Source organism: Phocoena phocoena, chromosome 4 (assembly GCF_963924675.1).
Source record: "Phocoena phocoena chromosome 4, mPhoPho1.1, whole genome shotgun sequence".
In the NCBI taxonomy this organism is placed as follows: Eukaryota; Metazoa; Chordata; class Mammalia; order Artiodactyla; family Phocoenidae; genus Phocoena; species Phocoena phocoena.
In genome coordinates, this window is record NC_089222.1 from 144574413 (window position 1) to 144854657 (window position 280245).

The 280245-nt window shown below is 53.2% G+C and overlaps 6 protein-coding genes across 7 annotated transcripts; 4 read left to right on the forward strand and 2 right to left on the reverse strand.

Annotated features, from left to right (window-relative positions):
* Nucleotides 1-280: 280 nt before the first annotated feature.
* AGPAT3 (1-acylglycerol-3-phosphate O-acyltransferase 3) lies at nt 281-23421 on the forward strand. Its single transcript, XM_065876121.1, has 8 exons — nt 281-507; nt 9746-9915; nt 10516-10677; nt 11583-11736; nt 12233-12335; nt 16814-16889; nt 22327-22525; nt 23167-23421. Exons 1-8 carry the CDS (start codon nt 330-332, stop codon nt 23253-23255), a joined length of 1131 nt encoding a protein of 376 aa, XP_065732193.1. The 5' UTR covers nt 281-329; the 3' UTR covers nt 23256-23421.
* A 30059-nt stretch (nt 23422-53480) lies between these two features.
* Nucleotides 53481-142093, forward strand: TRAPPC10 (trafficking protein particle complex subunit 10). Its single transcript, XM_065876295.1, has 23 exons — nt 53481-53547; nt 81871-81952; nt 85604-85739; nt 94426-94622; nt 98750-98945; nt 101103-101214; nt 103677-103924; nt 111821-111967; nt 112580-112694; nt 113678-113754; nt 114536-114627; nt 116891-117031; nt 117325-117437; nt 120575-121089; nt 121905-122046; nt 124157-124315; nt 125127-125356; nt 132620-132720; nt 133822-133948; nt 134977-135147; nt 138703-138880; nt 141347-141541; nt 141855-142093. Exons 1-23 carry the CDS (start codon nt 53481-53483, stop codon nt 142091-142093), a joined length of 3780 nt encoding a protein of 1259 aa, XP_065732367.1.
* A 3802-nt stretch (nt 142094-145895) lies between these two features.
* PWP2 (PWP2 small subunit processome component) lies at nt 145896-159044 on the forward strand. The gene is made up of 21 exons (XM_065875926.1): nt 145896-145913; nt 147359-147471; nt 148583-148677; nt 148948-149047; nt 149837-149980; nt 150863-150998; nt 151175-151380; nt 151663-151806; nt 152408-152478; nt 152829-152965; nt 153325-153473; nt 153633-153780; nt 154029-154179; nt 154815-154995; nt 156021-156168; nt 156750-156858; nt 157400-157465; nt 157960-158178; nt 158331-158481; nt 158631-158705; nt 158867-159044. Exons 1-21 carry the CDS (start codon nt 145896-145898, stop codon nt 159042-159044), a joined length of 2739 nt encoding a protein of 912 aa, XP_065731998.1.
* A 3969-nt stretch (nt 159045-163013) lies between these two features.
* GATD3 (glutamine amidotransferase class 1 domain containing 3) lies at nt 163014-172403 on the forward strand. Of its 2 annotated transcripts, XM_065876403.1 has the most exons (7): nt 163014-163186; nt 163414-163466; nt 164860-164973; nt 165872-165991; nt 168351-168443; nt 171003-171159; nt 172275-172403. In XM_065876403.1, the coding sequence occupies exons 1-7, from the start codon at nt 163028-163030 to the stop codon at nt 172401-172403; spliced, it is 825 nt and encodes a 274-aa protein (XP_065732475.1). In that variant the 5' UTR covers nt 163014-163027. The 2 variants fall into 2 exon arrangements, with proteins under 2 accessions (XP_065732475.1, XP_065732476.1); XM_065876404.1 differs by lacking the exon at nt 168351-168443 and having other exon boundaries at nt 163028-163186.
* A 56736-nt stretch (nt 172404-229139) lies between these two features.
* ICOSLG (inducible T cell costimulator ligand) lies at nt 229140-241854 on the reverse strand. The gene is made up of 6 exons (XM_065875927.1): nt 241806-241854; nt 240542-240907; nt 239564-239845; nt 237040-237210; nt 236064-236099; nt 229140-229183 (listed from the first exon to the last, which is right to left on the reverse strand). Exons 2-6 carry the CDS (start codon nt 240879-240881, stop codon nt 229140-229142), a joined length of 873 nt encoding a protein of 290 aa, XP_065731999.1. The 5' UTR covers nt 240882-240907; nt 241806-241854.
* Nucleotides 241855-249183: 7329 nt separating this feature from the next.
* Nucleotides 249184-268579, reverse strand: DNMT3L (DNA methyltransferase 3 like). The gene is made up of 15 exons (XM_065875928.1): nt 268574-268579; nt 268388-268473; nt 267678-267760; nt 263530-263829; nt 262981-263070; nt 262607-262651; nt 261864-261943; nt 261676-261788; nt 260703-260874; nt 258373-258460; nt 257213-257301; nt 254901-254976; nt 254313-254452; nt 251227-251312; nt 249184-249349 (listed from the first exon to the last, which is right to left on the reverse strand). The coding sequence occupies exons 1-15, from the start codon at nt 268577-268579 to the stop codon at nt 249184-249186; spliced, it is 1620 nt and encodes a 539-aa protein (XP_065732000.1).
* Nucleotides 268580-280245: the final 11666 nt, after the last annotated feature.

Here is a 280245-nt window from a genome sequence, read left to right on the forward strand (position 1 = left end):
TTTTCTTTCTTCCTTTCTTTTATGCATGTGTGTATGCGTTGTGTGGTGTGTATGTAATGTGTGTGTGTGTGTTGCGGGTGATGCCTGCGTGCACGGTGTGTCAGCTCCCCCGTCCGCCCCGTACGTACGTCGCTCTCGGGAGGGAAGGGCACGAGGACCCCGTGGGGGGTAGCTGCAGATCTGGGCTCTGGCGTGAGCACCGTGGACCCCTCCTCTGCCCGCAGCCCCTCACCCCTGGGGTCCCTGGCGCCCCACCTGACCGCCGGTCCCGTCTTCGCAGGACGGCCGTTCTCAGTGAAGGGCCCTGCACTCGCTACTGAGCTGTGGCCATGGGCCTGCTTGCCTTCCTGAAGACCCAGTTCGTCGTGCACCTCCTCATCGGCTTCGTCTTCGTGGTGAGTGGGCTGATCATCAACTCCATCCAGCTCTGCACACTAGTCCTCTGGCCCGTGAACAAGCAGCTGTACCGCCGGCTGAACTGCCGCCTTGCATACTCGCTCTGGAGCCGTGAGTACCACCCGCGTGTGCACGGCGGGGGTCGGGGGGCCGCGGACAGTCAGGACGGCCGCCTTTCTGCTGGATGGTCCCAGACAAACCAGTGCAGGGCCCCTGGGGTGAACGCCTGTGGTGGTGAGACGAGACGCGGTGGGCTGGCTCTCGCTCCCCGGCAGGAACCGGGGGCTGCTCCTGGCCAGTAGCTGTAGCGGGGGCGGGGTTTGGCCCGAGCTCTTCACCGGGCTGAACCACGTGACGGCCCGATCCCTGAGCCTCTGGACCCACAGAGGTGGCAGTTCCACGTGGTCTCACGCGGTACTCTGGAGAGTTGGAAACGAGCAATGATAAAGTCAGTTCACCATGACCAAGCCCTAACAGCTGCCGCCGGTACGTGGCCAGTCTTGGGTCACCAGACCCCCAGTCACCCCCACACCAGAGCACAGTGAAGCTCCCCTCGGGCGGCCTGTCATCACGTGTAGATGCTGCGGTACCTCTCTGCAAAAGGCACGGACTCCCACCCGTCTCTTAATTAAATATATGTGTTAGGCATGTACAGGTGTTACCGATACGCCCTTGTGATGTGTGTGCATTTGTACGAACGGGATCAGTCTTCACCCATCAGCTGCACAGAGACTTAGAAGCTGCTGACGGGGGGCGTGGGGGGCCGCTCGCCCTGCAGGTTGGGGTCACGGGGCACATCTTTGGACGGCAGTTTGCCGGTAGTGATGGACAACTTAAACGGTTCTATTTTTTGACCTAAATATTCCACCAAATACGAATGTAACCTAAAAAGAGATCTGCAACAGTACATATGTGTGCAGATATTCTCATGTTACCACTTTTATAGTAACATAAGACTAATATAAAACTGAGCAGCCTAAATGCCCATTAATGGAAGCTAACTGTGGTGTGTCCACTGGATGGAATCCCACACGGCCACTAAGAACAACAGGGAGAATCTCTCTGGCCTGATAGAGAGCCAAGTCCAAGATACATTTTTAAGTGAAAACGGAAGCGATAAAGCAAAGCACAGAGGGTGCTCTGCATTTATTTACTTTTAAGACACGTGTGTGACGTGTCTGCACTTGTGCGTGGCCACCCCTGCTTAGAGAAAGCTGAAGGGTGAACGGAAAACGTAACTACCCCGGGAGTGAAGGAAGGCGGGGACTCATGTTTATTTCATACTGTGTGCTGTGTACACTTCGTAACATAAGAACACGTTTCTTTTACAATGAAGAGAAAATAATACACACGTTACTTCCTGTGGGAAGTGGTGAGTCTGTGTGCCTGTCCCTGTGACCCCTCCCAGTGCAGGAGCAGGAAGACGGCAGCTAAGCGGCCGTAGGAGTGTCCACGCCCAGGTGTGTGCACCACCCCCCCCCCGCGCCCCCGCAAGGCGCGGCAGCCCCGCCTGTGCTTCCAGCCATAAATAGTCTGAACTGCAATAAATAAATAGCATAAACTGAGATAGTTTCCTAAATAAAAGGCCACCTTTGTGTGTGTGTGAGAAGGAGAATTAGAAATCCTACCATATAGGACATACAGGTGAGGTATTTACGAGTATCACCCTCGTGGGAGGTGAGTACATACCTAAAGGGCAAATGCCAACTCGATGAAAACCATAGACTCCACCTCCGGCAGTATTCTGAAGTTAAAACGCTACAAAACAGCCAAACTCTGGCGAATAAAAATTGTAATTGTAATATTTTTTAAAAGTAAAAGCTTAGTGAATGAATGTTACAGGTTAGGTTAGATACAGATTAGATACAGCTAATGAGAGAGTGAGTGAACTGGACATTACTATGAAGAAATCATCCTGATTGCAGTAGAAAGACAAGATGAAAAATATAAAACAGGAGTTAAAAGATGTAAGGGGAGAGTGAAAGTCTATGAAACAGGTCTTGGACTCCTGTACCCAAGGAAAGAATAAGCGGAAGCTCCATTGGAGGAAATGATGGCTGAGAATTTTCCCGAACGGATGAAAAACAAGATTCTGTAGCTTTAGGAAGCAAAGGTATACGAAGCAGGGTATATAAGCAGAAATTCACACTTAGACCCAGCACAGAGAAATCACAAACCACCAGAGACAAAAAGAAGATCTTAAAAACGCCCAGAAAAGAAAGCTAGAACACCTACAAAGATTGACAGACTCCCAGCTGACTCGGCAGAACGTATGTTATCAGAGCCAGAGGGAGTGGGCTGTCTTCAGCCTCGGCCTAGAGCTCTACATCCAGCAAAGTGACCTTTCAGGACTGAGAATGAGATAAAACAGCCTGAGGGAAACAAAAAGTGAGTATATCATCACCTGAAATTTTTTAAAAGAATATTCTTTAGTAAGAACAAAAGCCATCAGAAAAAGTAGGGTCTGAGTTACCAGAAAGACTGGTGGACTGAGAAATTGGTAAGTAGGTAAATCTAAACAGTCACATAAAATAGTAACGATGCCCCAACCCGCGTGGCTGAGAGCAGACAGGACCAGCGGCAGGCAGTCTGTCAGTCAGGAGTGGGGACAAAAGTTAGGACTCCATCATTCTCGTATTTGTCAGGAAGACAGCAGAGATCTTTCCTTAAGACTGTTAACTAAGTATAGGGTAGAAAACAGAAGTCAAACATAACTTCTAAACTATTTGAAAAAGATGGATTAAAAAAGCAAAGACAAATTCATTTTTTAAGGCAAGAAAGTATAAAAAAGCACAAAAATAAGAAAACTTGAGGTAGAAGTTACACTTGAGGTGTAAAATCCTCCAATATTTGGAAGGAACACAGGTGCCCACTGAACCCACATGCTGTGAGAGTTTCCCCCAGGACCTGGTGAATTTGGGGGGCTTCTCCACTTGTCCATTTCTTAAATACACGAGCAGGAGTCCTTCCCGGATTTGAGCTGGTGAAAGCTTTCCCCGATTCCGTGGGCATGTGGGGTGAGCGAGGGTCACACAAATGTGGAGACCAGCGGTCCCCAACCTTTTTGGCACCAGAGACCGGTTTCGTGGACGACAGTTTTTCCGCGGACGGAGGGCAGTAATGCAAGCGATGGGGTTCGCTAGCGGGCCAGCCACTCGCCTCCTGCTGTGCGGCCTGGTTCCTAACAGGCCGAGGACGGGCACCGGTTTGCGGCCCGGGGGTTGGGGACCCCTGGTGTAGACGACCCTGAACCACTGCTTTCTTTTCAGCTCTGCGAGCATCCCTATGTTCATTCTGTGTTGCCGGTGTCTTTTGCTGTCCCCCCGAGCCCAGGGTGACGCGTCGTCCTCAGGCCCGAGGAGTCTTCGTGCTGTGTCAGGGGCACAGATGTGGAACCAGACAGCCTGGCTGGGGCCCTGGCTCCCCGCTGACCTCAGCCAAGGCTCTAACCCTTCTCGTCTGTGAAATAGAGACGGCGCCTCTCAGCTGGACCATCAAGGTTAAATTAGCGCGTAGAATGTACGCACGACACTGTTCAGTAAGCGATTACCATTAGTAGGCACGTTTGAATTTTCCAAAAACTCATTCGTTGGAATGTGCAGAGCATGGCTTGCTCATGTGTGTTAGGGCAAGCATATGTTCGAATGAAGGAAATCACAAAAAAAGTCCTCATTCAAAATATTCTCCAAATTGACCGTGAGCACATTCACAGCGCCAGCCCCGGCCGCGTGTGTAGCGATCTACGATCTATGATCTACGAGAGACCGATGTGACTGGAAATGCGCTGAGCAGCCCACCGGGCCATGCTGGCACCTGGTGGAACAGAGCTGCCTCGACACGCCGCTTTCCTGCAGGCAGCCCTCTGCTGGGCTCACTCTCCGGGCAGGGTGGTGGGGGGGGTGGGTAAAATGCCTGCAGGGGCTGCCTGTGCTGTCTTCAGTTCAGTCCTGCTCACCAGCCCCACCTGGGCCAGACCTCTCGCTGGACCAGAAATGCCCAGGTCCCAAGTGCGGCCGGGGGAAGGCACCCCGCCCGCACCCCATGAGCACTTCCTCCCCTGCATCCTGGCTGCTGGCCAGAGCTCCCGCCCATAGAAGCCTGCCGTGTAGCGAGGAGGCCGTGTACCCGTGCAGGCCGCCCAGGGATGAGCGCACAGTCCCATGCAGTGGTCCTCGTGTGCCTGGACGGTGCCACGGGGTCGCAGCTCCGGCGTCCTTTCCACCTGTGAGTGGCCAGCGGATGTGGTCCGTCCCCCGCAGGTGGCAGCTCTGAGCCGGCGCTGTGGTGTCCTGCAGCGTGATTTGCAGGTCATCCTGGGAGGCGGTCGTGGAAACAAGGAGCCTTTAGATGCGGCGTCAGTGCCCACGTGAGTGAGGCACGTGTTGTCAGGCCTAAGTGAAGAAATGACTTTGAAAGGTAGCTTTTTTAGAAAATTCCGTGTCTGTGGGGGTTTTAGACTCGCACCCCTACTCGCTTCGTCCAGGGCTTCCTCCATCACACACAGGGACGGCCGGGAGAGCCGGGTTCACTGGGGTCCTGAGCACCCCCTGCGGGCTCTGCATCCTCCCCAGAGGACGGCTGAGGTCCCTGCTCCTTGGACGAGGGGCCCGCAGGTCGGAGCAGCTCATCCAGGCCGCCACCCTCCCTGCCGGGTGATTTTTACGTCAGTGGGTTGAGGCTGTATTGATTCCTCTCAGACTTGTGGTGAGAAAGCATCGCAGGATTTCCCCATCAAAGAGACGGCCACACCGCAGCGTTCACTGCAGCATCGTTCACAATAGCCAAGGTGTGGAAACAACGTCAGTGTCCATCAGCGGACGAACAGATGCGCAAAATGTGGTCTCTGCGTACAAGAGAATCTCATTCAGCCTTTAGAAAGGAAATCCTGCCGTATGTGACAACATGGGTGAACTTGGAGGACAAGATGTGGCGGAGCCAGTCACAGAAGGACAGACTGCGCTTGTCCTTCTTATGTGAGGGGCCTAACGTAATCGAGCTCAGGGAAGCAGAGGAGAGAATGGGGGCTGCCGGGGCTGGGGGAGGGGAAGGGGCGAGCGCTGTCAGGTGGGTGTGCAGTGCCAGTTACACACAGTGAGTAAGTTCTAGAGGCCCGCAGTTACCAGTACTGTCCTGTCCACTCGGAATCTGTGAGGAGGGTAGGCCTCAAGTTAAATGTCCTCACTACAGGCTTCCCTGGTGGCGCAGTGGTTAGGAATCCGCCTGCCAACGCAGGGGACACGGGTTCGAGCCCTGGTCCGGGAAGATCCCACGTGCCTTGGAGCAGCTAAGCCCGTGCGTCACAACTACCAGAGCTGTACCGTGAGCCTAGAGCCACAACTACCAAGCCTGTGAGCCACAACTACTGAAGCCCGTGCGCCTAGAGCCCGTGCTCCGCAACAAGAGAAGCCACAGCTCGCCTCAACTAGAGAAAGCCCACGCGCAGCAACGAAGACCCAATGCAGCCAAAAATAAATAAATAAAATATATGTCCTCGCTACAATAATGAGTAAACCCTTCCTTGTTCCCAAGCACATTGCTTCAGAAGCAATGGTTTCAGTCAGCCACAGGCTCTTACTTGACCAGCTGACACACGGAGGTTCGCCCAGGCCTCCGTCATCGAGAAAGGGACAGGAACAGGCCATCGCCAAGCTGCACGCAGGCCTGTCCCAGCCCCGGTCCCCGCCGCCTGGGTGGGGTGTTCACCAAGCCCCCAGCAGCTGCCTGTGCTTCCGGATGGACGGCTCAGCCTAACCTTGGGCCTCTTTATTTCTTTTTCTTTTAATGTTTATTTATCGGGCTGTGCCGGGTCTTAGTTGCGGCATGTGGGATCTAGTTCCCTGACCAGGGATCGAAGCCGGGCCCCCTGCGTGGGGAGTGCGGAACCTTAACCGCTGGAGCACCCGGAAAGTCCCTGTTTCCGTCTGCTTTGTAATTCTTAAACAGCTATCGGGGGGGGGGGGGTGAAATTCACCCATTTAAAGCATGCGGTCCGGCGGTTTTAGTGTATTCATAGAGTCATGTGCCCATCAGCACAGTCTAATCATAGAACATTTTCACCCCATAAAGAAGTGGTCACACCCCCATTCTGCCCCCTCCCCAGCCCCGGCAGTCACTATTCTGCCTCCTGTCTCGGTGGCTTTGCCTCTTCTGCACATTTCATGCAAAGGGAACCATGCAGCGTGTGGTCGTGTCTGACTCCTTTCACTCGGAGCTCAGTGTTTCCAAGGTTCGTCCACACCGTAGTGCGTGTGAGGCCCACGTTCCCGCGTCACTGAAAGACGTCACCCTGTATGGATACGCACTGCCTGTTCGTGTGAGGCCCACGTTCCCACGTCACTGCAAGACGTCACCCTGTATGGATACGCACTGCCTGTTCGTGTGAGGCCCACGTTCCCGCGTCACTGCAAGACGTCACCCTGTATGGATACGCACTGCCTGTTCGTGTGAGGCCCACGTTCCCGCGTCACTGAAAGACGTCACCCTGTATGGATACGCACTGCCTGTTCGTGTGAGGCCCACGTTCCCGCGTCACTGCAAGACGTCACCCTGTATGGATACGCACTGCCTGTTCGTGTGAGGCCCACGTTCCCGCGTCACTGAAAGACGTCACCCTGTATGGATACGCACTGCCTGTTCGTGTGAGGCCCACGTTCCCGCGTCACTTCAAGACGTCACCCTGTATGGATACGCACTGCCTGTTCGTGTGAGGCCCACGTTCCCGCGTCACTGCAAGACGTCACCCTGTATGGATATGCACTGCCTGTTCGTGTGAGGCCCACGTTCCCGCGTCACTGCAAGACGTCACCCTGTATGGATACGCACTGCCTGTTCGTGTGAGGCCCACGTTCCCGCGTCACTGCAAGACGTCACCCTGTATGGATACGCACTGCCTGTTCGTGTGAGGCCCACGTTCCCGCGTCACTGAAAGACGTCACCCTGTATGGATACGCACTGCCTGTTCGTGTGAGGCCCACGTTCCCGCGTCACTTCAAGACGTCACCCTGTATGGATACGCACTGCCTGTTCGTGTGAGGCCCACGTTCCCGCGTCACTGCAAGACGTCACCCTGTATGGATACGCACTGCCTGTTCGTGTGAGGCCCACGTTCCCGCGTCACTGAAAGACGTCACCCTGTATGGATATGCACTGCCTGTTCGTGTGAGGCCCGCGTTCCCGCGTCACTGCAAGACGTCACCCTGTATGGATACGCACTGCCTGTTCGTGTGAGGCCCACGTTCCCGCGTCACTGAAAGACGTCACCCTGTATGGATACGCACTGCCTGTTCGTGTGAGGCCCACGTTCCCGCGTCACTTCAAGACGTCACCCTGTATGGATACGCACTGCCTGTTCGTGTGAGGCCCACGTTCCCGCGTCACTGAAAGACGTCACCCTGTATGGATACGCACTGCCTGTTCATGCATCAGTTGACGCACATTTGGGTTGTTTCCCCTTCGTGGCTTTGTGACTAACGCTGCCTTGAAGGTTTTGCACAGACATCTGTCCTCACTTCTCTTGGGCATCTACCTAGTGGTGCCATTGCTGGGTCCTCTGGTTACCCTGTCTGGAACATAGTTTTCCAATGCGGCTGCACCTTTTACGTCCCCACCAGCAGCGTCAGGGGTCCTAGGCGCCCTCTCTGCACCAGCACCTGCTATTTACTGTCTGTTAGATGACAGCGGCCTGGTGCGTGTGACGTGGTTGCCTCGCCGTGGCTTTGGCCTGCACTCTCCCGACGACTGGTGATGCCGAGCATCTACTCGTGTGCTTGCCGGCCATCTGTAAATCCTCTTCGGAGACCGTCTGTCCAGGGCCTCTTGTCTTTTCATTCCTTGGGTCTTTATTCGTGCCTTGAATGCCGGCTGGAAGTCGCCAGGCTAACAGGTTCATCCCAGGGGGGGAGTTTGCCGCTGTTGACCTGGCCTGCGTCCCCTCAGAGCCCTCTCTGGTCCGTTGATGAAGCTTATGGCGAGCATGTCCTGGAGCTGACCTCTTTATGACCCCTCCTCGGACTGCCCCGAGGGTAGGAGGGACCGCGGTTTGTGGTTGGAGAGTGTTCAGGTATTACCTGAGAGTCGGCCTTCCGTCCAGTCCCCGCCTTGTGTAGAAAAGGAAGTGCAGACGCCAGCACATGGGGTGGAGCTGTGTGTCCCCCAACTTCCACCTGGGCTGGTGGGGACACTAAGTGGAAGGAGAAACCAGGCCCCGTGCCGAGTCCCATCCAGTCCCCCACAGCCCTGTGAGGAAGCCACTATTGTCTCCTGTCAACAGGGAAACCGAGGCTCAGGCAGTCAGGCTCAGAGCCCACTGTCTAAGCACTGGGCTGTCCTGCCCCATCAGGCTTCCCTGGCCTCCCTCCCCAAGGGCCAGTCTCCGGAAAACCGATGGCTCGGTGTCCAGCAAACAAAGGACAGGCTGTCTGGTGGGCGTCCTGAGCCTGGGAGCCATACTTCCTGGTCTGAGGCCACCCTCCTCGGGCGCCTGGCCGTGGTGGGTGTGATGCTGGCTGGCTGTGGGCCTACAGCCTCCCCTTCCTGCTCTGCTGGGGACTGAACGTGTGCTATCCCGTCAGTGCAGAGCACCTGTGAGAACTGCAGTCGGACATGATGATAAAGGTATCCACCTAAACTCTTGTAAAGAGTAACGTGGGTAAGGGTTACAGTACTTAACGTACATAAACTGAGGACCCCTTTGTCGCCCGACGAGGACCCTAGTTTATTCGTCTATTTCTGTGTTTTTAAGCTTCCTCTGAAACTTCCCACAGAGCCCCGGGCTCTGGGCTGAGATTGGAACTCCACCACTTTTTATCTGTGCTTTGGGAATGATGTAGCACTAACCCAAGTCGCCTGAGGAGTAGATGACTTAACGTGTGTAATTTACATAGCAGAGCACGTGGTATCCTGCCGGTATTCAGTAACTCGTGGCTGTTGATGATAACAGTAATATACGCTGATGGTGCATTCTCTCAATAAGCGAATGCTTTGCTCACCACGCCATCCTATGGGGCATTTGATTTTTAAGAAAAACGAAGATCTGATTTTTAAGAAAAAATGGTTTAAGTCCTTTAGATATGTTGGTCAGAAAAACTTCCACCTAAAACGGGTTCCCTCCTCCATCTCTTCTGCGTTCGTTTGACTTCTCCCCTGACTTTTGCTTAGAGAAGCGTAATTAGAATTTCAGAAAACTTTATTTTAAACATAAACATAAACCATCAAAACTCATTGCTAGCCGAAAATGCCAGTCGGGCCGATCCCGTACAAGCCCTGCCCACGTCAGGGAGCAGAGGCGGGGGGCCCGGCCCGGAGTGCGGCGGTCCGCACCTCGCCGACGTCCCTCCCTGTGTGTCCTCAGAGCTGGTCATGCTTCTGGAGTGGTGGTCGCGTACGGAGTGCACCCTGTTCACCGACCAGGCCACGGTGGGCCACTTCGGGAAGGAGCACGTAGTCATCATCCTGAACCACAACTTCGAGATCGACTTCCTCTGTGGGTGGACCATGTGTGAGCGCTTCGGCGTGCTGGGGGTGAGCGATGTGGGGTTCCCGGGAGGGAGTGGGCTGTGAGATGCGGGGGTCGCAGGAGGGTGGGGTAAGTGACATGGGGTCCCAGGGAGGTGCTGGCATGGCTCCCTGGGGTCTGGCCTTCCCTCTGGTTTAGCCCCTGGTCCCTCCAAGCGAGGAGTCCCAGCATGGCTGACCTCAGGGCACCTGGGACTGCAGGCTGCCCCCAGCTGCCTCCAGCTGCCCCAGGGCTTGCTCATGAGACCAGGTGTCACTGTGTTTCCTCTCAACTCCTTCCTCCCCCGCTTGGCTCAGCTGCCTCCGATGAGACAGGATGAGGGGTCCCCTGTGGTGGAAGCGCAGTGCGTGGCGGCCCTGGCATCTTCCTCGGGGAGCCCCGGGCCTGGCGGCCAGCGCAACCTCTAGGTCCTTGGCTCCCCTGCTGCCCGCCTGCCCGCGCTTTCCCCATCTGGTGGCGCCTGCACTCTGGGTCCATGCTTATCTAGAGCGTCACACTCAGAGGCGGGGTCTCCCAAGGACAGCCGGTCCTGGGGGTGGCCTGCGGGGGCGTGCCCTCGGGGACCTTGTGGTCCTGATGCGCCAGCTGCTCTGCCCTCCCCCCAGAGTTCCAAAGTCCTGGCTAAAAGGGAGCTGCTTTACGTGCCCCTCATCGGCTGGACGTGGTACTTCCTGGAGATCGTGTTCTGCAAACGGAAATGGGAGGAAGACCGGGAAGCCGTCATCAAAGGGCTGAGGCGCCTGGCTGACTACCCCGAATACGTGTGGGTGAGTGAGGGGTGAAGCCACACGGACTGTGTTGTCTTGAGTCTCAGGGGCGCAGCCTGAGTTCTTAGTGGTGAGCCGGCAAGAGCCTCTGAGCACCAGGGAAGCTGTCTGAGGAGGGCGGGGCCCCGCCCCTCTGAGCCTGCAGGCTTGGGAACCCCTCTTGGACCACCTGCTTCCACCTGCCCCAGGTGGGACCCGCCGCGCCAGGGGCACCGCCGCCCCTCACACCCGGCCCCACTCAGAGCAGAGCCTGCTCGGCTGAGCCGGGGGCTCCCTGGAGACGTTAGCGGGCCGTCTGCCCAGCGCCCAGGCTGTTCCGCCGAGTCAGGGCTCAGGACAAGCCCTCGTGAGCGATAGTTCTGTGGGTCGACGTGGACTTCAGTTGTTAGAAGGTTTGCGCTGTACTTAAAACAGCCACCCTTCAAGGGCAGGGAAGGGCCCTGGGGGCCGGGGCTCTGGTGGTCCTTTCTGAGCCCCTGGATGGAGTTATTTGATGGACAGCCATCTGAAATGATCGGTATCGATCGGTTTGCATATCAGTTCCGGTCTCTGACGGCAGTTCCTTATTTGGTGTCTGTAACTCACCAAGGCAAAGGGATAGAAGACTTTGTTTTCCACTCGCCATCGGAAGGCTGCTGCCTAGGGATACCTTGTCTCACTCTCTCCGGGAAGTGTCTTTTCATTCCCTGAGAACAGGTGCAGGGCTGTTGCTGTCTGTGAAGGAGTCGTGGGCGGAGTGTGATTGCGGCATCTCTGGTCATGCCCCGCTCTGGTCGCTGGGGGGCGACATTTCCCCAAGACTTTGCCGCCAGGCGGGGGCACGTACACGGGCGATAAGGAGCCTGTCGGGCTCCAGTCCCGGTCGCCAGCACCGCCCTGACCTCCGTCCCCTGTCTGTGTCTTAGTTTCTCCTGTACTGTGAGGGCACGCGCTTCACGGAGAAGAAGCATCGGGTCAGCATGGAGGTGGCCGCCTCCAAGGGGCTGCCCGTCCTCAAGTACCACCTGCTGCCTCGGACCAAGGGCTTCACCACCGCGGTCCAGTGCCTCCGTGGGACAGGTAAGAGCCACCCGCTGGGACTGTCTCCAGCCCAGGCTCCAAGCAAAGCAAGACGTGAAGTCAGTGATTTGCCAAAAACCAGATCAGTGAGTTCCGTGTAAAATACAGGATGCCAGTGGCGTTAAAGGGAGAACTGAGTACTCAGATTTACATGTTGTAAGATTCTCGCATCATTTTTTGAGGTGATAAAATACTAGTTAGTGGGAAACAACTAAAATGATAATAAAAAAGGTATATAACTGAAAACCTTATAAAGGAAAAAATATATATCCAGTTAATCCAAAAGGAAGGCAAGATGAAAGGGACAAAGGACAGGATGGATAGGAAACGGTCTCTTTAAACACGAACGTGCCCGTAAGTACGGTAGATGTGACTCAACTAAATGCCCCGATAAGAGAGGAGAAGTGGCAAAAGGAGCAATCCAGGTCAGGAGCCACGGTGGCCCTGCTGCAGAATGTCAGCTGGCACCTGTCACCCTCTGTCCCTCTCCCTGCAGTCGCAGCTGTCTACGACGTCACACTGAACTTCCGAGGAAACAAGAACCCGTCTTTGCTGGGGATCCTCTACGGGAAGAAGTACGAGGCGGATATGTGTGTGAGGTGAGCAGACAGGTGCCCACAGGGGCGGGGCTGGCAGGTGGGTGGGACTGGAGCCAGCTCCTCCCACCTCCTGGCTGCCTCCCGGCGGCCCCCATGTGGAGGTGGCCGGCATTCCACCCTCCAGGGCAGGCATACGGTGGGGACAGTACAGGGCAAAGGAGTGGGTGCGACTTACAGGAGGAATGTTCCAGAAGCTCCAAGGGAGGCGTGACCCCTCCCACTGGAGGGAGCAGAGGCTTTTTGGAGGAGGCTTCTGAGCTAAAACTTGGACAGCAAGTAGGACTTTCATAGACAGGAGAAGGACAAGCTGTCCCCGTCTGAATGGGATGCACATGTGTCCCCCTTTTCATGGTGTACAGCCACGCAGACCACCTGGGAGAGAAGGTGGGGTCAGGGCCACGTGCTGGGCTTCGGGCTCCTGGCTGCCTGGTCTGAGCTGGGAGGGTCCACCCAGCCAGCCTCCACCCCATTGGCTCAGAGGCAGCCCCGCCCGAACTGAACTGGTGAACGCAGGGCAGCTCTGGATGGCCCCCGTGGGACACTTTAGGATGCCCCAGAAGCGAAACTCAGCCCGAGGAGGGGCCCCATATGGCCCTTAAAATGTCCCCAGGTCATCAGAAACTATTCCCGTTGGTCTGTGCCGTGAGCATTTATTGCGTGTCTGCTGTATGCATAGGAAGGGGGTAGAGGGATCAGAGAGAAGGGAGCTTCTGAAAGGATTCACTGCTGCAGAGGCAGAAACCTGCTCAGCGGCCGGGGCTCCAGGCGCCACTCCAGGAGCAGAGGGAGGGAAATGACAAAGTGACCGTCTTTCTCTGCAGTTTGTTGGGCCATAATGGGAGAGGCCACCTGCACCCTGTCCTCCCACCTCCGGGGAAGCCCTTGTGGCTGACTCCACCCCCTCCCTGCCCCCCCACGGTGCTGACCTTTCACCCCTGATAGAAACCCCGCATCTCTCTGAGCTGATCAATGTAGGGTGTCCCTCCCGAGGAACATTACGGCCTCACGCTGCACTGCTTATGGAGTGACTTTTGCTGGCACTGGTGGCTTTGGCCCAGAGGGGCAGGGATCTCAGGGTCAGAGGGGAACAGAATCCCTTTGGGGTTCCATCCCCAGTGACTCGTGGTCTTGGTGAAATGTCCAGACGTCCAGGGCCACCGGCAGAGCCTGAGGCTCCACTAGGAGAGCGGGCTCCATGTCTGTAACACAAGATCAAGGTCAGGGACTAGGGCTGCGGCCGGAGGTCGCTGAGTCTCTCCGCCACGCCACTCTCTGACGCTCCATGTTTTCTGCCTCGTGAAGAGAAGATAATCCACCCAGGAGTCTTTTTACCTTAAGGCACAGCCTGGGGGCTGCTCTATTCATTAAGTGGTGCTCTGACCTGATTCCAGCTCCAGGCCTAATTCCAGGCAGGCCTTCCAGGTCCATGTGTTGTCTGGATCGTCCTGTTTGAACTCGCCAGTCTCCTGTTTCACTCACATGTGCCCAGAAAGGCAGGACGTTCCTGTGTGTATAAACCGCATAGCCCCGTCTCTGTGTCGGCCCCGTGTCGACCACTGACCGCCACCGACTTGGTGTCCATCCTGCTCAGTCTGACCCAAGGAGGCTCTGACCGGCCCTCTTTCTTGAGAGCTTGAGCCAGGACGAGTTTAAAAAAAAAAAATACCACTCAGTTCTCCTGCCCCAGTGTAGGAAGTTTCCAGGAATAATTCTGTGAAGATAAACAGGAAGCTGGGTGGCTTTTTCCCTCTGACGTTCACAGAGGACTAGCTCAAAGTCACTGTAGGGTCTCCTATTCCATCCGGGGATCAAGGGAGAGCCCAGGACCCTTGCCCTTAGTTCTCTAGAACCCCGGGCCGGGGGCCGACCACTGGTGGCCAACAGGGAACGGGTGATTTTTCTGGGGCCCTGGATGGTCCCGGTCATCCTCACGGGAGCCCTCAGAGGCAGATCCTGCTCTTGTCCCTGGCTAGGAGGGCTCTGGCAGCCTTAGCCACCCATGATCAGAGCTGGTAGGTGGCAGAGCTGGGGGAGCCCGCCTGGTCCAGCTGCAGGCCAATGCTCACACCACCCTCCATCCAGGCTATAGCGCCCCTCCACGTGGGCACCCAGCTCCAGCTGGAGAGGAGTGGTGCTTTAATCTGCTCGTTTTCCCCTTCGTTGCAGAAAATGTGAGGCTGTATTTCACCCAATCGTATTTTAATAAATATATTCTTAGAGTTTCTGAAAGTTTCAACTTACTGTTTTGTATCACCACACGGGTGTCTTGAGTAAAAGCAATATCCCAAAACATACCTGTAATCAAAGAAGACAAGGTTCCCGTGAGCCAGTGGAGTTGGGCCTCATTTCCCCGGGGGCCTGAGACCGGGCCAGGGCCTTGGGGATGGTGACTTGAGGCTCTCCTGTGTCCATGCTGGCAGTTGGGGCCAGCGTCCTCAAAGTGGAGTCAACTCCAGAGTTGTATTTATGTTTTATCTCATCATTTAAAACTCTTATTTTGTATATTTTGTCCTGCATATAACAGATATACAACAGAACCTGTATGTGGTAATGTGAAATCAGGGGAGAACAGTCACGTGAGTTTGACACTTTGGGCCGTCGTCCCTCTGTGGACAGACCCCTTCCAACTTCCTTCCCTTCCTGAGATGGCACCTGTGGCAAACCCTTCAAGCGCTGCTTCTCACCGTGTACTCCTGGAGGTCCCCAGCACCTTTCGGGCCCGCAGAGTCAAACCGTTTTGTTTACAGGAGGTTCTAAGTCTTCTTCTCTGAGTGCACAGCGGAGTCTCCCAGAGGCTGCGTGACATGTGGCCCAGCATCGCTCGCATGTCTGGTTGCGTGTGTGCTTGTAAAACTGGGAAGTTTTACAAGATGGATGGTAAAGATGGATAGGTATAACCCACAAAATCCAAAGCTCTCAACTTTTAGAGACAAGAAGGTAGGGCTTTGGGCTTTTTCGTGGCGCAGTGGTTAAGAATCCGCCCGCCAATGCAGGGGACATGGGTTCGAGCCCTGGTCCGGGAAGATCCCACATGCCATGGAGCAACTAAGCCCGTGCGCCACAACTACTGAGCCTGCGCTCTAGAGCCCGCGAGCCACAACTACTGAGCCTGCGTGCCACAACTACTGAAGCCCACGCGCCTAGAGCCCGTGCTCCGCAACAAAAGAAGCCACCATAATAAGAAGCCTGTGCACCACAACTACGGAGCCTGCGCTCTAGAGCCCGCGTGCCACAACTACTGAGCCTCGCTCTAGAGCCCACAAGCCGCAACTACTGAGCCTGTGCGCCACAACTACTGAGCCTGTGCTCTAGAGCCCACGAGCCACAACTACTGAGCCCGTGCGCCACAACTACTGAGCCTGCTCTCTAGAGCCCGTGTGCCACAACTACCGAGGCTGTGCGCCACAACTACTGAGCCTGCGCTCTAGAGCCTGCGTGCCACAACTGCTGAGCCTGTGCGCCACAACTACTGAGCCTGCACTCTAGAGCCCGCAGGCCACAACTACTGAAGCCTGCGTGCCTAGAGCCCATGCTCTGCAACAAGAGAAGCCACCGGAATGAAAAGCACCACACCGAAGAGTAGCCCCCGCTCACCGCAACTAGAGAAAGCCCACGCGCAGCAACGAAGACCCAACGCAGCCAAACATAAATAAATAAAAATAAATTTATTTTAAAAACCAAAAACGTTGAGGTCCTAAAAACATGGAGATTTGCCTCTGGCCGTGGACTTTTCTCGTGGCTCTGCTCTCACCCTGGGCCCTCTGAGGTGGGCAGCCAGCCCCCGGGATGACCGCGGTCCCGTGTTAAATTACTGTTGCTCACACGTGCGCTCAGCGGCCCCTCCTGGCGATCCCGAGGTACTACAGTTGCCGTAGAAAGCGGTCCTTGTCCTCCTTGTGTTACCGGGTAGACGCCTCCCCTTGTACGAGGGGCTGGTAATTCAGCTGGCGATAGGGCTTGTACAGAGGTCAGTGTCATCATTGACGCCAGCCGTTTGTTAATTGAGATTAAAGTTTCGAAATCTCGAAAATGCTTTTCATAATTGAAGCAAATGGATTTCATTTGTGAAACACAAACTCTTCTTTGCCTCATAACAGACACTCAGCCGTGGTCACTCCCAAAGAACAAACTATTAAGAAAGACCAAAACTGCTTAATGAACGGTCAGTTTTCCCAACGGAGCTGGGGGCGCAATCTGCTTGGCTCAGTGCTTCTGGGTGTCCCCGGGCGAGGCTTCCGCGCTCCCGGGCACATGAAGCACCTCCCGGCCCCTCCGTGGTTCCCTGGAGTCCCACCGGGCATGGGGGAATGCCCGAGAAGTTACTTTGATGTGTGTGTGTCTTTAGAAATTGAGAGTCAGATTTGAATAGAAAAGGCAGGGCTGACAAGTAACCCTGATGTATAATGATTTATTTTTCCTCTTTTCAGTTTGATGTCATCTGGTAATTCAATTTGCTTTCAATCTTCTTAATAAAACAGGAGATTTCCTCTGGAAGAGATCCCGCTGGATGAAAAGGAAGCGGCTCAGTGGCTTCATAAACTCTACCAGGAGAAGGTAAGGGCGCTCAGCTCTCCCCACACCCACCCTCTTCTCGGGGTCTCACGAAGAGGTTTCGAAGGGGCAGCTAACAGGGCAGGCAGGTGGCACATTGGCTTCCTCTGGAGACGGGAGTGCTGTGCCACTCTCAAATTCTTCTTTCCAATCCTCTTCTTCGTCTTTCATTTTTCCTAACTTTTGAGGAATTAACAAACTAGAGAAAAGTGTAACGGATATCATAATGCCTGTATAACCATTGGCACTAACATTTTATCACATTTGTTTCATTTTTTCATGTAAAAGAAATTAGACATATAACACTCACTATGTACGTGTGTATGTGTATATATGTGATTTAATAGGTAAGGCACAATATAGATGATGGGACAGGCTTCTTAGGATGACCCCACCCGGTCCCTCCTCCATCCCCCCCAACATGCCTCACCCCCGCCTTTATACTGTGTGTATAAAGTTTATTTTATGCACACAAACAAACAGGACACTAGGTTATCATCTTCAGCAACAGGGGAGGCTTGGATAATCAGAAAGTCCTTCTAGGATAAAACACGTATCCTTTTAGACGCATTGACAAGTGCTGAAGAAAGTAAGGGAAATCTCTAGGGAGCAAAAGAGGAGGTGGGACTGAAATCCAGGTGGGAAGGCTGTGAGCTGAAGCTCCAGGAGTTTGCTGGTCCACCCAACCTGAAGGCTTGAGTTTTAGTGCCTACACGGAAGCAGAGAACAAAGATTTGACCTCACTTGGGGCTGCAAGTTGGAACTGAAGACCCTGATGAAGCTGGGACCCTCTGGGAGTTTTGCCCTCAAGTGGTTAAACTGGAAAATGTAACTGCCAGCATAGGAAGTGACTCTGAAGGTGCCTTCCCCCCACCCCTCCAACCCCTCCCCCCCCCCCCCCGCCCCGGTCTCTAAACGCCTCCCTGGTAATTCATAATCACAGTCCTCACGCAGCTGTGGGGGTTGAATTCATACTAACAGCAGAGCTCAGAGGATCCGCATAAGAAGCGGTTTTAGGTGAATCTCTCTAGAGCCCCTGAGAAAAGCACGTGGAAAACTAGAAGAACACGACTCCAAACCTAAGCTGCCCGAGATTCCTTCAGAAAAATTCTGCTGGAGAGGCACTCATAACCAGAATCCACGATGGGCGAGTACAACAGACAAACAGATAAATTAAACCCTCCCGAAACTTCAGCTAATGGAACTGCCAGGGAGACTCAAATCAGTATGTATGAAATGATTAAGCAAAAAAGAAGGGACTGAAAACAGAAGAACAAGACCGATTAAAAGATGAGACAGATTTGAGAAAAACCAGGTAAAATGTGTAGGCGTGGAAATCTACTAACTGACGGCAAAATCTTAGTTAACAGATGAGACACAGCTGAGAGATAATTAGTGAGCTGGCAGGTTTTGAGGACGTTACTCAGAATGCAGCACAGAGGAAGAGAAAATGTAAAAAGGAAGTTTAAAAGATCCAGGGGATAAGCAGAGGTCCAGAGTGTAACAGGGAGTCCAGAGGAGAAGGTGGGAAGAATGGTGAAGAGCAGTTGTCAGAGATCACCATAATACTTCTAGAATTGGGGCTCCCCTGGTGGCGCAGTGGTTGAGAGTCCGCCTGCCGATGCAGGGGACGCGGGTTCGTGCCCCGGTCCGGGAAGATCCCACGTTCCACGGAGCGGCTGGGCCCGTGAGCCATGGCCGCTGAGCCTGCGCGTCCGGAGCCTGTGCTCCACAGCGGTAGAGGCCACAACAGTGGGAGGCCCGTGTACCGCAAACAAAACAAAACAAAACAAAACAAACTTCTAGAATTGATGAACATGGGTTTCGTCAGCTTCAAGAAACCCAAGTCTGGAATAGGATAGATAAAAAGAATGTATATAATGTACATATATGTGTGTACACATATGCACACATATACATTATACAAACATACACAAGATAGAGTAAACCCAGAGAGAGAACAAAGAAAATAAAAATAGCATAAATTATTTAAGCACAAAGCAAAGCTACAAAAGAGTGAATCTACTGCACCAAAAGCTTTTCTTTAAAAATATTAATAAAATAGAAAGCCTTGGGCAAGACTGACCAACTAAACAAGAGTGCCGGCATTAATGGGAACAAAAACGGTGACACAACCGAAGAGCAAGGAGTGAAAGTAGTATGAGAGCAGTATGACAACTTTATGCTCCTGCATTTGAAAACTTGGATGAAATGTGTGATTTCCAAGAACAATAGAACTCTCCAGAAGAAAAGGAGACCTAAATAAAAAGGACTGGAGTGTGTGTGCGTCACATGACGGATGCGCGGAAGACGTTGTATGCACGAGGCAGCAGAAGACCATGCATCTCTGGATCAGGGTCAAGTTTTAAAAGTTTGAAGGGACTTCCCTGGTGGTCCAGTGGTTAAGAATCCACCTTCCAATGCAGGGGATGTGGGTTCGATCCCTGGTCGGGGAACTAAGATCCCACATACTGCGGGGCAACTAAGCCCGTGTGCTGCAGCTACTGAGCCCACAGCGCTCTGGAGCACATGCGCCACAAGTAGAGAGAAGCCTGTGCGCCGCAACGAAAGATCCCACGTGTCACAGCTAAGGCCCGACGCAGCCAAATAAAGAAATATTTTTTTTTTTAAAGTTTGAAACTCTTACAAAGAGTGACATTTGCAATCAACAGTATTTGTTTAGCAGGAAATGAGAAATAACCCAGAAGTGCATTATTAGGAAGTGGATACATTGTGTGTGTGTATTCATTTACCTGTGGTTCAGTGAAAATGAACCAACTGCACGTTATCAATCTAAATGAATCTTGAGAAAGTAGGCGTAAAGAAAAGCAGATTGCAATAGGCGTACAGTGTGACGCTATTCACAGAAAATGACCAAGCGCGGGCGCCGTACCGTGCATTATCGTAGAGGTACCCGAGCACGGGGCTGCAGGTGTAAGCCCTTCCTGGGGATGGAGACCTCCCGCTGAAGTGTGATGGCTCCTGGCGGGGATGGGACCACAGGCCTTGTCTTCATCTCTAAGGGTTACTTTCTAAAACAACCTGCTGCAAATACAGCAAGAGACACAACTGATTTATTTGGGTATTTTCTATTATTTGCTGTTTTTCCATACTATTGAAACATATACATTTTTTATCGCTTTTCGTGTCACTTATATTGTAATTTGCATCAGGGACCACACTGTGTGTCACGTTCTCCCATTTATTCTGTTTTTAGTGACCATTGTTCGTTACATCTTTCAGCGTTGACATAGCTTTAATTCACCCCTTTAGATGCTGTGCTCCACCGCGTGTGTTTCCCATGTGATGACGCCCCGTTTTGGCTAGTCGTCTTCCTACCTGTGAACATTTATGAACTATTTATGAACTTTCTGCTGTTCCCCACGCAGCAGGGCACGTGTGGGAGCGTTTCTGCCAGATGTTAACGCTGTGACTGGTGGTAGGAGGCTCTGGTCCCTTGTGAAATGTCTCTAAGTTGTGCTTCAAAGAGCCTGCCCGCTATGTCCCCAGCCGAGCACGAGAAGCCCTTTCTCCCCGTCTTGTGAGTAAGGGGTCTGCACCGCCTGCGGCCCCACTGCCCCCTGCCAGGGAATACGCAGACCCTGAAGCAGCCGAACTGGGTGCTTTGGTCCTGCCGTAACACACGTGTTTCCGGAGACACTGACGCCTCTGGTCACTTACCAGTGAGCTCCGGCCGTAACGTGGAAACAGACCTCGGTGTCACCAAAGGGCCTTGAAGGTCATTCCAGACAGCTTCCCCATTTTGCAGATGTGGGAACTAAGGCCCTGAGGAGGAGGTGACTATCCTCTGGGTGGAACTGTCCCCAGGTCTCCCGGCCTCTGCCCCCCGCTATGCTCCCCCATGCTTGCTGTGCTCACCAGGCGGGGTCGGTGAAGCAAAGGGGCCTGTAATGACAGAGGGCCTGGAGCGCCCGGGGGCTGGGGCGAGGGAGGGACTGGAAAACGGTGAGGGAGGCTGGAGGTGTTGATGGTTTAGGTGGGGTCAGTTTCTCTAAAGTTCCACAATAAGCATGTTCAGCAGAGGTTAGAAAGAGGAAGGAGGAGCTTGGTGGAGCGAGGCGCCAGGGTGAGGAGAAGGGACGTGATGTCTGAGTGACACAAGCAGCAGTGTGTGTGGCAGGTCCCTCCCCAGGAGAACAGGGGTGTGTGTGTGTTTTATTCAGGTGATCAAAAGGCCTGTCACAAACTTGGTGCAAATCTGTAAGCACAGTGGGCTCTCCTGCGGGGCTAGGTCCTGCCTTCTTGTCTCTGGGTGGCCTCCGGGCCCCGTTCACCTGACCCGTGAGCTCGCCGAGAGCCCCAGGGTGCCCCTGCTTCCCCCCCACCCACCCCCCACCCACCGACAGGTGCTCCAGGAGCAGAAGGAGGGCATGGCCCGTCTGCGTGGGGCAGGTGGTCAGAGCGGAGCCGGCCGAGCGAGCGGGCTTGAAGGTGTTCTGGGGCTGCACAGGGGAGGGCCTTCTGGTGGGCGCTCATGTGGTCGCCCGGAGGGTACACACGGGCATAAGGGTCGCAGTGGCTCCTGACCGCACAGGACCTGTGGTGCCCGCCCCGTGCCCCGTCGACCAGCAGGGACAGTTGGTGCCTGACCACAAGCCGGAAGAGGCTGCGAGGCTGGGTGTTTGTTAATGCCCCTGCCCTGTTTTTATGTAATACACAACACAGCTGTAGAAAGCTAAATGCAGAAAATAAAACAGAAAAAAAACGAGGACAGGTGAGATTTACTCCCCCGGGTAACACAGATGGTGTGGGTGTGCATCTTTCCAGACTCCGTCCTAGACAAATATATAGGCGTATGTATTTTTACTTAAGAGGAATTGTGTGGCACTTAACTCCTTTCAGAAAACAAACTATCGTGAGTGTATCTCCTGGTTAGCATGTGACGTGTCGTGGCCACAGAGAAATCTATGTCAGCGTCGCAGTTTCTCCGGCAGCTGGTGCTCGGTGTTGAGCGTGTGTCCCGTTTCCCTGTTGAGGGTGCTCTCATGTCCTCACCCGGTCCTCTGTCCTCCCATCATTAGCCACCAGGACACGAGGAAGGAGAGGTTAAATAGCTTTCTGTGGGTGACAAAACCAGCGGGGGGTGACGCCAGGCCCCTGGACTCCCAGCAGGTGGTGGCCGCCACCCTCGCCCTGGAGATGTCACAGGAGACAGTGAGGGGCCGGCCGACACCGCAGTCCTGGGTGTTGAAGGTGCGTGTCGCGCACCAGGCACCGGCTGATAATTTTCCTGGGAAAGTTGCCCTGTCGAAGGGTTTGTATTTTTCAAGCTTTCGGTACAGGCCACCGAGGTTCTCCACGAAGGTCATGCGAACTGCATTTCCCACCCGCAGCCTGCACGGCCCGTCCACTTTATTTATAGGTCGAGTCACTTTTCACTGTGGGGTTGTAACAACAGCACACTGGTCGACTGTTTCAGGATGCGCTGCAGGAGATGTATAACCAGAAGGGTGTGTTTCCGGGGGAGCAGTTCAAACCCGCCCGGCGGCCGTGGACACTCCTGAACTTCCTCTTCTGGGCCACACTTCTCCTGTCTCCTCTCTTCAGTTTTGTCTTAGGCGTCTTTGCCAGTGGGTCTCCTCTTCTGATCCTGACGTTCCTGGGGTTTGTCGGGGCAGGTAATGAACGGGCGTGATGGCGCGGCTTGAGGTTGGGAGTCTTCCATGTGCCGGCTGCGGCGCCCAGGCCTGGAGATGGTCACCTGGGAGCCAGGATGCAACCTGAGCCTTGCCGGCCTCAGAGAGCTGCTCTGGCCACTGAACCACAGGGCCGTGAAGGCCACAGCCAGATTCCAGGGCCATCTGTCCAGAAAGCTGGCCGGCCATCCGCCCGCCTGGCATCTCCTTCTAAGAGCTGTGTGGGGAGGGCCTGGGCCACCGGTTTGAGCTCGGGCAGTTAGGGGCGTGGGCTGGTGTGATGGGCTGAGGTTCCCGGGACACTTTCGAGGCCCTGCGGCCCTGAGTGCACTGCTGGGCACCTGGTCTGTCGGGCACCTGGCTGGGCACTACGGCCCTCAGCCCTGGCTGAGAACTGCACCCCGCAGCGGGCGCACACACCCCCCACCCCGGGCTGGTGGGGGAGCAGAGCTGGCCGCCTCCTGGGACAGGCTGAGTGGGCAGGGCAGGGAGGGGCAGAGGAGGGGAGAAGGCCGGCCTGCCCCCCCCAAGGGAAGTCTGAGGCCGAAGGTCCGCCCGCCCCCATGACGATTTTTCCAGCTTGCCATCAATCAGTCTAACCTCACCTGTTTCCTATTTTAAAGCTTCCTTTGGAGTCCGCCGACTGATAGGAGTGACTGAAATAGAGAAAGGCTCCAGCTATGGAAACCAAGAATTTAAGAAAAAGGAATAATTAACGGCTGTGATTGAACACACATACACCTGACCGTGGGATCCAATTAACTCAATTAAAAACAGAACAACACACACAGAGCGGGGGCTGGGAAGAAAAGACACTTAGAAACTATTTTTCTTATTAACTGGTGACTAATATTGACCAATAAAACTTGAGCCAAGAGCAAAGCAGTCGGAAGACCTGCGGATGGAGACAGATGCCAGCCTCGCACCTGCGCGTCCGCTGCCGGCAGAGCGGCCCGGGGGACCCGCTCCCGGGACAACGGGTGTCACCGCTGCCGTCTCTCTAGAGCTCTGCCTGACAGGGAGCTTTTGGATGCTTTCTCTTCTCACACTTAGATCCAGTTTTTGGTTTTTATCCGTTATCTCGGGAGTTTCCCCCTGCCCCTCGCCTCCTCCCCTGTTCTCCCTGCAAACTCTCTTCCCCCGTCGCCCTGGGGACGGTGTGCGCGGGTCCCGGCGTCCCCAGAGCACCCGCTGGTCCCGACCTGCTGGCACCTCGATTCCAGGCGATGGGGGCGGGGCTTGGGGACGTCCCCTCGGCGACAAGCACACTGGGCGGGGCTGGCGGCGGGACACGCCCCCCGGTCGTTTCCGGAGCGTCCTCGCGCTTCCCACCTAAGCCTGCCTGACACACCTTAAATCGGTTTTAAAGCGAGTGGAGCCCGAGAACGCGGTGAGATGTCGAGTCCTTCCCGTGCCTGGAGCTCAGCTCCTCTGTCCCACCCGGTCACCCCGCCGGGTGCAGGGCGGCCCCCTCCCCAGCCGGCCGGAGCCGGAGGCGCTGTGTGCCGGGGAGACCTCCGCCCGCAGCCCGCAGGACCGTTGGATTTTTGAAAAGGCAGTGTCACCATCACCCTGTCTTCTAAAGGAGACTGTTAACACGGAGCTTTTAGAGATTTTATTTTCACAGTTGATCTGTTGATGGCTCTCAACTTCCTGATGGAAGCTGGAGGTGGTGAGCCTTCCCCTCCGCTGCCACCCCCCTTCCGAGCAGATGCACTTGTCCTGGGGGAGGGTGACCGGAGTGCCCTGACCTCGTCCCCTTCAGCCTGCTGCCCTGGTGGGAGCCGTTTCTTCCTCAGAGGGAGGTATTTCGTGCGCGTTTGGCCGATGGCCTGGCCGGGCTGCTGGGCAGAGTGGGGGGACTGGGACGCCCTCCCCGCTCCCGCTGCAGCCCCGCACTCCGCCAGGCCATTCCACCGTCACCCTGCCTGCATCGGACTTTCGTCTTAAACGTTCAACTTGGTTTTTTTAAGTCACATTCCCCTCATCTTTTTTAGCAAGGGAAAGAAAAATAATGGGTGTTATCTCTGATAATACTGTAACCAGCGTTCAGGATAGAGGCAGGTTGAATTTTCTAGGGGAAAAGATGGAAGAAAGAGGCATGGAAAACATTATAAACTAAACTGGAAAAATGCATTGGCCCTAAGTATGCATTCAGGGGAGACTTATGGAAACAGCATATACCCTTCATAATGACACTACTGAATTGTGCATGGTAACCTTGGTGAAGGGACCAAGGTCACAGGGAAGCGAATCGCAGTTCTGGGCTCGCTCATGAGTGGTAGTGAATGCACACAAGTCCTCATGAGGTTGAAAGACAGCTTTGAAGTGCTTTCTCAGAAGAGAGCTTCCCTCTGCCACAAAGCACGTCTGCCCCTTCCCTTGGAGCCGCACCGAGCAGGGGGGCTGCGGTGAGCGGCTACCTTAGAGCTTACTTTTCTTCACACAGTGTACTGCTCGTCTGTCTGTGTGTTTATGTCATTTGCTAATTCACTAATCCCTAAAAATCTTAAAGGAAAAAGTTGAAGGGTACTACTGTGAAGGCATATTACCTGGAAAATGCAAATTTAGATCTTTTACCATTGAGTTAATGGTTCTTGCTTCCCAGCTAAGTTCCCTCCCCTTGAAATTAATACACAATGTGTAAATTCTATATTGAGTCAGCGATGAGCTGTGAAGACTCCTAGATGAATGGAGATTGAGACCACGTGTAGGTTTTAAATCTCAGTGACTTCCTTCTGATTTAACAAAGATTAGCTTGTGCATTTGAATACCAAGCCCTCTGAGAGCAATAAAAACTACACCATGAATGTTTGGGTTTTTTTTTTTTTTTTGGAGGGGTGGATTTTGCTTTTCACGCACTTCAGAAGGGAAGGGGGAGGCTCCTTTCATTTTTTAAATTAATAAATCTCAGAACAGTGTTTTTCTTATTTCTTTTCCCTTACCCCCTTTTGTTTCTGATGTTACCGTTGTCCAGATTCAGGCTGAATGTTGGGACAGTCGTGCTCGTCTTGGTCGGGGAGGGTCCTGATGTTACCGTTGTCCAGATTCAGGCTGAATGTTGGGACAGTCGTGCTCGTCTTGGTCGGGGAGGGCGTGCTCTAGATTGAAGTCGTTGGCAGCCCACACGCTCGGCCCTGGGCTGGGCGGGGCAAGGAATTTCTGTGGTGTTTGCTGACCTCTCTGCAGGGAAGGGGTCTGCTGACCTCTCTGTAGGGGCAGCCTCCAGGGCCAGCCCCCCCCCACTGGAGATATACAAAGGGCGGGGCCCCAGGCCTTGGGCCCCTCCCACAAGTGCCCGACAGGCTGAGTTCTGAGCCCGGGTGCTGCTGGCCGGCGTGTTTCTCAGCTCGGGTCCCGGTGCCATGTCTTTTGTCACCTGCACACGTATCCTGGTGCAGCCTGGCGAGTAGAGTTTGGCTTCTGGGCCCTCCCCGTGTGTCCAGCAGTCCCCTCTGGGAAGTTCCAGGGGGCTTCTAGGGTGCCTGTGGCATTTCATGGTGACCTTGTGACAGCTACCAGCACCTGGGGGCTTTCTGGTCCCTCTCGGGGTCTTTGTGACAGCACTGAGCAGAGATGGCCTCACTCCTGCAGGTGAGCAGACGCTGGGGAAAGGCTTACCTGGTCGGGGAGACCACTGACAAGAGTTTTAACCCCAAAGAAAGAAGTGATGCCGGTCATCCGGTCTTTGGTGACGGCGTACGGGATGCATGGCCCTGTCTGTCCACAGCCCCTGCCTGAGAAGCACAGAGTCAGGCTGAAGAGTGGTCTCTACACAAACCACTCAGCAATGACACAAATCAGCAGCGTGAACAGAACTTTCTTGCAAAGGCAATGCAGGCATGATCGCCAGTCGGTTTGGAGTCTGCACCACGTTTGCCCCGCCCCCCCCCCCTCCCCGTGCGCACACGCTCTTTGTCACACTAGTTACTGAGCACCGAAATCGCTCTGGGGAGAAAGCGGTGCATGCAGTCACGTGTAGGCCCAGAGCCGTCTCCAAGCTGTCCGCGCCCATGGGACCCCCATTTGTGTCAGATTGGGGGTGAAGAATAAGTATCTCTCTGCATGTTGCTTTGTCTCTGCCCAAGACACCTGTAGACAAGCCAGATAGAATCTTCTCAGCCCAACTGATTGTCAGCTGAATTGTCCGACCCTGTGTGTGAACTCGTGCTGCAAATTTCTCACCCACAGCTGCATGCAGCCCCGGCATGCGACACACCGGGCAGTGGTGCCACGTGGCTTTCAACCCTCTGCAGTGTAACCGGGCTTAGGGTTAAAAGTTAAAACCATGGGCCTGACGTGCCTACCTGCCTTCCGTCTGGAGACAGCATGTCCCCGGCCCACGTGCCTGCCCCTCTCTCTAGCAAGTTAGCTCCCAAAGCAAAGGCAAGCCTCCCCAGCACCTGGGCGTGGCCCATGGCGCCGGCCACACCCCGGCCACGGCCCTGACTCGGTCCCACGAGGTGAGTGGTGCTGCCGGGTGTGCGCAGATGTTCACGCGGGTTCTGCAGCCTTGCGTATCAGGGCCAGGACACAAAAATGCAGGGACGTGTTTTGGGTAGGAGATGTCACACTGCACTCCGCTTGATGGAAGGGGTGGACACACGTGAATTAAGTTCGCTGCAAGCCTCAGCCACTAGCTCACTCGGTGGCAATGGTGGCGTTTCCCACAAAACGTTCTGGAAATAAGAGCGCTTCAGGGAGCCCAGGAAATCACAGGGTGGCTGACACCTGGCAGCAGCAGCGTGTTCTTTTCAAAGACAATTGAATCGCTTTAAAGTTTTAAGCTTTGTGATGACAAGTTCACTTGGAGTTTTCTTTTCCCATAAACTTTTCCGTTTCTTAACTTTTTGTTGCAAAAGTATTTTGGACAGAAGTTGAACTGTGAACGAGATGCTGACATGCACTAAATTGTATTAAACTGGAGTTACTTGATACCATGAAGAAATGCATCTGATCTACTTGTATTTATTGTCTCAGAATTGTACGTGGTGACAATCAAATAGTACTTGCCTAAACGCCAGGAAACTCACCGGCTTCTTAATCGTAAGGGTCGTCAGCAAGTGCTGTAGCTGTAAATGAAAATGTCTCTCTTTGGAAAATCACACCAACCATCGACTCAAATGTGTGGGACAGATGTTGGGGTTCTTTTTCTATTATCGACCCTCTGCCGCACCTGACCGTTGGCCGGCTTCAAAGGGTGATACATTGTATACAGGGTGCAAATGTATTATATGGATGCTTCCTTTTGTACACTTCATTTTTACAAATTTGCTACAGCTTTGTGTAGTTGAGGAGAGCGGTATTTTTGGTCTGTGGGAGCTTGTGGGGGGAGGGAGTGGGGGGAGCTATAACTTCGACTCTAAAAGCCTGTATCCCGAAAAACTGGCTGCATTTGCCGTGCGCTTGCGAAGGTCACTTTGTACGCAGGCGTGCTTGAGCCTGCCTGAGTGGCAGTATTTTCTAGATAAAATGCTGTGGGCGTCATACTTGTTGATTAAAATTGCTGCTGTGAAAGAGGGGGATAAAATAACCCCGCTACAAGAAAAAGTGACTGACTGCCTCCTTCTGTCCCTTTGCTTCTGGTCTGCGGAGGGTTTTCCCAGGGAAGGAAAGGCCCTCCAGGCACATCCTGGCCCGCGGGGTCCTCGCCTGAACAGACCCTCCCGAGGCTGGAACTGTTTCTCCGAGGCTGTCGTGAGGACACTTTCTGAGCCTTTCCATTTCACGTCAGTTGCTTTCGGAAGGGAAATCGAGAAGGAGAGCAATCGTCAGGCGGAAACAAGGGAGAAAATTCAGTTGGTGCATAAAGCATGCTAAGTGACCCTCTGCCTAAAAACGGGTCTTAAAAGCCATCCAGGACTAAAGGTTTCCAAAGTAGGCATGTATATATCAAAAACTATTTTTTTGTAAAAACAAATGCATTCTGTGGAGAAAACCCAGGAACGCTTTTTCTTTATAAAGAAAGGAACTCTTGTCAGAACCAAGAGCTAGTCCAGGGTCTGATTTGTCTGTCTTGTGAAAATAAATCGAGCTAAAAGAACCATGGTGTCACTTCTGCTCTGGGAACGGCCCCTGAGTATGTGCTTTTCTGCTCTGGGGCCGGTGCCGGCAGTGGGGATGGGCCCACGTCCGCCCTGAGACCTGGGAAAGCCGGGCTGGGACCGGCGCTCCTGGCGCGCACACGTCTACCCACGATGTAGCTTTAAAAATGTATCCTGAGTTCAGAGCATGCAAGGACCAGCACGTGCGTACAGGCGCCCCCCCCATACACGCGTGTATTGGCACACACACACGCACACACACAGGGACACACACAGCCCAGACAGCGAGGGGAGAGCTTGGGGTGGTCATACAGGAACAGCCCCACTAGGAAATGGGATGACACCCCAGGCCTGCGCTGGGGGCTCCCCCTCCCGTGTCTTCTCCCAGCGTGGAGCCTGAGAGCACAGCCCGGTCCAAGTGGCCGCCCAGCAGCAGGTCTGAAAGTGCTCTGCAAAGGCTGAACCCACAGTGGGGAGATGGAATTGTCCTGTGACAGCTCAGAGGAAGGGGGCGATGTTGCGTGCTCTGGGCTCCAGATCCACCAGGTAGTGGCGATGGTCCACCTACAGGAGCCCCGACATCCTGCCAGGGGTCGGAGACGCGGAGGGACCCCAAGTACTGAGAGGCCGGAGCCGCGGGGCAGGGGTGCACTGTCTGAGAAGGTGCTGCTGGCCTGCCCCAGGGGTCCTCTGGCTCCCCCCACCCCAAGCTCCTCAGTCATGGCTCAGGACCAGAAGACCTCTGGGACATGGTTGCCCCGCAGACCGTGCTAAAGCATCACCACTTACCGGTAAAGGATTCCGCTGATGTCTGATGAAACGGTCGGTCCCACCTGCCCAGGACTTTGTAAGAAAGCTGACCCACTGGGCCAGCCCAAGGCCTTGGAAGGCAGGGCGGTGGCCGCCCCCCTGGGACTGTGCCCTCCGGACACAACACGGAGCTGTGCTCCTGGGCTCGGGATGGACCTGCAGTGCCCAAAGTCAGCCGGGCAGGTAAGCGCTGTCGGCCACCCCTCCCGCTCAACCCTGTTTTCTGTGGCTCCAAACAGAAAATAGGGTTTGGGGCCAGCCTGCATCAGCTCCTTCTCCAGGGAAAGATTTGGTGCAGAAGGAGGTGGGCGCTATGGGCCCTGGGGAGGCTCAGGGTTTGGGGGGGTGCGTCCGGCATGGGGCTGCCCCTGGGGTCACGCAGGACTCCGGGTTTGGAGAGGCGCCCGCCCTTGGGCGTGGGAGACACGTAGTCCAGACGCCCCTCCTCAGCCCCGCTGTTCCCCTGGGACACCCCGCACATCGCCAGTGTCCTTGGCGCCCCAACGGCGCTGAGTCAGGACAAGCGTAAGGAGAAGCGTTTCTTCATGGTGGCTCGGTTTGCTGCTCACTCTCCGGGACCCGATGACCCGCAGAGCTGCTGGGGGTGGAGGTGAAAGCACAGACGTGCCGTCCCTGCCAGCCCGCACGGCAGGCGCGCCGCAGAGTCCAGCCCTGCGCAGGGCCATCCGGAGTGCGGCTGACCCTTCTGTTGTTCCCACGCTCTGTCCCCAAGGAGGGAAACTCATTTTACTGTCCTGAACGCTGTTCCCACTTAGATTTTTTTTTTTGGCTGTACCGCGTGGGATCTTAGTTCCCCGATGGGACTGAACCCACGCCCTCGGCAGCGAGAGCACAGAGTCCTAACCACTGGACCGCCAGGGAAGCCCCCCCCACTTAGACCTTTTGCAGTTCCTTTTCCAGTGTCCTTAGCACGAGTGAATTCCGCCCTCTGTCACAACCCCTGTTAACAGATGAGCACGTGGAATCTCCCGGGGAGACCTCCGCTTGTAGGATGTAAGTGACCCGCGCGGCATCATTGGGCATTCTTCCTGCTCGTCCCAGAAAGGGCTGCTACCCCACCCCAGGCGGGCGCTGGACTATAGTCTGGAGGTCGAAGGCCGCCCTCCCCCAGGACACGGCAGCAGCCAGCAGAGCGGACGCCTCTCGGCCAGGACATCCAGGTCTCCAGGGTTGGGGGAAGCAGGGGGCCGGGAGACGGACCTTGGGTCTCAGCCAACAAATGGCTCCCGGATCCCTCAGGCCTGCAGCACCCAGAGAAGCAGGAGAGCTGGCCTCGTGCCGGGCATGCCTGGAGAGGCCTGTGCTATCGGCTCCGTCCCAGCAGGAGACAGACAGAGACCCGCCCACCCAGTCAGGAGGGGTTAATAGGGGGGCCACTCCCAGACACGGTGGTAGCCGGTCATCACTCAAAGGCGGCCAAGGCAGGTCTTCTTCCGCGACAGCTGCTGCAGGAGGGGGAGAGCCAGGGAGACCCGAGCCCTGCTCCCCACGCCAAGGCAGGAGGCTCCGGAAGGCTGGGCGCCCCAAAGGAAGGGCACAGGGCAGGGCTGGGGCCGTGAGGCCAGGCCACCTGGGCGAGCTAACTGGACGTGCCGGAGGCACCCTGCGGACAGGAGGCCGTGTTGCGCCTGGAGCGAGGGGCCCGGAGGGTAGGCCCTGACCTCCCCCGGGACAGGACGGGACGGGACGAGAAGGGGAGAGCATGGGGCGCCCTGAGTGTTTGCTCCCTGGTCCTCAGGGCAGCGGCGCAGGGCGGGGAGGTTTACGTCTGAAGGTGAAGGGCGGAGGATTTGTAATCACAAGCCGGCTAGAGAAACCGCTCTGAGAGGGGCTCTGGGGGGCCCCCGCCTATCGCCAGGCGGGGCTGGAACAGGCAGGGGCCAGCAGAGCCGGGTCAGTCTCAGAGTGGGGTTTGGACAGAGCCGTTGGTCCCAGAGTCTTTGCAGTTCTCACCACCCTGCGGAAGGAGCTGGGGGACAAGGGCCGTCCTGCTAGCTGCCCCCTGGCGTGGCCCATAGGGGCACGGAGCCCCTGAAGCGGGGTCACCGGGGCTGGAGAACAAAGGGAAGCCAACCTGCACAGAAGCTGCCAGAGGGAACTTGGGAAAGTCACGGCAGAGTGGGAAGGCGGGGAATTTCCAAGGGGCATCGCTGCACTACAGGGGAGGTCCCCCGCAGCACGCGTGGCCTGTGCTCTCACTCTCCCAGGGCTGTGATGAGTCGCCCGAAAGGCCTGGAGCTGGGGGGGAAGCCCCAAGATGAACTTTGGGAAGGACAAAGAGCTGAAGTGAAAACGAAGCACCCCCAGCAAAGCAACCAGGCAATCAATTTCCAAGCGTTTGAAACAGACAGAAAGATGGAGAGAATAGTGAAAAGAATGCCCGTGTGTCCGTCCCCAAACCATGCAGCCTCGGGCGTCCTGGCATCCTAGCCGGAGGCCCATCCGTGGTGATATCCGTGGGCCAGGCCGTGTTCTGGGTGCTTCACACGTGGTAACTCAAATGTCCCATCAAACCAGGAGGAAACACTGCCGCAGTAGGTGGCAGAGCTAGAGGGGCCGGGCCGTGGTATCCCGGTCCTGCAGCCCCTGCCTTCCACGGGATGGCTCTCAGGACGTCACCCAGGTGAGCGGGATGGGGTCGCACTGAGGGCTCACCCTGCATTTTGCTGTCCTCATGGTCCAGCGTTGCTGCCGTATCATGCTTCTTTGTGTGGATACGTCAGAGTCTATTTTCCTGTTGGACTCGCAGGTGCACCATTTTTGGCTGCAGTGAATCTTCCGTCCACGTTTCTCTGCGCTCTGGTTCTGGTGCGAGAGCCTCGGGCGCATGTTTGGGGCTGGAACGGCTACATCGAGGAGGAAGGAGGCCCTGCTTTCCCAGATCTTCCCTTTGTTCCCAACCCCCACCCATGGGTGTGCGGTCACAGGTCCACGGCGAGTGTAAGTGCTGCCCCTACAGGGGTGCGAGGGGTCCCGTGTGGTTCAGCCTACGCCTCCCTGACCACTGGGTTGGGGGGGGCGGCAGTCCAGCCCCAGCACATGCGTGTTAGCTGTGGGAGCTTCTTCTGCAGAAGTGTTGTAACTTCCCTCCCTTTTCGAATTTGTTGCTGGCCTTCTGTTTATTGATTCCTGGACTTTCTTTATATAAGTCGGATGCACTCGTTTTTTTGGCGGTGTTATTCATTACCAAAGTCTTCTCATTTCTGCTTTGTTTTTTCCCTTTATTTTCGTGTCTTTTGATGCACAGAATTTTTTTCATTGAGTGGAACTGAATGTGTTCATCGTTTCCTTTGTGGTTTGGGACACTGTGTGCCTTGCTAAGAAATCCGTTCCCTTCCTGAAGTCATAACTGATTTTCTCACACTCTATTTTGAAAATTGTAATGTTTAGCTTTGAACCGAAATCCACCTGGAACTGAATTTGGGGGATGGCAAATAGAAGTAGGTATCCTAGGACTTCCCTTGTGGCGCAGTGGTTGAGAGTACCGCAAAAAAAAAAAAAAAAAAAAAGAAAGAAGTAGGTACCCTATTTTATTTTACGTTTTCTGCCTGGGGAACAGATCACCCCAGGACCATTTGAAGATCCTGCCCTTTCCCACTGGTCAGCAGGGCCCCCAGGGTCACCGCAGGCCTCCTGACGTGACATGCGGGGTCTGCTCCTGGGCCCTTATCTCATGCAGTTGGCCCACCGGCCCCGTGTTTCTGATGGCTGTGGCTTCACAAGTAGTCCAGGCATCTGGTAAGGCAAGCCCTTGTTTTTTATTCTTCAAATTTTTCTTGGTTATTCAACAACCTTTATTCTTCCACACAGATTTTAGAATCAGCTCCTAAGTTCTATTTAAAAACCAACAAAACCTGTTGGAACTTTCCCTGACATGAGGCTGGATTAACTGGGGAGGACGGCCGTTTCCAACATCGATTCTTCCTGTGTGTGAACATTCTGTTCCTCCTCTCATATAATCCTCTTTCACGTCTTACAATAAAGTTTTATGATTTTTCCGTACAGATTATGCACTCCTCTTGTACCCATTCTGGGCTGTAGAGTCTTATGTGTGTCCCTCAAGTCAAGCTCGCTACTTTTATTTTTGCAATTTTCTATATCCTTGCTCATTTCTACCTGATAATCTATCATGAAGAGAAGGATATTAAAATTCCACACAAAGTTGGCATTGTCCATTTCTCCTTGAAGTTCTATCAATTTTTGTTTTCTATTGCTTGGTGCCTATGAATTTACAATTATTTTCTTGGTGAGCTGCTTTTTGCTCTAAATCGAATCTAATGTTAATATAGCTACATATTACTTTTCTTGCCTAGTGTATAATTTTTCCTTCCTTTTAACTTATCTGTGTCTTTATATATATATATATATATATATATATTTTTTTTTTTTTTTTTTTTTTTTTTTTTCCGGTACACGGGCCTCTCACTGTTGTGGCCTCTCCCGTTGCGGAGCACAGGCTCCAGACACACAGGCCCAGCGGACACGGCTCACGGGCCCAGCCGCTCCGTGGCATGTGGGATCCTCCCGGACCAGGGCACGAACCCGCGTCCCCTGCATCGGCAGGCGGACTCCCAACCCCTGCGCCAGCAGGGAAGCCGTCTTTCTCGTTTTTACCCCCAAAGTCACTGTTGCTATTTTCAGAGAGTTCCCATTTGCCTGGATTTCCCCGCATCTGCAGCTTCTGGGGTCCTCGGCCCTATTTCATCTTAGGACCCCACCCTGGGCTCATTCTCCTCGAAACAAACCTTTGGGAACTTCCTTGAGTGGGCCCGGTTGTAGTAAACGTCTCAATTTTAGCTTTTCTGCAAATGTCTTTATCTCATCCTGGTTTTGAAATGGGAGTTTTAGCTGTGTGGTAATTACAAGGCATCATTGCTTTCTCTCAGTATTTTAAGACATTTTCCACTTTTCTTGCTGGGAGGTCAGCGGACAGGATCTTATCGTTCCCCCACCACCACCAGTTGCTAAGCCGTCCTTTCTCTCTGTCTGATCTAAAATTCTCCCCGCTCTTTGTCTTCGCTGTCTGTAGCGGCACTAGAATATGTCAGAGCGTGAATTTATTTTTATCTGGCTTGAAATTTGACTTGCCCCTTGCATCTGAGAATATAGTCTTTTATCAGTTCTAGAAATTTCTCAGCCATCATCGTGTTTCACATATTGCCTCTGTTGCATTCCCTCCCGCCTTCTCTCTGCAGCTCCAGCCAGGTGTGCTATACCTGCTTTTCCATTGCCAGGTCTCAGACCCTCTTTCCCGTGCTCCACCTCTGGGTCTCTGCACCACCTCTGGGTCTCAGGGGCATTTCTGTCCATCTGTTGGTTTGCACATTCTCTCAGCAGCCGCATCTAATCTGCTCTCTAAACTGTCCACCGAGTCTTAAAATTTACATTTTCATCACTATGTTTTTTAAAAGGGAAAAAACACTTCTCTTTTTCATATAGTATCACGTTTCCGCCTCGTGCTTTTGCTGTTCTTTCAACACTTGAAACATTTTGTACCCACGAAACCGCGAATGGCTAAAAGACCCAGAGTCCCTGAGTTCTGGAAATACCCGTCCTCACCCAGCACATGCAGGGACAGGCCGCTCTCTGGGGAGGTACCGCCTTTCTTTGATTATGCGTGAGGAACGCTAAGTGACCGGAGGTGGCCGTAGCTTTGTTTCTGTGCAGTACTTAGTGTATCCCCCATGGAGCACCCTCCACGTTTCCCCCAAACCAGAACCTCTAGTCCAACAGGATCTAAGGTCGCAGGGATGAGAAGCACACATTTTGCAAGTGGGTTTCTGGGATCGATGGTGAGAGGACCCAACCCTACCCCCCACCATGGGTCCCCAGTGGCGTATTACTGGGGAGTCTGGCTATGGGGAGACATGACTGTACATTCCGCTCTTGGCTAAATACATAGACCGTGTCCTGGAGCTTAACGCCCTACCCCCACAGTCGCTGAGCCTTGGCTCTGCAGGCCGTTTTCTGGGGCTGGCTGCCCTGGGGGATGGGGAACCAGTGACACAGCAGTGGTCTCTGTGGCCACAGCTCTCCTGCTGTGAAGTGAGTCCCCGATCTGAGGCTGTGATGCGTGAGGTCTCCTGACTGTGAGCTCGGCACTTCAAGAACCCTTGGATAGCGGTGCGGGCCCAGGCCCTGGGGGCAGGGGAGCAAGCCCCTGGCTGGAGCTGATGTCACCTCTGGTGGTGATGACCTACTGCCCTCTCCAGTGTGGATGGAGGTCTCCTGTCACCAATCCACCCCCAGCTGGCTGGTTGGGCGCCTTGGGAAAAAGGCCACTGTCACGGGCTCAGCATCCGAGTCTTCTGCTGGCGGGCTGGACATTCGGCCACATCATCCTCGGAGAGCGGGGGCACGGGCTGTCCCGTGCAGTGGCCCGTGAGTGAGATGCTGACACCTGCCCGATGGCCCGATGAGCCATCTGTCCACCTGGTTTTTCTCTGCGATGGATGTTCTCTGTGGACGTTGGCGGGACACAAAGATCCACGTGTGTTGTGCCGCCCCCTTAGACCAATCCACTTTCCCTAAGGCATCCCATGGATGCCTTTCCCCCGAACCTTCTGGATCTGGTTTTCCAATTTTGCTGCTTCCAGGCAGCTGAGTAGTGAGTGAGCCGAGCCATTCATCGCTGCCCAGAAGTCCTCCCGTGGCATCACCTCAAGCCACCCCTCCCTCTGTCCAAAGGCACGGCGCAGCGATCTCTCTGATCTCTGCCCACTGGTCTTCAGGGCCACCTGCGTGGGCTGGGGTGCAGTCGCTGTGCATGTTCCTTTGGCGCCATCACACGAGGCTGAGCCACTCATGAATCAGACCCAGGATGCTCCCTCTAGTAGCGTCTTGGGACTTAGGGGACACCCCCAAGGGGCAAGGTGTGGCTGAGAGGGAGGTGTCAGGGTGACAGAGGTGACACGAGGGGCGGGACCACGGTCTGTGTCACTTCTTCGTGCTCAGACTTGATACCAAACGTCCCATTTCCATCTTGGGACAGACGCTGCTGCCCCTGCCCATCCTATGACCCAGTGGTTTGAGAGCACCTAGCTTGGGAAGGACGGTTCCAATCACACCTGACATCCCGTGCTGAGGCCATCAGGATGTACCAGGACCCAAGACCCGCTTGGCAAACAGCGTTTAGTTCTCTGATGCAGAAGGCATGGCATCACTGCAGAATCTTAGGGTCCTGGGCTGCGACCTTCCTGTGGGGCTGTTCCCGCTGCCACCAGGGAGCTGAGTTTGGTGGAAGCATCCTCGACCACCATACTGGCCGTGGAGGGCGGCCACCTGAGCTTCTCCACGACGGCAGTGCCCCACGCTACTGCGTCCCCTCTGCCTTAGTGGAGTGGGGGGGACCTCTGACCTTCCTCAGAACACTAGTCGGATGGCGGGTTCTCCAACCGCACGTGTGAATCTGCTAGAACTCTTCGCCTCCTGAGCCTCCAGGCCCCTCCCCCACACCCTGCCCAGGTAGTGCTGGCATCTCCATGTGCTACAGGGCGTCACCACGGCCATGCCCCAGGGCAGCCCGTCCGCAGCACGTCAGGAGCACCCCAGACACCCCACCCAGCACGCTGGTGATCCCGAGCTCTGGGGCAGAGTGCCCAGCTCCACAGCCTCTTCCCTCCCCGGCCTTACGCTCTGCACCCCTGCCCCTACCGTCCAGTCCCCTAAGGACCGCTCCCACGCGGGAGCCAGACGCTGCACCGAAGCAGGCAGAGCCCGCGTTCCCCTGCTCAGGTTAGGCTCAGGCCTGGCCCTCGTGGCTGTTCTGGAATCAAGGACTGGTGGCAGCTGGGGGCCGCCTGACTCAGGGAAGGCCTCTGCGGGTCTCCAGGGAAGGGGGGGGTGCCCTCCCTCATACGGGAGAGGGAGGCTGCTTTGCCGGCCCAGAGCTCGGGGCAGCTTGGGGTTCACGACTTGCAGGCAGGTCTGGTACACTTTTCGCTCCTGAGTCTCGGGGTCCCGTTCCCACCCCGTGCCTTGTCGTCAGCACAGGAGGCCCACAGAGTCGCGTGGCTAGATCGCCTTGAGGCTGTGCCTCTCTCGTGATTCAGGTGACCAACCGTCCCAGCGTTCCTGAGACTGTCCTGGTTCTAGCCCTGAAAGTCCCACATCCTCGGAAACAAACGCCTCGGTCGTGGGCAGTCAGTCACCTGGGCCCGATTTTTAGGACAGGCCAATTACAAGTGGGGTGACTGACTGTCCAGGGACAGAACCCGAGAACCCCGCTGAGGGCCCGGGCCAGTGCGCTGCCTGAAACCAGAACTGGCCGGAACCATCGTCATTTAAATCAGGGAAGCATCTCATCACTAACACTATGTTCAAACAAGAGGATGCCGAGTTAAGAATTAACAGATGTACAGGGAGTGAGACTGGTTAGTTCAGGAGCCGAGGTTAGATTCACCTGGGGGACTCGACTGTGTCCCCGGGGCAGCGTTCCTCTCACTCGTAACCTGACTTGCCAGCAAAGATTGAGAAGTCATGTGGGGGCACGGACAGAGCGAGGATGAACACAGTGGCCTGTTTCTGGAGGCCTGCAGCCACCCAGGGCCTTCCTGGCACGCAGCTGGCGCGTCCGCGGCCACACAACCCGCTTAGGGGGTGGCCCAGACTAATGGCCACTTAAAAATGCATGACCTCGGCTCCAGCCAGGTGCTGGGTGGTGTTGGGAGGCTCGATCCCTGAGGTCTCTCCAGAGGGCCCTGGAATCAGCATCTACTCCGCCTCCTGCCGCCTTCCCTTTGCCGGCCCCCCCACCCCCCTCGGGGCAAATGCTGCCGCCCTGAGCTCTGTCACCGGCTTCTCTCATCGCAGGGGTGTCTGCCGAGCGAGCGGGCTTGACGGTCTGCACGGGCACACGGCACCAGGACGGACCCCGGGCTGCCAGGGCTGAGGCTGCTGTTCGGCGCATTTCCCACCCAAGTGCACCAAGCGCGTCAAACATACCGTTTCCCATCCCGCCCCCAGCGGCTCCCAGCGGGTCCCAGCCTCAGGTTAGGCTGCAGGACCTGGCTCTGGCAATCCTGCAAGGCGCCAGGGTGTGGGCCACCATGTGGACTGGGGTTGCAGCTCCCAGGCCGGGGACGGAGGCTCCTCTCAGGTGGGAGCTGTCTCTGTGCATCTCTGCTTTCAGAGCGGCCCCTCTGGTCTGAGTCCGGCCTTCTCTTGCAGGACTTTGCCGTGACCAGCGCAGCCCAGAGCGCCCTGCCGTCACCTCGGGGCTCCAGCCAGCCATGCTCTGCACCCAAGCCCAGCAGGTGGCGCCTTGTCTGAGTACTTAGTCATCACAGAGCAGAGCCCACTCTCATGGCGTTAGCTGCAAGTGATAGGAACCCTAACAGCGGCCTAAACAAGGAGTGAGTCATTGCCCACAATGAGAACAGAGCCAGGTCCGTGCTGACCTGCCCTGCAGCTCGGCAAGGTCAGGGCCAGCGCGTCGTCTGTGCAGCCAGCGCAGGCTGGAGCGTAGCTGGACACGTGCACGCTTGGCCCGGCAGCGTCCACGGCAGAGGCCGTGACAGGCTGTGGGGTGTCAGCCGACCATCTCCCCAACGTGCACGGCCTCCCAGCACCTGTGTTCTCAGGAGGACTGCCTGGAGGGAGCCTGAAGAGCCCAAAGCCCCCTAGGCTGAACCTCCACTGGTGGAAGTGAGTCCTGAGCAAACTGGCTGGCGAGGAATTTGGGAAGTGAGGGGCCCGTGGGCCCAGGACCCTCCAGTGACTGACAGCGGGAAGTGACAGCTGCCTGAGAAAGGCCGGGTGCAGCAGTTGCCGTGGTTACCATACACCCTCTGCCAGGGACACAGGGGCCGCGCCGCTGAGGAAGGGGCCTGCCTGCTTTTCTCCCGCCGCGGAGCGCAGGCTCCGGACGCGCAGGCTCAGCGGCCATGGCTCACGGGCCCAGCCGCTCCGCGGCACGCGGGATCCTCCCGGACCGGGGCAGGAACCCGCGTCCCCCGCATCGGCAGGCGGACTCTCAACCACTGCGTCACCGGGGAAGCCCCGGGCCTGCCTGCTTTTAAAGACAGTCCTTAAGACGTCACTTTATTATAAAGAACCCCAAACCCACCCAGTTTTATTGAGTGGGATGTCTGTCAGCGTGTAAAGTTCAGATGAGAAAAATCCCTCCATTTCCAGGAGGGTTCTTGAATGAGAGGAAAGGTTAAAAGTACTTAATGCACTCGCCCTATAACCCAGCACGCATGGAGAGGTCCCAGTCTCCCAGGGCCTGTCTACTCGTGTCTCCTTCCCCTACTCCCCGTGGACAGGCAGCCCCGGCGGCCACACCCCTCCTCTGAGCAGCTGGCGGTCTGACCCGACGGTGCTGAAGGCCCTGTCATTTTGACGGACACTGCGAGTCCACACCCACGGAAGTGGCTGCCTTGCACGGGAGGCCCGTTTCCCACCCTGTCACCCATTCGGTGTGTTGTCAGACTGGATTTTTGCCAGTTTGATGGGTGTGAGATGACAGAAAATTTATATTGGGCTCTGTCCTGGGTTCATGGAACAGAGCTCCTGAAACCTTTGTAAATTCCCAAGTGACAGGAGCATCTTTTGTCCCAATGAGGTGACTCTGGGTGGCTCCTGGGTCGGGGCGGGTCATCAGAAAGACCAATCCGGGATGAGAACCTTGGAGCTTTCAGCCCTGCCTCCCATCCTCTTAAGGAAGGAGGGGGCTGGAAATGGAGTTAATAATCGGTCACGCCGATGGGAGGAAGGCTCCTGGAATCCCACTAGTGTGGGTTTGGAGAGCGTCCAGTTTGTTGGACACATCCACATAATTGGAGGAGTAATGCACCCCAACTCCCCGGGGACAGAAGCCCCTGTACTCAGGACCCTCCCAGACCTCGCCCTGTGTATCTCTTCATCTGGGTTTTCATCTGTGTCCTTCATCATATCCTTTAACAAACTGGTAAATGAAAAGAAGTGTTTCCCTGAGTTCTGTGAGCCACTCTAGCAAATTATTTGGACCCAGGAGGGGGTCACGGAAACTTTCACTTGGTGGCCAAGTCGGGCAAAAGCTATGGGGAACCTGAGGACCTACTTCTTACAAACTGGCCTGGGGGTGGTTCACATCTTCACCTCTTTTTATTGGGTTTTTCTTTTTCTTCTTGGTTTGCAGGAGCTCTTTATATATTGTATATTGGGAAGATTAGCCCTTTATGATATGTTACCATTTTTTTTTCCAGCTTGTCTTTTATCTTTTGACTTTGCTTATGATATTTTTTCCCAGGCGTGTGTTTTTATTTTTGCCCAAATTCATCAACCTTTTACTTTTTGGTCTCTGGATTTTGACACATACTAGAAAGGCCTTCTTCACTCCAGGGTCATAAAGAAATTTGTTGTGTTTTCTTCTAATGATTTCGTGGTTTCACTTTCTACGCGTACATTTTAAAAAACTCATTCATTCACTTTTGGCTGCACTGGGTCCTCGTTGCTGCGTGCGGGCTTTCTCTAGTTGCGGCGAGCAGGGGCTCCTCTTTGTTGTGGTGCGCGGGCTTCTCATTGCAGTGGCTTCTCTTGCTGCGGAGCACGGGCTCTAGGCAGGCAGGCTTCAGTAGTTGTGGCACACGGGCTCAGTAGTTGTGGCTCACGGGCTCTACAGCACAGGCTCAGTAGTTGTGGCACTCAGGCTTAGTTGCTCCACGGCATGTGGGATCTTCCCGGACGAGGGATCAAACGGAATCCCTGGCGGATTCTTAACCATTGCACCACCAGGGAAGTCCCTTCTACATGTAAATTTTTGATCTCCCTGAGGCGAGGATTTAATCTGATCTTTTTCTACTTGGGTACTTAGTTGTCCCAACATAATTTATTAAATGTCTGTCTATTTGATGACTCTTTTTCAAATATCTTCTAAGCCTCACAGAAGCTCTATAAGATTGGTATTGATTCTATTTGATAAATAGATCCAAAATGGTACAATGGAGATAAGAGCTATTCAGTGGCTGGGATTCAATTAGATACATGTATGTAAATCCCTTAGCACACAGTAACTGCTAATAGATGGTATTTTTAAAAATCACTGCACTCAATGAGAATCCCTCTGAGACACAGAATCACAGAATCAGCCTGGGTGGTGTGGCGGCCACAGGGCAGCAGGCAGATAAATGAACAGGAAAGTCTTCTTGCTTGTGTTGTTGCACTAATTCGGCCCCATTGCTGAAAATAGTTATAAAAAGAACAGAAGTGCAATCTGTGCTTCTTTATTCAGTGCCTCTCAGTCTCTCCTTACACTTCCAAACGATTTTCATTTAAGTCCACTTTTTTACCTTTTGATTTGAAATTCCGACTTTATCACATACTAAATCCCCATACGTAGTTGGGTCTATTTCTGATTTTCTAATTTTGTTCCACTGTTCTGTGGGTAGCACGTAGTCCCTTGCACTCGTTTTAGTTCTTAAGGCTTCGTGGAACGCTTTGCAAGGGTGCTCTAGGGTTTGCTCGTTACTCTTCTTTACAGGGCTTTCCTGGCTGTCCTCTTTTGTTTAGTTTTCATATCATTTTTTTGAAATCAGCTTTTCTAGAAGCAGAGAAACAAGCTTGTTGGTACTTTTAATTGTAAGGCTTGCATTAAATTTAGAAGTCGATTTAGGGAGAATTGGCGTATCCACGATGTTGAGTTGTCCCAGCCGAGAGCATGCAAATCAACTTTGGGGTCTTTGAAGGTTTTTCTCATACGAGTTTCGCACATTCCTTGTTACAGGTATTCACAGATACTTTATCTTTTTTGTTGTTGCTATCGTGAGGTTCTCTCTCCCATATCTTCTACACAGTACACACACACACACACACACACACACACACACACACACAATCTGCCGATCACTATAGACATATATGAAGTCTACTGTATATTAACACAATATTGATTAATTTTAATATACTATTAATTTTAATATATTTTAATTTATTTAGGGGGGCTTTTTTTTTTTAACTTGCTCCAGTTTATTTTATTTTACTCTTTTGTCTGCATTGGGTCTTCGTTGCTGTGTGTGGGCTGTAGGTGCGCGGGCTTCAGTAGTTGTGGCACGTGGGCTCAGTAGTTGTGGCTTACAGGCTGTAGAGTGCAGGCTCAGTAGTTGTGGAGCACAGGCTTAACCATTCTGCGGCATGTGGGATCTTCCCAGACTCGGGCTCGAACTCATGTCCCCTGCATTGGCAGGTGGACTTTTAACCACTGCACCACCAGGGAAGCTCTTATTTTAATTTTAAAAGAAATCTGCTAAACTCTCTGATTATTTGTGCTCATTTAAAATGGATTCTTTATTGAATCTGATTTCCAAAATAGTGATCGTTTTCATGCCTCTAATTTCTTTCTCTTGCCTGATGGCGCTGATGATGGGTATCTAGTTCAGTGTTACACAGGGGTAATGGGATTGGGGACTCCTGTCTTGTTTCTGACTTTAATGGGAGTAAGTCCAGAGTCTCCTCATTATGTATAGTGCTGAGTGTGGGGCTGGTATTTATACGAGTATAATGTTATACTGTTGATAAGTTAAGGAAGAATCCATCAATTCCTATCTTATGAAGCATTTCTTTTTAACTTCAGGAATGACTCATGAATTTGGGAAATGCTTTTTCTGAATGAATAGAGATAATCATAAGGGTTTTATCCTTAAATCTATTAATATTATGGGTTATATGAATAGATTTTCTAATATTAACTTGCTTTTTCACTTTTGCTTCGAACTCTACTTGGTAATAGATTATTCTTTAAGAGTTGATGGATCGGACTTCCCTGGTGGCAGAGTGGTTACGAGTCTGCCTGCCAGTGCAGGGGACATGGGTTCGAACCCTGGTCGGGGAGGATCCCACGTGCCGCAGAGCCACTAAGCCTGTGCACCACAACTACTGAGCCTGCGCTCTAGAGCCCGCGAACCACAACTACTGAGCCCGTGCGCCACAACTACTGAAGCCTGCGCACCTAAAGCCTGTGCTCCGCAACAAGAGAAGCCACCACAATGAGAAGCCCGTGGACCGCAACGAAGAGTAGCCTCCGCTCGCCGCAACTAGAGAAAGCCCATGAACAGCAACGAAGACCCAACGCAGCCAAAAATAAATGAATTTTAAAAAAGAGAGTTGATGGATCCTATTTGCTAATATTTTATTTAAGGGTTTAGCATTGATATTTGTAAGTTACACTGATTTCTCTTTGTGTGCAGCCTTCATCAGGTTTTGGCATCAATAGTACACTTCTTCAGTTAAAAAAAGTTGTAAGTTTTCCTTCTTAGTCTATGCTATGGAGTAGTTTTAAAGATGGGTAGACTTTCCCTGGGAAACTGTCTGATTGGGTGGGATTTGGGGGGTCTTAAACTACTTTTTCTATTTCTTATTTGGAAATTATCTGTTTGGTCTTCCTATGTTTATGAGTCAATTTTTTCCTAGAAAATTAAATTTCATCATGGTTTAAATTTTATTTTAAACTAATAGTTGCTTAAATTAATTAGTACAAATTAGTCATTTAAATTAAAGACTTTTTTTTGTCTCTGTGGTTATTTCTCACCTTGTCATTTTTATTTTGTGTATTTGTACTTTCTCTCCCCTTTTCCTTCACCCAATTAGCTAGTCACTTACTTGCTTTTTCCAAAGTGCCAGATTCTTTCTTTCTACAGCTTTCTATTTTCTCACTTCTTTTGTCTTTATTAACTCCTTCCCTTTTTTTTTAAACATCTTTATTGGAGTGTAATTGCTTTACAATGGTGTTGGTTTCTGCTGTATAACAAAGTGGATCAGCTATATGTATACATATATCCCCATATTCCCTCCCTCTTGCGTCTCCCTCCCACCCTCCCTATCCCACCCCTCTAGGTGGTCACAAAGCACCGAGCTGATCTCCCCGTGCGATGCAGCTGCTTCCCACTAGCTATCTATTTTACGTTTGGTAGTGTATATATGTCAATGCTGCTCTGTCACTTCGTCCCAGCTTACCCTTCCCCCTCCCCGTGTCCTCAAGTCCATTCTCTACGTCTGTGTCTTTATTCCTGTCCTTCCCCTGGGTTCATCAGGACCATTTTTTTTAGATTCCATATATATGTGTTAGCATACGGTATTTGTTTTTCTCTTTCTGACTTACTTCACTCTGTATGACAGACTCTAGGTCCATCCACCTCACTACAAATAACTCAATTTCATTTCTTTTTATGGCTGAGTAATATTCCATTGTATATAGGTGCCACGTCTTCTTTACCCCATTCATCTGTTGATGGACACTTAGGTTGCTTCCATCTCCGGGCTATTGTAAATAGAGCTGCAATGAACATTGTGGTACATGACTCTTTTTGAATTATGGTTTTCTCAGGGTATATGCCCAGTGGTGGGGTTGCTGGGTCGTATGGTAGTTCTATTTTTAGTTTTTTAAGGAACCTCCATACTGTTCTCCATAGTGGCTGTATCAATTTACATTCCCACCAACAGTGCAAGAGGGTTCCCTTTTCTCCACACCCTCTCCAGCATTTACTGTTTGTAGATTTTTTTGATGATGGCCATTCTGACCGGTGTGAGGTGATACCTCATTGTAGTTTTGATTTGCATTTCTCTAATGATTAGTGATGCTGAGCATCCTTTCATCTCTTTGTTGGCATTCTGTATGTCTTCTTTGGTAACTCCTTCCTTCTCTCCTATCAGTTATTTTTGTTTTTCATTTACTAATCTTTTAATTCAGTGATGAATTCATTTGTTTTCATTCTTCCTCTTTTAAAAATTGATATATTTGAATTTAAGGTGATGTGTTTTCCATGAAGCACTGCTCACAGGTCCTAACACGTAGTGCTTTCATTATCTTTGAATTTTAGGAATTGTGCAGTTGGCTTTATATTTGCCCTTTAACCCAAGTTGTTTAGGAAAAAATTTGTAGATTTCCAAGTAGGATGCCTTTTCTGTTTCCTTATTTTGTTATCAATTTCTGGTGTTATTGCATTGTGATCAGAAAATCTTGTATTTTCCTACAGTTTGGAAAGTTACTGAGGTTTTCTCTGTGGATAAGTGTACGGTCGGCATTTGTGAATGTTCCAGGGCCACATGGAGAGGTGGTGCCTGTCCCTGTAGCTATGCTGGAAATGCCTCCCTCACGTCCGCCTTACTGATCATCTTGTTGGGCTGTGAATATGGTTGCTTTTGCACTGGTTCTGCCATGGACTAAGAGGCAGAATCAACGCCCCTCTTACCAACAGAGCCAGCCTTTCTCTGTGTCTCCTGACATGAGGATGTATCTTTTGGGGGGTATTTTTTGGCCATGCCGCGGCATGTGGGATCTTAGTTCCCTGACCAGGGATGGAACCCGTGGCCCCTGGAGTGGAAGCGTGAAGTCTTAACCACTGGACCGCCAGGGAAGTCCCTGAGGCTGTATCTTAAACAACCGTCTACTCCTTTCCTCCATGCAGTAGCCTTGAAGAAAGAACATGCCTGTCTGAGGTTTCTGGGAGGACAGCGTATCTTCCTTCGCCCTCGCCATCTTATCTGGATGCCTGGGTCTGTAGAAATCTCTGCAAAGGAAGGGCAGGGGCAAGGAGCAGCCGGGGGTCAGAGATGGCCGCTGGGCCTGGGGAAGCAGCCCTGGGGCCCAGACGGCAGCAAGGACCCCAGAGACAACAGCGAGCCCCTCGTTCAGAAAACCTACCTGGGGCCTCTGTGCCAGCTGCGGCAAGAGCAGGGCAGACAGACACTGGCAAGCTCACCACCGACACTGTGTGGGCCCAGCTCTGTCGCCTTCTGTCACCTTTGTTCTGGAGCTCCTGGCCTGTCCGGTCAGGGACAGCTGGCAGAGACATGAGGGCGGCCAGGCCATGCCAACTGCCAGGCCTCCTTCAGGGCCATGGTCCTCAAATATTGCTTCCACATTCATTAAAGGATTCAAGGGAAAAAAGCGTCTTCTATTTATTAAGTACTCTTGATGTTCAAAACAAAGCATTTGGGGACTTCCCTGGTGGTCCAGTGGTTAGGACTCCGTGCTTCCACTGCTGTGGGCATGGGTTCGATCCCTGGTCGGGGAACTGAGATTCCACAAGCTGCAAGGCCAAAAAAAATTTTTTTTTAAATAAATAAACAAAGCATTCATTACGCGTGATTTTTCTGAGCCAGCCAAGTTCCTGGTCAGCACACTAAACATGTAACATTTGAGTAATCAACGAATCACTGCTTTTCAGTGACCAGGCCATGGATGCGTCTATCTCAGACTTTAGGACAGCATGCCTCCTTCATGACACGGATCAGACTGCGTCTTAGGTCAGGTCGGGCGTGAGCCAGACTTGGTGCAGGTGGGTTTTCTTTGTCGGTGGCCCCAGAAAGAGGAGGAAGAGCGTGGGGGAGGAGGGCAAGGACCAGGCGCGCGACGGTGACTGTCGTTGGGCTCACTGTCTCCGTGGGCTCGACCCGCCACCGGGCCCGCTGGGGAGCCGTGTACCCCACACTGTGAGGTTTGCCCATTGATCCCCCAACTCATGGAGGGAGGGCCTGATGGTGTCGGTTTCCCACCACTTCCTGCTCAGGCTGCACTGGAGGCCCCAGCGGGTCCTGGAGGCGGGACCCTACCCGTGCCAGGGCCGCCCAGCTGCAGTTGAATCAGAGCGAGCTGCGGGCATGGGGCCTGGGGCACTCTACGCGGCTGCTGGAGTCTGAGTCACCACGCAGGCCACTGTGAGCGGAGGATTATGGGGGAAGAGACACACCCGGAGATCTGGGTTAGCTGACCCCGCCCTTCCTGCTTATGCCCATGGAGCTTGGTGTCTTTGGAGGCTGGCATTCTGGGCGGCTCAGCCTTCCCGCCCACCACTCTCTTCTGCCCCCGGCCCCCGGTATTACGTGTGCCAGTAGCTGGCACGAGAGCCACGAGCCCTGCTCCCACAGCTGACTTCTGCCACCGGGGAAGAGGGCGGCCCCCTGGTGGAGCAGGTGGAGGGAGGCCGTGTGGGGCCCTGCTGCACGGCGGTCATTCCTGCCCCTGCCTTCTGTCCGCATCCGGCAGGGACCCAGGTGAGGGACAGGAGGTTCGGGCACGGAAAGGCCTCTTGGGGGATAACCTCAGCTTGAAAGGAGAGGGCGAGAATCCAGGCTGTCAGAAAGCCAAGAAAGAAGCAACTGAGCTAAAAATAGGAGCATTGAACAGAATGTCCGGAAATGCCATCCACAGTGCCAGGTTTGATTTCATTGTTGCTAATTATTTAAGTCACATTATGCAGAATAAAACCTGGGAAGAGGATACTGTGTCTAGACAAACAAATGTGGAAAGTGAGGCACAAAGCCAGTGACCTGAGCCCATTATTGAGACTACAAGGAGGGCAGGTGGGCTGGGGCTTCCGCCCGGTTTGTCCCCCAGCTCTGCCCTTTAACCCGCTGTGCCTCGGGGTCCTCCCGGATAAAGTGGGATGAGGTGAGGCGCCATCTCCCGGAGCTATGGCTTCCGGGAGCTCCCGAGTGCCACTCACCGTGTTCCCGGAGAGGCCCAGCACCAGGGGCTGTTCTCTGAGCTGCCACCGGGTGAGCACTTCCTCTGTCTGTTCCTCTACTTCCCCATCTGTGAAATGGAGATAGGAATACCTGTCTCAAGGATTCTGAGGGAATTGCATGGCACACATGTTTTGGAGGGGAAAATTCTATCACGATCCCTGCTTTCAGCTGAGAAAATTGAGGCTCAGGAAAAGGGAAGAAAACCAAGTATCCTGCTCAGAATCAGCTACCTAGCCAAGGTGCGGTGCGGCTCTGTTCCTTTTTGTATACAATCGGGCTCCTTACAGACAAGTGGAAATGCAGATAAGGTGGAAAAAGGGCGAAGTCACCGCCAGGGCAAGACAGTTGGATGCATTTCTGTCCAATCTTTTTGAAATAGTTTTTCTTTTCTTTTTGTTTTTTTACTTTTATGTAGTGGTGATCATATCACACCTTCATGTTTGTTAAAGACTTTTTTTTTTTTAGTTTTTTAAAAGCCAATACTTATTCCTTTCAAAAGGCTACAGAGACTTTAAAAAGGTCCAAAGGCCTTAAAGATATCCAGGTTTCAGATGATAACAGGCAGGCACTGACTTGTTGGTTTCTCTGTTGCTAAAGCCTCAGTTTCAACCTGTTTAATTCTATCCCTCCAAGATTCTTCCAGCTGGGGAGTGGCGGATTCCTCCGACTTTCAGCATACTTCATCAAAAGTACCACGCCAATAAGGAGGGGAAAAACAGTGCTAGTAGCAATCATCGTCATGGCAAGGAAGAAAGTTTTATGATCCAGGAATCCACTTTAACAATCAACATTAGGGCTTCCCTGGTGGCGCAGTGGTTGAGGGTCCGCCTGCCGATGCAGGGGACACGGGTTCGTGCCCCGGTCCGCGAAGATCCCACATGCTGCGGAGCGGCTGGGCCCGTGAGCCATGGCCGCTGAGCCTGAGGGAGAGGCCACAACAGTGAGAGGCCCACGTACCGCAAAAAACAAAAACAATCAACATTATACGATTTTCCAGACTATCATAAACACCTTCTAAACACTATTTTGATGGTGACATAATTGTTCATCAAATAAACACAGCATAATTTATATAACATAGTCATTATTATTTATTTTCACTGTTTTCAATTTTTGGCTACTGCCAGCAACGCTGCCACGTGTGTTTTTATCCATAAAGGTTTGGGAGAGACTGTTTCCTTAAAGAGATCTAGAAATGGAATTGTTGGGTCAGAGGATGAAAGGGTGCTACTGCTGTTTAAAAAGGTGGCATCTCAGAGAATCCACCGAGGCAGAGAAACCACTGTCCAGGTGTGCTGGGCTGCTTGCTTTCCCACACCCTCACCTTCCTCAGCCTCCCCCCACCCCCAACCAAGTTTTTATTAATTTAGTAGAAAAAAATTTATACGGCATTTCCTCTATGACTCATGAGGGAGACTATTTCTCCACATAATCATTACTACTCCTATTTCCCTTTGGTGGACTATTTGCTCTCCTGAGGCTACCAATTAGGGAAGGCTTGGTTAAATGTAAGGAAACACCTGCCCCAGAGGCTCAGGACCACTCTGCCTTGCCCTGCCGAGCGCTGCCCGTGGCGATGTTCCTGAACATCTGGTGAGCGAAGGAGGTGCAGTAAGAGGAGCTGGCATGCTGTGGAATGGTAAAAGCAATACACAGTTTACCTGGTGGATTCTTTGGAAACTCGTGTGTTACATCTTGAAAGTCAGTTGAGTTTATCAAACTTCTATTTTGAGACCGTGTAGATTCATACGCAGTTGTATGTAGAGCTCCCATGCACCCTTTATGTAATAGGGAAAAACAAATCTGACTTCACACTGGATCTTTCTTTTACTTTAATCTTTATATTCTATTGCTTTTGCCGCAAGTTAATCAGTAAAAGGATGTTGCCTATAACTTAAGGTAAACATAATGGCCCATCTCTGGGAACCCTGCCTCCCATGCGTGAGCTTAAGCTAAAATACCTTTTCTTCAGTTCACCGGAAACACCCTGACCAGGCCCACCTGTAAATGGCTGCAGGAAAGCAGAAATTGACACATCCCCTCCGGGAGTCTGGCTGGAACCAGGAAATATTTGCAACGACTTAGGGCCTTTATAACTTTACCTCCTCACCTCTCCCTCTTTGCTCTATAAAAGAAACTAGCATCCAAACCTGGGCAAGACGGTTCTTTGGGACACTAGTCCACCCTCTCCTCTGTCTGCTGGCTTTCCCAATAAAGTCGTTATTCCTGCCCCAACACGTCATCCCTCGATTTATTGGCCTGTGTGTGGCAAGCAGTACAAGCTTGGACCTGGTAACATTTACCCAGGTTCCCCCAGTGGCAGCGTCTGGTAAAACTCTAGCACAATATCACATCCAGATGCCAACACTGGTGCCGTCCAGACTCACAACATTCCATGCACACAGGTCCCTCCTGCTGCCCTTTTACAGACACATCCACTCCCTCGTTACCCCCACACGCCCCTTACCCCTTGGCAACCAATAAACTGTTCTCCACATCTATAATTTTGTCATTTCAAGACTGTTCCATAAATGGAATCATATAATATATAAGCTTTGGGGGTTAGAGTTTTTTCTTTTTTCTTCTTTTAAAAAAAATATTGGCTGCGTTGGGTCTTCACTGCTGTGCGCGGGCTTTCTCTAGTTGCGGTGAGCGGGGGCTACTCTTCATTGCGGTGCATGGGTTTCTCATTGCAGTGGCTTCTCTTGTTGCAGAGCACGGGCTCTAGGTGCGCGGGCTTTGTAGCTGCAGCACGCAGGCTCAGTAGTTGCGGCATGTGGGTAAGTAGTTGTGGCTCGCGGGCTTAGTTGCTCCGCAGCATGTGAGATCTTCCCAGACAGGGATCGAACCCGTGTCCCCTGCATTGGCAGGAGGATTCTTAACCACTGCGCCACTAGGGAAGTCCTAGAGTCTTTTCATTCAGCATAATTTTGTCAAGATCCATCCAGGTGGTTGTGTGTATCAATAGTTCAGGCTTTTTTGTTGCCGCGTGGTCTTTCACAGTACCGATGGACCACACATTGTTTAACCAGTCACCCGTCAAAGGACACCTGGGTTTCCAGTTTCAGCTACCAGTGATAAACCTGCTGAGAACATGTGCTGGCTCACCTTCAGTTTTAGCACGGCCCTCTGTGGAGAGGGCCTGAGCAGTGGGGCAGAGCAAGCCCAGGGCAGTGTTCCCTTAGACAAAGCATTTGCAATACTCCAATACATAATTGAACAGGCTCTCTGCAGCCTGAAGACAATGTAACGGGCTACCAGGAAAGACCATTTGGGCTCAAGTTCCAGCAACCTTTAAAAAAACAAATGCTGTCTCAGCAGAAAAGGATCTGAAAGAAAGAAGAATGGACATCGATTAATAGAAATAGCATCATTTTCACCAATATTGAAAGGAATTGCTAAGCCAGTATGTATGCTGAATTCAAGCATTTTCTAAATTGCCATGTGAAAAAAATAAATCTCTGATAGGTCTGCTTGGGGGAAAAATAGCCCAGGAGCCCCCTTACTGCCCTTGAGCCAGAGTGTTGCCTGGGATAGAGCGCAAGAGCTTCGATCTCCCCTTCCCTCCATCCAGAAAGAAGATTCTTCCAAACAAGAGTTGGCCAGTGGGGCCAGGCCACAGCATTGCTGTGAAGGAAGAATTGTTAGTGTCTGTCTTCTCAGAGTCTCTCTGGACTTGGTTCTCTGTTAGAATAGACTAAAGACGTGGAGACCTGGCCTTGGAGTCTACATTTGGTATCTTCTGTTTCGTATTTTATTTTTGTTATTTGAGTAGATGTAAAGTGATATGTCGTTGTCACTTTAATTTGCGTTTCCCGGATACCTCATGGATGCTGAGCATCTTTTCATGTGATAACTGGCCATTCGTGGTGGTCCTCTCTCTCTTTTACCTTTTATTATTTTTGTATTTTGGCCTCACCGCGTGGCACGCGGGATCTAGTTCCCTCACCAGGGATTGAACCTCTGCCCCCTGCATTGGGAGCGTGAAGTCTTAACCTCTGGACCGCCAGGGAAGTCCCTCTTTGTAGGTATTCTACTGAGGTTTTCCTGAGTCTCTCGATCTGTAAGTCAAGAATTCAATGCTTTCCATCAAACTTGTGGATTTCTGCCCTCTTCTCACTGTCTTCCTGGTAAGCCCTGTGGAACCTCATCCAGTGCGTGCTGAGCACAGCTGAGGCTGAGCCTTACACCGAGCCCCACGCAGACTTCTGGCTCTCATCCTTACCTCCTGCTCTGCTGCCCTGCCTCACAGGCTCCAGCTGTCCTGGGCCCTGACCTCTGCCTGCTCACCCAGCCTCAAAGCACAGCGCTGCACTCTGCACACACGCATGTAGCAGCTGTGTTCACACTCAAACTGTTTCACATACATTTACCTTATTTCATTTGCAAAACTTACCCCAAACCTACTTTCCTTGCGTAAGAAATGTACATGCAGTTAAAGTAAGGTTTTATTTTGTGGCATTCCCAGAAGGTGCCTACTCCGTGGAAGGCCCTGTGTGGCTGGGTATTGGGGGTGGGGACACAAGTAAAAGGCAGCCCCTAGTTCAGGAATTCTACAGCGTCACGGAGACAGGAAACTAGTGTTGTGGCAATGCAGAGAAAGGTGGTTGCTTCCAACCGCGGGGCAGAGTTTGTGGGAGTCGGCCTCCCAGGTGCGCCTTGAGGAGGACAGTGGTGCTGGAGAGTCTAGGTTGTATTGAGAAGGTATATAATCTTGTTCTACTTCATGGCAGCAATATTACTTCATAAAACCAATGTAACGACAAACACAAGACCAAGAGTGTTGCAAGGGGTAACTGCCATTCGCTCAGTGGTGGGAATTAACCCGGTGTCCTAATGATTCCCCGGAGGCATCAGGCCTCTGGTAGAAATAAGAATGCTAGGCTATGGGCGGCAACCCACACAGGTGAGAAATGGACACGCTCGTGTCCACTTGTTGATGTCGGTGTCTCCCGGGGTCCATGTGTCAGTGTCAGCGACCCCCAGGTGGTCCCCCTGTCCGGATGTCTGAGACCCCCGGGCGGTCCCCGTGTCCGCACGCGGCTGTCAGCGACCCCCGGGTGGTTCCACGGACTCCGGGTCAGCGACCCCCGGGGCCGTCCTCGACGTCGGGCACGCCTGCGGGCGACGCTTGTGGGCGCCCCGCGGCGAGTCCCGGCTGCCCTCCCCACGCCAGCCCTGTCCGCCCGAGGGCGCCGGCCTGGGGGGCGGTTCCCGGCCGTCCAGTCCCTACGGTAAGGGACCCACGCGGGACCCACAGCGGCCCACGTCCGGCCCGCTCGGATTTCAGCCCCGAGGCGCGGAGGATACCTCCGCCGACAGTCGCGCAGCCTGGATCGCCTTTCCGTCGGAGGACCGAGTCCGCTTGGCGGAAAGGCCTCCCCTTTAAGGCGCGCGCCCCGGAAGCGGTACCACCGCGCGCCGGCACCGGAAGCGGGTGCGGCCGGCGGGCGGCGACGGCGGGCGGCCGGCGACTGCGGGCGGCCGGCTAGGGAGCTACCTCGAGCGGCCGGGCGGGCGTCGCTGTCGCGGTTGCGGCGCCGCTTAGGCTCGGGCTGGCCCGGCGCGGCTTCGGGCTGCCCATGGGGCGCAGGAGGCCGGGCCGGTGACGCCGGACGCCCATGGACGCCCCTGAGGAGCCGGTGCCGCCGGTGATCTACACCATGGAGAACAAGCCCATCGTCACCTGTGAGTGCCCGGCGGCGCGGGAGGGGGCGGCAGCCGCGGCGTGCAGCCCGGCCCAGGTCGCCGGCCCCTCGGCCCCCGCGGCCCGGCCCCCGCGCTCCCGGCCGGGCCGCTTCCTGGAATGGAGGTGTGGCCGGGGCGGCGGCTGCGGCGGGGCCCTGACCCCGCGGGCGACCTCCGACCTCCCCGGGGCCGACCTCGTATCTCTTTCTCCTGGAGGCGACCTCTGACCTCCTCAGGGACGCTCTTCTGGTTGTCCGGCTGCAGTTGGACAGCGCCTGGGGCGCGCCCCGAGGGGGCGCCGCTGTGCGCCCCGTCCGGCTGCAGGCTCGGCAGCTTGCTCCGCGCGGCCCGGTCCTTCCCGGCGGGGACGGTCTCCTCCAGGCGCACTGTTTCCTCCGGTCCCGCGGAGGGTCTCCCGGCTCTCGGTTGCGAGCGTGGACGAAGTTTGCGTGCGGTTGTCGTGTTTGTTAGGAGACGGGGGTTTGTACTAACGTGTTAAGTAGTGGAAGACTCAGGAGACCCGTCGGCCGTGCCCAGCTGCACTTGCCTGGGCACAGCGGCTCTGCCGGGCCGGGACCGCGAACCAGGGCTCTTCCCCGCAGGCCGCTCAGGCACTTCCGAGACGCTGGCACAGTGCAGAAACCCATTTCACGGATGAGGCTGCAAAGGTTCGATGAGCTCATCCACGCTCTGGACCACTGGACTGGTGCCTCTTCATTTTGAGTGTCGGTTTTTTTTGTTTGTTTGTTTGGTTTTTGGCGCCACATTTACTCATCCACAAAGGAATTGTTTTTCTGTTACAGAAAAATTTCCTCTAAGTTTTACAGCCATAACTTCGGAATTAAATACTTTCAAAAACACTGAGCTTATGGAAAGTGTTGAAACGTTGGGTGACATTTTGATGACTTGCAGACAGGTGTTTCAGACTATTAGGATTTTTGACCTCTGATAGTGTTCTTATCTTCAGTTAATTTTTTCAGATGGTGTTCCACACTTTGAAAGGAAGCACTCTTTCTACAGCAACATCCAGGCAGGCACTTAGCTCTTAGTAGATGGTTCTGTAGGTCTTGAGCCTTCTCTTGTTTCTTTCTCTCTCTTTCTTTTACTCTCCTTGAATGCTTTCTCTTGTCAGATCCCTGAGAAATTGTATATTTAAAGTTGAAGTCTGTTGCTTTATCTTTAGCTGATACACTTTCTCAGGGAAAGGGACGGTGTCACATCTAAATTTGGACCCTTGCATAGTTCGAAGCTGTTTTCTCTTTCCACCAGGACAGCTGCAGGTCTTGCTCAAGACTGCACTTTAGTCGAGGGAACAGGTGTGTGTAGAGCTGATCTGGAGGCCCTGCGGTTAATTCCCAGGTGCCTTCTGTACCCTCAGGGAAGAGGAGCCAGGCTCGGAGTGGTCTTCCTGTTAGGTTTCAGTGTCTTCCAGACGCTGGAGACTCCTCCCCACGTGCCCTGCACATTGTGAGTGCTGGATCAGTATTGCCTGTAGAAACATTAACAAGTCTAATTATATCTCATACATACCCCTTAGCTTACATCTCATAGCAGTGTTTCTGTGGGCGTTATGTAAATACATATCTGAAGAGAAAGTTCAGCCTTGGGTTGGGTTCAACCTTGACTAAACAGGTAAATCGTTATCCTAGTAGTGTTTGAGATATGGGTCTAGTGTTTAGTTTCATACCCGCATGCATGACAGACAGCTAAAGGATAGTTTCCTCTCCTACAGATTTATTGTAAAAGCTATGTTGGTGGAGGTTTTTCCAGTGTTTAAAATTGTTGTCTGTACTGATGGTATCTCTGTTTTAAAAGGCACAACCATTCATTTATTGGGGTCTCAGAAAAGAAAGTGGTGGCTTCAGGAAACTTTCAGAGAAAGTTACCTTAAAAATTTAAAAAGATCCCTTTAAAAGTTAAAGATTTTTTAAGTTTTAGGAAGGCTGACTTCATTTTGGTGTGTCTGGGACTGAAGCTGCGGTAAAGCACTTGCTGTCCTGGTTTCATGTTATACTTTCTTTATTTTGTTCCACTCTTTCAGCGGCACGTGTGTTGAAGGGAGCCGCTCGTGTAATGTAGACAAAGGTAGTAAGAAAATTGCTTTAAAAAGATCCATCTGGAGGCTTTGCTGTTGTGTACGTAGCTCCTTCAGTATGCAGCATTTTAGTTTTCAAAAGTCTGTTTAGTACTTTTCCAGCCATTGCACCCCGAGGAGGTCTGTGTTTGTTCACTGTAAAACGAGAACGGAGTTTGTGCTCGTTTTCAATTTTTTTCATAGGATTTAGGACGTTTTACTTTGAGTGAAAGCGAACTGTGCATCAGCCTTTCTGAGAAGAATTGTAGAATGTTACCAGTTCAGGTAAATTTAGGAACTGTTCATTTGCGGCCATGAGAAGAGTGGAAAGTCCCCAGAGATTAGGGGTAAACAGAATACGTCATTCCTTGAAAACCTTGCTAAATTATTTTAATAATATTCTGAAGATACCTAAGAGTTTTAATGGCCTTTAGTCCGTAATTAAAATTTCCCGAAGCTGCTGCCTAACTGCCTCTGGTGCAGAGTGACTACCTCTGTGGAGGATCTGCTTAGACTCCAGGCCTGGTGAAGCTTCTGAATACTGGAGGATGTGTCTGACTGCACAGGGATGTCCACCGCGCAGTCTGCGGTACTAGTGTGATGACATTGGGCGATGAATCACCTGGTCATAGCAATGTGAATACCTGTAGTATAACTGACTAATCATGAAAGATGCACAGTGAAACAAACAAATCCAGCAGATCCATTTGATCTAAATTTAAGCTAGAGCTTAGATTTTTTTTTTTTTCAACCACCGGATCAGTTCTCTGCTTTGGAATAAAGACCGAGGTTTCTGACCCCAAGGGTATGTTAGGAAAGAGATGTTCCTTTCCCAGCTATCTCATTTAGCAGACAAAGCCATTATAATTCCACTGATTTGTGGCTTTCCTCTATTGGCTGTTGGCATCCTACCTAAGATAGCACATAACTATCAACGTGGAGTTGTGTAGTATCTGAAAAACAACAGTGTTTATTCGAATGATCTGTTCTCACCCAGTCACATCGGATGGTGCTGCTTTAATTTTTCTCAATCGCTATATTTAGGGTTCCGGATCTGACATCATGAATTTTCAAAGGGGGGAAAAGGCAACAAAACTGAGCAGATCCGTAATGCTTTTTACCTGGTTGGGTTTTGTCTTTTTCCCCCCCCGTAGGTTAAAGTTTTAAAATTTGTACACTGCAATTTTCTATCAAGCGTGAAAGTATGGTGCTTGTGATTTAACCACTCTCAGTTTCATTGCCAAAAAAGTAACTTAAAATGCCCTCTTTTTAAACTGATACACATAAGTGCAGGTCTTGGTCCATATTGAATCCTTAAGCCAGTAGGGAATCAGCTCTTGAGAAGTGGCAGAAACATTTCTCCTTAGGAAACCTCAGTTCCATGGGGTGTATTTGGAGGGCAGGGACTAAGGCATTAGTACCTGTACTTCCTTTGATTTAGAAATCACTTCAGACTTCCCTGGTGGTCCAGTGGTTAAGAATCCGTCTGCCAGTTCAGGGGACACAGGTTCGATCTCTGGTCTGGGAAGATCCCACGTGGTGCAGAGCAACTAAGCCCGTGCACCACAACTACTGAGCCCGTGCTCTAGAGTCCAGGAGCCACAACTACTGAGCCCACATGCTTAGAGCTCATGCTCCGCAACAAGAGAAGCCACCACAGTGAGAAGCCCGTGCACCGCAACAAAGAGTAGCCCCCGTTCGCTGCAACTAGAGAAAGCCCGTGTGTAGCAACGAAGACCCAACACAGCCAAAAATAAAAATAAAAAAATAAATATTTAAAAGAAGAAGAAGAAATCGCTTCTACCTGTGCGTGGTTAGAAACAGGCAGGACTTACTATGTGACTACTTCCTCGTCTGTGAAATAGGGACAGGGATGGTACCAGTCTCAGAGGGTTGATATGGGGATTGAATGAGTATGTGTAAAGCACTCGGAAGAGTGATGGATGTGCAGAAAGAATGTTAGCTACTCAGGAGAGACTTCTCAGTTTTCTCTGTTCATGGTGGTCTTAGTGTCTTCAGTAATTTTTTCATGGCACCTTTAGGCTGAAAAGAATATTTAATAATTCCATTTATTAAGTAGTTAGGTTCAAATAATTTTATTAAGTATTATGTCCTAACAGTAGTTATTTGAAAAAAAATACACATAAATTGGAGGAAAATTTTTGTTTCATTCTTAGATATAACCACAATAACATATTAGGGACGGCCACACCTGTTGGGCGCTGTGCAGCTTCTCTAGCCTGGGAATCCGATTGGACGCCACTGCTTTGTTTCTTTGGCTGTGGAGGGGGTGATTCTTGGCCTTTTATTACAGCAGTTACCCTGTTTTGTGATGATAGTGATGTCATTGAAAGAACTGTAGCACGATGTAGTATTGAAACTGATGAACTCAGCTGGGGCCTGGGACACCTTCAGTATTGCTGTTTCCCCTCAAAAATTTGGAACACCCCTTGGGCCCTCTCTGGGTTTGCTGCGGTACCCTGAGCACCTGGGCACACATTTGGGAACCCATGTTACTAGTATGTTAGCCCAACGCTAGGGTGGATTCAATTGAACCAATAATTCAGAAGTGGAAAGCTTCCTTTTCCACTTGCACGTCAGCTCGTGTGCCTGATTTACAAGACGTGTTTCTGAAGAGTTTCTAGTAAAGTTTGGTTTATGCAAATGAGACTCAGGGGTCTGATTTTTTTTTTTTTTAATTTAAGCACTGATGAATCTCTGAAGTAATCAAGCATGGCAGACATAACACATGAGCCGGTCTTTCCCTAGAAAGGAACTGACAGCATGGTGGTTGGTCCACACAACAGGAGGTAGGAAAGGCCACCTTGGTTACCTTTTATTGAAAAGGCCAGTGACTTACTGAAGAATTTTTTGTCTAAAAGAACTATTTTGCCAGTTGACGGAGTGGAGTCTCTTTTCACATGGATTGCACAACTTGGTGTGTGTCTCCCAGGGGCTCCCTGTTGATCTCGGGGCCCTCTGCTCTGGCCTGGGGGCTTCGGATCTAGATGACAGACCACGGGAGGGGGACTGCGCAGCCTCAGATTCTCCTGATCACCCCTCTCTCTCACAGTCTCCCGGCTGGCTGGCGTTTGCCCACAGCCTCCTGGGCTTTCTCTCCTCCCTTTATATCACCTTTCCTTCTGTCCTTTCCTCCCTTCTGCCCCTGCCTTCAGTCAAATCGTTCCTTTGGAACTGCTCTTAACATGAATTTTAAATGTATTCACAGTATTTTGCACTTAGAGAATATTTGGTTTTTAAATTTAAAATTGATGACCTTGTAGTCATTCCCAACTTCTTTTTTATCTCACAACTGACATTCAGTCTACCAGCAAATAGCATTCTGTCTTTGAATTGATCTAGAATTCAGCCCCTTTTCCCCACCTTCACTGCTGCTCCCCCAAACCCCGGCCCCCTTCATCTCTCCCTGGCACCCCAGCAGCCTCCCAGCTGGCCACGCCATTTCCAGCCTGGCCCTTGAAGCTCGTTCTCTCTGGGGTTGAAGGCAGTCTCTCTAAGAAAGAAGTACAGCATGTAATTCCTCTGCTCAGGACCCTCCAGGGGCCACCCACCTTCTCAGCGTAATGTTCCCAGACCTCCCCATGGGCTCTGAGACCCTCTGCGGCCTACCGCCCCCTGGCCCCAACACTGGCCTCCTGGCTGTGCCTTTAACCACTTGGTCCCTACAGCCCCTGTTCCCGGGGTGCCCGCACTGCTTTCCTGACGCGCTGGGTGCTTCCCTCCCGCTCCCTGGGCTGCTCATGTACCCCTTCCCAGCCCTGCTTAGGGTTGGCATCGCTTCGACTTTATTCAGTCTTACTGGCCCAGCACCCGCGTGATAGGACATTTGTTTTTTCATGGTTGATCGTTTCTCTTCACCCCCAACCCAGGCTGCCCGCACACTGGAATGTGAGGTTCGGAATTGCGGGAACTTTATCTGTTGTGATCACTGCTGTGTTTCTGGCACCTGGACGGTGCTGAGCACGTAGTTGGTGCTCGGTACATATTTGTTGAAGAAATCAAATCAGTAAATGAGTAAACACTACTGTAAAGGGAAAACTGTGTTATATGTCATTGAACGCTTCCATAAGGTAGGCGCTTTTGATGGTGTAAAGTTATTTTCTTTAAGTACACGTCTTCATCAAGATCATTTTGTTAGAATTTGAATCCTGATTACTCAGACTTGTTTTTAGGTAAACTGCTATGCACTTAGTTTTTTTTTTTTTTTTCTTTTTGATACTGGGACATTCTCTGTTTGGAGTTTTTGAATTGAGGAAATACATGTTAGTCCAGTAAAAGCAAAGCTCAGTGGTATGGTAGGGACCATAATCTTTGAAATGGTCCTTCGGAGTTGTGTTCAGATATGTTTTCTTTACTATAAGTCAATAGAAATTTAGCTGTGACCAAACCAAAGCATTCTCAGGTCGATGATTCAGCTTCTGCTGTGGAACATTTAGGATTGAGGGACTGTCAACCTGACATTTGGATGAAGCCTTGAAAGAAGATATAGCTGTAACTCTTCGAAATGAAACTTTAACCTTAAATGTGTATAAATAAAAGCAGGAATACATTTTCATTATAAAGAATGGCATCTAGAAGTGTAGTTGCTGGGTCAGAAGGGGGGAGCAGTTTACATTTTGAAACCTGCCCCTGAATCACCCTGTGAAAAAGCTGTCCTCTGAGATATACTCTGCCCCACTGGATGGGAGTCATCTTTTTAATCTTTGCCAGTCTGATGGATGACTTTTTCTGAACAGCTTTATTAAGAGCTCTAATCTACATACTATAAAATTAATATCCATTGTACATGTACAGTCCTCTGACTGTTAGTAAATATTCAGAGTGGTGCAGCTATCACCGTAATTCAGTTCTAGGACATTTCCATCACCCCAAGAACTTGTTAGCAGTCAATCTCTGCTCCTATCCCCAGGCCTAGGCAGCCACTAGTTTGCTTTCTGTCCCTATAAATTTGCGTTTTATAGACATTTCAAAGACGTGAATCACGTAATATGCTGTCTTCTGTCCGGCTTCTTTCACTGCAGTTTCTGAGGTTCATCCGTGTTGCACCAACTACAATTTGCTCCTTTTTTTATTGCTGACTAGTATTCCACTGTGTGGATGGACCACGTCTGGTTTATCCATTCGCCAGTTGATGGACATTTGGATCGTTTCCAACTTTTTGTCATGAGTAATGCTGCTCTGTACATTTGCATGAGTTGTAAGGTTTCACTGTATTTTCTTGATATATGTCCTTTATCAGATAGATGATTTGCAAATGTTTGGTCCTGATCTTTGGTTGTCTTTCAGTTAATGTATTTTGAAGTACAAACATTTTAAATTTCGATGAAATCCAGTTAACAGATTATTTTTTTTTTCCTATGGATTGTACTTTCAATATCATACCTAAGAACTCTTTGCCCAGCCCAAGGCCATCAGAGTTGTTTTGGTGTTACATACCTGACAATTAGTGAGGTTCTTTTTGTGTGTTTACTCGTGCTTGGAGCTCTTCTGAATTGCCTGTTCATCTGGGTTTACTTTGACATATGAGAAGTGTGGCCAAAAACATACCTAAAAGATGAATTGGTATAGCACTAGGAAAGATGTACATTCTATTTTTGTATTTTATACCATATGTATTAGTTTTCTAGGGCTGCTGTAACAAATTACCAGAAACTGGATGGCTTGAAACAACAGAAATTTATTCTCTCACCGTTCTGGAGACCAGAAGTTGAAAATCAGAGTATCAGCAAGGCTGTACTCCCTCCCAAGGCTTTGGGGGGGGGGGTGCAGGGTGGGAATCCTTTCTTGCCTCTTTCCAGCTCCCAGAAATCCTTGGCATTCCTTGGCTTGTAGCCACATCACTCCAGTCTCTTCCTTGTCTTCACACAGCTTTCTCTCTCCCTGGGTTTTCCCTTCCGTCTCTTGTCTGACCTGACAAGTGACCTCTTGTCATTGGACTTAGGTCCCATCCATATATGATCTGGAATGATCTTGTTTGAGAGCCTGAGCTTAATCACATCTGTAAAGGCCCCTTTTCCAAATAAGGTTCATTCTCAGGTTCTGGGGTGTCAAGACGTGGACAGATCTTTTGGGCGCCCTGTTCAGCTCCTTCATTACAGTGTCTGCATTGGCATTCAGGTGCACGTCGGCCGGCATCTATCGTGTGTCTTTGGTTTTATATCACTTCTTCTGTCCTTGGAGGCTTGTCCTCATTGTGCTCCTGACCAAGGAGCAGTTCCCTGGTATCTGGAATTTTGGGCTTGAGATGTTGATGCAAGGTGGGATGATCTCTTAGGAAAAGATGAACGTTTTCTGCAATCTTTCTTTCCCTCTTTTTTCCCCTAGGGAAATAAATGCTTTCGTCTTCCTGCACAAGTGTTACATGATGTTTCATCCCTCAATATTATTTTAGGCCTTTGTTTGCAAAATTTTTTAAAAAGTGAGCAGAGAAATTATGAAGAAGCTGACAGTAGGCTTAGAGGTTGGTTTCACCACGGAGTGGGATATGTTTGGAAGTTTTCTTACTTTTAACAGATCTGTTTAGTGTTTGGAAGGTGTTGCATAAGTTTCAGAGCTGAAATTTTAGGTAGAGCCTTGGAACTAACAACACCTGTGGTAACAATTTTTACTGCATCCGTAGCTCACCGTTTGTAGGCACTCCTTACCGTCTGTAGGCACTCCTAGTCTGGCTGGGTCAGCCCAAAAGTTTCTAGGCATTGAGGAGCACAGTGGGAAGGGCCGTCAGGTCATTTTGAGGTTGAAGACCCGAGGGCCAATTTCGCTGTGCCTGACCAGGACCCCTCAGTGTCTGGGAGCACGGCGAGGACCTGCAGCAAGGTGGCGCCTCCTCCGCCCCCACCACCTTACCTAGTGGTCGGGGCGTCAGACGCTGCCCACCCACACGGAAGGGGGGATTGTCCCTGAAATTACCCCTGAGAGAAAGCCTTTGCCAGAGAGTTAAGTAAAATAAAAATATCTCTTCCTTCAGTTCAGCAGTCGAAGAACTGAGTAGGGCAGCCGTACTGGAAATTTTTAGTGTAATCTTACTCATTCTAAAATTAAATTTATACTCTGAGAACTTGACAGCCAGCACCGTCATCGCATCTGCTGTAGGATATCCTGTCCTTTGGGGGCCCTGAATTGTCTAGTGTAGAACATGAGGGAGTTGGGCTAGATTTGCTGTCAGCGAAGGTGTACTCAGCATCTCTTCTGTGCCAGGCGCTGTTGCAGGTGCTTGGGTTACACCTGTGAGCAAAGACCCCAGCCCTCTTAGAGCTTACATTCCAGCAAGAGGAGATAGACAGTGTACATACATAGTAAATTATGTAATGTAATAGGTGATACGTGCTAGGCCAAAAAGGAGAAAGAGAAAAGGGTAAGAGAAATGGCAGAAGTGTTAACATTTCAAACTTTTTATTACAAAAACTTGCAAATATGTAAAAAGAAATAGAATTGTGTGAAGAAACCTTACAAACCTATCGCTCAACTTCAACAATTGAATGAATGTCAATCTTGCTTCTTTATACCCCCCATTCCTTCCAATCCTATGTTATTTTGAAGCAAATCTCAGGCATCACACATTTATCGGTAAATGTATGTGTTACGGACTGAATATTTGTGTGCCCCGCCCAAATTCATATAGTGAAGCCCAAGCCCCTAATGTGGTGGTATTTCTGGGAGGTCATCAGGGTTGGCTTGGGTCATGAGGGTGGGTACCTTAGGGTGGGGTCACTGACCTCATAAGAAGAGGAGAGATTGGGGGGCACTTGCACTCTGCAAGTCAGGAAGGAGAGCCCTCCCTGGGAACACAGTCAGGCACCTTGCACTCCGGCCTCCAGAACGTGGAGGAAGACAATTGTGTTGTTTAAGCCACTCCATCTGGGGTGTTTTGTCATGGCAGCCTGAGCTAAGACAGTATGATATCTAAAAGACAAGGACTTCTAAAAAACATAACTGCAAAACTTTTATGGCATCTAAATAAAACAATTCCTTAGTATCAACTATTCAGTGTTTACATTTCCAACATGTCTGAAATGTCTTTTTTTAAAAAATTCTTTGAATTATTTAGTATCCAAATAAGGTTTTTAGATAAATGTCTTGTCTCTCCTGAAATCTTGATTTCCCCCCTCATCCCTCTTTTGTTCCTTGCAGCTTCTTGAAGAGCCCAGGGGATGTGTCTTGTGGTCCCCTGCCTGGACTGTGCCAGCTGTGTCCTGTGGTGTCTTTGAACCATCCTCTGTCCTCTGTTTCCTGTAGGGTGTCAGAGCCCGAGTCCGGGTCAGAATGCAGTTTGGATTTTTCTGGCAAGACTTGCACAGGTGGTGGTGTGTTCTTCTGTCAGCAGGCGCAATAATGTCTGGTGGTCTCTCTTTTTGTGATGTTAGCAGATATTTATTCTCACATCATTAATTCCCTAAGGGTTGCAAAGCCGTGCTATTTATTCTAATTTTATCGTTTCTTCATCTATTATCTGAAAGATTTCTGTAAAGAGTGTGTATTTGTACACACACACACACACACACACGCACGCACACACATTTGTTTATGTTATTTGGTTACCCAGTGGTATAGTTTGTATAGGAAAGGCAGACCAAATGCTTGATTCTTCTTTACATAACTTCTCAAAATGAGTTAGTTCACTAGTATTCTTCATTGGTGATCAATTAGCTTTTACTTATTTTTATTTTATTTTTGTAGTATCATTATTAACTTAAGGATTTAAACACACTTGGTTGGTTTCAGTCCATCGCACTTGTTATCCTTACTGATGGGCAGGCTCCCTCTTTGCCAGCAGGCTTGTGAGTGTAGGAATCTTTGTTAGTTTCCTTGCTCTCTGGTATGATGCAGTGTTCCAGACTCACTTTGTGCATTTCCTGTCCTGGACCTGGAGTAGCCATTCTCCAGGGAGCCCTGATTCCTTCTAGTGGGAGATGGTATTCGGAGACCCCAGTCTGTGTGCTTGGGCTTCTAGTTGCTGCTGGGCTTTTTCAGGGGGCAGAGCTAGGAATTTAAAGGTGGAAGCACATCCTGAGTTCACTTTGATCTTTTCAATTCAAATTCAGGACTTCAGGGTTTTATTTAACCGCTCTTTCCTCTGTATTTGCTTTCTTCCTGCTCTTTTATATTTTCTTTCTTCCAGTTTTCAGGGATGCTTGGGGATGATAGTGTTAGAGCGAGGTTCTCAGACTGGATCAGAATCCAGGGGAGCGCTCGTTGGAACCTGAGGCAAGGCCCCACCACAGAGTTTCTGACTGAGCAGGTATGGGGTGGGGCCTGGGAACCAGCACTTGTAACAAACACCCAGACGATGCTGGCGCTGCAGCTCCAGGGAACTGCTTACTCCACCTTCCACAGCCTCTGAATAACACTTTAACTCTGCCGTCAACAATTTGACTCGTGAAGATAGACTTAAAACTTTTTTAGTAGTTCTTTGCGGCATTTGGATATGTTACCCCACTAGGAATGAATAGTCACATTTCTACCAACTGCACATATATTTAATAACCTCATTTGTTTTATTTTTTCCTGATATTTTTAGGGAAAGCTTTTTAAAAATTTAATTTGTTTTATAATTATATAAAATACTTACATGCTTCCAAAGGCAAATCTACCAATACGATACATTTAAAACAGTCTAGCGTATACCCCTGTCCTCTCTACCGTATCCCTGCCCTTACCTAAATAGTCTCCTTCTATAGGAGACATTCATACATATTTGTATTTCCCTTTCTTAGGTAAGAGATTACAAACTGCACACACATTTTTCCCACTTCGCTTTTTTTCCCTCAGCATTTCCTGGTGGACATAGCATGTGGAGATCTTTCCCATTGCTTTTTTCTTTTTTTTTTTTTTTTTGCGGTACACGGGCCTCTCACTGTTGTGGCCTCTCCCGTTGCAGAGCACAGGCTCCGGACGCGCAGGCTCTGTGGCCATGGCTCACGGGCCCAGCTGCTCCGCGGCATGTGGGATCTTCCCGGACCGGGGCACGAGCCCGTGTCCCCCGCATCGGCAGGCGGACCCTCAACCACTGCGCCACCAGGGAAGCCCTCCCATTGCTTTTTATAGTCCCCTAGAACTCTGTCATGTCCATGTGCCGTGGTTTATTCCACCGGTCTCCCATCAGTGTAACGAATGGTTTCATCTCTTGCTGTTTGACATAGTCTTGCATTGAATAGCCTCGCGTGTGCGTCTGTCTTCTCATTTTCCCTGTGTACCTGTCGGGGTAGAGCGCTGCAAGGATTGCTGGGACTGTGGTAAACACTTAGTCTTGCTAGATGTTTTCAAACCCCTTTCATAATGGCGCACCTTTTGAAAACTGCAGTTAGACCACATAGAGAAAGAGAGTGGTCTTTGAACAGACCTCAGGGAGGTGAAGGGGAAATGCAGGCAGAGAGCGGTTTGGGAGCCCTCCTATCCAAAGCCTCAGGTCAGGAGCGTGCCTGGAGTGAGCAAAAGATCTCTTCCTGAGCTTGCAAATGCTGTGATTCAAACTGCTACAGTCTTACTGTATTTCCTTCATTTTAACAATATGTAAACCTTCAAAGGCTGATTCTTCAGTCTTCTCGTATTTTGATGCATTCATCCGATCTTTCTTTTTCTGTTGGAACTCTTCAGTTTTAAGTCTAGTGTGGTGTCCGGGTGCTAGAGAAGCTGACTGCTGTCCCCCTGCTTAGAAGCGTGTACTCAGACCTCCTTAACGCTTGGCATGTGTGTTAACTTGTAAGACTTCGGGACTTTCTATCTTGTGAGTGGTCTCTATGTATTGGTTGTAGTTCCTTTTCTGCAAACTCCCACAGTATGAAACTTGATTAACACTCACACATTGTACTTTGTCCCTTTGGTCACACTTGCAGGGTGGTGACTGTTGCGTAGACTGGGTTCCAGGAGTGAGGGACACAGGGTGGGGCAGGGGAGCAGGTGTGTCTGTCACAGTCAGGCTCGGGGGAAAGCTGGATGGAACAGCCTAACATGAAAGCTAGTGATGACACGGCAGGGTGTGCTGAGTTGTGATTTAAAATCACCGTTATTTTGGAAGGCCTGACGCAGGGGATCTGTGACAACTGACGACCAAGTGTAGGCGATTCCCATCATGTCGACTGGAGGAATTACTTTTCTTTAAACTTGGCCTCTGCGGCTCAGAGCTGTGGGAGGGTTCATTTGCTTTTCTTCTCAGTATCCACCTTCCAGTAAAGGGAGCGCAGTGTTTATGTGTAGAAATGGGCCATCAGTTGCCTGGTCATTTTCGGGCACAGGCCAAACCTTAATTTCTGTTAATACTTGCAGAATCTGGATACCATCTGGGTCTTTTTTGTTCTTTCTTGTTAGCCTTCACTCCCTGCCCCCACCCCCAAATGTGAAAGCCTTTCATGTACAGATACTCTAGGAAGACCCCTGGGGAGGGCTTCCGTGTTCCAGGAGTACACATTTGATATTAGTTTTCCCCATGAAAGAGCTACCAATTTGAGGCATTAATTCAATTTTATTACCACATTGGCACTACACATAAATTATGGCAAGTACGTTTTACATATTATTGAATAGGCTGCAATGACTTCCCAGTTTGTGACTTTGGACTTTTTCTTTTGTCCATTTGAAGGTCTGTTGTACTAGAAGCTGTTGAGGAGAAATTAAGGAACGTACGGTCTGAGGGTGAGCGCACGTGTGCTTAGGGTTAAAGACAGTGCCCTCCTTAACACTTCTTGTTTTCAAATAGGAGTCAGCTGGCTAGCAGTGAAGCGTAGCTTTATTTTGTTAACAGCGTGCTTAAAGAATGGCTGTTTTTTTGTTTTTTTTTTTTTGCGGTACACGGGCCTCTCAACTGTTGTGGCCTCTCCCGCTGCGGAGCACAGGCTCGGGACACGCAGGCTCAGTGGCCATGGCTCACGGGCCCAGCCGCTCCGCGGCATGTGGGATCTTCCCAGACCGGGGCACGAACCCGCGTCCCCTGCATCGGCAGGCGGACTCTCAACCACTGCGCCACCAGGGAAGCCCCTGATCCTTTCATACTTTTGTGTTAGGACCTTCACAAAAGGTTTGTGAAGTTTGTATGTTTAAGTATTGGTAACAGTCGGATGCCAGTGACAGAAAGGTGCACTCTTGTTGGTGGAAGGTCTTCTGGAACCTGTGTTTTCAGCCAAGCTGTGTCAACACAGCCACTTCAGATTCCTTGGGAAAAAGTAAAATGAGGAAACAGAGAAGCAACTCACAGCGGCAGCCAAGAGCGTTGAGTTCAGAGTGGGCTGCCCGGGGGGGCTTGGCCCAGCTCTGGTGCTTGGGAAACGCTTGACTCAGCTGGGTGGGCAGGTGCTGGGTGCCTGGGCCTCCACGTGTGGGGTGGCCCTCGGTCCCGGGGCTGCTGTGAGGGCTCAGGGCACCTGTGCAGAGTGCTGTCTGAGAATGCACGGTAAACAGATGGGCCCTCTTTTAACTTTTGTTAGCTAGTTCTCTCTCTATAGTTTAGCACATCCTCCCGGATCATCAGATCAGATTACATAGTTTTTTTTTGGGGGGGGGGCGGGGGGCGGCAGCACAAATCAGATGCTTTTATTTTTCCCTTTTAAGTCTGTCATACACTTTTCATAGTTGTGTCAATTTTTTGCGGCTGCTGTAACAAATTACGTAGACGTTGTGCCTTAAAGTAACACAGAGATATTCTCTCAGAGCTCTGGAGACCAGAAGGCTGACGTGGGTCTCCTTAGGTTAAAATCAAGCTGTGGGCAGGGCTGATCCTTCCCGAAGCTCCAGGGGAGAATCCGTCTCCTGCCTTTTCTGGCTTCTAGAGGTGCCCACGTCCTTGGCTGTCTGGGCCCTTCCGCCTTCAAAGCCAGTGACACCGGTTCAGTCTTTCTCGTGATGCCATCTCTTTGGTTGTGGCTCTTCCGCCTCCCTCTTCCCTACTTAAGGACCCTTGTGAGTACAGTGGGCCTGTCCAGATAATCCAGGATCATCTCTTTAAGGTCAGCTGACTAGCAGCCTTAATCCACCTGCAGCCTTAATTCTCCTTCGCCATGTAATGTAACATGTTCCCAGGCCCCAGGGAGTAGGCCAGTTACGTAGATTTCCAGCTGCCCGTAACATGTGTCTGGGAGAGAAGCATTGGAAGTAATGATTCTATAAGTATGGAAACCCTGTGTCCTTCCCAAATGAGAGGTGGCTTTTTTCAGTTTTCCCCGAGGCATAATTGGCAGCTCTGGAGCATTCAAACCGCATTTGGTAACTTACGCTACTTTTTCTGCAGACTGTTTAGTGCCAAATTCAATCTTATGTCATAACCAAGTGCTAAAATCTTTTAAAAATTATTACATAAACATTATAGGAACATTAGCAACAACGCATGTATGGCTTTTTGAACATAGATACAAACATTTTTCTTCTAGATTAAGAGATTATGTGCCTTTATTTTAGTCTACTTTAGACATCGCACATTCCTGAGATGCAGACTGTGAGCCCCTCTGTAATCTCCTCCTGCTAATAGAACCACTTTGCACGGTTTGGTTTGGATGTAGATTTTCAGGAGGATGAAGCATTCACTGCTTGTTTATCTGCGGGAGGCATTTTCACACAGAGCAGGACTGTGGACTCAGTTCTCTGCTCTTTAAGTATCAACGTAAGACTGATTCTGTTCTGGTTGCAATTGAGTGTTAAGAATTGAAAATCTGAATTTTAAAAATGCTTTGACACTAAGTAACTTTGTGGATTTGCAGTTCTAGTGGACCCTAAAATAAAAGTTTTGTGCGTAAAATGATTGAAAGTTTTCATTGCTCTTTAGGATGGTGAAGGGTGCAACAGATGACGTGTGACTGACAGTTTGTGACTGGCCCTGGCCACGGCCGGCCGAGGTGGGTCTGCCGCATCCTCACGGGTCTGTCTGGGCCTGTTACTCAGCTTTGCTTAGACTCTCATCTTAGTGATAGCATCTTGGGTCTGAAAGACTGTCTAGCCTACACGTTTCTATTTTTAGTTATAATCGACTTCTTTGAAAATTAGAGTTGTTTCAAAAGTAGCCATCTTTTTACTGTTTTAGTGTTGGTCATCTGAAATCCAAATGAGGGAATTCCCTGGTGGTCCAGTGGTTAGGACTCGGCGCTTTCACTGCTGTGGCCCGGGTTCAATCCCTGGTCGGGGAGCTAAGACCCCACAAGCCACACAGCGTGGCCAAAAATAAACAAATAAATAAAATCTGAATGATACATCTTTATCTGTAGTTATTTCTGTTTCTTTGGACACGTGTTAGTGTCTTTTTACTTTGGTAAAAGTTAACTACTTTATGATTGTCCTTCTGTTTTAAAAATTTTAAGAAAATGTTAAGCTGAGTTTGTTGAAATATGATCCATTTATGCTTAAGTCACTGAAATCATCTTTCTGAATTCTCCCCCCCGCCCCGTGTTTAATTAGTTCTTATCTGCTTTTAACAAAGTTTAAAATTACATGATTAATACGTGAATATATACTTCTAAAAATCTCAGAGCATGCAGTCATAATTCAGGAAATAGCGAAGGTCTGCATCAGTCATCTGACTGCATGGAACAGCAAATCTAATCACAACTGGCGTAAGTAAGAAAACAGGTTCAGATAATCAGAAACCCGGGGCTCTGCCCCCCTTTCTTGGGGAGCGTCTGAGCTGGGTTCTCCTCAGCCTTTGGGCTTAGGCCCAGCCTGGGGTCAGGTGCCAGCAAGCCTGGGCACCATCCAGACGGAGTGCCTGCGCCCCTCTGCAGAGCAAGGCCACTGTCCCCTGATGTTTCCCTTTACGTTTGAGTGGCCCCTCTGCCTGTCGTCAGTCATTGCTCCTGCCTGGGTGCTGCCACGCGCCGGTGCTGATGGTCCGCAAGCGCCCCTGGAGCCGCCTGTGGGTACCCTGACTTGCCCCATCCTCCTGTCCACGTGTCCCCAAGTGAGTGACGAGACACACACACACACACACAGGGAGAGAGAGATTTATATTGGGTTGGCTGAAAGGTTCGTTCCGTTTTTTTTCCATAAGATGGATCTGGTAGTGCTTAGTTGTCTTTAACTTCATTTGAAACAATTTTGTACGATTGTATTGACAGCTGTCATTATCAGCATGCATTAAAAAAAAAAAACTTACCAAAATTGGTGAATTTTTGTGTAGTCATTTTAATATTGAAGGTGGAAGAAAAACAGCATTTTCGGCATATTATTTTAGATTATTTCAAGAAAGGTAAAAACGCAACTGAAAACACAAAAAAAGATTTGTGCAGTGTATGGAGAAGGTGCCGTGACTGATCGAAATGCCAAAAGTGGTTTGCGAAGTTTCGTGCTGGAGATTTCTCACTGGATGCTGCTCCACGGTTGGGTAGACCAGTTGAAGTTGATAGTGACCAAATCGAAACAATAATTGAGAAACAATCAACGTTATACCGTGCAGGAGATAGCCGACATACTCAAAATATCCAAATCAAGCATCGAAAAGCATTTGCACCAGTTTGGTTATGTGAATCGCTTTGATGTTTGGGTTCCACATAGGCGAAAAAATCCTCGACCATATTTCTGCATGTGATTCTCTACCGAAACATAACGAGAACATTCCGTTTTTAAAACAAGTTGTGATGGACTATGGAAAGTAGACACTGTACAATAATGTGGAATGGAAGAGATCACGGGACAAGCGAAATGAACCACCACCAACCACACCAAAGACCGGTCTTCATCCAAAGAAGGTGATGTTGTGTATATGGTGGGGTTGGAAGGAAGTCCTCTCTTAAGAGCTCCTTCCGGAAAACCAAACAATTAAGTCCAACAAATACTGCTCCCCGTTAGACCAGCTGAAAGCAGCACTCGATGAAAAGCATCCAGAATTAGTCAACAGAAAATCACATAATCTTCCATCAGGATAACACAAAACCACATGTTTCTTTGATGATCAGGCAAAAACGGTTACAGCTTGGCTGGGAAGTTCTGATTCATCCGTCATATTCACCAGACATTGCACCTTCAGATTTCCATTTATTTCGGTCTTTACAAAATTCTCTTAATGGAAAAAATTTCCATTCCCTGGAAGACTGTAAAAGGCACCTGGAACAGTTCTTTGCTCAAAAAGATAAAAAGTTTTGGGGCTTCCCTGGTGGCGCAGTGGTTGAGAGTCCGCCTGCTGATGCAGGGGACGCGGGTTTGTGCCCCAGTCCGGGAAGATCCCACATGCCGCGGAGCGGCTGGGCCCGTGAGCCATGGCCGCTGAGCCTGCGCGTCCAGAGCCTGAGCTCCGCAACGGGAGAGGCCACAACAATGAGAGGTCCGCGTACCGCAAAAACAAAACAAAACAAAACAAAACGATAAAAATCTTTGGAAAGATGGAATTATGAAGTTGCCTGAAAAATGGCAGAGGTAGTGGGACAAAACAGTGAAAACGTTGTTCAGTAAGTTCTTGGTGAAAATGAAAAATGTATTTTATTTTTACTTAAAAACTGAAGGAACTTTTTGGCCAGCCCAATATTAATGGGATTGTGGTTTGAATTACCTTTACAAATTATTTTGATGTCTCCCCTCTCTCACCAAAAAAAAAAAAAAAAAAAAGAAAGAAAGAAATCTTAGTTGTTGAAATAAATAGTCTGAGTTGACTCTTTTAATAGGCCTCTTGAGTAAGAAAAATAAACACAGCAATTTTCTGAACAGGGTTCTCTGAACACATCAATCTTAAGCCTCATTTTTGCTTCTAGTAGCTGTTTTTTAACAACTGAATCCTTATTGGGTTTTCTCATGCCCCTGTTGCCCATGGGATCAAAACAAAGTGGCTCTTACAATTCAGACCTCAGAACTCGAATGGCTTTTCTGCTAAGTGGTTGGGCTATTTTGGGGAGCTACAAAGTATACACTGTTAATTTAATTACCTATCACATAAGCCTAGATTTAATTCTTTCGGGGTTTTACACCTAAGCTCTTTCCTGTCCCTCTCTTTTAGAGCTCTGGCTCTCTATAGCTCATTTTCAAAGACATCTCTATTTTGCATAATACTCAATATAAAGACTTAGGAGTATTATCATTAATAATAGCTATATATTCTGAGAAAATCATGGAGGCTTTTCTTCATGTTCAATCAGTGTAGAATTTCAATGGGTGAGAAGAATTTGACCTTCAAATGTAAATCAGGGGTGCTGTATCAGTTGGCTAGGGCTGCCATAACAAAATACCGCAGACTAGGTGGCTTAAACAACAGAAACTTGTTTTCTCACAGTTCTGGCGGCTGGAAGTCCAGATCAAAGTGTCGACAAGGTTGGCTTCTGAGGCCTCCCTCCTTGGCTTGGAGGTGGCCAGCCTTCTTCTTGCTGTGTCCTCATGCGGTCTTTTCCCACCCCAGAGTCTGTGTATCCACATTTTCTCTTATAAGGATTTCAATCAGATTGGATCAGGGCCCATTCTAAACCCCTCATTCTAACGTAGTCATCTTTTCAAGACCTTATCTGCAAATACAGGCACATTCAGAGGTACTGGGGGTTAGGATTTCAACATGAATTTTGCAGGGACGTGGTTTAGCTCCTAACAGGCACTGAGATCGAATGGTCACTTGTTAAGTCCCCAGTTATTGTCAGATGACGTCTTTGCCCTTGACAGATGTGCTAATTGACCTATAATCTTTTAAAATTAAATTTAGGACACAGATTAAAGATTTATTTTATGATTGAATATAAGAAAAATTTTTACTTTATAGTCTCCACTTAGATAAGTTTTATAAGTTTTATATCGTATAACAGGATTTCCTGTGGGGGACACTTGGGAGTGGGTGTGTAAGAGGCACTTCATTTGTTTACTCTGTACATAGGTTTTTCTCTTCTTTTCTTTTCTTTTTTCCCTTAACATCTTTATCCGAGTATAATTGCTTTACAACCTTGTGTTAGTTTCTGCTGTATAACAAAGTGAATCAGCTATACGTATACATATATCTCCATATCCCCTCCCTCTTGCATCTCCCTCCCACCCTCCCTGTCCCACCCCTCTAGGTGATCACAGAGCACCGAGCTGAGCTGCTTCCCACTAGCTATCTGTTTTACATTTGGTAGTGTATATATGTCAATACTACTGTCTCACTTTGTCCCAGCTTACCCTTCCCCCTCCCCGTATTCTCAAGTCCATTCTCTACGTCTGCATCTTTATTCCTGTCCTGCCCCTAGGTTCATCAGGACCTTTTTTTTTTTTTTTTTTAGATTCCATATATATGTGTTAGCATACGGTATTTGTTTTTCTCTTTCTGACTTACTTCACTCTGTATGACAGTCTCTAGGTCCATCCACCTCACTACAAATAACTCATTTTCATTCTTTTCTATGGCTGAGTAATATTCCATTGTATATATATGCCACATCTTCTTTATCCAGTTATCTGTTGATGGACACTTAGGTTGCTTCCATGTCTTGGCTACTGTAAATTAGAGCTGCAGTGAACACTGTGGTACGTGACTTTTTGAATTATGGTTTTCTCAGGGTATATGCCCAGTAGTGGGATTGCTGGGTCGTATGGTAGTTCTATTTTCAGTTTTTTAAGGAACCTCCATACTGTTCTCCATAGTGGCTGTATCAATTTACATTCCCACCAACAGTGCAAGAGGGTTCCCTTTTCTCCACACCCTCTCCAGCATTTATTGTTTGTAGATTTTTTGATGATGGCCATTCTGACCGGTGTGAGGTGATACCTCATTGTAGTTTTGATTTGCATTTCTCTAATGATTAGTGATGTTGAGCATCCTTTCATGTGTTTGTTGGCAATCTGTATATCTTCTTTGGAGAAATGTCTATTTAGGTCTTCTGCCCATTTTTGAATTGGGTTGTTTGTTTTTTGGATGTTGAGCTGCACGAGCTGCTTGTGTATTTTGGAGATTAATCCTTTGTCAGTTGCTTCGTTTGCAAATATTTTCTCCCATTCTGAGGGTTGTCTTTTCGTCTCGTTTATGGTTTCCTTTGCTGTGCAAAAGCTTTTAAGTTTCATTAGGTCCCATTTGTTTATTTTTGTTTTTATTTCCATTTCTCTAGGAGGTGGGTCAGAAGGATCTTGCTGTGATTTATGTCATAGAGTGCTCTGCCTATGTTTTCCTCTAAGAGTTTGATAGTGTCTGGGCTTACATTTAGGTCTTTAATCCATTTTGAGTTTATTTTTGTGTACGGTATTTGGAAGTGATCTAATTTCATTCTTTTACATGTAGCTGTCCAGTTTTCCCAGCACCACTTTATTGAAGAGGCTGTCTTTTCTCCATTGTATGTTCTTGCCTCCTTTGTCATAAATTAGGTGTCTGTGTGTGTGGGTTTGTCTCTGGGCTTTCTATCCTTTTCCATTGATCTATATTTCTGTTTTTGTGCCAGTACCATACTGTCTTGATTACTGTAGCTTTGTAGTATAGTCTGAAGTCTGGGAGCCTGATTCCTCCAACTCTGTTTTTCTTTCTCGAGATTGCTTTGGCTATTTGGGGTCTTTTGTGTTTCCATACAAGTTGTGAAATTTTTTTGTTCTAGTTCTGTGAAAAATGCCATTGGTAGTTTGATAGGGATTGCATTGAATCTGTAGATTGCTTTAGGTAGTATAGTCATTTCCACAATGTTGATTCTTCCAATTCAAGAACATGGTATACCTCTCCATCTGTTTGTATCATCTTTAATTTCTTTCATCAGTGTCTTATAGTTTCCTGCATACAGGTATTTTGTCTCCTTAGGTAGGTTTATTCCTAGGCATTTTATTCTTTTTTGTTGCGGTGGTAAATGGGAGTGTTTCCTTAATTTCTCTTTCAGATTTTTCATCATTAGTGTATAGGAATGCAAGAGATTTCTGTGCATTAATGTCGTATCCTGCTACTTTACCAAATTCATTGATTAGTTCTAGTAGTTTTCTGGTAGCATCTTTAGGATTCTCTGTGTGTAGTATCACATCATCTGCAAACAGTGACAGCTTTACTTTTTCTTTTCCGATTTGGATTCCCTTTATTTCTTTTTCTTCTCTGATTGCTGTGGCTAAAACTTCCAAAACTATGTTGAATAATAGTGGTGAGACTGGACAACCTTGTCTTGTTCCTGATATTAGAGGAAATGGTTTCAGTTTTTCACCATTGAGAACGATATTGGCTGTGGGTTTGTCATATATGGCCTTTATTATGTTGAGGTAAGTTCCCTCTATGCCTACTTTCTGGAGAGTTTTTATCATAAATGGGTGTTGAATTTTGTCAGAAGCTTTTTCTGCATCTATTGAGATTTTCATATGATTTTTTTCCCTTCAGTTTGTTAATATGGTGTATCACATGGATTGGTTTGTGTATATTGAAGGATCCTTGCATTCCTGGGATAAACCCCACTTGATCATGATGTATGATCCTTTTAATGTGCTGTTGGATTCTGTTTGCTAGTATTTTGTTGAAGATTTTTGCATCTGTGTTCATCAGAGATATCTTTTTTTGTGACATATTTGTCTGGTTTTGGTATCAGGGTGATGGTGGCCTCGTAGAATGAATTTGGGAGTGTTCCTCCCTCTGCTGTATTTTGGAAGAGCTTGAGAAGGATAGGTGTTAGCTCTTTTGTAAATGATTGATAGAATTCGCTTGTGAAGCCATCTGGTCCTGGGCTTTTGTTTGTTGGAAGATTTTTAATCACAGATTCAATTTCAGTGCTTGTGATTGGTCTGTTTATATTTTCTATTTCTTCCTGGTTCAGTCTAGGAAGGTTGTGCTTTTCTAAGAATTTGTCCATTTCTCCCAGGTTATCCATTTTATTGGCATATAGTTGCTTGTAGTAATCTCTCATGATCCTTTGTATTTCTGCAGTGTCAATTGTTATTTCTTTTTCATTTCTAATTCTGTTGATTTGAGTCTTCTCCCTTTTTTTTCTTGATGCCTCTGGCTAATGGTTTATCAATTTTGTTTATCTTCTCAAGGAACCAGCTTTTAGTTTTATTGATCTTTGCTATTGTTTCCTTTATTTCTTTTTCATTTATTTCTGATCTAATCTTTATGATTTCTTTCCTTCTTTCCTTCTTTCTTTTCTTTCCTTCTTCCCTCCTTGGGGTTTTTTTTTGTTCTCTCGCTAATTGCTTTAGATATAAGGTTAGGTTGCTTATTTGAGATTTTTCTTGTTTCTTGAGGTAGGATTGTATTGCTATAAACTTCCCTCTTAGAACTGCTTTTGCTGCATCCCATAGGTTTTGGGTCATTGTGTTTTTTTACTGTCATTTGTTTCTACGTATTTTTTGATTTCCTCAGTGATCTCTTGGTTATTTAGTAAAGTATTGTTTAGCTTCCATTTGTTTGTATTTTTTACATTTTTTTTCCTGTAATTGGTATCTAGTCTCATAGCGTTGTGATCAGAAAAGATACTTGTTATGATTTCAATTTTCTTAAATTTACCAGGGCTTGATTTGTACCCAAGATATGATCTATCCTGGAGAATGTTCCATGAGCACTTGAGAAGAAAGTGTATTCTGTTGTTTTTGGATGAAATGTCCTATAAATATCAATTAAGTTCATCTTGTTTAATGTGTCATTTAAAGTTTGTGTTTCCTTATTTATTTTCATTTTGCATGATCTGTCCATTGGTGAAAGTGGGGTGTTAAAGTCCCCTACTATTATTGTGTTACTGTCGACTTCCCTTTTATGGCTGTTAGCGTTTGCCCTATGTATTGAGGTGCTCTTGTGTTGGGTGCATAAATATTTAAAATTGTTATATCTTCTTGGATTGATCCCTTGATCATTATGTAGTGTCCTTCTTTGTCTCTTGTAATAGTCTTTATTTTAAAGTCCATTTTGTCTGATATGAGAATTGCTACTCCAGCTTTGTTTTCATTTCCATTTGCATGGAATATGTTTTTCCATCCCCTCACTTTCAGTCTGTTTGTGTCCCTGGGTCTGAAGTGAGTCTCTTGTAGACAGCATATATTCGGGTCTTGTTTTTGTATTCATTCAGCCAGTCTATGTCTTTTTGTTGGAGCATTTAATCCATTTACATTTAAGGTAATTATCAATATGTATGTTTCTGTTACCATTTTCTTAGTTGTTTTGGGTTTGTTTTTGTGGGTCTTTTCCTTCTCTTGTGTTTCCTGCCTAGAGAAGTTCCTTTAGCATTTGTTGTAAAGCTGATTTGGTGGTGCTGAATTCCCTTATCTTTTGCTTGTCTCTAAAGGTTTTAATTTCTACATCGACTCTGAATGAGATCCTTGCTGGGTAGAGTAATCTTGGTTGTAGGCTTTTCCCTTTCATCACTTTAGTTAAGTATGTCCTGCCAGTCCCTTCTGGCTTGCAGAGTTTCTGCTGAAAGATCAGCTGTTAACCTTATAGGGATTCCCTTGTATGTTATTTGTTGCTTTTCCCTTGCTGCTTTTAGTATTTTTTTCTTTGTATTTAATTTTTGATAGTTTGATTAATATGTGTCTTGGTGTGTTTCTCTTTGGGTTTATCCTGTATGGTATTCTCTGTGCTTCCTGGACTTGATTGACTATTTCCTTTCCCATGTTAAGGAAGTTTTCGACTATAATCTCTTCAAATATTTTCTCAGACCCTTTCTTTTTCTCTTCTTCTTCTGGGACCCCTATAATTTGAATGTTGGTGTGTTTGATGTTGTCCCGAGGTCTGTGAGACTGTCTTCAATTCTTTTCATTCTTTTTTCTTTATTCTACTCCCTGGCAGTTATTTCCACCCTTTTATCTTCCAGCTCACTTATCCGTTCTTCCACCTCAGTTATTCTGTTATTGATTCCTTCTAGAGTATTTTTAATTTCAGTAATTGTGTTGTTCATTACTGGTTTGTTTGCTCTAGTTCTTCTAGGTCCTTGTTAAATGTTTCTTGTATTTTCTCCATTCTGTTTCCAAAATTTTGGATTATCTTTACTATCATTATTTTGAATTCATTTTTTAGGTAGCTTGCCTGTTTCGTCTTCATTTATTTGGTCTTGTAGGTTTTTACCTTGCTCCTTCATCTGTAACATTTTTTTGTCTTTTTTTTTTTGATGGGTGGTGCTGTATTACTGTCTTACTGGTTGTTTGGACTGTGATGTCAAGCACTGGAGTTTGTAGGCAGTTGGATAGATCTGGGTCTTGGTGCTGAGATGAGGACCTCCAGGAGTCCTCACTCCAATTAATATTCCCAGGGGTCTGAGTTTCTCTGTTAGTCCAGTGGTTTGGACTTAGAGCTCCCACCACAGGAGCTCGGGCCTGACCTCTGGCCTGGGAACCAAGATCTCACAAGCTTTATGGCACAGTAAAAAAAAAAAAAAAAAAATGAAGGAAGAAAGAAAAAAAAGATGCAGTACAATATCAAAGAATAAAAAAATAAAATTGGAAAGATAAAAGATATATTAGGAAAAATAAAACTATAATTGAAACAACTGCAACAAAGTAAAATAAAACCACAACAGAAAAAAAACAAAGAAAGAAAAGGGGGGGTGAACAAGACAAAAGGAGAGAACACTAACAAAGTATAAAGAATAAAATAAAATTAGAAAAATAAAAGATTTATTAGGAAAAATAAAAGAATCAACAACAATGAATCAACAAGGTGAAACAGGACCCCCATCTAAAAGAGGAAAAAACAACAAGAAAAAGAAGCCTTGGCTCTGAGGGCGGAGTTCAGGTGGGGGTGGAACTTAGGCAGGGGCGGGGTTTAGGGTGGGGCGGGACCTAGGCGGGTTGGGGGGTGACGTTTGAGCATGGGGTGGAGCCTCTGCTTAGGGCGGAAGGGGAGATGCAGCACGTGGAAAGGAGGGCCTCTGGAGTGTGGAGCTCCGGAGTCTGGAGGTAGGGCCCTGAGTGGGATTGTGTGGGTGGGACTTGGTCCCAGCGCCTTGGAGGGAGTCTCAGAGGGGGTCTCCGAGTGTAGGGGCGGGGCTTGGGCTCTGCACAGCAGGAGGGAGGCTGGGAGGGCAGAGGATTAGGCCCGGGAGCCCAACAGGCTCCCTGGTGCCTAAGTGGACAGGGAAAGTGCTGGCCCCGTTCCCTTCTGTTCCTTCGCACCCCTCCCCACCATCTCCCCCGGGATCTCCCCTGTTGCTGCTGGACCCCTAACCGTGCATGGGTGGGTCCCGCCGGGTGTAGGAACTCCTCCTCTCCCCCAGCTGCCCCTCAGGGGTGCTGGTCCTGGAAATCTGGCCTTTACTTTTGCTCCCCCTTCCCTCCCTCCCATTCCCTCGGAACCCTCGCAGCTGAAGGAGGCCTCAGTAGGCACGGGATCAGGCCCGGGATCTCATTAGGCTCCTGGGCAGGGGAAACCTGGCCACTCTCCCTTTTGATTCTCTGCCCTCCCAGTGGTCCCCCAATTTCCCCCTTTAGGTGTGGGATCCCTTCCCCTCCCCCAGCCGCCCCTCAGGGGTCCCAGTCCCCTCCTGCCTCCACTTCTCCTCCCTCTTCACTCCCCCCATGCCCCACGTCCTACCCAGTTGTTGGGGGTTCGTCCTGTCCCCTTAGGTGTCTGTGGTCCCCCACTGGTGCCTGGTAGGTGCCCTAGTTGTTCAGAGACACGAATTCCACATCCTCCTAGTGCACCATCTTGACTCCGCCCCCTGTACCTTTATGTGAGACTTTATTGCAAGGACCATATATATATATACATATATATATATAACTAAGTGAAAGAGGAGAAAGCTTCTATGTGTTTGCCCTAATTACTGTTTAGCAAAGTGTAGTGATTTTTATATGTTAATCTTAGAACCTTTAAAAGAGACAGCAGGAGTTGGCACTCAAAGATAAGGAATCTGAAGCTAACTGAAGGTTTTCTTGTTTTGATTTCTAAGACAACTACCGAATAAATGAACATGATGAAAAATGAGTTAAAACATAAAAGTTGTTTTTATGTCAACAATAAATTATTAATAGTAACCCTCATTAAGGATTTTACTTTGTTTCAGGCCTTGTTCAGAGTTATTTGTGTTGACTCACTCAGTCTCACCACAGCCCTGTTGGGAGCTATTCTTATTTTCCCATTTCACAGATGGTCCCCGAGGCACAGAAAGGCTTGGTGGTCTCCCCATGCTTACTCACCTGGTAGCTGGTGGAGCTTAGGTGGGAACCAGGCCGTCAGCCTTCCAGCATCTGTGTCCAGTCACTGTGCCCCACAGCCCCTCTGATAAGTAGCTCAGCTGCCCAGAAACACCGTTCCTCTCAGCAGTCACTTGACAGTGTTATGTGGTTTGGGGAAGGTTTTGTTTTGTTTGTTTTTTGCGGTACGCGGGCCTCTCCACTGCTGTGGCCTCTCCCGTTGCAGAGCACAGGTCCCGGACACGCAGGCCCAGCGGCCATGGCCCACGGGCCCAGCTGCTACGTGGCATGCGGGACCCTCCCGGACCAGCGCACGAACCCGCGTCCCCTGCATCAGCAGGCGGACTCCCAACCACTGCGCCACCAGGGAAGCCCCTGTTTTGGTTTTTTGCGGGGGCTCATGATAGCAAAATAAGCAAATGTGTTAATGGCCTACATCAATCTCCAATGATTTCTTTAAGATCAATAGAAAAGCAAGTGGAAAATGGTTTTGCTTAAAGTTAGAGGATCCTCTGAGTATAAGAATTTGAGTCATCTCCTGAAAGGTTCTTTTTAAGCCTAAGTGCGATATGGTTATGCTATCATTTTATGAGAGCTAAGTGGATTTTTCAGTTCCGTCAAAGCTAGGATGAAACAGCTGAATTAAGAGCTTAGCATGTGAATTCAGACACTCCTGGGTTCCTCACTGGTCTACTGGTCTCCGCAGCCAGCCAGCTTTGTGCTCCCCCTTCTTGGCCGTGAGGTCGGGTCTGCCTCCAGGACTTCCCGTGTGGACTCGGCGAGAGTAGGCGTGTCCGGTGTCCTGGGGGGCACGGGCACAGAGAGCGTACTGTATGGCTCGGCTCCTAGTGGCATTTGGGTGCGTATCAAGCTTATTTTGGTGAAGAAACTCATGTTCACTTGTCCGGGTTTCCTATTCTGCCTGGAGTTTCATGGCTGTTTTGTCCAAGATGAAGAGAGCAGCAGCGGTATGAGCTGACGCAGGGGTGAGGCTGGCTGGAGCTGGGCCCGCTCCGCCTCCTTAGCTGTCAGACCCCGGCAGGTGACTCCACTTTCCTGACCCTCCCCCTCCTCCTCGTGGGGAGAATCATACCCACCTCAGAGAGGCTGGGCGAGGGTTAGTTAGGTCACATGTCGAGTGCTGGCTTTTCTTGAGACCACTTATTTAAAGATATGAAAAAATCTTGTTTTGTGATGTCATTCTGCTAAATTATTAAGTTGCCTAAAAATACCAATTAATAAATTTTAGAGTCCATTTTTCCTATATTTACCTTAAAATGCCATTTTTATTCCTGTTGTAGGTGCTGGAGATCAGAATTTATTTACCTCTATTTATCCGACGCTCTCCCAGCAGCTTCCAAGAGAACCGATGGAATGGAGAAGGTACGGTGCCTCTGGTTTTCGCTGCATCTCCCTCCTCGTTTTGTAGGCATTTGTGTGAGCAAGTGAAGTAGTAAGAGTTAAAGGCTAAGTTCTCAGGAAACTGAGTGGAGCCATGTAATTGTGGACCTTCTTCTCTAAGGAATGTGTTGATTTTCTTGACAAGACATAGGATGGTAGAAATGGGACACTTCTTCTGAGCTGAAGGCCCACTTTTGTAGGGATGGCTTCTGATTCCTCATGGCATTTTGGAAAGGAGACGCACACTCCGATTCCACATTAGAGCCGTTGCCTCTGTCTGCTCTCTTATGAGGCCTTCTCTCTGCCCTGAGCTCCTGGCTTTTCTCTTAAGGGTGAGCAAGTGCACAGAAAGATGTTACTTAAAAATTGTGAAGGAGGGACTTCCTTGGTGGCACAGTGGTTAAGAATCCGCCTGCCAATGTAGGGGACACGGGCTCGAGCCCTGGCCTGGAAAGATCCCACATGCCACGGAGCAGCTAAGCCCGTGCGCCACAACTACTGAGCCTGCGCTCTAGAGCTCGCGTACCACAACTACTGAGCCTGCATGCCACAACTGCTGAGGCTGTGTGCCACAACTATTGAAGTCCACACACCTAGAGCCCATGCTCTGCAACAAGAGAAGCCACTGCAATGAGAGGCCTGCACACTGCAATGAAGAGTAGTCCCTGCTCACCGCAACTAGAGACAGCCCGCGCACAGCAACGAAGACCCAACACAGCCAAAAATAAAAATTAAAAATAAATAAATTTATAAAAAAAAATTAGGAGGGAAACCAGATCAATCCTCCTGTTTGCCCTATTGTTTGTAATTGTTCCTCTAATGACTTGTTCTGAGGAAGTAATTGACTTTGAATTATCTTACTGGAAGACTAATTTCTGGTAAGATTAGATACTATTTGTAGAAAATGTTTGGGTTGTGACTTGTTAATACTGGTAATCTGATTTTAGCCAAGGTGTGTGAAGAATTTCCTGTTGTTACTCAGGTTCATGTAATTCTGATTCTTGCTGTGTTATTCCTTTCTGATCACCAGTTTGTAATCTACTAACTTGAAGAGTTAACATTCTAGATGACTTACCCGGGCTCTCTATTGAATCTAGTCTAATTTTTGTGCCCGATTATAGTGTTACAAGGAATGTATTTAATTACCTACATGTAATATGAAGAGTGTACAGAATGTGGGAGAATTCTCTTACAGAAAAATTATTCAGCGTCTCAAGAGGCCCAGTGCTGTGAATGAGAGAAAATAGTCCAGCAAACGGAAGAGTTTAATGCCTGAAGAAATGGAGTAATGTGTAAAGGGTTTCCAATAGTATACGTGACTGAAACATTCAGAAAGACAGAAGAGACAGGAAGGGGGTTATGGGGGAAAATGAAATAGAGGCACTGCGTAGATTTAACACGTATCTTCATCTCTTCACCTTCTTGAAAACTAAATGAGAAAAGAGAACGAGAAATGTCCAAGGACAGAGGAGGGCAGAAGTGGCGGCAGCAGAGATGTGGATGCCTCTTTGGGAGAAGGAGGATGGACAGAGGAATAGGAGGGAAAGCTGAGCCCTTGTGTCTGCAGAGGTGGCTCCCTGAGAAGCAGGCGAGTCCCTGACAGGTGATAGGACCCGGGGCCTAGGCGAGGGGTAGAAAGGGGTGACTCGAAGGCCCGGGCCACGTTCCCTCTGCCGTGGTGTGTGTGTGTGTGTGTGTGTGTGTGTGTGTGTGTGTGTGTGTGTGTGTGTGTGTGTAAAGCTCTTTAGTACTACTTGACATGTTAAAGTGTATATATATTACTTTGATAAAATGTTAAATTAATTGATTAGATCTTGGGGGGAAAAGATTGAAGCAGAAACTTGATGCAGTGAACTGCTGTGTAGCTGAAAAGCAAAGTAGTGAGTTGGGAGATTGCGCTTGGAAACTCCGGGGTTGAATGCTGAGAGCTGGAGTTGGAGGCGTGAAAGGAAAGCTGAGCCGTGAAGGCCAAGTCCAGAAGTTTCAATGTCCCTGTAGAAGATGTTTCAGAAGGAGAGTATAGAGAGGGTGGAGGACAGGCGATGCTTGGAGAACTGGTGTCAAAATTCTCCCAGGAGTGAGTTCGGAGATTGCAGGGGCCGCTGAATGTCAAGCAGAATGAAAACAAAGCGAATAGAAAGCCACGCCAAGCAACAGGGAGAAAAGAAAAACCGCATTTGCAGTCTCTAACAGCATTTAAAGTGTAGCATAAAATATAGCATTTAAGCAGGGCCTTGAGGGCAAGTACCTCTGAATCTAGAGTTCTGTATTATTCGTACTCATACAAGCGGGAAGACTGCCTCAGCCTCCCCCGAGCCTTGGGAGAGACAGGATGCCAGCTGGGCCCAGGATGGCCGGGGGCCCTGATCTGCCACTCTGGCTGCATGGCACCACACGTGTTCTCTCCAGAGTGCTCTTCACATCGTATATTTGCTGCTTGCCACCAGATGGAGATCGTTGGGAAACATTTTCAGACATGTATGATCAGAAACTGTGCTACTCTCTGTGAAATAATTAAGGAATGTATCTCAAGAAAAAGGAAAATGAACCATGAATTCACAGGATAAAGGAAGCAGCGGCCAGCAAGCAAGTCATAAGTGCTGTGCTACATTGTGGTGTCAGTGCTTTTACGAATCAAACGATCTAAAATGTCAGGTTGGAGGAAAGCAGAGAGCAGGCAGTGCACTAGCTTTGTCTTGTTCAAGGAGAGGCAGACGTTTACTGCAGTCTTTGAGAGGGAAATGTAAGTTTATGCATGTTAAAAATTAAAATGTAACCAACAGCAGAAAAGAAATAGATGGTTAAGCTTTCAGACTAACAGAGAAAAAGGATGGAAAAAGAAAACTTGATTAATCTCTCAAAGGACAGAAAAAATAGCCTGAAATAGAAAATCCACACGTTCAAGCATAATCACATTAAATTTGGTTGGTTTCAGCTTATTTATCACCGACACTCCTTAGATTGGATAAAAAGTACAAAATCCAGCTATAGATATTTGAAAGAGATACAACTACTAGAGGTGAAGAATAGAGGTATGGAAAAAAGATGCATGTAGCATAATTTATTTTTACAAGTATAATAAAAACAGCACCCATACCCTCTGATAGCCATAGATTAGATGAGTGTAGCTTGTGGGATTGCTCTATGTGTCCTTTGTTCTTGGGTTGAGAAAAAATGGAGGAGGGTGGTTACCACTATTTTATTTATGCTATGTGAACGAAACCTGTTCTTTTTCACCAGACAGTTCTCTTTTTTGGATAATACGGGTTGTCACAAAAGTATTTGAGCAGTTTAAAGCTTTGATAGCTTCACACAGCACTTTTGACAATTGGGAGACTCTTTTCTTCTTTTATAGTGACTGTAGGTTAACATCCATTTTCCCCAGAAGTCGGTGTTGCAAGCAAAGTAAAGCCGACAGATTTATGGGGAGCCTTGACATGTCCATGTGGGCTGTGTTTAAACTAAGTTACAGCGTCTTTTCGGATAGCATATGTAATCGCTGCAGTTCAGGCTTAGTGCCCTATCTGTACTTCTGAACTCATAGATGTGATTAAATTGTTGTTGTCGTTTTCTCCTTTTCTTTCTGCTAAGCATTCTCATTTTTCTCAGTGACTTGTTAAAAATTGTTTATAGGTCCTATGGCCGAGCTCCAAAGATGATTCACCTAGAATCTAACTTTGTTCAATTCAAAGAGGAGCTGCTGCCCAAAGAAGGAAACAAGGCTCTGCTCACATTCCCCTTTCTTCATATTTATTGGACGGAATGCTGTGTAAGTATTCATTTAAAGGGAGAAGTTACAAGAACGTGTCTTAGAATGGGGTTAAGATTCAGAGGTCTGGGTTTCGCTAAGACAGCTATACTTTTTGAAATTTACTTTTTAATTTTAATTTTTTGGTAGTCTTCTCTTTTCTCCATCCTTCAGCCAAGCACGTGGCTTTGCCGTGGCCTATTTTCTGCTCTGGCCCAGCGCGGGGCACTCGTGGTGATCACCAAATATAGTCTTAGTTGTGTTTCCAGTTCTTGTGAGCCATCTCACTGTAGCCAAGTGGGCACTAGGTCTTTTTAATATTTACTTTCAGCTTTGTTTTCATAACACCCTGTACTCACCATCATGACAGTTACTGTACTTACAGATCCTTGTTTGTCTCTGGTTCTGGTTTGCGGGCTCTCTGGGGGCAGGGGACTGTGTCTCCTACCTCACGATCCGTGTCTGGTGCAGGAGGTGCTCTGGGAAGCCCATCGAGTGAGGGGACGCTGCAGCTGCGGGCACTGTGGCCTTCACTCGTACTTGGCAGTTCTGTGTTCGTGAACCCATTTTTGACGGAATTATTGTTTCATGAACGAATAGAAAATTCTGTGGGTCATTTCTTCCTGTCTGTTTGACTCTAATAAAACAACCATTTAGCGTATACAAAATATATAAATCGTTACATACTGTGACATTTTAACTTGAAACTGAGGATGCAGAAGTAGTTTTTGTAGTTTTAATGAGAAAGGACTCAAAGCTCACGCCTGTTCTCCCCTTCACCCCGTGCACCTTTTGCCTTTGCTGACTTTGCTTTGTAGCCTTTCCCAGTGGAGTCACGTGGGATGTGCTTCCTCCCGAGAACAAGTGTGATAGCACATGTGAGATGCTGTCCACCAGGGGAGCTCGTTGGAGACTCGGCGCCCAGGGTTTTTATTGGACCAGGCACATAGGCAGCCTCTGCCTGACACACAGCAAAACTCCAGGGGTGGCTAGACTCCCGGGGGAATGCAGATGTTCAGCATAAGCCATGTTGTTTGCACAGTTTATGCCCAGGGAGGCACCCCTATCACACAGTCACGGGAACCCCTCCAAAATCCAGACCAGATTTAGCCCCCAGTGCTGATTCTTCCTGCACCAGTCATTTCCAAGGCTTGCACGTACCACTTCCCCCAGATGTATCAGTCAGCGCTCTACTCTAGGGAAGAGGCTGTGTGGGCTTCTGTTTTATTTAGTGCTTTATAGTCAATCATCCTTACTTATTTTGGTGTTCAAGTTGTCCCAGATTTGGCCAGTGAGTCACTTCAAGCTGGCTCCTGTGCCTTTTGAGCACTTTCTAGCACAGCAGGGTGTTCTGGGTTCTTGTCCCTTTGCTACCCTTGTACTGGAATCAGCCATTTTTTCACAGGGCCCTGGTTCCCCTGGCACTGTGGGAGGGTCCCCGCTTCTATGCCTTTTGACTACACAGGGCTAGGGAAGCATGTGTCTTAGAAATCATGGGTTGATACTGATGCCTCTGATTTTAGCCTCTAACCCCACAGGGCTCTTTTGTGCCTTACCCTGTTCCGTGTTTATATCTGCCCTGGCTCTGACACATCAATACATTCACTCACCTGCTCAGCCCTGCAGTATGCATAGCATAGTTTCAGAATTGCTACACCTGTACTACAGCCAGAAACAAACCTGCTATGAAGAGTGCAGAGTTTGTTTGCAGTTCATGCTTTCCCTAGACTGACAGTCCACATTCGTACCTGGTCGGGCTGGTCCTCTCTCAGGGGTCATTCTCTTCAGTGTTTGCCTAGTTGCTCTGGCATGTTTATTTTTCCACATGGATTTTAGTATCAAATTACTTTTCTAAGTATTTTACTTTTTAGTTGCTATTGTCAATGGGGTTTTCTCTCCCATTATATCTTCTAGTTGGTTATTTTTTTTTGTATATGAAGACATTGATTTTTTTCATGTTAACCTTGCTGAATTCTTTTATTGTTTGAGTTAGTTTTATCATTGGTTCTCTAGGCCCCAAAGTCTGGGGTTTTCCAGATATTCTATCCTGTCACCTGCAGAGAGTCTTATTTCTTCCTTTTCAATTCTTATGCCTCATACTGCTTTTCCTGTTGTAAGACATTGTCTAGTAGCAGTGGAGACAGTGGGTATCTTCTCCTTGTTCCTGACTTCAGTGGGGATGCCTGTGGTGTCTCCCCGCAGTAGTGCGCTGGCTATGGGAATAAGGTCAATTTGAGTGAGTGTGTGAAGGAACTTCCATCTGTTCCTATTTTCTCGAGGGTTTTTATTAGGAATACACTGTTGAATCCTGTTAAAGCCTTTCTCATACCTGGTGGAGATAATCATATGATTTTTCCCACTTATATCTACTAATTTGTTGAATTACATGAATGGGTTTCTAATTATTGAACCATACTTGCATTCCTGGTATATTCCACTTGGTCAGAGTATTATTTTCTTAATGTGGTATTGGCGTCTGTTCACATTATATAGGAATTTTTGCATGTATCAATATATTCACAAGTGATTGGTCTATAACTTTTTTTTCTGCTGTGTTTATCAGGTTTAGGTATCAATGTTATACTTGCTTCATAAAAATAACTTGGAAGTTTTTGTTTGTTTTCTACATCTGAAACAATTTACGTAGCACTAGTACTATCTGGTCTCTAGGGTTTGCTAGAGTTCTCCTGAGAAACCATCTGGACCTGGTACTTTCTTGTGGAATAGTTCCTTGATCACTTTCTGTGTCCCTTCCATGGAAATTGATCTGTTTCAGCCATTTGTCAATTTTGATAAAAATTATACATTTCAGTTTAAAAATTTCTTTTCATTGAGGTGTATGAAGTAGTCTTTTTTCAACTTTCAAAATATGCTCTGGGGCTTCCCTGGTGGCGCAGTGGTTGAGAGTCCGCCTGCCGATGCGGGGACACGGGTTCGTGCCCTGGTCCGGGAAGATCCCACATGCCGCGGAGCGGCTGGGCCCGTGAGCCATGGCCGCTGAGCCTGCGCGTCTGGAGCCTGTGCTCCACAACGGGAGAGGCCACAACAGTGAGAGGCCCGTGTACCGCCAAAAAAAAAAAAAAAAAAAAAAAAAAGCTCTGTGTCAATAGTTACTTCCCCATTGTTATTTCTTATTTTGTATATTTGTGTTTTCTTCCTTTCTTCCTTGATTAAATTAGTTGTTTCTTTTTCCCCCAGAGAAACAGGAGTTTTATTTATTAATCTGATATACTATTAGCATGTTTTCTATCTCATTAATTTCTGCTTCCATTTTTATTATTTCCTTCCTTTTGTTTTCTTATAGTTTACTTTGTTCTTTTCCTAGTTTTTTAAAGTTGGGAATGCATTTATTTTCATTCTAAAATTTTTTAGTGATATAGGTCTTTAAAGATGTAAATTTAAATATATTCCCGTGTTCTGTTACTATTTTTCAGAAATTCTCTATTTTCTGTGTGTATCGCCCCTTACACTCAATAGTTTAACAGAAAGTTTTTTAATCTCCAGAAGGAAGTTTAAAAATTTTTTCATGTTAACATTTCTAATTTTATTGCATTGTGATTAGAGTGATGTTTTTAATATCTTCTGCTATTAGGAAAATGCTTTTTCTTTGTGACCTAATAAAGTCTTCGTGGATGTTCCATGTGTGTTTGAGCATGTATTTTCTTTGTTCTTAGATTGTGATATTAAATATGTACCCATAAGAGCTTGTACTGATTATGTTGTTGGGGTCATTTATATTTTGTTTTGTCCACTTGGTCTATCTTTAACTGACAGTGGTATGTTAAAGTCTTCTATTACTAGAATGTTTCTATTTCTCCTGCATCTTCTGTAGTTCTGTTTTATATAGGTAGTTGATGTATTATTTAGTGCATAAATATTAATAGCTATTATAATCTTTATGGAGTGAAATATGTCATCAAAAACATGGTTTCTGAGTAGTGTTTCATGTTTAGGAAGGCCTTGTCTATCTGAAGATAATAACTGATTTTCTCCTATGTTTTCTTTTAATATTTTTATAATTGTGTTTTATATTTAGATCTGTATAGCTTCAAGTTATTTTTGTATATGATAGGAGCAATGTGGGTTCAGTGTCTAATTTGTTGTCTAAATGGGGAGCAACTTGACCTAATATCATTTTATAATAGTCTACCTTTTCCCCACTTACTGAAAATGTCAACTTTAATTAATTAATTTTTATTTATTTATTTATATTTTTTGGCTGCATTGGGTCTTTGTTGCTGTACGCAGGCTTTCTCTACTTGTGGTGAGCAGGGGCTGCTCTTCATTGCGTTGCACTGGCTTCTCATTGTGGTGGCTTCTTGTGTGGAGCACGGGCTCTAGGCACGCTGGCTCAGTAGTTGTGGCACACGGGCTTAATTGCCCTGCTGATGTGAGATCTTCCCAGACCAGGGATCAAACCCATGTCCCCTGCATTGGCAGGCAGATTCTTTTTTTTTTTTTGCGGTACGCGGGCCTCTCACTGCCGCGGCCTCCCCCGTTGCGGAGCACAGGCTCCGGACGCGCAGGCTCAGCGGCCATGGCTCACGGGCCCAGCCGCTCCGCGGCATGTGGGATCTTCCCGGACCAGGGCACGAACCCGTGTCCCCGCATCGGCAGACGGACTCTCAACCACTGCGCCACCAGGGAAGCCCCTGGCAGGCAGGTTCTTAACCACTGCACCACCAGGGAAGTCCCATCACCTTTATTTTAAAGCAGTATCCTTTATGCACAATATTCTGGACCATCAGTCCTATTGATCATTGTCTGTTCTATGCCTGCACCAGACTTTTAATTACATTTTTATAATATGTATTGATATCTGTTCTTTTAAAATAAATCTCTTGGCTAGCATGCATTTTCTCTTTCATATGAATTTTAGAATCCGATTGTTAGGTGTACAGATTTCATTTTCCAAAAACGTCTGTACCAGTATCTCCCATCCCACGTGTTCTTCTCTGCCTGGCAGTGACATTCCTGCCATGAGAGCCTGGGTCTGTGTTTCCTCCAGTTGCATCTGGGTGGGTCTGACTGGCAGAAGGGAAGCTATGACTATTGAGACTGTCCTAAAAGGGAATATATCTTTTGCTGCGTCCTCTTGGGGTGCTTGCTGTCAGATCCCAGCCACCATTCTCAGAGGAAGTCAGTGCCCCTGTGGGAAGGCCATTTGGAGGTGTGCACTCCCAGCCCCAGCAGATGCTGTCAGCAAGCTAGCGTCCATCAGCAGGCCTGTCATTGCCTTCTCTCTCCCAGCCTTCCAGTGCCACAGCTGACACCATGTGGGGCAGACGAGCTGTCCACCAGATCTCCAGGGTGCAGGTCTGTGAGCAAATCTTCTGGACCACTGCGTATTGTAGTGGTTCGTTACAAAGCCATAGGTGACTGGAACAGTGACTGAAAAGAAAAACACAAAAGACTGAGGTGTTTTGATTGGGATTGTCTTGGAAAAGTTACACGTTCATCTGAGAAGAATTTTAATGATCATGAATCTTCTCCTCTGGGAACCTGGTTTGTTTCTCCATTCTTTATGGCTTTTTTATGTTTTCGTAACGTGTCATAATGTTTTTCATGAAAGTCTTGCATTTTTTTGCTAGGTGTAGTTTCTGTGGGCATTATGGATGATGGTGTTTTGTTTTCCTTAAACTTGTTTTCTAGTAGGGAGCCTGTGGGGTTTTTTTGTTTTGTTTTTGTTTTGTTTTTGTTTTTGGTTTTTTGTGGTACATGGGCCTCTCACTGCTGTGGCCTCTCCCGTTGCGGAGCACAGGCTCAGCGGCCATGGCTCACAGGCCCAGCCGCTCTGCGGCATGTGGGATCCTCCCGGACCAGGGCACGAACCTGTGTCCCCTGCATCGGCAGGCGGACTCTCAACCACTGCGCCACCAGGTAAGCCCTTTTGTTTTGTTTTATTGATAGTTTTTAAAAGTTTTAATTACTTACTTAATTTTTTTGGCCGGGTTGGTTATTTGTTGCTGCGCGCAAACTTTCTCTAGTTGCGGGAGCGGGGGCTACTCTTCGTTGCGGTGCGCGGGCTTCAGTAGTTGTGGCACACAGGCTCAGTAGTTGCGGCTTATGTGGGCTCTAGAGCGCAGGCTCAGTAGTTGTGGCGTATGGGCTTAGTTGCTCCGTGGCATGTGGGATCTTCCCGGACCAGGGCTCGAACCTGTGTCCCCTGCATTGGCAGGCAGATTCTTAACCGCTGCGCCACCTGGGAAGTTCCTATTGATAGTTTTGATTACCGTCTGTTAAGAAAATTTTTTGGAGCAAGTTGACAATGTTTAGGAGTTTAGATTTAAAAGTAAAACTCTTTGTTATGTTATTCCACTAGCTGCTTTATGGTTTATAGCAGCAGTCCCCAACCTTTTTGGCACTAGGGACCGGTTTTGTTGAAGACAGTTTTTCCAAGGACTGGGGGTGGGGTGGGGGGATAGTTCAGGTGGTGATGTGAGTGACGGGGAGCTGCAGACAAAGCTTCGCTCCCTCGCCCGTCGCTCACCTCCTGCTGTGTGGCCCGGTTCTTAACAGGCGCGGACCGGTACCAGTCCTTGGCCCGGGGGGTTGGGCAACTCTGGTTTATAGAATACACTGTAAGTTACACCTCTTTCCTTCAAGTCATATTATACTACTTGAGACATAGTTCCTTCCCTTTCCATACTTGTAACTCCCTTCTCCGGCTTGGAGAAGCCAGGCACTCATTATCCTCCCTATGTTTGCTTATTGGAATCATTGCTGCCTGTGACCCTTCTCCTGTCACTGCTGTCCTGCTGCCCTGTGGCGTGGGTGCCCCGCCGCTCTGGGGCTGACGCTCTGCTGGATCACCCCTCCCCACCTCATGTGACCCATGACCCCCCTCGGAGGCCCTGTTTGCCCTGCTTGTCCTGGGACACCCCAAGCCAGCCCCCAGTCCTTCGTCATCTGTGCTGTGATGCCCTCCTCACCTGGCTTGACTCTTGTGCCGAGGCGGCTGCTCCCCACTAGGACCCTCTCGTCCCTCTTCCTTCCCTGTGATGGCGTCTTCCGCTCTTGGCTGTGGTTTCCTGAGAGACCCTTAACCTCAGTGGCTCAGCTTGGGTTCCTCTTCTGCGAAGTCAGTCTTTTTAGGAATGTTTGCTGTTTGCTCACCGTCGTGAGTGATGGACTGGGTTCTGTCCTCCCGATTCTGCCAGAACTTTGGGGGACTCTGTCCAGCCGGCCGCTCAGCGAGGCCTCTTCCCGAGAGTCCCCGCAAGCTGCCCCAGAATGTCCCCAGGAGAGGGGCTGGTGTCCCCTTGGGGTGCGGCCACCTCTCCTCAGTGTGGATTCTGGTGAAGGGTGCCCTGAACTGGCCCCGGGACGACCTTGGAGCTTGTCAGGGCTCCTCACCGCCCCTTGTCCGCCCTGCGATTTGTGTCTGCGCCTTGATTTTAAAGCTGCCGGGCTCTGTGGCTGCAGCCCCCTGGCCTTTTGGTTTCACTTTCCAGGCGTCACGCATCTGGGTTTCGACAGACACCAGCATTGTAAAATCTAAGCTTCCAGTTCGAAGCACTGCCATTGTATGGCAAATATGCAGTATATGTGTATGTTACTGTCGGATGTTAATTCACAGAAATGAGATTTTTGCAGGATGGTTTTCCTTTTAATTTTTAACCCAGAGATCTTTTTCAGATTGTACTTATTTCAAATTTAAACTGAGGACATAGCAGTTTAAAAAATTTTTAAGTACTGCCTTTTGGAACTTTTCACTTATTAATTAAACGAAAGGAGGGACTTGATACAGAATTTGAGATTTAACTTATTCATGGATCAATCACGAGTGTTACTCGAGAGAGACTAAAAAATCCAGAGAAAATATAAGCAGGATAGTAAGGAATCTTTCTATTAAAAGAGGGGAAAGCATATATTTAGACAGTAGCTGTTAATTATAGTTTCCAAAGGTTTTTAAGTGCCTGATATTGAAATGAGTTAAGCATCTTGGTTTTTTCACTCTGAATCTGCTTAGTGGATTTATGGAGCGTAACGTCAGTTGTAAATAGAGTTACAAGGCAAGGAAGACTTCTGTTTCCCTGCTTCTCCCTGGGAGAGAACTGAGGCTCGCCTCGTTGGTGTTCGCGCAGGCGGGGTGCGCTCTTTAGCAGGCTGGTGTGTGGTGCTCTGAGTCAGGAGCAGCTTTGATTTTTAGGCCCAGGCCGGCTCCCCTATCGATCCATGTGAATGAGAACAACTTTCAAAAGCCCTAGAGTGTCCTCTTTACTCGGGTTCGCCTCTGAAGCTGCCTTGCCCCTGACGTGGCCTGCACGTGGCACTGAGGTTAGAGTGGTTCTGGGGGCTCCACAGCCACTCGCCTCTCCCATCAAGGCGGGGCTGTGACCGTGTTGGGACCCTGTGGTGCTTGGGCCCATGGCCTCTGGCCCTGCAGACCTGGGTTTTAAAGTCCCAACTTAGTTAGCAGACTGTGTCGCTGTGGGCAGCTTGCTCGGCCCTGGCCTCTCCACCTCTTCCTCTGTAACGCTGGAAGACCTCCCCTCGGCGTCCCTGGTCTTGGGGACAGCGCACACCTGGGGTGTGGTGCTGAGCCTGCCCAGAGTGCCAGCAGCCGGGACCAGCGCCGGGCTTTCCGTGCAGCGTCCCCATCCCGGAGCAGGAAAGCGCGCTGTCTTCTGTTATTGGACACATTTGCCGTATACACTAAAGGATATTAATTAACCTGCTTTCACAGTGAATTATTTATTTTCAGGATACTGAAGTGTATAAAGCTACAGTAAAAGATGACCTCACCAAGTGGCAGAATGTTCTCAAAGCTCATAGCTCTGTGGACTGGTTAATAGTGGTAGTTGAAAATGATGCCAAGAAAAGAAACAAAACCAACATCCTGCCCCGGACCTCTATTGTGGACAAAATAAGAAACGATTTCTGTAATAAACAGAGTGACAGGTAAGTGTATGCTTCATTTTACCTCTTTGGGCTGATGTCTGGATGCTACAGTTTACTGGCTTCCGGGTGGTAGTAAATATTTGCTGTGTGAGCACCTGTCTGATGCCTGACACTTGAGCATGTGATGGGTGCTGAGGAGAAGACTAGGTCCCTCTCCTCGTGGAGTTCCTGGCCGGCTGGTGAGAAGCTCTGAACAGTCATCTGCAACGGGTTACCTGGCCGGGAGGCCCCGAGGCCTGGTGACCGTGGGAGAGACCACAGTGGGTCCCCTTGGAAGGCCGGAGATGAGTGTTAACACAGGAAGGGCTCTGAGAAGTCTGCAGCCTGTGTACAGCAGGGCTCCTTGGGCGTTTCTTGGTTCTGGGACCCTGTGTTTTGTTTACCATAACACCTAGTAAGAGTTCCTTGAGACAGAAGTTATAAAATGCTGGTTTAGTCTTCTTCAGAAACTCTAAAAGGGAACCTGAGACTTTGATGGCTACTTCAGCACCTGGACTTACTTTCCCCTTTTGCTCAGCCGTGTCTGCGCCCTGTTCTCTCCTGCTGGTAGCTCACTTCCTGTCTCTTCGGTGAGTCCATGCCTAGCTGTGCCGGCCAGTGCATCTCAACACCTGGCCAGTTTTAGTCTGTATCTGGTAGTTTAGCACTTGAGGTGCTGGGGATGTGGTGGTGAGCCTCGTCCCTGCTCTGATACTGCGTGGTCTAGTGGCAGAGGTGGGCATTACTTCACACCCAAGTCATCACACTTGTGGTCACCGCAGTGGCAAATGCTCAGACAGAAGGTTCCAGAGTGCAGCAAGAGCTGGGAGTAGGGGAGCTGGCCTGCTCTGGGGGCTAAGAAATGAAGGACATGCAAGGAGTTAAGGGAAGAGATCCTGGGTGTGTGCGGCCAGGAGTCCCAACCAGACCCTGCCACGTGGCTGCCACTTGACCGCATCCTGTGTCAGGTCCACCTGATGAGCTGACAGTTCTTCGGGGAGGGAGCCATGTGTGGGCTTCCTTTCTGTGTTCCACACAACGCTGGGTACACAGTAATGTGCAGACTTGCTGTATTTAAAGTTTGAATTAGATGGTTGAGCTTACACTTTATCTTAGGGAAATCTCACTCAATCTGGACTTCTGGGGATTTTTTTCTGTGGTCTGTTATTCATACATTAGTTATCTCAAAGGAATCAGTTTAGCATTCTGCTAGGTGCTCCATTACTGAGTGTCCTTTTCCTCTCTGTGGTTAGGTGTACTAACATTTTTGTTCTGAAAGAAGAGTGGACGGCCGTAAGGCCTGTAGGGAAGGGAGCAGCTTTACCATCTGAGGGGAAGTGGGCCGCAGGGAATGCTGAGATGGGGGGAGCCCAAAGTCAAACCCGAATGGCCTCTGAGTGGTGTTTTTTTGTTTTGTTTTATTTTGTTTCGTTTTGTTTTTTAATTAATTAACTTATTTATCTTTTGGCTGCATTGGGTCTTCGTAGCTGCATGCGGGCTTTCTCTAGTTGTGGCGAGCAGGGGCTACTCTTTGTCGCAGTGTGCGGGCTTCTCATTGCGGTGGCTTCTCTTGTTGTGGAGCACGGGCTTCTAGGTGTGTGGGCTCAGTAGTTGTGGCGCAGGGGCTTAGTTGCTCCGTGGCATGTGGAATCTTCCCAGACCATGGCTCGAACCCATGTCCCCCGCATTGGCAGGAAGATTCTTAACCACTGCACCACCAGGGAAGTCCTTGAGTGGTTTTTAATATAACAAAAGAAATCATATTTGTTTGGGATTTTGTTAAGTAAATAAATTGGTACTGATGGGGTGTGTTAGTCTAAACTTACGGAAAGTTCAAATTGTGTAATAATTTTTTTGAAGTGCTTATTGATTATTTTTGTCTACGTTATAATTTTATCTAATTTCCAAAAGTATGTTTCTGCTAGGCCCATTTAAAACTAACTTGCTTTTAATGACTGTTCTTTATACGAAAAATTTAACTTACTAAACTTTTTAACATTTCATCTTCAATATTTAGAGATGCCTTCTAACATTTTGATTTTCATGAATTTGCAAAGCCACCTTTGACAAGTCTGTACTTAAAAGTATAGATTTCACTTAATACAGAATGTTTTCTTTGAACAGTAAATGTATTTCTACACTATTATTGTTAGTTAGTATATAGTAGTCCATAGTATTAATGCACTATAAGTTATTTATACAGTCCTCTGCTGGACTTATAAGTTATTGCTTACTTATTATTATAAAATTATAAACATCATTCTAGCTCAGATGTTACCTACATCCTTAATTATTTCCTTAGGATAACTCCCTAAAAGGAAAATTGCTTGGTGAAAGTTTTTGTGCATTTTCAGGCTTTTGCTAAGTGTTGCTGAAGCAGAGGGTCGTGTGTTAATTGTCTGTGCCAGCAGTGTCCCCGTGACTGGTGGAGACCCCGGCCTGGAGTTCCTTGCCATGCAGCCGCGTGCCATGTGGACGCTGCTCTACTCCAGATCAGACCCCACTAGGCCTGACTTGAGGAGCTGTTTTGGGTTCTCCCTTTCTCAGTTAACTACGCTCGATGTGAATTTCTGAAGCATAGTTTGTTGTGTTAATAAGAGAAGAAGAAGATGTAGTAGAAACAGTAAATGTTGAAGGGCATAATAGGGGATAGAGAGTGTAATGAGTATATTGTCTGATTGGTAAGCACCAGGTCACTGAAGGAAAACATCGTTTTGGTGATTGGTGTTTGTGTCAGTTTCCTTTTTCATCTACCCCTTGTAGGTACAGAGAACTCTGTGTCTGGTCAGGAATAAACAGGGATTATAATCCTTGAGAACGCCTTAAGGAGAAACTACTGAGCTGATAGACCCTCGCAGCTCATATAGTGAATAAATACATGTGAGTCCTTTGAGGGAGGGGGCTTAGGAGTGAGCTGACTGGACCCCTTTATCTTATAGGGGAAGAAACAGAATCTAGTGGGGATGGAATGACTGGATTAAAGCCGGCCACCGACTTAAAAATTTTCTTCTTGGTACTGATTACTCACCTGGTGGACCACCTAGATAGACTATGGCTGTTTCACCTTTTGTCCACTGATTTATAATCCATAGCTTTAGTCCTCCCTCCAAGAGGTATGATGGAGCTCAGTTTCATTCTAATGAAAATTAGAATCTGTTCATTTTGCTACTTGCTGGTAGTTCAGGTAAAGTATTTACAGAGGAAGAATGTTGAAACTCATAGCATCAATATTTAAAAGTTACTTCTGAGTTCAGATTTATTCATCTTTCGGAATTATTGTTATCAAGGATAAAGAAAGTTACCTTTTCCAGTCTCTCGGATGAATGTGCTGCCTTTTCCAAATCCATTGGAGACACTTGTAATTTTATGCCTTTGATATTTTTACACCATGCATACAGAGTCTTTTTGTAGTGAAATTGTATTATACCTACAAGTCAAGCAATATCTTTCTAAGCCTTTATTTATCAAGTATTTATTAACGCTGCTCTCCAGGCGCTCACAGTCTGGTGGGAGAAACAGACCAGCAAAGAGAGGAGGCGTTTCCAGGGCGCACTGACTGCTGTGGTCGTGGAAGTGAGGGTGTGTCAGCTGAGCTAGGCTGCGCGGGGAAGGTGCTGGGTAAAAAGATGGGAGAGCATGAGAAGCTGAGTGGGCTTGAGCTGGAGATAGTAGGAACAAAGCTGGACAGCTGGGTTGGTCCGTGTTGTCATGGGCCTCGTGTGCCATGTGAAAGCATCTAAATTTTAGTCTGTCAGTTGCAAGGAACCAAAAGGTTTTTGAAGGGGGCAGGGCAAATGGGGTTTGGGAACTGAGTGAGATACGATCAGCTTATTTTCCAGAGAGCCCTGGGGACAGGATCTAAGACTCAAGACTCATCGTAAGTCCCTCTCCCCCTTTCCAGTCCATTCTACAGCAGCACTCTTGGGAACAGCATTGACTGCTCATGTGGCATTAGATCAGTTCACGATGAAGCCTTTTCCCGATCTGATTTCTCACCACCTGCCTAATGTTTTCTATCCATTAAGGAAGGAAGGAAGGAAGGGGAGGGAGGATGCCAACCTGCGCCCCAGGAAAGTGGTAGCCGGGGCGGGGGGGCAGCGGTTCTGTGCTTGCGGTGGTTTCTCCACAGTCCGTTCATCTCTCCACAGGTGTGTCGTGCTCTCCGACCCCTTGAAGGACTCCTCCCGAACTCAGGAATCCTGGAATGCTTTCCTGACCAAACTCAGGACATTGCTTCTTATGTCTTTTACCAAAAACCTAGGCAAGTTTGAGGATGACATGAGAACCTTGAGGGAGAAGAGGACTGAGCCAGGCTGGAGCTTCTGTGACTATTTCATGGTGCAGGTACTTGGCTGATTATATAGAACTCGGCTGTTTCCTTCTTTCCTCGTTCCCTTTCATTCTTTATGAATAAGGCAGCTCTCTTGGTAATTCATATTGACATAGTTTTTAAAACCAAAAGGCAATACGGTAGGTAACAAATGATGCTTCATTCTCTTGGCTTCTTAAGCAGAGGATCAGAGATGGTCTGCTGAGTCGGCTGCCCTGCTGCTTCAGAGCTTGGCATCTAGCCTTTTATGAAATGGCCTTGTTCTCAGAGTCCTTCTGGTTTTGTTAGTGTCTCGGGCCTCCTGGGGTGTCTACCGTGGACATGGCTTAGGCAGAGGAGTCCCGGCAGTCGTGATGATCCTGGTGATAAAGACGTCCACTCCGTGCCTGGTGCTGTGATTAAATTATGACTTCCCAAGAACGTTTGCTCTGTAGTTTTGTTTTATAACCTTGGGTTCCAATAAAAGATTGTCTTAAGCTGGTTTCTTTACTCTAGTTTACAAAAGTATGGTCTGTAATCAACTCTCTATTTTTTTAAAAAAATTATTTATTTATTATTATTATTATTTTTGGCTGCGTTGGGTGTTTGTTGCTGTGTGCGGGCTTTCTCTAGTTGTGTCGAGCAGGGACTGTTCTTAGTTGTGGTGCACGGGCTTCTCATTGTGGTGGCTTCTCTTGTTGTGGAGCATGGGCCCTAGGTGCGCGGACTTCAGTAGTTGTGGCTCGTGGGCTCAGTAGTTGTGGCTCGCGGGCTCTAGAGCACAGGCTCAGTAGTTGTGGCTCACAGGCTTAGTTGCTCCACGTCATGTGGGATCTTCCCAGACCAGGGATTGAACCCATGTCCCCTGCATTGGCAGGTGGATTCTTAAACACTGTGCCACCAGGGAAGTCCCAACTCTTTCTCTTTTAAGAAGAAAAGTCTTAAGAGAACAAAGCGATGTGTGATAGAGCAGCTTGGGGGAGGAGACCTTAACACTGCGGAGTGGTAAGAATGCTGCTCTTAGGGCTCCTTGTTCTTGTTCACCGTGTTTTGACTGAAAAAGTGTAATTTTCATATTTAAACATCACTTGTATATTAATCACTGAAGAAATAATGCATTTTGAATAAATAAAAGACCAATTCTCATTAGAAATTTTGAAGTTTATCTCTTATTCTGATGCTTCCGTCTTAGTGGTATTTGGATGATTTTGGTCACTTAAGGGAATTTGAATGTGTTCATAATTCCCTGTATGATTGACCAATGACAGATCTTTCAGATTTCCCTGTCTCTTTACCCTTCAAGCTTATTAAACTTATTTTTTAAGAGTAACAAACCAGGGAAGAGGGAGTCTAAATGAACCCAGTGGTGCTGGTTTAGAATCAGTGTGAACCCATGGTTGGATGGCTGCTGGCTAGATAGATTCACAAATACAGAGGTGTGTGTAGGTGAGGGTTAATACATATACATATATTTCCTTGCTCTCTCCTCTGATGGGGCCTAGAAAAAAATGACACCTCAGTAGCAATGAACACACTCAGTGCCAAGATCTTGGTTTCTAAACTGCATTCTCCAATAAAAGGTACCAGGGCTCCTGTGGACGTGGTCGATTCCAGGGCTGGGGTGGGGAAAATGCAGTATCGTGTAGAACCAGAAAGTTAGGAGGTGCACAAGGGAGGAGGAGGTCTGTCCCCAGAAGGTATGCGCCACCTCCAGGAGCCCCCTCAGCGGCCAAAGTGGGAGCAGTTTGTGCAGTGGAATAAGTACTAACCGACTTGGGTTTCCGCCTGCGGGGAACAATTCGTGTCCACGAGTCCATATGGATATAAATAAATAGGTAATTGGAGGAGAAGATTCTGCTCCTCCGTACAGCAGAATTCTCCCGAAAAAGTGTGTGTCTGGGGGCAAGGGAAATACCGAGGACGAGCGGCTGACCAGTCAGGCCCAGTCTGCTGGTGGGTCACGCAGAGACTCCGGGGATCATGTAGGTCGTTCCCTGCTTCTCTCTGGTCTTCTCTCTGTGTGTGCGTAAATGTTGACATGTGTGGTCATTAAATCGATCTTTTCTTGGTATAGCACAAGCGTTATTCATTATGCTGCATGCTTTTCTCTGTTGTAATCCTTCATAGCTACTTGTTTCAAAACACTGATTTATATTTTTGCTTTTGTTTTTTAACTTTTTTTGGGTAAATAGGAGGAACTTGCCTTTGTTTTTGAGATGCTACAGCAGTTTGAAGATGCCCTGGTGCAGTACGATGAACTGGACGCTCTGTTTTCTCAGTATGTTGTCAACTTTGGTGCTGGGGGTGAGTAATGAAGTTTTAGAAACAAATTCTTTTCTCAACATAGCTTTCCCCACCTCTGAATAGTATGGAAGCTGCTGTTTATTTACCTAATGATTAAAACATCTTTTGTTGTTGTTTTTTAAAAAACATTGTATACAGTATATTCCCATGGTTCCTATAGAAATGAAATGAGAATTAAGAATTAGTCACTTACACTTGTAGAAGAATCTTGAGGAATGAAAGTGTCTAAGAAGTTGCTTTTTAGATATGAAGTGTCATTTCTACAACCTACAGCTGGTTAGTGATGCTTCTGATTCTGTGCCTCCTTGCTAGCATGAGAGTGGGAATCTTTTTCTTCTGTTGAGAGCTTGTCTTTGTAATATGTGAGAGTTCATCACAGTGAGTCCTACATGACACCATTGTAAAGGGTGTTCATCTTTCTTTTAAACTTTTAAATGATGTCTTAAAGTCTTCTAAAAATACAAAACTAGCACAGTGACCCATATACAAAGAAAAAGTTTTTAATTGTGCTCACTGTTCTTTGCTTGATATTTATTTTGAAGGAAATGGCATCATATTATCATGGCCTTTGTCTGTAGCTTGTTGTTCTTACTAACAGTCCATCACAGGCATCTCTTCAAGCTAACAGATCAGGTTCTAAGTTATCTCTGATAAGAGCTGCAGAGTGCTTCATGGTGTGGATTCGTTAGACTTTATTCAGCCCACTGGTGTTGGACATTTGGGTTGTTTCCGCTCTTGCTACCACAAGCAGTGCTGTGATAGACATCTTTGTTGGGGCTTCTTTTGAGAACCCTTGTCACAGTGTCTGAAGAAAAGCACGATTCCAAGGAGCGACCGTAGTGTCTGCTAGGAGACCTGTAGGAAGTGAGGTGCTGGGACGGTCAGCGTGGGCTGTGGGCACCGCCCTTGTTCTGGGAGTGACGAAATGTCACCCATTGAGTCCCACTCCAAAACAGTTTTTATGCAGTTCAGGTTTGGATCTCCTCGCTTTGCTGAGACACAAACATAAGCATATAACCAAAGCAAAGCATTCACCAATTAAGGTTTAAGCATTTAGAAGAGGTAAAATTCCATTTCTTACATCTTACATTTCCATATTATACATATATATATCTCAGATAGCTCACATGTTTCTTACATTATGTTTTACATAATTTCTTTGTTCTCTCAGTTTTAAAATAAACCTGGGGCAATTTAAAACCAAAAGTAAGCCTGGACCAACTTCAGCAGCTAAATAATATTGTTCATTTTTGTTCATTCATACAACAGATACTTCTGAGAGCCCACTCTGCGCCAGGCCCTGTTCTAAACAGTAGGGAACAAAACAAAATTCCTTCTTTTATGGAGTTTGCTTGAAGGGGAAACAGAAACAGAAAAACAAAAGTGTGACTTGAAGTTAGGTAGTGAGACTAGTGAGTGTGGCCTGCAGAAGAGGACACAGGTGCAGGGGTAGGTGACGGTAGGTGCCGTTTAGTGTTACACAGATGGCCTGGGAGGCTCTCCGAGGAGAGGCCTGACTGAAATGTGGGGGGAGCCAGGAGAGTGCTGGGGATGGGGGCCCCGGCAGAGGGACCTGCTGGGGAGGGGACCCTGATGGGTGGGGGACACCTCACTTAGTGGGCACTGAATCAGCTGAGTCTAAGTTCACATCAGTAAAGGCTGCTCTGCTGTATTTGGCACATCAGACATATGGTAACGTAAGTGTGCCAGTGTTGAGTCACTTCCTGAAGAGAACGTAGAATTAGGTGGCTGTGACACCTCTCTTTTGGAGTGAGAAGGGTAGATTAAAAAAATTTTCATAAAGATTGAGTGACTTGTTATTGTAGATTCTTATATTTATTTTAAGATCACATTTGAGTCTTAGGGCTGTAAGTTAAAATCGAGGAGTCTTATTGGAAATTTTTGACAGTTAAAGAATTTGTCTCCTCTGCTTCCTGCCACTACGTCTTCCTTGTGCCTGCCGTCCCTTCCTGTAGGAGCGTGACTCAGGTATTGACATGGTTGAGTTGAGACAGGCGTGAGGCTTAAATAAGTCAGGAACAGTGCGGAAATGAAGGAAGATGAGCCGCACAGCACATTCAGCATGCTCCCGCCCGGGCCTCGCCCCTCCTCCTGGGGCCGGCTGACCGCAGAGCCTGAGGTGTCCCTGACCCTCAGCCTGGCCGCCTCTGATTGCATCCTGACCTGCTCAGGACCTTCTGGGCCTGGTACGGCCTTGTGCCCCGTGGCCGACGTCCTGTCCCCCAGTGCTCATCACTCGGTGCCAGGTACCCAGTGGGTGTCCTTGCGGTCACCACCCTGTCCCGCATCCCTAGACAGGGTCCCCGCAGACAGAGGGGTGGGCCGGCGCTTCGGGCCTATCCAATAGCTGAGCCGTCTGTCGGTCCACTAGGGCTCACGGTCCTGCGCAGTGAGGTGGAGGAATCTGCAGTCAGCGCCTTTCACGATGTGTGTTTGTTTAGATGGTGCCAACTGGCTGACTTTTTTCTGCCAGCCGGTGAAGAGCTGGAATGGATTGATCCTCCGAAAGCCCATAGATATGGAGAAGCGCGGATTGATACAGAGGCAAGAAGCCACCCTGTTAGATCTGCGCAGTTACCTGTTCTCTCGCCAGTGCACCCTGCTCCTCTTCCTGCAGAGGCCGTGGGAGGTGGCTCAGCGCGCCCTAGAGCTGCTGCACGGCTGTGTGCAGGAGCTGAAGCTCTTGGAAGTGAGTGGTCTCTTTTCCCCGTTTACCCGCTTCCTGACTGTTGGCGTAGAAAACGCGGAACCTTCCATCCCAGGCATTGAACTGTATGTGCTTAGGAAAGAGTTTTCTTTTTGTGAATGTCCTTAATTTTTACTATATTATTTGCATACTTACTCTTTACACTGATTGATTAATTGCTCGAAAATGTAATTTCTGCTCTCAACACGGTGGAGCTCACTCACGTTGGCCCAAAGCGAGCCTCTTAGATCACTTTCTTTTTAAGGTAACCTTGGCTTATTCTGTGGGAGCTGGTCTTCACCGATAAAGATTAATACATGAACCTGGTGGACACACAGAATTAGGTTTCGTAGGTAGGCCTTTGTTTTATTTCAGAACTGTCTTTGCAGATACATGACTTTGTACATGAGCACGCCAGTAACAATGTGAGTGATACACAGCAAGCTGTGCCACGTTAGTTAGTAGCACGAAGTTTAATGGAGGTACGTCATGAGTACGTGTGTGCATGTGTGTATGAAAGAAACCAGTTAGCGACGCTTTACGTTGTTTATTTATAGCGAAACATTTGTCTTTATAGACTGATATCCCCCGGGGCTACTGAACTCTTTTCTCGCCATAGCATCATAAACATTTTAGTGAGGTAAGGGAACTTTAATGACTGTCCAGTCTGAGGGTTCTCACCTTTTTTGTTTCAGTGACCTCTTTACACGGAAAAATGCACATATGCACATACAAAATGTTACATATAATTTCAGAGGATTCATAGACACCCCCATTCCCTGGTAAAGAACTAAGTGGATGGTCTAATTCCATTTTATAAATGAGGAAAGTGGGTCTGGACGTGGTTAGATGACTTATAAGGAACATAGATAGGCACAGAATCAAATCCTCCAAGCCAGGCTACTGTCCTTTCTGTCGTGCTCCACACCAGGGCTCGCAGGGGCACAGTTACAGAAGACCCAGGGTAACCGGCGCTAGGGATGGTTTTCATATTATAGTAATTTCTGTTTTGTGTTCCCTAGAAAACTAAATAACAGGCTCAACACTTAGTGTGAAATGACCTTAAGAGATCTACACATTTTTTTTTTAAAACCCAAATGAAGAGAAACTGTTTTAGTTAATTTCTAAAGAAGAGATGCCTAGCCTAGCTGAGTCACAAACTTGAGAATTTAAGACTTTTTATCAAATTCTTTTTTTTCCTTGGACATCTAATCAAGTGTATGAGGAAAAATAACATTTTCAACCTTGAGATGATATTCTTGTGGCTGCCTGTCACTGAGTAGATTTCGATAATCTGCTTTGGCTACTCCTTTGTAGCTGTACAGACTGGGGTGGGCGGGGGCTTTGCTTCATCAATGGGGCAGGGCCACCTGTGTTCATGGGTGCCTAGAGAGTTTACTGACTTAGAGATTTTGTCTTGTTACTGGATTGGGGAAAAACATGGGATGTGTATTAGAGTCCAAGCAGTTCAGCCGTGGCGCTTTCAAATTGGGGTCACCCCAGGAGGGACTTATAGGACGTGCACAGATTGGGGGGCAGGTGTGGGAAACCACGGACAGTGGTCGGAGCCAGCCTCTTCAGTGCTGGGCCCAGCCGGTCACAAACTCTCTTTTTCAAATTCTTTTTCTTGCCTTAGACGGTTGACTAGTCAGTCAACTGCCAGGCTGCAGAGAGACGAGGGAGCACCGGGGGGCCTCTGGCTCTGCAGCAAGGAGGAGGGTGCCGCCCACACTTCTTTCTCCTCCCCTCCAGGCCTTCTGGAAGCTGGAAGGCAGGGCGCCCGGGGACGGGGTACACTCAGTTCCCAGGCAGGCGGCCGGGACAGCCAGTGTGGAGCGGATGCTACTAGCATCTTTGCCTGCCGCGTGTGGGGACAGCGTCCTACTCACTTGCCGTGCAATGGGTCCCCTGGCTTGGCCTGTGTCCCGAGTTCTGTAGAAGTCGCTGGAATGGGTCAGTTTTCACCCTCTTTGCTGGAAAGAGAACCGAGTGAGTGGTGGCGGGCGGCGTGAGCAGGGCGGGGGCAGCGGCCGGGACGCCTGTCGTCCAGGGCTGCTGCCGTCCCGGGTGCTCCCTGCAGATCCCATCCCGGCTGGCGCTCTTCCCTTTCCTCGCTCTCTGCGTGAAGGCGCTCCCCCTGTCTTGGTGCTTGTCTGCTTCTGCTGCAGGGCGAGCAGGGTGCTGAAGTTGGGGAGGGAGCCACACTGTGGTCCCCGAGGACACGACTTCCCGTTCTCTGTGCTGTGCTGTGCTCTTGTGCTGTGTGACCGTGCCCCGCTTGGTGTCCCCTGGTGTCGGGGCAGCAGACGGGGCAGCCGGGCCCGTTGAGGTGCCTCCTCAGCCACCGTCGCTGGTCCCGGCAGGCGCCTGGCATGCCCCGGGCGTGGCGCTCCTGTGGGGCCGCCTGTCTGTCTGCTGTGCTTCGGAGGTGCCTTCCGCTCTCGCCCCAAGCTTGGCTCCTGTCCCGAGTCAGGCGCCCTTTGTGAGGGGCAAGCTGCAGGGCGACAGTGCGGCTCGGAGGCCAGCAATGTGGGCCCCAAGCAGCCCGCTTGCATGGGATGCCCCCCGCCTTCCCGCCTGGCCCTGCGGATGGGCGCCCAGCAGTGGCTGCCTGTGGGTCGGGGACTCACGAGGTGACGCGAGTTCAGGGCGGTCAGCCTGTTGTCATCCTTCAGGCAAGTGAGGACGCTCCTTACTGGCGTCTTCTTGGCTCTTTCTTTCAAAAGATGACACTGCAGAGGGCACGCAGAGCTTCACACACAGAATTCTTCTCTCAACTTTCTCAACTGAGATTCTTTGTCTAGGTAGTGTGGGGGCGGGGGGTTGTTACATCTTAGGCTTTGCAGTTGGCAGTTAACCCAAAAAGTTTATTCTTAGAGTTTCTTACGGAAACAGTGAAAATTCAAGACTCAGAATTGTTTACTTTTTCTGTACATTTGATGGTACCCTCAAAACTAGACTCATTTCCTATGTCTGGCTAGCTTTCTGGTGATTATTTTTCACAGTCACGTCCACGGCCAGAGGCCGGCATGGAGCCTTGGGTTCTGCCGCACAGGGCCGGGCAGAGCCGTGCGCGCACATAGGCCAGGGCGTCAGGCAACGCGCAGGCTGAGCCGGTACGTGGTTCTTCTAGGGTCAGGCTACGGTTGTTCATCCTTTGAAAGCCAAAAGCCTAAGTATTGCAGCCGTCTTGTGTGCTTCTCGTTGTAACATTCCTTCTGCAGAAAATGCTGTGTGTGTTTGCTCTTGTGGCTTGTAAAGCATGCCCTGGGAACTCCCTGGTTGGCTTATCAGTTGATTTAAAGTATCTTCTCTGAGTAGGAGGCACTGTGGTGGCCAGATGCCAGCTCTGGGGTGGGGCCTGGAGTCACACCCCAGGGGTGCTACCTAAGGCCTGGGACCAGCTCCCCGATTGCAAATGTGTGAACATGGAAATTGTACCTACCCCGTACAGCTGCTGGGGTCAGGGAGTGACACCTGGAAAGTTATGTCAGTTCTGTGTGAGCTCCAGTGACTCCATTACAGAGTATTTCTTTTTGTCTGCAACGTTTAAAAGATTTCGCCCCGCTTTACCAAAAGTTGAGTATATTCTCTGTATAAATTTGGAAAATACAGACAGATATACAGAAGAAAATGTCATTGCTTATTCTAAAGCAAGAGGTTCCCTTTGTGGTCTGTGGCCTTTCTGCCTGGAGGAGAGCTGCTGTTTATTTAATTGGCCCTGTTTCGGACATCTGGATTGTTCAGCAGTGTCTGCAGTTGCAGCAGTGTGCATCCTTGTATGGCGTCTTTACGCAGTGCGTTCATACAAGTAGAATGGCCAGTTCAAGGATGCATGTGTCTTTAACGCTTTTAGTGTACATCGCCAAATTGCCTTCCAGAAAGATCTTCCCATTTTTAGTTACACTAGCAGTGCTGTTTTCCTGCGTCTATGGTAAGAAAGAAAGTAACTTGTGTGTATATTTCAATCTTTACCAGATTGGTAAACGAGAACAATATAAGGAAGATATTCTCTAGAAGGCCGTTTTATTTTTGTTACAATAACTGCCCAGAGGATTTCTGTTTTGATGTGTTCGCCTCAGTACTGACTTATCTTTTGTGAGCTTAGGTTCTCATTATGTTCACAGACAGGGCAGGCCAAGGGGGATCGGGACTCTTCAGGACCTAGAGGCACAGGCCGGTGCCGGGCATGAGAGGCCACTGGCCCAGCTGGCATTGCTGTTCCAAGGTTCAGGCCCCGCAGGGCACAAAAGCGTAGGTGTAGCCGAGGGGCGGGCCTCGGGGTCGTCGAGTACTTGCTGTGTACCGGACACTCTGCCGGGCTCCTCCCCACGTGGATAGGTGGGGTCCTCGTGGGGCCTGGAGCCCTGAGGACCTGAACCGGGAGAGCAGCGGGAGCCGACAGGAGGAGGTAGCGGCCCAAGGTGTCAGCACCGGTGAGAGCCAGTGGTTCGCAGGAATGGGGAAAGCATTCGAGGAGGAACTGCCCAGTTCCGTTCAAGAAACAGTTGCTTACCTGCTGGGCACTGTGGTAAACACAGTGGTGGGGGGAGGGCCCGCAAATGCGGAAGAAATGGGTCCCACCCACCCTCAAGAAACCCACAGCAGGGCGCGTGGGGCCAGCAGGTGAGCAGGCCGTCAGAGCCCGGGGCTGCCAGGCAGTGAGAGCGGAATGTTCGGAGGTGGCGGGGTGTCAAGCAGGGAGGGGCAGCTTGCGGGAGCGTGTCGGCAGCGCCTAACGTGTGCCAGGGAAGGTCTGCAGAGGTGGTCTCGTGTGAGCGAGGTTTTAAAAGATTCATTCATTCAGCAGTTATTCGTTGAGCACCTGTTTTGTGCCAAGCAAGCATTTATTGTAGGCACCGTGTTTTTAGCAGAGAGCGAGACAGACCGGCCCCTGCCCTGTGGAGGAGCTTCGGTTTTCACGGGCTGAGTCAGGATCCACCAGGCGGACATGGCTTGGGCGGCAGGTGCAGAGAGAGTAGAGTGCGTTTCAGGCAGAGAAAATTCACTGTTACTTAAAGAACTCTAGAGGAGCTTAGTCTTGCTAGAACTTAAGGGGTGAGCCAGGGCTTGGAGGTGAGGCTCCAGAGGTACTGGAAGCCAGGTTTTGAAAGTGTACGTCATCTGGAGGGTTGGATTTTATTCTGTAGCTATTGGGAAGCCGTTGCTGGGTTCGAAGCCGGGGTGCGTTCAGGGTGTTAGGACCTGGAGGTGGAGGCGGAGAGAAGCGAAGGGCTAGGAGGAGGCGTGGAGAAGAGTCTGAGGGGAAGCCGAGGCCTGAGCCCGGGCGCTGGGGTAGAGCCTGGGTATATGAGGTGAAACTCACTCAGTGAATACACGGTTCCGAGTCAGCCGAGTCTCACGCCAGCCACGAGTGATTATTATTCTATGAAAGATAAAACAACAAAGCTTCTGCAAGATAATATGGGAGAGCATCTTTACATGCTTCAGGTTACCAGGTGTTTCTGAAACAGGACAGAAAGGCACTGGCCAGAAAGGAAGTGCATGGAAATCAGAGCTTCTCTTCATCAGTCAGCACCACAGAGGGGGTGACGGGGCCGCAAGCTGTGCCGTCAGGAAGGGCTCTTGCCCAGGATATGGGAAGAGCTCCTGCAGATCAGCTTAAAAGACTGACGAATAGAAAATAGGCAAATGAAGCTATCCAGATGGCCAGTAGGCATATGAAAAGGTGCCCCATCTCATTAATTATAGTGAAATGCAAACTTCCACCCAGTGGCTGAAGTGGAAAGACCTGACAAGTGTTGGTGACGGGGGAGGAGCTGGAACTCCCTCCTTGACGAGGAGACTGGGAGTTGGCGCCACGACTTTGGAAAACGGTTCGGCGGTGTCTGCTGGAGCCAAACCTGTGCGTGCCCTGTGAGCCGGCAGTCTCCCCCCAGGTCTGCACGGAGGGTGTTCACAGGTGTCCAGGAGACAGTGCCGGGATGCTCGTGGTGGCGTCGTTCGTGACTGCTAGAACCGGAAATAACCCAAATGTCCATCACGTACGAGGGAAACGGTGACTGCCGTCTGTTCAGACAGCAGACTGGCGTCTGGCAGTGGGAACAAATGAACCCAGAGTCTCATGAACGTAAAGTTTAGCTGGAGCAGGCAGACACCGAAGAATACCTACCTGTTGATTTCACGTACAGGTGCAAGAGGAAGCACAGATGTTGTGTCAGGAAGCGTGTGGCGGCCGCGGCCCTCCAACGGGGCGGCCCCGTCAGTGTTCACGTTAGGACGCTGGGTTTTTCGGTATTTGGGTTATATTTAAAAAGGTAGTTTTAGCAAAAGAGAATGAAAAGAATGCCTTTAATTGTATGCTTGGAAAATGGTAAAGCGGCTCTTGCCGTGACCAGTAACACTGATAGCGGAAGAAGAGAGAGGCTCGGAGAAAACTAAACGGTGCGTGATAAGGAATCAGTTTTGAAATGTCTGTTGTTCACGAAGGAAATTGTCCAGAGGGACCCGGAGCCCATGGAAAGGCGCCCGCGCCCTTCCTGTTAGGGTGTGTGAGCTGTGAGACGCCCAGCGCGCCGCACGGTTCCGGCCGGGGCTTGGCCCTCACGCGGGGGCGGGGCTTGCTCTTTGCCAGGTGCAGGCAGCGTGGGTGCTGGGGTGGGCGGCCTTCCCAGGGACACGGGCTGCCGCTGTCTGTAGATGTGTGGCTCCCGGGTGAGAACCTTGTGGGCTGTTGGCACCCCTCGTGTGTTTGTTGGAGTGCGTGCGCCCACCTCGGCTGCGCGCCCTGTGGAGCTCGCCCAGTTTGATTGCGGGGAGGCACGTGCTCTGTCCAGGGTCCCCGAGCTGCATCCTACCAACCAGCTGTCTGTGCGTCCCTTTGAGGGTGCTCCACTCTGGGCAAGAGAGTCAGTTGTACCACTTGATGAAAGTTGCTTCTGGTCATGTAATATTTTTTTTATACTGATTTTTTTCAAAGGATCTAAGCAGTTTGTCTCATTTTTCAAAGACTGGGCAATTTAGCGTTTATAGGAACATTTAATAGCATTCTCTGTTCTCTCCAGTTGGTGCCCCGTCCTTTTGTTTGTGCTCAGGGTGTGTTGAAGGAGTCCTTCTTACATAAGTCAGTCTCATGAGCTTATGCGGCTCTTCCCTCGCCACCTGATGTAGCAGCACCTCTTCCTTTCCCACTTTGAATAGGACTAATTAGCATGTCTCGCCAAAGCTAGGACACCAGTTGTAAGACACCTCACGATATTAGTGCCACCAAGAGGACAGTCTCCTCCGCCGAGTGTGAGTGTTAAGATGCCCTTGACTGTGAGGCATCCCTATGTCAAAAACGCTGAAACGTAGAAAAGAAGTCCATTTTAGAATCAATCACATACAGTAGATGCTTTTGAATTTCTGATGACATTTTATTGTATCTCTAAGCAACAGGTGCTCTTTTTTACAAACATAATTACACTTAAAAAATTAATAGCAATTCCTAAATATCATCTAATATTTACTTAATATTTAGATTTCTAGCGTTGAACATGATCTTTTGAAATGTGATCCAGTGGTCATCTGAGGTCTTAGCTTCCTTCCCACCTTCACCTTATATGCTCTTTAAACTGAGAGGTGACCAGTGTTCAAACGTAGACTAAGTGATGACAGTCGCCTTTTTGTAGGCTTCTTTTGTTAATAAGCTTTTAAAGTACATGATTGCAAGTTACATCCCTGCCAAGTCACTCAGTATCATCAGAAATATGACACCAAATAGTGTATTTGGACACAGATCGCTCCTTTCCTCCCGTAGGTGGCCTGCTCTACAGGTCCCGTTTCTCTTTCCTGTAGTTTTGCAGAGACTGGGTAGCTGCTTGGAGGGGCAAAGGAGGGCGAGCGGGCGCAAGTGCTTCCCCCAGCGCTCTCCTCACACGCCCGCGCCTGTGCCCCCAGGTCTCCGTGCCGCCCGGTGCCCTGGATTGCTGGGTGTTCCTGAGCTGCTTGGAGGTGCTGCAGAGGATAGAAGGGTGTTGCGACCGGGCACAGATCGACTCAAACATTGCCCACACTGTGGGTCTGTGGAGCTACGCCACAGAGAAGGTAACTGCCCCAGTGCCGATGTGGGCCTCGGCCGGGGCTCTGCCTGCGGGGCTGGGGAATGGAGTTAGCTGTTTGGAGAAGTGCTGCTCACCTGGTCCCTGCACAGGCAGCTCTGGCTACTTCAGGGTGCGTCTAGGAGCAGCGTGGATGCAGTCGTTCCCTGCCAGTATCGCTGTATCTGGCAGACATCAGGTGCTCGCTGCGCTCGTGCTAAAGGCAGGCGTCTGCTCCAGGAATGGGTGGGGGGACAAAGCAGGGTGAGCGTGCAGCCGTGTGCAGAAGTGCAGGAAATGACAGTAGTCCCGAGCGCGAGCGCGCAGCAGGAAGGCCTGCCGGGGGAGGGGTTGAGGTGGGGCAAGCTTGGGAGAGCGTGGGCGAACAGCACAGGCTGGGGGTGACCAGCGTCAGAGCCGCTCTGAGGATTATTACGTAGAAGGTTTGAGTTTGAAATGATCCCAGTAGGATATATTTTCATATCCAGATGAGAATCATTGGGATAGGAAAGCTAAATTTCTTCTAGTATTTAGCTGGTTTTAACTTCATATTTAAATTTGTAAATTCTCTGCTGACTCTTATGGCAAATTAATTGAAATTTGGGGTTTATCTCAACAGCTAAAGTCCTTGGGCTATCTGTGTGGACTTGTGTCAGAACAGGGACCTAACTCAGAAGACCTCAACAGGACGGTTGATCTTTTGGCGGGCTTGGGAGCTGAACGGCCTGAAACAGGTACTTTTTGAGATGTCCCCGTACACGTGGTGGAAAGCAATGAGAATGTCGGCTATAACTGGCACATATAATTTGGGTTCCGTGATATAATTACTCACCATTTGGGAAATTACACTCATTATTAGCTGACCAGATTAATACATAGGATATTTTAGCTTTTAATAGCATAAAAAATGTCAGAAATAGTTTAAGAAGTTGTGGGACTTGCCTGGTGGTTAGGACTTCGCGCTTCCACTACAGGGGGCATGGGTTCCATCCGTGGTCAGGGAACTGAGATCCCGCGTGCCGGTGCGGTGTGGCCAAAGGAAAAAAAAAAAAAAGGAAGAAATTGTAGCGATTCTTAAAAATGTGTCTGAGTTTCTTGTAGGCTTAAATGAGCTGATCATGCCTTTTTACAGACCACAGTGAAGTTTAAATGCACCGATCTTCCTCGGAATTACAGATGATTATTTTTCTAATGATATGGCCGGACAAATCCTTTTATTGAGTAAATTACCCCCTAGGTAATAAAGCACTTTGAAAGGAACGTTACTACTTCTTTGAGGTAGGAACACCGTGACGAGTATGATTTAGCAAAACTGTTGCTGAAGTAGAGCATACCTAATGGCCTGAGAGGCGTCTTGCTGGATTGAATCAGTTTGTCAGGGAAGATGCGTTATGTGTATATTACACTGTTTCCACCTGAGACCACATCACATCATTTTGGAAGTAATTTAATTCATTGTAGTATTTGTAACACGTACTTAAAAAATTCTAGTCTCAATTAAAGATAAAAGTATTACTTGAAGGGTTTAGACTATTTCATGAGTATATTAATTAGACAAGAATGTAAGTAATAACGTAGTTTCAGTTGGAACGGGTGGTTTGTGATTTCCGTAAACATCAGACAAAGTCCTTTACCTGTGACGTTTGAGGCGCAATGTAAACTCATATGACTGGACAGAATGAAGATGAATAAGGACTCTTATTTCTTTCTGTTTAAGCCAACACTGCTCAGAGTCCGTATAAGAAACTCAAAGAAGCGTTATCATCAGTAGAAGCTTTTGAAAAACACTACTTAGTAAGTATCACAAATCTTCCCTGCCTGCCCATGGCAGAAAGCCCCTCTCTACTAGACTTTGCTACTTTGTGACCTTTTGAGCTGGGAGTGAGCTGGTATTTGGAACCTCCTTCCTGTTGGCCTTTGAAGTTTCTTTGGTACCCTAGGGAGTTGTGCGTGAAACCTGGAATAGTTGGTTTGTTAGTATCCATGGCACCGTAATTAGGCATAAAAGCATCTTTGGATATTTATAATTTTGTTCACAATGGTATTGCTCATTCAGTAGAACAGAAATTGTAAGAAAGGATAGTGAATGGTTTTCTGTGTACAGAGGAACAATTTGAACCTGAACAGAGCTATTGTACTTGATTTTAAAGGACTTAAATTTGGGCAGTCTTAGAAAGCAGTGCAGTAGACAGTCGGTGGACCGTCTGCCTTCCCGAGTCACGGTTAATTCAACAGCATGTGATAGTAGTCTATAATACTGTCTCTGTCATCCAGAATGTGAGAAAAATATTAAAAATGTTACCCACAGATGGAAAATACTTTGAAAAAAACTATTCTGTGCCTGCTGAGTTCACGTTTCTTTTATTATTATGATTTATAGTTTATGTACAAGTTAATGACTTTGTATAAATCACTATTACATAAAAACTCAAATAACACAAAAAGAGATACAAAGTAAAAAATTATGTTATATTAATAAGGAAGTCTTTTGCTTCAGCCTTGGGTAAATAAATGTAGGATTTGTCTAGCATTAAATTTAAAGTACAGAATTATTTGGTTCTTTGCTTTTCCGCAGGACTTGTCCCATGCCACCATTGAAATGTATACAAGTATTGGGAGAATTCGATCCGCTAAGTTCGTTGGAAAGGATCTGGCGGAGTTTTACATGTAATTGATTTTGAACTTTTCTTTGAATTTCAGACATCTCACGTGTAGTAAGAGGTTTGTTATGTAGGAGCTATAATATGAAGTGTACGTAACCTTGTAGAACAAAAAATGTGAACTGTTAACCAGTCATCATTTCTTAAGAAAATTTCTTTGAAAACCAGAGTGAGTTCAGCTTATTACCCTTAATAATTGTTACTGATCTTTGTGTTTCTTTCATTTAATTAATTTAATGAACTTACATGTAAATATTATATACATGTAGATAATATATATACTGTCATATGTGATACATAGTATGTGTTCTATAGCATTTTCTCTAGTTGCTGTTAAATGCCTCCTCAGAGGATTGAAAGCCTCGAGGTCAGTGACGTGAAGCACGTGATGTGTCAGGTCCGTGAGAGAGGGCTGAGCCTTGAGTGCTTGTGCGCTGGGGTGTGCAAACACTGAGCATTTCTAGTCTGGCTCCAGCTTTGGAGTGGATTCCAGAGAAAAGACTAAAAGCGTGGCATGTTTCTCACGTGTTTGATAAAGAACCCCTGCTGGCAGTGTAACTGCTAGTTCAAAGCACTGGGAAGAGATACAGATTATGAGGGAGAAGACGTTTACATTTTCTCAAAAGAAATGTGTGTTTGAAATGGTATCTTGAAATCTGTAGTTAGTCATTTCATTAGATGAAACAAGGAAGAATGATTTACTTTAACTGATTGCAGGGCTCCGAAGGGATCTGTAGATCATCTAAGCGACCTTCCTAGTGTTTCAGGTGTGATTGGAGCAGGGAGTCAGTTGCACAGCTGAGTAATGCTGGGGCTGGAGGTCGGCTCTCCTTAGTCTCCAGCTAGTGTATCTGATGACTAAATCAGTAGCCATGTCCTCAGGTGCTGTGAGCTGAGGCTTGGAGCTGCAGTGGGGCGATGCTGGCCTGCTAACTGGAGACTTGGGTCCTGGTTCTAGCTTGACCATGCACTAGCCAGGTGGCCCTCGGCCTGGGTCTACGACGACTGGATGACAAATGCCCTCCCTTCCAGCTCTACAGTGTAAGAATCTTTGGCTGGAGATAGTAACTGAAGAAGTATATAGAAGGTTCTGACCCCTTTAAAAAATGGGGGAGGACTTCCCTGGTGGCGCAGTGGTTAAGAATCCGTCTGCCAATGCAGGGGACACGGGTTCGAGCCCTGGTCTGGGAAGATCCCACATGCCGCGGAGCAACTAAGCCCGTGCGCCACAACTGCTGAGCCTGCGCTCTAGAGCCCGTGAGCCACAACTCCTGAAGCCTGTGCACCTAGAGCCCGTGCTCCACAACAAGAGAAGCCACTTCAATGAGAAGCCCGTGCACCGCAACGAAGAACAGCTCCTGCTCGCCGCAACTAGAGAAAGCCCACGTGCAGCGACGAAGACCCAACGCAGCCAAAAATAAATAAATTTATTTGTCTAGAGAAACCGACACATGTAACTGATAGGTTTAAAATTTATTTGAGAATTTGGGAACTCTCATTGCTTCAGAAGTAAGCCTGGGATGTTGTCCCAGCATGCTTAGAGAGCGAGTGCTTGTTTGGTGTTGGCCTTCGTCCCGTGAAGTCAGTAGCCCCAACCCTCTGGGAAAGGCCGGGGCATCCATGTTGTCACTGAAGCTTTGACAAGCTCTCATTAATTGGGTTTTAAACTTTGTTATATTCTGAACGTCTTGAGGGTTTAAATTTGGGTGATAGGTGTTGATATTTAAATTCCTCATAGTTCTCTGTAAAGCTTTGAAACCTGCTCAGCGCTTTTGCCTGAGTTTACAACTTGAGTCAAGCTTCCCTGTCGGCTGGCCTGTATAGGCCACTCTGTGTTGGCCTGTCCTCAGCAGTTAGTGTGGCCCCGAGCCCAGGTTTCGAAGCTTCCTCCATAACTAGTTGTGTGCCTGTGGACAAAGCCTTCCGCTTTCTTCACGCTTGGTGTTCTTAGGTCAGCTTGAAATCGTGAATGATGCCCTCACGTTCTTATCTGGAGATTCAACTCTGAAGGCTCTCTGGCAGTGTAGGACGCTGGGCAAACAGCGTGTGTGGGGTTCTCAGCCTGAGCGCAGTTCTCGGGTCCAGTTAGGTGTTCCTGATTTCTTGTTCTTTCTTATACGGAGGGGTGGTCGGAGAAGGACTGTCTGCAGATGGCACCAGCTTCATGGTTGTGGGGTTGTCGAGGGTGGAGAGCAGGCCGTGAAAGGTTATGTCTGAGTTTGTTGATTATCACGACCCATAATGAAAGCTTCTGTTTGTTGATTTGCAAGGAAGAAGAAGTCTCCCCAGAAGGCAGAGATCTATCTTCAGGGAGCCTTGAAGAATTACCTGGCTGAGGGCTGGGCACTGCCTATCACACACACAAGGAAGCAGCTAGCTGAATGTCAGAAACACCTTGGACAAATTGAAAAGTATCCTTTAAGTTGAATATGTTCATGAAGTAGGAGGATTGCTTTCTCTCTGTATGGCCCACCATTGAGGGTTTAAGGAGCACCTGATAACTAGGAGAGAAAAGCCTGCCTCAACACACGTACTGTGTTGGATAGAAGCTGGTGCCCAGTCAGCGTATCTGACCTCTGCTTGAGTTCCTAACACCCTAGAAAAAGGGGAACACCCGTCGGGATGCACCCTCTGGGGACTGGAGGGGCTGTGTGCGCAGTGCCCCAGCGCGTGGTCCTCTCAGGCCCCTTGACCCTGCACCCAGCTACCTTCAGACCAGCAGCCTCCTGGCCAGTGACCGGCACCTGACTGGGAACGAGCGGGAGTACTTCTGCAGAGAGATTCTCAGCTTCGCCAGCCAGCAGGCAGACAGCCCAGGTAAGGCTTGTTTTCAAACATTGCTATGAAAAATTTCAGATGTCGTAGAAAAGCGAACACGATAATACAGCGTGTGTACTCTATACTGACCACCTAGATTCAGCAGTTGTTAACATTTTGCCGTGTAGCAAACGTGTGTCTGTATCTTTCTTTTTTGTTTTTGCTGAACTTCAGAGCAGCTCCAGACCCTGGAACAGTGTAGCATCTTCTGAAAACAAAGGTGATCCCCTAACCACCCTGCCCACAGACGGACAAGGTTCTAAGTCGGGCTACCAAGTTAGCCCCTCTTCAGATCTCCCCCATTGTCTTGAAAAGTGTTTTTACAGATTATTTTATATTCAAAATAATTGGACCCTACTTGTCCAGTCAGGGGTCACACACTGCATTTGATTGTTGTATCTCAGTTCTCCTTTAGCTTAGGACAGTCTTTCCATCTTGTTTTCTTCCTCTTTTCCAGACACTGACCTTTTAAAGTACAACAGCTTTATTGAGATAGGGTTCACAGCATGCAGTATACGGCTCTGTGGCTTTTGGTGTCGTCACAGACACGTGTACCCGTCCCACAGTCAGTGTTAGAGCATTTTTATCACCCGAAAGAAACCCCACACTTATTTCCTCCCAACCTCCTCCTACCACCCCCATCCCCCCAAGTCCCCGGGAACCACTGATCCACTTCCTACCCCGAGTCTCCGGGAACCACTGATCCACTTCCTACCCCGAGTCCCCGGGAACCACTGATCCACTTCCTATCCCGAGTCCCCGGGAACCACTGACCCACTTCCTACCCCGAGTCCCCGGGAACCACTGATCCACTTCCTACCCCGAGTCTCCGGGAACCACTGATCCACTTCCTATCCCGAGTCCCCGTGAACTACTGATCCACTTCCTACCCCGAGTCCCCGGGAACCACTGATCCACTTCCTACCCCGAGTCCCCGGGAACCACTGACCCACTTCCTACCCCGAGTCCCCGGGAACCACTGACCCACTTCCTACCCCGAGTCCCCGGGAACCACTGACCCACTTCCTACCCCGAGTCCCCGGGAACCACTGACCCACTTCCTACCCCGAGTCCCCGGGAACCACTGACCCACTTCCTACCCCGAGTCCCCGGGAACCACTGACCCACTTCCTACCCCGAGTCCCCGGGAACCACTGACCCACTTCCTACCCCGAGTCCCCGGGAACCACTGACCCACTTCCTACCCCGAGTCCCCGGGAACCACTGACCCACTTCCTACCCCGAGTCCCCGGGAACCACTGACCCACTTCCTACCCCGAGTCCCCGGGAACCACTGACCCACTTCCTGTCTCTGAAGATGCGTGTTCTGGGTGTTTCACGTAAATGGAATCATGCAACATGTGTTTTGTTGTGACCGGCTTATTTCACTCAGCACAGTGTTTTCAGGACTCCACTATGTTGTAGCGTGTCAGCATTTCATTCCTTTTTGTGACTGAGTAATATTCCGTGGTATGGATGGACCACACTGTGTTCATCCCTTCAGCGGTTGTTTGACAACAGGGTTGTAAGGCACTGACTTTTTAAAGACATCGAGCCACTTGTCTCATAGACTGTCTCACCGTCTGAAGTTTCTTGAGTATTTCCTTATGGGAATGTCCAACAGCAAGGTAGATCTCAAAGTCTTAGGTTCAGGCTAAATGTTTTGGCAAATATACTTTAAGAATTGCCACGTAGTAAGATTAACTTTATTGTAATATTTAGCTTCTCGTGTTCAGTTTATCAAGAGTATTTATTTAAAATAGTCACTGTCTTAGTCAGCTCAAGCTGCCATAACAAAATGCCGCAGACTGGACGCTTCAACACGGGTGTTTATTTTCTCACAGTTCTGGAGGCTGACATCTGAGGTCAGGATGCCAGCAGGGTGGCTTTCTGATGAGGCCCCTCTTCCTGGCTTGTTCCTTCAAGGCAAGGGGCGGGGGTGGCATGCAAGGGAGGTGGAGAGAGAGACTCAGAGAGAGGGAGGGAGCAGGAAGGGAGGTGCGGGGAGAGATGGGGGAGAAATGGAGAGACTCAGAGAGAGGGAGGGAGGAAGGGGGGAAGGGAAGTGGGGGGAGAGGGGGAGAGGGCTGTCTGCTGCATCCTCCTACAAGGGCATGCATCCCTCATGACCTCATCAAACCCTAACTGTCTCCCAGAGGGCCCACTGGGGGGTAGGGCTTCCACTTAAGAATTTTGGCGGGACCGCATTCAGTCCATAGCGGTTGCTAACTGCTTGAAAGCCAGTGTTTCCAGAGGTTTTGGCTTTGGGTTGCTGTGGTCGTTGCCTGCTGGGGTGCGCGTCACACACATCAAGCCATCTGCATGGGTTTCTCAGGGGCAGCATGGTACTGATTTGTGTTTTAGAGCCTTTAATGTGCCCAGACTGGTCATTGTAGAGCTGTGTGCCGAATCTGCTGTGTGTGGCACATGCGTGAGACTGTGCAGTTAACGCTTTTCCTGCCAGCTTTCCGTGGCGTCTCTGTGAAGAAAATACTCCGTGATTGTCCCTGTTTTCTTGTGATTTTATGGCATCAGTCTCGGCACCGTCTCCCTTGCCGGTCAGTCCAGTGGCCTTGTGGATGTTCTAGACACACCAGTGCTTGTGGAAAGGTAGTTGGAGGATGCAGTGGGTTCTCCCCTGACGGTGCCTCTGGGGCTGGGGACCTGCTGCCCTCCTGGCTTCTCACTTCACTGGCTGGCCTCACAGGGTGGCACACACCCGGGTTCATTTCCAGATGTACAGGGCGGTTTGGGCATCTTTACCAGAGAATCTTTCTGTGCGTGGGAAGGTGGTGGAATCCCCTGAAACAGCTCTAGAAATTGGACTTTACAAATCTTGTTTTGAAATTGAGGAGTTAGTTGACCTGTATTTCTCTTGGGTTTGCCAAAACAGGAGTTAGAAACCTTAATTTCTTCAGGTCTTATGATTTCCAGGAGTTATCTAGGCATGTGTTTCTGTTCTCTTTTTGACAAAATAACTCTTTGGTGTGTGAAGATGGCACAAGGTTGGGAGGGTCTGAACCATCTCTTTTGCGCGTTATTGCTTCCCGCGGGCCCGATGGTGGCCCAGTCCTGCAGTCTCTATAGCATCTGGAAGTGTGACTTAGGAAGTAAAACATGGTACTGTGTATTTACAGGTCACAAAATAGTACTCCCTATGCATTCTTTTGCACAACTGAGAGATCTCCATTTTACCCCTTCCAATGCTGTGGTCCATGTGGGTGGTGTCTTGTCCGTGGAGATAACCGTGTGCAGTCAGATGCCTGTGCCTGTCCACGCGGAGCAGATTGCCATCAGCGTCCACTTCAGCATCGAGAAAAACAACTACCGGAAGACTGCCGAGTGGCTCACCAAGCACAAGACGGCCAACGGGATTGTCAGCTTCCCGGCAGAGACCTCGCCTTTCCCCACATCCCAGAACAGCCTGCCTGCGCTGGAGCTCTGCGAGATGTTTGAGAGAAGTCCTTCTGACAATTCCTTGCACACGACAGGGATTATCTGCAAAAATGTCCACGTGCTCCTAAGGAAGCAGGAGAGTGGCGCGTCCCTGGAAGCGCCCTCGGGTGCCGCCCTGGAGGCTGGGGCCCACGTGCTGAAGTGCACCGCCGTGACCCTGGAGCCGGGGCCCAACGCAATCACGTTCAGGACGCAGGTGTGTGTTGGGCGGGGAGTTTTCTTCAGGGGGGGCCAGAGCGGGTGGCACGCGCAGGAACCCTCTGAAGAAGCTGGGAATCCAGTAGACATCTCTGTCCTGTTAACCTGGCTTTGATTTTTATCCTTAAAGAAAAACAGACTGATGTTTTGAAAAAACCTTTTGTACTTATATAATTGTAAGGCAGTTGATAAATTTTGAATGAAGTTCTTGACATGGGTAATTATTTGTGTTCCCACTGGATTTAGTTAGACTTTTCCCCTTTGTATTAGAAAACACCCTCATCTGCTAAAAGGAGGAAGTTTCAGAGAAGATGGCGCTTTCACGTTAAGCTCTCTTCTCCTTTTGAGGCTGCACGGATGGATGTCAAAACAGTTGTCTCTGGCCCGCTCCGATACAGACCTTCGTCCAGTGCAGAGGCTTCTGTTAGCTCCACTGGCCCAAGAGGCCAGTGGAAAGTACAGCTATTTGCCACGTGTGTTTTTAGTCTCGTCTTAGAGCAGGTCTTAAATTTCATGCTCCCTGCCTCCATTAAATACCTTTTGCAAAGAGAAAGCCACAGATACAGCTTATTAAATTGAGAATGCGTTATTAAGCGTAAAGTCAGACTTAAGCATCAGTTACTCAGAAAGTGCTCGACTGAGAGATGCTGAGGGATCTTCTGAACAGCCCGCGTGCAGACGTGTTAGCACAGAGCAGCAGGATAAAGAGGGTGAGAAGAACGGTCACTGCAGAGATTATGGCTCAGCTTCCCCTTGAGAAGCTCGTCACTGCAGGAACAGGACGGCTGTGCGAATGCTCGGTTTTGCCCCCAGGCCAAGGAGCCGGGAACCTACACGCTGCGGCAGCTGTGCGCCTCGGTGGGCCCGGTGTGGTTCGTCCTCCCTCACATCTACCCGCTGGTGCAGTATGACGTGTATTCGCAGGAGCCGCAGCTGCACGTGGAGCCGCTGGCCGGTGAGTGGGCCGCAGGGGCTCTGCGGGGGTTCTTCACTGCACTTGGCTCCCTTAAGGGAGCACGTGGAAGGAGGGCTCTCTGCAGCGTCACGCTTGCGGCCCTCTGTAGCTGTGTCCCTCTGTAAGAGACACTTTTTTGCCTGGGAACTGACTCTGGCTCTTCTGTTCATCTGAATATTTGCTTTTCCGTAATTGCTACTTTCATGTTTACCAAACATTAGCTGAGAAAAAGGAGCTAAATCTCAGCTGATGTCTACTGCAGAGAATTTCGCAAGTAAATGCAATTTCCTGCTTAGACTTCCATTTCAGAGGCTGGATGCTAGATTAGTTAGGGCCTGTGCTCAGATCAAAAGGCTTTTCCTTTCAAAGTGTTGATTAACCTTGACCCCCGGGCATGGCATTTGGGAAATTCAGTGCTGCTGTCCTTTTTGTTAAGTCCGACAATTAGGAGGAGTTGGTGTAAACAAATTATTGAAGACCACGTGGCACTTCAGTAAAACACTAAGGAGTGAGTGTCGCTGTGGTTTAGGCTAGAAACAATGGATTTATTTGCTTGCTGCTTCCATTTGAGGAAAAAAGATCAAGGAGAGCGTTTTCTCTATCTAATCTCTCTAAACTACCTATTTCTATGCTTTTAAGCTTCTCCCCGGCTACCTGGAAAGGCCCTCAGGTGCGAACACAGCAGTCTCTCAGTGGTTCTTCCCTCAGAGAACCTTTTTTTTTTTTTTAACATCTTTATTGGGGTATAATTGCTTTACAATGGTATGTTAGTTTCTGCTTTATAACAAAGTGAACCAGTTATACATATACGTATGTTCCCATATCTCTTCCCTCTTGCATCTCCCTCCCTCCCACCCTCCCTATCCCACCCCTCTAGGTGGTCACAAAGCACCGAGCTGATCTCCCTGTGCTATGCGGCTGCTTCCCACTAGCTATCTACCTTACGTTTGGTAGTGTATATATGTCCATGCCTCTCTCTCGCTTTGTCACAGCTTACCCTTCCCCCTCCCCATATCCTCAAGTCCATTCTCTAGTAGGTCTGTGTCTTTATTCCCGTCTTACCCCTAGGTTCTTCATGACATTTTTTTTTCTTAAATTCCATATATATGTGTTAGCATACGGTATTTGTCTTTCTCTTTCTGACTTACTTCACTCTGTATGACAGACTCTAGGTCTATCCACCTCATTACAAATAGCTCAATTTCGTTTCTTTTTATGGCTGAGTAATATTCCATTGTATATATGTGCCACATCTTCTTTATCCATTCATCTGATGATGGGCACTTAGGTTGTTTCCATCTCCTGGCTATTGTAAATAGAGCTACAGTGAACATTTTGGTACATGACTCTTTTTGAATTATGGTTTTCTCAGGGTATATGCCCAGTAGTGGGATTGCTGGGTTATATGGTAGTTCTATTTGTAGTTTTTTACCTTTTGTGAGAAAGGCTGAGCCCTGCAGCTGGGAGAGCCTGGGAGGTGCTGGCTCACGCCCCCGCCCTGCCCCAGCCCACACTCCCTTTCTCACCTCCCGCCTCTCCTCCCTCTCTCTCTCTTCTCTGTTATTCCTCCTCCTTGTGTCTTGTCTTTTGCCTTCTTCCTTCTGCCTTCCCTGGAGCCGATTCTTAGGAAACCTCAGCCCGTTCCCGCCCCCCATTTCTATCCAGGAGAAAGTGTACCGTATCTTCTGTCGAGCTGCTGTGAACCAGAGATCTGGAAAGGCCAGAGGGAAATCTGAATAGCAGCAGCACATGCGGTTTCATTAGGTTTTTCTTTAGTGTCGTTATCTGAGTTTCTCTCAATAACTGGCTAGCGGGTAGGTTTTGAGACCCTCGTAGACGCGGCTGCCGCCACAATCGCTAACCCTCTAAACTGAAGTGGTGATAAGGTCCCTGAGGCTCTCAGATGCTCTTGTGCCTAGCGAGGACCCCTCAACGCTGCAGACCGCGTAACTGAGGTGAGCGCTGAGGGTGGACAGTGGGCGACCTTATGGAGTGTGTGCAGTGAACAGGTCGCCTCTAGCAGCAGAAGCAGCGCTCTTTAACTCACGGTAGGCCTTCCATTGGCGCTCTTGGTTGGCAGTGATGCTTATTGCTGTCTTCTTCCCTTTAGATAGCCTTTTGGCTGGTATTCCTCAGAAGGTCAAGTTCACCGTCACTACTGGCCATTATACAGTAAAAAACGGGGACAGCCTTCAGGTCAGCAATGTAGAAGCCATGCTTATCCTGGGTCATGACGAGAACAGAGCAGCGGTCTACTCCAACATGAGAGGTAAGGCAGCAGCCACCTGGCGAAGGCGGGTTCTTGCCGTTGTCATGCACCGTGAGGATATAAGGGGCCTGTCATCCCTGCCTTCCTCAGGTGGCGTCTGAGGCCCGCTTCTCCTTGCAGCTCTTTCATGGCCATGTTCCACCTGTAGGTGGATTGTAACCCTTCCCCTAGGTGGGGCGTTTCCTTGGAGGGGAATAGACTTAGAGCTGTGCGCGCGCTCAGTGGCCGGCGGTGCTGACCTCGCTGTGGTCTGGTGATGCAGCGTTACCGCCTGGGCTCACGCTCCATGGCGATGCCCTGCTGGCCTCCGGCCTCCTTCCACCCTCCTCGACTTTCCTCAGCAGAAAGGAAAAGCAAATGAGCCTTTTAAGGCACTGGTTGGAAGCCCTAAAACGGTCCCATCTCCCACAGTCCCCAGCCACGAGGTCTGGAGAGGGGAGGATGCAGCCCTCTTTCTCAGTGGGAGTTGGTCTGGCGGTGGGTTGGAGTGGGAGCATGTCCTGTCGGGACACCTGCGGTCTCGGGCGGGCTGTGCGAAGCGTCTCCTTTCTGCCTTCGGACTGAGCGCGGTGACGGTTCTCAGCCGAGCTCAACTGCACAGCCTTCGTGCAGTGCTGCTCTGTCTCCGGGGGCTTGCTCCTGAGCTTCCTGTCTCCCTCCCTCCGCGATCCTTCCCAGGTACACTCTTCCGTGTGTGTATGAGCAGCAGGAGCTGGGCTGGGACTTCACCGCTGGGCCCATCGCCCGCTGGAGGGGAGGGAGCCAGGACACGGGGCACCGTGTCACAGGCGGCTTTTCCTGTCTTCCCTAGAAAAGGCTTCTGACGCTGCGCTCCGGGTTCAGTCGTCTGACAAGGTCACGAGCATCAGCCTGCCGGCTGCGCCTGCATACCACATGATCGAATTTGAACTGGAAGTTCTCTCTTTACCTTCAGCTCCAGCAACTGGAGGGGAGAGCACCGTGCTGGGGATGACAGAGCCCCACGGGAAGCATAAGGACACACAAAAAGGTGGCCACTGCATGGCTACCATGGACCACAAAGTAAGGAGGGGCTGGGACGGTGCAGCGCTGTGGGCAGCCTCTGCGTGTCCCACTTGCTTTGAAAGACAGTACATACAAGATGACTTCTGTTGGGGTGGCGGGTTTCCAGTCCCTGTACCACAAGCTCGGGTTGGGTTTAGCATTTATGGCTGTGAATCACCCCTTCTTAGATGAGGGATGCATCTTGCAAAGACAAAGACAGGCTCTTAACTTTTCTGTCCCAACTCGAGGAAGGACGGTTTATTGTAAGAGATACAGTTTTTGCTTAGAGGGCAGTGACTTTGCCTCTGTGGCCCATTTGTCCTGGTGATTAGGCTAGAGGGAGTTCTGTGTCTTGGTGTGCTTTACTTTCTGTTCCCTGAAACATCACATCATACTTAGCAAGGAAGAAGTGCTAAGATTTTATGCTTTGGTGCTGGTATCTGTTGACAGTTATTTGAGAGATCCATGACTTTGATCCTAAATCCACAGTCCGTCAGCTCACAGAACCAGTCACTAGCATCGTGCTTTTTCTGAGTTTGTCCATGTCTTATAATACAGATAACAGTTCCGAGGGCTTTTGGACAACCCAAGGGTAGAAGTGTGTGCTTGTGGTCCCATGGGACTGTATTTTTGCATACTGTTAAAAGCTGCTGCCTGAGGGTCTGGCTTCCAAACAGCCTGAAGGTAGTTGCTGAGACCCTCCCCTTTGGGACACTGACAGGTCTTGGCACACCCTCAACCCCTGGGAGCCACTAGAAATACAATAGGCTGCTTGGACAAGCACAAAGGTTTGAGAGACAGCCAAGAGCTGGGGCAGAGTTGAACAACAAGGTTTATCTCCTACATGAGGCCACTCCTTCAAGACTGGGAGAGGTGGTCATTTTATCTACCGTACAGAAAGTGACACAGACCAGCAAAATGAATAAACAGAGGAGTATGTTCCAAAATGAAAGAACAAGATAAAACCTTAGAAAATAACCTTAATGAAACAGAGATAAGTAATTTACCTGGTAAAGAATTCAAAGTAACGTTCATAAAGATGCTCATCGAACTGGGGAGAAGAATGGAGGAAAACAGTGAGAACTTCAACAAAGAGATAGAAACGTATAAGAAAGTACCAAATAGAAGTCTCAGAGCTGAAGAGCACAGTAACCGAACTGAAAGATACACTAGAGGGGTTCAGCCGCAGACTAGATGAAGCAAAGAAAGAACCAGTCAACTCGAAGACAAAGCAGGGGGATTTGTCCAATCAGAGTGGAGAAAAGATTGGAAACAATGGAAGATGGCCTAAGGGACTTATGGGACAACATCAAACAGACAGACATTCACATCATAGGGGTCCCAGAAGGAGAAGAGAGAGAGCGAAAGGGGCAGAAATTTTATTTGAGGAAAGAATGGCTAAAAACTTCCCTACCCTGGGGAAGGAAAGAGACATTCAGATCCAGGAAGCCCAGAGAGTTTCAAACAAGATGAACCCAAAGAGACTCACACAAAGACACATTATAGGTAAAATGTCAAAAGTTAAAGACAAGGAAAGAATCTGTTATGTGCAAGAGAACCGCATAAAACTATCAGCAGATTTTCAGCAGAAACTTTGCAGGCCAGAAGGGACTGGCACAATATATTAAACTTGCTGGGGGAGGGAGCGGGGGACAAACAACTTCCAACCAAGAATACTCTGTGTGGCAAAGTTATCCTTCAGAATTGAAGGAAAGATAAAGAGTTTTCTAGACAAGTAAAAACTAAAGTTTATCACCACTAAGCCAGCCCTACAAGAAATGTTAGAGATTTAGTTAAGATGAAAAGAAACTGTGCTAATTAGTAACAGAAACACATGAAAGAATAAATCTCATTGGAAAGGTAACTATTTGATAAATGTAGTGGATGAATCACTTATAAAGCTGGTATGAAGGTGAAAAAAAAAGCAGTAAAAATAGCTATGATTACAGTAATTAGTTAAGGGATACACAAGATAAAAAGATGTAAAATGTGACATCTCAAAAACAAAATGTTGGAGGGGGGAGTTACAATGCGGAGTTTTAGAATGGGATCAAACTTAAGTTGTTATCAACTTAAAATAGGCTGTTATAGGTGTAAGTTACTACATATAAACCTCATGGTAACCACAAAGCAAAACCTAGAGTAAATACACAAAAGATAAAGGAATATAAACATACCACTAAAGAAAGTCATCAAAGCACAAGGAAGAGAGCAAGAGAAGGAGATAGGAACAGAGGAACTTTAAAAACAGCCAGAAAACAATTAAGAAAATGACAATAAGCACACACCTATCAATAATTACTTTAAATGTAAATGGCTAAATTTTCCACTCAAAAGACAAAGTGACTGAATGGATTAAAAAATCAAGACCCATCTATAAGCTGCCTACAAGAGACTCACTTTGATGTAAGGACACACAAACCGAAAGTAAAGGGATGGAAAAAGGTATTCCATGCAAATAGAAATGGAAAAAAGCTGGAGTAGCTACAGTTATATCAGACAAAATAGACTTTAAATCAGAGACTGTAGTAAGAGACAAAGATGGGTGTTATGTTATGATAAAGGGGTCAATCCAATAAGAAAATACAATGTTCATAAGTATTTATGCACCCAACATAGGAGCACCTAAAATACAAAGCAAATATTAACGTATCTAAAGGGAGAATAGCAGTGTAATAATAGTACGGGCTTTAATACTCCACTTACATAAATGGATAGAACCTCCAGACAGAAAATGAATAAGGACACATAGGCCTTAAATACGTTAAACTAGAGGATTTAACAGACATTTACAGACTATACCGTCCAAAAACAACAATACAGATTCTTCTCAAGTACACATGGAATATTTTTCAAGATAGATCATATGTTAGGCTGCAAAACAAGTCTTAATAAACTTAAGAGGATTGAAATCATATCAAGCATCTTTTCCAACCACAAAGGTATGAAACTGGAAATTAATTACATGAAGAAAACTGCAAACTGCACAAATATGTGGGGATTAAACAACATGTTGTTGAAGAACCAGTGGTTCAAAGAAGAAACCAGAAGAGAAATAAAAATCTACCTTGAAACAGATGAACATGGAAATGTAACATACCAAAATTTATGGGATGCAGTGAAAGCAGTTCTCAGAGGGAAGTTCATAGCAATAAATGCCCTCCTCAAGAAACAAGAAATGTCTCAAATAACCTAATTTTATACCTCAAGGAACTAGAAAAAGAACAAAGCTCAAAGTTAGTGGAAGGAAGGAAATAACATGATCAGAGGAGAAGCAAATGAAATGGAGACTAAAAAGATAATAGAAAAGATCAGTGAAACTAAGAGCTGGTTCTTTGAAAAGGTAAAATTGACAAACCTTTAGCTAGACTCACCAAGAAAAAAAGAGGACCCAAAATCAGAAATGAAAGAGATGTTACAAGTGACACCACAGAAATACAAAGTGTCATAAGAGACTAGTACTATGAACAATTACATGCCAGTAAATTGGATGACCTAGAAGAAATGGATAAATTCCTAGAAACATACAACCTACCAAGGCTGAGTCATGACGAAATAGAAAATCTGAACAGACTGATTACTAGTAAGGACATTGAATCAGTTTTCAAAAAACCTCCCAACTAACAAAAATCCAGGACCAGATGGCTTCGCTGGTGATTCTACCAAACATTCAGAGAGTTAATACCAGTCCTTCTCAACCTCTTCCAAAAAATAGAAGAGGAAGGAACTCTCCCAAACTTGTTTTACAGGCCTGCATTACCCAGATACCAAAACCAGACAAAGATGCCACAAGAAAAGAAAATTACAGGCCAGTGTCTCTGATAAACATAGGTACAAAAATCCTCAACAAAATATTAGCAAACCAAATTCAACAAGACATGAAAAGGATTATACACCATGATCAAGTGGGATTTACTCCAGGATTGCAAGGCTGGTTCAACATCCACAAAATAATGTGATACATTACATTAACAGAATGAAGGATTAAAAATCATGTGATCTTGTCAATAGGTGCAGACAGAGCATTTGACAAAATTCAACATCCATTTATGATAAAGATTCTCAACAAAGCCAGAACAGAGGGAATGTTCCTCAACATAATAAAGGCCATATATGGCAAGCCCACAGCCAACATTGTGATCAGTGGTGAAAAGCTGAAAGCTTTTCTTCTGAAATCAGGAATAAGACAAGGATGCCCACCACTTTTATTTAACATAGTATTGGAAGTCTTAGAGCAATTAGGCAATAAAAATAAATAAAAGTCATCCAAATTGGAAAGGAAGAAGTAAAACTGTCACTATTTGAAGGTGATATGATATTATATAGAGAAAAATCTAAAGACTCCAGCACAAAATACTGTTAGGACTAGTGAGCAAATTCAGTAAAGTTACAGGATACAAAACCAGTACACAAAAATCTGTTGCATTTCTTTACACTAACAATGAACTGTCAGAAAGAGAAATTAGGAAAACAGTCCCATTTTCAATTGCATCAAAAAATAAAATACCTAGGAATAAATTTAACCCTGAAGGTAAAAGACTTGTTTATTGAAACTCAGAAGACATTAACGAAAGAAATAGAAGACATAAATAAATGGAAAGATAGTCTATGCTCATGGGTTGGAAGAATTAATATTGTAAAATGTCCATACTACCCAAGGCAGTCTGCAGATTCAGTGCAATCCCTATCAAAATTCCAGTGGGATTTTTCACAGAAATAGAAGAAACAATCCTAAAGTTTGTGTGGAACCACAGAAGACCCCAAATAACCAGAGCAATCTTTTTTTTTTTTTGACTGCGTTGGGTCTTTGTTGCTGCCCGCGGGCTTTCTCTAGTTGTGGTGAGTGGGGCCTACTCTTTGTTGCAGTGAACGGGCTTCTCATTGCGGTGGCTTCTCTTGTTGTGGAGCACAGGCTCAGTCGTTGTGGCACGCAGGCCCTAGAGCGCGTGGGCCTCAGTAGTGGTGGCACGCAGGCTCTAGGGCGTGCGGGCTTCAGTAGTTGTGGTGTGCGGGCTCTAGAGCACGGGCTTAGTAGTTGTGGCACACAGGCTTAGTTGCTCCGCAGTATGTGGGATCTTCCCAGACCAGGGATTGAACCTGTGTCCCCTGCATTGGCACACAGATTCTTAACCACTGCGCCACCAGGGAAGTCCCCAAAGCAATCTTGACAAAGAAGTACAAAGCTGGAGGTACTATGCTCCCTGATTTCAAACTGTTAATATATTACAAACCTATAGTAATTAAAACAGTGTGGTACTGGCCTGAAAACAGACACATAGATCGATGGACCAGAATAGAGAGCCCAGAAATAAATCTACACATGTATGGTCAATTAATTTATGATGAGGGATCCAAGAATGTATAATGAGGAAAGGACATTCAGTAAAGGTGTTGGGAAAACTGGAGAGTCACATAGAAAGGAATGAAACTGGACTTTACACTGTACACATAAATGAACTAAAAATGGATTAAAGACTTGAAAGTAAGACCTGAAACCATAAAACTCCTAGAAGAAAACACAGGTAGTAAATTCTTGACATGGACCTTGATGTTGATTTTTTCAATCTGACACCAAAAGCAAAAGCAATAAAAGCAAAAATAAACAGCTGGGACTCCGTCAAACTAAAAAGCTTCTACACAGCAAAGAAACTATTGACAAAATGAAAAGGCAGCCTACTGAATGGAAGAAATATTTCCAAATCATATGTCTGATAAGTGGCTAATAAACAAAATGTATAAAGAACTCATACAACTCAATAGCAAAGAAAACAAGCAATCCAATTAAAAATGTGCAGAAGATCTGAACAGACATTTTTCCAAAGAAGATATACAGAAGGCCAACAGGTACATGAAAAGATGCTCAACATCACTTAATCATCAGGGAAATGTCATCAAAACCACAATGAGATCATCATCTCACACCTGTCAGAATGGCTGTTATCAACAAGACAACAAATAATAAGTGTCGGCAGAAAGGGAACCCTCATGTATTATTGGTGGGGATGTAAAGTGGTGCAGCCACTGTAGAAAACAGTGTGGAAGTTCCTCAAAAAATTAAAAATAGATCTATCATACAATTTAGCAATTCTACTTCTGGGTATTTTTCTGAAGAAAACAAAAACACTAACTCAAAAAGATACCTGCACCCCCGTGTTCATTGCAGCATTATGTATAATAGCCAAGATACAGAAGCAACCTAAGCATCCACCATGGATGAATGAATAAAGATGAGTACACACGCACACACACACACACATACACACACACACAGAGGAATATTATTCAGCCTTAAAGAAGAATAAGTCTTGTCATTTGCGACAACGTGGATGGATCTAGAGGGCATTATGCTAAGTGAAAGAAGACAAAGACAGATACCATGTGATCTAACTTATATGTGGAATCTAAAAAAGTAAAAATAAAGACCAAGCTCATAGATAAGGACATATTGGTGGCTGCCCGAGGCGTGGAGTAGGGGTTGAGAGAAATGGATGAATTGTTTTTTTGTTATTTTGTTTTTGTTTTTTAGTTTAAATAAATTGGACAATTTAAAAAAAAGAAGTGAATGCACAAAAGCAGTAGGATAAAAGGCTAATCAAAGCAGTCATTTCAAAGGGATTATGGCATAGAATACCAGGCAAGGCAGGATCTCAAAAAGAATGTCTTAATTTTCAGTCCTTGAAATTTCTTCCCTCCTTATCTGGTAACAGAGTTCAGGAGGCAAAGATGCTACTTACAACAATAAGCGCACGTTCTGTACTCAGTACGTTCCTTTGTGGGGGGAAATAAAATACAAGCTTGGGAACTGGTTTCTGCCCTTAAGGAAGTTAATAGCTTATTGGTCCACACGACAGCCCCAAATTGGTTTGCAGTTATGTATTCAGTGTCTTGTGGATTGAGAGTTTGGGTAATTCACTTGATTTGTAATAGTTAATGATTGATTAGTACCATCTGCACATGAGTGACTAAAAGCACTTTGTCATAACCTCCTGCACATGAAAAACACATTTGGCGTTGTGGCCACACGCCCGTGAGAATAACGGGGTAGGGTCTGCGCTGCGGGCTGCGGCGTCTGCTCGGAGCCATTGATACCGTGCTGATGGCTCATTTATCTCTCCTTTGTTAGTGTATATGTTTAATGGGGTTTATCTCTCTGGATAAGAAATGGTAAAGACATCAAATGTCTAGGAAATGGGCAGCCACCACAGATCTGGATGGATGGTGGTGGCGGTGCCTGTCCCGTGTGATGAGGGGTCTGAACGCCTGTCCCCCGTCTCTCCTCAGGTGTCCATCGATTGCCCGTGGTCCATCTACTCCACCGTCATCTCTCTGACGTTCAGCATGCCCTTCAGGACCACGCACTCCCTGCTGTCATCCGGGACACGGTAAAGGACCTCGGGCCCCTTTCCCAGGCTCCCCTACCTGCAGGCCCTACTGTTCAGAGCTTGGCTTTGGTGACGCTGAGCATGTTTTCTCATGGCCATGATGCCACTGTCCACCTGTTAAAATTCGCAGTAATTCCCTGGGTCCTGTAGCGCCCAGCCCATACTCAGATTTGGTTTGTAGGATGTGGGATTCAAACACAGTCCCCTCTGTTTCTGAGATCCCTTCTTATCCCTCCTCTCCCTGTTTTCAAGCCATTGGCCCGTTGCCAGACTTGGGTCAGTTGCCATTCTGGATTCCCCTGGTCACGTCCTCGTGGGTTTGTGTGAGTAGCTCCCTGTCAGCTGCTGTCTGTCACCTCTAGAGGGGGGCTTGCAGTCTCAGCACTCCCGACGCTCGGTCAGGTCCCTGTGTTGTGGCTGTTTGGCAGCACCCCTGGCCCCCCGCTTTCTGCCAGGGGCACTCCTCGCCCTCCGTACCCTTAGTGTGAGCCACAGATGGCCCCAGACATTGTCCCCAGTTGAGATCTGCTGCTTCAGAGGCTTGACTAGGTTCAGATTCAGTTTTTTGACAAGGAAGTCTGCAGGTGTCATCCTGTGCTTCACCTGTCCCCGCGTCAGGAGACTCAGTGTGTGGCGGTTAGAAACACCAGCAGCTCTACAGAGAACCTGGGTTGCTTTATTCGAGCCTGGCTTTTCAAAACTCCTCTTTACGGGTAACAGAGATTCAAGTGAATTCCGTGCTGACCTTGTTTGTCAGTGAGTAACCGTTACTTCTGTAGATGAAGAGTAATCGTTACTCTTTCTTCCATGACTCATTGCAAGCTATTGTATGTTTAGGAAAATCACTTACAGTCGTGTAATAAAGTATCCAAAACAGAATATTCTTAGACCCATTTTTCCTAAGCGATAGCTTACATAGAAAGATTTGTTTTTTTTCTGACACTTTTACATGTGAAATTAAAAGTAGAAATACATGTTAACAACTGGTTCTTATTTTCCTGTGTCACTTTTTTGATTCCTTACAGAACATCTTCTTAATACAGCCAAAATGTATTTGATAAAGTTCTTAAATGGCAAAATCTTATTATTTTTCTCCTTTAGGAAATATGTTCAAGTGTGTGTCCAGAATTTGTCAGAACTCGACTTTCAGCTGTCAGATAGTCATCTTGTGGATACTGGTGATAGTACCGACCTGCGACTAATACCGCTGAACACGGAATCCGAACAGGTAACCGTTTCCGAGAGCCGAGCACAAACCTCTCGGCAGAACGCAGAGGAGAGCAAGAGTGTAGTGATGTTGATGGAAGTGACCGTGTGCTTTAGCTGAGCCCTTCCGTGTAGGGAACGACGCGCTGACATGCGGCTGTGTTGCTGCGATGTGCGTGTTTGCGGTTCGCTGTGGGCCGAGTGGCACAGCACGTGGAGTAAGAAATAGGGTGATATTTGTATTTTTAGAAAAAGTAAATCTTACATTTGTCAGACTCCACACACAGATTTATCCAAGCTTGTCCTGGTCAGTCGCATGCTGATTGCGGGGACGCCATCACCGCCAGAAACAGTGGCTGCCGCGTACATGACTGCCTTGCCCAGCGACGGGCTCTCACGTGTCGGGGTAGCTTTGTAAAGGAGTCACGTTCACGTTCACACTGTCTGGCTGAATCCTGGCCCTGTCTTTTCTGTTCATTGGTTGCGTGTGTTTTTAGACAGTCAGTGCTGAGTGTTTAGAAGATCAAAGGTTTTCTTAATGGATGTCTGATCTTTAGCATTTTCAAAGGGTTTTTCCCAGCATTTGACCCATTTCAAATGCTTGCCGGGTCTGTCACTGTGCTTGTAGGTATGGACTGTTGCCCGAGGTGGTGCCAGCTCCCTTCCTCACTTCACTTAGTGGCAGATACACAGTAGTTGGCGTGGGTGTAAGGATGTCCCTTTAACTGTTTGGTGACATTTCCCACTTTGGGAATGTATGGGATACTGAATACTAGTAACTGCTCTTTATGCTTTTTAAAATAATCCCCTGTGCTGTAGAGCTTATGGAATCACAAAGGCTGAGACCCTTTTGACCAGTTTGAGGCAGTCTTCCTCGAGGGCAGCTGAGGGCAGTGCTGGGGAGGCGGGCGGGGCAGTGCAGGCGGCGTGTGGGGAAGCAGGCCCTGGGGGACCGCCTCCCCCGACCCTCTCGCCCCCCTGGCGGGAGGCGCCCCCTGGACTGAGCGCCTGTGTCGCGTGCGCGGGCAGTGACGGCCGACTCCCTTGCAGCGCATCCACAGCAGGCAGGCGGTGTTCTTTGTCTGGGAGCTGAAGTGGACACAGGAGCCTCCCCCCTCCCTGCACTGCCGGTTCTCCGTTGGATTCTCCCCAGCTTCTGAGGAGCGGCTGTCTGTCTCCTTAAAGCCCTATACTTATGAATTTCAAGTGGACAATTTTTTGGTATGTATTGCCTTATTTTCTGGTGGGCTTGTGTGGTGGCGAGATGGAAGACGGCATCATATTCTTTACCTTCTGTAAATCAGACAAAAGCTTTCAATATAATGAAGCAACCAGTCGCAGAAAAGAGCCAGCACTTGGGGCCTGGAGGCCCTGGCTGGCTAGTTAGAGCCCGAGGTCCGGTCCGGTGGCGGGTCTGACACTCGTGCCCTCCTGCGCGGCTCCCGCTGGGCGCGGTCGTCTCCAGAGACAGGACCCCGCCTCTCCTCCCTTTTCTCTGCCTTAGCACTGACTTAGTCGTGTCCTGCACCCGTTTCTTAGAGTCCTTTTATCTTGAGCGTTAGCTGCTGTGTCTCTAGTTTTTTAGAAGAAAAACTGAAAGTATTGTGGAAACTTGCTTGAGGCAGATATTCTTTAACCTGCATGTTAGGTGTGGAGCTAAAAGCAGCCTAGACCTAGGTGAGCAAAGGCAGTAGTTGTGTTTTGTTTCTGTACTGAGATGATTGGGTTTGGTGTTAGGTAAATCAAAATGTGGGTACACAACTCTGGGGTGTTCCCTTTTCTTCTCTTTACGACTGAGATCGTCAGACACTTTATTTGAGAAGGTGTTTGTATAGCTCTTGACGTTAGCAGTTTTTTCGACACCTCCTTCCAACCAGAAGACTTTGTTTCGACCCTCCTGCTCCCTTGAGCTCTCCTCGTTAGCCTTAGAGTTAAACATAATCACTAGCACAGTTCCTCGTTTTGTTGGGCAAACAGGTGCCTTTTTGCTGTGCTGTTCACAGCAGCTGAACATGAAATTATTCATGTGGTAAAGAGTCTGCATACATTTAATCTGGTTTCCTTACTGCAGACGATTAACACTAGTTAGCAGTTTCCACTATTTTCTGTCTTTCTTGCTTCCTTCTCAAATTGAGCATAGGAAAAATTTTCCTTTCGAACTGAACAAGCTTAGTTACAGGCCAGAGAAAAATACCTGGTGGATTGCTGTCTTCAAAACCGGTATTCTGAGGATAAGAAATACAGACACCACCTTTCTTTCTGGGCTGCGCTGGGTCTTCGTTGCTGCGCGTGGGCTTTCTCTAGTTGCGGCGAGCGGGGGCTACTCTTCGTTGCTGCTCACGGGCTTCTCATTGCGGTGGCTTCCCTTGCTGCGGAGCGCGGGCTCTAGGCACGTGGGCCCAGTAGTTGTGGCTCTCGCGGGCTCCAGAGCACAGGCTCAGTAGTTGGGGCACATGAGCTTAGTTGCTCCACGGCACGTGGGATCTTCCCAGACCAGGGCTCGAACCCGTGTCCCTTGTTTTGGCAGGCAGATTCTGAACCACTGCGCCACCAGGCAAGTCCCCAGATACCACGTTTTTTAAAAAGCTTCATTGAGATTTGATTTCTGTACCATGAAGTTCACCCATTTGGAGTGTGCACGTCAGTGAAGTTAGCGTGTTGACAGAGCTGTGCTACCGGCACCATGATCGTGTTTTAGCACACTTTTCATCCTCTCAAGAAGAAGCCTGTGCCCCGTTCACACTCACCCCCTCTCCTTCCTCTTCTCACCCTGGGCCACCCCTGATCCAGAGGCAAGTGTGCCTGGGCTTTGCCTGTTCAGGTGCAGTCGTGTTATGTGCGATCCTCTCAAGACTGGCTGCTTTCACGTGACAGGATGTTTCCAGAGCTCATTCATTTTGCAGCATGTTCAGGAAGGACTCCATTCTTTGTTGTGGGTGAATAATATTCCATTGTGTGGATAGGCCACATTTTGTTTTCCGTTTACCTGTGGCTGGACATCTGGGTTGTTTCCACCTTGGGACTGTTATGAATAATAATGCTGGGAAAATCCTTGTGGAAGCTTTTATGTGTATGTATGTGTTCCATCCTCTTAGGTAAATTCCTCGGTGGAGTTGCTGGGTCATATGGTAGCTCTGTGTTTAACTTTTTGAGAAGCTGTTAAACTGTTTCTTAAAGAAACATCACTTTATATTCTCTCGGGCAACCTGTGAGGTTCCAGTTTCCACACTCACACCAACACTTGTTCTTGCTGCCCCTTGATCACAGGCATCCCAGTGGGCGTGAGCTGGTCTCTCCTGATGTCCCGTGGTGTTCAGTATCTTTCCTGTGCTTTTTGGCCATTTGTGTGTCTTCTTGGAGAGATGTCTATTCATATCCTTTTCCCATGTTTTAGTAGGGTTGTCTTTTTATTGAGTTGTAAGTGTTTCTTTGTATGTTCAGTCCCTTATCATACATATGATCTGCAGATATTTTCTCCCATTCTGTGGTTGTATTTTCACTTTCTTGATGGTTTCCTCTGAAGCACAAAAGTTTTTAATTTTGGTGAAGTCCAACCTTAGTCTCTTATTTCTTGTACTTTTGGTGTAGGATCTAAGAAATCATTGTTTATCCCAAGTTCAAAAAGATTTCCTCCCATGTTTTCTTCTAAGAGTTTTATAGTTTTAGCTTTTACATTTCAGTCTACGATCTACTTTGAGGTAACTTTATGTATAGTGACAGGTGGCGGTCCAGATTCATTCTTTCCATGTGGTGCCCCTATGCCGTTCGTTGAAAAGACCCTTCTTTCCCCGTTGGATGGTCCTGGCACCCTTGTTGAAAATCTGCCGAGTTGATTTCTGGGGAGCTTACTTCTAAGCACCGTACCCGCAGCCTCCGCGGCTGCTGTCAGCAGGCCCCTTGCTGCTGACTTAGGCTCAGCCGCCCCTCCTTCCCGAGAGCAGCCAGGAAGCCGTGTGCAAGGACACACACTTAGGAGCGCAGCCACCTCGTCACTCTGTCACTTGGAGCTGCCTCTCCAGCTCTCAGCACAGTCGCGCTCGTCTGGCCGCCCTCGCAGCCCTTGCGGACCGTGTGGGCTCCGGCCGTGAGCTTCTCGGGCCAGGGCCTCTTCCATCGGCCCCTTTGGTGTTGCTGTTCTCTCCTTCAGAAGGGGGGCAGCCACGTGTGGGGGGCCCGGGCTGTGATCCCTTGTGCGGGCTTGAGGCCTTTGTCCCGGGTGGTGGGCAAGTGTGAACACGTGCGACTACCAGACAGGTCACGGAGAAAGAAGCATTATGGAGAAGGTTCATTATGGACCTTTCCAAGGAACTCCTGTTAATTTTGCTAGTTGTGATAATGGCATTGTGTTTTGTTAAGAAAACGTCCGTACTGTTTAGTAACACATCCTGAAGTATATATGGGTGAAGTGACAGGTCTGGAATCTGCTTTAAAGTAGCCTGGGCAGATAAATCAACGTGGATCGATGGATGGCGGAGGCTCCTGAAGCAGGATCTGACCCTGACTGTGGGTGACAGGCCCATGCAGGGTCACGGGCCGTCCTTCCTCCTCCTGAGATGCTTGCACGCGTTCTCGTTAGGAAGAGAGCTTAAGGCTCTTGAGGCGGGGCTTCCCGAGGGCATCATCTCTACAGGGAGTCGGCGGTCAGGGGCAGCGAACGCACGGCTCCTCCTCTGGTCCGTTCCTCTCGAGTCTGCGGGCGGCACCGTGGTGGCCCCAAACAACATTTCTTCAGATGGCTTATGTCTCCTGTGCCCTTCTCTCTCCTTTCTCGCCCAGACCTTATACAGTGTGAGAGCGGAGATATCGCCCCCTCCAGGGACAGAGCTCTGTAAGACAGGCTCGCTCTGCTCCTTGGAGGTGTCCATCACGCGGCTCTCGGACCTCTCGGACGCGGACAAGGATGAGGCGCTGACGGAACGTGAGGACTATTTTTCAACGAAGCTTATGTACGAAGGTGGGTCTAGAGGCTGCTTTCCACTGGCTATTGTGCTCATCCCTGCCATCCACAAAGTGTAGTGTTCCTCGTCTGAAGAGAGAACGTTCTAGAATTGGAAAGAGCCAATTCTGAATTGAATGTTCCAGTGTATGATATGGTCCTGGGCCCACGGGATGTTGAGCCCGGTTACTCTGGAGTCGTTCTCCTAACAGCCATTCGAACAGCCTTGGGGCTCAGGGCTGAGCACACAGCGGTGCCTAGAGCTGCCCTGTCCTGTCTACCCGTGAGTCAGGCCCATCCCCCCGGAGCAGAGCCCAGACCCCGTCGCTGAGCAGGCCAGGCGTCCTGTAGTCATGCTCCTGCCCTTTCCCTCCAGCCTCCTTTCACTCCCTTTCCCCTCACCCGCCACCTGCACCCCGACCCTGACATGCCCGGGCCCTCCACCCTCCCCAGTCTCTGCCAGACACCCCTTTGCAGCCCCACTCCTCCTGGGCCTGGGCTTCTTCAGTAGTGGTTCTCAGGTTTTGGCGTCAGGACATTAATGCTCTAAAAGTAATTAAGGAGGCAAATATTTATTTACTTATTTTAAAACAACAGGGAAGCCATTACCTGATAATACTCTTGAAAAAGAACTATTTTCCAGAACAGTAAATAGAGCGAGAAGAATGGCGTTTTGCAGCCTTTCAAATCTCTTTAACGTCTGGCTCATGGCAGGTACTGAATTTTCCTGTCTGCTGCGTTCAATCTGGTGATGTCCCGTACTGGTTGAGGTAGATGAAGAAGCTCTAGTCTCGCACAGATTTGTAATTGGTAAAGGCAGGACTCTGAACAGCCTTCAGATAACTGGATGTTCTCTGATACTCCACCAAAACTCAACAAGCGGTAGTTTTTGACAGCCTGGCTACAACGTGGAATCTGAAATCACATGAGTGAGCGTTTCGTGCTGTCTCATTCAGTCCTTTCATCTGCCTTGCATCTTGGAAGGATCTTTTACCCGGGCACATTTTGTAGCCCTGCGCCTCCGTCATTTGCGAAACACGGTTCCTGAACTGTGCGGCCCCTTTCGTGGTTCAGGGCCACAAACTTGTGCTGGCCTCAGGCTCACGCTGGGCCCATCACGAGAGTCTTGGAGTGCCGGGACCCTGCCAAGCTCACAGTGGCAAAGGCAGGTTTTCCAAAATGCTAACTTTTGATCAGAGTTTTGAACTGTATCATGGGCAACTTCTTTGAAGTGCCAGGCTCATGCCTTTCATTTTTAAGCAGGCGTCTGCCGGATGCCTGAGGCTGACGAGCTCGCTGGTGAGGCCCCAGCGAGCTCAGTGGCCTGGCGGCCTGTGCTGTGTCCAGGCCCACTTCCCATGTTACAGGAAGCAGGGTGACGGGTGCACGGACCTCTCTCTACTATTCTGCAAGTTCTTGTGAGTCTCTAATCATCTCAAAATTAAAGTTAGAAAAAGAGATGTGTACGAAAGGGTTGAATTAATAAAATTAAATTGATTTTGACTGCTTCATGAGGGCATCCTTAACTAAAACTGGCGGTCTTTTCCTGTGAGTCTGTGGTGGCGAAGAACACAATGCCTGGACTCTGAGTGCACGTGGGGCCCCAGCTCACACTCAGGCCCTCGCGTTTCCCACCAGAGGGCGTGTCAACACTGAGGAAGGCAGGAACGTGCCCTCACGGGTGCCCTGAGGACCAGCGCGGAGAACCACTGCTCCGGTGTGCCCCTCCGCGATGCTGCTTTGGCTTCTGCCCATCCTCCAAGGCCCCCCGGCCCCACCTGTGGGAAGTTCGCCCTCTGCCACCCCTTCTTTGCTCGTGGAGCGTCTAGTCATGGGCTCCTGGGCTCTTGCTTTGTGTCCCATGGCAGGGATGCTCTGACCTCTGTGCAAGGTCACCTGCTGCTCGAGGACAAGCAACACCTGTCCTCCTTAACTTCTGAATGACTGCTCGGTTAGGTGTTCGAATCGCACTGAATCACATCCCAGTCGTGGTTTAAGTTAGCGTTCGTAACAGCACCTGCCATATGGTAAGCCTCTCCGAGGTACGCGTAGAGGAACTAAGTGCTTGACCTGCATCTTTTCTTCCCATCCCATCAGAGGCTTCTTTGGCAGAGTTGGGGTCAGACCCACCCCCAGAGGAGCCAGCTTCCCTGCCCCGCCCCCACTCTGCAGCCGGAGCGACCGTGCTCTTGAAGCATCACATGGCGCTTCCGCGGGGATTTGAGTGCAGAATTGAGTCACTGCTCATTTCTTAACCGGAGGAGGAAAAAGTGGTTTTTCCCTGTGCACCCAACCTGTATCTTCCTTATTAAATCAGCTGTTTTTTACTTTGAGGTGCAGTTACAAGGCATCGAGATACAGAGTATACGCTCCGGTTCTGGACTTCGCATTGTGGAGTGTGAGACTGTTGACGTTTCTTATTTTGGGGTGAACACTGAAGGTCCTTTTTTGGGGTGAAAACGGTGCTTTCCCTCTTCGTTTCAGTTGTCGACAACAGCAGCAATTGGGCAGTGTGCGGGAAGAGTTCCGGGGTCATCTCCATGCCTGTGGCTGCTCGGGCCACTCACAGAGTCCACATGGAGGTGATGCCCCTCTTTGCGGGTTACCTGCCCCTCCCCGACGTCAGGCTGTTTAAATACCTGCCCCATCACTCAGCGCACTCGTCACAACTGGATGCTGGTAAGGACTGTGCGGTGAAGGCACCACCCGTGTGGGAGGGGCAGCTCCGTGCGGAGCGGCCACAGACCAGCATGGGGACAGGCCTGCTGCTAACAGCCCGTGTCCAGGGCCAGACGCTGGTCAGGGCTACACGTGCTGAGCCCTGGTCTGGAGAGCAGTCCGCCCAGGACCCAGGCGCTACATTCTCTTCAAAGGCGAGGCCGCCTTTGACATCCTTGTGCCCTGAAGGGTGACTCGGGAGGCTGGCGGCTCCCCGGGGTGGGGAGAGGTCGGCGCGGGGCGGCCTCCATCTGACTTCCTGTGCGCTTTCCAGATAGCTGGATAGAAAACGACAGCCTCTCGGTGGACAAGCACGTGGACGACCAGCTGGACAGCGGCAGCGTCCAGAGCAGGGGCAGCACGCGCTCGGTGGCCGGCAGCGAGCACAAGGGCTTGCCCATGCCCCGGCTCCGGGCGCTGCCCCCCGGCCAGGCCTTCAATGCCAGCGCGGGCACGCAGGTCCTGGTCATCCCCAGCCAAGACGACCATGTTCTCGAAGTCAGCGTCACGTGACCACGCCCAGGGCTCACAGTCCCCAGACCGGCCGTGCGCGCACGCTTGAAGGGATCCTGACTCGATTGTAACTGTCTCGCTCTAACCAGACTTTTGGTGATTCTGCCTGGCCGTGGACGCATCAGAGAATTTCAGTGTACAGCAGCTGGTCAGCTGAGTTGCATCGTTATTTGTGTGCTGTCTGGGGTGTAAGATGCCTTGTTATTTTCTCATCGCCCCGTTCCTGTGCTGCTGTCCTCCCGTGTTTGCCCAGAGCCCCGCCTTTTCCCTCACCCTCTGCTCAGGAAAGAGCTTCTAGCGCTCTCACCTGAGCAGCCTGTCATCTGCTGGTTCTCTGTGGAAGCCCAGGGCTCTTTCAGGTAGACGCGCAGCAGGCCTCGCAGGCTTGTTAGTGACACGTGTGTGCCTTTCTGGTCACACGGCTGCCCGATTTCTGGACCAGGTGGATTTGTATGTCTCCTAAGGGGTAAAACACAGTCCTTTACCTCAGCTCCTCTAGTTGTGCTTTTCTAGAATAACACCCTTTCTGGGCAGGGGGATGGCGCTGGGGGGGTGGGTGGGGAAAGAACAAAACCCCTTCTGTGCCTTGGGATGTCAAACTGGGCGGACCTGGAGCATTCATCAGCTGGAGCCATTTTAAAGGTACTTTAAGACTAGACCAGGGCATGAGAAAGAGCTCGGTGTTGAGATAATTTGGAAGTCAATGTTTCTGGAACCCTTTCTCCCTTCTCCCCCGATGTGGATAAGGTATTATATGCACATGGAATTAAGTATATATTTATTTTAATTGTCATAGTGTCTGTGGGGGTTAGTACGTTGTTTTTCTCTCACCTTTAAACTTAGTCTTTACATGTAACTGTATGATGAATATTTTTCTTTCGCACCTTAAGTCTCAGAAATTAAGAGGTTCCATTTAAATGACGATTAGAGGGGTCTTCTCAGTGTATTTCTAGTCTGGTTGTAGGAAGGACGAAAGTCTTGGACTGTTATTCTCTGCTGTCCACTACATTGCAGTCATACCATGCAAAAGGATTACTCTGCTCTAGGTTGTACATTTAATTGTACATATCGGTCGATTTATTATTTTTAAAAGTACAAACTAACTGATGTAATGTTTAAGTTGCACCAAAAATCAAGGACAAAATAAACATGTGTTCGTTTTTATTGGTGTGAAAGTCACAGCTTGTAAATAAGTGTTGTATGTATTAAACCTTTTCCAGCTCTCCAAAGCGATGTATTTTTGTACATAAGAAATAGAGAACTCTTAATTCACTGGGAAAGTGTGGTTGGAATTGAACTTGACCAGATTAATGCGAATGTAGCCGGTCCAGCAGAGGGCGGGGCCTCACGAGTAACCTCAGACGCGTGCGCGGTGGGGAGAAGGAGGCTTCTGCAGCAGCTGCCACTGTCCTGGCGTATATGCCACCTGCTGGAGGTGTGGGGCGGGAAGGCGCAGGGCAAAGTGAACATAGAGCGGAGCAGCTGCTTTCTGTGCGCGGTCTTAGCTCGCTTAACAGATGAAGGTGGGGATCCCGGCCGCCGCCCCCCACCCCATGGTTTTCATTTGTAGAAATTGGAGAAGTGTACAAAGAAGATAAATGCTTGTATGTTTAATTAAACTTTTCAGAAATTTACCTTCCTTATGTACAGTTTAAAACTAATAAACTAGGCAAATTAGAAGTTCAGAATCTAATGATAGTTTAGGGTTTCTTACGTAAGTTTGTTTTATTGTAAAAATTGATGATTGCCCTACAGATCCACCAAGCCTTGTGAATGAAGAGATATTTGATTCTGTCAGAAAAGCCTCTCATCCACGTGGTGAGCCTCGGAGCCCAGGGAAGGCGCCCTTGCTTCGTGTGTAATGTAGCGTTCCCTCTCACCTTCTGGAGGGGGAATGTGAGTCAGTGCTTCCCTGATTTTTGGTTGACTTTTGTGCTGGGGTCTGATCCCAGGATGAAATTCTCTAACTACTTACATATTTAGAGGAGAAAAAAATGGAGGGGAAATCCAAAATGTTTATGGTAGTTTCTTATGTCTGGAAATTGAATGAAGTCAAATTTATCACAGGTTTGTTTTTTACCCCCTAATTACCCAAAAGATCTTTTGCAATCTAAGTTACGTGGGTGCCTCTGTTGTTGTTTTTAACAGAAATGAAGAATGTCACCTAAAACTTCATCTTTTTTTTTTTTTTTTTAACTAGAAGGCGGTAATTGGATTTTTGTTTTGCTTAAAATAAGGCTTATGTGTTTGAAACAAGCTAAGCTGGTTTCGTTGGTAAAGGTGTAGCAGCTGTTAAACAATTGTGAAGCCAGGTACTGAATGTGCATCTAAGAATCAGAATATGCAGCCATTTTACAAATATCTGTGGAAGATGTAAATAGTAGCAAGTGAAAAGGAAAATAAGTTATGATTTTGGTGAATTTCATAGGGTCTCCTATGATTGGAAAAATTATAACTCTTCTGATTATAATGTGGAAATTGTATTTAATCTGAAAATGACTTCTACCTACAGTTCCATTGTCAGCCCAGCCTGTAGTGGGTCGGGTTCCCATATTCGTCTTAGCTGATGGGGCTGGGTATCCCATAAAGGGTTAGTGGAGAAAAGACACACAGGCTTCTAGTCAGTTTTTCTTTAGTGTTTAAAATAAAGTTGAGTTATAAAATGAAATGAAACACTCCAGGTGTGTACATAAAATGAAAACTTATACAACTTTTTATAAAAGAACAAACTAGGCTGATCAAAGTGTTTTATTGTCAACTGTGATCTTTAAAAGAAATCTCCTGTGTGATTTTAAAATTTGATTTTTCATGAAAATGCCCCTTTCTCTAAATGTATTCATCCTGTGCGTCAGGCTGTAAGACCCAAAAGCATTGTTGATGGTTTGCTGGGATTCTGTGGCTGGAAAAGGTGACAAGTTGGTGACTTTGATACTGCAGGTATTAACTCCATTTTCATGGTTTACTATGAAAGTCATTTTTCACATTATTCTGTAATATATTGTTAGACTAAAGCCATTGTATTAAGACTGTTTAAAATGTAAGCATTATAATTCTGAAAATACACATTTTAAGAAGAAACTTGCTGCTGTGAACTTGATTCTTTTGCTGTGGAGTGTGAAAATTGAGTGTCTAAAGTTAAAGAACTTTCTTGTTTTCTTTCCATAATCCTTGTTCTTGACTCTTAAGCATAGATTATTTACTTTTGGGGGAGCATTAGGGATTTTTTCACAACTTATTGCCCAATAGCTCACTAGAAGTAAGACATTTCAGTGTTCAGAGTTCTCGAGTTTTTTGTAGACCTATTTGCCAGCCTGAAGCTTGACAAGGTAAAACTGCCTCTGTCATGTTTGGTAGCATCGCTAATACAATTTCTTTTCTTCGGAAAAGGGTTTCAGTTTATTCAGTCTCGTTGTTTTGGTCCCCACTTCATAATAGAGAGCTTTCAAACAGATAAGCGTGGGGTTGGACCTTCTCACCCTCCTTGGTGCCTGAATGGCTCGTCAAGGCCCGGCCCAAGCCCGTGAAGATCCAAGCCTGGACTGCGGTGGGCGGTGCGGGTGGGCAGGAACCCACGCCTCCGGGGCGGGGCCGGCGGGCTGGGGCTCCGCCTCGGGGGCGGGGACTCCGCCTCGGGGGCGGGGCCGGCGGGCTGGGGCCCAGCCTCCGGCGGCGCAGCTCTTCCGGGCCCCGTGGGGGCGCTGTGGTGCGTTGGTGCGGGACCGCTCTCCTGCCCCGGAAGTGCTTACTGCGGGCCGGGAGGCGGGGCGCAGAGGCTGCAAGCAACACACGTGTGGCGGCCGCGATGAAGTTCGCGTACCGGGTGAGTGCGGGCCGGGGGGTGGTGCGGGGTCCTTAGCCCGGGGTCCCGGTGGGGTCGCTGCTCGAGACTGCTCTTTCGGGGCCAGGGAGCCGGGCCTGGGCGGGCTGGGTCCGGCAGCACCGGTTGGTCCCTCACCGTGCAGCCTGAGACAGGCCGAGCGAGGGGCCGCGGCGCCCTGGACTGGGACCGAGCGGCGGGCGTGGGCGGGAGGAGCAGGAACGCTGCGGGAGGGTCCGGCTGAGCTCTGGGAGGGCAGCGGAAACCAGCCCGGACGGAAGTCCTGGTTCCCGGAGCCCGCAGCGCGCGACGTGGGGGCCACCCGCGGGTTTGGAGCTCTGGGCGTTTGCGCGGCCCCGCCCGCTGCTGCCACTCCCCTGAAGGCCGTTCCTCCGCAGGGCCGCCGCCTCCGGCCTTTCCCCCTCCGTCGGGTCCCAGCTCCTTACAGGCTTGGTCTGGCCTTGGCCACAGCGCGGGCCTCCAGCAGCTCCACCCCACATCCACGCTGCCCCCACTCAATCTGGTCTTCCCGCTCGGACTGCTTCCCCACTGTGACCCAAACCTCCTGCTGACCGGCTCCTCTCGGGCCCGATTTCATCCACGCTCTCCATTCCTTGGGTCATCTCCCCAGTTCCGACACCATTGCCTTCTGTGTGGAATGGCACCAAAGGCTCACCGACTCCCTGCATCTCCTGTGGCTCCCAGGGTCGCGTGACCTTCGAAAAAGGGGATGGATCATGGTTCACCTCTGCTTAAAACGTTGGCTGATCGGGCTCTCCTTGTGGCCTCCTTGGGGTTCCCAGGGCCCTGCCCGCCTGCAGCTGCAGGTGCTCCTTGTCATCTGGGTTCCAGCTCAGATGGCCCCTCTGAGGGTCCTTCCCTGACCACCCTCTGAAGTTCCTCTCCCTCTCCTGCCTGGACTGCGGGGTTGGCTGTCTGGGCAGCACGGCACCCTTGCAATCACAGCTCTGTCTCCATCGCCCGCCTGCCCGACGTGGAACCTGAGGGCGGCTGATGGTTGAATGAATGATTGAATGGATGGGCTGCAGCAGGTTACCCTGTTCAGGAAGCCTTGAACCCAGGATGCACTTGGGACGCTGTTCCGTTGTCACAGCTGTTCTCTTCCTGCAACGTGGGTCCTGTCCTGTCCTCCACCCGGCAGACACCCTGTCTGGACGCTTCCCCGCGCTCACCATGCCCCTTACTCACCCCAGCGGGAACTCAGGGCCCCTGGGGACTGGGCTCACTTCCTCCTCTCTCTTGCTCAGGGCCTGGCCTTGCAGGTGCCCAGGAAGTGTCCCAGGGGGTGGGAGGTGGCTAGCGGGACCCCAGGAATGATCAGGGAGCCTGCGGGGGTCTCTGCGCCATCTCTTTGGCCGGAGGCCTCGCTTAGCCCTTTCCCGGAGTTGTGTTTCCTTTGTGTTAAGACAGCTTTGTTTTCTTTTCAGTTTTCAAATTTGCTGGGGACAGTCTATCGGTGTGGAAACTTAAATTTTACGTGTGATGGAAATTCAGTTATCAGTCCCGTGGGAAACAGAGTCACTGTGTTTGACCTAAAAAAGTAAGTGCACTAAAATGACATTAACAGCTGTGATCATTGTAGTTGGCAGGTAAAAACACAGTGTTTTCCTCACCTCTCTTTTTAATAGCACACCTGTTGCCATTAAGCAGGCGATGGAGACAGAGCCCCCTGATAGGGGGCTACGGGATTTACGTAGTGCCGACGGGTCAGCAGTGGGACTGGCAGTAGGGATCCTGGTTTCTTCCTTCTCGTCTATCAGCTGAACCCCATGTAATGAGGTTGTTGCTCTTCCCTTCAGGGTAGTAGCTGCGTGTCGCTTGGCTGAAACGTTTGGGAGGGGGGTGCCTGGGGCGTGGGAGCCGCCCTGGACTACCGGCCGGCCGGCCGGCCGGCCGGCCGGCGTGCTTGCCGGGACCGGCTCTGTGTGCTCAGGTTCACTCTGTCTCCTGCTGAGCAAGTATGTGGCTCCATTTCTGTCTTCTTGGGGGGAGGCTGTCACCCCTTTGCAGACATGTGTGGCCTGGGGGAGACCCTCCTGTTGCAGAGGCTGCCTGGGTCTCTGCAGGCCTCCGTTTCCGAGTCTGTGAGATGGGGCCGTAGTACTTGCTTGCGAGTTGTTTCCTGAAGTGCAGGGCCAGCTGCTGGCGGGGTCATCACCGGTGTGGATAGTGACGGTGCTGTCTAGAGGAATGACCACGTGGTGGCACTATATAATAAAGAACAAAATTAGAATGTAATCCAGTGGTTGTTTACTTTTACTTAGCTCTCCGTTTTTCTGTGTTTTTGCAAAAAGCTTTGTCGGGCAGGGCATGCTGTCCCTGAGCTCACCCTCCCGTTGGACAGCTGGCTTGTTTCTGGTTTCCTGACTCTGTGTTCCCAGGGTCCTCTCAGGATGAGGTCCTGGAAGCAAAATTGACACGTCCGAAACCCACTTTTAAGGTTTTTACATGCTTAGCGAAATTTTCTCCAGGACGTTGTCTTACTTTTCCTCCCTCTCGAGGGAGGGGCGGTTGAGGAGTCCGGGGCTCTGGCAGGCCTGGAGGGGCCGGGGGACGGGTGCAGGGGGCGCTGCTGGTCCGGGCTGGCCCGGCCCCCCACCCCCGCCTGACGGCACAAGAACAGCAGCTCAGCTCTGTTTCTTGTTTCCCAGCAACAAGTCCGACACTCTGCCCCTGGCCACTCGGTACAACATCAAGTGTGTGGGGCTGTCCCCGGACGGCCGCCTTGCCATCATTGTCGATGAAGGTAACCGCCCTCGGCCGACAGGCGGCGACGGCATGGGGTGGTGGCTGCGGGCCGGGTGTCCAGCTGACCCGAGGCCGACACTAAGACCCCTGGGGGTCCAGGCCCGCATGGTCCCCGCGGCTGCTTCCGTGTCTGGGGCCCCGGTGGGCCTCGGGTGGGCATGCGGGGTGTCCTCCCTGGCCGTGTGCCGCCGGCACCGCGGGGCTGGGCCTTAAGACCTGATGCCTGCATGCGACGTGCGGGGCCTCCCTCTGCTCTCCCTTCCCGCAGGGGGCGACGCGCTGCTCACCAGCCTGGTCTGCAGGGCCGTGCTGCACCGCTTCCACTTCAAGGGCGCTGTGCACAGCGTCTCCTTCTCCCCTGATGGCAGGTACACACCTGCGGGCGGGGCGGGGGCTGTCGAGCTGCAGGCTCCCTCGCGCCTGGTGGGCTCGGACATCACTGCAGCGGCCACAGACAGTCCCCGAGCCCGTGCCCCTCTGGGTCCCCCTCTGGATGGGCTGCACAGGCCCCTCCTCTCCTCCCCCGGGGCTGGTGCTCACACCTCGAGTGGCAGGTTCTGTAGGTTCTCGTCCAGAACCGTCTCCAGGGAAGCTGTGCCCCCAGACACCGGGTCATGGAGGAGCCCTGGTGCTGAGTGGCACTGGCCCGCGGCCTTGACCCCGCTGGGAGGAGCACATGGCGAGTCCCGGGCCTGCCCTGGACGTCGGGGCTGTGGGGAGGGGGACTGTTGCCAGCTGCTGAGGCCCAGGCTGGCCGGCTGTGCCGTGGAAGGGGCGGCTACCCCATGTACACCCTCGGCGACCCCGGAGAAGGCGTCCTGGGCAGGGGCCACGCCCGGGTCCTGTCACAGGGCCTGTCTGTGTCTTGCGTTTGGTTCCACTCGGGGCTGTCTGAGCTTGGTCTGGCCTTGGTGACCACCCCCTGGGCCGGCGGGAGAACCTGAGGGGCCTCTGCTCCGGGGCAGAGGTGTGGCAGGGCCCAGGGTCTGTCCACTGCTTCCTTGACTCTGTCCGCCCGGAGAAGCGGGGACTCGGGGCCCGTGAGAGGCAGGGTTAGGGCTGGCCTCGGAGCAGGAGAGCGGCCCTGTCCGGAGCTCTGAGCTGGGCTCGGGGCCCTCACCGGCGTTGGATGTCGATGGCGCCCGTTTCTGCGGCAGGAAATTTGTTGTCACCAAAGGCAACCTTGCTCAGATGTACCACGCCCCTGGGAGGAAGCGGGAATTCAACGCGTTTGTTCTGGACAAAACCTACTTCGGGCCGTACGACGAGACCACGTGCATTGACTGGACAGACGACTCCCGGTGAGGCCTGGTCGGGGTGGGGCTGGGCATAGGAGGGGCCCGAGGGGAACATGTAAACAGCACCTCGTTGGGGAACTCGGGGTGACTTGTCGCATCCCCGTCTTGTTTTCAAATGGTCCCTCACGAGCCTCGTGTGGCACGGGGCACAGGCCTGGCTCCTGGGTCTGAGTCAGGTCTGTCTGGCCCTTGTCACCGGAAACCAGAACGGAGCGCGGCCCTGGATGAGGACCGCGATAAGCCAGCCTGCGGTGGCCCAGCTTTCAGGGCAGCTGTGGGCAGGAGGAGAGCTGGCGGGTATTACCCAGCCTGGCTGCCGGGCCAGACTGGCCCCGCTGTCCCTGAGAGGGGCTGGCTTTGTCTCCGCTGCCCTGGGTTCTGGGCGCCGGGAGTGGGAGGGGAGGCTGGTGGTGGCTGCCACTTCATACACCAGGCGGGCTGTTCTCACGTGGTTGGCCATGGTGCGGGGCACGCAGCCCCCAGGCGCGCAGGGCTTCCGCAGGAGACGCGGGTGGGCTCCTCGGGGGTGGGTCTGCGGGGAGGACTGGGCGCCCCATAGCCAAGCCTTCCTGCCCTTCTGCGGGTCCTGGGATTGAGGGCCGGTCAGGGAGGCATGAAGAACAGGGTCCCCAGGCAGCCCCCCACGGGCTCAGTGGTCGGTTCTCAGGCTCCCCTGGGCTGCCCCCCGCCGGGAGACTGCTTTGTTCGGAGGGACAGTGACACACGTGCAGTGAGGCTCCTGGTCCCGGGAGAAGCACAGGTGGATGCAGCAGACCAGAGCTGTCCCCGCCTGGAGCCTTGGGCGTCTCCCCTGTGCCCGGGGACCCCACGGGGAGGCTGACACCTGCAAGCCCGAGGCTGAGCTGCGACTCCCCTGTCCCCCAGGTGCTTTGCGGTCGGGAGCAAAGACATGTCCACGTGGGTGTTTGGGGCCGAGCGGTGGGACAACCTCATCTACTACGCGCTGGGGGGACACAAGGACGCCATCGTGGGCTGCTTCTTCGAGTCCAGCAGCCTGGACGTACGTCCCCGGTCATAGCCTCGAGTGGGCACTGGGCCCTCCTCTGAGGCTGCTTCCGGTTCCCTGGGGAGGCTGGGGCCGCGGTAGCCGGGGCAGGCTTGGGAGGTGTCTGTGCAGCCTGGGCCGCCGTGGGCTGGGGGTCAGGGTGACCCAGGTTCTCGCGTCTCCCTCCGCAGCTGTACACACTCAGCCAGGACGGCGCCCTGTGCGTGTGGCAGTGTGACACCCCCCCTGAGGGCCTGAGGCTGAAAGCCCCCGCGGGCTGGAAGGCGGACCTGCTGCAGAGGGAGGACGGGGCGGAGAGGGAGACCACCGTCCACGGGAAGGCCGCGCCGGCTGCCGAGGAGCAGCAGGGGAAAGTGAAGTACTCGCGGGCGGCCAAGTAGGTCTCCCGCCTGCACGGGGTGGGCCTTGCGCCCTCTGGGGCCGCGTTGTGATTCCTGCCCCGGGGTCCCAGGCGGGGGTGGGCGGGTGAGGAGTCGGGGGTACCTGGGGAAGTGCGGTCCCAGGCAGAGCAAGGGTCAGGAGCTGGGAGCGCAGAGCTGCGAGTGTGAGGACGTAGTAGGTCATCCTCAGGGTGAGGGCGTTGCCGTCAGGCTGCCCTCTGCACGCCCTGAGGGCTCTCTGGGCCTCTTCCCACAGTTCTCGTGTCCCTGCCTGCTAGGTACTTCTTCAATAAAGAAGGAGATTTCAACCATCTGACGGCTGCAGCATATCACAAGAAGGTCCACCTCTTGGTCACTGGTTTTGCTTCCGGAATCTTCCACCTTCACGAGCTCCCCGAGTTCAACCTCATCCACTCCCTGAGGTCTGCAGTTCTGCTCTGTGTGGTCACGTGTGTGGTCACGTGTGTGCGTGCGTGCGTGTGTACGCGCGCCCTCTCAGTCCACCAGCGGGCAGTGCGGGAAGGTGGAAGCCGTGCTGTGCCCGTCTGGACCGAGGGCCGTGGAGTGGCTGCCAGCCGCACGGATGGCTTCCCAGGACACTTGTGCCTTCCTCTCTCCTGGATTAGAGAGATTGGGGGCGCTGCTGCCCTGCCCGCATCTCAGACGTGCAGTCCCTTCGGCCCCATCCACCCCCCAGTCAGAGGGAGCTTTGGTTCCACGTGTAGATCACATTGTTTTTATTTCCTGTTCTCACTTTTCTTCTCCTGCATCTCTGGAACGTTGAGAAAACTAAAAGCACTGGTTTCCCAAAGTCACGCGGCTTCGAGCTTTTGAACGTGGGGCGAGAAAACTCTGGGTTTTCTGATGCGCTCAGTGAAGTGAATCGTCTGTGTCTAGTAAACGGGTGGGGAGGAAGTGGGTGCTGCTAGCGGGGAGACCTGGCCCTGTCCTCACTCGCACGGCCACCCTGGGGAAGGGATGGGGGCCCTTGCTGTGCTGACCGAGCCCCGCGTTTCTCCGCAGTGTCTCGGATCAGAGGGTCTCGTCCATCGCCATCAACGGCTCTGGGGACTGGATCGCCTTCGGGTGCTCAGGTTGGTACCAGGGTTTGTGAGGACAGGAGCGGGACTCTTCCTCCGGGAAGACTGCCGGCCATCCCGCCTCCCCGCAAGGCGCCGCGCCAGGCCAGCAGCCAGGTGGCTCCCTACGAAGGAGCAGCCACTGAAGCTTCCTGCACAAAGGCTCCTCTGAGCCCTGAGTCCCGTTGCCGCCTGGATTCTGGCCTTCCTCGGCAGCACCTGGCCTGTCGCCTTGGCCTCTGGCGGGTGACGCGGGAGGTTGGCGTCTCCGTGCTGGGGCCCCTCGTTCACGCGGAGGCTGAGGGCACCTGCCTCAGGCCAAGACGGGCGAGCGGTGTCACGAGCAGTCCCCGTGTGCCCCGCAGGCCTGGGCCAGCTGCTGGTGTGGGAGTGGCAGAGCGAGTCCTACGTGCTCAAGCAGCAGGGCCACTTCAATAGCATGGTGTCCCTGGCCTACTCCCCCGACGGGCAGTACATTGTGACCGGCGGGGACGACAGCAAGGTGGGCCGCGGGGGTGGCGAGAGTGAGCCCGAGGGGTCCTGTCCCCGTTCTGCTGGCCTGGCCGAGGTGGGGTGCAGCAACGTGGCCAGGCCCTGACGTGGGGTTCAGCCTGGAGCTCCAGAGCCCACCCCGCCTCATCTGGCTTCCTGAGAAGCCGTTTGCAGACTTGCCCGGTCTGAGTGGAGAGGCTTTGGGTGTCTGTTTCCCCCTTTTTGGCTCTGTTTTCTGGGCACGTCTGAGGGGTCCGTGGTGCCAGCAGCCGCTCTCAGATGTGGGAGGATGCCCCCCGCAGCGCCCCAGTCCTCGCTCGCAGGGGCACCCCCGTGGGGTTTCCTGAGCCATGGCGCTACCTGCCACAGGTCAAGGTGTGGAACACCCTCAGCGGCTTCTGCTTCATCACTTTCACGGAGCACTCGAGTGGGGTCACCGGCGTGACCTTCACCACCACTGGCTACGTCATTGTGACCTCTTCCATGGACGGGACCGTGCGCGCCTTTGACCTTCACAGGTGACCTTCCTACGGGGAGGCCTGCCCCGCAGCCTCTCCCCATGTGCTGGGCTGTGAGAGCGAGGCTGAGGGTTCTGGGCTCGTCGGTCAGACACAGGGTGAGGCCCACGAGAGCTCGTGGGCCCCCGTGACCGTCCTGACCGGGCTCTCCTCCCGCAGGTACCGCAACTTCCGCACCTTCACGTCCCCGCGCCCCACCCAGTTCTCATGTGTGGCCGTGAACTCAAGCGGGGACATCGTCTCTGCTGGGGCCCAGGACTCTTTTGAGATCCTCATCTGGTCCATGCAGACGGGCAGGCTCCTCGACGTAAGGGCCGCGAGTCCAGGAGCTGTGCTCTTGGCCGGGGGCTGGGGTGTGGGGAGGGGGCCTGACTGACCTGAGAGGAGTGGGGGACAGAGTCACATCCCGGGCACGGGCAGCACCGTTTACACGCGTTTTCCTGGGCGGGCTCCCCTTCCTGGCCCACACCGCAGCCCAGCGGCCATGGCCTCTGCACCCCGGGTCGGCCCGCTGGGCGTCTCTCGTCCTCAGAGCTCTTTTCTGAACGGCCGTAGGTTTTGTCCGGCCATGAGGGGCCTATCAGTGGTCTGTGTTTTAACCCAATGAAGTCGGTCTTGGCCAGCGCCTCCTGGGACAGGACGGTGCGTCTGTGGGACATGGCGGACAGCTGGAGGACCACAGAGACGCTGGCCCTCACGTCCGACGGTAAGCCGCTGCCGGGCACCGGGGGGGAAGGCCCAGTCTCGGGTGCGTGATTGGATAAACCCAGGGCTCCGAGCGCCGTGGGCTGTTAGGGTTGGCGGCCTGGTTTTGTCACTTCGCATCGGGCTCCCCCAGGGGAGCAAGCCGGGGGCCCTGCTGTAGCAGCTTCCTGGGCCTGAGGCCCTGTCCTGGAGCCCCACCGCCTGCGCTCGGGGGCAAAGCGTCCTGGTGTGCAGCCGGCCGGGCTGCAGAGCTGATGGCTCCCAGCGAAGGCTGCGCAGCCCGTGTCTGGCCCTCATGGAACCCGGTCGTCGGCCCCGCGGCTCGTGGTCTCTGTGGTGGTCTCTGCTTCCTGCCACCCGACCCGGCTCTGATTCAGGCTTTTAGCCACTGGCTCCCTGCGTCTTCCGGGGGCCTCTGTACCACCCCCGCCTCCAGCTAGTCCGTCTGGCCCGCCCGTGACCTCCACGTGACGCCTCCCGCCCAGAGCCCTCCACTGGGCCGCCCCTGCTCGGTTATGCTTTGTGCGCGTCCTGCGGCCCCCGGGCCCTCAGGGTGCCGGGACGAGGGCAGCTCAGTGTGGCCCATCGGCCGGAGCCCAGGGTCTTCCTCGGCCCTAATTCCGCGCCTCTTCTCAGCTCTGGCCGTGACCTTTCGCCCTGACGGTGCCGAGCTGGCTGTGGCCACGCTGAACTCACAGATCACCTTTTGGGATCCTGAAAACGCGGTGCAGACGGGCTCCATCGAGGGCAGGCACGACCTCAAGACGGGCAGGAAGGAGCTGGACAAGATCACTGCCAAGCACTCAGCCAAGGGGAAGTGAGTGCTCGGTGGGGCTGTCCCGGAGCCCAGGAGCTCCTCAGCGGGGGCCTCCCCAGAGGGAGCAGGGTGTTGGCGGGGTCCGTGTGGATGAACAGGCTTCCGCATCCTCCCACCCCGAGGACCAGAACCTGTGGCCTGTTTTCAGTTGTCTCAGGTGCATCCCTGCCAGTGTCATTGCCAGGCCCCCTAGTGACTGTTTCACTTTTTGAGGGCGCCCCCACCCCGACTGTTTGCAAGGAGCCTGCACAGTTTTCATCCCCCCAGGGCAGGGGCTTCCGCTGTGCCCACATCATTGGCAATGCTCCTTCCTGCCTGTTCTTAAAAATCCCCGCTGTTCTGGTGGGTGTGAGCTGGTGCCTCATAGTTTTGGTTTGCATCTCCCTGAGCAGTGATGTTCTTGGCATCTTTTCACGTGCCGATGGACCATTTGTGTGTGGGCTCTGAGAACTTTTTCTCCAGCGCCTCTGCCTGTTCTCAAGTGCCGTCTGTGTTGCTGAGTCGTGAGAGCGCTTTGTGTACTTGAGACTCGAGACCCCTATCAGATACACACTTCGCAAGTATCTCCTTCCTCCCGTGGCTCGTCTCCACTTTCTCGAAGGTGTTGTTTGAAGCACGGTTTTAATTGTGACAAAGGCCCACTTACATATTTTTTCCTTTGTCACTTGTGCTCTCGGTGTCGTATCTAAGAATCCTCTGCCCGATCCAAGGTCACCGTCTCAAGTCCTGTGAGCCAGCAGGGCAGTGAGCGCCAGGTTTCTGGTCCTGCGGGCCTGAGTAGACGCCCCTGTGAGGGCCGCCGTGAGCGGGGCAGGCGGGCCCCTCCCCGCGGCCCTTCTGGGAGCCGCCCTGCCTCTCGGGAGCTGCAGCGTTGCCCCTCCTCCAGGGGCCGTGCTGCCCGGAAGGAGCCTGGTGACTGGGCCAAGGTTCTGACCCTGCGGGGTTTAGGCCAGAGCCCTGGAGGATGCTGGGGAGGGTGCTGTTTGGCTTTCCGGGCGGCAGCTGAGGCCGCATCCCCTCTGCAGGGCCTTCACCACTCTGTGCTACTCTGCGGACGGCCAGAGCATCCTGGCGGGAGGGATGTCCAAGTTTGTGTGCATCTATCACGTCAAGGAGCAGATTCTCAGGAAGAAGTTCGAGATCTCCTGCAACCTCTCTCTGGACGCCATGGAGGTGAGCGAGCGCTGCAAGGCCGCAGAGCAGGGCCCGGGGGCTGCACGGGACCCCTGTGTGGTCCCTGCTGCGAACGTCCGGGGCTGCCCGGCCTCGCCCATGGCCCTGCTCATGCCCCGGCTCCACGGGGACCTGGGGCGGGGGGGCCTCTGGACAGGTGTGCCTGCCAGGGTTCACCTGCTCTGGCTCCCCTGCCGGGCGAGGGGCTTCTGCGTGCGGCTGTAAGCCCGCCCCCTCCTGGGTGTTCCGGGGTGGGCTGTCCTCGTCATGTCCAAGGGGACGTGCAGCAGGACGGGCTGTGGCAGGTGGCAGCAGACGGCACCCCACGTGCGGCTCCCTCGCAGGTTCACGCGCGCCCTTCTTTCGGCTGTCGAGTTAGAGAATCCACCCACCACGGGGCTGGCTGCGGGAGCCCAGGGGCGGTGACGCCCTGTCCTGTCTCGGGCTCCGTGTGCCCCGTGGGGTTCCAGACAGGGCTGGCCGCCCCCCAGCCTGTGTCGGTGGCACAGGAAGGAGCTGGGGCTGACGAGCGCACCCTCCCTGCACCTCCCGCAGTAAGATGTCCGGGTTTCGCCCTTTAGGAATTTTTGAACCGAAGGAAAATGACAGAGTTTGGCAACCTGGCGCTCATTGACCAAGACGCCATGGAGGAGGGCGGGGTCCCGATACCGTTGCCGGGCGTAAAGAAGGGTGAGCAGAGGGTCCTCTCGTGTCCCCCTGGCCAGGGCACGGCAGGCCGCCCTGCTCACCACCTGCTTTTCCTGGGGGATGGCGGGCGGTGTTGTTCTTGTCGGGGTTGCACCGATTGACGTCCAGGAACTCTGGCGCTGGTGGCCAGGGCGTGGGGTCCCCCCTGCGAGTGGCTGGGCATCTGGCCGGTGCCCAGCCCTGTGCCTTGTGCCTGTCCCCATGTGGGCTTCAGGGCAAGCCCAGTGTCGGGCTGGCAGCCTCCCCAGCCTGAGGGCCCTGAGGGGCTGGAACCACCTGCCTCACAGCCTGGGCTGGGCAGGGCTTTTCTCCGGAATGGACAAGCCGGCTGCTGGCTAGGCCGGAGCCCAGAGAGCGCCGTCCCTGAGGGCTCATCCGGGGAGGCCCGCAGCGGCCGTGAAGCAGCACCTTAGGCCCCGACACGGGACTGCTGCCCCTGCTGGCTCTGCAGGGCGGGCCTCCCTTCGTGGGGCGAGGGGTGAGGGATGTGCTGCCCTGTGACAGGCGGTGCCTCTGTTCCCAGGTGACATGAGCTCCCGGCACTTCAAACCTGAGATCAGGGTGACTTCGCTCCGCTTCTCTCCCACCGGTGTGCCCTGGGTGTCAGGTCATTGATGTGGGAGGGGTGGGCTTGGTCCCTTCCAGGCCTGCGGTGTGCACGGTGGGCCTGGCAGCCCCCTCCCGGGGCGAGGGCAGCACGGAGCCTCTGGCCGGCTCTGGGCACCGCCGACCCCCGGGGGGTAAGACGTGGCCATCTCTGTCCCCGCTGGCGGACGGCCATGGAAGCTGTGGCTTCAGACACGCCCAGCTTCCAAGCGGGGAGGTGGGCACCTGCCCTGAGCGCCTGTCCGTGTGCCTGTCGGGCCGACCCAGGAGTGTCCCGTGGGGGAGGGAGCAGGACGGGGCTGCAGCGGGCTGATCCTCACAGGGCGCTCCTTCCCAAGGGGCCAGTGTCCCCCAGGCTTCCTCTCCCTTGTTGCCCTCAGGACCCCAGGGACGTATTCAGTACCTGTTCTTCAAAAAATGGGGGAAAGCGGAAATAAACGTTCAGGAAGCCTCTGTTAAGTCTGCTTGATTTCCCAGGGCGCTGCTGGGCAGCCACCACCACCGAGGGGCTCCTCATCTACTCCCTGGACGCCCGGATGCTCTTCGACCCGTTCGAGCTGGACACCAGCGTCACGCCTGTGCAGATCCGGGTGGCACTGTGCCAGCGGGACTTCACCAGGGCCATCCTCATGGCCTTCCGGCTCAACGAGAGGAAGCTGCTGCAGGAGGCCCTGGAGTCGGTGCCCTGGGACGAGAGTGAGCCCGGGCCAGGGCTGGGGAGGCCCGCGGGGCCGAGGGGGCCTTGCGGCCACACGCGGCAGCCGGGTCTCTGCACATGCAGAGCTGTGAGCGCGTCTCTCCTGCCAGGTTCTTTGCGGGCTGAGTGGGACTTCCTCCTTCTCTTCCAGTTGAGGTCATCAGCTCCTCCCTGCCTGACTTGTACGTGGAGAAGGCGCTGGAATTTTTAGCTTCATCCTTCGAAGAGTCTCGCCATCTCGAATTCTACCTCATATGGACTCAGAAACTGCTTATGGCCCACGGACAGAAGCTCAAGTGCAGGTACGGCCCGCCGCTCCCTTGGCCACCTGTCGCTGGGTTAGCTGTCTGTGTGGGTGCACAGGCCGGGGAGGCTCTACTAGCGTACAGCGTGGAGCAGGTCCGGGTGGCCTCGTGGTGGCCACCCACGCTGAGGGACGTGTCCTTTCCAGAGTGGGGACACTGTTGCCGGCAGTTCAGTTCCTTCAGAAGAGCATCCAGCGCCACTGGGACGACATCTCCAAACTGTACGTGTCTCGGGAGTGGCTGATGGGCAGGGTGGGGCTTCCACTGTCACCAGCAGGTTCCGGTTGGTTCCACGCCAGGGCCGCTCTCTGTGTTGTCTGATCTGGGGACAGAAGGCCCCAGCGTCGGTCTTACTAATGTGAGTCCCGTGTGCCCTCGGCAGCTGTGACTGGAACCGCTACAGTCTGCAGTACGCGCTGGCCGTCTCTAAGCAGCGGGGCCTGAAGCGGCCCTCTGAACCGCCGGGCAGCGAGCAGGAAGCAGATGCACCCGAGGGCGATGACGACAGCCTGCACCTGCTCAGGAGAGGACCTGGGGATGGAGACGGGCCGCTGGCCTAGAGCTGGCCGCCTGCAGCCCTGCTGGCTTCGGCTGGGACGTTGGGCAAGGTGGGACCTCCACCGCGGGGGGCAGCTGGGACGCAAGGGCCCTGCCGCCAGGACTCGCTCTTCTGCAGGAACGAAACGCGGCCACGGGGTCAGTGCATGAGCTGACGGGTCCCTGGCAGGCGCGGGCTTGGCACCCAGGGCCCAGGAGCGTCTGCCGTCGAAAGCACCTTGTGGAGAGGTGAATGGGCTCACGTGTATAGACTCAAACTTTGTATGAGTTTTTATGTTTTTAATATAAAGCTTTGATAACGCGTATCTCTACAATGTAGGTATTACGCCTGAATTTGAAATGTTTGTAATGTATCCTGGTGTGATTGTCGTGCTGGGGGTCAGGGCCACCTGCCTGCTGGCACCTCTGTGCCGGGGAACAGGTGAGCAGGGCACGTGGTTCGCCCTCACGGCCCAGCCTAGGCTGCCAGCCCCATCGTCCCTGCACAGGGTCTGGCAGGGAACATCTGCTTGACTCTGACCTTGGAGAGGGGCCTGGGGCTGGGGCTGGGCCTGGACAGGCTTTCCAGGGAGACCCATCAGACCTGCTGGCCAGCTCTGAGAGGAAGACTCCATCCTGCAATGCCCCTCGGGAAGGGTCACTGTGAGGGCAGCCTAGGCCACAGCCAGGCCCCTGGACCCTTGGTAGCTACAGCTTCCAGGGTCAGGACACAGGGCCCAGCCTGCAGGTCACCAGAGGTGCGGCCACGAGTCACTGGACCATTATTAGGATGGATGGCGGGCAGGTTCTTGCTAGTCTGGTGGGGCTGTGTGCTCTTCTACCTGCTTATGAAACTCATGTGCTATCTTGGGATGGAGTCATTTCCTTTGTAAACATAATGACGTCTATCAGAGCCTCTACTCTTCTTGGATATTAAGGTAGAAAGTAAATACATTGATAGTCGTGTATTTTCAGATGCAAATAACTCATCTGTAAACTATCCCTGTGGTCCTGAAAGGAACTGGGATGGACCCTGTTTTTCTCCTCCCATCTTCCTGCCAGGGGTTGTCACACACCGAGCTTGGGACCCAAGCACTCTGACTCACCTCTCAAAAGCCACTGCAGCAGGGGGTGAAAGGCAGTGTTGGGTCTGTCATCCTAACCCCCAGCTGGGGAAAGATACACTCAGCCCTGCCAGCCCTCTCCCAGGCTCCCCCACTAATGGTTAAAGGAGGACTACATAATATAACCTTGACCTTCCTCTAGAGGCTACCCTAATACCCACTCCTGAAGCAAAGTTCTCGTGTAATTTGACCTCCCCTCGCACCCTCTACAGTTCACTTAACGATGTACTTAAATGCCTCCCTACAGAGCTCGGACCACCGTTCATCCACAAGCCAGGACACCCTAGCAAGTGGGAGCCACTGAAAACTATAACCTTCCAACTTGTAACTCTTCTGTGGAGGAGTCCAAAATGAGTCAGCAGAGGAACTGACCCAAACCAAAGATGGTCTAGCCTTCCAAGGATACTCCCAACTTGCCTGGAGGGCCTTAGAACACACTGGCTACCGAGAGCCCATCAAATGGCAAAAATGGGTTCAAGCACACCAAAATAAGAGTTGGTGTAATAGGCCCCCAACAAAGAGGCCTGCAGCCCACCAGACCCTGCGAGCTGGCCCCACTCTCACGTCACTCACGTGCCACTAACGCACCTTCGGCCCCAGCCCGTTGGCCTCTGCAGAAACACACGTGGATGACGATGTGGACACCAGGAGGATGTGTTCCTCTGTGGGGCCCAGAGAGCCACAACCTAAAGGAAATGTCCCCAGCAAAGCCCACTGGGGTCCCGGGAAAAATAAGATGGAACCCAGGGGATACGGTCCAACCTCTTCTGTGTGTGTTCTAGTTTTACTTGCCTGCAGGGGGCCGTGTGCAGAGGCTTCCCACCTAACATGTCGGATTAGCGTTCCCAGTGCACAGCGGCTCTGCGTGACAGCCAGACTGGGTGAGCCGTGTGCAGAAGTGCTGCACCAGCCTGACCCACAGTGACTCCACCCCTCCCTCTGCCAGAACCCTATAAAGCAGCACCACCCCTGGGCCTTTCAGGGGAGACCCTGTGCTGTAGAGCAAGCTCCCATCTCTCTATTCTTCGGTCGAAGAATAAAGCTTTCCTTCGCTTCTCAACTGAACTTGGTCTCTGTCTACTGGCGCAAGCGACACTGGGCAGAAGGACACTTATTGGTGCCCGACTCAAGAGGGTCAGTAACATGTCCACCCCAGGAGAGCAGACAAAAGGAAGGCGGCCTCAGACTTGATAATCACGGGCACAGGCTTAGCACCAGGATGAGCAGCCCCACGGGGAGGGGGTTACCTATCACGAGGCCACCCTCCAAAATCTACCTGCCTCAGTGGAGGAACTGGCCAAAAGGCCAGCCTCTAGTTAGACTGACCAAAGATCATGGTGAGTTCCGTAGCCGCTGCAGCAATGGATAACAGAACAGCCTTCGGTTACCCCCTGGCAGAACGAGGCAGCGCCTGTGTGGCTGCAACACCTGCTGGTGCGTGTGGACAAATACCACATACCGCCCAGTGTAAAGGAGATAACAGCAACAGGCCAGCTGGTGACACAGCATTGGTAATGGCGCCCCGGAGGCATGGATTCTATATAGGGCTTTCTCCTCGGTCAGTCGGCCGTTTACTCCATCCACTGACACTTCCTTTAGTCACAGCGCTACTGATTCTTCTGTTGGGCCTGATTCTTAACTTTCATGTCAAGTTTGTCTCTCAAAGACTGCAGGCCACCAGATTATTCCTCTGTTGTGTCAACCCTGAATTGGGGGCATACCAACACCTCCAGCAGTCCAGTCTGAATACCCTAGAATGTGTACAGCTAGACGTCAAGCTGTTTCATTCCTCAAGCCCCTGCTGGGCCTTCGCCCTTAGCAGCAGAAAGCGGCTAGAGCGGTGGTCACCCCTCGTCCCTCAAGATTGAGGAATGATCCAAAGACAGGCATGGACTGAAATCACCACCTGTGAGTTACAAGGTTACAAGTTTCTACAAGGTAGAAACAAAATGACATAGAGAACACCAAGCTCCTTCTGCAGAGGACCAGGGAAGCAAACTTGCTGACAGCCCCGCCGACTGAGCGCTGCGCAGGCACACTGAAGGACTAGAACGAGGGACTACAATAGTGACCTTTAGACGTCACGGGCCAAAACCCCACTGCATGTTACACCCCGCACCGCCAATTTGCACCTGCGACCTGTCAGAGGCGTAACTAGCAGCCCCAGCGCCTGCGCAGGAGAGCTCTTGATACTTACACTGAAACTTACACTAACTTTCCACCAATCATATCCGAGCCCCCCTCCCCTTCTTGCTCCCTACTTCCTGATAAATACCCCCTCAGCAGCCCCCGGGGACACAAATCTGAGCTTCGCACCACACCTCAATGCCCGTTCTTGCTTGGCCCTCCTGTGATAAACCTCTTTCTCTGCAAAGACCTGGCCTCATACCTGGCCTTCCCTCTGCACAACCAGATGGGTTACAAAAGGACCCACGTCAATAGAAAGGCGAAGAGCAGCAGGGGGAGGGGCGCCGGGCTGCTGCAGCGGGAGGGCCTCACTCCGGCCTGGACTCAGCGGCCGGGAAAGGGGGGCGCAGATGAGAACTGGACACTTGGGCACCGGCCACTCGGTGTCGCGGAGTCACGATGAGGCCTCATGACGACACAAGTTAACTCCAGAGCCCGTATCTCAGCACAGCGCTTCTCGGCAACCGCGACCCTGCGCGCCTCCCGGCGACGCCGCCGCGGGGCGGGACGGGGGCGGTGCCCAAAGCCGCGGGGACCCGCTGCGGATCCACGAGCCCTTGCCGGGTTGAGCGCGAGCCACGGGCGACTGCGCAGGCGCGGCCCCGCCCACCGGCGCGCTCGCGGGCAGGGCGGCGGCAGTGCGCAGGCGCGGCCTCGCTCACCGTGACCTTGCGACCCCGATGTCCTCGCGCAGGATGGCGGCCCTCCGGGCTCTGGTGGCGTCCAGGCTAGCGGTGACCGCCGCCTTCGCGCCGCGCCCCGGCGTGCGTGCGCTGCCGTTCGGCGGACCGGCGCAGTCCCCGCGCGCGGCCCTCCACGCCTCCGCGCCGCGCCCCGTGGCCAGGGTCGCAGTGGTGAGCGGACGGGCGGGGCGTGGGGAGGAGGGGCGGGGCGCCGAGGTCGGCCTTCCCACCCTCCCCGTGCCCGCGGGCGGCCCCTCCGCCCCCCCCCCGCCCCCCCCCGCCCCCCGCCTCCCTCGCGCTGACCTCCCTCTCCTCCCTGTCGGCCCTCCCTCTGCGGGAGGCGGTCGGCCCGCCCGGTGGACCGCGTGACCCCAGAGACCGGCCCTCCATCCCTGCAGGTGCTGTCCGGATGCGGGGTCTACGACGGGACAGAGCTCCACGAGGCCTCATCGTAAGCCCCTGGGCGGCTCGCCCTCGGGAGGGTCGGTCCCCCTTTTCCTGAACCGTTCGGAGAAGCCTTCCTGCTGGTTAGGAAGGCAGAGAGGACTGCTGGACCAGACTCAGGGAGGCGCGAAGGACAACGTTTAAACTCAATGCGCGTAACGTACAGGGATGCACAAAAAGAGCTTTTTAGTATCACCTGTGATGCTGTCACACAGTGGTAACCAATTAACATCTACTCTGCTGTTTTTCCACACCCACGTGTTGTAAACATTGGGATCAAACGGTCCTGCGAGTTGGAAATCAGAGAGCTCTTTTCCGTCTTTACAGCATGGTTTTTAAGGGCTGTGCAGTGACCTCGCTGTAGACCGATGTCATTGGGGTAGTCTGTCAGCTGTTGCCGAGTAGTTTGTCCTTTGATCGATTTATTTAAAAAGTTCCCGTGAGCAGGACCGTGTAGGGGCTGTCAGGTTCAGAGTTAGTTGAAGGGGAGAGTTAGGTAGTGGTTGGGGAACACACCCCTCCCAATTGCGGGGCCTCGCTGGTCCCCGGAGGAGCCTGAGGCTGGTGGCTGGGGGTGGCCGGACAGAGAGTGAACTTTAGAGCGTGCTGGGCTGGTGGGTGGAGAGGGCCAGGAGTTTCCTGATGGGAACTGAGCGGGGTGGGGCAGGAGAGAGGAGGCGGCGAGGAATAGCCAGCAGCCAGCGTGAAACCTCCCGGGCAGAGGGAGGAGTTGTAGGTCGAGTGCCCGCGAGGTTCTGAGGAGCTGAACCCCAGTCTGGGGGTCCCAGCCCTGCCAGGGGACAGCTGTGATCTGTCTTGGGGTCTCGTGTCTCTTCTCTCTCTGGAAGTGGGTAGTGACAGCACTGCCAAGGACAGATTTCGTGCCAGTGTTTGGACTCGGACCTGCTGCAGAGCAACCCTTGGTAGATGCTGGCATCAGTAGCAGCCCCCAGGGTCGCCTGGGTGTCTCCCACCCCCATGAGGGGAAGGTTGGGGAGACCAGGAGCTGAACTTACTTTGGAGACTAAAAGCCCTCCTCAACCCCTCGAGGCCATTGTGGATTGGCCCATGGGAGGAAGAACACCCAGAAGGAGCCTGGGAATGCAGACATCCAGGCTGTGACAGTTGCCAGGTCACCCGTCCCTACGGCCTGGTTTGTAAAGGGAGCTTGGGGGCGGCTAGCTGGTCTCCACAGGCCAGTTCAGTGACAGCGAACTCAAATAGAGGGCATTTGGGTCGTTAGCAAGCCAGTTGTGACTTTTTGCAAAGCAAGGAGGTTGTTAACCTATGTGAGAAGTGTATACCTGTCAGTCACCTAAAACTCTGTTTTTAAACACCCGGTGGCAGGTAAAGCTGGGCCAGGCACATGTCAGAGTCTGGTCTGATTCCCTCCTGTGCAGGATACTGGTTCACCTGAGCCGTGCGGGGGCCGAGGTCCAGATCTTCGCTCCTGACATCCCTCAGATGCACGTGATTGACCACACCAAGGGGCAGCCTTCTGAGGGCGAAACCAGGTACGGGCCCCTCCTCGTCGCCCTTGAACGTGCACGGGTTGAAACTCCCCAAGAACCTGCACACGGTTGCTTCGTCTTAGCTGGGAGCCGAGTCCACGTTTAAGGGGACTTGACAGCAGTGGTCCTGACGCTGTGCTGGACCCCAGGACGTCTCTCGCCGTCCAGCACTGTTGGAGCAGTGGAGGAAGTTTCCCCGAGTGAACTCCTCGCGCCTTCATTCTTACCGAAGGCCTGTGCGTTCATTTGGTCTCAAACCTCATCCACCCGTTTGGACCCACATATCTGTGAGCAGCTCCCACCGGCACTTCCTGTTCCTGAGGGGAGTGCGGCCCTGGCCTCGCATCCACTGAGACCCACCTCCCCGCTCCGGCCTGGCCCAGACTGCAGGGCGATGGCCCCTGGGGGCTGTGGTTCCCAAGTGCCCTCCAGCGGGTGCAGACAGTGAGAGACGCGGCGGTGGGAAGGAGCCGCGGTGCCGTCTCCTGGGGCTGCGGACCCGGACCCTGGGCCGCGCAGCCGGGGCTGGGAGGAGCTCCCTCTGCGGCCGGTCCAGAGCTGCCTCACTCGTCCCTCAGAGTTGCTTCCTAACGCTGCCCCCGCGGTTCCATCACCGTCCGTTCCCAGCGCCAAATGCTCCCTGGTGGCCCTGCCTGACACAGGAGTCCAGGTGACTGGGCGTGGTGGTTCGGAAGCGCCCATCTGAAAGGGCTCCAGAGGACGTTTCGAGCACAGACCCGCTGTGGTCACTGTCGCTGTGGCGCCTTTTCTGGGGAGCGACTCGCACCGCCTGCGAGCCGGGAGGACAGGTCCTCTTGTCTCGCGGAGGCTCCTTCCTGCCCCGTTCTCCCGTCTGCCCACACACTGAACCTGCTGGGGGCCTCTCTCTGCTCTTCCCCAGGAATGTTCTGACTGAGTCCGCAAGGATCGCCCGTGGCAAGATCACCGACCTGGCCAAACTCAGGGCTGCTAACCACGACGCGGCCGTCTTCCCCGGGGGCTTCGGAGCCGCCAAAAACCTGTACGTGTTTCGGCTCGGGGCTCTCCTGCTTTTTCCCTGGACTGTTAGATGGGACGCGGTGGTGATGGGAACAGCTCTTGGGGGGTCTGGCCCAGCGACGACACAGCTGCCCCATGACAGGGAACCCCGGTGGGAGGAGGCTCCTGGGACCTGGCCATCCAGGTGTGGTGCTAGGGGTCTCGTCACATCAGAACCTGTCCGTGTACGTGTTCCCCACAGACACCTGCTCTCCTGTGGACCTTGCAGTGCGAAAAAGTGCCTTTCTGGTTGGGCCGTTTGGAGGACGGTCCTGACCAGAGGAAGGGAGATCTTTTTTTTGCTGTTTGGGTTTTTGCCACGGTAACTGGACCTCAAGCCTAGGAGGCTATCACACCGCAGCTGTGATGTACTTTGGGTTTCACGTTCTCTTTTTGTTCTCTCGTTCCCTTCTTTCTTCTCCGCGTTTCATGGAAATTCTCTTGCGCTGGCCTTGCTGGCCCAGCACATCCCTTCCGACGTGGTGTGGGGCTGCTGCTCCCGTGACGGAGGGGGCTTGAGGGCTGCAGGAAAGCACCCAGCAGCTGCGCCCCGCAGCCTTGGGGCTTTAAACACGGGGCAGCACGCATCACAGCCTGGACTACGTGCGTTTTGGTCAGTTGACCGCTTGGTCATTGAGGTTCCCACAGCAGCGCGAGGGCCTCCCAGCTGGCGCTCTGTCTGTCCGGGCGCCGTGCGCCCAGGAGCGGGGGCAGAGGCGGTTACGTTCCCTGAGTTCCATCTCTGCGCTCGGTCCTTCCGCGTCCTGACATCTTGAGGCTCCTTTCTGCTTGCGGCCGTCACCAGAGCACCTCTTTTCTCCACATTCCCACCGGTTTTCCCACAGTCCTTCCTCCCTCCTGGACCCCTGCCCCGCCTCGTGTCTACTCTCTCTCCCAGAGCCAGCCCGGGAGTGCTTTCCCTGCATCGCCATCCTCCTGAGCCCCCTGGCAGGAGATGGCGGATCACAGTCTGTGTCGGCTGGCCTTGTCCTTCTTACGGGACCGGGTTTCTTTCTCTGAAAGATGAGCTGGATTCACAGACCCTGTGCCTTCCCTCAGCCCTTAGACCTCGCCTGGCGTGAGGGTAGCTTGAGGGTTCGTTGGGGTTATGTCCCTGGCGTGGCTGACAGCCTGCCTCGGGTGACTTAGTGGTGGTGCGTCTCGGTGTACAAGGAAGCAGGGCCTTGGGTCAGCATCCATGTCTGTGACCTCCCAGACCCCTGGGGGAAGCTGTGATTTCTGGCCACTGGTCCCAGTCTTTCTGACCTTTCCAGAGGAGAGGCCGGCTCGTCAGCGGTCTGTGCGGTGCACGGGGGGCAGCAGGCGAGGGCTGTGTGACACATTCACTGTGGAGACCCAGTTCTTCCTGCTCGGGACTGCAGGATCACCTCTGGCAATGCTGCTAGCCTTTTATTTTCCGAGAGATTCACGTATATGTTTGCGTTAAAAATCCAACCAGATGGTAGCCTCTCATCCTGCACTTGGTGTCTTTCACTTAACGCTGAGGCTAGTCCCTTAAACGTCTGGCAGCCACACACACAGATCCTGTTGTGTAGGCGACCCAGTGCTGACGGGACTCCCAGACTTCCCGTTCTCTCTTTTGTCTTATACCTTTTGGAGGTACGACTGATGTACGTGTATTTAAAGTATATAACCTGACCTGTTTTGAGACGCTTATGCACCCTGAGAAACCACTTCAGGGTAGCCGGCATCCCTCACACCCACAGGTCGTCCCGGCGTGCGCGTGACGCGCGGGGTGCCCGGGGCAGAGGCATCAACCACGTGAACGAGGCGGAGGAAGCCCGGGATGGGGCTCCTGGCAGAGAGGCGTGGCTTTGAGATTTGATGGGTCTGAGTTTGCCTTCCAAAGAGATGGTACTGGCGTGAGCCCACCGACCGGGAGGGAGGCCATTCCAGACATCCCAGCGGTCTTGCTGTGGTGAAAAAGACGGCGTCTTGTTTGATTTGGGTTTCTTCTCCTTGTTAGTGAAGTGCAGGATGTGTCACGGGTTTTGGGCCAGTGGTACGTCCTGCCGTTCCTGGGTGGGCCGAGCTCACGGCCCGAGCGCCTGCGTGTCAGCTTCCCCTTCACCTCTGCTGGCCTTCCTGCCTTTAACCTCCCACGCTGCTTTATGTTTCAAAAAACAGAAAAAAATACACACGTGTACGTGTAATTACATGAAAGGCCGTGCACACGTACTTGCACACACATGTCACTTTCTGCAGTTGCTGAGAAGTTCGCGGAGCACGCAGGATCCCTGGGGGTGGGGAGTGGGGCTGGGGGCTCCCCAGGCAGGCAGGTGTTGAGCCCTGCGGTCTAAGGAAGCCTCTTCTCGTGGCAGGAGCACATTCGCCGTAGACGGGGGCGACTGCAAGGTGAATAAAGACGTGGAACGCGTCCTGAAGGAGTTCCACCAGGCCGGGAAGCCCATCGGGTACGTGTGGCCCAGCGGGCCCAGCAGTGGTGGAGGGAGGGCGGTGGCCGAGGCCGTGGCTCACAGCCAGGAGCTGGTGCCTGGAGCTGTGTGGTCTTGGAGACCCTCAGCCCCTTTCCTCGTTATAACTGAGGGGGTTTCGTGTGATCTCACAGGCGCCTTCCTGCTCTGAAAATTCTGTGGTCGTGTGGTTACGTTAATTTCTCCTGATGACTTAGGAGGGGAGGGGATGATCCTCTCAGGGTCTAGAAGGTTCCCAAGTCCTTCCGTGGCCCCCAGCCTTTGCCAGTCCTCTCCCCATGCCTGGCCTCCGCCTTCCCGTCCTGGCTTGGAGCAGCCCCTCGGCTAGCTGGCCCCCGTCCTTCCTCATGCCACGGCTGCCGTGAGCACCATTCCCAACCCCTGTCGCTCTCAGCTGCCCTTCCTTGGGGACCGGATCCTGCGGTGGGCACACACTGGGCCCACATTCATGGGCCCAGCCACTGCTCACAGCCCGGCCTGGGGTCCTCGGCCTGGCAGACGGGAGAGGCCAGTCATAACCCACACCAGGAGGTGCTTGCAGACGAGTGATGGCGACCCCATTGTCAGACCTGCTTGTTAGGCTGCCCTTCCCACGAGCGTCCTGGGGGAGGGCTCCTCGGTGCTGCTTTACCACGGGCGTCGGCGCACGACGCCGGTGCTGGAGCGTGTGGGTCGCACGCTTTGGAGTCATCCCTGGCTGGGGAAGTCCTCCCAGGAGCACAGTGGTGCACAGATGCACTAAGAACAAGATCTGCCAGGCTTTCCATCACATGGCTGCTCGCTGCCTCCCACTGGAAACTGGAGAGGCATGAGGGTGTTAGAGCATTGGGTCTGAACGGGGCACAGAGGCTGCAGAGGACAGTCCACCAGGGGCAGCGTCCTTCCCAGACCTGCAGCCACTCACTGGAGGCCCTGCCCACTCAGCGTCGCGGGCACCCCCACCAGCAGCCGTAGCCCAGGGGCATGCCTGCCCTCGCAGCGCCCAGCCGATCACCTCCTGGGGGCCCCGCTGGGGCAGCACCGGTGTGTGGGGGCGAGCGCCCGGGGGGGACCCAGCTCCCTTTCTCTAAAAAGTCAGCACGACAAACGGGACAGAAGCCCAGCAGATTGGCCACGTCACGGCAGGCACCCTGTACACTCGAGTGAACAGGCGCCTCTCAGCTGAGCTGGAGAAGAACCCGGGTCACCCTGGGGTGGAGGGTGCGGGACGGTGACACGGTCCTGTACCGGCTGCCGTGTCACCGTGGGCAGCTCCGTTCAGCCCCTCGTGCGGCAGACTACGCGTCTGTCTCTAAAAGCAGCAGCGCTGTCTGGCCGCGTGCAGAACGCCCTTTCCGGGTCGGGGCACCTCACGCCCCCCTTCCGGGCCGCCCGTCACTCCTTGACCTGCTCGTCAGAAGCACGGACAGAGCGAGGGGTCCAGCCGGCTCTGCTACCTCGGCGCAGTGCGGGAGCCCCCGGCCAAGGACGGGCAGGCAGCCCAGCCTTCGTCTCGGGCGTCGCCCGCAGAGTCAGGTGCCTGGGGACCTGCTGACGTGGCAGATTCCCGAGATGGCCGTTGCGATGGCGCTCACCGGCTCGGGGCTGAGGGGGTTTGTCTCGTGGTCCCTGACCAGGAGTTGTGGCAGTTGTCTCGGCACTGAACGAGCGTGTAGGTGTGTTCTCAGCACGTTAGGTTGCGGTCAGCTCAGAGGACCAGTTGAGCAGATGGGGTGGCGGGCACAGCCCAGAGGGGTGTGGACCCCAGGGGAGGGGGACCGGCCCGGCTGGAGCAGCTGTGGCAGGCAGCACGCGTGTTCTCGCGGGGGGCAGGGCCCTGGTGACGCCCTGGCTGCTGGGGGCCTCCGTGTTGGCTGATCCAGGGGCCCAGGAGCTGCCGGTTGGGGCCCCCGGTGAAGAGCAGGACCTCGGAGGAGCCCCGAGGGCAGGCATCCGGCGTGGACCTGCAGGGCTTGGACGCCTCCGGGACAGCCTGCTCCCGGGGATCTGGGGAGGGTTTGGCACACTGCCAGGACAGGGCCGCTGGCTCCGCACCGGCAGGCCAGGCGAGGCTGCTGCTTGGCCCGCGTCCCCTCCAGAGAAGGGGATGGGTCTCAGCCGGTCAGTACAGCTGGGCTTCTCTGTTGCTGTGCGATAAACCACCCTAAAGCTCGGGCTGAAGACAGCGCCGCCATCTGTGGCCTTCTCTCCGGGTGGGCCTTTGCACCCTGGGCACCGTGTCAGGTGCCTGGTGCGCATCTGGCAGCCGGGGCTCAGCTGGCTGCCCTCCGCCGCTCTCCAGCCTGACGCCGGGTGCCTGGAGGCTGCCCCGTGCTCCACCGGTCACAACTGCCACGGGCAGCCCAGGGGCAGGGGCAGGGGCAGGCTCCAGCCCGCGGAGCTGGCACAGGCTCTGGCACTGGGTCTTCCGTCCCCGCGGCATTGGTGTCTGTGCCCCTTTCTGAGGCTGACCGCCTTCTCTAAGCATGACTTGCTGGGCCCCCGGCCTGGCGGCCACATTCACATTCCTGAGCTGATCCTCCTCTCCTCGCCTTTCAGCCTGTGCTGCATCGCTCCCGTCCTCGCGGCCAAAGTGCTCAGGAGTGTCGAGGTCACCGTGGGCCACGAGCAGGAGGAAGGCGGCAGGTGGCCGCACGCCGGGACCGCGCAGGTCATCAAAGCCCTGGGTGCCAAGCACTGCGTGACGGGAGTGACCATATCCTTCCAGCAGCGGGGGCGACGTGGGAAACCGCTCTCTGGCCCCTTGGGGCCACCCTGGGGTACTGCACAGCCAGGGCGACCAGGGCATGTGCGTGGAGGGGCGTAGCGCCCGAGGCTGTGACCCCTCCGCCGTGCAGTGGTCACGTTCCCAAGTCCCCGCAGTGACGCTGGCTGAGCTCTGCACACCCCAGGCCGGGGGTTCGGTGGGTCGGGTGTGGAGACGGCCGTGGCTCGCGGCGGGTGGGTAGGGCACTGCCTGTGGCGGAGGGAGAGTGAGTACCCGGTGCCGGGCCAAAAGCCGGGGTGGAAGACGCGAGGGCTGCTTGTCCTTATCTGGTGGCAGTCCCCTGGGTGGCGCAGACAGAGGGCCACCCCCAGCAGCCTTGTCGCCTCCATTTCTCCTGCAAGCGGGTCCTCTGTGTCCTGAGGTCACCAGGGTGCGCTGCGGGTGTAGAGAGCCTCAGGCCACAGGCTACCCGCCTTCCAGCTCTGCGCCTGGACCTGAGGGTCTCCATGGGGGCCGCAGTCAGCAGCAGAAGAGCGCGGGGCCCCAGGAGGCGCAGGAGACTCCGGGCGTCTGTCCCGGCCGGGGCGCGCGCCTCGGTGTGTCTCTACTTGCAGGCAGTTTCAGATGTGAATGTCTCTCCCCTTCCAGCACAGAGCGGCCAGCCCCGGACCTGGGGCTTGGCGTTGGCCCAGGAAGCAGGTCTCGGGGAGGAGGTGAGGCGCCTCTGTGCTGAGGCTGGAGCCCGGGTCCGGTTGCCCCGTGCTCACAGCGGGCGTTCGGACAAGCCTCTAACTCAGTCTCTTGACGTGAAGGATGGCGGTGCTGCGCTGCCTTCAGGGTGGCCCCGGGGTCCCGCTGGCGCTCGGGCGTCCGGCCCACGTCTGCAGCCATGGGTCCCGTGAGGCCCACTGCTGGGACGTGTGTTAGGAAGCAGCCCGTGGGGTCAGGTTCCAGGGTCTTCAGTTAGAGTAGCGCAGGGGGCGCAGAAAGCCCCTTCCAGGTGACGGGGTGGGGGTGGGATGTGCGTCTGGGAGGGGGTGGGCGGTGCTTGACACATGCCGTCTGCTCCAGCTTTGCGGTGTTCTTCCGTAACCTGTGTGCACGAGGCTCACGTGGACCAGAAGAACAAGGTGGTCACAACCCCAGCCTTCATGTGTGACACGGCCTTCCACCACATTCACGACGGGCTCGGGGCCATGGTGAGCAAGGTGCTGGAACTCGCCAGCAAATGAGGCCCTCGGTGCGGGGCTGCTCGCCTGTCAGCTTGCAACCGGGCAGGAATTGATTTCTTCGCTTAAACCTGCAGGCGTTTTCTTTGTAAGGAGCGCACTCGCCATACGCTCGGGGTCAGGGGTAGACTCCCTCTCAAGGAGTGAGGCCGGGACGGCAGGGCCCACCGTCTGAGGGGCGCTGGCACCTGGCCTCGTGCGCAGCTTCAAGCTTGAGATCAAGTCTGCCTTTCTGCGCCAGCAGAAGGGCGAGAGAGGACGGCAGTCCTAGGCCGGGCTCGCGTCAGAGCACCTCACTTAGTATTTGGAAGGAAACAATCTTTAAGTTTGTAAATCTAATAATCAGGAAACCAGAATACCATCTCATCGACAATTAAAGCTTCTCTAACCCGGAGCGAGCACGTGTTAATTAGAACAGTCAGCGGCTTTCTAGAGCAGGCAGGCCCTTTGGGGAGAGGAAACTTCTTTCCGAAACAGACATGGGCAGTTCTGTTCCAGGCCCCCTGAGCCCAGCAGGTGAGGGCCACACACGAGGCTCCGTACCTTAGGCTCAGGTCTTCTTGTTTCAGGAAGGGAGGGTGCAGGTGCTCAGTGTGGACCTGCAGGTGGGCCCAGGCCCCGGGAGGGGGGCGTGGGCCGTGCGGGAGGAGCGATGAAGTGTGAGCCGGCAGGCTGGCTGGTGCCTGTGGGCGTGTGGCTTCTGTCCTGGGACGGTTCACGGGGGGCTTCTCCCGTCACCGCGCAGCCCCGCTGGCCTGTCCTCCGTGACCCAGGATGGCGCCCCGGGTGCTCGGTGCCGCCACGTCACCTGGTCCTGAGAAAGCTTCAGGGGCCGACGCAGCGGGCTGTTTAGTTGGGTCCAGTCCACGGTGAGCTGTGTCCTGGTGGCCTGGGGATGGAGTGCAGTCACAGGTCGCCCACGCCGCCCCTCACCCTGCCCCACCGACGGACACGCCTCTAGCAGTTTTCCAGGGTCTGAGGGAGCTCGGGGAGGGCCGGGCCTGTGGAAGGAGCCGTAGATCCTGAGACCACGCGCACCTGATGCGCTTAGCTCCCTTGGTATCTCACGTCAGGCAGTCTTCCCTGCACGGCAACTCTGTTCTCTGGTGGCCTGTCCTCCTCCCACGACGCTGGGTCCCACGGGACACAAGCCCCTGAGGCACACCTACAGGCACCAGCCACACTGGCCAGCATCGTCCTTGCTCAAGAGAGCCTTGCAGGGCCCATCAGAGGTGAGGTTAACAGCTCATCCTAAGAAATTTGTTCACTGAAACATTTTGTACAGATGTGTGTGTGTGTGTGTGTGTGTGTACATGCACGTGCACGTAGAAGAATGCAAAATCACAGGTGTGCACCTCGGTGAGTTTTCATGGAATGACCTGCCGCCTGGATCCAAAGACCACAGCATCACCTGCCCAGGTCCGCTCTGCACCAGGGGGATGCCCAGGCGATGGTGTGTGTCCTGGCACACGTTTCTTTTACAGAGACGTTTCTGGAGGGTTCTCCGCTGGCCATCCGTGTCCCGTGAGCGTGGCCTCTGGGGAGCGTGCCGAGGGTGTGGCCCCTGGGCTCCGGGTGTGGCGTGGTGTGTTCAGCTCCTGTGTGCCTCGCCCCAGGATGCGGGCGTCTGGCCTTGGGGTCTGTTGGACCTTCTTTTTTCATTCCTGCCACCTCGGTGGCTGTGTAAGGTGTTCCCGTGGTTTTCTCAGGCCTCTCCCTCATGTCCGCTGAGGCCCCATCTCCTCTCTGTTTATTTCCTGGCCCTTTGGGGACCCTCTTTGGCAAAGCGTCTGTTGGAGTTTCGGGCCGTTCGCTATCCGTTGTCTGTCCGCGTTTGGTGATTGGAGCTACTTTGTGCTCTGGTTATAGGTCCTTTGTCAGTTCAATGGATCGCACGTGTTTTCTCCCGCTTTGTCTTTTCGTTCCGAGTGGTCTTGAGCAGACCCTGCTGATTTAATGTTGGCCTGTTGATCACCCTTTACCGTTTGTGTTTTTCTGTCTTTCTGTGGAAGAAAACTCCTTCCCGCAGGAATGAGGGCATTTTCCTGTGTTATCCTCGTGTTAGCGGTTGTTTCGCCTCTTGTGTTTAGATCAGCGGTTCGTCTAGAATTGGTGTTGATGAGTCATTCTGCTCTGCATTTGATTCATCGCTTCTGGAAATGCCAGGGGATGTGCCCACAGAGCAGAGTGGGTGGGCTCCAGTGGCCACCTGGAGCCCTGCTTGCCTGAGTTTATCTCACAGGCGCGGGGCGGGGGCGGTCTCAGGGGCAGTGGGGCATCAGTGCCCGAGGGGTGGAGACCCCCAGGGAGCAGGCTGCCTGGATTCCACCTCCTCTGCTGCCACCTGCTGGGACCCGGCCAGAGGGCAGGCGGCTGGAGAGGGAAGGGCAGACTCACAAGGAAGTCCCCGGAGAATGTTTGTGTGGTCACTCCGTGTCACCTCACAGTTCCCTGTTGTCCACCCTGGACTTTTCCACACGAAATGCCTGGTCGCCCGGTCCAGCATGGCCACCACGGGGTGAAGTCCGGTGACAGCCAACACGCTGTCCTGTCGGCATTGCATCTGCCGGCTTAACCCTGGCGCCAGTCCTGGGCGGGGGTCCGCGAAGGGGGCGCCTGGGTCAGGCAGAAGGGCCGGCAGAGAACCTGGCTCTGGAAATGTCTGAAACGTTCCAAAGCCCGAGAGGGGCCCCAGCAGCCCAGAGCCAGAGGGAGTCCAGGCACGAATTCGCTTGACGGGGATTGAGCGCCTGCTCCTTGCCAGCAGCGTCGCAGGGCTGGGGGTCGGGGGTCGGGGGTCGGGGACGGGGACACGACCCTGCACTCCCGGGGCCCGGGCTGGGGGCTGGCGGGTCCGCGAGCAGGTGAGCCAGGGGCCTGAGGGTATCGGGGGACCCACCGGGCAGGAGGGTGGTCAGGGAAGGGGCAGGCACCGTCTCAGCAAGGACCAGAGGCAGGGTGAGCAGCAGGCCCGACGGGGGCGGGCCTGGGGAGCTCAAGGGCAGCCGGGGCGTGTGGGTGCCTGGAGGCTCCTTGGCGGGGACCAGGCTGCCGGGGGCGCTGCAGAGCCATCCTTGGGTCTGGTGCAGGCTCCCAGGGTTGACCAGGCCTGGCTGGGTGGCCTCCTCCTATGGGCACCACGGGCACCGCGGGGACAGGGCTGGTCATCTGCCTGTGGCCCTCCGGGACCCCACCGTCCCTGCCCTTTCCCCTGTCTGTTTGGGCCCCTTCGTGGGCACCTCTTCACTGCCCCTGCAGGCCCTTCCACCTGGAAAGCCTGGCACCCCGTCTGTATCGCCAGCCCCCTCGGCCCTCAGCTCCCTGTGCCAGGGCCCCTCTGCAGAGGGCTTGCCACAGCTCACGGTCTGTGGCCTGTGTGTGCGCACGCTCACGTGTGCACGCGTGTGAGGCTCGCTGACCAGCGTGGGGTTTACTCGGAGGCCCCGTGCCGCCCTCACCTCAGCTCCAGGCCGTCCAGCAGAGCTGGACGACCCCTGCCCTTCCACAGCTTCCTATTCCTGCAAGACTTCCTTGATAACACGTTTTTTTGTTTGTTTTATATAAACTTTACTCTTTAGAGCAGTCTTAGGTTCACAGAAGAGTTGACTGGAAAGTACAGAGAGTTCCCATACCTTCCCCCACCCCGCCCCGCACACAGCCTCCCCCGTTGTCAGCATCCCCACCAAATGGTGCGTCTGTTACAGTCCATGAGCCTGCACGGATGCGTCGTCATCACCCTGAGTCCACAGGTTACGTGGGGCTCACTCTTGGTGGTGTGCGTCCCACGGGTTTAGACAAACGTGTGATGACGCTGACCCACCACTGTAGTATCGTGCAGACTAGTTTGCTCTAGAAATCTGTGCCCCACCTGTGCATCCCTCCCGTCTTCCCACCCCTGGCAGCCACTGATCTTTTTACTGTCTTCATAGTTGTGCCTTTTCTGGGATGTCACGTGGTTGGAATCATACAGTATGAAGCCTTTCAGATTGGCTTCTTTCACTTGGTCTATAATTTAAGTTTCCTGCGTGGCTTTTCTTGACTCGATAGCTCATTTCTTTCTAATGGTGTAATGACACACCCTTGTCTGAATGGAGCACAGTTTATCCATGTGCCTACTGAGTAACGTCTTGGGTGCTTCCAAGTTTTGGCAATTATGAAAAAAGCTGATGTAAACACACGTGTGCAGGTTTTTGTGTGGACGTACGTTTTTAGCTCCTTTGGATGAATACCCAGGAGCACAGCTGCTGAATTGCATGGTGAGAGTGTGTTTAGTTTGCAAGAGACCACCAGTCAGTCTTCCCCAGTGGCTGCACCATTTTGCATTCCCACCAGCAATGAACGAGGACTTCATGTCCTCCCCAGCACTGGGTGTTGTCAGGTGTGGGATTTTGGCCACACTAGTAGGTGCTGAGTGGTACCTTATTTGGTTTTCCCTCTCCTAATGATGTTATGACATGGAGCATCTTTTCATATACTTGTTTGCCATCTGTATATCTTCTTTGATGAAGTGTCTTTCCAGATCTTTTGATCTGTTTGAAAATCTGTTCATTTTCTTTTTGTTACGTTTTGAGAATTGTTTGTATGTTTTGGGTAACAGCCTTTTCTCAGATATCTCTTCTGCAATTGTTTTTCTCAGCCCGTGGCTTGTCTTCTCATTCTCTTGACTGTGTCTTTGTAGAGCAGAAGTGTTTGAGGTTTTTTTTTCTTTTGGCCGCACCGTGTGGCATGCGGGATCTTAGTTCCCCGACCAGGAATTGAACCTGGGCCCTCGGCAGTGAAAACGCAGAGTCCTAACCACTGGACCGCCAGGGAATTCCCGGAAATGTTCAGTTTTAATGAAGTCCAGCTTATCAGTTCTTTCTTTCATGGATCATGCCTTTGGTGTTACATCTAAAAAGGCATCACCATATCCAGGCTCACCTAGGGTTTCTCTAATGTTCTAGAAGTTTTATGGTTTTGCATTTTATGTTTATGCCTGTGATCCATTTTGGGTTAATTTCTGTGAGGAGCGTAAAGTCTCTGTCCAGATTCATTGCTTCGCATGTGGCATCCAGTTGTTCCAACACCTTTCGTTATCTTTGCTCCATTGCATTGCCTTTGCTGTTTTGTCAAAGATCAGTGGATTTATGTGGGTCTGTTTACGTGGGTCTATTTCTGGCCTCTCTTCTGTTGCATTGATCTAGTTCTCTGTTCTGTTACCCATCCTACACTGTCTTGATTACTGTAGCTTTGTAGTAAGTCTTGAAGTCAAGTTGTTCTCCTTCCGTATTGTGTTGTGCATTGACCTTGTGTCCTGCAACCTTGCTGTAATTGCTTCTTTGTTCCCAGGAGGCTTTTTGTTGATTCTTGTCATCTGTGAATAAAAACACTTTTATGTCTTCCTTCTCCATCTGAATAACTTTTATTTCTTTTTCTTTTTCTTTTTTTTGTGGTGTTGTGGCCTCTCCCGTTGCGGAGCACAGGCTCCGGACGCGCAGGCTCAGCGGCCATGGCTCACGGGCCCAGCCGCTCCGCGGCATGTGGGATCTTCCCGGATGGGGGCACGATCCCGTGTCTCTTGCACCGGCAGGCGGACTCTCAACCACTGCGCCACTAGGGAAGCCCTCTTTGTCTGGTTTTGATATTAGAGTGACACTGGGCCTCATAGAAGGAGTTAGCAAGTATTCCTTCTGCTTCTGTCTTCTGGAAGAGATTGTAGAGAATTGGTATAATTTTTTCTCTAAATGTTTGGTAGAATTCACCACTGAACCTATCTGGGATTGGTACTTTCTGTTTTGGAAGATTATTTAGTAATTGATTCAATTCCTTTAATAGATAAAGGTCTATTCAGATTGTCTGTTTCTTTTTACGTAGTTTTGGTGGGTGTGTCTTTCAGGGAACTGGTCAATTTTATCAAGGTTAATTTGTGAGTATAGATTGTTCATAGTATTCCTTTATTATCTTTTTAATGTTTATGGGATCTGTAGTGATGTTTCCTCTTTCATTTCTCATATTAGTAATTTGCATCTTTTTTGTTTTCTTTTTAGTTAGCTTGGCTAGAGGCTTATCAATATTACTCATTTTTCCAAAGAAGAACCAGCTTTTGGTCTCATTTGTTTTTCTCTATTAACTTAACTGTTTTCAATTTCACTGATTTCTGCTCTGATTTTTATTATTTCTTTTCTTCTGCTTGCTTTGGATTTATAATTTGCTTTTCTTTTTTTAGTTTCCTAAGGTAGAAGCTTAGATGATTAATTTTAGATCTTTCTTCTTTTCTAATATATGTATTCAATGCTATAAATTTCCCTCTGAGCACTGCTTTAGCTACAGCCCACAAATTTTAAGTTGTATTCTCATTTTCACTTAGTTCAAAATATTTTTAAGTTTCTCTTGAGATTTCTTCTTTGATCCATGTATTATTTAGAAGTGCGTTGTTTAATTTCCAAGTATTTAGGGCTTTTCCAGCTGTCTTTGCGGTTTAATTTCACTGTGGTCTAAGAGTATGATTTTTATTCTTTTAAATTTGTTGAGATGTGTCTTTCGGCCCAGAATGTGGTCTGCCTTTGTGAATGTTCCATGTGAGCTTGAGAAGAATGTGTGTCCTGCTGTTGTTGATTGAAGTAGTCTATAAACAACAGTTATATCCTGATGATTGATGGCGGTGGTTAGCTCAACTGTGCCCTTACTTGTCCTCTGCCTGCTGGATATGACCATTTCTGAGACAGGGGTGTCAAAGTCTTCAACTGTCTATTTCTCCTTGCAGTTTTATCACTTTTTGCCTTATGTTGTCTGATGCTCTGTTGGAAGGTGCATACATGTTCAGGGTCGTTGAGTCCTCTTGGAGAGCTGACCCTTTATCGTTGTGTAGCACCCCTCACTGTCCCCGATCACCCTCCTTGCTTTGAAGTCTGCTCTGTCTGAAATTAATACAGCTAATCCTGCTTTCTTTGGATTAGTATTCACATGGCAAATCTTTCTCCATCCGTTAATTTTAATCTATATGTGTCTTTATATTTAAAGTGGGGTTTTTGTAGGCTACATGTAGTTGGGTCTGACCGTCTCTGTGTTGTAATGGCTGTATTTTGGCCATTGTATCTACCACACTTGTTGCTGTGTCCTGCTCAAGGCCTTTGGTCTTTGTTCCTGTTTAGTCTTCTGCTCTTCTTCCGCCTTGTATGGTTCTCACTGAGCGTTCTACATGATTCCAGTTTCCCTCTTTCCACAGCATATATCAGTTTTACTTCTTTTTTACTTGTTTCGGTAACTGCTTTAGAGTTTGCAGCAGGTTTACACCTCTTCCGCGTCTACTTTCAGATAGCCCTGTGCCGTCTCCTGGGTGGAGCATCCCCACTCCCGCCCCCACCCTTGGTCCAGGGCTGCCCTCCACTTCGCTTGTCCGTGAGCCGCAATCACTGGTCACATTGTTGCTGTTATTCTTTTGAACGAACTGCCATCTGTTAGCTCTGCCGAGAAAAAGGAAAATAAAATTTCAGTTCCGCAGGGTGTAGGGTTCTAGGTGGGTTTTTCTCCCAGTGTTTCACTCGACTCTGTCCTTGCTTCTGTGGTCTCTGAGGAGCCATCACATGTAATTCTTGTCTTTGCTCCTCTGCAGGTAGGTGAGGTGCTCTGTTCTCTGGCTGCTTCCGGGATTTTTCCTTTATCTTGCTTTTCTGCACTTTGACTGTGATGTGCCTCGTTCTAGGTTCTTGGCATGATGTCACCTTTAACCTGTGCTGCGACAGGGGTGAGATTTAGCCCCTGGGTCCTGCACCCAAGTCAGGCGGACGGTTCTGGAATTGGCCCTGGCCTTGGGCCAGCGTTGCTGCATGCTGGGTACCTTTGCAGGAGGTGGGGTGCAGTGTTGGAAGCTCTGTCTGTTCTGTTGTGTTTTTTTAAATATGTATTTATTTACTCATTTATTTGGTTGCACTGGGTCTTAGTTGCGGCAGGCAGGCTCCTTAGTTGCGGCACGCGGGCTCTTTAGTTGTGGCACACGAACTCTTAGTTGCAGCGTGCATGTGGGATCTAGTTCCCTGACCAGGGATTGAACCCAGGCCCCCTGCATTGGGAGCGCAGTGCCACCAGGGAAGTCCCGCTCTGTCTGTTCCTGACAGACCTGGAAACACTCCTGTGAGAAAGGAGTGGGTGGGTGCTGGGGGAGGGGCACGCTGGCTTTGGAGAGCTGCCACGGCTGCCTTGGTGAGGGGCGGGTGGCAGGCGGGTACCGTGTGTGCCCAGTCCTTTAGCCCCGCCCGGGCCCAGAGCCGGGCCTCGGAGGTGAGGGGCATGACGCCTGTGGTTCCGCGCTCGGTGGTGGGCTGCGGTGTCTGCACTGCACGCCTTTGTCACTGCAAGTCTGGCAGCTGCTCGGACAGTGACTGTAGGCGTGAGCGGCCCTGGGGGAGACCAGCCCGCATTGCCCGCTTGCAGAACCATGATCGGTGAAAGGATGGTTGTCTTAAGCCACTAGGTTTCTGTGGCGGAGATAACTGGTACACACATCCCGTAGGCTGGGCTAGAGGCCCATCCAGCAGGCTGCCCACGCTCAGCTCCCCTGACGTGGGGTCTGTCCCCTGGCCCGTCTCCCCACAGACGGGGCTGTTGCTCACACGGAGTCTGAGCCCCCGGCACAGGGCCTGGGTCAGGAATGCGCTGAGCCAGGGTCTGCGGCGTGAGCGAGTGGCTTGAATACCCCATGGCTCCCACAGCTGCCCCACAGGCGCCTTCCCCAACCTGACGAGGCGGCAGGGGTGGGATCTGGAATGGTCTGTGCCAAATGTCAGCAGGTCCCCAGACACCTGTACATCAGATGGGCGGTCAAAGGGAAGGCTGGGGCACGGCCCGTCTGCGGCTGGGATGCAACAGAGGCCGCGCACCTCTGTGGTCCACAAAGGGACAGATCGTCTGTGACTTTGATGAGCACCACACCTGCCCAGGTGGGGCTCGGGCCTATCCTGCCTGCGTGGTTGGCCCTACTCACCAGAGGCTGCCCCTGCCGCCGGCTGTACCGTATGCGTGCCCTCCAGGCGGGGCTCTGAGGGTCAGGAGGTGGGGCCTCACGGGGCAGAGGGCCCTGCAGCCAGGTTGCTGGGCGAGTCCCCAGTGAAGGGAGTAGTGAGGGACTTCGGAGGGTCACAGATGTGGTGAAAATGCAAAACCACTGTCCATCCAAGAGACAAGTAGAGTGGTTTCACTCTAGAAGGAAGAAATACCTGAGGTGGTGTGTGTGCTCGGGGCTCATCCACGTGTGGACAGGAGCTGCCAGGGGTGGGCGCCAGGTGTTTCTAGAACAGGTGTCCCCAGTGAGGCAGGCCCAGCTCCCCGGATGCCCATGCAGGTGGCCACAGGCTCTGCAGTCAGGTCCGGCGGCCCCGTGCAAGTCCTCTGGGGACTGAGGTCAGATGTTTGGATATCCAGGAGGGAGACGGGTTTCCCAGGTAGACGTTTGGCACAAGCTTGAGTGGTGGAGGACGTCGGGCGCTCAGTGATCCGCTGGTGCCGCCGGAGGAAGACCGGCGCCGTGAGCGCACGAGCCCCGTGGCCACCAGCAGCATCGCCCCGGCGCCCAGTGCGCCGCTGGGCAAAGCCTGGACCCTGATGCATCCTCCCGCGTGACCTCAGGCAGGTCGCGTGACTGCTGAGGCCGCGGAGAGATGGAGGTGACACTGCCTGCTCACGGGGGCTTGAGAGGACTTGGTCTGTGTGTGTGTAGGTGTGGGGGTGTGGGGGTGTGGTTGGTGTGTAGGTGTCCATGTGTTGGAGTGTGTGTATGTGCACATGTATGCACGTGTGTATGGGTGCGTATGTCCGTGTGGGGCACATATGTGTAGGTGTGTGTGGGTGTTGGCACATGTATGCATGTAGGTGTGTGTGCACACGTGTTATGCGTGGGCACGAATGTGTGCTCATATGTCAGCGTCTAGGGCAAAGTCAGGGAGATGCCAGCCTGTAGGCATTGCAGAAACGGTAGTTACTTTTTATCTCGCAGCATGAGTTACCTTCTTAGGAAACCACTACAGCCACAAGAAAAACGATCACCATTCAGTCATTCGAGCGCCTGGTCCTGGCGGCCAAGTGCGGCCGAACCCTGTGTGGGGAGCAGGGTGGGGGAGGGGTGTCACTTCTGACCTCAGGACCCAGCTTTCCCTGTTGCTGTGACAGCAGCAGTCCAGAGCCCCACCCCCGCCTCTCCCCTGCTCAGAAGGGCTTTCGCGGCTCCTGGGGACCCTGGCTAGGCTGGTCCCCACCTCTCTGCCTGGAGGGGAGGGGGACTCGGGGGGCTGGCTGTGCTGAAACCACAAGCGTCCTGACCCCCCAAGGGGTGGAGGCTGCTTTTAAAGGTGAGAATCGGTGATCTACTCCTCCGTGATGGGCCCTGGCCCAGCCCCCAGGGGCCCTTGAAGGCGCGGGCCCAGCCTCCTGCCTCCAGACTGTGGGCCATGGGGCCTCGAGGTACCCGGTTTGGAGCTCCGGCACTGATCCCTGCCCATCGTTTCCCACACGGGGACAGCGGTCCGCCCTGGCCTTTCTGGTCTGCACTGCAGCCGCTTGGATCTCGTGTCTCTGCTGCCTGCCCCTCCCGCAATGTGCGGCCTCACTTCTGGCTCCAGAAGGGTGTTCCCGCTGGGGGCTGAGGCCCAGGGACACAGTGGGGGACTTGGGAAGAATTTATGGAATTCAAATATCATAACCTGTGGCTTCTTTTAAAAAACGTTCTCTTTAATATTTTCTGTCTCATTTTCATGCTTCCCTGCACTTCCTGGTTTGGGCTGAGGTCAGATAGCAGAAGTACTAAAATACACCAAGTGTCTCTTGGTGCTCGGATCCGGCCCCGAACAGGAAGTTCTGTGAGACTTCTCGCCGGAAGGCTCCGCGTCCACTGTGGGCTCTGTGCGTGTGACCTGGGGTCCTACAGGGACACTGGGCTCTCAGCCCAAGGGGCCCATCCCTGGCTTGGGGACGACACCAGTACCTTAGAGGAATCAAAGGGGAAGTTGGGAAGCCGCTCATCTCTGGCCGTCGTAACAGACATCACGGATGGGGCGGCTTACACAACAGAAGTTCACGCTCACAGTTGAGGCTGGAGGTCTGAGATCAGGTCGTCAACAGGGCCCCTCTGTGGCCTCCCTCCTGGGCATGCTGTGGCCGTTCCCTCCCTGTGTCCCCATGCGGTCATCCCTCTGTACGTCTGTGTCCCGACCTTCCCTTTGCATAAGGACACCAGTCAGGTGGAATTGCACCCACCCCAGTGACCTCAGTGTAACTTAGTCACCTCTTTAAAGGCGTAATCTCCAAAAGCGGTCACATTCTGAGGTGCTGGGGGCCAGGCTCCAACAGGTGGATTTAGGGTACACACGTCAGCCCATAAGACCGTCTTTATTTGCTTGTTTATTTATTTATTTTTGGCTGCGTTGGGTCTTTGTTGCTGCGCGCGGGCTTTCTCTAGTTGCGGTGAGCGGGGGCTACTCTTCGTTGCGGTGCGCGGGCTTCTCATTGCAGTGGCTTCTCTTGTTGCGGATCACGGTCTCTAGGCGCGCGGGCTTCAGCAGTTATGGTACGTGGGTTCATTAGTTGTGGAGCGCGGGCTCTAGAGCGCGGTCTTAGTAGTCGTCACACATGGGCTTAGTTGCTCTGCGGCATGTGGGATCTTCCCAGACCAGGGATTGAACCCTGGTCCCCTGCATTGGCAGGCGGATTCTTAACCACTGTGCCACCAGGGAAGCCGCCAGACCGTCTTTTTTAAGAAGTCAATCCAGGGCTGAAGGTGCGGCCGTTGAGCACCTCGGGACAGGCAGTGCCCCTCTAACAGCAGAGCTCGTTCTGGATGGGTCTCTGAATGAGGCTGCCATTTGGGACCCTCCTGACAGGCTCGTGGGGCCCCTGCCTGAAGCCGGCCCTGGCACAGCCCAGGATGCAGGGCACAAAGGCTCCAGCTCCCCGGCCCCCGGGCTTTCGTGGGGAGAATCCCTTTACAGGGATTGTTGTTGTTTATAATTGTTACCACTTTAGCTGTTTAGAAGCGTACGGTTCAGTGGTGACAAGGACAGTCCCAGTGCCGTGCGGCCCCCAGAGTCAATTCCGGGCCCCCAGACGCCACCCGGCAGCCGCCTGCCTGCCTGCCCGCCCGCCTGGAGGATTCGTCCACTCCGGGTGGACGTGGGTTTTGGATCCTGGAACACCCTCCTGAGCAGGTTCTCAGAGAAGAAATTAAGAAAGAGGCTGCCTGGGTGTCGGGTCCCAGCTCTGCCCGACCGGTGGGGCCTCGGCCTCCGGAGCGCGTTCTGCCTGATGCCCGTTTTGTCCCCAGAGCCCACTCTCTCGTGGCCGCCCCCCCCCGCAGGGCTGGGACATGACCCCGCGGTGCCCACAGGGGTTTCCTCTTCTCAGCCGGGGCTCCCACTGGCTGCCCTAGGCCACCTCCAGAAGCCACCTGAGACATGGCGGCCGAGGGATTTCTGGAGGAGGGGCGCACAGGTAGGCAGACAGATGGGGAGGCCATCATGGCAGGTCTGAGGTCATCACTGGCCCCCCGGGCCCTGGAGGGGCCTCGAGCCCCAGCTGACAAGGTGGGCAGGGCTTCCTTACCCCAGCCCCGTCCATCAGGGACACGGGTTCCCAGATGCCTCCGCCCAGACGGGAGCCCAGGTGGGTGGGTGTCTGGGGGCACGAAAGGATGGAGGAGCCGGGAGGGTGTCTGGGAGAGCGCCACCCCTCCAGCAGCCCTGGGTCCGTGCTGTCCCTGGGTGGGACCTACCTGGTCCTCTCACCCGCTGGCCCCTCCTGCAGGGCGGGGCCAGCACTCAGTCTGGAGCTGTGGCGGCTGACAGCCAGCGTCATGGCCCGGCTTGGTCTGGAGGAGGAAGTTGGTCTCGGGAGCCCGTTGGGGATTTTGAAGGGGGATTTCCATCCAGGCACCAGCCGTTATGGAGGTGCTAGATGGCTCCGGACGGTCAGCCCCTTTTTATTTTTTATTTTTTTATTTAGCCGTGCCTGCTCTTAGTTGCATCTCGTGGGATCTTCGCTGCCACGTGTAGGATCCTTGGTTGCAGCCTGCGGCATCTAATTCCCTGACCAGGGCTCAAACCCAGGCTCCCTGCGTTGGGAGCGTGGAATCCTAGCCGCTAGACCGCCAGGGAAGTCCCCAGGTCAGTCCCTTATCAAGTGAGTCACCTTAGAGCTTAGGGTCACGGCTGCAGCATCTCAGGTCCCGTGCTGTGCCTGGGGGGCGGGGGGGTGCTCATCCAGGCTCCTGAAGGACAGAAGGCAAGGCCTCCCCGGCCCAGCTCCCCAGCCCCTCCAGCAGGCTGATGCCCGTCTGTTGTTCATTTTATGTGTCAGCTACGCCTTGGGGCACCCAGATTAAACAGGGTTTCTGGGCACGTCGGAGGGGGCGTTCGCCCTCTTCCCCAGCGGTCACAGCCAAGCCAGACAACAGGAAACCAAAGCAAACACGAGGACCCCGTGGAGCCTCCAGCCTGGACTCGGCGACCCCTCGCTGGCCGATTCTCAGGACGCCAGGGCTCGCAGCACGGTCCCGATGAGGGGCTTGCCCGATGCCTCACGGTCACAGTGGGCAGCTGTTGTCCCCCTTGGGCCTCCCGGGAGGCTGAGCCGGGTGAAGGGGGTCTTCGAGCTGTGAGGGCGGGCGGTGGGGGGCACTGCCCCTTGCCGAGGTGGGTGCCTGTCCGGAGGTGGTGGCTGTGCCGCCCTTTGCCCAGATGGACACGGAGGCGGTCCTCAACTGTGGACAGGCCCTTAATTAACCTGGTCGCGATAGGGAAGAGCCCAGTCACGACACCAGCGTGGGAAGCCGAGGGAGGGCCGTCCAGGGGCTCTCCCGACAGCTGAGCTGCCCACACCGTCTGGTTCAGCCATGTTGTTACCGTCGGGGGTGCCCGAAGCAGCCTCGCCGTGTTCAGGGTCTTTCGTGCGTGTAGACTTGAGTGCACGACGCAGCCTGGTTGACAAGCCCTGTGCTCTCGTGGCCTTTCTGACATTCCTGCCGGGACGTGGGGACTTTTGGACGGCCCCGTGGTGCTTTTTCAAGGGGCGTTGACATAAAACTCCCTCCCCCGCCCCATTATTATAACTGACATTGGGGTGGTTTAGAATTTTCCTGATTAAAATAATGTTGAGAAGGACGTTTGGCCTCTAAGGCTTTTTCCTCAGGGTATTTTCTCGGAACCGGGATTGCGGGATCGTGGGTATGAACGTTTCACAGGCAAGCTGCAGGGTGGAGAGGTTCCCACGTGAGGGCTGCTCGTCGGAGGACGTTTCCAACGTGATGGGCCAGGACCGGACCTGCCGGGGTCCTGGGGGGCTGGGCATCCTCAGACTGGGCAGGAAGCCCCCCAGGCCTTCCGTGGGGCTTCTACAGAGGTGTCCTTCTCCTGGGAGCCCCCGCGCCAGGCCGCTGTGTCGTGGCCATGGCCAGTGGCTTGCACCGGGAGTCCCCGTGGCACGTTTCCTCTCCAGTCCCACGGCCTGGGTGGGTGGCGCACAGGGGTCGCTGCCTCTCAGGTGGGGCCCCTTTCTTTGTACTGGTCTAAGGGGAGCCAGGTTATGAACACGCCAACTCGACGTTGTCTGCACGTGTGGGTGGGTGGCGGGCCAGTAAGTGAAGGCGACACTTGCAGGCAGGAGCAGAGGGCAGGCGGGGGCGCTCGGGACCCGGGCCAGGTCCCGCCTCCCGGGCCTCCAGCCCCGTCACCGCGTTTGTCGTGGCCCACCATCACCCCCAGCTTCAGGCCGGCCAGAGCAGGCTCGGGGCTCTATGACCTGGGGGCCCCAGGTGGCCGCCCCAGGCCCCGGCCCTCAGGGTCCCCTCCTCCCGTGAGCCTTTCTCCTGGAAGCTTCAGCCAATCGTGGTGCCTCCCCACCACCCATCCCCCTTCACTGTGTCTCCCAGCCCCACCCGCTCTCCTCTCCTGGGTGCCCTTGCCTCGTGCCCACCCCCATCCAGCCTCAGCCTCTGTCCAGGGACAGATGTGTTCCTTCCTCTTCACACTGTGACCAACAGCCTGGAGCTGGACAAACCAGCCAGGCTCCTCTGTGCCCCCCACTGGGACCCCCCCCCCCACCTTGCGCTTCCGAGTCCGTCCCTGCCCAGTCCAGTCGTAGCAGGAATCCTGCAGGGTCTGTTTGGCATCTGGGGAGAACCCCGCCCTCTGTAGGTGGCGCATCTCCCCTCCCCCGCCATCCCCCAAGGTGTCCTGTCCACTCGGGGGTCTCTGAGCAGCGAACCCCCTCTGTCTCCACGGTACTCGGGCTGAGCCGTGGTCCTGAGTGGCTTCCTTCCCATGTTAACAAGCGTCGGAAGGCTTTCTCCCTCTGGGTCATAAATCACAACTGGCCCCCGACCCCGAGTCCTCTTCCAGGCGTCTGTCCCGAGCCCAGCAGCTGGCACTGTGAGCTGGTTTGGTTCCCATGTCACATCCGAGGACTTCCTGGAGCCCCAGGGTTGGGGTGAGGACGAGGGATAGCCTGGCTGGAGGGCATGCAGTGAGGGGAAGCCCCGGGATGCTGGGCCAGCCCGGGACGGCCAGGTCCACAGCGCACCCCCTTTGGGGGCGTGGGTGTGGTGTCCAGCACGCATCCTGGCAGGTGGCCCTTCCTGTGCAGGAAAACGCAGGTTAAACGGAGCTGAACAGGCGTCTTTATTGGAGAACGTCTCAGGCCCTACGCGTGCTTCCCAGGGATGTGCCTCGCAGGGTCGTGGGCCCCGCCGACCCTCTTCTTTGCCCATATCTTGCTCCAGTCGTGTTCATGGAGACCTGCCCCGGGGAACTCTGTCCTGGGAGCTGAACTAAAAGTGTTGGCATCCCGAACGGCTGGCCCCCCCACCCCTCAGCTGTGGGCTCGCTGGGGGGTGCTCTCCGACCCTCAGTCCTCCGAAGGTGCTGGGCCAGCAGACATGTCTGCCCCACAGCTGGGCACAGTCCAGATGCGGCTGCTTTTCTGTGGAAGGAGTACGTTCATTCCAGATCCTGTAGAGGGTTGAATTGTGGCCCCCCTCCAAAAGATACGTCCACCTGGACCCCATTTTGGAAGTAGGGTCTTTGCAAAGGTGATTAAATTAAGGACCTTGTGATGAGATGGTCCTGATTACTGGGGTCAGCCCTGAATCCAGTGACAGGTGTCCCTATAAGAAGTGCATGGGGAGAGGAGGAGGTTGTGTAACGACAGAGGCTGGACGGGAGTGATGTGGCCACAAGCCAAGGACGCCTGGGGCCACTGGGAGCCGGAGGAGGGGCTGGAGCAGCTTCTCCCTGAGTCTCCAGAGGGAACCAACCCTGCAGACACCTTGGTTTTGGACTTCCGGCCTCCTGATTGTGAGGGGATGAATTTCTGTTGCCTGAAGCCACCAAGGGTGTGGTGATTGGTTACAGCACCTCTAGGGAACCGATAGGACACTGAATGGAGACCCAAACCCCCAGGCCCACTCAGATGAGACGTGGCCACTTCTTCACTAAGCAGCGGATCCCAGATGCTGTGAGCACAGAGTCCCTGGAATCTTCCTGAAAAGCAGACTGCCTCAGTGACCGGGTGGCCGAGACTGGGTTTCCCACTGGTTCCGGTGTCTCCGTGCTGGTGGGCTCTGGGCCACGAGTGGCCGGGAAGGAAACCATTTGTTACAGAACCTCTGACACAACTGGGAGCTTCCCAGAGTGCCCTGGGGGACCCGCCCTCACGGCCCTGCTTGGATTGGCCGGGGCCTGGGCTGGGCAGCAGGGTGTTCAAAGCTCCCCGGGGTCCCCTGTGTACAGCCAGGCTGGGAACCCCGTGCGCGGCAGCCCCAGTCGTGACGCTGAGGATGGCGGGTGCCCACCTGCACCTGGAGGCCAGTGTCCCCGCAGGAGCTGCCTGCATTCAAGGGGGGGCGGGGGGGTCCTGACACATTCTAGAACCAGCCAAAGGGACATGACTCAGCAGAACACAGCCAGGTCACAGGAAGGTCGGGCCTGACCCTGAAGCCAGAGACGCAGGTCAGGGAGGGAGCTGGGTGCCCGCGGGCAGCTCCCCGGTCGGCTCCGTCTCCCAGAGTCCACAGGGTCCACCAGGCCCTAGGACAGGCAAGGCCTGAGGCAGGGGCGGGGCCGCCGCATGGGGGCCTGTCGCCATCAGTCGGGGTTTGCAGTGGGATCGTTGCCGAGTGCGGGGACGGGTGGATGGACTCTCGTCCAGCCCGGGGCCTCAGCCTCGTGTGTGCAGTCGCCCAGGGAGTGATCCACTCCCCTACCAGAAGGTTCCTCTCAGTGACGTCAGCACAAGACTTCCTGTCCGCCGCAGCTGTTGAACTTGGACCGCAGGCTGTCTTCTGTTGCGAAACAAAGGCCTTCATTGCTGCCTGACCAGGTGCCCTCAACCCTCCAGGACCAGACCCCGCAGGGAGCCTGGCTCCTGAGAGGAGTGACCTGAGGGCCACTCCCTCCCTGACCTGACCCTGACCCTCGGTGCATCCACCAGGGAACTTCAGATGTGGATTCCGAATGTCTGCATCGGCCGAAGTCACCACCACGGAGGGATGGGAGGGATGGGATGCTCTGTGCCGAGAGGCTGCACCAAACCCCTGCTGTCCCCCCACCCCAGGGCTCAGAGCCAGTGGCCTCAGGCGCCCGGTGCCAGCATAGGGTGGCCGCTGCTTCCATCTCTCCACTTGCCCGCAGTGACCTGAGGCAGGGGCACAGGAAATGCCTCCCGTTCTGAAGGGTTTCGGACCCTGGGGATCACGCCAAGGCCATCCTTGTGACCGAGGACAGCCTGTCCTCAAAGCTGTGCCGTGACTCACTAGGAAGCACCAGGCTTGGGGCCGCCCCCTGTCGGGACCCCTGCCCTCCCCACAGTGGGGTCCACCTGGCTCAGAGTGGCGTCCCCACGAGCCTGGGGAGGGGACCCCCAGTTCCTGGGTCCAGTGCTGTGTCAGCCTCTTCCAACACCTCTCTCCCCCACACCCCTCAGCCCTGGGTCCCCATGCGTCTGGGTGCCCCTCTGAGCCCCGACCCCTCATCGCCAGCCAGCACCAGCTCAGCCACAGCCTGACTGTGCTCAGTCCACCTCCACCCCGGGAGTGGCGAGCTGTCGGTCACCTCCAGAGGGGAGAGGACGTCCCTCCAGAGAGGGGATGAGGCCCGCGGTGGTGAGGCTACAGGGGTAGGCGGGTGGAGTGGTGGGGAACCCTCGGCGGGCTGCTTCACGGAACCCCTTCTCCTCGTCCTCAGAAGGGCCCCCGCCCTTCCAGGAGAGCAGCCCTGTGGGAGGCCTGGCTGGAGGCTAGGGGGCCGTGATACTGAGCGGAGCGCCCGCCCTGCAGACCCCCGCACCGCCCCCAGGTGCCCGGGGGTGACTGCAGCTGCAAGCCAGGCCCTGGCCCCGTGACGGCCACCTGCCCGGCCCACGGGCCCCTCCATCTTTGGATGAGCGAGGGATGGAGAGCACGGGCTGCAGGACTCGGGGTGGATGAGGCAGTTGCCCCTGGAGGGAAGTGGAGAGAAACCCCAGGGCTCCGAGCCGTGGGCGGCTGGCTGTGCGTGTTCCGGACACAGGGCCTGCCGCCCTCAGATCTGGGCATCGGGCCGTGGTCTCGGAATACTGGGGACGTGCTGGGAGGCTGCTGGGCACTGGGGCCCAAACTGCAGGACCCCTGAGTGGGCAGCTTTCAGACACAGGAGGACAGAGGGGAAGTCCCCCAGTCCTGCGGTGGCCCCAGCTCCGTTCCCCTTTCCCCGTTCACAGGCTGCAGCCACGTGAGCAGGGCTGACGTGCCTGGGACTTCTCTCCAGAAAGGGCCCTGGAGTCAGAGAGGAGTCAGCTGGAAGTTTTCTTCAGTGCTTTGTTGTGAAAACGTTTTTTGGAACCAATATTTCCTTTTTTAAAATTGTGGGAAAATATAATAATGTGAAACTTACCGTCTTCACCATTTTACAGTATCCAGCTTGGTGGCATTCAGTCCATTCACACTGTCGGGGAGCCATCACCACTGTCCATCCACAGAACTTTCCATCTTCCCAAACTGGAACTCCGTCCCCATGAAACACTCCCTCCCATCCCCTCCCCCAGCCCCTGGCCCCCACCGTCCTGTCTGTCCCTTCGAATCTGGCTCCTCCCGGGACCTCATGTAAGTGGATCAGAGAGCATTTGTCTTTCTGTGTCTGGCTTGTGCCATTAGCATAATGTCCTTGAGGTTCATCCATGTCATGGCAGGTATCAGAATGTCCTTCCTTTTTCAGGCTGCAGTCATATTCCATTGTGTGGATGGACCACTTTTTCTCTGTCCATCTATCCCTTGATGGACACTGGGTTGTTTCCACCCCTTGGCTATTGTGGGTAATGCTGCTATGAACACAGTTGTACAAATACCTGTTTGAGACCCTGCTTTCAATTCTTTTGGGTCTGTGCCCAGAAGTGGGATATGGAAATTCTGTCTTTAATTCTTTGAGGAACCACTGTCCTGTTTTCTACGGCGGCTGTACCATTTTACAGTCTCACCAACAATTCGAATTTTTCCACATCCTCACCAACACTTGTGTTTCTGTTTCTGTCTTTGTTTTTATGTCATAACCTTCCTAACGGGGATGTGTTGTGAAAACTGCCAAGTGTCTAGAAAGTTTGAAGACCGGGAGACTGAATGCCCACATCCTTTATCCCAAGAAAACAGTTACCAAGTTCACTTCACCTCTTTCGATATCAACATACATGTTTGGACACCAGATCCCTCAGCAGACTCCTGGGATAAGGAGAACGATAGCATAGCGACCTCGACGCCCTCAGGACACCTGTGGTAGCAGCTGCCCTCCATCCCCACAGATGCCCGCCAGCCTGCACACGGGGGTCACAGCCAGCCTCGGGCTACGCTGTCTTCCTGATGACACTCCCTTGGCTGTGGACAGTGTCCACGCTCTGGATCTGTCTCACTGCTCCCCTGTAGCTTCCAGCTTGCCTGCTCTCTCCTGCCTGGTTCCCGAAACCTGGAGGTTGGCTCTAGAGCGGCCGTTCTTAATCTTCACTTTGCCCCCAGGAGATATTTGCCAACACTCAGGAGACGTTTGTGGCCATCGCTCCAGAGGGGGTGCTGTTCAACGCCCTGCAACGTGTGGGGCAGCCCCACAAAGGTCAGCAGCGCCGCGGGTGAGAACCCCTGGTCTGGAGGCTGCCGATCTCCAGGTCAGACGCCTCGGCCAGGTCTTTGCAGTGAGTGCAGGAGGGCAGCCGGGAAGGAGCGCCTGGGACCCCTCCCCTGGGGCAAGCGCTCCGCCCCTGCTGACTCCTAAGTCACCTGGGGCCCTGCTTCAGCCCCGAGAGATACCTGGTCCCTAGGAACCCTTCACCTGGTGGCTTCCGCCGCCGCCTCCGCCCGAGGAGGGGTGGGTGGGTGGCCACACTGGGGCCGCAGGTAGCGATGCTGTCACTTCAGCGCCTCTGCGTTTATTGGCTGACGTTCCTCTAAAGAAGAGCCTCTTTTGTTTCCCTTCCTCCAGTCTCTCTTGCTTTTTTGGTTGAGATTTAGCCGTAGAGTTTTTTAAATATCTCCCTGGATTTATGGATTTTTATTCATTTGAAGTGTCACGGTGAATCCCCGCCATTATTCCGTTTGATGCTCAGAGCACACAGTGTGGCCGCTGGGCTCGCCCCCCACGGCCCCAGGGGGCGAGCACCTTCCTCCCCGCCACACCTTTGCTCCCCCCTCAGGCTCGGGTCCACACCTGCCTGCTTCCTTTCAGGAGGGAAAGGATTTTGAAATCGAGGCCCAGGCAAGATCAGATGCCTCTGGTGTCACTGTTTCTAGACCATTCCATCGAACTAGCCTAGAATATAGAGCACAGAGTAAACACACGCACGGGTGAGCACGTGCACGGCGGCCTTGTCACATAAGCGTGACGGCAGGAGGACTCTCGACTGCGTGGGCTGCCCGGTGGCCGTGTTACCTTTTTCTTGCACTGAAACTCTCGGTTTCTAAGAACTTCACGATATTACTCACTGGCTTCAGCTCACAGGCCTGGGTTCCACGATAGCCTCAGTCTCCAGCGTGGAGGCAGGGCTGGATTTCCTCGTGGTTCCTTGTCAGCGCGGGCCCCACTGACGAGCAGCGGCCGGAAGCACACGCTCAGAGCTGCCTGCAGGGGCTCTTCCCCAGACTGGGGTGTCAGCAGTCTGAAGAATGTTTGACGTTCAGCCATGTTTCCTCAAAATACCAAAAGCAATGCTTTGCACACAGACGTCTTTCGGCTCTTGAAAATGTTTTGACATCTGAAGTGTCCTAGGATGTCGTGAGGAGCTGGCCGGTGCTGGCCTTTCTCCTGCCAAGCTGCATGCTTCCCTCGGGGGGGCGCTTCCCGCTGGTCGGCTGGTCAGGCCCCACAGTACTGAGGTGGGGGCCGGGCAGGGGCCCCTCTCTCTGAACGAGCTCCATTTTCCGCGCTGTGTGGCCTGGGGCAAGCCGCCCACCTCTCTGGGTCTCGACTTCCTCACCTGTGCTCGCCCACCTCTCTGGGTCTCGACTTCCTCACCTGTGAAACGGGGAAAAAGAAGCTGCTTCCTGAGGCGCTTGGGGGTTTGGGGGAATCAGGTCGCTGCTGCAGGCGAGGGGCACGGGGGCCTCCAGCCGTGAGCTCTGGCACGTGAGGATTGGTCGGGCCACCAGGGAGTGGACTCCGTGGGACGGGTCAGGGTCTGCTCACGTCCAAACGTGGCAGGTATCTACCGCCACTGCCTGCAGGAGGATGCCAGCCCTGTGCCAAGGGTGCGCCCGCCGGGGTGCAGACGGAACTAAGGGCACAGGCCGGAGGGACGACGGCGGGGCGAGCCACGTGGGGCGGGGGTGTGGGGGGGCTGCGTTCAGGCGGCAGCGTCAGAAGGTCATCCTGGAGTCAGCAGGGAGGGACGGCGGGAAGTGGCATCTAGAGGGTCGCCCAGCTGCCGTTGGGGGGGGGGCTGGGGAGGCCAAGCGGGGCGTGGAGACGGGACCAGCGGTGGTCAGCAGGGCTGAGAAGACCAGCAGCGGAAGTCGGGGCTCGAGGGGCGCTGGTTCTGGGGTTATGGGGGCTGGGTTCTCACCCCAGGTGACATCAGGGTGGAGGGAGCCCCACAGCCCGGCCACAGGTTGGACGCGGGTTTGGAGATTTCCCTGGGGGAGGAGCGGCAGGAGAGGGCTGGCTGCCATGGGGAAGCGGCCGGCCCCCCGCAGGTGGAGGCCCCAGGGCAGGGCTCGGACGGGACCCCAACTGTGCCGGGGCCCAGGAGGAGCGGCTGTTGAGACTGCGGTGGTGGAGCGAGGTCCATCGCTGAGCAGACGCTGGTTAGTGGGGTCACGTAGGGAGAAGCCGAGCGCGTTCCATGTGAGCCCCACACTCTTGAGGGGACCCTGGTCCCAAGGGCAGGGACAGAGCGGGAGGGGTGAGGACAGAGCTAGGATGGGCACCGGCCAGCGGGCAGCGCGGGGGCATACGCTGACCACGGCCTCTAGGGTCAGTGGTGAGGCCTGGGCTTTCTCCCTCGGTGAGGGGGCGTCCCGTCATCCCTTTCATCAGGACTGCGGCCTCCACGCACCGCCCGGTCCACAGGAACCCCACGGGTGAGTGCGTGGGGACTCTGGAGCTCCAGCCACGCCGGCTGCCCCGTGCTCTCCAGAGCTGGCGGGCAGCCCGGGCCCAGGACACCGGCCGTGCCTCGGAGTTGGGGCGTGGCCCCCACTGTGCCCCTTTATCGCAGCCCTGCACCCCGCCTCGCAGCCTGGCTTGTGATCACAGCACAGCCGCCGTCCGTGCCCTGACCTCCGGCCTCCAGGGCTGCACCGGGTGGGGCAGGGCCTCCCGGGGTGAGAGCACCTGCCGCTTGTCACTCTGCCGGGCGCGCCCACGGGCCCCTCCTCGTCATCCCCCTCCAGGTGCCCCAGGTCCCCCTCCAGCATGCCACCCGCTGAGCTTGGAGCCCTCCTTCCGCAGCCGCCCAGCCCCCGTGCCTTTGAGCCCCGCCTCGGCTCCCCGAGGTTGGGGACATGCTCCGCACCTCTGCTCTCGGCCGCCCCGCACTCCCCAGCATTGGGGTCACCCCCCAGAGGGCGACCAGCTCTCGGGCCCTCAGGTCCGTGGGCCACGCCCACGTCTGGACTGAGGGCAGCGCGGAGGCTGGGAGGCCAGCGCCAGGCGCAGGGGTGAGGCCCGGTGGAGGCCGCCTCCTGGGCCCTCTGGTGTCACAAGGGCTGGCGGCCGTGCGGTCCCTCGCCCTCTGCCCTCGGAGGAGCTGTGGCCCTGCACTCAGGAGCCCTGCAGGGCTCTGCTGGCCTGGCTTGCCCAACCTGGCCTGGAGCCCACTTTCCCTCGTTGACTGTGGTCTGGGACTTCCCTGGTCAGGCTCCTTTACCACAGAGACACTCCCGGGGAAACCCCGTGTGAAAGTGGGGTCACCAGGTCAGCCGGCGTCCTGGGGTACCCGCCTGGGTCAGGGCCCCCAGAGCGCCCGTCTCTGGGGTGTGATGCAAGCTGCTCAGGGGAAACATATTGTGCTCGAGCATTTAGCGCCCCCAGTCCTGGGGGTGCGCTGGGTGCTGGCCTGGGGTGTCCTGTCCCCCAGTCCTGGGGCACGCTGGGTGCTGGCCTGGGGGATGGCTCCTCTCCTCCTCTGTGGGTGCAGCCTCCTCGGCCCCCCTCTGTTAGCTCCGGGCTCCGTGGCTGCAGCAGGATCTGGTGACAGGCAGCAGGGCGAGGGGAGGACACGTGACGGGCACGGCGCTGCCCGCCAGACTCCTCAGATGCATGAGGAAGAAATCCCCGTTCCCACTTGGGCTGAAATAAGCCCTTGAAAATGTCGGAGGGAGCGGGACTTTGTCGGGACTTTCCTGGGAAGCGGCCTGGGGACTTGCCCTGACTTTTTGTTCCTCCACGTGGGAGCCCCTGGCACAGCCGGCAGAGGAATCGAGCTGCTCTCGCTGAGCCCCTGGCCGGCCCGGCGCCGGGCAGGTGGACGCTGCGCCGAGTGCGTGCCCGCGGGCCGCCCACCTCTGCTCCCGGCGGCCAGGGCGCGTGTGCTGAGTGCCACGCCCCTGCAGAGGCGGGCCCTGAACTGCTGGTCGGTGAGGCTGGCGGCGGTCGTCACAGGGGCACGCGCTCAGAGCCAGACCAGCAGCCTGGGCTTCAGCCCTCCTGGCCGTGGGAGCGGGCGGGTCCCCGCCGGGCCTCCCCCACCGGCTGGGCCTCAGTGTCCTCCAGTAGAATCTGCAGCCTCTGGTCGCTGTGGTGGGGACGGGTTCCGGTGCGCAGCAGGCCCCCGGGGCTCCATCCACTTCGGCCCAGGGCCCCCAGCACTTGTCTGCGGCTCCCCGCCCAGCCCACAGCAGAGCGCCCAGCGTACACGTGGCATCCTGGCACCTGGGGAGGGGGAGGGTAGGTAGGTTCGCAGGTAGGTTGGGTGCTCCGGCCGTGGGAGAGTGGGTATCGCATCCCTGGCCGTGGGCAGCCAGGCATAGTGCCATACCGGCCTCGAGCCTCAGGCGAGGGAGGGGTGGGCCCAGTGGGCAGCAGGCATGACTTCTTGGGGACCAGCAGCCTCCTCACAGGCAGCGTTCCTCGGGGCCAGGACCAGGGCCTGTTGTCGTTAGGGCAGCGTCTGCCTGATTTCTCTAAAGGAACCGACTTGCATTAGAATTTGGACAGACGACATTCCTTTAAACCCGGGGCGATCTGGGAGACCCCCATGTGCCCCGAAGGTGGCTCAGACAAGCCTGCTGGAGGTCGGGTACTCGCCGGGGTCCCCCTGCCCAGCCCTGGACCCCGCAGCGCCTCGGGCCCATCTCTTTTCACGTGGTTCGTCGCGCTCCTTTACTGATTTATACGTATTACGCATCATTGAGAAACGTCGGGTACAGCATTGACCTTCCTCCGCAGAGTCCGTGGACTCAGGACGGGTCTTTCATTTGCAGGCGACAGGACACAGTCCACCTGCAGTGGTTCTGCAGGTGGGAGTTCCCACCCCACATCTGGCTGCCCCATGAGCCAGAGCTGGTGCCAAGGGTCCGTGCCCGGCGTGGTCCACGGGCTGCTCTCTGGGCCCAAAGACCGCCGGCCCGCTTTCTGCCGAGCAGGGCGCCCGGGCCACCCGCAGCATCGCCCTCAGCACTTGGAGACGGAACTCAGACACAATGAAACCCGGACAGGTGACTTCTCAGTGTGACATTCGTGACCAAGGACGGTGTGCTGGCCCTGCAGCTGTGACAGGAAGTTAGATGTCACCCGCGTTTTAGTGCAGGTTCGCTCCAAGTCTGAGGAGTCTGCCCGCCAGACTCCTCAGATGCATGAGGAAGAAATCCCCGCACTTGGGCTGAAATAAGCCCTTGAAAATGGGCTTTGCAGTGCGTTGAAAATGTTATCCCTGGGCTTCCCTGGTGGCGCAGTGGTTAAGAATCCGCCTACCAATGCAGGGGACACGGGTTCGAGCCCTGGTCCAGGAAGATCCCACATGCCGCGGAGCAACTAAGCCCGTGCGCCACAACTACTGAGCCTGCGCTCTAGAGTCCATGAGCCACAACTACTGAGCCCACGTGCCACAACTAATGAAGCCTGTGCACCTACAGCCCGTGCTCCGCAACAAGAGAAGCCACCGCAATGAGAGGCCTGTGCACTGCAAGGAAGAGTAGCCCCTGCTCGCCGCAACTAGAAAAAGAAAGCCCGGGTGCAGCAACAAAGACCCAACGCAGCCAAAAATAACTAACTAAGTAAATAAATTTAAAGAAAAATGTTATCCCTTACAAAAATACGAGTTCTTACAGAAGTGATATAAGCGATGTATGTCACTCGTTGAGTGGAGGCTGACATTGGCCTTTTTTATATTTAGTTTAAATTTTATTAAATAAAGCTGTCGTGAGGTACAGATAGGAAATTAACTTCTTTTTTTTTAGCCTAAACTCATGTCTTTATTGAAAACGGCAACATGGTAAAGGGGTTTGTGAGCCAGAAAGGCTGGGGGACAGAGCTGGATGCCAGGGCTCCTGGGGCTGCTGGTGGGGCCTGGCGCGTTACGGTGACGTGAGGGCAAGCGCGGCCCTGGGGTCACAGTCTGGCGGAGAGGGCTGCTGGCTGCAGGCTGGGGAGGCCGAGGGGTCTGACTGGGGGCCGAGCCCCTTCCCCGCGCTCTCCATCCTGAAGGCTTCCTCGTCCTTGCCCCAGGGGCCAGTCAGGGAGGGGACGTGCCCCTAGGGGACTGGTGAGCTGTCCACCAGAGGGCCCTGAAGGTCCATCCTGGGGTCTGGGAAACTGCTCCTGGGGCAGCAGAACCCTGGAGTGAGGACGGGGGAGGTGGGGAACCTCCACATAGACCAGTCAGCTGAACTGCTAGCTGCCACCCCCAGCCTGTCCCCACCTTCCGCCAGGGACACAGCCGCCGACAGAGCCATGGAACCGCCAGCCACTACCCCTCACCTGTCGCCGCCCCCCGGGACCCTCGGCCTGCCCTGCTCGTCAGTCAGGGACCTCCAGCCCTGCCTGCTCTGTCCCCGGCTTGCGCTGCGGCCGTAGGGTGGGGGGCGGAAATGAGCGCTGATTCCCTGTCGTATTTAACAGGCTTCCCGTCCTCACTGGCACAGTGAGCATCTCTGTTACGTCGTTTAATGTGACCGACCCTGGGTTAATTGAAACGTCTCTGGAGTCCGGGCAGCAGCAGTAACAGCTGGCGCTGGCTGGCCACAAAGTGGGTGGTTTGGGGTTCTTCTCCGTGCTCTTGTAGACTTTCCAAATTCCCCACAAAGTGCATCAGAAAGAATACATGTATCCCGACAGCGGTGGAAAGGTGTGTCTCGAAGCCGCACACGTCCGCCTTTGTGGTGTGACCTCACAGGAGCAGACGCGTCTCTGAACACAGGCCGGGTTCCCGTGGCCAGCGCTCACGTCCAGTGCGTTGGACGCCGGGAACGCGGGCCCCTCCGCAGGTGTGTGGCAGCAGGCGGTCTCCCGAGCCCTGGCGGAATGGCCGGGTATCCGTCCGCCCGCAGGATCCTCTCTAGACCCTCCCAGAGCTGGTGCCCCTGCACCCCATGCAGAGCCAGGAGCCCACACTCAGCCAGGCCCGTCCCGCCTTCATGCGGGCTTCCTGCAAAAAGGAAAACTTTTAGATAAGAAAGCTGAGGCTGGGGGACTGGAAGGGGGAGTTGATCACACTTCCAGTTACTTCGATGGGCAGGAAGGAGACTCCAGGACAAGTGGCTCTGTGTGGTCGACAGAGGAGCCGAAACGCCCCCTCCCATCCCCTGCCCGTCTGGTCCTGGGGAGGGAGGCAGTACCCCCGCGGTGTGGCGGCCGCGGTCTCCCGGCCCTGGACTTCTGAGGCCCGCGTGCATTTACGTGCAGGTGCACGTGCCCTTGTGTCCATGCGTGCGTGCGTGTGTGTGTGTGGATTCACATCTACTCAGAAACTGCTCCAGGAGGGAGGCATCTTTATTTGGAGGCTGTCATGGGCCCAGCAGACCAGAGGTAACCGAGGTATAACAGGTGCTGGGGAAGCTTGGAGAACAGCAGCCTTCCCACAGGTTTCTTGCCCTGAACGAGCAGTGCTTGCCCAGAGGGGCTGCCTGGGGGGCCCTCGGCAGCGCCCCCCGCCACTGCCAAGACAGGCCAAGTGCAAATCAGCCCCCTCCTGCCACTCCCCTGGAGAAAGCCTGGGGCTGCAGGAGCCAGCCAGGGTGCCAGGAAGGCCTGGGGAAGGAGGCCCGCTGGCCCTGGCGCCCAAGGTCGAGAGCGGGCAGACGCCTTCCTCTTTCCCAGCAAGCAGGTAGCGCCTGCTCGGGGGCCTCCAGGGCTGGAGGAGGCTCGCACACTTCCTCGCTGAGCCAGTGCTCGCGGGGGTGGGGGTGGGAATGTTCTGGAAGCTAGTCTCCATGTGCTGCGTGTGGAGTTTCCCAGGAGGCAGGCTCAGAGAAAGTAAACACAGCGGGGCTTGCCCGGAGGAAACGAGCTGCCCCAGTGGCCTGGTCGGGGTTTCCCATGGCTCCTGTGACTCCTGGCCAAGACCCACACTTTCTCCCAATGCTTCCTCAAACACCTGGATTTGGGGTCCGTCCACGCAGCACGTCTGGGGAGACGACAGCTCTGGAACAGAAGTGATGGTTGCACAGTTCTGTGGATTACTTGGTGCCACTGAATAAATAGTTAAAATGGTAAATTCATGTGGTGTGTATTTTACCACAATAAAAATGAATGAGTAAATGGGAGAAGCCACAGGCGCTTAGCAGCTCACTCTGTAGGTGGCAAGTCCAGCCCGGCATGGCTGGGTCCTGCACGAGGTCGCCGGCGAGGCCTGTGCTGGCTGGTCCTTGTCACTGGCAGAACTCCGGTCCTTGCGGTCGCAGGACCGAGAACCCCGTTAGCTTGCTGGCTGCTGGGCAGGAGCTGCTCTCTGACCTGGACGTCGTCCTAGGTCCTTTCCTGGTGGCCCTCCGTCCCCCAGCCAGCAGCAGCCCGTCGACTCCCGCGGGGAGAGCTCTGCTCTCAAAGGGCTTGTGTCCCGAGGCCCCCGATCCTCTCCCTAATGAAGGTCCGCGGGGTTGTAACGTAATCACAGGCTCGGATCTTTTGCCAAGTGTCCATGACCACCGGGGCAGCATGGGCCCGAGACCCCCCAGTCCCCTTGCTGACGGAGCACCGGGGTCGGCTTGCTGTCCCTCCAGCCTGAGTCCTTCCAGGCCTTCTCAGGAGGGACTGCGCCTGAGTCACGGGAGCCCGTGAGACGCAGGTGCAGCTTGGGGGTGCGGGGTTACCCTCCCACCGTGCCCAGGCTGCCGTCCACATCCCTGAGCAGTGCGTCCAGAGCTCACACCTGTGTCAGCCCCTCCCCACGGGCACTATCCGACCCCACCCCTGACCCGGGGCCCACGAGCGCCCCCTGCCGTCCCCGGCTGAGCTTAATGCGGTCCTGGTCGGAATATGGCTCCGCCCACCAGCTGCCATGCTCAGGAGGCTGTGTCTGTGTGCGCGCGTCTGTGAGTGTCTGTGTACGTGTGTCTGCTTGTGTCTGTGAGTGTGTGCACGTGTGTGCACGCGTACGGGTGTGTACGGCTGCAGAATATTGCTGGTGGCACGTTCCGGCCCCGACGACACCGCTGGGCGGGGCAGAGCAGGAATTAGCTGGTAATCAGCCCACATGGACCCCACGATCCCCGAGATCTGCCCCCTGGCCTTTAGGGAGAGCGGCTTCCAGGAGCCCGGGCTGCATGCAGGGTGGGTCCGTGCAGGCCTGCAGGCCGAGGCCCGTGGGTGGGGTGGTCCCAGGAGAGCAGAAGGCCCCCAGCTCCCGCTGTGGTGCTGCTCCTGGCTCGGAGCCTCTGTGCCACCACGCCTCCGCGGTAGAGCCTGGTTGCGTGAGCGTCTTTCTGACTTTTTGCCCCTTTTAACCGTATCTGCTGTACCCCTCAGGGTTCATTTCCCCCGCTATTTTATTGAGGAGAAGTTGACACCCATCAGGGCTCTCAGCTGCAGGTAGTGGAGGCCCACTCGGCCTCACAGGGCTCTGGGGCCAGCGGGGAGGCCGGAGGGGCCCGGGCCTGGGCCGCCCACCAAGCGCTGCCCAGAAGGCCTGCTTCTGGAGCACATGCCCCAGACCCCCCGGGCACAGGGATGTCCGGTGGCCAAACTCAGGCCCCAGGCGGGGCGCACTGGGCCTTTCCGCGGCCTCGAGCCCGCGTCTGCAGGATGCCAGCAGCTTAGCTGTGGGCAGCAGCCTGTCCGTCTGCACAACCGCACGTCCCAGTTACATGGTGCGGTCGGCGTGGCCCATGCGACGTGGACAGAAAGACTAAGGACCTCGGGTCCCTGATGGCCCCGTGGACTCTGTGCCAGCTGTGGTGCCCGCCCCACTTCCTGGCGCAGGAGAAATGTAACCCCCCGCCCCAGTCTGAGCAGCCCTGGTCTTACCTTGGTGCCTCCTGGGCGAACCCTGCAGCTTGTGCCCCATCTCCACGGGTTTGAGCTTAGCCTGCAGGGGATTCCAGCCCTCGCCCTGCTCGGAGTCACCCACTGATGCCCACGGAGCAGGGGCAGTCTGGCCACGTGGAGCCCTGCCACGTTCCACCCCCCATTGTGGCAGCCGCTGGGTTTGGGGGTGTCTGTTGCAGAGCACAGCCAACAATCACATTTGTGAACATGGGAGGCTGCCTTCAGGGGCCGTGTGCTGACGTCTCATTGGATCTGGTCTCTGCTTTCAACCTGCCAGGTCTTCTGGGGCCCCGGCCCCCCACACGCTGGCCGGACCTGGCCCTCACCCCACCCCTGCCCACTGGAGTGTTTACACCGTGGAAAGGGGCAGATGCTAAAAATCAAGGCTTTTCTCCCAGGAGAGGCAGTGTGGTCCCTGAGCAGCAGAGCCTGGCGGTCCTCGCTGGCCCCCCTCCAGGGACACGGGTGGCTTTCCGTCCACCTCTCCCCTAGGCTGGTGCTTGCGGACGTGCTGTGCTGGCCTCGGGGGCCGAGTTTGGAGCTGCTGCTCTGTGACCCAGGGAGGGACGAGTGCAGTCGTGTGGAGGGAGCCGTTTGGGGAAAGCAAGGGGCGTGAGCCACGCTTGGAGAAACCGTGTGTTGGTGGCAAGTCCGCCGTCCCTGCTCGGTCGTTTCTGAAACATGATTCAATGAAGGAAGCTTCTATTGGGCCCACACCACCTCGGGGTGTGGGAGTGGGGGACCCGTGAGGTGCTGGGGGCCTCAGTGGAGTTCATCAGCTAAAGTGGCCCCTGGCCAGGGTCCCACCCCGTCCGGCCATCGCGCTGCTCACCCACGCGGGGACTGAGGCCCAGCGGCCGCAGAGCCATGCAGGAGTCAGGCCAGCCACTCCGGAGCTGCAAGGCCACAACGACGGAGCCGACGACAGGGAGGGTGGCGGCACGGCCCCCAGCTTCGCGCACACCTGCCCTGCCGGCGTGCTGCTGCCCCGTGGACTCTTCACCAGTGGCTGCGAGTGGTCTTTGGACAGGTGGCTGGCGGGCCAGGGGCTGTCACTGTCACGTGCGGTGAGCTGGCATCACCGGCTGAAGCTCGAGCCTGAAGTCGGCCTTCACCCCACAAGGTGACGACTGGATTTCGTGTCTCTTACTGTGGTACAAGTCCACAGATATCAGCTACGGGGCCCTCTTGCCAAAACTATTTAACTTGAGTCTAACAGGCCTTCAGAGCGAACTTCCAGCTGCAGGAATGACAAGGGACAAGACAACCAGCGACCAGGCAAGCCCAGGCAGGGGGCTTTTCCCGGACACCGGCGCTCGCTCCGCACATCAGTGTCATGGAAATGGCATGTGGTCTGGGAACACAATGCCTGGGGCTGTCACAATCCGTGTGCGGTCGGGATCAAGTCCTCTTCGAGAGAGACCAGCTGTGGAAGATATTCTTGGGCAGTCTGGGAAATCAGGACACGAACTGGGGATTAGACAATTATGAAAGAATTTGTCCTGATTTTGTTAAGGTGGTGATATTCTTTGTTTACGGGAGAAATATTTGTATTATTTTAGAGATGCAAACGGAGGTACTTCAGGGAGGAATGGCACGATGTCTGTGGTGTGCTGTCAAATTCTTCAGCATTAATTAAGTAGAAAGAAAATCTGCCAGTATTTAGGGTGAGATTAATGCCTTTGGGGGTCCCCTTACCCCTGCTCCAACTATGTAATTCAGAATGAAACGTTGTTTTTTTGAAATGTAATAATAAACACACACACAAATGGTAGAAATAACTCACGTTATGTGAGGTAAGATTAGGTGATTCACTCTTCAGAAAAGAGGATATTTGCCTCTCCTTATAATTTCTTCAACTACGTAATTTTTCAAGGATTGATAAGGCATGATGGTTAATTTTATGTGTCAATTTGGCTGGGCCACGGTACTCAGATAGTTGGCCAAACACATCTGGATCTTGCCGTGAAGATTTTTTTTTTAGATGAGATTAACATTAAGTCAGTGCTTTGAGTGGAGAAGATTGCTCGCCAAAATGTGGGTGGGCCTCATCTAATCAGTTGAAGGTCGTAAGAGAAAACACACTGAGGTCCCCTGAGGAGGAAGGAGCTCTGCCTCCAGATGGCCTTCAGACTCTAGCTGCAGCACCAACTCTTCCTGGGGCTCTGACCACCCTGCAGATTTTGGACTTGCCAGCCTCCACAAGCACGTGAGCTGACTCCTTAAAATAAATCCCTCTCTTCCTCTCTCCGCATAGCTATAGAGCAATATAGTTATAGGTATGGATAGGGACCTAGACATGGACATATCCCCTATTGGTTATGTTTCTCTGCAGAACCCTGTCTCATACACAAGAGGAATGGGTAGACTGAATGTTACAAGAAGCTGCAAATCCGCAAGAAAGTATGGAGGGACCCGGCAGGAGGGAGGCGGCTGAGCTAAGGGTGCAGGTCACGGGAGTGGGATGGGGACCGGTGTTCCTTCTCATATGACCTGTGTCAAAGGACACTGGGGTGGGCAGGGGACCCTGAGACTCTGGTGCTAGCTGTGACCATGACAGCATCCCCACCACTCCCAGGTTCTACCTACCAGATTATGCCCGTCTGCTAGGAAGTGAGACCTCCAAGAGCCGTCGCTCCTTGAAAGGTGAAGGTTTTAGCTTTAGCAATAGTTCTTTTGTAATTTTTGGATTTTATTCACAAATTCTACTTGAACTTCACTCGAGCTTCAATCGCCTCGATTCCCCCATTCACCATTTCCTGCTTTTTGCCCTAACCTGTTTGCGGGTCTTTATTTTGAGTCACCTCTCGTTTGCCTGGGTAATTTTTTGAGTTGGTTTTTTCAGGAAGGGAATGTTCTTAGCACAATTTCTGAGCCCCTGGTGCCCGAGAACCGTTTTTGCTGTTGCCTGCACACGTGCAGAAGGTCACCCCACAGTGACCTGGCTGGGTACAGAAGTTGGGGCTTGCAGCCGTGGCGCCGTGGCCGTCCTCCGTTGTCTCCTGCTGCCTGTGCAGAACTCGCTTGGGCCACGCTGTTTCTCTGTGTGTGCTTGCCTGATGTTGTATACTTGAGATCTGCACCAGACTGTCATTCACTTTCCCTGGTACCCAGTGAGACTGTTTGTTAAACGGACTGAGATTGGTCTTCATTTCAAGAAAGTTTCTTCTACTGTATCTTTGATTTTACTGCCTCTGCTCTTTCTGTTCATGTTTCTTCCTCTGGAAAAGCAATTCTGTACCTGGCGAGTGTCTAGCTTTTGTCTTCAAATGTCCTTCCAACTCACGACTGTGTCTTTATTCCACACTATTTCCCCAGTTCATCTGCTCTCGTCTCAATGGACATCTGTCTGTCCACCAACTTGCGCTCAATTTCAGTCGATTTCATCTGCATCTCAGCCCTTATTTCCTACATTAAAGGATTTCTTAAATTTTATTGACTGAAAATAACAGCCTGGATGTATTATTCTTCCTTCAGAATTTTTTTTCATGAGTAGGTGCTGTGTTTTCCTGGGTTTAGGAAACAGAATAATGAATGGTACCGTGCTGGTTTTACTTTTCTTTATACTCTGCTCCCTGGACAACCAGAACTTACGGAGGCTGGTGTTTCCCCCGACACAGGGGGGGCAGGTCTTCCTGACTCTCCTCCGCTTACATTTGGTGGCTACGTTCCTGGTTCCTGCTGTCACTCTGTGGCCAGTGTTTGCAGCTGCTCCGGGGACGGGGTGGAGGAGGGGCACCGGGAAATTCCATGGTTCTGTGTCCTGTGGACTGAAGCCCAGTGTGGGCCGGGTCCACTGCAGGCTGGGTCCACCCTCTGCCCTCCACTTGGGCCAGAAACTCCTCTGTACCGCCTGAGGCCTGCTCCATCAGGGAGCTTGTGCCCAGACTTCCAGCCCAACAGGCACAGACCCGGCTCCGACAGGCGCTGTCACTGGTGGCTCGGGGAAGCACTTTGCTGCTCGGCCCTGCCGTGAGCTTCCTGCTCAGCCACCTGCACCCAAGGTGCTGAGGTCCCCTGCCTGGGCCCTGGCTGCCCTCATAGCTCAGCCTCCACGCCGGGGGCTCTGGGGTCCCAGACGCCTCTCCCTCAGTTACTGTCATCTTCCTTTGAAACAATCAGCTGGTACCAGCGTCCAGGAGGCCCTGGGTGAGGCCTCCACCCGCAGGCCCACCACGCCTGGGCTTCAGTCAATGGTGTGCTCGGGGTGCCCTGGCTCCACGGGCCGTGTGGTCTGTCTGCACTTTGGGGAGCTTTCCACCCAAGCAGGTGAGCCTGGGTGGGACAGGAGCAGGGCCCTTGTTGCTGTCAGTGGTCCCCCGAGTGTCCCTAAACTACTGGCCCAAGTTTGCTCCCGTGTACAGCCACTTGTCCCAGAACTTTGGGACCTGGAGGCTTACGAGGGGGAGGGCAGCCTGTAGACACAAGCCCTTGCACACCCAGCTCCGGGACCCAGCACCCCCACCCCCTCCTCCATGCCCCATGGGCCCAGGAGAGCCCGGCTCGCACAGTTGCACAGGTGAAGGTGTGTCAATGAGCCTGGGCCCAGGGACGGGGGTGCTTCTCCCCAAATGCACTGTGCTGTCCTTACCCGTCACACTTAAGCAGGCAGGTGAGAGGTCAGGAGCCCAAAGGGGAGCCTGGTCACCTGGGTGGCTAGTTGTCCGGCCGTGGGCGAGCTCTCTAACCATTCGCTGCCTTGATTTCCCCATGTGTAACTTAGAGGCAGTCATCGTGCCCTCCAGCAGGCGAGCAGGAAGGGTAAAAGCTATTTTGCTTATTTTTACTATTATCGTGAGCACCAAATAAAGACGCAAACCACTCCATCTCCTCCGAGACCCCAGCGTAACCTTGGCTGATGGGCTCTCAGCCCAGCTAGCCTGGCGTGCCGTTTGCTGGCCTCCTCGGAGGGGCCAGGAGGGGATGCGGGTACGGGGGAGAGAGGTGGTCTCTGACCTGCCCGTCCTCTGCCTAAACTCCTGGCCATGGACAGCCTGGCCCTGACCTCTGACCAGGGTGGGCACAGGGCCCAGAGGCCCATCAGACCCCTTCCTCAGGAACGTGGAGCTGTGGCTACAGCCGCCCGCCCACGATGCCTGGACTGAGGGCGAAACGTTCTCAGATTGGGGGTGGCCCAAGTTCTCACCCTGCAGACTAGAGCAGGAGAGGGCGATGGGAGGGGGTGTCCTGCCCCAGAGAGGAGCAGAGAGAAGGGCTGAGACCAGAGTCCACGTGTTGGACATGCCTGCCATCTACTGCTTCCAGCCAGGGCCGGGACACCCCAGCCACCCTTCTCGTGTATCCCCTGCCTGCATCTGCAAGACTGAGCTGTGTTCCGTGACCTGCAGCCAAACTGTCACAACCAAGAGCGAACCCTTCTCCTATCCTTTGGTCCCTCCAACGACACGATGTTCTCCATCTCCCAGAAGTTTCCCAGCCTATCTGGACACAGGACTGCTTTTTCACCTCGCCCTGCCTTCGCTGAGCCCCCTGGTAAGGCCCTTGGTGGAGGTCCTGTGCTCCTGTCACTCACCCACCCCTGGCTCAGGCCACAGACACTCTCTGTATTCCCTCAGGCCTCCCGGAGGGCTTTTGTTCTCTGACACTTAGCCTGGGTTCTCTGCATCTTCTTCCGTCGCTAACTTTTCGTCTTAATGATGACGGTTCTCCTGCTCTTGAACCATCCTTGCGTTGCTAACAGAAACGCTTCTTGGTGACGGTGTGTGATGACTGGATACTTTGGCACAATGTTCAGTGCACTGGTGGGGTCTCTCGGCAACTACTCGATCTAGAGTGCTTGCGTCGGTAGACGTGAAATAGCATCGTCTTCACATCTATCTTTGTGAAAGTTACGTTTTCACAAACTAAAGGAGGCTTTCCCTCTTTTTTCTGTGGCCTAGAAAAGTTCACACAAGTTTGAAATATCTATTTAAAAAGTAAATAAAATTCAGTTGAATTTGAAATTCAGGACTGGAATTTTTCCAAAGATGGATCTTTGGTCGCCTTTCTAATGCCTTCTGTGCAAGTTGGACTTTATAAATGTCCCGTTTCTTCTGGGATCGATCTTGGTCATTTCTGTTTTGCCAGGAGAGCAACCATTTCCTCCGTATTTTCATGGGGATGGGCTTGACTCCCTCTTCTGCCCAGCCCCGCTTCCCTGCCCACCTCTCTACCACAGCTCTGGGCAGGGGCCGAGCAGGGGCCATGGGTCCAGCTTGCGCCCGAGGTCCCCCTTTGGATTATGTCAGATTGTCGCGTGGCTGTGCTTACTGATAGGACACTCTCACTTTGGAAGAAAACAATGGGGTGTGTTTTCAGGGCAGGACGATAACAGACATTTGTAGGGACAGGTGAGAAGGGCGTTGTCTCTAGCATTGCCGTCTTAATCAGCAAATGCCATTCCTACCCCACCACTTTGCAATAGTCTCCACCAGATATCACCTTATTTGAAAACCGGTTAATCAAGTTCAGGGCCAGCACGCTTGGGTAATTTCCGGCCTCTTCCTAATGCGCAGCTCGTGTCTTTTTATTAAGGTTCAATTCCCTTTAATGTCTTCAGTTCTATTATAATTTAATATATTCTTTTTTCTTTTGAAGCATTTCAAATACCTGACAAGAAGCATTTACACCACAAACACACCAAACCTCTCAAACACTTAAATTACTCTTATTTATGTCATAAATTGAGCTTATAACAAACCAAGTCCACATGCACATTCTTTTTTTTTTTTTTTTTTGCGGTATGCGGGCCTCTCACTGTTGTGGCCTCTCCCGTTGCGGAGCACAGGCTCTGGATGCGCAGGCTCAGCGGCCATGGCTCACAGGCCCAGCCGCTCCATGGCATGCGGGATCTTCCCGGACCGGGGCACGAACCCACGTCCCCTGCATCAGCAGGCAGACTCTCAACCACTGCGCCACCAGGGAAGCCCCTACATGCACATTCTAATACTGTTTTACACACTTAAATTATTTAACATCTCTCAACTTAAAGTCACACCTCTAATAGAAATAATAGGTCATTCCTAAACTTAATTTTAAGGAGAACTAATACAAGAACATTGATACAGGGTATTATTTCTATTAAATTTTTTTGTTGTTTCACTACATTATAGCTTAATGCTAACTGTGATATGTCTGTAAAGAACTTGCTCTGTAAAGCTTAACATTCTATTATAAAATATATATGTAGTTACGTTTAGCCTCTTTATTTTTTTTAATTGTGGTAGAATGTATACAACATGAAATTTACAGTGGCATTCGGCACATTCACTCTGTTGTGTAGTCATCATTGCTGTCCATCTCCGGGACTTCTTCCTGTTGCAAAACCGAAACTCTACACCTGTTGAGCAATTCCCAGCCCCTGGCAACCACTGTTCTGGCTCCGTGAGTCTGGCTCCTCCAGGGACCTCAGGTAAGTGGATCATAGATGATTGGTCCTTCTGTGTCTGGCTTATGTCACCGAGCATGATGTCCTCAAGGTCCACCCATGTTGTAGCAGGTGTCACAGTGTCCTTCCTTTTTAAGGCTGAATAATATTCCACTGTGTGGAAGGACCACATTTTGTTTACCCGTCATCACTGATGGGTTTGTGGGTTGTTTACACTCCATCTTTTGCTTTTGTGAATGCGCTGCTATGAACATGGGTGTGCCAGTATCTATTCAAGTCCCTGCTTTCATTCCTTTGGAGTACACACCCGGAGTGGAGTTGCTGGATGATACGGTAATTCTGTGTTTAATGTTCTGAGGAATCACTACGCCATTTCCCACAGCGGCTGCGCCATTTGCCATTCTCACCGGTAGTGCACAAGGGTTCCCCTTTCTTTACATCTTTGCCTACACTTTGTTTTTGTTTTGTTTTGTTTGTTGTTGTTTTAATAATAGCCATGCTGTTGGATACGAAGTGATAGTCCTTGTGTGGTTTTGATTTGCATTTCCCCAGTGATCTGTGATACTGAGCATCTTTTCACGTGCTTAGTGTCAATTTTTATATCTTCTTTGGAGAAATTCCTCTTCAAGTCCTTTGCCCATTTTTAAATCACCGTTCGTTGTTTTCTGTTGTTGTTGTTTTAGAAGTTCTTTGTCTAGTTTGTATCTTAGCCCCTTATCAGATACGTGATTTGTAAATATGTCCCTCGTTCTGTGGTTTGCCTTTTCACCCTGTTGATCGTGTCCTTTGACGCACAGTCGTTTTTAATTTTGATGTGATCTAATTTCTCTAGTTTTTTTCTTTTGTTGGTTTGTACTTCTGGTGTCAGATCCCAGAAACCATTGCCCAATCCAATGTCGTGAAGCCTTTCCTCTGTTTTCATTTGAGAGTTTTACAGTTTTAATCCTACGCTTAGGTCTTTGGTCTGGTTTGAGAAAAGTTTTGTATGTTCCACGCGTGAGGTGAGGGCCCAGCTTCATTCTTTTGCTTGTGAATACGCTGGTGGGCTTCTTCAGGAAGAGGTAACTGTGCTTTTTCACTGGAGACTTTCCTGCGTTCTAGCTTTGCTTGCCTCCAGCTGTGCTTCCGGCACGGTGTGGGCCTGGGACAGAGTCAATGTTTGACTAAGACCATTTGTTTAATCTTGACTTGGATTTGCAAGTAAACACAGAGACAGTCCTAGACATCCTAAACCACTAGATGAGTCTCAGCTAAAAGCAGTACCAATCCACATACGGGTGGAAACCTGACAACGTCCTGCCACTGCACCAGTTCCTTGCTTGCCTGCTGGCAGTGGGAAGGCTGGATGAGGCGTGGGTTCTGGCTGTTCACACTGTGGTAGCCCCGGTCCCCACTATCCAGAGGCCGCCCCGCGGGCCCCTCCTGCCCGGCCTCCTCCCAAGCCGGCAGCAGACAGGCAAGGGAAATGGGATGCTGAGAAAGGCTGAGAGCTGCGCACAGCTCACTGGCCGGGTACGATGGCCGAGTTTGATGAGACAGAGAGCCCAACAGTGGCTTCTGAATGACGTCTCTCGTTCCTCTTCCTCTGCAAGGACTTGGGTCCCCTTCACCACGAGACACACCAGCCAGTCCCCTGGGCCTGCCGGCCCGCCCCTCCTCGCTTGGCCATAGGCCTGGGCTGTGCAGTCTGGTCACTGAACTTGCCCTTGACGGCAGGTCATTCTTGGTCTCGTCTGACACCCGGAACGGCTGCACGATGCACGGTTTGCATCTCTGGGCCTGTGTGCTCTGGGCCCGGGCGCTATCTGGGGTCTCTGGGGAGGCGGCACCTTCTGTGGTCTGGGGACTGGGGAGGGGCCAGGAAGGGAGCCTGTGTAGAGGGAGAAGCCCCTCCCTCCCTGGACACAGGGCTGAAAAGGCATTTCCCTCATCCATTGCTATGATGTCACACGAATGGATGCAGAGCAGGGGCCCCGGGCACCAGGCTGCTGTGAGTGGGCCTGGGAGGGGCACCCCGGGTCATCCGGGTGGGTGGCTGCAGTGGGGCGCCGACCCCGGCTGGCTGTGCTTTGACCCTGTGTGCATGGCACCACGGTGACAGCACACTGAGCCCCCAGGGCACCTGTCGTAAGCTCATTTTTTAGAGGAAGAACATAGAAACAGAGAGGGAAGTGGCAGGGCCTCTGCATCCTCACCCTCACCCTTACCAGGCCCGTCTCACACCAGCCTCATGGCCAAGAGACCAGGGCACCCTCTCTGGGCTCCCGCGTACGCAGGTGTCCCAGCTCTGGTTCCACAGCTCAAGGGTTCCAACCAAGATGGGTGCCCTCTTGGGGGTCAGGCCTGGGGACTGGACTTCCCTGGGGCAAGGGGTCCCCCTCCTCCCCCATGGGAGGGGCTTGTGTCCCTCCTCTGTGTCCCAGGGGCTTGGCAACACAGCTGGACAGGTGGCCTGCTCCACACGGGGATGGGGGGCGGCGTGAGGACTCACTTCTTGGGCCACGGGGCAGGCCCAGGTGTACATCTGCAGCCGGGTCCTTCCAGGTGTGGTCCTCCTCCGCCCCGGTTCAGGTCAATCCCACGGCACGTGGTGGCGACCAGATGTAGGGCCACACCCAGGAAGGCGACAGGTGCTTTCTCACAGCCTCAGAAAACCCAGGTTCTGTTCCCGCTACCTGGATGGGGCTGCCTGGCACACCACCCTCCGCCCACCCAGCTTCCGTCTCGGAACCGTCCAGCAGCTGCAGGCGTGGATGTGGCTCCCACGGGTCTCCCCAGATGCACAAGCTCAGACATCACAAGCCAGGGCCCAGGAGTCGCCAGGCTTGGTGTCCAGAAAGGCCTGCTGAGAGTTCCCGAAGCAGCAGAGAGTCTTCCTTTTCTGTCCCCGCGGAGTCCCAGGAAACCCAAGAGGAAGGGCGCCGCCCTAGATGGACCTGCGAGCAGCCCCGGACTGATTCTTGGCCTCCCTCCCTCCCCCAGGCCCCCAGCACCCGGGATTGATGTCTTAGGGGGCCCCTTGGGCCTGCAGGAGAACGTCCCACCCCAGGCACATCTGGATCTGAGGACCTGACCACCTTGGGAGGCAGCTCTTCTCAGGGTCTCTCCAGGAGAGACTGACCAGGTCGGTGATGACAGAAGCTGTTGGCTGTCCTGGCTCGGGGCCTCCCCTCCCCTCCCCTGCCCCTTCCTGTTCCGTCCTGCTCCCTGACCCGTTTCCATGCATCCCATTTATGCTTTTCTGCTGGGGAGCAGGCAGGGAGGAGTGACCAACACCCTAATCCACCCCCTGCCGTGGGATACATGGATGTGGCTTGAAGCAAGATGGACGGGGGAGTGTGGCCAGTGCATGCTCGCCCACAGTGGTCGGTGTCTCCCTGACCCCACAGGCGTTGAGCCTGACCACACGACTTGCTTTGGCCAGTGGATGTAGGCGTGTCTGAGCCAAAAGAGTCCACGTGTTCGGTTCTTCTCCTCTTGCTCTCTCTCCCACGGTGACAACAGAGGTCCCAGGAGATCCTGGAGCAAGCAGTCACTTGGAGCCAGCCAAGCCCTCTGCTACAGTGGACTCAGTCCTCACATAACGTAATGTAAGCCTCTGGGCTGCTGGGGCTGTTTGTTACTGCAGCAAACGCTGACTACTACAACAACCCAAAGGAAAGAATAGCTAACAGTAGAATTTAAGATGCCAAATTTATTTTGAGAGAGGATACCAATATGTCACATGACAGAGGCCATGAAATAAGTGAGGAGGACACAGTACTTAGTGGCATGGCAGGGGGTGGTGAGCAGGGAGGACCCAGAATCCAAACTCAAGTGACCAGTGAAAACACACGAGAGGTGGTTCTGGGGATGACATATCATCTGCTCCTGGCCAGGGCTGGAGACGGAGAAATGTCCTCTGTGACGCCGTGACCCTGATGGCCTTCATGGGTATGAGGCCGCTCCTCCTCCTTCTGGGAATGGGACTGATCCATGCCCCAGCCTCCCTCACGGTCAGGCCGAAGTGACATGTCACCCCCAGGCCTGGCCCTAAAGCCCTCCCCGGCCTGAGCCCCCAACTGCTCCTAGGCCGGTCTGGGTGGGAGGAGGGCGGAGCCATGAGAGGGGAGGAGCCTGGGACCCCCGGGGGCTGCGTGGAGCAGACGTCCTGGATGGACTCTGACCAGGTAAGATGCAAACTTGCCTTGAGTTAAACCACAGGCACCCGCTTCCCCGGGGACGGGAGACCTGCCTTGGCCGTAGGATGAGCCTGGGGGGGTGGGGCAGAGTGAGGTGCAACCCCCCACCCTGCCCCAGCGGGTGGCCGCCTCCTGTGTCTGCAGGTCCACTTGGGCCCCGCCTGCAGCTAGCACGCACCCACCTCTCACCTTCTGTGAGCCCCTCGGCCCCCCATGGCCCATGGGATGACAATTGGGTGCTGAGGCTGACCCGGCTGTCCACGGGGCTGCCCCCCCCATGCCCCCACCGACGTGGTCTCAGGAGGCCCCCAGACCCCTCCCCAGCCGGCACTGCCCCTCCCCCCCTTCCCAGACCAGTGTCCTTCACAGGCCCCTAAAGGAGTCTTGAGAAATTCTGTGGCCCCCGGTACATTTTTAAGTTAACAACTGAGGAAACAGACAAAGACCGACCAAATCGAAGGCTCTTTATTCAGTGTGCCGGGCAGGGCCTCGCGGGGCAGGCAGTGCAGGGCGGCCTGCTGCTGGGAAGGGGGAGTCGCGGAGCCCAGGGCGGCCGAGGGCGTGGGGGGCAGGGCACGTCCAGGAGCTGCGTGGCTGTTGCGGAGCACAGACGTCTCCCTCCCGCTGGTCCTGAGCTGGAAGCAGGAGAGCGATTAGGGCAGCTGGCGGTCACAGGCCGCGTCTTATCCGTTCTCAGCTGATTTCTACTGGTCGTCGTCTGGCTTCCTGGACTTGCAGACGACCGCGGTCTGGCCTTGAGCCGCTGTGACCCACAGGCCCGTCCCAGCTGGTCCTGGAGGTGGCGGTTTGGCCCCCCGGCAGGTGGCTGCAGGCTGTGGGTCAGAGTTTCATCTTTTATGTTGTCTGGCCACGGTCCATGGGTAAATTCAGCCTCTGACAACTAAAATTTCTCCTCCTAAGTTTAAGTGGTAGCGTCTGACATATTGGAGAAACCAACACTGAGACAGTAACCCTGAGGTCATTCTCTTAACCGCGTGCCGGCGTGTGTTGTATGGGCCAAGATGAGGGTCACTCGGGATAAACTTCCTCAATGAATCGGGAACACGGAGAGTCAACGTGCTTTGTCCTGTCACCGTGTTTCAGCGACACAATATCACGCGTGGCTAAAGGTGGGCTCTTTGTGAAGCGGGGGGCTGCCCCAGGCATGGTGCTGCTGGTGAGGGGCGTGTGTGTGTGAGAGCTCGCGTGTGAGCCCGTGAACGAGCGTGCGTGTGCGTGCACGTGTGTGTGCTGGGGCTGAACTGGACTCCGTGCTCGTCAGTTATCAAACAAGAATCCAGTGCGAATCAGGTAGCGTGACTGACCCCATCGGCCCAGAGGTCAGCTTTCCCATGTCTTCAGCAGACGAGGGGGCAGGTGGCACATCCTGTGGGTGGGGACCCGGCTGGGAAGCAGCTTGCTTCTTCCGGACAAGGAAACGCCACTTCTGCCCAGGGCGGTGTGGAGACGCGGCCGTGCAGGAAGCTGTCCCACCCGCTCACAGGGCAGAGCCTTGCCTGAACCGTCGGTGTCTGGGTGCTTTTCCTCCCCCCGTGTCACACCCTCGGAGGGGTGCTGGGCACCCCTGAGCTTGAAGAGTCAGTGTTAGGGTCCCCCAGGGGCTGGCTCTCTGACCACAGTTGGGGGGCCCAGAGCATCACCTCCCCTCCTGCTCCCTCACTCGGGGTCGCTCCAGAACCCCTGGGGACGTGTGCAGGCCACCAGGGATGCCAGGGAAGGGCCCCCTGTGAGCTGACTCCAGAAGGGAACACAGGGATGTTGAAGCTCCGGCACCTGGTCCCCTCCTTGTGTCCCTGGGAAAGAGTGAGGCACTTCTGTGCTCCCAGTTTGAAGGCCACCGGCCTAGAGAGCCCCCTCTGTCCTGGCGCCTCGTCCCCCGGGGCTCACCTGGCCCTGGGTACCAGCTCCTCCACTGCACGGTCACGTGTATCTCAGTGCACCACATGTAGGCGCATCTCCCCCGACTGCCAGCGTCCTGGGAAAAGGGGGACATAGCATTCTTTTCTTTTTTTTTTTTTTTTTGCGGTACGCGGGCCTCTCACTGTTGTGGCCTCTCCCGCTGCGGAGCACAGGTTCCGGACGCGCAGGCTCAGCGGCCATGGCTCACGGGCCCAGCCGCTCCACGGCATGTGGGATCTTCCCGGACCGGGGCACGAACCCGTGTCCCCGCATCGGCAGGCGGACTCTCAACCACTGCGCCACCAGGGAGGCCCCAGCATTCATTTTTTTTGCGTGTAATTGAAGAAATATTATTTTATAATAATTGCACTCAGTAAAACAAACAAACAAATCTGGAATGTACAAGACACTCTCTGTTCCCACCCCTCCCCCTCTGGGGCTGGTCCACTGAGATGACCACGTCTAACTCTTCTCTGAAGGTCATCTCTGCTGTTCTTTGTATTTTTCTCACTGTCAAATACTTTCCTATTTAACTGGAAAGCTTTGCTGCAAACTTGCACAAAATCTAGTTGAGGTGCCCTGAATCGTGGTCCCCCAGAGGGGTTCACATCTTAACCTCCAGAACCTGTGACTATGTCACCTAGCGGGGTAAAAGGGGCTTCGCAGATGGGATTAAATTAAGGTTCTTGAGATGGGAGATTACCCTTATGAGGAGGCGGAAAGGTCAGAGAGAGAAGTGATGTTGGAAACAGACCAGAGAGGGCAGAAAGCGCGACGCTGCATCTTTCAAGATGGAGAAGGAAGCCACAAGCTGAGGATAGGCAGATGCCTCCGGGAGCTGGAAAAGGCAGGAAATGACCCTACCCTGTGCCCTCCCCCCCTCCCCCGAAGGAATGCAGCCTCCACACATCGATCCAGCCCACTGAGGTTGACTCCTGACCTCTGTATCTGCAAGATAGTAAATCGTGTTGTCTTAAGCCACTCAGTGGTGGTAATTTATGAGGAAACTGATACACTCTTGTTATCAAAATACCCATAGAACATCCTTAAGCAGCATGATTGAAGACATTTGTGTAGTGTTTACAGAAACTGGCATGACAAGGCTGCATTTAAGAAAAGCCAAATTAAAAATGAGACATAATTGTTTAATAATAATAAACAGGGGCAAGTACATCTTAACAAATGCAGTGGCCTCGGTCCAGAAGCTTGATACTGATGTTTATTTTGCCACTTCAAAGAGTCAGATGACTTTCATCTTAGTTGCATTATTAGGGAAGTTTCAGCAATGCGTTCTTGCTGGCGGCCACAGCACAACACATCTATCCAGACTCCGACGCTGGCTTCCAAGTGTCCAAGGAAAACAGGCTCCAGCTGCTTTCTGCTGTGGAAGCCTGGTCTCTCCAGGAACAAACTGAGGCCCAGTGGGGGTGGGAGAGTTGGAAGGGGGACCAGCCCCACTTTCCCTCCCATCTGCCCCCACGCCACTGGGGTTTGGGGAGCGCCTAAAATGAAACCAGCACGATGCAGTCTGCTTTGCACTCTGCCTCTGAACCACTGGGGTCGACACCTTGAAGAGGCACCTGGATCTGTCACATTGTCATTCTCTCTAAACTTCGCAGGACCCCCATCATTGAGGGGCTCCTCAGGACGGGCCAGCATCCCACTCACAGCTGGGAGTGATTTGATCAGCACCAAGGGCTGAGGCTGTTTATGAGATGGAACAAAGTAAACAAAAGTTTTACTTTGTTGAGTTTTTTTTCTTTTTTTGGAATGTGAAATTCCTTTGGAATGCTGTTCTTTGTGGTAAGACTGGGTTTAATTGTTACCATTCCTGCTGCTTCTTCCAAGAAAATAAAATTAATCTATGTGAGTTTCTAAAACAAATATTAAAATCCCACATAGACTGAACAATGTGAGTTTCTAAAACAAATATTAAAATCCCACATAGAAAGAAGATGTTCCCAGACCAGGTCTGCGGCGGGTGTTATTTTGTGTGATGCCCTCTGGACCCCTTCTAGGGAGAGACTGGCACTCCTGACACAGTGCTTGAGCACGTTCCCGAGTGATTTCGATGGGCTGGAGACCCGTCTCTGGGAAGTTAGGTTTACTCCACCCGAATCATTGGTCTGCCCGGGAACCGAAGGACCCTGAGCTTTGTGGGATGCTTTTACGTATATATTTATTTAAAACTTAGTCTAACGGCAATCATCCAACCATCTTTTTTCTTTTCCCTAAAACATCTCTGTCAAGAAGAATCCATGTACAAGCTTGTATGGAACTGGTTCGCTTCCCGGCCAAATAGAAATGAAACTTTGTCCCATGCTCCTGATCAATGCACTGGAGAAGTAGTGTGAACGCCTTATTTGTGGCCTGAGATAGTCAACGTCATTTTCTCTCATGGTATGACTCTTTGACTATAGGGACCCCAGAGGGTCAGCCATGGCATAGCCCATTCTGCCGGTCAGTAGGATGCGGAGGGGCGGGCGGTGGGGAAGGGGTTGTCACAGCAGAGAGGGAAACCCAGGTCCATACTGCTACTTCTTGGCTTACAATTTTTAGACTGATTTGTTGGCTTCTTGCTGTAAGCGATCATGTTTTAGCCCTTCTGCCCCCTAATTTCTCCTCCTTATCCTCTCAATGTCATGATTTTTAATCAATAAATCGTGTTTATGTTATTTTGATTGGAAACAGTGCTTATAGCAAAGGCCAGTGGTATACTATGATTACACATCTTTTCTGATACTGCTGTATGTTTTTCCTGGCCTTTCTACGTGCCTTTGTTTTTTTCCTTTTACACTGTTTTAATCACATCCTCATTTTCTTTCAACTCCCCATCATGTCAGGCGTGTTAGTTTCCTGTGGCTGCTGAAACAAAGTACACACACTGGTTGCCTTAACACAACAGAAGTTTATTCTTTCACAGTTAAGGAGGCCAGAAGTCCAAAGTCAAGGGGTCGGCAGGGCCGTGTTCTCTCTGCGAAGCCTCGGGGGGGAGGATCCTTCCTTGTCTCTCGCAGCTTCTGACAGTTGCTGACAATCCTTGGAGTTCCCTGGCTTGAAGCCATATCACCTCAATCTCTGACTTAGTGGTCACATGGCATTCTCTCTGTGTCTGTCTCTCCTCTTCTTGTAAGGACCCCAGGCGTACTGGATTAGGGCCCACTCTGACCCTGTATCCCCTCACCTTAATTTGATTATATCTGCAAAGACCCTAACTTCCAAATAAAGTCACAGTCCCAGGTATCAGGGATTAGGACTTACACATATCTTTCTGGGGGACGCAACTCAACCCATAACCTCACGTGTCCTGTCACACCCCCCCGGGATTTCCTTCCAGAGCCCCCATCCTACTGCACCACCCTGGACGGGCTGCTCTCCAGACCTGCTGAAAGGATTTGCTTGGATTTCCCGACACTGTCCCTGTGAGTTGGAGAGACTGTTTTAGGGACCCATGTCTTTTCCTTTCTTGGTTTATCTCCTCATTTTGCTGAAGTGTGTCCTCAAGGAGTGTCCTACGAAAGGGTGTGTGGGCAGTACGTTTTCTGGGTGTTTACATGCCTAAAAACAGCCTTATCCACTCTCACGCTTGATGGATAGTTTGGTCAGTGAATGAATTCTCAGCAAAAATAACTCCTGCCAGCATCCAGAGGAGCTGCCCTGCTGCCTTCCAGCCTCTCGAGCTGCAGGCAGTCCATCCTCGCTCTCTGTGGGTGACGTGTACTCTGTTTCTCAGAAGTCTTTCAGGATCTCCTTTTCCCCCCTTGGTATTCTGAAATTCACGATGGTGCATCTGATGGGGGCTTTCTTGTTATTATCATTCATTTTTTTGGACACTCAAGTGGACCCTTGCAGCCTGACAGCTCACGTCCCTTCAGCTGGAGAAACTCTCTTCTGTTATATCTCTGGCAGCCTCCTCAGCCCCGTTTGCTCTGGTCTCCCTTTTGCCAGAATTCTGGGTCATTATGCATCTGACCTCTTCTATGGATCCTCTCTGTCTCCTGTCCTTTCTTTCTTATTTCCTGTCTTCCTTTTCTGCTTTCAGAGAGACTTCATCTTTCTCTCCAACCCCTTGAATTTTCAGTAGTGCTTTTATTTTCATTCTTAGAAGCGTTTCCTTGTACTCAGCCCTGGTTTATGGAGGCAACGCCTTCTCTGAGGACATTAGCTACAGGGTGCTCGATTGTGGTAAGTTCTCCTCCTTCCTTGACTCACCTGTTTCCCTCAGCATCTTTATTTTCCTCTGTGTCTTGGTCTCTCTTTTATGTCACCAGATGACCCTTGGTTGTCTGCTGTCTCCAAGAACGAGACGATAAGGACCCAGGGGGATGTACTGACCTCGTGCTGTGTCAGGGATTCATTTTGCTCCTGAGACAGCCACCCAGGCCAGGACTGTCGCCCCCTGCCACCCCTGCCCAGCCCACCTTGGGAGCCTGGCAAAGCAGGGCTCTGGGAGTGAAGATCCCTGTTGGGGGCGGGGGTGTCATGCCGGCATCCACCGAGCGTCTCCTGTCCCTTGGGGCTGTGCCTGGGTCCCCTTTAACACTTTGGTCAAAGCTTCTCCCCACGGCACAGGAGGTCAAAACCACTGAGGATTTTCAAAACTCTAGGATGTCAAGGAAGAAGAAAGAGCAGATGCTTTGGGGATGTGTCCACAGCTGAGGAACGCCCAAGCAGGCCCCTCTCCCCGGGGAGCCAGGCAGGCTGCCCATAAATACACGCTGAGCAGGGTGAAGAAGGGTGGCCCTCTCGGCTGGCGCTGCCCTACACTGAGCCTGGCTGACCGTCCTCTCCACTTCTAAGTGTGGGCGGGTCCTCTCTCACCTCCTCCTCTACCTGTGCTGGCCTCACCCCTTGGGCTGGAAATACACCTGCTGCCCCCGCCAGCCAGGGGCTGCGTCCTGTGTGTCCCTGCTGGGCTGTCCATCCCCTCTCCCTCCCAACCTCTCCACCCAGGCCCCGGGAGGGCTGGGACTTCGTCCTGTCTGCTTCCTGGTCCCCAGGCCAGCGGGGAGTAGCCTCAGAGACGCGTCTGCTCACCAGGGTGAGTGGGCTGGCCCCGATGGGGCCTGAGGCCGGGCGGGTCTGCAACTCAGATGACCCCGGAGGGGGGAGGGGGAGGCGAGGAGGGAGCCACTTCCCCTCTCCCAGGCCCAGAGCGAGGGTGGCCCCTCATCCTTTGACAGGTGTTGATGGTGACGGCTATGGGACAGGCACTGTCCTAGGCGCTGGGGACACGGGGTGGAGAGGCCAGAGTCCCGGAGCTCGGGCCTGAGGCAAGTGCAGAGCAGAGCGGCCATGAGTGCGGTGCAGGGGGAGAGTGGGTCTCTCTGAGCGGAAACAACTGAAGTGAGCGGGGTGTGCCTGCTGACCCCTTAGGAGAGGAAGCAGCAAGTGCAAAGGCCCTGAGGCAGGCGTGCCCTCGGCCAGCTGAAGGAACTGCAGCAAGGGGAGGAGGAGAGGGCAGAAGGTCGGGGTTGCGTGGTGGTGGTTTGGGTTTTCAAGGTGGGTCCCTCGGACCCTCAGACCCCCTGTTCACAACACAGCCTACCAGGTCCCCCAGGTCCTGTGCCTGCAGCCCCTGATGACCAAAGGGCATAAAAATCATGTCTGTCATTCTGGGAGCCTGGAAACGATTTCTGAGGGCCAAGCGTAAGGAAATTTGGAAAAGCAACGGAGATTCAGAGACGAGGGGCAACGACTCCTTCTGGGGTTTCTGAGTCTAGTCTCTTATTACCTCTGTAAACATTAGATAACTGATAGCAATACAGGTAAGTCTTATTTATAGACAGTGGGTTGCATGGTGCCCCCAAAGAGATATATTCACACCCTAAACCCTGGTACCCACGCATGTGACCTGATTTGGGAATAGTCTTTGCAGATGTAATCAGGTAAGGATCTTGGCATCAGATCATCCTGGTTTAGGGTGGACCCTAAATGCCATGACTGTGGTCTTTGCAAGAGAAAGGAAAAGGAGATTTGAGGCACGTAAACACAGAGGGAGAAGCCATGGGAAGATGGAGGCGTGACTGCAGCGCTGTATTTACAGGACCGGGAACACCAGGGATTACTGGTAGCCATCAGATGCTCTAAGAGGTAAGGAAGGATCGCCCCAGAGCCTCCAGAAGGAATCAACCCGTGACACCTTGGTAGGACTCTGGCCTCTGGAGCTGTGAGAGAGCAAATCTCTGCTGTTCGAAGCTGTCAGTCTGTGCCCCGGAGACCAGTCGGCATGTAGATGAGTTCGGAGCCGGTTGACTTCCCTCCACCCCATCCGTGGACCAGCCGGCTCCGTCCATTCCTTTTCTCCCTGCAAAGTGATGCTTTTTCACTCTCCTCTGAACTGGCTGGACCATCTTACCAGTTCCTTGGCTAAATTGAGTTAATTAAAACCTTTAACGTGCGTTCATTTTAAACCCGCTTGAGAGTCACGATTTTGCCTCTTTTTGAAGGTTACCTTGTACACGAATGATACAGGGACGGCAAAACAGAAGCTTCTGGATGTGAAACGATCTGCGGATCTGAGCACCTGCCCCGTCATTTACGCGTGATTGAGGAAAATAAAAAACTAAGTCAAAGTGGCTTTAACCCCACAGGGCACATCAGCTTTGGCACCAGAAGAAAATGATCCCCAAGCAGGTCTGCTCGGGCCTGGTGAGGCCCTGGCTGCGGGGCCTTGAGGGGGAGACACACACGGGAGCCTCAGGAAACGGCTGGGACGGGCGTCGGGTGCCAGCTTGGCGGGACCGGCTGGCTTCCTAATGAGGCGGCCTGGCGGGTGAGGTTGGCGTTGAGGCTCCTTGCCACGCTGAGGGCCGAGGGCAGGTCTGCGTCCCCGCCAGAACCCTGAGGCTCTGTGTCCCCGGGGCCGCCTCGATGGCAGTGCGGGCACGTCGCAGCTGGGGCCCCGGGCTGCGAACCGCAGGCCGCTGCCCCGGCTCAGCCCAGGCCGAGCAGGCAGCTGCCGTCTTCAGCCACTTCCACCTGCACACCGTCCCACAGCCCTGCCGCCTCCCCTCCCCTCCCTCCACGTCCCCACACCCGAATGCCAGCTCCCCAGCCCAGGCTGTTGAAATCAAGAGAGGCACAGATGACGACGAAGGCAGTAATAGTAACCCTAGCGGGCGTCGGTGGAGGCTGGGCTAAGGATGGCTCTGTGGGCGACGGGGACACTGTGGTATCTTCTGCCCTCTCCCGAGGCTGGCTCTGTCCCGCGCCCACCCCACTCACTCCCCAGCTGCTGGCCCAGAGACTCAGCAGCCCAGCAAGGCACCCTGGGCGCAAGGGGACCAGCTGGGCTCTGAGCCCTCCATCTGTGCAGAGAGGGGTCCTCTCAGCCCGCTGCAGGTGGCCGCCCAAGCGTTGATGCGTCACCCTTGTCTCTGGTCCCTCCCGAGCATAAACGCACACCTGCTCTTGCCCTCAACTTTTCTGGAGGGGTTTTCCAAAGTGGGACGGTGACCTCACCTCCGGGGCAGGGAGGCCAGGGCTGGGTGACATAGCATCTCCTCTGCTCTCTCTTCCATTCTTCTTTCACTGGTTCATTCACCAGCATGTCTGTCCCCAACGCTGGCTTGGGGTCGGGGAGGCGGGTGCGTCTGCTGTGTGCAGCGTGCCGCCAGCATCGCCCCCACCAGCGGCTGGACCGCTCACTCGGACCCCGGGGGCATCTGGCTCAGACACGGCCGTCGTCTGGGGATGCGGCTCGGTGGACGCCACAGTCCTCACCTGGCATGACTTTGACCTGCAACGTCTGGAGACATTTTGGGTTGTCACTGCTGGGCGGTGGGTGGTGCCAGGGCACTGCTCAGCATCCGCAGGGCCCGGGACAGAGTGACGTGACCCCAAACGTCCAGGGCGCTGAGTGGGGGCCCTGCTCCGGCCTAGAGGTGCGCTGACTTCCTCATACTGGGTTGTCTCGCGTCTGCTGCCCAGTCTGTGCGGTGGTTGCACCCTGTCCGAGACCGGCCCCTGCAGCACACCCGCAAGCCCACTTTTCTCTCTTTCCAGCCCTGAACCATGGGCCCGCCCTGCGTCCGCCTCCTTCTCCCTCCCTTGGAGATGTTGCTCCCGGGCCCTCTGGGGGGCGTCCCGCCCTCCTTCCTGGGGTGCACGGCCTCCGGGTGGACCACAGAGGACGAAGGTGCCAGCCCGGTGCATCAGAGCCCCGTGGGGTGCCAGGTCTGGGGGCCCACGGGGCCCACATGGCCTTTCTGCCTCCTGTTGAGGAGCTGGGCTCCTGTCACGTCAGTCCCCACTGGAGCTGCGGGGAAGGCTCCACAGGGACATGGGGCCTTGGAGCTGCTGGGCACAGGAGGGGAGCAGAGGCCGGACAGGGGAGGGACGCTCTGGGGGGAAACCCGTGGTGGGTGAGATCAGGGCCTCTTTGCAGCCAGGGACGGCCTGAGCCCCTGGAGGGGGCGTGAAGGGAGCAGGGGGCACAGAGCACTGCAGGTCTGGGACGGGGGCCCCTAACACAGCTGCGTGGCTGGAAGGTGTGTGAAGCTGACCAGGGAGGAGGGGATGAAGGGCCCAGCCTCCGGAGGTTGACCTGGACGATGTCCCCACGCAGGTGTTGTCCCGCATGTCCCTCCCATGTCCGTCTGCTTGCACAGGTGCAAGCAGGCAGGGCTGTTCTTACGGGGTTATTCTGGGCTCCTTATTCTAAATCTTGCTTTCTCACGTGCCTCCAGGTCAGAAGATAAATGTCTGGCTTGTTCCATCACCACAGAGCAGGGCCCTGGGGGGTTTAGGACCACAGAGCAGAGTCCCAGGGGTGTCAAAGCCTCAGAGATGGTCCCTGGGGGTCAGAACCACAGAAGAGGACCCCAACACTTGCACGTGGACACCTGACGTGGCCACCGGGACCTCTGAAAGCCAAGGGCACTGACGGGTCATTTCCAGGCCTTTCTCCGGCTGAAGCACAGGGGTGTCAGCTGTGTCAGAACACGTGATGAGTCATCGCCTGGAAGCAGGTTCTGGAAGAATGTTCCCCAAGCTCCTGACCAGCCTGGGAAATCCTCAGAGCTCCCTCCTCCCACCAGCCACAACTAGAGAAAGCCCGTGCGCGCAATGAAGACCCAACGCAGCCAAAAGTAAAAATAAATAAATAAATACAATTTTAAACAAAAGAAACCCCTGTAGAACTCTAAGACACAGCCCCTCACCCCTGTCTCCTCTTTTATTCCCTCTAGGGCTCTGATCCCTCCGTGTCGTCGTGTTTACCTGACTTCTGTGCGGCTCACCTATGACCTGATGCCTGGAACGGTCCCTGCCCCCCGCACGGCTCTCCGTGAGCACGTCCCCTCCCGGGGGTTGGGGTGGTGCTGAATGAGTCACCCTGGATAGATGAGTACATGAACAGAACTGGCGCCTGCCCGGCACCCAGAGTGCTGCAGGGGACCAGCTGCACGAGAAGAGAAATCTCTGGGAGCGTGAACCTCACCAGACAAACAGGGGGCCTAGGCTGAGAAACCTCAGTGTTAAAAATAGAGGCCGTGAAAAAAGTGTTTTTAACCAACGGATGGAAATTCCCTTAATCGAGAGGAGCTGCTGCAAATCAAGCCCCAGAAGTGATGTCCAGGAGCTGAGGACCGTTTCTTGAGCAAAGAATGCCATCTCTGGGGACTTCCCAGGGGAGAGGCTGTGAGCGGAGGTCTGCAGGCACTCAGCAGTCTTTGAAAAAGAAAGGACGCCGACAATATGCGCCTGGATTTGGCAAATAAATGACGGGCCCTGTGCGGAGGGCTGCTATTTAGGGAAAGTGCCCTCGGCCAGTTTGTACTGGGGATTTTGGGAGACGGAACAGCACTTCACCGGGTAGGACGATAGGACAGGAAATGCAAGGACCCAGATGAATAATTTGGGGGAGGGTCCTGCGCTAAGAGCGGGCATCAGAGACCCGGGAGCCTGCGCTACCCCAGCCCGCATGTGTGGGCCTGGCTTCTCCCTGCAGTTATTTGCAAGCTACCAGCCCTGTCACAACCGGCTGCAAACTAACTGAATGTTTAAGGCTGTCTCCCACCGCCTGCGGTCTGTGGTGCCCGGAGAGCCCAGCTGCAGAAGGAAGGCGCACGCAGGTTCCAGTGCGCAGCCTCGGGTCCGTGGGTGAGCCCACCTCGGACCTTTTGCGCCCCGGGTGTCTTGCTTGTCTTGGCCGGGGGTGGCCCTGTTCTCGGGCCAGCTCAGTCACTGGCTTGCTCGCAAGCCCCCTGGGCCTTGTCTTCTTTCTGTAAAATTAGGAGGCGGGAGCCATGGTTAGCTGCGTTGCCCAATCCCGGGAGCCAGGTTTCCTGGGGCAGCAGCAGCAGCGATTCTTAGCCTGCGGCCCAGCCCAGGCCCTCCGCCGTAATTGGCCTGGTTTGCAGCTTTGCTGAAAGCTCCCAGGCAGCCTTAACGGGACCTGGGGTGTGTACCCGAAATCTGACCCTCTGGGGGACACCCAGCAGCCCAGATGGCGCAGCAGGGGCGTCTGGGCACAGCAGGAAGAGGCTAGACTGTGGCATCGGAAGAGTCCGCCTCCAGCACTGTGACGGGCGGTGGGTCGCGCTCGGCCTCCCCCCGGGAAGCAGCAGTCACGCGTGTCCCACTTGCCTGACAGTTATTAGGAAGCTGTGACTCCCGTGCCACGCAAATGCTCGCTAGTCACGGCGTGGCTTTAGGAAGACACAGGCTGGGGGTCATGCACACAGGTGACAGCGTGACGGGCTCTGCCCTCTGGGCGAGCACCTGCAGAGTGGCCGCCACCCTGATGGAGGCCTGGACCAGGGCACAGCCTGACCCCTTGCGGGGGAGCTGCGGGAGATGCCCTTCCTTCTGCTCTCCTGCCCCCACTCCCACTGGCCGAACCCAAAGGGGAGGGAAGAGCCAGGCGTGGTCCTGTGGTCCGAGGTCCCCCCTAGGTGTTCTTGTCTGAACAAAGGAGCCTGATCTCTTCTTTACGGAGTGAAACCAGGTCAGCCCGAGAGTCTAGTGGAGTCCGAGTAGCCTGGAATTGTTTCAGAAAAAAGTTGCAGGCGTTTTGGAATCTGATACAACTTAAAACTAGTTTGTGTATGTATCTAATCACGCCTTTCCATCCACCGTGGTTTCCCATCTACACCTTAATCTCCGTGTCTGCTTCATGCCTGCATTTTGCTCCCTGACCTACTTGCCTAGGGATGCACACCTGCAGGTAATCGGTGATGCCCAGGGCTCCAGGGACCCTGCGGCCTGAGGGATGCACCCTGGAGCGTCCAGGCTGCACATCCTGACGGACTGTCCTCGGGCCAGACCCACTTCCTCTGAAGGACTCCAACGGAGGTCTGGGAGGGACGAGCCGCCCTTCCCCCAACCTCACGGCCCACCTTCTCATCGACACCTTGCAGCCTCCCTGGGAAGCCCCTGGAGCAAGGCCAAGGGGGAGCGGGACGGCTTAGAGCTGGACCTGGCAGATCTGGGCACGGGATTCGGGCAGCGCTGAGCTGCGTGTGTGGAGTTGCGCCCACCTGGCAGAAAGGCTGCCCCAGCTCTGACCAGACGGTCTGCCCCGGTGCCCGGGCCTGGTGGTCCCTCCCCCAGGGTGGAGCTGTCACAGCCCAGCCTGAGGACAGCTGGACACTGGGGCAGACAGGCTCCCGCTCTCCCCATCCCCCCAGTATCTGACGTGCTGCCCCCCCATAGACTGCAGCCTCCCACCCCGTCTCCCTGGAGGAGGAGGACCGTATAACCGTAAACGCAGACTTAACTAACATCGTAACAGCATCCTGTCGCTTTCCTGAGCATCACAAGCCCTTTCTCATTGGTCCTCACAGAGCCCTGGGTGGGCGGGCGGTCAGAGTGCAGCCCTGCCCCCAGTGGAGGGGCCCTGCTGGTCCATCCCAGACCCAGGCCCCTAGCTGTGGCCGCAGAGCCACCCTCACACCTTCTGGGAACCAGGGACTGCCCGCCGTTCTCCCGGTTCTGGAAGGAGTGCCAGCTAGCTTTGGGAGCGCTGCACACGTAAGAGGGTCCTTTCTGACTTGGCTTCTTGACTACGAAGTGTCACTTCCTTTTTTAGGTGCTAAAGGCAGACGGGAAGTTTGGGAAGTAATTTCAACCGAGTCTGTCGCTTTGCCTCTACCTGGGCTGAGCTCTATTGCGATTCTCCCAGCCTGCGGGCCGGCGATTGTCAGGGACGCCTCGGGCCCAGGCAGGTGTGCACAATGGTTACAGCCAGGTGCGGACCCGCTCCCGTGACCCCCCATCCGTCAACCCCGAAGCCCAGACACCACCTGGAGCAGGTGCCCACATGGCACCCACTCGCCCCATGGACGGGGCCACTGCCCCCGAGAAGGATGGCACCAAATCCACCGCCAGGGCCAGGACGCCAGCCAGCAGTCCCCTCCACAAAGTCCTTCCAGGAACGTCTTGCTAAAGTCAAAGTCATTAAGTCTGATTCTGTGTCGTGACTCTTCCCAGTGAAAAAGAATGCAGGGTCATTCCTTCAGTACATGGCAGGTCCCCCTCTGGCTGTGGCTCTCCTGATGCGGGGGTCTCCCTCTGAGTGTGAGGTTTCCCTCTGGCCGTGGTATGCCCCACCCTGAACTGTGGGCCTCTCATCTACAGCCAGTAGCCTTTCCCAGACCTGGAACCTTGTAATTTACAGCTTTTTCAGTGCCCTTTGTCACAATACGTTACCACTACTTTTTTTTTTTTTTTTAATATATGTATTTATTTATTTTTGGCTGTGCTGGGTCTTCGCTGCTGTGCGTGGTCTTTCTCTAGTTGCGGCCAGCGGAGGTCACTCTTGGTTGCGGTGCGTGGGCTTCTCATCGTGGTGGCCTCTCTTATTGCGGAGCACAGGCTCTAGGCAGGCGGGCCTCAGTAGTTGTGACACGCAGGCTCAGTAGTTGTGGCTCGCGGGCTCTAGAGCACAGGCTCAGTAGTTGTGGCACACACGGGCTTATTTGCTCCACGGCACGTGGGATCCTCCCAGACCAGGGCACGAACCCGCGTCCCCTGCATTGGCAGGCGGACGCTCAACCACTGCGCCACCAGGGAAGCCCTGTTACCACTACTTTCTACTTGACGCTTTATTTTATTATAGAGGGTGAGGGATTCCCGGGTTCATCCCATCATTAAGTAATGGTTTATAAATAACCCCTCCCAAGTTGGGGAGATTTTGAGGCCCTCCAAAGCACAAAGTGCAGGTTCTCCCGTCAACATCCCCTGACCCTGGCCAGCTCTTCCCCCTTCCCCCTTCACCTACCCATTCCCATCTGGCCCCCCAGAAAGGACACACTAAATCCACACAGTGACGTGAACGCTTTTCCTTCCCGAAGGGGTCTGCTTAGACACCCAGGAAGTGAGTTTCTTTTTCAGATTTGGAGGTTTGATTGGAAGATGATCAGAGACCCCAATCAGTTAACAAAAGTAGAAGGTTCCAAGGTTACGATCGCAGACGTGGGTATAAACGGAAGATGTCTCAGGGGCTACACGCTTCTGTGCACACAGACCCGACGTGTCCAGCGGTTGGGGGCAGAGGTGGAAAGTCCCCGGCAACTCAGGTGCGAGGCTCCCGGGCGGGCTGAGACGTCAGGGACCCGTGCCTTCCTATGCTCTGGCTACAGCCGCCCCCCCATCTTGTGCGTCACGCTGCCTGACCCAGTCCCCACAGGAGCGGCCCTCAAGCTGTTGCTGAGGCCGGGGGTACCTCCCGCAGACAGCACCACTCTGTCTGGGGCAGGAATTGCTGCATCTTCCAGGTCCGGACACACCAGACCCGAGTGTGCTCTGCACGGCGGGGTCTGCTCCCTGGGATGCTGGCCGTGCTGCCCTCTCCTCCCGTGCAGTGCTTCACTCACAATTAAGTGAAAACTTGGTTGGAGTCCAGGCAATTCATACCCCACCCCTGTTTTTTAGGAAGTGGTTTGGTTTTTGTTTTTTAAGTAACTTTTTCCCCTAAAAAACTAAACAGTGGCTCCGAAGCTTCTTGATTTTGGAGTCTGGGGTGGAATCCCGATGGTGACATTTCTGTCTGGGTTGGGGTAGAGGCTGGCCTCCACAGGCACCAGGCCTTGTAGGGCAGGGGGTCTGCAGCGACCCTGGCCCTGGCCGAGGTGGGAGGGGCGGGAGCCACCGAGGACACAGTGCCTGGCATTTGGGGTTAAAGAGGATTTGCTGGACCGAGGTCCTCCTGAGCCTGAGCCCCGTCACGCTCACGGTCCCTCGTCAGCCGCTGTGGCTACGGCTGCATCTCCCCCGTCACTCCTTCAAGGTCAGCCACTTGTCTCTCGAAGGACCCCCCGCCCTGCCTGTTCTCACCCTCAGCTTCCTCCAGCCTCAGCCTGGTCCCTGCAGCCTCCTGAGATCAAAGACTCCGTTTCCCAGCATCCTTTGCAGCGGGGCCACGTCCAAGTGCACGTCCTGGGGGGCTGCCCACCCACCTGAAGGGCTCCGACCCAGCGGGCCGGGGGCACAGGTCCCAGGGAAGGCCCAGAGCAAGGTGCAGGCCTGCCCCTCCCTAGGCTGTGCCAGCCTCCTTAGCCACCCTTGTGGGCTCCGTGCCGACTGCAGGAGACTGGCCAGGAGTGGGGATCACGGTGAGGACGACCTGGGGTGCCAGGGCCAGTGCCCGTGCAAAGGGAATCGTGGTCCCCGATGTGATGCCCCACGAGGACGCTCCTGCAGGGGCAGGGGCAGGACCCGACCCGCTCGGGGGCGAGGGCTGGGGTTAGCCCACCGGGCCCAGCTCGTGGTGGGCACCCCTTGCAGTGGAGGCATGAAGAGGGCCGTAACCATGCGCGGCTGTCACACGGGACAAAGGAGCGGCGGCCGCTGGGCCACGCCTTTGGGTCTGGACCTCAGTCCGGCTGCAGGCTGGTGCCCAGGTCCCCACCCTCCCTCTCGCCCCCCCCGCCCACCATCTCTGCCGTTTCCTAACCCTCCCCATCTCCCCATCCTTCTCTCTCTCCTCTTGGGAGCTGTAGTGAGTTGCACAGGGTCCCCCAAACTCACGTCCCGGAACCTCACTTGGAAGCAGGGTCTCTGCCGATGTCACTAGTGAAGATGGGGTCACCCTGGGTCGGGTGGCCCTCAGTGCAGTGACTGGCGTCCTTGTAAGGGAAGCCGAGCGCCAGAGACTGAGGGCTGTGGGGCTGCACCAGGGGCCACCTGAGCCACCAGAAGCTGGACGAGACACGGGAAGGTCAGGGAAGCAGCCCAGCCGACAACTTCATCTTGGACTCTGGCCCTCCAGACGGAGGAGTGGGGTTCTGTTGTTTAAACCGCCCAGCCCCTCCCAGGAGCACACAGCCTCACAGCCTGGGTGAGTCCCGCCGCCACCCCCCCATGGCAGGCAGACCCCGCACAAAGGCCCTGCCTGTCGGGGTCCCTGGCTCTGGGCCCAGCAGCCCTCCCAGGCTGCATTTTAGCCAAATCACAGTGTCCTTTTCTGGGTTCAGGTGAGGCGGACCGGCCCTGGATCTGCTGAGAGCCCATGGGGCAGTGCATTTGGGACATTGTGAATCACAGGTGCACAGCTGTGAGAAACTCTCCTTCCTCCAGGCCAGCAGCTTCCCGAGTCCCCCCTCCAGCTGCCTCTCAGAGCACAGCCCGTGCCTTTGTGGGGGACTACCCCTCCCCCCTTCCCGGTCCCGGCCCAGGAAACCCCACTCTGGTGTGAAGGTGCCCCCCCCCCACCCCCCGGTCGGCCCCCTCCCAGCAGCCTCGGGCACCTGCGACCTTGGGGTCAGGAGGCCCACAGAGCAGGGATGAGCGATGAGTCACTCTCTGGTTCCGGGGCCGGGGGGCGGGGCGGGCCGGGCTCAGTCCACAGGACAGTGTAAGGGGGTAGAGAAGGGCCAGCGAGGGGAGGAGGGAGGGCAGCGGGGGAGGGCGGGAGGATCTCGGTCAGTTCCTGGCCTGCACACCCCTTGGTGACCAAGGCTCCCCCAACACCCAGATCGGGGGCTTCGGAGCCTTGGATCCTGGTGTGGCCCTGCGTCCGGCCCTGACACAGGCTGGCTGACCAGGGGCCTGTGCAGCTCCCGGGCCTTGCAGCCTGTCAATGTCGGTCATGCGGGGCCCATCCCCCCCCACCCCAGGAAATGTGCCCTGTACCCTCCCGACAGGGGTGTCCCAGAAGCCCCTCCCCAGAGCTCAGGGTGGGCCGCACCTCTGGTCACTGGGACAAGCCCCTGAATTCCTGACACTGAAGACCCCAGCCTCTTGCTTCTCCCTGATGACGGCAGGACCAACACGGATTCAAGGAAACCGTGCCATGTTTACTAGTAACTACAGAGGCTCTCCCCTTGGGACTCCAGAGTCTGGAAGGGGTACCGGGAAGCTGGGGATCCAGGGGGCGGGGCTGCGTCAGGGCTGGAGAACGGACACGTTGGGGCACGCAGGATGGCTTTGGGCCAGGAAGGCCACCCTAGGGGGGCAAGACTGCCCCCTTCAGCCCCAGATGATCTTTGGGCTGCGGGGCGGGGCGTCCGTCACCAAGGACAGAATCACCCCGGATCACGTAAGCTGCCTTCTCGGTGGAAGCGTCCTGTTTCTGAAAAGTCAGGCCTGGAGGGAGATGCACACAGGATGTGCCTGTCCGGCACCGGCACTGCCCGGAGCCGCCGGCGGGCCCCGCCGCTGACCAGCGGCCAGCGTCACAGCACTAGGGCCGCGCCGGGCAGTGGCAGTGCAGGGTGGCCTTCTCCTGAGGTTCTCCAAAGCCTCGGCTGCCCTCCCCAGGGTGAGGGCTTCGGTCATGGGGCGGGGCCGAGCTGCAGGCAGAAGCTGGCTCCGGCCTTCTCACCTGGCGGGAGGGTGAGGCGCTCTCGTCACGCAGCTGCTACTTCCCTCTGCCCCCTGCCCTGGAGAGGAGCCTCCATCTGCCGGCCTGGCTCCGCCTCCCTGGTGGGTGTTCACCGCGCAGCTACTGTGAGCAGGGCGCTGGGGGCAGGGGCCACGGGGCCCCAGAGACCAGGACTCCGGCTGCTGGGACGGCCAGGTGGCCTCTGCCCCCACGGCAGTGCCAGCACCTCGGACTCTTGCCCCCGGCCGGCCCCTGACCTGGAACGTTCCCTGGGCCTGACCCTGAACCATGAGTCGCCTCTCCTGTGCCCCGTGCGAGGGGACCGGGACAGCGGCTCGCTGCCCTGCCTTCCCCAGGAAGGTGACACGGGATCCTCACCCTCGGGTCACTGACCTCTGGGTCCCCATCCATGGTGGGACGTCGAGCAGTGTCCCGCTCACCACCCGTTAGAAGCCAGTAGGAACCCCCAAGAGTGACAACCAAAATGCCTGGGGGACGGGGCCACCCAGGTGAGGACGGACGGGGCAGGGGCAGGGTCCCCGACGGCATTCAGGACGGGCTGAGTGCACCGTGCCCGCGCGCACAGACCAAAGCTGCCAGACACAGCCACGCCGACGGCCTGTATTCTCCAAAACCAGGCTTCCAGAAACGTCAAAATGTGGCGCTCACACACTGTCCACAACACAGCGTGAGGTGCAAGCCGCGGCCCCAGGGTGGCCAGGCCAAGGGTGGCCCGTGCGAGTGGGCAGAGCGGACCGTGGCCCCGGAGGCCGGAGGGAGCGGCGAGGGTCCGTTGGGGCCCAGCGGGGAGATGATGACTCAGGGTCCGGAGCCTGGAGCCCAGGGCCCAGGCAGAGCTCGCAAGCACATGCGGGGAGAGCCCCGGGCGGCCGCGTCCCGGGGCCTGAGCGGGAGGCCGGCCTAGCCGCTTCCCCAAGAAGGAAATCCCTTCTGACAGGAAAGCTGGAAGCACACTCAGGCCCCCTGCGGCCGCCCCGTCCTGCCGGGCGGAGAACGCCGCCCCGACCAGCTCCAGGGGCCTCTCAGGGTCTGCAGGCTGGACCCCGGGCAGGACGGCGGAGAGGGCCCTAGGTGCACCTGTCCTGGTGTCACATCACAGTCACTGGGGACAGCACCCCACCTGCTGCACTCAAGGGCCCCTCAGGCTTCTTGCTCGTGGTGCCATGAGTCACCTTCTGTCATTCTTTGAGGAACCACACTTGTCTTCTAATGCTTTCATGCTAAAGTCTGTGTGGACCCCTCACCACACCTATTTAAAAGCCATGTGAGGGCTCTTTGGTACAAAAACAGACATACACACGCACAGTCTCTTGGAACACTGTTGGCTGAGGTTCTGCGCTGAGCCGGCCTCGTCGAGTTTGCTGTAAGTCTGGATCTGGGGAGCGCAGGCCGCACGTGCCCGTCGGTGCTGAACGGCCACACGGGCAGGGGCAACAGGCCCGTTTCCTGGGGGCGTGCCCACCAGGGTTACCTGGCAGCCACCTTTGCAGAGCCTTCTGGAAACAGTGAACTGCTAGATGCAATGCAGGAATCAACATGGAAACGGGCTGCCGCCTCCGTGGACTTGGCCACTGCCCCACTCCGGTCACCCAGGGGGCCCAGCGGGCTCCGAGGAACCCGGCACGTGAGGTGAAGTCTCCGTCACGACTGTGCAGGTCCCCAGGGGAGGCCCGCGAGGGGCCCTGGGTGACAGTGCGGGGCCGGCAGGGGCTGCCCAGCAAGATTCAAGGGAATTGCTTCTGCGTTTGAAGAAAGGCGGCCATGCGGCCGGAAGGCCGCCCACCGTCCACTCACGGCCCCAGTTTGAAGGACTGTGACGGTCACCTGTCCATGCTGGTGTCTTCTGGAGACGTGTGTCCCAGCCCTGACTGCCTGTCCCCTGCAGCGGAACCCCGGGCCACCACACCCAGCTGCACTGCCCAGCACAGACCTTCTCCCAAAATTCCACTGTTTCTGTTTTTTCATTGTGTTTTTGAGGAGGGAAACCTAGCTTTTGCCCAAAACAAATGAGGTCGGGTTTTCCTCCCAGGGAGCGTTCTGGAGCGACATGAGTTCCAGGGGTTTTTCTGGTGTCGCCCGCTCAGTGCTTCAGGACACGTCTGCACAGACGCCGGGTCCTCGGGGCGGAGGTGGGGCAGGAGACTGACCAGCAGAGCCAGCACGTGGCCCCTGCACCCGGAGCCAACACGGCCTCGCACAGGTCATCCCGGAAGAGAGTGGCCTCAGAAGCCCGTCCGGTCCAGGATGCTGAGAAGTGCTGCAGGCTCTCGGAGGCTGGTGGTGGAAAGGAGCCGTCACAACCCTTTTCTTGCTCTGTGATTGGCAGCGAAGGTGGGCAGCCCACCTACTTGGGGGCACGTGTATCCCTGAGGAGTTGCCGACCTTCTGAAAGGGCTGCCAGGATCGGGTCAGTGCCCGCCACGCGCTCCCTGGGGTCAGCGTGGCCCTTCCGGGGGCGCCCGCGTGTCCCCACAAGGCCAGGTGGCCCAGTGTCCGTGCAGCCCCCAGTACGGGCGCAGATGGTGTCCTCTGCCCAGCCTGCCCGGGTCAATTCTCGAGCTGCCACCCGACGTCCCCGCTGGTGGCACGTCCTGAGAAGCTCTCATCACACGTGCTCTTGGAAGGAAAGAGGAGAGGGGCGTGAGCACAGAGCTGGCGCATTCATCTTCTCAGGAACCAGGACGGTGAAAGCAGGGGTGAGAACACCTGCAGACGGGCGCCGCATCGGACTCTCGGGTCAGCAGGCCCGGATTCTTTAGCAAGCTGTGTCCCGCATCGTCTGAAAGTGGCCTCGGGAGGGAATCTGCTGCAGGACCCGGCAGCCGCGTGCCCCGGAATCACCTGGGTGAACAGGTGGGCGGGCGCTGCCGTGTGGGTCGTGCTCACCTCGGGCCCACCCTCCCCTGACGACCCTTCTCACAGGTGGAGAAACGGGGCTCAGAGGTATGGTCGTTGGCCTCAGGCGTGGAGCCCGCTGGCCTGACCACAAAGGCCTGGCAGCCCGAGGCACCTGCCAGTAGGAAACCGAAACTGAAGGCCCTGAGTGTGGCTACTTTCCCAAACTGGGGCGGGAATCACTCTGACCTTTGCTCTGGGACTGCGAGGTGCCCGCACAAAGGGTCTGGACTCGCTGGAGAGCCCCCGCCCCTGAGGGGTGGGGCTGAGACGGAGGGAGGACAGGAGGATGAGCCGGGCAGCTGGGGAGGGGCAGCGGGGCTGTGGTCCCAGGCTCTCTGCTGACATGTACGTGTAGCTGTACATTTGGAAAATCCCATAGCGCAGTGTCAGCGAGAGGACGGGCTCACACGCCAAGGAAGGCCAGGGGGACAGGCCTTCGCTCGGGATTTCACCGTCTCTGAAACTGGAAACGCCTATTTCCTGGTCATCGAGTAGCACCCGTGCTGAAAGGCGGGCACAGAGAGAGTGGAGCACCCAGCTCGCCCGAGCCCGTGGACCCACGCTTCCTCCACGGGTCTCCTTCCCTCCTGGCAAACTGACCCGTGAGCTCCAGCTCCGGCCTCGCAGCCTGGGCGCCTGTTGGGACAAACCAGAAACACTCAGGGCGGGCCGTGAGGGGGCCTCTCTGAAGACCCCAGGGGCCCCGCACTCAGCAGCGCCCCACTCCACGCTCCTCCAGCTTCCTGCTCGGGTGAGGGCTCCTCAGGCCGCCCTCATTTCCAGGACGAGACTCTGTAAGAGGTCAGGGTGGGAAACGCTTCAAGACGCTCAAGGGCCTTCAGCGGCCTGGCTGGGTCGGCAGTGGGGCCGTGGACAGTATTTCTGGGCAGATGGCATTGGCAACCGAGTGGAAGCTCCAGGCGGCATGTAGAAACCCCTCCCGTCGGGCAGAGCTCCCACCGTGCGTGGGCTCCACAATCCAGCCGCGCTCCCTTTCCACACCCTCCCAGGAGTCCAGGAGGAGCCTGACCTGGTTAATAAGACCTTTGGGGACGCCCGCTGACCTCCACCACCAGGCCGACCTGGGGAGACTGTGCTGGCCCCACCCGAGGGGTTCCCCCGAGACCCCAGCCCTCAGGCCCTCTTGTGACACCTGGGTGGTCCCAGGGTCCACATTCTAGGCTCTTCTGCTCCCCACCGTGAGTTCTGCTTCTTCATTTTACACAGTCAAAACCCAGACTTTCTGGATCTGTCTTCGAGCTTGGCCAGAACTGGACGGCCTTGAGGGACTGAAGGCAACTCGGCACCCACAGACACACCACGTCCACACTCGGAGTCCGCCATCCCCCCCAGACCCAGAGACCGGACTTCCCTTCTGGGGCACAGCTGTGTCAGGATCTCGGAGGCGGAGGTCACACCAGGGGCACTGGGGCTGCTATCCTCGCGCGTGAGCACGATTAAGCCATGCTTCCCGTGAGAGCGGCACCACGCAGGGCTTGGAAACATCCTGGGAAAGGCCAGCCCTCACCCCGACAAAGTAAGTGCGCGCTGTCTGCAGCGCGGGCTTCTCCGATACCTGCGTAGCTTCTGTAGGGACATCTCCGCCTGCACAGCCAGCCCGTGGCCACGGCCACGGCCACGGCCACGACTAGCACAGCAAGGATGCTGAGAACCGGCCGGTTCGCCGCCTCTTGGGTGTCGTCCACTGGGTCCTCTGTGATGCTGTCCTTGCTTCCCGTGGACATTTCTGCAGGAAAGGAAAGTAACCCAGGACTTACAGGGTCAGGAGGAAAAGGGGGTTTCTTCATCCTGAAGGAGAGAGCGCTAAGGGAAGTATTGATCCACCAAACTTTCCCAGAGGTGTTTTGTGATTTTTAAGCTACAAAGCTGACGGAGAGAAGCGTTTCCCCCTCCAGGTGAACCTTCATCTCTTCCTGGGCTGTCATTCCTCCTCACCCTACCCGTGTGACCTGTAATCCCAGCCCTTCCTAAAGGTCCACACCTGGGAATGGGGCATGGTGGGAAGCACAGTCTTCCTGGCTTTTTTTTTTTTTTTTGCGGTACGCGGGCCTCTCACTGCTGTGGCATCTCCCTTGGTGGAGCACAGGCTCCGGACGCGCAGGCTCAGCGGCCATGGCTCACGGGCCCAGCCGCTCCGCGGCACGTGGGATCTTCTCAGACCGGGGCACGAACCCGCGTCCCCTGCATTGGCAGGTGGACTCTCAACCACTGCGCCACCAGGGAAGCCCTTCCTGGCTTTTTAAACTAAACTTGATTTAATTAATTCTTTCTAGCTTAATTGCTGGCTTTAAAAAAAATGATGGTGAAATTCACACAACATAAAATTAACCATTTCAAAACGAACAATTCAGCGGCATTTAGTACATTCACAAGGTCACGCAGCCAAAACCATGATCTAATTCCAGAACTTTCCGCCACCACAAAGGGAAACCCCCTTCCCATCAGTGGTCACTTCCCATCCTCCCTCCCAGCCCCTGGCGAACTCTAACCTACTTTCTGTCTGTTCGGATTTACCTATACGGGCCATTTCGTACAAATGGAATCATACACTGTGTGGCCTTCTGTGTCTGGCTTCTCTCACTGAGCACCACCGGCACGGTTCATCCACACTGCAGCATGGTCAGTGCCTCATTCCTTTTCGTGGCTGAGTAATGCTCCACTGTGTGGATGGACGCATCCCTTCGTCCATCCGTGGACACTTGGGTTGCTCCCACCTTTTGGCTATTGTGAATGAGCTGCTGTGAACATTTACGTACAAGTATTTGTTTGATGCTCGTTTCCAGCGCTCTGGGGCACACACCTAGGGGCGGAATTGCTGGGTCACAGGCTAAGTTTTTTTTAGGCTACGGACATGCAGGCTCAGCGGCCATGGCTCACGGGCCCAGCCGCTCCGCAACATGTGGGATCCTCCCAGACCGGGGCACGAACCCGCGTCCCCTGATCGGCAGGCAGACTCTCAACCACTGCGCCACCAGGGAAGCCCCACAGGCTAAGTTTTAAGGAACTAGCAGATTGCTCTTCACGGTGGCTGCACCATTTCCCGTCCCACTGGCAGTGCACGAGGGGGCCAATCCTCCTGTCCCAGTGTCCAACCATTGTGCCCCTCCCCGGGCAGCTTGTTACAAGTGTCCCGTGTTTGCCGAAACCCGAAGGAGCCATGAGCCAGACAGTGGCTAGGCCTCCCACGCACCTTAGAACCATCTGGAAGCTTTTCAACATGTCCTGTTGCCTGGACAGCCCAGAGGTGCTGATTCAGAGGGTCTGGGCACAGGGCGGGGTGATGGGGGTTGACAGACTTCCCAGTTGTCCCCCAGAGCAGCTGGGCCGAGACTACGGCCCCAGGAGACCCTCCCATTCCCCTTCCCCTGCACCCGGCTGCCCTGCTGGGACGCAGAGGCCAGCGGAGGCCTCTGGTGCGGCCAGAAGACCGTGACCGCTGAGTCCCAGGGCTGCGCCTGCATTCCAGGAAGGCGAGTGCCCGGGCACGGGGGCTCCCGGCAGCTGGGCGGCTTCTCGGCGGCAGGCAGGCAGGCCCCCGACACCCCCATCCCCCAGCTCTCCTGCCCCTCCTTCCCTGGCGTCTCAACGCTGCTGACAGGGACACACAGGCTGAGAGAGCCTGTGGCTTCTACGAAGGAGGCACCCGCCTGCACCCTTCCACAGGGCCCAGCCGGGCGTCCTGGTGGAGGAGGGGTTCTGGTTTCCCAGGGGGCACACGTCCGAAGAGCTGGGGTGGTGGCTGTGCAGGAGGGGCTTCAATCCTGATGCTGCCGCCGCCTCAGCCCGCAGCTTCTGAAGTGTTACATCACCTTTCGGAGCCTCAGTCCCTCATCTGTGAAATGGGTCACCAGAACTGACGCCCCCCCCCAGGTGCATGAGGATTAAGCGCCCCGAGCACCTGGCCGGCCCCTGCCCTCCGTCTCACGGTGATGTCTGTCACCTCCTCTCCCTGTCACCACCTCTGAAGCCGCTGCCGAGTCACCTCATAGGGGCTTTGTCTTCCACCTGAGAGGATCCCCCACGTCACCCCTGGCCCCCAGCCTTGGACTGGGGTCAGTGTGCAGATCCCGGGACCTTACCTGTCTGGCCGCTGGTCAGGTTCTGGTGAAGAAGCACATTCTCGATGCAGCAGCCCACGTCGATGGTGGGGGTCCGCCTGATCCGCAGGACGCTGACCACGTTGTACAGGCCCCTCGCGTTTAGGGACACGGTGCTGTTCTGCAGGGCGTCGGCCAGCAGGCTGTTGTCCGTCTTGTTGATCCAGTACACGTTGGGCCGCGGGTAGCCATCCGTGGACGTGCACGTGAAGACCAACTCCTCATCCTGGGATGGGCCGCTGACCACTGGCATGCTGTAGTTTGCTGCGGGGGAGGGAAACGGGCTGAGGGGTGCCAGGTTCCGAAGGTCAGAGAAGGGTGGGGGACACAGTGCCAAGGGCCAGGGTAGCGGGGAGGCAGCCGTCGTGCCCCGGACGCCGGAGCAGGGCCGGGACCAAGGCTGTGGTCTGGGCAGCAGCACGGGCCCTGTTCTGCCAGAGTCACGCCCCCCAACCCACCAACAGGGGCGCTATGAGCCGGGCGGGCAGTGACCGGCACCCACGTCCCACCCCAAGGAGGTTGGCCTCCTTTGAGTCTAGTGACACAGTCAGCTGACAATTCACCCGTCTCTCCACTGAACGGTGCCCCGAGCAACTTGGTGGAGGGGCTTTAATTTTCTTCCTAAACTCTGATCTCATTTAGTGCCTTAGACCACTCCCTCCTAATTTCATGAAAACATCTAGTTTGGGTTGAATTGGAGAGTTTCGAGGCAAGGACAGCAAGCTTAGGAGCTCCTGTGAGGAGGGAGCCACCTCGGCTACTGGAAAACTTTCTTAGGAGCCGAACGATATTTCCACCACCTAAGCCGCACGCCTGGTTTAAACAGAAGCCCGCTAGAGGGATCTGGATTTCCTTTAAGGGAAGACACGGGTGAATGAGCCGCAGAGAACAGGTCTGACTGACACTTCTTCCGGGCCGTAAGGCTGGGCTGGGATCAACTCGGCAGCTCCGCCGTCTTACCTGCCACGTTTAGCGTGACCGTGACTTCCAAAATCTTTTCTAATTCTAAGGATTTCCGAAACACCAGGCAGTTGAACTTCTGCTCGTCCTGGGGAGTGACATTGCGCAGGTGCAGAGAGAAGTCGCCCTGCTTCATGCCGTCCAGGGACAGCCGGGCCCGGTCTTTGTAGTGGTTGTTACCGTGGCCGGCAGAGCTGTTTCCCGAGAGGTAGTAAGTCACCACAGAGCTGGTGTTCCGTTTGCCCGGCACATTGATTTGCCAGTAAACATAAAGGTCATTTAAATCGAAGGTGTTTCCTTCAGGGTAAATGCAGCTGAGCAAGACATCACTGCCCACCATCGCTCTGATCTCTTCTTCTTGAATCTCTGCAAGCATCCAAAAAGAACAGAATTCATCTTCCGCGCTTGACTCGTAACTTGGAACTCACCCTTTGGAGGGATGGGGGAGCTTCTGGGTTGCAAGACTCAAACCCCAATTATGACTCATTTCAGTAGGAAAGGAATGTATTAGTAATAAGATGCACATAGGAAAGCAACAATAGTTTAAAACTTCCGACACTGGCGGTAAGCTGCTCTGATGTATCACCAGGGTCGGTTTCCAGTCACCATGCCGGGAGCCAGCCAGGACTCCTCCCTGTTTTTACTACTTCTTGGGAGTTTACAATGAATTCAGAGTAAAAAGATGTTTTTAAAAAAACTCAGACGTTTGAAAAGAAAACATCAGCTTCTCAACAACATTATAGTAGCGTTTGCAACTCCATCAGAGAAGGCCCAGCGAGCTTTTGTGGTCTGTTACAACCGCTCAGATGCCAGCAGGGGAAGTGGCCGTGTGCCCTGACCCGCCGCCCTGTGGGCTGGAAGGCCAGGTAAGGTCTCAGTCTCCGCTGTGGTGCCATATCCCCGTTCTGCACTCTTCTGGAAGCTGGTGGCTTTGCGGAGCAAAGGGGTCACGGGAAACAGGAAGCCCAGCTCCCAGCTCCTCTGGAAAGCGGGGGTTCTGAAACACTTAGGGGGAACTACACTCTGCCCATCCCAAACACAACACAAAGGAGAACCACGGGGCCTGGCCGAGCCCCCCCCCCCCCTTCGCGGCTCTCAATGCCACACATCACCCTGGGCTTGGGGGCCCCGCTTTCTCACAAGGGCCCCTGGAAAAGCAAGCAGGGCTGCGGGGAGGACCCCACTGACACCTGTACCCCGCGGTCCTCACTGCTCAGAACTGAAGGGCTTGGAAGGCTCCAGCAAGAGCACCGTCTGCACTTACCAGCTCGCAGGCCACAGAGTAGCAGCAGCAGTAGTCCAGGGCTGGGAAAAAACAACCAGAAAAGGGTGAGTCCCGCCCCTCCCCAGTGGGGTCAGGAGCCGGTCACACCCACCATCCCAGTGGGAATACACCCGCAGCCAGGCCATCAGCCCAGGCCACCGGGGGCAGCCAGGGATTCAAGGAGCGGACACAGCACCGACTCCTCCCTGCCCAGCAGGCAAGCCCCAAGGGGCGGGCAGCCCCTGCAAGGGACCAGCTCCCACGTTAATAAAACGCCCCTCAAAGCAGTTATGAGGGTGTGATAAAGGGTATCGAGAGGAACCACCAGCCCCCTGGTGGCCTGGCTTTGCACGGATGGAGTCTAAGAAATTGTATAAAATCGGATAGAGAACCACTTTCGGGGTATTTGAAGTTTGAGAGACAGAGAAGATGTAAGATGCCCCTCTCCCCGCCAGGGTCGGGTGAGCCCCAGGACAACCTTCTGAAGGAACGTGATCAATCTGAAACCGGATCTGGTGGCTCCACCGGAGCTGGTGGACAGCTCAGCCCTGGGGGCCGGCAGATCCCTCTCATGACTCCCAGGCTCCTGGCACGTTCAGCCTGGGAGCCTCTGTACCCTGCATGCCTCAGCGGTGGCCCCTGCCTCACCTGTCACCACTCTGCCCGTGCCCCAGCCCAGTCCTCGTTGGGTCAGATAGGAGAAAGCACAGACGAGGCCCCCTGCTCAGGGGTGTGGGTTGCTGGTGGCTGTGACATGGCAGCATTTTTATTTTCCGTTCTTGAGGGAATAGTCTTTCCCTGTATTTCCAACTGGGGAGACTGGGTGGTGGGACCCTGGGGTGGGTGGGTTTCTGGGCTGTGCGTGTGGGACACCTGGCGATGGGGTACCTCACCAGCTCATCAAGGGAAACACATGCTGCCGATGCTAAGACTGCCCTGAAGGGGGCATTTTTGGCAGAAAGCTGTTGCCTCCCCCTCAGCTGGCAAGAGACCAGGAGTGACCAGCTGGCCGGCACCTTCCCCAGTTTGCCTTTGCTGATGCAGGAGGGGGAAAACCCAGGCGTGCGGGGGGCACGTCACCAGTTGGTGGGCACCAGACGGCATTCGAGGTTAATAAGAGCGACCTTGGCACAGCAAAGTCACACCCTTCTTTCCTCTGGGCCACCGCCGGGGGCGGGGAGGGGAGGGTGGGGGAAGTGAGAGTGGGTCGCTATGTCTTCTCTCCCAGCTTTTTCTCTTTCCCTCCCTCGGCAGGGACCCCGCCCCGGGCACACCCGCGTACTGCCATTGTCCCGCGCCGCCGGGAGGACAACGCCGGCAGGTAACCACGCCTCCCGCGGCCCCGCGCGGTGCCGCCCCGCTCCCGGAGCCCGAGGCCCCCGCTGCGCCGCCAGGCTCGGTTCCCCGCGCCCAGAGGGCGCGTCCGCGCACACGCTCACCTCCTCGGCCGCATGGTGGGCATGGTGGGGGCGGAGACCCCGGGGCACGGGGGAACTCGGACGGCGGGAGATCTCGGAGCACTAGAGACCTCGGGCCGCGGAAGCCGTCGGGCCGCGGGAGAGCTCCGAGCACGAGCACGAGCGACCTCGGGCCGCGGGAGCCCTCGGAGCGGCCAGCACTCGCTGCGCTCCCGCCGCGCCTCGGAGGCTCTGGGCGCTGAGCTGGTCGGCGGCTCAGCGCCCTCCCGATCCGGCCCCGCCCCTGGTCCCACCCCCGGCCCGGTCCCTCCCACGGCCTTGGCCACGGGCAGGCGCGAGGGAACGGAAGCTTGGACAGTGACTCCCGAAACTTCAGCCCTTCCCAGGAGAGGGCGTAAGTCGGGCCCCGCGGGTTGCAGGATGGGGCTCCAGGTCCACCGGGCCTTGAGCCTGGGCGCAGTAGGTACCCCGGCAAGTCAGCGGCAGGGAAGGTCCGGTGGAGGAGGGCGGCCGAGCGCGCTGCTGGAGGGCTTGCCCAGCTGGAGGGGCCGTGGGAGGCTCAGTGGTGCCCCGGAGTCGCGCAGAACGTCCGCGCCCCCAAGCGCCCCGGCTCCGCCTGCGCTTGTCCCCCGCCCCAGCGACCTGAGAGCCGGCGGGGCGCGGCGGGCTGAGAGTCAGGCTCCCGCCCTCCCTCCCGCTCTCGGGACGCAGCCAGGACCTCCAGCGCTTGGTGAAGTCAGAGCTCCAGGACCGTTCAGGGACGAATGAATGAGTGGCAGGAAGGAGGGAGGGAAGGCAGGCCGGCGGGCTCCACCTTCCAGTCCAGCCCTAGTCTCCCCCGAGCCAGCCTTGCTGCCGCGTCCTTTGTCAGTCCTGGGCCACCTGCCGCAGCATATTTGCCTATTAAAGGCTCTGAAAAGCCCACCGCGTGGAAACCAGTTCGTCTTTGCTCCTCCAAGCGTGTGGGACTTCTCACTCAAAAAAGAGTTTATTTATTTTTTTCCGGTCTGGGAAAGGCGGTGCGGAGCCCCGGAGCTGGGGGCAAACGCCCCGTTTCCTTCTTGCCCAGCCCACCCAGTCCACAAGGCCTCCTCTCTGCAGGCCCAGCTGCGTCCTCCTCCCGCACCGGCCAGGTGGGTGCCGGCCAGGCGAGTGGGTGGAGCCACGAGGCAAGAGGCCGTCCAGCCCCCGGAAGGGCCTGGGCCCCCAGGCACCCCACCTCAGGTCTGGAGGCTCCTGTTGGGTGGAGGCGCGAGGGGTGTGTCCTGCGGCCCAGGCTGGTGGGGATGCTGAGGCCAGCCTTTGGGGCGCACGACAGGCAGGGTGTAAAGTGAGGGCAGAGCCCACGGGGCTCCCCTGGCCCCAGCCACCTGCATGCTGTCATTCTTATAACAAAGATTTAGTGCCCACCTACCACACGCGGCCTATGTGAGTGCTAAAGAGAAAAGCTTAAAATAAGAGAATCTCTGCCTGGTGGAAGTTAACATTCCTGTGGCGACAAGAGCAAACAAGACAAGGAAGCAGGGCTTCCCTGGTGGCGCAGTGGTTGGGAGCCCGCCTGCTGATGCAGGGGACGCGGCTTCGTGCCCCGGTCTGGGAGGATCCCACACGCCGCGGAGCGGCTGAGCCCGTGAGCCATGGCCGCTGAGCCTGCGCGTCCGGAGCCTGTGCTCCATGGTGGGAGAGGCCACAACACTGAGAGGCCCGTGTACCGCAAAAAAAAAAAAAAAAAAGACAAGGAAGCAAAAGAGCTGGGCTGGGAGATGGGGATGCTGCCGAGGAGGGGGATGGGGGCTGCAGGTGGCCAGGGAGGGAGGTGGGCCTGCGGTCCTAAAGCGCAGGGACTTCACCCCTCCCAGGTCAGGCTGCAGGTTGGGGCGGGGGATTTACAGAGGCCAAGCAGGGTCTATCCTCCCTTTGGGGGCAGGGGGAGGAGAAGGGACAGGGGTCCCGGCCAGGACTCCCATTCAAGTGTCCAGTGAGGGCACAGACAACCTGAACTTGGGTGGGGGCCATCAGGAAGGGGTTGAAAGATGGGGGCCAGGAGGAAAAGTAAGATCTGGCCAGGAGAACCGGGCGTGGGTATAAATCAGATCAGAGATGGGGTCTCAGGACGCTGCCCATCCCCAGAGCCAGAAAACCAATGCCGCATCTAGAACAGATGCAGCGGGGACACTTGGTGGTGGGGTGGTCACTGTATCAGGACCAGCAGGGCCGGAGGGGGCACGATATCGGTGGCCTTAGATCCCCTCCCGCGGGGTTGGCAGCACCTGGCAGAGGAGGACCGTGTTTGGGGAGGGCCGACCCAGCATCACCCGTGGGTGAGGAGAAAGGGACAAGGGACCGGCTGGGTCCGACACCTCCCGCCTTCCTGGGTCCAGTCCCGCCCCCACCAAGACCCCCCCCCACCCTACCCGCAGTGATGGGGAGTGGAAGGGGTGGACCCCACACGCAACCTCGGGTCCTGGGGGACGGAGAGGCCCCCTCGGTTAAAGCCTCCCTCGCAGTGTCGGCTCACGTGGAGCGGGGAAGGAAAGGTGCCCAGTCCGCGTCCCGGGCCGCAGCCCTACGGTGCAGCGGGGGCACAGCCCCAGGGCAGCGGGGCAGGGAGCGCGGTGGGCTTCCAGGGGCGAACGCCGCGGAGCGGCCGGCTGCTGTGGGGAAGGGGTAGGCTTGGCTTCCGGGGCAGCCCTCCTCCCCGGACCCCGGAGGACCAAGTGCTGCTGCCAGGCCCACCCAAGAGTGGGCACCCCGGGCCCAAGGAGCGCGCTGCCTGCTGGGCGGGCAGGCAAGCGGTAGGGAGTGCAGCGGGGCTGGAAGGGGACGTCCGAGCAGGACGGGGCGGGGACGGGGGAGGGACACCCCGGGAGTGGGCAGAAGACCAGCCCCAGGCCCCTCAGACCGGTAACCCCTCTGTGCTGTGTTTCCGCATTTGCGAAGTGGCGGTAGCTACAACGTCTGCCTCGTAACGCAGCTAAGTAGGTTCGTGGTTCCTGTGAGTGCCGATACTGGCACGTGGCTTACAGACAGAGGATTTCAAGACGAATGAGCACAGAGGACGGCCCTCGGGAGACTTCCTGCGGGTGAGCTTAGGTTTTCCTCTCTTGCCCTCACCCGTGACTGTTTCTCAGGCAGCGGGGCGGGGGTGTGTGTTGGGGGTGCCGGAGAGAGAAGCCCACCCGGAAGGCTATCTAGGCCAGCCTGGGAACCAAGCCGGAGTTGCTGCCATGCTGAAGGTCCAAGGCTCTGGGTGCAGACACAGGAGCAAGACCCCATTACCTCAAACTCGGGGCTCAGAACAACAGAAATGCACCGTCTCAAGTTCTGGAGGCGGGATGCCTGCACCAGCGCTTCTCCGGGGGGCTGGAGGTGAGGGTCCTTCCCGACTCTTCCGCCCCGGGTGCCCCAGGCGCCCGCTGCCTTGCAGCTGCGTCTCTGCCCCCACGGCAATGGCCTTCTCTATACGGGGTCAGGTCTCGTCTGCCACCCCTGGCGAGGGCCTTGGGGGTCACACGTGATCCAGCACAGTTCCCCGTTTCCATCTCATCACAGCAGCCAAGCCCTCTTTTGCCTATAAGGTGACATTCACAGGTTCTGGGATTTAGGACAGGAACATCTTTCTGGGGTCATTATTCAGATGACCACAGGGGGTCACAAGGGGCCTCTGTGGGTGGGATTAAATACTTAGAGGCAGACTCTCAAGGTGTTATAAAGCGGCTTTGAGGGGCTCTGGGCCCCGCCTGGGAGCAGGCTGGCATAGAGCTGACGCCGGCAGACCGGGCCCCTCGGCCCCGGCTGCCTTGGGTGGAAGCAGCTGTTCCCAGCCCTGTCCCGACACGAGTGCCCGTCTCTGTGGTCGGTTTGGTCCCAGGGCTTGGCCTCCCTGGAGGGTCTCATCTGTGCTCAGATGCTCCTGTCCCCACTGGCCCTCCGTGTTTTCTGGGGCTGCCGCGACCTTGCTTTCATTACAGACCTTTAGCCCTTGGACAGGAGACCCGTGACATCACAGCCCAGTATTGTCCCCCTGCTAGCCTGGAGAGAAGGTCTTCATGAAGATGAAGATGTTTCTATCGGCCAGGGCTCTCTGTGTGTGTGTGGGGGGGGGGGGGGGGCGGGGTGTGGGTGTGTGTGTGTGTGAGAGAGGGAGAGAGAGAGAGACAGGAAGAGAGACAGTTTATTCATGGAATTGGCTCATGTAATTATGGAGGCCTGCAGGGTGAGCTGGCCAGCTGGAGGCCCGGGAAGAGTCGCGCTCGGAGAGAATTCCTTCTCGCTCAGGGGAGATTAGGCCTTTGATGGCTTGGGACTGTCTCAGTCCGACGCGGCCACTATAATGAAATTCCACACACTAGGCAGCTTATAAACAACAGAAACGTCCTGCTCGAAGTTCCGGAGGCTGGAAGTGGCAGGTCAGGTACTGGCAGGGTCGGGTGAGGGCCCCTTGCACAGTCACACGCTTCTCGTGTGTCCACACGTGGGCAGGGGTGAGGGAGCTCGCTGGGGCCTCTTTTGTAAGGGCACTAATCCCAGTTTGGAGTCACCTCTCAAAGGCCCAACCTCCTAATACGATCACCTTGGAGCTTAGCTTAGGTTAGGCTTAACCGATGAGTTCAGACCACAGCACCACCCGTACTGTGGAGGGTAACCTGCTTTACCGAAAGCCCACTGATGTAAGTATCGATGTAATCCAAAAAGGCCTTCACAGAAACCTCCAGGATAATGTCTGAACAAATGTCTGGGCACCGTGGCCCAGCCAAGTCAACACATAAAATTAACCATCACAACTTCTATTCTATTTCAAGATACTTTTAAAACACCCTTCAGGGCTTCCCTGGTGGCGCAGTGGTTGGGAGTCCGCCTGCCGATGCAGGGGACAAGGGTTCGTGCCCTGGTCCGGGGAGATCCCACGTGCCGCGGAGCGGCTGGGCCTGTGAGCCGTGGCCGCTGAGCCTGTGCGTCCGGAGCCTGTGCTCCAGAACGGGAGAGGCCACAGCAGTGAGAGGCCCGCGTACCGCAAAAACAAAAAAAAACACCCTTCAGAAAGTCCAATTGTAGCCCCACCTTTCTTCCACAAACCACTGTCGGCACCAGCAGTGGTCCCAAGCTTCCCCAGGTCACAGTGTAACGCCCAGGACAAGCAGAATCTATGTGCCTGTCTGAGTCTGGGTCCCTTTGGGGAGTTTTCTGGTTAACCTGGAAAGGCCCCTTTGGGATTCATCACACATGATTTGAAGCTGGCTCTGTCAATGCTCCAATGGTCCTGTCCTCACCAGGGCCCGGGGCAAACTGGGACCCCGCCTTCTGCAAGCAAGTCCATCTGGGTAAGGAGGACCAAAGGTTGCATGCTTCACGAGTGGACCTAGCCTTGGCCTCCGTGCCCTCTGTTCAGCCTGTCCTACTTGGCTGACCGAGTGGATATGTACACTTTGCAAAGGTTTGGGATGTTTTGTGGCTCTAATCAGGGTGGGTGATTTTAACCATCAAGGCACGTGGCAGCCGTGACGGCATCGGCTACGTGTACAAATGGCACAGGTGCAGTGCGCGGTTATAACCATGTGTCCTGCTCATCTTTCTCACATACTTTCCCATGTCCTACAGAATAAAATAAAGGCGGTGCTTATACACAAAAACACCAAAAAATGACCCACCACGATCATAATAAATATATTTTAACTTCCCAACTGGCACAAAGAAACATTTCCAGCAGCCCAACGTGCACGGTAATGTCAGGGTCTCGTCCACCGTTAGACCCGAGGCTTCGCCCCCTCCCACCAAAGGTCATGGTGGGAGCGGGGCCCTGTATCTCCAGACCCAAAGGGATGATGGGCCTGTAGCAATCTCGGGAAATCCAAAGTTAAGCAAATAAAATAATTATTTGAAAAGGAAAAAAGAAACAATGTAAGGAAAGTTGTCTTTGTTCTAGGAAAAGTCTCTTTTCTTTTCATGGTATAATGACTCATTTATAAAGAGGAAGTGAGTTCTGTTGAAAAATACTTGAAATATTCTCTCAGGGGGAGAAAACAATTCTTCACCAGCATGGCTGGGCCCTGGGTGGGGGGCTTTGCTCTCTGCCTGTCCTGAGCCAGCAGGGATAATTCCTCCTGGGGATCCAGAGCTGAATGCCTGCTGTGAAGGAGAGTGGGGGCTCAGTACCCACCCAAGGGCTCCTGGGAGAAAGCTGGGGGGCGCCCGTCTCGCTAGATTACCCGAGGTCTCTGAGAGAAAGACCCCACCCGCCTTCTGTGAGGTTTTCACCGCGTGGTGGGATGACAAGCATGTCGGGGGCAGTAGGGGACGATGGCTCCCACACCCCTCCTGGGGAGGGGCCTGTCACCCGAGACGGGTGCACAGAGAAGGGAGGGCGGGACTCGTGGGCAAGTCTGCTCAAGCGGTGTTCCATGGCCCTTCCAAGGGTTCTGCCGCACCCGAGATGAGCACGGCTGCCTGTGGGCCCCGGGCTGCCTGTGCCGGAGGGCCACGCAGCAGGGACCCCGCTCGTCATGTGATGCAACCCTGGGGACTCAAGTCTCGCGGACGTGGCGCCTGGCACCTCGCTGGACTCGGGGAACGTTTCTCGGCTCAGTTTTCGCGGGGGGGTGAAGGCCACGGACAAGGTGCCAGAAACACACAGCGCCCCTCTTGGTGCCCTCCCTGCCCACCTCCTTGGGGCAGCTCCACTGTCCAAGGGAGGCCGGTGCTGTCTGAAGGCAGCTGCCCATCATCCCAGCAAAATGGTCCCTACTTCCAGTGAGGGGGGTCTCCCTCACGACTGAGACAGTGTGAGCCTGAAGGGAAGCACCTGCTGCGCTCCTGGGGCCCAGACGCCGTCACCCACCTCTGGGGGAGAGAAGTGGGGAGACACCGTGGAGGAGGTGGGGTGACCCTCAGGTCTTCCGAAGAGATAATGTTTCGGAACCTGCTCCACCTGGCTCCCCACGTCCCCGCTACAGTCCTGGCTGGGGGCCTGGTGGGTACCACAGCGTGAGTGGGGCGAAGGCTGGCTGGCACTGGGAGGTGGTGAAAAGAAGTTTCCAGGCACTGCAGGGGGAGGACCCATGACTTACTGTCCTGGAAGGTGCAGGCAACGTTGGTCCAACACAAGGACGAAGGCCAGACGCACGGGGCTTGGGGGAGGAGACGGCCTTCTCCTCAGGGCTCGGGGGGCTGTGTGTGGCGGGTACAGTGGAGGAGGGCAGGGTCCTGGCAGCAGAAAGGCTGCCTGAAGCAGCGGGGTGGCCGGACCAGGGCTGTGGGCGTGCAGGGCTGGCGAGGGGCCGGGGCTGTGGGCGTGCAGGGCTGGCGAGGGGCCGGGGCTGTGGGCGTGCAGGGCTGGCGAGGGGACGTGCGTGAGAATCGCCAGTCCTGAGAATGTTCCAGGAGCACCGAAGGCTGTGTGTGCGTGTGTGCCCGTCTGTGTGTGCGTGTATGTGTGTGTGTGCACGTGTGTGTGCGTGTATGTGTGTGTGTGCACGTGTGTGTGTGTGTATGTGTGTGTGTGAAAGCCCAAGGCAGGCCTGTTTGAGGGGCTGAAAGAAGCTCAGTGTGGCCCAAACGCACACAGTGGGGTGCCCGTGAGGATGTGGGCTTGTGTGAGTGTGTGCTCTGTGTGTGACGATTGTGAACCTGTGAGACAGCGGGTGTGTGCTTGTGAGCGTGGGGCTGTGCAGGGTGAGGCACGTGCCTGGAGCCTGGGGAGTGGGAACTGGGACCGGGGCACATGTGCCGCATGGCTCCCGTCCGTGGGTTCGTCTGGAGGTGCGACGCTCAGAGACACCAGTGCAGAAGTGGGGAGAAGGTCCCCAAAGTGGAAAGGGGGCACCGCTGACCTTGAGCTTGTCCAGAACTTGTGGGGCGGCCCCTGACCTGGGCACAGAGGCTGCCCCGAGCACAGCTCTGTGTAGAAAACCCTCCGCTCTCTTGCACTGTCAGACTTGTTTCCCTGGAGAACCCGAAGCAGCCTGTGTCCCTCCAAGTTTCCAGGGACGCAAACGCACAGGAAATACCTCTTCACGGCGGGGATGTTGCTCCACACGTGCACGGCGTTCCGGACGGTACTGCCATGGACGTCCTGGATGGTCACCGGGTCAGTCTGAGGGATAAAAACGTCAACTATGAACTGGGGCACCCACAGTGGGCAACACACCTGAGCCCAGAACAGCGTCCCGGGCCTCCTAGACCGATTATGTCTCCCAGTCGACACTGCTTACATGTCACATCTTTTTTCTCATAAATCACCTTGTAAGGAAAAAAGCCGAGATATTATTTTAGACCTTGTGACTGGTAGGTGATTTTCACTCCCACAGGTCACCTGGCCCAGGGACTCCCCGCCTGCTGCATGGCAGAGACAGATTCCCGTGAAGGTCGAAGAAGTCCTTGCTCTTTGAGCCACGAGATAGGTCACGTCAGGCAGATAAGAGGCTCTGTGGGCAGACAGCAGTGTTTCCTCAAGGGCCGATGCTTCACGAGGCCCACAGGAGCCAAGGGCGTGGCCGGATCCTGGGGCCGAAGTCTCCGTAGAAAGCAGCGGAAGGTCAGGGAAGGAGGGGCTGTGGGGGAGTCATGGCAGGAGGGAGGTCATCCAGTCCCCGACACCCAACCAGGTGGTCTGAACTTCACCTCTCCGGACTTGGAGTGGTGGGGCGTGCAGAAAGGCCCACGTGGACCGTTCCCAAGTCTGACCATCCCTGGACACATCAGTCTCCTCCCGTGTCCAGACACCTGGCCGGGAGGAGAGCTCACACCTGGATGTACCATCCGGCGCCGGGCAGAAAGAGACGGTCCTGTATTGGGCACGTCTAACTACTGCCTGCCATCAGCAGGAACGTGGTTCCACAGCAAGATGGGAGCAGTGACAGGACATGTGGGAAGGTCTCTTCTTTGCCTACTTCTGATTTGGGACCAATTCCGATCTACCCAATGTGCTCACAGAACGATCGAGAGTCAGTATCCTTGCTGTCCTCCAAGTCTGCTGACGGCTGGCACCCAGGTTGGGAGACTGTGTTTCTTGTCTGGACTCGTGGTTACCCTTCATAGATTTTTCAGTAAACAGGTCACCTTACAAGCCTCATCAGGACTGCTGATATGTGGTGACATGTCAGTATTTAAAAATTCCGGGCTTCCCAAAAAGGAGAAATAACCACGGATGCGGAAGAAAGTCAGAGAATTGTGAGGCCACCTTGCTCAACCCTATGAAAATGATTTTTAAACTCTAATTAAATGGGTGACATTCCGGGAAAACATAGCTTACCAAATAGATCTCAGAAAAGATTGAAAATCTTAACAGATGAGTTCCCACAGAAGAGTTGCTCCCATTTTAAAACGATGGCAACAAGAACCAATCCCAGCAATTGCACAGGAAAAGTCTGTCGAATTTTAAAATATTTTTATGAAGCAAACTTAACACTGACATCCCAACCCAATAAAAATAGCACAAAACAAGACAACCTCACACACCCACCTCTCTCGTGCTTGTCAAAGCAACAAATCCTACGGGAAATGCAGTTCACTAGATTTCAGCAATCTGTCAATATAGCCACACCCCACGACTAATTGGGTATTTTCCAGGAATGCAAAGAGGGATCACTATTATGAAACCTATTAGTATATTATATCCTATTAATAGATCTAAAGAAGGAACTTAATTCTCTCCATAGACGTAAAAAAGAACATTTGACAGAATCCAACAATTATTCTTGATAGAATGGCTCAAAAAATAGAAATCAAGGGAAACTTCTGGAAATTTCCTTAACATAGTGAAATTTATCAACCTCAACCTCAAAGCCAGCATCAGCTTAGTAGAGAAACACTGGACACATGTACGTTCAACTCAGGACCCAGGCAGGCATGTCCCATCACTACTGTGGTTCAACGTGAGACAAGAGAGACGTGTCTGAGGTACAAAATTAGAAAGAAAAAACTATCATGACCTGCAGATAATCTGCTCAAATACCCAGAAAGTCTAAGTGAACCAACTATAAACCACTTTCATCCACAAAGTAATCCAAGAAGGCAGCAGAAGCTAAATTAATGTAGAGACGAGATCAATAGTTTCTTGAATCAAACCAGTAAGAAAGATACAAAACCAGTAAGATACAAAATGGAAAATCCCAACTGCATAGGAGGGCAGAAGACAGGACATTTGGGAGCCAAGGCAAGGGAACGCAGAGAGCTGGGGACACCCCGTGGGCAGGTGAGGGGAGCGGCAGCTCGGCCGCCGGGGCGGGGGTGGTCTGCGCGGACACCCTCCCGGGGCAGTGGCAGCATCCCTGAAAACGGCACATGGACCCCGCGGTCTCACTTCCGGAATCCACCCCGCAGATGTCCCCACTCACGCCCCCTCCTCATAGCATTGTTTGTAAGAGCAAGAGATTGGAAACAGCCCAACTCTCTGTCCCCGGGAACGGGTTAAAGGCATTTTTCACATCCATACAAAATAAAACTGCAGAAAACAAAACACGTACGTCAAAACAAAGAGTGAGAAAGGTACTTTTCCAACAGAACGATTTCCAAGGTCACGGTTAAGTGAAAAAAGCCCGACGCAGGGCAGCGGGGCGGGCATATGTGTAGGTTTGTGAAGACGTCCTGGAGGTGGCCAAGGACCCAAAGACAAGTGCAGTGGGGACAGCAGGGGTGGAGAAGCCAGGAGACTTTCACTGCGGGGGGAGCTGCCCTGTGTGTGGGTCTGCTGGGAGGGACGGGCCAGGTCAGCCCTGGACAAACCGGTCACTGAGTCCAAAAGTGGCTGCTCTAATGGTCAGGACTTGGGCCTGAGGACAGAAACAGCAAGTCTGTCGGTGCCCCAGGATGGGTTTGAGTGTGTGTGTGTGTAACTGACCGGTGCACTGTGCATTGCGGTGTGCGAGTGTGAGTGTGTGTGCGCCCAGGTGGGGTGGCGGGGAGGAGAAGGACATGACCCGAGGTGGCGGGATCCTAAATCCAGGGCAGTGCAAAGGCACTGTTGGGACCTCAGTGGTGAGACGGCCCTCGTGGGCCCTATGAACTCTGAAAACCCAGACCTCGGGACCGGGACCTAAGCGGTGCCCCCCAGGGGCCCCAAGTGTCCCTCGGGGAGGCCGCGGCCCACACCCACCTCCAGAAAGCGAGTGGCCACGACGCGGTCGTCCTGGGTCAGCACCAGGTTGTCCATGAACATCCAGAAGAAGGGCTGGGGGCTGCCTGGCCGGGGCATCGCGTACCGCAGGATGCGGTGGAACTGGAACAGGTACCACGCTGGGGTGGGGAGCGATCAGGGGGGTCTGGGCTCTGCCTGGAGGGACCCGGGACGCAAGGGCGGGGCTCTGGTGGGGCGGGTCGCCTGCTCCCCAGGGCAGTCCTGCTCCCGCAGCTGCAGCCTCCAGGGCACAGGTGCGGGAGGCTGGGCCACGCCCCACAGGGACACACAGCCCTGCGGACAGGGTGGGAGGGGCGCCAGGCCGCCCTGGGGTGACGGACCCACTCGGTTGCGGTGATGGCTCACAGGGTACTCACTTCAAAACCCACCACGCTGTACTCACTGAATACGGACAATTGACCTATGTCTCTGATCCCCCAATAAAGCTGATTGTTTAAGAATGCAGACGGTTTGCAATTCCTGCCCTCCCTGAGGAGAGCTGGGGTGCGTAGGAGGGTGTGGCGGACAAGAGGCTCCGGAGTCTGAGCAGATGGCCAGGCCTCTTACCTGGGGGCTGGCTGCAGGCGTGGCCCAGCGGGGGCGTAGAGCCGTAGGCGAGGTCGAAGGGGCCCCATGCTTCCACCTGCAGGACAGCGCGTGGCTCAGGAGGGCAGAGAGCTCCCCCGGGGCCGGGCACCTCTCCTCTCTGACCCTGTGATTCAGGCTGACCCTCATGGAAGGGGTCGGGGGGCGGTGAAACCCACCAGGTCAGACCCTCCCCTTGATTCAGGGGGTGCAAGGAGCCCTGCTTTCTCTATCATCTCAGGGAGGCCGGCCCTCAGCAGAGCCCTGGGAACCCGAGCGCGGTGATTCTTTTGTGCCGGGCATGGCCCTTACAGACCCTCCAGGGAGAGCGACACGGGGCCCCCAAGGATTCATGCGGATTCTGTGTGTTGCTGGGAAATACAGGTGGAAGCCCTGATGGGTCACCGGGTAGCAGGTAGCCTTCCCTGGCGAGCGCGAGCCGCCCCTGCTGCACCTCCCCCGCCCCCCAGCCCCGTCCAGGCCCCTACAATCCCACCTGAGCTGAGACGCTGAGGATTCCCTTCCCCATCAGGGGCCCAGGTGACTGAGGGGCCCAGTTAGAGACTCTAGCCCGTGTCACTCTTCTTGAAAAACAATTGAAAGACCCAAATACTGGATCCCTGGCTTTCTGACAGCAGCCCGTCCAGAGCAGACGTGGCTTCCCTGGACCCTCCCCAAGTCACTTAACAGAAGCCGACACCCGATGTTAGCCTCCGGCCTCACGTGCCCCTGACCCCACGTGCCTCGTCGCAGTCAGCTCTGACCTTGACCCAGGCGCGCTCCTGGTGGCTCCAGCTCCAGTGAAGCCTGCTGACCAGCGCAAGTACAGCAGGGAGTGTGGACAGGGAAGGGGCAAGTGGGCTAGAGGAGGGGAGCGTGGGCTGGGGGCCCGGGACCCGCATCCCAACACTCTACACGAAGGTGGCTGCTGAAATGACCCCAGGAAAGGCTGTGAAGGAAGCAAGGTCCTAGAGGGAACACCCTGCTGTCCCCGAGAACCCGCCAGTGTGCACTTGAAATCCCCCGAAACCCGCGGCCAGGTGTGGCTGTGCAGACGTGGAAGCCGGACACCCCCACCTCTAGGGTGGGCTGTGCGGTGGGAAAGCCCATTTTACAGGCCTCGTGAAAAAGGAGCGAAGCCAGGACTGGTCGCTGGGGAACCCAGTGATGATGACACATGTGAGCCACTGTCACCCCTGAGACGCAAAAGCTCATTACGGGAGGGGGTGTCTAGACCCTTGTCTGTGCCAGCGAGAGCCCCTCCATGTCTCATCTGTTCTTGTAGCTCTGCTACTTGGGGAGGGCTCGTGTCACTCTCCAGCCCCGCCTTGACCGTCCTGCCCTGGCAGGGAGGACCCCGCCCTGGGGGGCCTGGGACGAGTGTGCGGGTGGGCGCAGGCTCCAGAAATGCTTCCTGGTGGGACGTCCGAAGGGGCCGGAGGGGCAAGAAGAGAGCTGTCCTGGGCTTCGGGGCAGGGCAGACCCCAGGGGGACGGAGGAGGGGGGCGTCTCCAGTCTCAGCCAGGGAGGAGGGCTGGCCCCTGGGACACGGCCCCCCGGCCAGACGGGGAGCAGAGCTGAGAGGCCCTGCCGGCACCCGGGGGGTGAACTGGGTCCCCCCACATTGGCTGCTTCCTTGCTGCCACCTTCTGTGGCCAGTGTTCCGGCCCCTCTGACCCCGTGCCCGTGGTTGTCGGGCTCTGGGGATGACGGGCTTTAATTCTCCTGCGAGAGGCTGTGTGGGCGAGCGGCTGACGGACCAGGTCTTCCTTCCCTGAGGCCACACAGGTGGCGGCCTGGCCCTTTCCCATCCGCGGCGGCTCGCGGCCCAGCTGCTGAGTCATTTTTAGGTCCTTCCTCCAAGGCCGCCGTCCAGGACAGCAGGAAATAGCCTTCGAGGGAGCCAGACGTTTCATGACAGCGCTCGGAGAATGTTTTCAAGCAGTCAGTGGTGGTTGTGTTCAAGACTCAGCACTCTATCTTAGGAGCCCCGCCCTAGGCGGCACCATCACAGGTGGTGGGATAGGCCCCTTGGGTTTCAACAAACCAGGCGGGAGCTTTGGCCAACGGTTCTCCTCTGGGCGGTGGGCAGCGGGGGGCTACGGACGGCTACGGACATGACTCTCTCAGCTCTCCCGCCGTGGGGGGCCGACACCCCCCCAGGTGGGCCCTGCTGGGGACAGAGCATCCGGGCTGCGCCTCCCCCACCCCGTCCAGTCCCCCTTCCCCGACGCACCCCCTCCCCCCGGTCTGCTCTCACCCCTTGGTGCCTGGAGGAGCACAGCAGTACTTACGTCCCTCCTCACTACGTTGGTGACATCGTCCAAATGCTTCAGTTTCCCCGGCTCAGAACCACGTTCCAAAAAGCCCAAACTCATCAGCTCTGGGTGGGGAGCAAAGGGGACACACAGGGCTGACGCTGGTTTTGACCCCATGTGGAACTAAAGGGCTGCCGTTAGCGAGCAGACTTTATCTTTTCAACCGCATGACGGGGGGAGCCAGCAAACTCCACTGAGAACTGATTTCAGAGAGTCAAGCAGTTTGTCGCAAAGCCAGGCCCTCCTGGCTGCAGGGTCACTCTCTGGGTTAGGAATCCACTGGGTGGTGGCCGTCCACGCTAATGTCACCTGGTCAGGCTGTGTGACACGGCATGGACAACTAGCCCAGAAAGGATCTTAACAAATTGAACTAAGGATGCATCGTCCGGGCAGGGACTTGAAGGCTGGGTGGCCACGGGCTTCCTTCAGGGGAAAGCTGTGCCCACTCTGTGCGTCTCAGCCCCCAGGTTCCTAACACGGGTGTGCATGAGGCCGCTGTGACCACACTACACAAGACACGGGGCGTAGTGCCAGAAGTGGGGTGGACGCCCCCCCCCATTCCATTTGGCCAGAGACAAGGAGTATTTTCATGGATTCTTCTTACATCTGCCGGGCCCAGGAGAATCCATAGGATTTCCAAAGGGACCAGCAGGTGGGGTCTGCTCAGGGTACAGAGGGGCAGGACACCCAGGCAAGGCTGGGATGCAGCACGTGACCAGCCTGCGCAGCCTGGGAGATTTGGGTAGAGACGGAGGGTACAGGGAGCGCTGCGAGGGGTGGGGCAGCCCTATAAGGCGGCCAGGTATGTGGAGGTGTCTGAGGTTTGGTGGCCGTGGGCAGGGCTGTCCTAGGCAGAGAGCCTGGGCCCCATGGCCCTCACTACAGCGTCTCACACCCACCGTCTTGCTACGTGACTTTTCTTTCCGAGGCGTCCCTGCTGAAGGAAGGAGCCCCAGGTGCTCTTGCGACCCTCCCCTCCTGAAAACGACCCTCAGGTCCCCAGCCTCAAACATGTAGCAAGCGCATCATAGGGGACATTTCGACCCCGCCCGTCGCCCACTCCCCCGGTCCCCCATGGGTCTTGCTCCAGGCAGACCCATCTTCCATTGTCAGTCCTCAGACATCACTGCACCCACCTTTCTTGATGTCCCCAAAAAGGGACAGCACCCGGATGGGCTCTCTCTTCCACATGGGCACAGTTTTGTACATCTCAAGGGGACTCTCCTATTTATTTTTTTTTAAAAAAAGGATGTTCTGATGACTGCTTGGTTGTACAGCCCATGAGTGACAAGAAAAATTCTTTCTGGCTCTGCAGAAGCTTTTCCCCTGATGAATGAGGACACACCTGCCGAGGCGGCTGGCCCCACCCTGACTGCACTGACCCCCGGGCCTCCGTGAGACCCCACCCATTGCCCAGGACGAGGGCTTCTGTCCTCCACACCATCCCCCAGCCTGGGCCGCCTCTAGCAAAGGAAAGGCAGGTGCGAGGGCATTATCCTGACTGTGAAGGAAGATAATTCTATCCCGAGAGAAACCACTTCCCTTGTGTTTCTTGGGAAGAGTCTCAAACCTGGGGGATTCTGAATACCCACGGCCATGGGATTCACCCGACCCCTCTCCGTCCCCTCTGCGGGCTCTGAACGTGGGCCTCAAGCCACACAGCACCCCTGAAGGCTACCAGTGTCAGGCATCTCCCAGGCCAGGCCTGAGCCAGCCACTGAGTCCTGCCGTGAAGGAGCCAGGAAGGCCTAGGGTAACACCCGCCCACCCCGCGGGGCACCCGGTGGCAGAGACCCGATGGATCTATTCATGAAACAAGCACCCCAGCGCCACCTGACCCCCAGGAGGTTGCACTTGGGAGTGCCTGGCCTCCCACGAACTGCGGATGGGATTCCAGGCCTAGGCAGGGGCACTGCCTGAGGGGGGGGGAGGGGGCTCCCAGGAGACCCTGAGCCCCAGGGGGAAGGGTCTGCCCAGGGCTGGAGCAGGTGGGCACCCAACGCAGGCAGCCAGTGAAGCGGCGGGCGAGTGTAAGGGAGGGCAGGCTGCCCGGAGGAGGAGGCGTGGGGAGGTGAGAAGGGCGGGGCGGATCCCGCGCAGGCACAGCCCTGAGGGACACTTGCGGACACACGTCCTGGTCCCCCGCGGCCGCCGCAGGAGCAGTGCCTCCTTCCCGCTCTGCTCTGGCTGTAGTGGCAGTAATACCAGCTGTGAGCATCAGCCCCTTCTCCCTTCAATGAGAAGCTCGTCCTGCAGTCTGCCAGCACGGGGCCCTTCTGCACTGAGAGGGAGCGTTTCTGCCGCTCACCGGACCGCGAGAAGGCTCTACGGGGAGTGCAGGCACCTTGCTCCGAAAAGCACCATAAAGGCACCTGCTCCCATCTGGCTTCAGGGAGCACTGGGTGGTGGGGCTACCATGCAATGCCGTGTGTGGCGACTCTCCAGAACCAGCCTGGCCATGCACCACAGCAGAGAGAGCCCGAGACCCCAGGCCGCCACGGTGAGCACCCAGCCCTCCCCATCACGTGGCCACCCTCCCTCTGTGCGTCTCTGTCCCCTTCCTTCCTGTTAGATGACACCAATCATTGCATTTCATGTCACCCTAATCCAGGATGACCTTACCTTGAGATTCTTAACTAAATTACGTCTGCAGAGACCCCATTTCCAAAATAGGCCATGTTCACAGGCAACAGGGGTTAGGACGTGGATGTGTCTTTGGGGGACAGAGCTCAACCCACCATGATGAGCCCAAACTCCGGCCTAGCTCCCAGATCCCGACCTTGATCCTGGAGAGGACCCATGTCTGTGCCAGCTGTCCGGGCTGGACCAGGAGAGCCTGCCCGGGCGTTTACTCCCACTTGCTGGACTTAGAGGCACACCTCTGCTGGGCCCCTCTCCTACGTCCTACAAATGCCTCATTCCCAGGCTTGGAAGAAACAAAACTTCCATGCAAAAGTGATTTGTAGAGGGACTTCCCTGCTGGCACAGTGGTTAGGAATCTGCCTGCCAATGCAGGGAGCACGGGTTCGAGCCCCGGTCTGGGAAGATCCCACGTGCTGCAGAGCAAATAAGCCCGTGCGCCACAACTACTGAGCCTGTGCTCTAGAGCCCGCGAGTCACAACTACTGAAGTCCATGTGCCACAACTACTGAAGCCCGTGCGCCTAGAGCCCGTGCTCCGCAACAAGGGAAGCCACCCCAATGAGAAGCCCACGCACCACAACGAAGACCCAACGCAGCCAGAAATCAATAAATTAATTTAAAAAAAAGAAAAAAGTTAAAAAAAATAAAGTGACTTGTAGAAGACAGAGCATCTAGCGGACAAAGAGGGGATGAGAAAAGCGCATTTGCTTAAAAGCCCTTAACATCATTGTGTAAGAGGGAGCGGACGGGCATTTTGCAGCCCGTCACCAGAGGAAAGGAACCAAGTTAGGGCCGCCGAGCACCCGCACCCGCTGTGTCCTCACCGCCTCCCGGTCGCAGAAGGCCTTCAGCCACCCCCGCCACTTCTTCCTCCTCTGCAGCAGCCCACTGCGGGGGAAGGGCAGGCACAGGAAGCAGACCCAGTTACTCATGGCCTGCACTTTCGCCGAGGTCCCGGGGCCCACCAGGCTGTCGATGCACTCGAAACAGTAGCACCTGGAGTCAAACAGAGAACCACAGCGACAGGCCTGCCACTGCCTTGGCCGCCAGGTGAAACCCCGGTGGTCCCGCAGGCAGAGGCGAGCCTGCTCCTTGCTCCGGAGAGAGGGGTGGAGGCCACACGGGGGCTCAGGTGAGAAGACGGAGCTGGCAGGGGCGGGAGGTGGGGCTGCGGCCCGGGGAAGGGGGACGGGTCCCTCTTGGGGACCCAGAGCGACGGGAACCCAGCCATCTGCAGAAGACAGCAGGGGGTCTGTGGGTAGTGACAGATTTCACAGAGTCCCCTAAGCCAGCTGGCTCCCTCCTCCAAACTCCAGATCCTGAGAAACCAGGCAAGATCTCTGCAGGAGCGCCCACCGCGGGGTCGGGGCAGGGCTGCAGACTTGGGGCGACGCAGCAGTAAATACCGGGACGCCCGGAACGACTGAGGGGAGGGGACCACGGGTAACGCTTAGGCTGGTATGTAGCAGGGAATGAATACGCCTCGTCTGATCCCAGCTGCGTGGGTTTCCTGTCGCTGCCCTACTTAACCACGGAGGGAGCAGCTATGTCTTGGCGATAAAAACAGAAAGAAAAATCACAAGCACAGATCTTCTGACACACCCTTCCCCTAGGTCACGGCTATACACCAAATGAAACATCTGAGATGGAAATGGAAAGCTTTGGAGAAGGTCATACTTTCGGGAGGTGAACCCCTTTGGACTCTGGGATGCGGAGCTGAGAAGGATGGGAGTTTCCCAGGCTTGTGGGCAGAGGTCCTTCACCCCTTGCCCGGACCCCCGGGGCCCCTGGCCTCACCGCGTGCAGTCGGGGTTCTCGCAGATAAGCAGCGTCTCTCCTGCACAACATATGGAGCAGTAGGACAGGTACCCGTCCTCGTCGTACAAGAAGAGGCACTCCAGGAACTTGTCCTTGGTGAGGGCAAAGCCAGGCTGCCTCCTCTGTTCCAAGGCCTCCACGAAGCCGCCGCACGCCTCCCTGCTTACCTTGCACGGAGTGCACATCCCTCCCTCAAACAAAGGGTGCCGCGTGTGCACCTGGAAACTTCCGCAGCAGATACACATGTCTGAGGCGAAAACCCACAGGGCAACGTGTCACGATGCCGGCAGGCACAGCAACAGACTTAGGAACAAGTCCTGTACACTGAAAACCACAAACTAGTCCTCAAAGCAATCAATGATCAAACAGATGGGAGGGCATCCCATGTTCATAGATCAGAAGACTAAACAGTGTTAAAATGGAGAGCCTCCCCAAATCTGGTTTTGAAAAACCAGATCCTGCTCAAAATCCCAGCTGGTCTTTTCCTTTCTTTCTTTCCTTTTTTTTAGAAATTGCTAAGATGATCCTAAAATTCATATGTAAATGCAGGGGATCCAGAATGGGCAAACCCAAAGAGAAAGAAAGTAGATTCGTGGTTGCCTAGGGTTGAAAGAGGGGAGGCAGAGGGATGAGGAATGAGGACGGACTGTTGACGGGTACCAGTTTCTTTTGCGGATGAGGAAAATGCCCTAAAATTAGATTGTAGCGATGGGTACACATATCTGTGATTACGCTAAAATACAATGAAGTGTACGCTTCAAATGAAGTGTCAGGGTCCTTGGGGCAGGTGGAGGGGACACGAGCTGGGCACCATACACTGCCCTCTGCCATGGACGGACAATGAGTGAGGTGGCAAGTCTTTCCTCAGCTGGCTGACGTCCCTTCACCTGGGCAGGTGTGCGATGCTCACCTTCTATGTCTCGCTGGTTAACCTTGACTTCATATGCAATAAGATCTGGAAAAGAAAATAAGTAACCCCTTCCTCTGCCTGTCTCCTAATTTAGACACCTCAAGAGATGAGCCTCACAAGTCCTTGGTGAAGGACTTCTGACGTCACAGGAACCAGAGGATCAGCCCCCCCCCCCCCCACGCCCTGTCCCCTCCGCCTTTCATGGCGACATGTTAAACATCTCAGCTGGTGGGGTGGGGTGGGGGAGGCTTTGAGTGGGGCCCTTCTGCTCCTGAGTGACGTGGGAGTATTCCAGAAGCCGGGAACTCTAAACTCTGCCCAGGCCCGGGGTCAGCATCCCAAGTGATGGAGCCAGTACCCGAATGAGCCCTCACCTCTGTGGAGCCTGGGTGACGGTGGGGATGACTGTTCGCTGGAGCCCACCGGGACGATGTCCGTGCTGTGCTCTGCTTCCGGGTCCAGGACTGCAGCAGTGGCCGTGGGGACACCAAACCAGGAGACAGGACGCGCACCAGACAGGGAGAAAGTGTCCCATCAGCCTCCGTCTTGGAGCCCCAGACCCCCAGCACGGGGACTGAGCAGACCACCCAGCCTGGCCCCTACCCACCTCCCACCATGACACTCACCCCTCTTGACCCCCAGGGTCAAGGGGTAGGAAGACCAGTGGGGAGTGCCAACCTCGAGAGGGGGCTCGGTGGGCGCAGTCAGGTGGGCAGCTTCTCCCCACAAATGGGAGGGCAGGGGGCCTGGAAGGGCCCAGGGTCCACCACGGTCCCTCCCTCCTTCTGTGTCCTCCCTAGCTGTGCACCCCTCAGCCACCCCCATGCTCCTGCCGCCCCACTGTCCCCCAGACCCCAGCCTGTGGTCTCTCCCACCCGACCCTCAAAGGCAAGGGGTCTATGGAGAAGGAGAAAGGGCCTCACTGATTTCACAGGGCTGGGGACACGGCTCCCCTTCCAGCAGCGGGGCTGGGTCAGGGTCCGAGCCATCCAGGGTTTCCAGGCTCAGGGTTCCCGGGGAGGAGAGGGCCATGGAACCTGGGAAGGGGCCTTCCAGAAACCAGCAGGAACCGGGGGTGCTGGGCCCGCTGGGCGAAGGGGGTGCGAAGGGTGACGTGACGTGCGGGGGCGGGGGAGTGGGGAGGGGCGGGGGAGCCCTCAGTGCCACTGGGTGTTGGCTGGAAGGGTGGGGGGGCTCGCCCCTGTTGGGTGGGGTTAGGGCGTCTGGGGAGGTGGGGAGGGTGAGGGGGGCTCAGTAATGGGGCGCTGAGTGTGGGATGGGGGTGGGGGGCTTAGGGGCGGGGCTGTGGTCTTGGGGGAGGGACAGGAGGGCAGGTGTGGGCAGAGGGAGATCAGTGGGCTTAGGGAGATCAAGGGTGGGGGTGAAGGTGCTGGGTGAGGGTTGGGGGGGAGTTTACTGTGGTGGGAGGGGCCCAGGGGCAGTGTGGGGGAGGGGCTCAGCTGGGGCCTGGAGCGGGCATAACTCCCCCACCTGTGCTGGGGTGTGGGCTGGGCCTCCTGACTTTCCCAGAAAAAGCTGAGCGCGAGGCGGGGGGGGTAACTTTGCAGTGAGAAACCTGACAAACACAGCTCTGCCAGGTGGTCAAGGTCGACGTCAAGAGTGTAGTGGACAGTACTGCCCTGGAGGCACTGAGGTGAGGATGGCCCATCACCTCTGTGGGCTCCCTCCCCACGCATGACCCTGCCTCCACGCGTGAGAAAAATACCAGAAAATTCCAGGGGAGGAACAGCGTACAAAATACCTGCCCAGGACTCTTCAAAACTGTCACGCTCAACAAAAGCAGAGAAAATCTGAAAAACCGTCACAGACAAGAAGAGCATAAGGAGACGTGATGACTAAATGGGACAGAGAAAGGACATTAGGGGAAAACCAAGGGCATCTAGTAGACTGTGGCTTATCGGTGTAGTGAATGTTGTATCAGTGTTGGTTCGTTAATTGTATCACACTAATGCAAGATGTTAATGATAGGGGAGACTGGCTGGGGTTTGGGGGAGTTCTGTCCTAGCTTCACAAATGTTCCGTAGATACAAACTATTCTAAAATAGTTTCTGTTTTTAACAACACAGTATTATTGACTATAGTCACCATGCCGGTATATTACATCCCTATCTATGGGAATTTATTTATAACTGGAAATTTGTATCTTTTGACCCTCTTCACCCATTCGCCCATCCCTCAGTCCTCACCTCTGGCAGCCACCTTCTCTGTTTCTATGATTTTTTAAAAATATTTATTTATTTATTTGGCTGTACCGGGTCTTAGTTGTGGCATGTGGGATCTTTAGTTGCAGTGGGATCTAGTTCCCTGACCAGGAATCGAACCTGGGCCCCCTGCATTGGGAGCGCAGAGTTGTAACCACTGGACCACTAGGGAAGTCCCAGGTGTTTTTGTTTTTTTTTTTTAATTCCACATGTAAGTGAGATCATAGGGTATTTGTCTTTCTCTGTCTGACTTGTTTCACTTAGCATAATGCCCTCAAGGTCGATCCATGTTGTCACAAATGGCAAAATTTCATTCTTTTTTACGGCTGAGTAATATTCCATTGTATACATACACCATATTTTCTTTATCCATTCATCCATTCATGGGCACTTAGGGTGTTTCCGTGTCTTGAATACTGTCAATAATGCCGAACGTGGGGGTGCAGATATCTTCTCAAATTAGTGTTTCCTTGTTTTAGGATGAATCTCCAGAAATAGAATTGCTGGATCGTATGGTAGTTCTATTTTTTTCTTTTTTGAGGAACCTCCATACTGTTTCCCGTGGTGGCTGCACCAGTTTACATTCTCACAACCGTGCACGAGGGTCCCGTTCTCTCCACACCCTCCCCAGCACTTGTCATTTCTCGTCTTTCTGATACTAGCCACTCTGACAGGTGTGAGGTGTAACTCACTGTGGTCTTCATTTGCAGTTCCCTAACGATTAGTGATGTTGAGAACATTTTCAGGTACCTGGTGGCCATCTGTATGTCTTCTTTGGAAAAACATCTATCCAGATTCCTTGCCTAGATTTTATATCAAATTGTTTGTTGTTTTGCTATTGAGCTATATGAACTCTTTATATATTTTGGATATTAACCCCTTATTAGATATATGATTTTCAAATATTTTCTCCCATTCAGTACATTGCATTTTCATTTTGTTGATGGCTTCCTTAGTAGTGCAGAAGAATTTTTAGTATGATTGTAGTCTCATTTGTTTATTTTTGCTTTTGTTGCCTTCGCTTTTGGTGTCAAATCCAAAAAACCATTGCCAAGACCAACGTCAAGGAGTTTACCACCTATGTTCTCTTCTAGGAGTTTGTGGTTTCAGGTCTTATGTTCAAGTCTTAAATCCATTTTGAGTTAATTTTTGTGTGTGGTGTAAGACAGTGGTCCAGTTTCATTCTTTGGCATGTAGCTGTCCAGTGTTCCCCAACACCATTAATTAAAGAGACTGTCCTTTCCCCATTGTATATTGGCTCCTTTGTCATAAATTAATTATCCATATATACATGGGTTTACTTCTGTGCTTTCTATTCTGTTCCATTGATCTATGTGTCTGTTTTTGTGCCAGTACCATACTGTTTTCATTACAGTAGCTCTGTAACATAGTTTGAAATCAGGGTGTGTGACACCTCTAGCTTTGTTCTTCTTTCTCAAGATTGCTTTGGCAATTCATGGTCTTTGTGGTTCCACACAAATTTTTGGATTGTTTTTCCTATTCCTGTGAAACCTGCCATTGGAATTTTGATAGGGGTTTCATCAAATCTGTAGATTGCCTTGGCTAATACGGTTATTTTAACAATATTAATTCTTTCAATCCATGAGCATATCTTTCTAAATATTTTAGAATATTTATTTACAAGAGTTTATTAAAACTTTTTTTAGTGGAGGGAAGACAGTACTGATGACGACAATGAAATCATTTTCCCCATGTTTGAGTACATTGTCTTGATTGCCTTCTCCTCCTTTTACTTAGTTTAGCTTTGTTTTTTAACTAGGACACCAGATTAAAAATTATTATAAGGACCAGGAGTGACTGGGGTGCAGGCCTCTCTGTCACCTGACCACACCACCCAACTCCCATGTCACACCCCTGCTCCCCACTCTGCCCTGTCCATGTTGTTCCTGTAACGGAAGGGGAATGTGGGGATTCCAGGGGCCCATTCCAGCTCCATGGAAGGGACTGTCTTCTCGTTGTTGGACCTGAACAGCAGGGAAGGAGTCCTGGGGGCAAGATCACCTGGCCTGGTGACGTGGAGCAGAGGATCCTGGAAGGTTCCACCTAGGGTACATGGACAAGTACGGGAGTGGGGGGAACCCAGGACACTCCCGGGCAGGTGCCTTCCTGTCAGGGTCTCGGGTCACCGTATGCCCTGCTGCAGCTTGGCAGAGACCAGCACTGTCTGGGGGGGTGGGGGGGCCCTAGTGGTTTGGAAACAGGCCTCAGAGGAGCTGGCCTCTTGGTGACCAGCTCAGTCTCTGAGGCCACCACCAGCATCAGAGTCTGACATGTCAGGACCCTCTGCCGGCCAAGGGTACCCCTGTCCTCATTCATGGACACCCCAGGAAACCCGAAAATCACATGCATGGGAGCAAAGGGCGGGACACAAAGCAGGCCTCCATCTCCACGGGGACCACCCGCCAGCTCCACCTCCCCCTATGGCCCCGCACCCAGCAGTGGTCACGCTCTGCGAGGGGCAGTTCTGAAGCTTCCTGGGTGAACCCCAGTCCCTCCCAGCCCAGCCCAGTCTGCCTGAGAGCCCTGCTTTCCCTGGCCGGGACTTCTGCAGGGCTGGCGCGGGCCCAGTGAGGACCTGCTGACACCCCTGCGTGAGCCTCGGTGGGCCTGTGGTTAGGTTCCGCCTGGCCTGGCGGTCACCCTCTGGGTGCTGGACTGACAGGGTGACCCACAGCTTGATCTCAGCTCAGTTCAGAGGCTTTTGGGCCCAAAGGCATCCTGAGCGGTCCCTGACTCCTGTCGGGCTCGGCCCCTCACCCGAGGCTGTACGGCCTAGGAGGAGCCTGTCCTGGTGCCGGGGCACCGACCACCGGCCGCTCCCCTCCTACACTGCTTGGTCCTCATGCTGTCCTTCTGCGTTCCTGCACAGCCCCAGAGTAGCAGGGGGTCTCGCAGGCATCTGGAGAGGCATCTGGGGGCACATGAAGCAGAGGGGGGGCCTGGCAGCGGGTGGAGCCATGCCTCTCTGGGAGTGTACACTGGTGGGGGGGGGCGATGGGACCACTGTCCAGAAGCTGCATGAGGGAAGCCACAGGAGCATGAGGGCCATCAGGGACTGGGGTTCAGACCTTTTCCTTTGCCTGCAGGTGTCAGGCCTCGGCTCCTGCCTGCTTGTAGGTCATTCAGGCGGAGGCGCTGCAGAGACCCCCCATCTCCTGGGCTGTGGGCCAGGGCGTGGGATGAAGTGGGGGGTGCAAAGCCCAGCGCCCCCACTAAGCGGGCTCGCGACTCCAGACCTTCATGCTTTCACTGCACGGTAAGCTCCCAGGGAGACAGGATCCTGGGGAGACCGGCTGGGCTCAGTCATCCTGCGTGTCTCGAGCTGATTCCCACACTGGTGCTTCAGGCATACAACTCCACATGCAGTGTCTATAAATGTTCCATAAAGGGAAGAGTCTCTGTTGAAATAGGGCTGGGGGAAGTGGAATGTTAAGTGGGTGCGTTTCCTGCGGGACTTATCAGAGCCTTTATGATGGAAGGCTCAGTGATGGAAGTTGTGAACCTCCAAGCAGGGGATGGTATACAGCCTGGCCCCGACCGATCTGACCAGGGCATCCTGTTCCCAAGGCTGCCCATGACCATGCTGCTGGAGGGTGGGAGACGCTGCCGGCTGTCGGCCCAAGGCTGGGCACATCGGCAGGTGGGCTGGTTAGGCCTCAGCACTGACGACCCAGGGCCCAGGGCTGCAGCAGCAGAGGCTGGTGTCCTGTCCCCTCGTCCTGACCCTCATGGTTCCGGCCCCCGTGGGCAGACTGATGGCCAGTGCCCTTTTCTATCTAGAATGTGCAGCCAGGGCAGGGGAAGGGAACACAGGGACCCGCCCACGTTTCAGTTACCAAAGCAGGTCACATGACCCACCTCACGCTAGTGGGAAGCGAGTGGTGGTGTTTTGTGATGCTCTTGGGGGAATGGATGGATGGATGAGTGAACATTCATTCTTCTCCCCAAGACAAAGTGCAGTGGGGCTAAAAGAGGAATTCGCCCTTGTGTTGGCCTGACCACAAGGTGACCCACTGGTCCTCAAGCTCTGGTCTGACCCTCCGCCCAGCCTGCCGCCGTCTTGACCACTAACGATGCTTTACATACGCAGAGAGAGAGAAAGCAGCCACTGACAGCTCAGAAGGGCCTGGCCTCGCAGCCAGGTGTCCGGGTGGTCCCAGTGGATGCCAGCGACCTCACAGGGCACAGCCTCAGACAGGCCACTCTGTGCAGTGATGAGGGGAGTGGAAAAGACAAGACCCCTTCCCAGTCTGTCTGAGCACAAAAGCCAGGGCCTCCGCCACCCACAAAAGCGACCAGACATCCCCCTCTCCTGGCTAAGACGGTGACTGCACATCTTCCCAAAGGCCTGACGAGAGGCCTTAGGGCGCCAGGTCCCTGCACCTCCCCTTCCCAACAGCACCCCATCCAGAGCTGCTGTGGGGGAGCCTTGGGTGCAGGGCTGCAGTCTGGGACCCCCGTTCATGGTGATGTCATTGCACTGATGTCCCTGAGAACATGGCGATGACGCACCAGCTTACTGGATTTAACCTGCCCTTCCTCCAAGCCCACATATGCCAAGGGAGTCCCCTTATAGTACATTTATAAACACTCAGTGGAAAACACCATTTTTATTATCTGTGCACAGGCTATACGTATTTATAGACTGATATTCAAAAAGTCCCAAAGTAGGTGGTGAAATGAGGCTGGATTCCAGCCCCTGTTGCTGTTGGGCTGTGGAATAAAACTTAGGAAAATCAAGTCTCTCTTCTCTGTTTCTTTTTCTTTTTAAACTCTTCAGTGTTTGTCTTTTTCTTATTGATTTGAGAATTCTCTGTATTAAAGATTTTACCTAATCCTCATATACGTGTCACAAATATTTTCTTCAGCTTGTTCTATCGATTTTAATTTTTGAAATATTTTTATACACAAGTATCTTGCATTTGTCTTTTCTGTCATGGTTTTGGCTTCTCCTATCATACTTAAAAATTTCCTCTCCACCACAAAATGATACCAGCATTCATCTTTATTTTAGCATTTTATTTCATTTTGTAAACATATCTTTATTCTAGTCAGGATCTTTTTTGGTGTTTGGCTTTTTGCACTGATTAGTTTGTCAACGGGTCCATCTACTCCCCCCTCCAACATATTCCATGCAAGGCATTTATTACCTAACAATCACAGTTGTGTTTGGATACCGTGCTAAGCTTTGCATTTCACATCAGCAATCTGTGTCTCTCTGCACCAGTCCCCCCCGCCCTCCTCACTGAAGCTTTTTTTTTTTTTTTTTTTTTTGCGGTACGCGGGCCTCTCACTGTTGTGGCCTCTCCCGCTGCGGAGCACAGGCTCCGGACGCGCAGGCTCAGCGGCCATGGCTCACGGGCCCAGCCGCTCCGCGGCATGTGGGATCTTCCCGGACCGGGGCACAAACCCACGTTCCCTGCATCGGCAGGCGGACTCTCAAGCACTGCGCCACCAGGGAAGCCTCTCACTGTAGCTTTTTAATACTTTATCTGGGGCAGCTTTGATCCTCTTCGAAGGTGTCCTGTCTCTTGTTCATTCATCTTCCAAAAGAACATGAGACCCAACTTCTAAACCCCCTTTAGTAATTCAATTGGAATTACATTAACTTTAGAGAATAATTAAGGAAGAACTGGCTTTTTAAAAAAGTTTATTGAAGTAGAGTTGATTTACAATGTTGCATTAATTTCTGCTATACAGCAAAGTGATTTGTTATACATATATTTTTTCTTTTTCATATTCTTTTCCATTATGGTTTATCGGAGAATACAGAATATAGTTCCCTGTGCTCTACAGTAGGCCCTTGCTGTTTATCCATTCTATACACACTCGTTTGCATCTGCTGGCCCCAAACTCCCACTCCATCCTTCCCCCACCCCCAGCTCCATTGGCAACAACAAGTCTGTTCTCTATGTCTGTGGGTCTGTTTCTGTTCCGTAGATATGAAGAACTGCCTTTTAAAATGCAATTAAGAAATGAAATCCAGAAGCATGGTGTATCTTCCTGTTTCTTCTTTTTAAACAATTGTATATGTTAATTATACCTTAATAAAAAGAGATACCAGCAAATAAATAAATAAATAATAAAAATACATAAAACGTAAAACGTGGGTGAAGCAGATCTCTTCCTATCTTTATATTTTCCTGGGTGCTAGGAATAGTTTCCATTATAATTTATTTCCTACTTTTCATGTAAAAACTAATCTGTGCGTGTTATTAAATTCAAACCATATTTAAGTGTACAGATGAACTAGTGAAGCCCCATCTCACCATCTCCCGCCTGCCCCAGGGCTCACACCTGCTTTGTCCCCTTCCAGACTGAGAGGTTTTATTTTTCCTTCTCTTGTTTTCATCGCAATGATCGAGTCACCCTGTACACACCGCACGGCAATTTGCAGCACATAGTAAACACCGTGGAGGGCCCCGCAGCCGCCCCGCCTTCCCCCTGGCTCGGCCATTGTCTGGAGGGGTGGCCTCGATGCTAACATTTCGGGGGTTTCCCTTCCTTCACCCTCACACGTAATCCGCAGGGGACTCCCCTCTGACCCCGGAGCAGGTCACATTTCTGCTTCATTCCCTGCACACTCAGCGGGACGGGAGCTGGTGGGGACCTGCTGGAAGGGATGTCCCCAGAGAACACTGGTGTCAGTGTGCATTTCCACAGCCCACCGTGGCCCATGTCCCAGCCTGCCAGCCTCCCAGTGGGGCCAGTGGGTGACCAGCATCTGCACGGGGGATTCAGAACCACAGGCGGAGGCTGAAGACACTGCTGTGGCTATGCCAGCCAGAGGCTCTCTGACCTGGAAACTCCCTCCACGCTTTCTGCTCCTGTACAGTGTTGGCTGGGTCCCCGTCCTGTCACTCCAAGGTCATGCTTTTCCCAGCGCCAGGCCGTCGGCACTTCCCAGGCTGGCTCCCCAGCTGGGCGAGGGCTCATCCTCTTGTCCACTTAACATGTCCTGATCCTGCAGAGGATGGGCCTGGCAGGGGCTGGGCAGGGCTGCAGGCTGTGGCCAGGAGATACCAAAACCTAAGAAGATGAAATGGCAACTCCCAGACTCAGAGAAAATACTCAAAACCTTTTCACGATATCTGACAAAAATCTGTGTCTACAATATGTAAAGAACTCTGACAAATCAATGATACAAACAAGCCTTTTTTAAAACAGGCAAAAGACTTGAACAGACATTTTGCACAAGAAGATACACCAGTGGCCGATAGCACAAGAACATTAGTCATCAGGGAAATGCAAATCAAAGCCACAGTGAGACACCACCACATACCCTGCAGACTAGCCATAATCAGACGTCACCAGGAGTTGCGAAGATGTGGAGCAACTGGAACCCTCACGTGGTGCTGGTGGGAACGCAAAACGGCACAGTTGTTTTGGAAAACTCTGCACTCCCTAAATTCATATCTACCCTATGGCCCAGGAATTCCACCCCTAGCTATCTACTTACCCAAGAGAAATAAAAATCTTGGTCCAACAAGGACTTGGACAAGAAGGTTCACATTAGTTTTGTCCACAACAGCCCAGATGTCCTCAACAGGTGAGTGGATGAACAAGCTTGGGAGGTCCGGACAGCGGAAGGAATGAAGAACCAGTGCTCACAGCCACATGGAAGAAGCCAGACGTACTCAGAGTGAAAGAAGTCAAATGGGTAAAGTTTCATACCAGACTGTTCCCTTTATAGAAATTTCCAGAACAGGCAAGAGGAATCCACAGTGACCCAAAGTAGATCAGAGGTCCCTTCCAGGAGGTGGCACCAAGGAACTTTCTGGAGAGATGGAAATGATCTGTATGCTGATAGGGGTGTGAGTTACACGGGTGGGCCCATGTGCCAGACGCAGACGGGCACACAGATCCGTGCACGGCACGGCAGGGAAAGCATAGCTCAGTAAAGGCAAAACGGGGACTCAGCAAGGAGAGGAGCTTGTCATGGCTGTAGTGCTCTAGAATTTCTACCGAAAATAAAGGTCGATTTTATAGAACCAGTGGTCAAAGAGCAGAACAAGAGACTCCCAGCCTTGCCCCACCCCACCCCACAGGCCTTGTGGAAACATAGGTTGCTGGACCCTCCCCAGAGCATCTGACTCTGCAGACCTGGGACTCTGCATTCCCAGCTCCCAGGCACTGTGGATGCCCCAGGAGCCACATTTTGAGCCGGAAGCCCGAGCCAGACAGAGGGGCGGGCCGTGAACTGGCCGCGCTCCCGGCCACACGTTCTGGGGGCCACGCGAGACCATAGGTGGCTGCAGGCCTCCCCCCCACCTGCACCACGTGATCCCCGCCTGGGCTGGGTCCCTCCCCAGGTGCACACGCGCTGGGTTTCCCCCTACGCCGCTGCCCTTCGCAGGGGGTGTGCACCTCGCAGTCCTGCCCCCCCCGCTCCCCTCTCCTGGGCTGCATCCCACTCCTCAAACGGCTCTGGGGTCGGCAAGCTCATTGGTGACCTGCGACTGGCTCGGTCCACAGGCCAGCCCTCAGTCCCACGTCACGTGGTCCACCTGCCAGTCTGACCCTCCCAAGGCTTTCCCATCTCAGCTGACGACGACCCCATCCCTCCCGTTACCAGGGCTCCTCCCTGCTTCTCACACCCACGGCCACCCTTTTCTTTTCCTCTCTCTCTTAGTATTTTATTTTAGTTTTTAAATTTTGTGTTGGAGTGTAGTTATCTACAGTGTTGTGTTAGTTTCTGCTGTACAGCAAAGTGAATCAGTTACACAGATACATCTATCCACCCTTGCTTAGATTCTTTTCCCATATAGGCCATTACAGAGTATTGAGCAGGGTTCCCTGTGCTCTACAGCAGGTCCTTATTAGTTATCTGTTTTATATATAGTAGTGTGTATATGTCAATCTCAACCTCCCAGTTTATCCCTTCCCCCTCTCCCTCCTTGGTCACCGTAAGATTTTTTTACATTAAGCCATAAGATTATGGTCACCATAATGTTTTCTACATTAAGCAAATCCCTCCCCAGACACACCCAGTGTTGGACTGTGCCCCACCCTCCCACCTGGTCCAGGCCACCATCGGCTCTCTGGTCACTGGGGTGGATTCCTGTTGAGTCTCCCTGTCTGGTTTCACTCTGAGAAGGGTCAGACTCCCAGGATGCAGCTCTTATCACCTGCCTGCTCCCCGCTGCTCCCTCCTGCCCACACTGTTGCTCAGGACACACTGGCCTCCTTGCCAGGCAGATGTCTCCACAGGGCCTTTGCACCTGCTGCCGCCCCCCCACCCCCGCACCTGGAACACCTGCTCCCCAGAGAGCACATCTTTAAGGGCTTGGTTCAGAGTCCTCCTCTCAGGCTGCCTCCCCTCCCACTGCTGTAAAACCTGACGCCACACTCCACACCCACCTCCCCTCCTCCCCACCGCCCTGTTTCCTCACCTGCACTTATGCCTCTAGTATGTATGGGCCTCTTACCTGTTCTGTGCACTGTCAATCCCCTCCCACTAGAGTAGGAGCTTCTTGGGCAGGGAGCTTGGTCTGTTTTGTTCTCCTGGAACACTGGCAGGCATGCAGTAGGTGCCAAATAAATGCTTCCTGTGGGTCATGGAGTCACACATCCACACATCACTTACCAGCCTCCTTCGTACTCTCACTGCCATGGGCTATGGGCTGAGCTGGGTGGGGCTCCTCGGCCCTTGTCCACACCTGGCACAGCTGGGATCCAGGGAAGGGAGCATGCCTGCTGTCCTCTCGCTGACACCTTTTACTCAAAGGAGGAAGTGAAGAAACCCTAGATCCTTCTGTCATGGCAAAACCACCTGAGCAGCTGTGCCCAGGCTGGACACGCGTACGTTTAACTCATGCCCGAAAGCAGCAGCGTTAGTCTGGGAAAATGATAGATGTGGTTTTCTCTATTCCTCTTGCTAAGTCTAACTCAAACCCCTGGACATTATATACAAAACTAATATAAGAAAACTCTGAAAGGCAGAGAGAGGAGGCAGACCGGCCAGGGCCCTCAGAAAAACTTGGTGATGAGTCCCCTGTTTTGTTCTGTTTGTAATTTTTGCCTTTCATACCCAAGACCTGCTATTGGAGATGCCAGCAACGCAGAAACACCAACAGGCACAGCCAAAAAGAGCCATCCAATCTGTCGAAGGCCCGAATAGAATAAAAAGGCTGACCCTCCCACAGGTGAGAGGAAGTCCCCCTGCCTGACTGCCTTGAGCTGGGACGTCTTTTCTGGCCTTTGGATTTGAACTGAAACCTTGTCTCCTCTGGGGTCTTCAGCTCACTGACTGCAAATCTTGGAACTTCTCATCCTCCATAACCATGTGAGCCAATTCCTTATAACAAATACATATTATTTATATAATCTCCTATTGGTTCTGTGTCTTCAGAGAGCTCTGACTAATGAAGCCTTATTTAAAGTGTTTCAGTGAGCAATTAAAACCCATTAGAAACAAATGGAAAGTTAGCAACTCTCAGTTAAGAAAGTCTCTGGGGGACTTCCCTGATGGTCCAACAGTTAAGAGTCTGTGCTTCCACTGCGGGGGGCACGGGTTTGATCCCTGTTTGGGGAACTAAGATCCCACATGCCACAGGGTCAAAAAAAAAAAAAAAAGAAAGCCTCAGCAAAAGAAAAAAATATATATATGAATATATATACATATACGTGATATAAAGAAGGGCCAAATGAACATAACTAAATAACTAAAATTTTTAAACCACCATGGAGCGATCAGATGAAAGGATAAGTGGACTGGAAGGTAGGACAATAGAAATTACCCAATTCAAACAACACTGAGAAAACAGACTGAAAAAAGTGAACAGAGCCCAAGGGACCTGTAGGGCTACACAAAAGATTTCTGTCCTTAGAGTCCCAGAAGAAGAGGAGAAAGAAGATGGGGCTACACACTACTTGAAGAAACAATGACTGAAAAGTTCCCAAAGTTTGGCAAAAGTCATAAACCCCTATACATTCAGGAAGCTGAACATATAGGATAGAACCAAAGAAATACACACCCAGACGTATCAGAGCAAAGATTCTAAAAACTGAAAATATGGAAAACTCTTGAAAGCAATGAGAGAGATCTGACATCTTGCCTATAATAGAAAAAAAAACAATTTGATAAAAAGTAATAAAGATTTATTTTAAAAAAATCTGAATGGTACCAATTTCAGAAATTACGGAGGCCAGGGACTTCCCTGGTGGCACAGTGGTTAAGAATCCGCCTGCCAATGCAGGGGACACAGGTTCAAGCCCTGGTCCAGGAAGATCCCACGTGTCACAGAGCAACTAAGCCCACGTGCCACAACTACTGAGCCCGCGCTCTAGAGCCCGCGAGCCACAACAACTGAGCCCACGTGTCACAACTACTGAAGCCCCCGTGCCCAGAGCCTGTGCTCCGCAAAAAGAGAAGCCACTGCAATTAGAAACCCACATACCACAACGAAGAGTAGCCCTCATTCGCCACAACTAGAGAAAGCCCATGTGCAGCCACAAAGACCCAACACAGCCAAAAATAATAATAAATTTATTTTTTTTAAAAAAGAAATAAATTATGGAGGCCAGAAACAAGGGGCACAATATTTCTCAAGTGCTGAAAGAAGAGCCCTCCCAACCAGGATTCTACATCCAGTGAAAACCTTCTTCAGGGATGAAGAGAAATCAGGTCATTCTCAGATAAAGGAAACTGAAAAAATTTGGCACCAGCAGACCAACCCTAAAAGAGTGGCTAAAGAGTGTTCTCTAAACAGAAAGAAGATGATAAAGCAGGAATTCTGGAACATCAGAAAGCAAGAAAGGACAATGAGAAGACTAAAAATGTGAGTCAAAACATTTTCTTTCTTCTCTTGAGTTTTATACATTTATATTTGACAGTGGAAGCAAAAATTATAACACTGATATAGTTCTAAAAGTATTTAGAATAAATATTTAAGAAAATTATATTATAAATGAGGAAGCTAAAAGGATGTAAAGAGAGGTAAGCTTTCTACACTTTACTGAAACTGGTAAAATCTTGACCAGCAGACAGTGATAAGTTATGAATGGGTAGTGTAATACCTAGAGCAACTACTAAAAATTTATGCAAAGAATATAAAATAGATAAACAACAAGGTCCTACTGTATAGCACAGGGAACTATACTCAAAATCTTGTAATAAACTATCATGGAAAAGACTATGAAAAATAATATATATATATAAAGCTGAACCACTTTGTTGTACAGCAGCAGAGGCTAACACAACATTGTAAATTAGCCACACTTCAAAATAAATAAATAAATAAGTTCTGCAAAGAGATACACTCAAAGACACTACAGATAAATCAAAAGAGAATTCTGCAAGATGTTCAGGTAACCCACAGGGCAGGAAAAAGTAATCAGAGAAAACAAACAGAAAACAAAAGTAAAATGGCAGATTTAAGCCCAACATATCAATAATTACATTAAACGTAAATGTTATAAACACACAAACTAAAAGAATTTGGCAGAGTAGTTTTAAAAATATGACCCAACTATATGCTGTGCCCAAGAAATTCACTTCATACCTAACCATAAAAGTAGATCAGAGGGCTTCCCCGGTGGCGCAGTGGTTGAGAGTCCACCTGCCAATGCAGGGGACATGGGTTCATGCCCCAGTCCTGGAAGAGCCCACAGGCCATGGAGCGGCTGGGCCCGTGACCCGTGGCCGCTGAGTCTGCACGTCCGGAGCCTGTGCTCCATAACGGGAGAGGGAGAGGCCACAACAGTGAGAGGCCCGCATACTGCAAAAAAAAAAAAAAAAGTAGATCAGAAATAACAGGATGGACAAAAAGGTATATCACGCAAGCACTGATCAAAATAACGCAGGCATGGCTCCATTAATACCAGATAAAGTAGACTTTAAAGCAAAGAAAATGACCAGAACAATGAAAATTGACCCTTTATCATCATGTGATGAAACAGTCAATCTACCAAAAAGACATGCAAGCCTAAATGTGTGTGCAACAAACAACAGAGCAGAAAATACATGAAGCAAAACTAATAGAACCTAAAGAAGAAATAGATAAATCCAGTGTAATTGGAGACTTCAAATCCTTCTCTGAGCAATTGACGGAACCATGAGACAAAAAAACAGAGAAGCTCAACATCACCATTGGCCAGCAGGATCTAATCAACATTTATAGAACATACCCCCCAAATTACAGAATACACATTCTCTTCAAGTGTCCACAGACATAAACCAAGATAGACCATCTCTTAGGACCTAAAACAAACCTCAACACACTTAGAAGAATTGGAACCACACAGTGTGTGCTCTCTGATCACAGTTTGTGTTCTCTTGGAATCAAACTAGCAATTAGTTGCAAAAAGAGAACAGAAAAGTCTCCAGACACTTGGAAACTAAACATTACACTTCTAAATAATCCCTGGATGAAAGAGAAAGTCTCAAAAAATACACTGAATGAAAAATGAAACCACTACATATCATAGGTTGCGGGATGTGGCTCAATCGGTACTGAGAGAGAGAAGTTTATAGCGCTAATTGCAGACTTTAGAAGAGAGGGTTATAATTATGCACTCACTTTAAGAACCTACAAGAATAAGAGCAAAATAAACCCAAAGCAAGCAGAAGGAAAAGAATAGTAAAGAGCAGAAATCAATAACATTAAAAATAGAAAAACAACAGGGAAAATCAGTGAAACAAAGAGCTGGTTCTTTGAGAAAATTTTTTTAAAAATCAACAAACATCCAGAAAGACTGACCAAAAAAAAAAAAAAAAAAGGCATGGGCTTCCCTGGTGGTGCAGTGGTTGAGAGTCTGCCTGCTGATGCAGGGGACACAGGTTCGTGCCCTGGTCCGGGAAGATCCCACATGCTGCAGAGCGGCTGGGCCCGTGAGCCATGGCCCCTGAGCCTGCGCTTCGGGAACCTGTCCTCCACAATGGTAGAGGCCACAACAGTGAGAGGCCCGCGTACCGCAAAAAAAAAAGAGGCAGAGAAAACACAAATTTCCAATTTTAAAACTGACACAGGTGGTGTCACTGTGGACCCTAAGGACATCAAAAGGAAAATGAGAGGAGATTATGAACAACTCTACACTCATAAATTTGACAACTTACATGAAATGAACCAATTCTTTAAAAACCACAAACTGCCACAACTAACCTGATATAAAATAATTAGAAAATAGCCCGTAACTATTAAGGAAATTAAATTCCTAATTTAACTCCCCTCAAAAAAAAAAAAAAAATCTCCAGGCCCAGATGGTTTCACTGGGGTTTCTACCAAACATTTAAAAAAGAATTAACACTAATTCTACACAATCTCTTCCAGAAAATAAAAGAGGATGAATATGGCCTGATTCATTGTATGAAGCTAATATCACTCTAATGCCAAAACCAAACAGACAGTCACAAAAAGAAAACTATAAGCCAAAATACCTTGTGAATGTAAATGCAAAAATCCTTAAAAAAATATTAGAAAATCAGATTCAACAAGATATACTATGACCAAGTGGAGTTTATTCCAGGGATGCAAGTTTGGTTCAATATTCAAAAAAATCAATCCATGTAATTTGCCATATTAACAGCCTAATGAAGAAAAATGATATGATCATATCAATCAATGCCAAAAAAGCATATAACAAAATTTAATACCCATTCATCATAAAAACTCTCATAAACATAGGAATAGATGGGACGTCGTAAACTTGATAAAGGCCATCTACAAAAAACCTACAGCTTTTCTTCCAGGATCAGGAACAAGGCAAGGACGTCCACTCTCATCGCTTTTATTCAACATAGTGCTGGGAGCTCTAACCTGTGCAATAAGGCAAGAAAAGGGAATAAAAGGCATACAGATTGGGAGGGAAGAAATCAAACGGTTTCTATTTACAGATGATAAAATTGTCTTTGTAGAAAACCTCAAAACAAAATAAAAACACTCCTAGAACAAATAAAATGAATTCAGCAAGGTTGTAGGATGTAAGATGAACATGTGAAAAATCATCTGTATTTCTAAATACTAACAATGAATAGACACACAAAAATTAAAATTAAAAGCACAAAGCTACTTACGCTTGCTCAAAAATTTAAATCTTAAGTGTAAGTATAACAAAACAGGTATAGAACTTGTGTGCTGAAAACTACAAAATATTGATAAAAGAAATCAATTAAGTTCTAAATAAATGGAGAAACATACACACATGGATTAGAAGACTTAACGTAATAAAGATGCCAATTTTCCCCAAATTGTAACTTCTATCAACATCCTAACAATAATTTTGTAGATAGAGACAAGATTATTCTAAAATTTATATGGAAAATCAAAGAAACAACAGTAGCTAAAACAATTTTGAAAAAAAATAAAATGGGAGGAATTGGTCTACTGGGCTTCAAGATTTATCATATAATTACAGTAGTCAAATATTTGTGGTATGGATGGATGGACATACACAGAG

Coding starts and splice junctions, on each gene's coding strand:
- AGPAT3 (XM_065876121.1), top strand. CDS start 330: ATGGGCCTGCTTGCCTTCCTGAAGACCCAGTTCGTCGTGCACCTCCTC. Junction 508..9,745: donor TGCATACTCGCTCTGGAGCC/GTGAGTACCACC, acceptor GTGTGTCCTCAG/AGCTGGTCATGCTTCTGGAG. Junction 12,336..16,813: donor GAGGCGGATATGTGTGTGAG/GTGAGCAGACAG, acceptor TTAATAAAACAG/GAGATTTCCTCTGGAAGAGA.
- TRAPPC10 (XM_065876295.1), top strand. CDS start 53,481: ATGGACGCCCCTGAGGAGCCGGTGCCGCCGGTGATCTACACCATGGAG. Junction 85,740..94,425: donor TTTATTGGACGGAATGCTGT/GTAAGTATTCAT, acceptor ATTTATTTTCAG/GATACTGAAGTGTATAAAGC. Junction 112,695..113,677: donor AGCTGAACGGCCTGAAACAG/GTACTTTTTGAG, acceptor TTTCTGTTTAAG/CCAACACTGCTCAGAGTCCG.
- PWP2 (XM_065875926.1), top strand. Junction 149,048..149,836: donor TCCTTCTCCCCTGATGGCAG/GTACACACCTGC, acceptor TTTCTGCGGCAG/GAAATTTGTTGTCACCAAAG. Junction 151,807..152,407: donor AACCTCATCCACTCCCTGAG/GTCTGCAGTTCT, acceptor GTTTCTCCGCAG/TGTCTCGGATCAGAGGGTCT.
- GATD3 (XM_065876403.1), top strand. CDS start 163,028: ATGGCGGCCCTCCGGGCTCTGGTGGCGTCCAGGCTAGCGGTGACCGCC. Junction 163,467..164,859: donor GAGCTCCACGAGGCCTCATC/GTAAGCCCCTGG, acceptor CCTCCTGTGCAG/GATACTGGTTCACCTGAGCC. Junction 164,974..165,871: donor CCTTCTGAGGGCGAAACCAG/GTACGGGCCCCT, acceptor GCTCTTCCCCAG/GAATGTTCTGACTGAGTCCG.
- ICOSLG (XM_065875927.1), bottom strand. CDS start 240,881: ATGGTGGGCAGTGATGTCTTGCTCAGCTGCATTTACCCTGAAGGAAAC. Junction 236,100..237,039: donor TCCCTACAGAAGCTACGCAG/GTATCGGAGAAG, acceptor TTGTCCCAACAG/GCGCCCAGGCTGCGAGGCCG. Junction 229,184..236,063: donor GCCGGAGCTGGAGCTCACGG/GTCAGTTTGCCA, acceptor GTCTGCGATCGT/AACCTTGGAACCTTCTACTT.
- DNMT3L (XM_065875928.1), bottom strand. Junction 261,944..262,606: donor TAACCAGCGAGACATAGAAG/GTGAGCATCGCA, acceptor TTTTCGCCTCAG/ACATGTGTATCTGCTGCGGA. Junction 249,350..251,226: donor AACATCCCCGCCGTGAAGAG/GTATTTCCTGTG, acceptor TCTCCTTCACAG/CAGGCATTCAGCTCTGGATC.